Source organism: Stomoxys calcitrans, chromosome 3 (assembly GCF_963082655.1).
Source record: "Stomoxys calcitrans chromosome 3, idStoCalc2.1, whole genome shotgun sequence".
Classification (NCBI taxonomy): domain Eukaryota; kingdom Metazoa; phylum Arthropoda; class Insecta; order Diptera; family Muscidae; genus Stomoxys; species Stomoxys calcitrans.
In genome coordinates, this window is record NC_081554.1 from 173,161,831 (window position 1) to 173,395,218 (window position 233,388).

Sequence of the window (233,388 nt, forward strand, 5' to 3'; positions counted from 1 at the left end):
CAATTATCGAATAATGCTCATACGCACCATCGTACATTAAATTTAAACAAAGAAATTTTTCAAACGGTTCATGCTGTGTTAGAAATTTTCGCTAAAGCAAAGTTGTTAAGAACTTTATCATCTCTTTTTCCATTGGACATAATCATTGACATCAGAGTGGATCAATTTTCAAAACCGTAATCTACTAAAAAACTCAAGGTCAACCGTAATCTACTAAAAAACTCAAGGTCAACCCTTGTTTTCTTTGGCACATCAAAATCGAGCTTGCGGTTTTTAATGGTAAAATAGGAAATTTGATTTATTTAAGAAGTTTTGGTTAATTAATTTGAAAAAACATGAAATTTAATTTATACTCAATATTTGTAAGAAAAAAACTTAAAACTTCTCATGGATTACAATTTTGACAACTGCTTGGTGAGCAATTTTTGGTTCAAACAAGCTGACCCACCCTTTAGACATGCCACACACTTTTGTCATACAAGACTTGGACAAGGACAAGGACTTGTTCTATTAAGTTTTTATTCTGTCTAGAAGTATATGATATCTCGGATACTCTTTAGTTATGTCCGCCTGTCTATTCTTCCATGTTATTTCAAAGTGCAGTTGAAATTTTCATTCAATCATCTTCAAATTCGGCACAGTCATTGTTTATAGCCCAGAGACGAAACTCTTTCGAAATTTGGAAGAAATCAGTTCAAATTTGGATATAGCTTTCCATTTATGTGTTCGTCCGATTTGAAAATATTGGGTTGCCCAAAAAGTAATTGCGGATTTTTTAAAAGAAAGTAAATGCATTTTTAATAAGACTTAGAATGAACTTTAATCAAATATACTTTTTTTACACTTTTTTTCTAAAGCAAGCTAAAAGTAACAGCTGATAACTGACAGAAGAAAGAATGCAATTACAGAGTCATAAGCTGTGAAAAAATTTGTCAACGCCGACTATATGAAAAATCCGCAATTACTTTTTGGGCAACCAAATATATAGCAATAAGCGGTAATTTTTTAACCCATCTTGACAATACAATTAGGGCGCCCTGGTAGCCGAGTTGGTAGCGTGCTTGGATTACCAGTACTGCCGATTGAGGGTGTTAAGTCCATAAAAGACAAATTTTAGTTTTGTGCCCCTGACATTCGACCCTAAGACTCCCTGATATCCGAACCGAACATGGTCTTAAGGGACCATATTTGGATATAGCTACCATACAGACCGATGTGCCGATTCTGCAGGATCTTGAGACTATGACTTCTCGAATTTTAATGTGGATATTTTAGACTTGTATAAAATAGGATAATTTATACACCACGGTGTTGGGCATCCAAAGTTTGGCATGGCCAAGTTTAATGCATTGTTACTTGTTGTTGTTACTAACAAATTTATCCCAGTGAAAGTATGTGAAAGTGAAAACTAATACAATGCGTATGCGAGGCGTTAAAATAAAGGCCTTCGAATAAATATAGCCGCAAAATAAATTTGCCCGATATCTCTCAGACCAAACAGTACCTGAGACAGCACCTGCCCGCTCTTCCCATCCATACGCTTACCTCACTTGCGGATCATTTCGCGTGTGGGCGAACTCACGTCTCCATTACCCTAATAGCCACCATTTCGCTCAATATCCGCGCACACAGTAGCCCCCAAACCATTGATCATGAGTACTTTCTGTTTGTCTACTTCTATGTCCCTTAGTGAATCACGTCTACATAACCCTAACAACCAGCCTTTCGTTGAGTGTCCTGCGGACATAGGAGCCACTAAGCCATTGGTCACACAATCTTTCAATTACCTACATCCGCTATTCAATCGCTTCAATCGAGCCTGAGAGTGAAGCAATTTCCTGTGATTATTCTGGGCAGAGTCCTGCTAAAGGGTCTCTCTGGTACAGGAGGCGCTGAGGCCTTGTTCATTCGTTCGTTCCATACGTCTTCATCTGCATCCACATGTGGTGGCTTCCGTAATGTTCAGCCATGACCGATATGTCTGGGATAAGTGGGAAGCCTACTACGGCCATAACGTCTTTTGTGAATCATGGCACCTGCAAGCGTACTGCCTTATAGACTCTCAGACACTAAGCCAAGGCGGGAGCCTGTCTACCCTACTAACAGCCTCAGTGTACGTGTTTGTCTTTTTCGTCATGGGAGAAGCACATTCCGAAGTGCCTTGTCCGCACGCTTGTGGTCCGTAACGGGATTGGAAAAAAACCCGACCCTGGTTCTGTTCGCTTTGCCAGAACCGCCTCCATCATCGGTCGGTGTCGGTGAGTTGTAACCGGTGCATGGAGTGGGCACATTTCCGATCTTGCTCTGGCCTGACTTCACTACGGGAGTATAGTTATCCTGGATATGTTGCAAGGTGCTGTGCGAACATAGCCAGCAGTGAGTCACAAGCGTCATCGTCGTTGCCTTCTGCGTTCTGTCACCCCCTTCGGATGTGCTAGTTACCGTGAGGAAATTTGGAGACATCATTAACGCAACAGCCGCTTGTTTTGGTATAAGGTCGGTCGAATACCCCAAGCACGGCCCAATTTTCCGGCGCAGGCAATGATACTCGCAGACGAAGGTGATGGGATTCGTTGCATGGACCGCTAGTTGCCGAGAGGAAATTCCGAGACATCATTAACGCAGCAGCCGCTCTTTTTGGTATAAAGTCGGTCGAATACCCCAAGCACGGCCCAATTTTCCGGCGCAGGCAATGATTCTCGCAGACGATCGTGATGGGATTCGTTGTATAGGCCACCACTAATCAAGTCATTCCCTTTGTTACACCTCGAAATATTCGTCCTAGATCCCATAAGGTATATATATTCTTGATCGTCTCGATGTTTTGAGTCAATCTGGCCAAGTCCTTCCTTCCGTTCGTCGGTCGAACGCATAAAGCTAGCCGCTTGAAGTTTTGAATAGTTACTTAAAATGGATGTAGGTCTTTGGGAATGGGAAATGGGCCATATCGGTTCAGATTTAGATATAGTTCCTATATAAACCGATCTCCCGATTTGACTTCTTGAGCCGCTGGAAGCCGCAATTTTCATTCGATTTGGCTGAAATTTTGCACGTAGTGTTCAAAATCGGTCAAAAACTTATTTATCTCCCATATAAACCGATCTCCCGATATGACTTTTTGAGCCCCTAGAAGCCGCAATTTTTGTCCAATTTTGCTGACATTTTGCAAGTTGTGTTATGACTTCCAACAACTGTGTTAAGTATGGTCCGAATCGGTATATAACCTGATATAGCTCCCATATAAACCAATCTCTCGATTTGACTTTTTTAGTGCTTCAAGCCGCAATTTTTGTCAGATTTGGTTGAAATTTTTCATGTGGTGTTCCGTTATGACTTCCAACAACTGTGCAGTCCGAATCGGTCTATAACCTGATAAAGCTTCAATATAAACAGATCTCCCGAGCATCGTTGTTCGGTTCCTAGAAGCTTTAATTTTTGCCGGTTTGACATAAGTTTGGTATGTAGAATAAATTATGCCCCTCAACTAAATTTATTTTGTATACATTTTTAGCGGAATCCATGGTGGTGTATTCCCAAGATTCGGCCCGGCAGAACTTAGTACGTTTTTACTTGTTTTTATATAATAGATTCTCTCTCCAAAGAGAATTGTCAACCCACTGTGCCTTGTGGGTACTTTCTGTCCCGTATATTGTTGCCGAATGCATTGGTATGCGAGCTTCGCTACTGCGTCGCTTTGTTTCAAATGTTTGTCGTTAAATTGTTAGATTCCCTCACTGCGAAGAGGCGAGAGGTGGTGATGGTGTTTAGTGGGGTGACCAACATTGTTGCAGGCATTTGCTATTTGCAGTTGTTTGCTGTTGTTAATTATGCCCTCTCTGTCCCTGCAACTACTACTGTTGCCGCTTTGGATGCAATTCGTATTTGAATTTCAAGTGAGCATTCTGCACGAAATGCATTTATTTATTTCTGCTTGTGCTGGCACTAATTTCTCGTTTATTAGAATTACAATTTTAGCCCATGTGGGCTAACTTTGGCACGCCAAAGCCGAATGTTTTCGATACCGTCAATAAGCTCATTGGTAATATCCACAATGCCTGGCGCGCAAAACTTGAACTGGGGAGAAAAATGGACATCCACCAGATTACAAAGGTGACGATCTTCATCATCACCCAATCCTATGGGTGACCACTATAAATGACCTATAACGGGTGCTAACTGAGGAGGGATTTGAAACCGTCTGCTACGAAAAAATGCAAATATTGCCCATGAACATTCCACTAAGGAACAGGGGCAAACTTCTCACTTATCAATGAGTGCAGTCCAGTTTAGCCTAAATGAAAAGGGGCCTCCCTTTCATAGCCGAGTCGGAATGGAGTGCCGCAGTGCGACACCTCTTTGGAGAGAAGCTTTTACATGGCATAGTACCTAAAAAATTATGCCAGCATAGGGAGGGGAAAACTACCGTAGAAAATTTTTTTCTGATGTTTCCGACAGGATTCGAACCCAAGCCTTCAGCGTCATGGGCGAACATGCTAACCTCTGCTCTACGGTAGCCTCCTACGCAGACAATGTTATAATACTTCTAAAGGGTTAAGATCCGAATCAGCTCAGCAGAGGGGCCAAAAGGGTCTTGCAGATGGCATACGACTGGGCTGACCTAGGGGTCTCAAATGCGTGGCTGCTTTAGAGCATTTTTCCTTTCACAGAACAAACTGGTAAAATTACCGGTTTAAAAGTTTTTATGTTGGAGATAGTTCTTTTATTTTGGTGCTGTTTCAGTTGTACAAAGTGAAGTGATGCGGAATTTACATCGGCGAAGTGACTGATGTTTTTATTCATCATAAACAAAGTCCACCATTTTTGCCAAAATAAGTTTACTTGTCAAAAATTTTACTTTATGAGAAACGAATTCTCTTTTTTGCTTGTAGGCACCACCCTAGAGGTGTTCGTTGGGAGAAGAATCAAAAACTCTTTGGTGGTAAAAGTATTTCGATAGCCGCAAACGATTATTCGTTGACAGGGCCAATAATTATTCTCTAGTGTCTCTCCCACTGCAGCGAATGGGTGAGTACTTCAGCGCTTTACTGTGTATGTACGCAAGAAAATAATCCCAAGCAAGCCCATGGGTTCTCACATAATTGCAACTGTGTGTTCGACACTCAAACTACCGGTCATATTACCAGTTGCTTGGCTGCTTTAGAGCATTTTTCCTTTCACAGAACAAACTGGTGAAATTACCGTTTTAAAAGTCTTTATGTTGAAGATAGTTCTTTTATTTTGGTGCTGTTCAAGTTGTACAAAGTGAAGTGATGGAGTTTTTCAAATCGGCGAAATGACTGATTTTTTCAGTCATCATAAACAAAGTCCAGCGTTTTTCCCAAAATAAGTTTACTTATCGAAAGTTTTACCATAAGTGAAACGAATTCTCTTTTTTGGTTGCTGGCACCACCCTAGAGGTGTCTGTTTGGAGAATTATCAAAAATTGCCCACCTCTGCTGCGGCCACTCACTTTGTAATAAAATTCTAACTTTATGAACGGTCTATGGATGATGATGACGCTGACTGCAGTTTCTGGTCGTTTCACTTTTCTGATTATAATTTAATTTGTAATTATATACTCGAATTTGAATAAATGTCAATACAATGCGCAATCACAGAGAGATAGAGAGAGTGTGAAAGAGAAAGAGGCGGAAGGCCATCAACCTAAACTCAATTTCTGCATCAGCTAAAAATCGGTTATTGGCATTAGTTTCATTTGATTAAGGTCCCGGTTGATTTGTTTGCTATAGGTGGTTGCCATTGTCTCGCACCCCAGTGATTCATATCACAGCCCCTCCCTCCCAAAATAATCTAATCTAAAATTATATTTTTTCGCCCCTAATGAAAAGTGGCGACTACATTCAAGTGTTTGTCAAAGGATTTTATGCAAGTTTTTTTTTTCTAATTTTTCAGCTATTTTTGTTGTTGTTTTTTTTCTATTCTTAAGTATTCAAATAAATCAATCTTTTTTATGGTCTCTGTAATTACAACAATGTAGTCGTATATATTTAGTGATATTTTTTGTTACTTTACTTTATTGTCTGAAATTAGCAACCAATAGCATACAAAGCAAACGTATTAGGAATAGTTCATTGAATTGCCATTTTTGTTGCTAATATTCTTTTTGCAAATGTTAACACTTTGGGAAATCAATAAAAATCGAATATCGAAGTATGGGCGTTTCATGTCTTCGTCTACATTGTAAAGCTTTTCAGACTTTATAAACAAAAATTTTTGTAGTCTTACGTAGTTCATTACCCAAGCAGTTGAGAATTGGCTTTGCTTCAAATGTTCAGCTGCAAACGGATGTACAAAGTCTGTGCAAATATTTCGTTGAATTGACATTGGCGATTAAATGAACCAAAGCGTTTTAGGTTGGAAAGATCAGTTAGACTGAGCTAAAGAAAAACCCGTAAAAGCGTGCCAAGTTCAGCCGGGCCGAATCTTGGGAACCCACCACCATGGGTTATGCTAAAAATGTATACAAAATAAATTTAGTTGAATTTATTCCGCATACCAAACTTCTGTCAAACCAGCAAAAATTAAAGCTTCTAGAAATCGAACAAAGATGATCGAGAGACCGGTTTACATGGGAGCTATATCAGGCTATAGACTGATTTAGACCGTATTTGGCACGTTTGTTGGAAGTCATAACAGAGCACATCATGCAAAATTTCAGCCAAATCGGACAAAAATTGTGGCTTGTAAGGGGTCCAGAAGTCAAATCGGGAGATCGGTTTATATGGGAGCCATATCAGCTTATAAACCGAGTTTGGACCGTACTTGGCACAAATATTGGAAGCCATAACAGAACACTACATGCAAAATTTCAGTCAAATTGGATGAAAATTGCAGCATCCAGGGACTCGAGAAGTCAAATCGAGATATCGGTTTATATGGGTGCTATAGCCAGTTAAAGACCGATTTCCAAGGTACTTAGCACAGTTGTTAGAAGTCATAACAGAAAATTTCCGCCAAATTGGATAAAAATTGAGGCTCCCAGGGGAACAAGAAGTCCAATCGGGATATTGGTTTATATGGGAGCTATGACAGGTTTTTGACCAATTTGAGCCGTACTTGGTGCAGTTGTTGGAAGTCATAACAGAACACTTCATGCAAAACTTCAGCCAAATCACAAAAATTGCGCCTTATAAGGGGTCAAGAAGTCAAATTGGGATATCGGTTTATATGGGTACTATATCCGGTTATAGACCGATTTCCACGGTACTAAGCACAGTTGTTGAAAGTCATAACAGAACACTTCATGCAAAATTTCCGCCAAATCGGATAAAAATTGAGGCTCCCAGGGGAACAAGAAGTCAAATCGGGATATCGGTTTATATGGGAGCTAAGACAGGTTTTTGACCAATTTGAGCCGTATTTGGTGCAGTTGTTGGAAGTCATAACAGAACACTTCATGCAAAACTTCAGCCAAATTTCGCAAAAATTGCGGCTTGTAAGGGGTCAAGAAGTCAAATCGGGAGATCGGTTTATATGGGTCCTATATCCGGTTATAGACCGATTTCCACGGTACTTAGCACAGTTGTTGAAAGTCATAGCAGAACACTTCATGCAAAATTTTCGCCAAATCGGATAAAAATTGAGGCTCCCAGGGGAACAAGAAGTCAAATCGGGAGATCGGTTTATATGGGAGCTATATCAAGTTTGGACCCTACTTGGCACAGTTGTTGGAAGTCACAACAGAACACTGCATGCAAAATTTCAGTCAAATTGGATGAAAATTGCAGCATCCAGGGGCTCGAGAAGTCAAATCGAGATATCGGTTTATATGGGTGCTATATCCGGTTATAGACCGATTTCCACGGTACTTAGCACAGTTGTTGGAAGTCATAACAGAAAATTTCCGCCAAATTGGATAAAAATTGAGACTCCCAGGGGAACAAGAAGTCAAATCGGCATATCGGTTTATATGGGAGCTAAGACAGGTTTTTGACCAATTTGAGCCGTATTTGGTGCAGTTGTTGGAAGTCATAACAGAACACTTCATGCAAAACTTCAGCCAAATTTCGCAAAAATTGCGGCTTGTAAGGGGTCAAGAAGTCAAATCGGGAGATCGGTTTATATGGGTGCTATATCCGGTTATAGACCGATTTCCACGGTACTAAGCACAGTTGTTGAAAGTCATAACAGAAAATTTCCGCCAAATTGGATAAAAATTGAGGCTCCCAGGGGAACAAGAAGTCAAATCGGGATATCGGTTTATATGGGAGCTATGTCAGGTTTTTGACCAATTTGAGCTGTATTTGGTGCAGTTGTTGGAAGTCATAACAGAACACTTCATGCAAAACTTCAGCCAAATTTCGCAAAAATTGCGGCTTGTAAGGGGTCAAGAAGTCAAATCGGGAGATCGGTTTATATGGGTGCTATATCCGGTTATAGACCGATTTCCACGGTACTTAGCACAGTTGTTGAAAGTCATAGCAGAACACTTCATGCAAAATTTCCGCCAAATTGGATAAAAATTGAGGCTCCCAGGGGAACAAGAAGTCAAATCGGGATATCGGTTTATATGGGAGCTATATCAAGTTTGGACCCTACTTGGCACAGTTGTTGGAAGTCATAACAGAACCCTCCGCGCAAAATTTCAGTCATATCGGACAAAAATTGCAGCTTCCAGGGGCTAAAGAAGTCAAATCGGGAGTTGGGTTTATAGAGGAGCTATATCAGTTATAGACCGATTTAGACCGTACCTGGAACCGTTGTTGGAAGTTATAGCAGAACACTACAGGCAAAATTTCAGCCAAATCGTACTAAAATATCGGCTTCCAGGGGCTCAAGATGTCAAATCGGGAGATCGGTTTATATGGTAGCTATTTCTGAATCTGAACCCATATGGCAAATTTGCAATCCCCAAGACCTACATCAATATTAGGTTAGGTTAGGTTGAAAAGAGGGTGTGGAGATTTTAATCCGCCCCATGCCACTATGGACATACACCTAAACCAGTAATCGGCTTGTTGTGCGCTCTAACATATAAAAAGGCATCAAGTTCGGCCGGGCCGAACTTTGGATACCCACCACCTCGGGTATATATGTAAACTACATTTCGTCACAATCCGGTGAAAATTGGATAACTTAAGCATCCAAATTTGGCACGAACATTGAGTGGTCTAATACATATGTCACTATTCAATTTTGTAAAACAAAATATTGGTCTTTTTGGCAGATATATCGAATTATAAACCGATCTGAACCATATTAAGGTCGGATATCGTGAGGCTGAGAAAAACTCGCTGTTTCAAGTTTCAGCAAAATCGGGTAATAAATAAAGCTTTTATTAGCTTCAGACCCTTAATCGACAGATCGGTCTATATGTCAGCTATATCTAAATATGGTCCGATCAGAACCATATTTAGGTCAGATACTGGGAGGTCTCAACCTACTCACTGTTTCAAATTTCAGCGAAATTGGTTAATAAATAAAGGTTTTACGGGCTTCAGACCCATAGTCGGCAGATCGGTCTATATGGCAAATAAATATAGTCCGAACTGAACCATACTTAGGTCGGTTGTCAGGAGGCTAAAAATAACTCGGTATTTCAAATTTAAGCGAAATAGGTAAAAAAATAAATCTTTTATGGCCTTCAGACTCTTTATCGGGAAATCGGCCTATATGGCAACTATATCTAAATATAGTCCGATCTGAACCATATTCAGGTCGGTTGTCAGGAAGCTAAAAATAACCTCAGTATTTCAAATTTAAGCGAAATAGGTAAAAAAATAAATCTTTTATGGCCTTCAGACCCTTTATCGGCAGATCGGTCTATTTGGCAGCTATATCTAAATATAGTCCGATCTGAACCATATTTACGTCAGATGTCAAGAGGCTTAAACTAACCCAATATTTTAGCGATATCGGATAATAAATAAATCTTTTATGGGGAATCGGTCTATATGGCAGCTATACCTAAATATGGACCGATCTAATCCATATTTAGGTCAGATGTCGGGAGGCTTAAAAAAAACACTGTTGCAAATTTCAGTGAAATCGGGTAATAAATAAGGCTGTTATGGTCTTCAGACCCTTTATCGAGAGATCGGTCAATATGGTAGTTATTTCTAAATATAGTCCGATCTGAACCATATTTGGGTCAGTTGTCGGGAAGCCTTAAACTACTTACTATTTCAGCAAAATCGGATTAGAAATAAAGTTTTTATGGGCATTAGACCCTTTATCGGAAAGTCGGTCTATATAGCCGCTATATCCAAATATGATCCGATTTGGCCCGTTCAAGAACTTAACCAGCGTGCATCAAAAAGACGTATCTGTGCCAAATTTCACCTCAATATCTCAATTTTTGAAGGCTCTAGAGTGATTACAACAGACGGACGGACGGACACACGGATATCGTTAAATCGTCTTAGAATTCTACGACAATTCGAAATATTCAGTCGGAAATTGATATTTATTTTCCTACGGTGGTGGGTATAAAAAGAAAATTTTAAGTTAGGAATTCCGTGCTTCTCACAAAATCCTTAATTGTTTTCAATACCAATCCCCTAAGTTGGTTCATGTCTGATATTGTGGCTCCACCTAAGTGCAGGTATCTGTTAGACGCGAAAGCCAGGCAATGACAAAGGAAATGCTCCAACGACTCATCATCTTTCCCGCATGCCCTACACATGCTATCACTTGCCGCACCGATTTTACATAAGTGAGCTCGTAGTCCTATGTGTCCTGTTGTGACACCATTAGCTATACTGACCTTTTTCTTGCTTCCTTTCAGTAATAGCCTCGTCTTCTCACGATCTGGATCCCCCCATAGGATTTTCGTCGTTCTACCGACCGTTTCGCTGTTCCACAATGTTGCATGCGTATTCGTCGCCCACTCCCTTAACTCGAACTGCGTCGACCCGAAACGCATCAGGTTAACCAAGTTTATTGACGTCAGTCCTCTGGCCTGCACCGCCAAATCGTCTGCCCTTTTATTTGCCTTTACTCCGTTGTGGCCCGGCACCCAAACAATGGGGATTTTGCCGTCCTCAGTAAAGGCGTTAATCTTCTTGAATCGCACACAATTTGTCAATCGCTCAAAAAAAGGCTCGTATCGATAAGTAGAAGGAAATGCTTCAAAAATACGATCGCGGTGGTCTATGACATCGTGACAGGTGATGAGTCGTGGATTTACGCGTATGAGCCGGAAAGTGAACAGCAGTCGATTATGTGGGTGTTCCAAGATGAGTCAAATCCAACAAGATTGCTCGCGCACGAAAAACTTTCAAGCAAATGATAGCCTGTTTTTTCCGGAAAAACTGGACATGTCGCCATCGTACCACCAGAACAACGCAGAACCTTCAATTCTGAGTGGTACATAACCATTCGTTTGCCAGTTATCTTTCAAGAAATCAGGAAAACCAACCGCTGAAGAGGGATCACTCTTCACCACGATAATGCGAGCTCCCACACATCGGCTCAAACAACTGCATTTTTTAGCACTCACAACATCACTTTGATAAGTCTGCCGGCGTATAGTCCCGTCTTGGCACTAAATGACTTATTTTTATTCCCGTACGTAAACAATTAAATGTGAGGTCAACGTTTTTCGACACCTGAAGAAGCGGTTGATCTAGACGCATCAAACGCTTCTGGAGATACCTCATTCAGAATGGCAAAAGTGCTTCGACAATTGGTTCAAACGCAAGCAAAAGTAAATTTTAAAAAACAATAAATCGATTTTCCATGATTTATATTTGTTTTTGTTCTCTAATCCCGAAATATAAAAGGCAACCCTCGTATATATACTTTGTAGGCTTGAAAATGGATATTTCCATGTGTTTCAAACGGAATGACTAAATGAATATACCCCCTATCATATGGTGGTGGGTATAAAAATAAACATAAAAACTACAAGGGAAGCGCTCAGGGGCGTATGTCGCACGCCCACTGTGGCATACCATGCCATAACTATTAGGCTTTCCCGGCAATTCATAGAGAATTGTCTCAATGGATCGCAGGTCCTGCTAGATCAATGGCTTTGGCGACCTCACGGCGGCCACCCATTATTTACTCCGATTTATTTTGAAGCGATAATTCTTAATCAAAATCATAATCAAAACAATTAAGAGCGTGCTAAGTTGGGCCGGGCCGAATCTTATATACCCTCCACCATGGATCGCATGCGTCGAGTTCTTTGCACGGTATCTCTTTTTAGGCAAACCAAGAATAATGAATAAGAAATGTTATGCTATTGGAGCTATATCAAGTTATAGTCCGATTCGAACTATAAATAAATTGAATGCTGAACATTGTAGAAGTCATTGTGTAATATTTTAGTCCGTTCGGATAAGAGGCGCGATTTGTAGGGTGTCAAGAAGCAAAATCGGGAGATCGGTTTATATGGGAGCTTTGTCATACTAAAGATCGACTCAGACCATATTGAACACGTATGTTGAAGGTCATGAGAGAAGCAGTTGTACAAAATTGCTGCCAAATCGGATGAGAACTTCGCCCTCTAGAGGCTCAAGTCCAAATCCCAGATCGGTTCATATAGCAGCTATATCATGATATGAACCGATTTGCGCCATTCTTAGCACAACTTTTCAAGGTCATAACAAAACACCTCATGAAAAATTTCAGCCAAATCGGATAAGAATTGCGCCCTCTAGAGGCTCAAGAAGTCAAGATCCCAAATCGGTATATATGGCAGCTATATGAAGTTATGTACCGATTTGCGGCATACTAAGCACAGTTGTTAGCAGTCATAACAAGATAATTCGTGCAGAATTTTAGCCTAATAGGGTAGGAAATGCGCCTTCTACAGGCTCAAGAAGTCAAGATCCCAGATCGGTATATATGGCAGCAATATCAAGTTATAGACCGATTTCAACCATACTTGGCATAGTTATTGGAAGTCATAACAGAACACTACATTCAAAATGTCAGTCAATTCGGATAAGAATTGCGCCCTCTAGAGGCTCAAAAATTCAAGACCCCACATCGGTTTATATGAAAGCTATATCAGGTAATGAACCGATTTCAACCATACTCGGCACCGTTATTGGAAATCATAACCAAATGCCTCATGTAAAATTTCAGCAAAATCGGATAAGAATTAGGCCCTCTAGAGGCTCAAAAATGTCAAGACCCAAGATCGGTTTATATGGCAGCTATATCAAGTTATAGGCCGATTTCCACCATACTCGGTACAGTTGTTGGAAGTCATAACAGAACACTACATGCAAAATGTCAGTCAATTCGGATAAGAATTGAGCCCTCTAGAGGCTCAAAAATTCAAGATCCCACATCGGTTTATATGAAAGCTATATCAGGTAATGAACCGATTTCAACCATACTTGGCACAGTTGTTGGAAGTCATAACAGAACACTTCATGCAAAATTTCAGCCAAATCGGATAAGAATTGCGACCTCTAGAGGCTTAAAAATGTCAAGATCACAGATCGGTATATATGGCAGCGATATCAAGTTATAGACCGATTTCAACCATACTTGGCACAGTTGTTGGATATCATAACAAAACACTTCATGCAAAATTTCAGCCAAATCGAATGAGAATTGCCTCCTCTATTGACTCAAGAATTCAAGACCCAACATTGCTTTATATGGCAGCTATATCGGGTTATGAACCGATTTTAACCATACTTAGCACAGTTATTGGAAATCATAACCAAATGCCTCATGCAAAATTTCAATTAGGCCCTCTAGAAGCTCAAGAAGTCAAGACCCAAGATCGGTTTATATGGCAGCTATACCAGGTTATAAACCGATTTGAACCACACTTAACACAGTTGTTGGAAATTATAGCAAAACACCTCATGCAAAATTTCAGTCAAATCGGATAAGAATTGGGCCCTCTAGAGGCTCAAGAAGTCAAGATTCCAGATCGGTTTATATGGCAACTATATAAGGATATCGACCGATTTACGCCAAACTTAGCACAGCTTTTAAAGGTCATAATAAAACACCTCGTGTAAAATTTCAGCCAAATCGGATAAGAATTGCGCCCTCTAGAGGCTCAAAAATGTCAACATCCCAGATCGGTATATATGGCAGCTATATCAAGTTATGTACCGATTTGCGCCATACTTGGTACACTTGTTACAAGTCATAACAAGATACTTCATGCAAAATTTCAGCCTAATATGGTAAGAAATGCGCCTTCTACAGGCTCAAGAAGTCAAGATCCCAGATCGGTTTATATGGCAGCTATGTCAAGTTTTGGACCGATTTCAACCATACTTGGCACAGTTGTTGAAAAAAAAACACTTCATGCAAAATTTCAGTCAAATCGGATAGGAATTGCGCCCTCTAGAGGCTCAAGAAGTCAAGACCCAAAATCGGTTTATATGGCAGCTATATCAGGTTATGAACCGATTTGAACCACACTTAACATAGTTGTTGGAAATTATAGCAAAACACCTCATGCAAAATTACGGTAAAATCGGATAAGAATTGCGCCCTCTAGAGGCTAAAGAAGTCAAGATCCAAGATCGATTTATATGGCAGCTATATCGAAACATGGACCGATATGACCCATTTACAATCCCAACCGACCTACACCTAAAAGAATATTTGTGTAAAATTTCAAGCGGCTAGTTTTACTTCTTCGAAAGACAGACAGACGTACGGACGGACAGACGTACACACGGACTGACGGACATGTCTAGATCACAAATATATATACTTTATGGGGTCTGAGACGAATATTTCAAGGAGTTACAACCCTCCCCATCCTATGGTGGAGGGCTGAACAATGCATCATTCGATTTTTTTTTGCATTTCCTTCGTGTAGAAACAAAGTTTAAAGATTTTGTATAAAATCTGAAAACGTGGGTTGGCTGGAGATGGTCTTCCTGACCCATCTTTGTGGCCAGTTCTGTCATATTTCATTCAGCTTAAACAATGTTAAAAGTTGGACTTCATTGATGTTTTATGGACAATCGGTACGAGGGGTGTCCTCCTGCTCGAAATTTCCAGTTTTGAACATCAAGCAAAACTTTCCTTCCCTTTCAAATCATTTTAGATTACGTATTGTATGGTAGAGAGAAAGAGAGGGAGATAAACTATTAGAGTTCGAAAACCAACCAGATATTCAATTTCTTCTTAAATTTTGCTATATTGCAACTAAAATATGTCCACCTTAATTTTCTTTGCTTACATATATTCTACCCCAATTGTAAAAAGTGACTTACCTCAAGATTACCCCCACGTGGTAATAAGTGCAACGCCATAGCCATTTGTAAAAACAAAAATGATAACATTATTGGCATCAGTAACCGGTATCTTTTTTTCAGAATGTTAAAACACATTCCCAGTTTTCCACAGAAGATAAATAAGGGGACACAAGTAGGCTAGGCTATACAAAGATGTTAATTGGCACATTTTGCAATGTAAATAAGTGTGTCCCCTCCACAGGCAACGACCAGCAAGCGCACTATGGTTTTATTAAATGAATTATTTATAATTTATAATTGTTGGCGATTAATTTCTATTTGTTAACAGCAGGTCATTGAACCTGTATGAGAAATGTAATAAAAAGCGTTGCGCGTTTTATAATTATCGGCATGTGTTGGAGGTGGCACAGTAATCTAATCTTTAATGAAGTTGTTATATAACACCATACGTAACTAAATACAAAGCTTTTTTGGCTAAAATAAACTGAGATGAGAAATAATTATTCCCATTGTATCTTCATGAGGGAGATACTTTGTTAAAGCAATGTGAGCCATATTACAGGTGAAAACGACTTACCTAGACCTATTTCTAGCAAAACTTGCTCTTGGATTTTGAAAACATATCATTTGCGAATATTAAGTTTAACAAATTAATTGGAACAAGTAAAAGCGTACTAAGTTCGACTGGGCCTAATCGTGGGAACACACCACCATGGAATCTGCTAAAATTTATACGAAATAAATTGAGTTGTAGGGCATAATTGTATTCTACATACAAAACTTATGTCAAACCAGCATAAATTAAAGCTTCTAGGAACCGAACAAGGATGATCGAGTGACCGGTTTACATGGGAGCTATATCAGGTTATAGACCGATTTGGACCGTACTTCGCACAGTTATTAAAAGTCATAACAGAACACTACATGCAAAATTTCAGCTAAATCGGACCACAATTGCGACTTTTAAGGGCTCAAGAAGTCAAATCGGGCGATTGGTTTATTTGGGAAACTAGCCGAACCGGGCCCGCTTTTTGTGCCATTATAGACTACGACGCTGAACGCGTTCGAATCCTGGCGAGAACGTCGAACAAAGCGGTGTTTATCCCCTCTTAATGTTGGCGACATTTGCTAGGTGCAATGCCATGCATGGTCATTTAAAAAATTTTCCCCAAAGAAGTGTCGCACTGCGGGACGCTGTTCCGCCTGGGCTATAAAAAAGGTCCCTTATTTTAAACTTGAAACGGAAAGCACTCATTGATGTGTGATGTGTTCGTAATCTACTCTCTAATACCTTTCATTTGAGTCCCATATACCCATAGTCGGCTCATATACCCATTTGGGGGTATTTGGGGGTGGGCGACCTCCCATTACTTGGACCCAATGTTTTATGCCATATTTGAAATCTACTGCCTAATACATTTCATTTGAGTCCCATATTGACATGAACTTCGAATATATCTGTTTAGAGGAGTTTTGGGATAGGGGGGAGGCCCCGCTGTGTACTTGGACCCAAATTTTAATACCATATTCGTTTTCTGGTCTCCAATAGCTTTCATTTGATAACCTTATTGTGCCCATCGGACCACTTTCGGATATGGGTGGCGTTTTTGGGTTAAGGGGAAGGCCTCCATTCGATATCTAAAAATTATATAGCCTAGGTTTCCTTCCAGACAAACGTACACAATCTATGAAAATTTTAAGAAATATAATCATAATGGATCTAATGGCGTTTTTGGGGGATGGCATGACCCCCTATACTTCGATCTGATTTTGCATGCCAGATTCGAAATCTACTCCCGAATACCTTTCATTTAAGCCCCATATTGAGATAAATGTTCAACATGTCTGTTTGGGGAAGTTTTGGGTTGGGGCGGCCCGACGGGTACTTTGAATCAAATTTTAATGTCATATTCGTATTATGATCTCCAATACCTTTCATTTGATACCTATATTGTCCCCATCGGTCCACTTTTGATTTTGGATTGTGTTTTTGGCATAAGGGAGAGGGTCCGTCCCCCTTCCGTTATCAATAAATCGTAAAGCCTATTCCTACTTCCTGACCATATTCGTTATCTACTCCCGAATACCTTTCATTTGAGTCCCATATTGTCATGATCGTCATATAAACCTATTTTAAAGAGTTTAGGGGCTGGGGCGGTCCCCCAAGTACTTGGACCCAACTTTTATTATGAAATTCGTATTCTACTCTTGAATACCTTTCATTTGAATCCCATATTGTCCCGATGGGTTCACTTTAATTTTTGTGTAGTACTATTGGGCTAAGGGGGAGGGTCCGCCCCCCTCCCGATATCAAAAAATTATATAGCCTATGTTCCCTTCCAGACCAACCTACATAATCTGTGGAAATTTCAAGGAAATCGGTTCAGCCGTTTTTGAGTCTATACGGAACAAACAAACCCAAATTGAATTTTATATATAAGAAATATCAGGTTATAGACCGATTTGGACCGTACTTGGCACAGCTGTTACAAGTCATAACAAAACTCTACATGGAAATTTTCAGCCAAATCGAACAAAAATCGAGGCTTGTAAAAGCTCAGGAAGTCAAATCCGGGTATCGGGTAATATGGGAGCTATATCAGGTTACAGACTGATTCGAATCGTACTTGACACATTTGTTGAAAGTCATAAAAGAACACCACGTGGACAATTTCAGCCAAATCGGAAAAAAATTGGGGCTTACAGGGGCGCAAGAAGTCAAATCGAGAGATCGGTTTTTATGGGAGCTATATCAGGTTAGAGGTGGAAATCGTAACGGAACACCACATGCAAAATTTCAGCCCAATCGGACAAAAACTTAATCTTCCAGGGTCTCAAGAAGTCAAATCGGGAGATTGGTTTATATGGGAGCTAAATCGAAATTCGAACCGATATGACCCATTTACTATCCCCACCGATCTACACCACTATTAAGTATCTGTGCCAAATTTCAAGTGGCTAGCTCTACGCCTTCGACCGTTATCGTGATTTCGACAGACGGACGGACAGACGGACATGGCTAGATCGATTCAGAACGTCGAGACGATCAAGAATATATGGTGTCTTAAACGAATATTTCGAGATGTTACAAACGGAAAGACTAGATTAGTATACCCCCATCCTATGGTGGTGGTTATAAAAAAAGTATCTTTGAAGAAATTAAGGAAATCTGAAAGGGAGTATTGAGCACACCTTGAAATTAGGGATGTAGATGGCAAGGCACAATAAAATATACGGATATTTAATGAGAGCAGGTGGAGGCCACCGTAGCTCAGGTGTTATGATGTCCGCCAGTTACGCAGAAAGCCTGTGTTCGAAGCCTGGTGAGAATATCGAAAAATAAAATTGAGTGGTGGTTATCCCCTCCTGAGACCCCCCGGTAGACGAGTAGGTTGCGTGCTTGGGTTACCAATGCAAGGTCGTTGGTTCGATTTCCGCTAGAAGCATTGGTCTGTCGCTACTGTGGTATCACAATGGACTTAAAATTGTCTTAGAGAGTCTGTACAGGACTGCCACTTTTACCTTATTAAAACTATCCCCCCAGGCATATGTATGGTAAAACGCAATGTAAAAGTACATGGTGTCATATGTGTATATTGTAGTCAGATTTGTCTTCTCGTCCAGAGAAGCCCCCTTGAGCTGCCTTAGGAATTTTTTTCATGGAAAACGAGCATCGATATATATTGAAACAGTGTTGATGATGCCAATAATGCTGATGTTAATTTTGTCAACCATTATGTTAATATATCACTACCAAAGGTGTTGCCTCAAGGCCCACCATCAAGACTAGGCTATAAAAAAAAGAAACTAAGCTTGCTAACATGTATTGGCCAAATACAGCAGAAGGAAGCATAATCAACTTAACCACCTCTACCTGACTCCAAAGACTTCCTAATCCAAATACTCATCTCTCAGTGCAGCTTCAAAGCATCCCATTGTGATAGAATTCGATTTTAGGGTATTGGAGAACCCCTAAAAAGCTCCAAGTCAAGGCAAGGGTTCTTGAACTTCTCAAGGGCATCATCATCGCCATCTACCAGCAATAGATAATAAATATCCATCTTTCGTTCTTTGCCCCACCAACTAGAGATGAAGTATGAAATCATCTCGCTAAAGTAAATCGAAGAGATTTTTACTAATCTTGTTTTATACCAAAAAAAAAAAACACAGAGTCTTTGTTTAAAGTCATAAAAATGTTTATGAGCATTTTATGAAAATGAGACCGACCGGCATTAAAACCAAAATAAAGAAAAACATCAGCAGCAAAAACAACAACAACAACTACAACAACACTATGCTTAATTAAAAAGTAAACAAAGTATAAAAGGCAGGGTATACACAGTGTGTAAGGAGTGTGAAGGCGGCGTTGATGGGAGGGGGGGGGGGGGGGGGGGGGGGGTGTTAAAGTCAAAGCGCATGTTCTTCAATTTACCTTTCACCCTGCCAAACAAAACCTGGTGTATAGCCAACCCTCGTTTTCGTCCTTCTTGCCTTAGATATACACACGCGGACAACAAACAAACCGCATAGGCCAAATACTTTCAGTTTCTTTAAGGAAAAACATTTTTCACTTTCATGGAAAATTTTGCAAGGTCATTGAACTTGACTACAAGAGTCAAGGGAAAAGCTCAAAGGGAGAAAAAGTAGGGAAAGAGAGAGATGGAGATGAGAGAGAGCTTTATATACTATAACAAAAAATAAAAGTCAATGAAGAAACTTCCCTAGGGAAGGAGAGAGAGAGAGAGAGAGAGAGAGAGAGAAAGTATAGGAGTAAAGGAGTATGGGAGAGATAGAAAGAGAGAGTGTAGCAGCGAAAGAGAAATTTATAATGAAAGTAAATCTTAGAGGGCAAGTATAAAAGCTTTAACAAACTCACACTGCTCAATGTGCAATGGTTAGTAGTAAGAGTGTCTTCCTCTCTCACCCACTCATTCACCGAGCACTTGTAGAAATAGTAAAACAAAAGCTACACATTGCCGGTATATACGCCTTTGAGTTAAGAGGAGTTAATTTCCAACTCTACCCCCTTAGAATTTTCTTCTCCCACCCTCTCTTCTTATAGAAATTTTCTTCAGTTTCATTGTTTTGCTATGGAAAATTCTTCTTCCATCCCTTTTTCTTTTGAAAACCCTCAAAAAAAGCCGGTCGGCAAACATTTATACATTACACTCAAAATAACTGACACATGAAATTTCGCTGGAAAAACCGGATGTGCCGCACAACTTCATCCCCCTATTCAACATTGGCAGGATAATGACAACACAATGTGAGAAAGGATATACACAAAAAAAAAAAAAAACAAAAGTCACAAGGAGCAAAACAAAATTCTAAACAAAACTGCTAACAGTTTACAATGAGGAAATGTGAGCACATAAAGAGATAAACGAAAAAATCTTCACACAGTTGTTGTTGGGAAATTTCTTATGGAAAACTTAAAATGGACGAAATTTTAGCACTATAACAAAATTTAAGTAAGAAGGAACAAGTAAAAGGCATTATGTTCGGCAGGGCCGAACATTGAAGACCCACCGACTCCGGTATATATGTAAACCACCTTATGTCATAATCCGATAAAAGATGCATGATCCGATTTGAACCAAATTCGGCATGGACATTCAGTGGTCTAATAAATACAAGTCATCGTTCAATTTTGGAAAGGATGATTTTTTAAAAGCTGAAGGAAAGTTTTTCAAAAAAAAAAAAACATTAAATTTAGAAATATGAATGAAATCTTTATTTGAATCGATAGTACGATCCGGGATTGAAGATTATTTCATACAAATGTTGACGGTGGCTGCGCCTCTAATGGTTCATCAGCTTAGTCCAATTTCGGCATACTCTTTCCAACATTTTGGCCGGTATTTAAATGCTTCAATGTTGTCTTCCAATGCGTCTATTGAAGCGGACTTGTCTGTATAGACATGAGCTTTAATATTGCCCCACAAAAAATAATCTAAAGGCGTTAAATCGTACGATCTAGGTGGCCCATTGATCGGTCCCGAACGTAAAATAAACAAGTAAAAGCGTGCTAAGTTCGGCCGGGCCGAATCTTATATACCCTCCACCATGGATCGCATTTGTCGAGTTCTTTTCCCGGCATCTCTTCTTAGGCAAAAAAGGATATAAGAAAAGAGTTGCTCTGCTATTAAAACGATATCAAGATATGGTCCGGTTCGGACCACAATTAAATTATATGTTGGAGACCTGTGTAAAATTTCAGCCAATTCGTATAAGAATTGCGCCCATTGGGGCTCACGAAGTAAAATAGAGAGAACGATTTATATGAGATCTGTATCGGGCTATAGACCGATTCAGACCATAATAAACACGTTTGTTGATGGTCATGAGAGGATCCGTCGTACAAAATTTCAGGCATATCGGATAATAACTGCGACCTCTAGGAGTCAAGAAGTCAAGATCCCAGATCGGTTTATATGGCAGCTATATCAGGTTATGAACCGATTTGAACCTTATTTGACACAGTTGTTGAAAGTAAAAATAAAATACGTCATGCAAAATTTCAGCCAAATCGGATAGGAATTGCGCCCTCTAGAAGCTCAAGAAGTCAAATCTCCAGATCTGTTTATATGACAGCTTTATCAGGTTATGAACCGATGTGAACCATACTTGGCACAGTTGTTGGATATAATAACAAAACATGTTGTGCAAAATTTCATTTCAATCGGATAAGAATTGCGCACTCTAGAGGCTCAAGAAGTCAAGACCCAAGATCGGTTTATATGGCAGCTATATCATGTTATGGACCGATTTGAACCATACTTGGCACAGTTGTTGGATATCATAACAAAACACGTCATGCAAAATTTCATTCCAATCGGATAAGAATTGTGCACTCTAGAGGCTCAAGAAGTCAAAACCCCAGATCGGTTTATATGGCAGCTATATCAGGTTATGAACCGATTTTAAACATACTTAGCACAGTTGTTGGATATCATAACAAAACACGTCGTGCAAAATTTCATCCCAATCGGATAGGAATTGCGCACTCTAGAGGCTCAAGAAGTCAAGACCCAAGATCGGTTTATATGGCAGCTATATCAGGTTATGGACCGATTTGAACCATACTTGGCACAGTCGTTGGATATCATAACAAAACACGTCGTGCGAAATTCCATTTCAATCGGATAAGAATTGCGCCCTCTAGAGGCTCAAGAAGTCAAGACCCAAGATCGGTTTATATGGCAGCTATATCAGGTTATAGACCGATTTCAACCATACTTGGCACAGTTGTTGGATATCATAAAAAAACACGCCGTACAAAATTTCATTCTGATCGGATAAGAATTGCGCACTCTAGAGGCTCAAGAAGTCAAGACCCCAGATCGGTTTATATGGCAGCTATATCAAAACATGGACCGATATGGCCCATTTACAATACCAACCGACCTACACTAATAAAAAGTATTTGTGCAAAATTTCAAGCGGCTAGCTTTACTCCTTCGGAAGTTAGCGTGCTTTCGACAGACAGACGGACGGACGGACGGACGGACAGACGGACGGACATGGCTAGATCGACATAAAATGTCACGACGATCAAGAATATATATACTTTATGGGGTCTCAGACGAATATTTCGAGTAGTTACAAACAGAATGACGAAATTAGTATACCCCCCATCTTATGGTGGAGGGTATAAAAAGTTCACCGAACTCGCCTCTCAATAAGTCCATATAATTATGCAAGTCAAGCTCTTACATTTTGACCAAAAAAAAAAAAAAAGTTGGATATCATCTCACCATAGCGCTCACCATTCACAGTTACGTTACGATTCGCATCATCTTTGAAGAAGTACGGTCCAATGATGCCACCAGCCCATAAACCGCACAAAACGGTAACATTTTCTATATGCATTGATAGCTCATGCAATGCTTCTGGCTGATCTTTACTCCAAAATCGAACATTCTGCTTATTTACGTACCCATGGAGCCATCGTAGCTAGCACTATTTTTCTTAACAGAGCATCCATTTTGGTAATAAAATTCAATAATTTGCAAGCGTTGTTCGTTTGTAAGACGATTCATGTTTAAATTATAGACCAAACTGAAGACGTTTGACAGTGAAACAAAACGCGAAATTTGCGTGAGCTGTTTCAAGCAGTGTTGCCAAAAAGATAATAGCTAAAAAAATCACCCTTCAGACAAAATGTTTTGTCTCTTTGGCAGCTGCATCAAAACATAGACCAATCTGAAACATATATGACAAGAATGTGGAAAAGCCTTATATAAGTCACTGTGTCAAATTTCAGCGGAATAAGATGCGCCTTTTATGGAGCCAATACTTTAAATCCAGAAATCCGACTGTATTGCAGCTATATTCAAATCTGGACCGATCTGGCCAAATAAAAAGTATGTCGAAGGGCTTAACACAACTCACTGTCCCAAATTTCGGCGACATCGGACAATAATCGCGCCTTTTATGGGCCCAAGACCTTAAATCGAGGGATCGGCCTATATGGCAGCTATATCAAAATCTGTACCGATCTGAACCAAATTGGAAAAAACTGTCGCAGAGCCTAACAAAACTCACTGTCCCAAATTTCAGCGAAATCGGGCAATAAATGCTCCTTTTATGGGCCCAAGACGTTAAATCGAGAGATCGGTCTAAATGGCAGCTATATTAAAATCTTGACCGATGTGGGCTAAATTGAAGAAGGATTTCGAAGGGTCTAACACAACTAACGTTCCCAAATTTTAGCGAAAGCTTATATTAAATGTGGCTTTTATAGACCTAAAACCTTAAATCGGTTTATATGGCAGTTTGACTTTCGGAGCCACTGGAGAGCGCAATTATTGCTCGATTTGCCTGAAATTTTGGAGGTAGTGTTTTTCTATGACATCCAACAACCATGACAAGTACGGCCCATATCGGTAAATTACTTGATATAGCTCATTTATATTTGAAAAAAATATTCAAAGAATATGCCAAAAGCCATCCATGGTGGAGGGGTTATTAGATTCGGCTCAGTCGAACTTACACGCTTTTATCTTTTAAAGGTATAACAGTTTCCATATAACTTTTATACTGTTTTATAAAGTTTCATACTGTTTACGACTTTACAAATATTACCATATTTATTTATTACTTAAGTTAAACCAATTTTTAGTAGTATAACAGTTTTCATATAACTGTTATACGTTTCCATTGTAGTGTTATTATCGTTGTGGTTTCACAAATATTGCTTTATTTATTTATTTATAAAGAAACGACCTTTGATTTGTAGTATAACAGTTTCACATAACTATTATTAAGATATTTGAAAGTGTTATACAGTTTATGGTTTCAAAAGTATTGCCATATTTAATAAGAAAAATTCTATAGGATCGCATTTTTTCAAGTTGTTTGGACGGATTCTCTTTATAGCCAGAAACTAAAAAAGGATAATGGGTGGCCATAACAAGAAATCCCCATGGGGTTTTTATATATGCTAGGATAAGAATCGTGTCCTCTAGAGTCTCCAGAAGTATATTCGGGTGATCGGTTTATATGGGAGCTATATCAGATTTGAACCGATTGGAGCCATACTTGGTGCATCGGTTGGTGGTCAAAGGAAAAATCATCGTCCAAACTTTCAGCCTAATCGAATTAGAGTTGCGGCCTCTAGAGGTTTAAGAAGTATTTTCGGGTGATCGGTTTATATGGGAGCTATACTTAAACGTGGACCGATTTGGCCCATTTACAATCCTAACTAAAGTACTTTAATAAGAAGTACTTGTGTAAAATTTCAAGTGCTAAGCATTACTCCTTCGAACGTTTGAGTGCTTTCGCCAGACGGATGGACCCATGGGGTTTTTATATATGCTAGGATAAGAATCGTGTCCTCTAGAGCCTCCAGAAGTATATTCGGGTGATCGGTTTATATGGGAGCTATATCAGATTTGAACCGATTGGAGCCATACTTGGTGCATCGGTTGGAGGTCATAGGAAAAATCATCGTCCAAACTTTCAGCCTAATCGAATTAGAGTTGCGGCCTCTAGAGGTTTAAGAAGTATATTCGGGGGATCGGTTTATAGGGGAGCTATACTTAAACGTGGAACGATTTGGCCCATTTACAATCCTAAATAACGTACATTAATAAGAAGTACTTGTGTAAAATTTCAAGTGCTAAGATTTACACCTTCGAAGTGCTTTTGCCAGACGGACGGACAGACGGAAGGACAGACGGAAGGACAGACGGAAGGGCAGACGGAAGAACAGACGGAAGGACTAACGGACGGACAAACGGACGGACAGACGGATGGTCAGACAGACAGACGGACAGACAGACGGACAGACAGACGGACAGACAGACAGACGGACAGACAGACAGACGGACAAACGGACAGACGGACAGACAGACAGACGGACGGACAAACGGACAGGCGGACGGATGGAAATTTCTAGATCGACCTAAAATGTCATGACGATCAAGAGTATATGTACTTTATGGGGTCTTAGGCGAATATTTAGAGATGTTACAAACGGAATGACGAAATTAGTATACCCCTATCCTATGGTTGAGGGTATAAAAATATGAGAAATTTCCATTATTATCATTCAAGTCTAATTGTATACGACATAAAGACTTAGAAAACTATAAACGAAATAAAATACTCTCTTTTTAGGAGTATAACAGTTTCCAGATAACTGTTATACTATTGGTAGAAGTTTAGAGATATGTTTTTTACTAAACTACTGTGGTTGGTTATTTAAAAGTGTTACACTGTTTATTGGTTCACATATAAAGTCTTATTTTCCTAGGGAACAAAGGGAATGACGAAATTAGTATACCCCTATCCTATGGTGGAGGGTATAAAAATATGAGAAATTTCCATTATTGTCATTCAAGTCTAATTGTATACATCATAAAAACTTAGAAAACTAAAAACGAAATAAAATACTCTCTTTTTGGGAGTATAACAGTTTCCAGATAACTGTTATACTATTGTTTAGATGTTGCTAAATGGTAGAAATTTAGAGTTAGGAACAAAAATTACCCTCTGCTTTTTACTAAACTACTGTGGCTGGTTATTTAAAAGTGTTATACTGTTTATTGGTTCACATATAAAGTCTTATTTTCCTAGGGAACAAAGGGAATGACGAAATTAGTATACCCCTATTCTATGGTGCAGGGTATAAAAATATGAGAAATTTCCATTATTGTCATTCAAGTCTAATTGTATACGTCATAAAGACTTAGAAAACTATAAACGAAATAAAATACTCTCTTTTTGGGAGTATAACAGTTTCCAGATAACTGTTATACTATTGTTTAGATGTTGCTAAATGGTAGAAGTTTAGAGTTTGGAACAAAAATTATCCACTGTTTTTTACTAAACTACTGTGGCTGGTTATTTTAAAGTGTTATACTGTTTATTGGTTCACATATAAAGTCTTATTTTCCTAGGGAACAAAGGGAATGACGAAATTAGTATACCCCTATCCTATGGTATAATAATATGAGAAATTTCCATTATTGTTATTCAAGTCTAATTTTATACGTCATAAAGACTTAGAAAACTATAAACGAAATAAAATATTATCTTTTTGGGAGTATAACAGTTTCCAGATAACTGTTATACTATTGTTTAGATGTTGCTAAATGGTAGAAGTTTAGAGTTAGGAACAAAAATTACCCTCTGTTGTACTGTGGCTGGTTATTTAAAAGTGTTATACTATTTATTGAATCACACATAAAGCCTTATTTTCTTAGTTCTCAAAAAAATTAAAATATTAACAAACAAACAAAACAATAGATGCCAACTACAGGGAAATAAATCGCTCGTTACTTACTCATATAAAATTTGACCATCCCCCAGAAAAGTTGTAGTTGATATCGAAAACAAGACTATCAATATGTGCAGCAACTACAGACTTTCGAAAAAATAAATGGGACTGTTGTATTACCTTATTTCATATAGAAGTTTTTGAGCTTTATTTCGTTTACGCTGTTTCTTTTGTACAAGTAACAGTTTCCCCAATTGAGTTGGGTCTTATTTCCCCATTTAAATCTTTTAGCCTATTTTAGAACATGGTCGAGACCGCGATCATATATGCATTTAAGGGTTCGAAAAATAAATATTTGGTCCGCCTGTCCATGGCATGGGTACAGATGAGACCGATGTTAAAACATCGTTATCGGATCCTTATCCGCTGTTTCATAGTATTTAAATAAAAAAAAATAAAATTTTCTTAATACATATGAAATTCCTTTTTCGACTAGATTTTCTAAAAATCAAATTGTCTCAACTTTCCATTTCCATCTATGCTGTTTGTTATCAATGACCCTTTAAATGCTTTTCCTGCATATGCAATTTCTCCAAATATCCCCAAAAGAAAATGTCTTTATTGCGTTTTATGTCCCCTTAAATCAAAAAACACAATTTAGACCCCCTTGTGCTTCATGTCCTCTCACACCTCACACCTCATGCTTTTTCGCATTTTTGTTTTGGTCCCCACCACTTGCTCTCCATGTTCACCAAAGGAAATGGAAACGCCTTATATATGTTTGATACTGCTTAAATGTGTGTGTGTGTATGTGTTGGTGTACATGTTTATTTTTTTATGTGTTGGTGAATTCAAATGTCCTACATCAAACTCTTTATTGCGTTCGCATGTCAACGAAAGGAAAACTTTGCATTTCGTTGTATTTTTTTATGACCGCAACTTTATTCAAGTAGGGGTGGTAGCGGTGGTGAGGGGCCAGTTAGAGGGGTTGGGGCTGCTAGTATCATCTTAGAAATTTCCTTGATAAAAGCACTCGAAATTGTGGATTTTGGGGGGACGAAGGTATGGGAGTGAGTTTAAACAGTTTTGTTTTGTTATCAGTTGTCAAAAAGGGCATGGGGTTAGATTTTTAGGTTTTTGAAAAAAAAAATCTTTAAAAAAAGCAGAGGGTACTTGGAAAAGGAGAGAGGGATGAGGTCACTCATATAGTCTCAATTAAAGGCCTTAATATGAACTTTCTAACAGAATGTTTCTAGACTCGAGTCAGATGCTGAATCGAATCCGAATATAAACCAAACTTTTAATGAAAATCCAATCTCGCCAAACCGAATTTCTTGAAATTGTCACAAATTGTTTAAAATGCTTCTAGGATAAAAAAAGAGAAGCTTTATTTTTGCATAGCCCAAGTTGTAGATTTTTAGATTGTTGAAACGATTTAAGCATATTTTTTCTCAGATTCCTTAAAGGAATCAATAAATCTAAGTCTGATAGGCAAAATTTAAAGTAAGTATCTGGAGGAGCTTCAAACTAGCATATGGACACATGTGGACAGAAAAATAGCAGTGAAGTTTTAAGAAATGCATTTTTTTCTCAGATTCCTTAAAGGAATCAATAAATCTAGGTCTGATAGGCAAAATTTAAAGTAAATATCTGGAGGAGCTTCAAACTAGCATATGTACACATGTGGGCAGAAAAATAGCAGTGAAGTTTTAAGAAATTCATCGATTTTACCATGACAGTTTGGGACCTAATTAAAGAATGTCGATCGCGACAATATGAGATTTAAAAAAAATGTAAAAGCTAAGCATCTTGTATACAAAATAAATTTAATTAAAGGGCATAACTTCTGTGAAACCAGCAAAAATTAAAGCTTCTAGCAACCGATCAAGGATGATTGAGATGCTGCTTTACAAGGAAGCTATACTAGGTTATAGACTGATTTAGACCGTATTAGGCACATTTGTTGAAAGTCGTAACAGAACACCACATGCAAAATGTCAGCTAAATCGGACAAAAATTGCGGTTTGTAAGGGCTCAAGAACTCAAGTCGGGGGATCGGTTTATAAGGGAGCTATATCATGTTATAGACCGATTCGAACCATACTTAGCGCAGTTATTGGAATTCATATTAGAACACTACATTAAAAATTTCAGCCAAATCGGATAAAAATTGCGGCTTGTAAGGCCTCAAGAAGTCAAACTGCCAGATCGGTTTATATGGGAGCTATATCAGGTTATAGACCGATTCGGACCGTACTTAGCACAGTTGTTAGAAGTAATAACAGAACACTATGTGCAGAATTTCAGCTAAATCGGATAAAAATTGCGGCTTGTAAGGGCTCAGAAGTCAAATCGGAAAATCGATTTATTTGGGAGCTATATCAGGTTATAAACCGATTCGGACCGTATTAGGCACAGACGTTATAGGTTATAACAGAACATGATATGCAAAATTTCGGACTTGTGGGGGCTCAAGAAGTCAAATCGTGAGATCGGTTTATATGGGAGCTATATGCAAATCTGAACCGAAATGACCCATTTGCAATCCCCAACGACCTACGTCAATTAAGTATCTGTGCAAAATTTCAAGCCGCTTGCTTTACGCGTTCTGCTGCTATCGTGATTTCGATAGACGGACGGACACTTAACCACTTAAACGAAACAAGTAAGCAAAGACAAAAGTCGGACGGTGCTGACTATATAATACCATACACCCTATAAGTGGAAATTGGTAGCTCTATCTAATTTGAAGCTAATTTGATGGACTTCTGTGAAGGTTTTCAGATGAGCTATAAAACAATTCAAATCAAATTTCGAGCAAATCTGTTCAAAATGTTAATAACTACTGATCTATATATGCAAATAGCTAAATATAAATCTGACTCGATCTTGATAAAATTTAACAAAAATGTTAACAGTCATAAGAGAACTATATGTGCGAATTTTGACAGATGATCAAATTATTGCAAATTGCCCCAAATCGTGCTGATCGTATTGAATCAACATTTATATGCGAGGTATAACTAAATCTGAACTGATTTCGACCAAACCCTTTAGACATCGCGGTGGTCGGTAGTCGTCAAGAAAAGCGTTACTCAATATTTTGGGAAGATTGGTGAATGTGCTTGCTGTGGCTCTACAAAGTGAAAATCTGGCAAAATATATATGGGAGGTATTTCTATATCTGAAAGGATGTCTATGAAATTCGCCAGTAATTTTGAGAGCCATAAGAAAATCTTTCTTGCCAATTTTCGAATGAATTGCCCCCTATAGTGGCTCAAGAAATAAAATCGAGAGTTCTTATTATATGGGAGCTGTATAAGGTTATAAGCCATTTCAGACCATATTTGGTACGTATGTTGAAGGTCAGAGGTGAAATCGGTATTCAAAATTTCAGCCAAATCAAATAGTTATTGCGTCTTCTAGCGGCTCAAGAAGTCAAGATCCGAGATCGATTTATATGACAGCTATATCAGGTTAAGAAACGATTTGGGCCATACTTGCCACAATAATTGGAGGTTTAAACAAAATACTTTGTGCAAAACTTCAGCCAAATCGGATATAAATTGCGCCCTCTAGCGGCTCAAGAAGTCAAGACCCAAGATCGGTTTATACGGTAGCTATATCAGTTTTAAAAACGATTTGGGCCATACTTGCCACAGTAATTGGAGATCCAAACAAAATACTTTGTGCAAAACTTCAGCCAAATCGGATATAAATTGCGCCCTCTAGCGGCTCAAGAAGTCAAGATCTAAGATTGGTTTATATGGGATCAACCGATTTAAGATCTTAATCCCTATTAAAGCTGCATTTAATACCCGATTTCGCTTAATGTTAGACAAGCCCTGCCGTTACTTAAACCGATAATGGTTCACATCGGACCATTTTTGGATATAGGGAATTAAGGGACTAATGCCTACAAATGCCGTGAGCTGTTGAAACAGTGAGTTGTGTTAATTTCTCTTTCGAGATGTGCGTAATGATAGAAAATTTGAAATAATGGAAGAATGAAAGCCACAGGAGATACCCCTCACCAACCATGAGTTGACGCTTTTCGACCCATTGGTAAGGGGGAGGGTCATCATCAGAAATCTTTAGGTGTGAGGGCTTCTAAGGTCCTACATTGGTAGGTTGTATTTATGTCGAAGAAATTGCGAAAGAACCTCTATGAAATACCACCCGTCATCCGACTTGAATATGGTTCAGATCGGACTATATTTAGATATAGGTGCCCTATAGACCGATCTGCATATTGAGAGTCTAATGTATTTATTATACGATTTCGCTGAAATTTAATATTGTGAATAGTTTTAAGCCTCCCGTCGTCTGATCTAAATATGGTCCACCTCGGACTACCCAACAGAAGATCAGCCAGAAGCATTGCAAGAGCCACCAATCACAGTTTGGTGAAGTTCGTGGGCTGGTGGCAAGATTGGGCCATACTTCTTCAAAGATCATACGAATCGTAACATAACCGTACAATCGAATCAAATAAAAATTTCATGCATTTTTTTGAATTTGATGTGTTTTTATACCCTCCACCATAAGATGGGGGGTATACTAATTTCGTCATTCTGATTGTAACTACTCGAAATATTCGTCTGAGATCCTATAAAGTATATATATTCTTGATCGTCGTGAAATTTTGTGTCGATCTAGCCATGTCCGTCCGTCCGTCCGTCCGTCTGTCCGTCTGTCCGTCCGTCCGTCCGTCTGTCTGTCGAAAGCACTCTAACTTCCGAAGGAGTAAAGCTAGCCGCTTGAAATTTTGCACAAATACTTCTTATTAGTGTAGGTCGGTTGGTATTGTAAATGGGCCATATCGGTCCATGTTTTGATATAGCTGCCATATAAACCGACCTTGGGTCTTGACTTCTTGAGCCTCTAGAGTGCGCAATTCTTATCCGATTGGCATGAAATTTTGCACGATGTGTTTTGTTATGATATACAACAACTGTGCTAAGTATGGTTCAAATCGCTCTATAACCTGATATAGCTGCCATATACGCCGATCTTGGGTCTTGACTTCCTGAGCCTCTAGAGTGCGCAATTCTTATCCGATTGGAATGAAATCTTGCACGACGTGTTTTGTTATGATATCCAACAATTGTGCCAAGTATGGTTCAAATCGGTCCATAACCTGATATAGCTGCCATATAAACCGATCTGGGGTCTTGACTTCTTGAGCCTCTAGAGGGCGCAATTCTTATCCGATTGGAATGAAATTTTGCACGACGTGTTTTGTTATGATATCCAACAACTGTGCCAAGAATGGTTCAAATCGGTTCATAACCTGATATACCTGCCATATAAACCGATCTTGGGTCTAGACTTCTTCATTCTCTAGTGGGCGCAATTCTTATCCGATTTGAATGAAATTTTGCACGACGTGTTTTGTTATGATATCCAATAACTGTGCCAAGTGTAGTTCAAATCGGTCTATAACCTGATATAGCTGCCATATAAACCGATCTTGGGTCTAGACTTCTTGAGCCTCTAGAGGGCGCAATTCTCATCCGACTAGACTGAAATTTTGCACATAGTGTTTTAGTATCACTTCTAACAACTGTGCTAAGTATGGTTCAATTCGGGCCATTACCTGGTATAGCTGTCATATAAACCGATCTTGGGTCTTGACTTCTTCAGCCTCTAGAGAGCGCAATTCTTATCCGATTTGCCTGAAATTTTGTACGACGGATCCTCTCATGACCATAAACATACGTGTTTATTATGGTCTGAATCGGTCTATAGCCCGATACAGCTCCCATATAAATCGATCTCTCTATTTTACTTTTTGAGCCCCCAAAGGGCGCAATTCTTATTCGAATTGGCTGACATTTTACACAGGTCTCCAACATATAATTTAATTGTGGTCTAAACCGGATCATATCTTGATATCGCTCTAATAGCAGATTTTTCTTTCTTTCTTTTCTTATATCATTTTTTGCCTAAGAAGAGATGCCGGGAAAAGAACTGACAAATGCGCCCCATGGTGGAGGGTGTATAAGATTCGGCCCGGCCGAACTTAGCACGCTTTTGCTTGTTTGTACTGAAAAACTTTCCTATAACTCTTCAAAAATCATCCTTAAAAGAGTTCTGGGCATCTGAATCAAAAACGATTCAGACCAGCCTACATTTGGATATACATAACTATGTATGTGGTATTGGAGTTGTAGTAAAATAGTGTGATTAATATATCCATAATGATGGGTATCAAAATTTGGCCCGCCAAACGGAAACACCCTTAGGCCCTCTCACTGTGTTTCTGCCAGCTCTATCAAAAAAATTTCTGGATACGTTCTTCTCTCCCAACAATGAATGCTATCCGATACGTTTAAGTTTAAGTTTAAGCTCAATGATAGGGGACCTCATATTTATTGCCGAGAACGAACGGCATGCCGCATAGGCACCACTTACGAGAAGTTTATCTAAAGTAATTAGCTCACAAGTGTCGTCAGCACTAGGGAGGGATAACCACAACTGAAAATTGTTTCTGTTGTTCTCGCAGTAATTTGAACCCCGTGGTTCAGTGTCAAAGGAGGAAATGGTAACCTCTGAACTACGGTGGTCCCACGAATTATACCAAACCCCTAAAAAAAACTTCGGCATTCTTACAAGGACATATCAATGTCCTTGTCATACACCTCTAGACCAATTGAACAATCCATACGGCATACTTTTAAGGCCAAAGTGTCATACCGAGGTGAAAGTCCATATCCGAAAAATACTCCTTCTACAACATTTTCGGCTCACCCAGTCCAACTTTCGAACCACTATAACAGATGGCATTCGTAATGGACTTTTTTTTAGAAAATGGGGCTTCACTCAGTATTCTGCTTACCCTTTTAATTTTAACCTTTTCGTAGCATTTCTAACAAAAATGTAATGCATTCTCATTTGAAGACTCAACAAATAAAAGGGCATACAAAAAATTCCCCCCAAAAACCAAAAATTAGGTATAACACAAAAAGCTTTTCCCGGTGTTTGCGTTGCAGCTAAAGCGTATGCTATACGCACCGCTGCTACCCCATACGCACTCTCTTACAAATAACCCCCGCCACCCCAACCACCCATCTTCCACCTCACCCCCTTTATCAAAACACCCAAAAGGGAAAACAACAAAAAGTCGAAAATGAAAACGAAAACGAAAAAAGACTTTTTCTAATAATACCACGACTACGTACTATGTTTACCGTTAAGGTCATTGGCCGGCAAACGCTTTTCTTTTTGGTGGTTTGTTGTCATTCTTGTTCTATTTCTTCTTCACTACACTCTTTGCTTCTTTCGCTCGCCCATCCAGCAAAGCGACAAACGAGCGGCACATGTAAGCACCCACCATAAACTTGTTAGCCCAAAACTCATTGAATTAAGCAATCTGATGGATGGACGGGTGGATAGATGAATGCTTGGGTAGCTGGCTGCCTCTCTGTGTGTGTGTGTGTATCTAACAGTGCATACGGATGGATAGGTGTATGTGTGTGCGCACATCTTAGAAGAAAAAAGCAAAAACATTTTCCCTATGTAAACTTTCATACGCACATAATACAAACACTCTGCCAAAGCTAAAAAAAAGCAAACTCCACTTTAAGACAGGGATGATAAATAGGAGTTGTGGTAATAAGGTACCAATAAGTACCAGAAAAAGTACTTTTCATATTATTCGATTTTTACCAAAGTATGGGCCAAAATATGTTCTAAAATTCATTCTGCACTTTGGAATACTTTTTTTATACCCACCACAATAGGATGGGGGTATACTAATCTAGTCATTCCATTTATAATACCTTGAAATATTGATATGGGACCCTATAAAGTATATATATTCTTGATCGTCTCGAAATTCTGATTCGAACTAGTCAAGTCCTTCCGTCTGTCGAAATCACCATAGCGGTCGAACGCGTAAAGCTAGCTGAATGAAATTTTGCACAGATACTTTATATTGATGTAGGTCGTTGGGGATTGCAAATGGGCCATATCGGTTCAGATTCGGATATAGCTCGCATATAAACCGATCTCCCAATTTGACTTCTTAAGCCCATGGAAGCCACAATTTCTGTCCGATTTGGCTGAAATTTTGCACACAGTGTTATGCTATGACTTTCACCAACTGTGCTAAGTACGGTAGAAATCGGTCTATAACCTGATATAACTCGATCACCCGATTGAATTCTCGAGCCCCTGGAAGCCGAAATTTTTATCCGATGCGGCGGAAATTTTGTACATGGTGTTCTGTTATGACTCGCCACAACTGTGCCAAGTACGATTTAAATCGGTCAAGAACGTGATATAGCTCCCATATAAACCGATCTCCGGATTTGATTTCCTGAGCCCCTTGAAGCCTCAATTTTTTTTCGATTTGGCTGAAATTTTGGGTATAGTGTTCTGTTATGACACTCAACAACTGCGCGCCAAGTACGGTTCAATTCGGTCTTTTACTAGATATAGCTCCCATATTTTAGCAGAATCCATGGTGGTGGGTTCCCAATATTCGGCCCGCCTGAACTTAGCACGCTTTTACTTATTTGAGTCTATATTGCCTGTTGGTTTATGAGACTGTGGGATTTTTGATGGTGGGGTGACCTTAGACAAATAAGCTCAAATATGGATTCCAGATTCGTTCTTTACTACCAAACACTTTTCGTTTGAATACCAAATTTTACCGGGCGATCAACAGCTGATTGAGAGTTGTTGGAGATGGAAGAGACTCCCCATATGCTTGTGTCAAATTTTGTGCCACAAATTTGTACTCAAACCCAAATACCTTTCAATTTGGTTCACCTTGTCTTGATATGGGCATTACGAGGTGGGACCGGCCACAAATGCAAATTTGCCCATGAACATTCCATTAAGGAACAGGGCCAAACTTCTCACATATCAATGAATGCTGTCCGATTCAAGTTTAAGCTCTATGATAAGGGGCCTACTTTTTATAGAGAAGTTTTTACATGGCTGCCATACCAAATGGTACAGTACCTCTCAAATACCGCCAGCATTAGGAGAGGATAACCATCGCTGAAGATTTTCATGATGTTCTCGCCAGGTTTCGAACCCAGGCGTTCATCGACATAGGCGGACATGCTAACCTCTGCGCTACGGTGGCCTCCACATGCTTTTATACCACAAATTTATATTCAACCCCAAATACCTTTCAATTGGGTTCACATTGCCTGGATATGGGCATTTCGAGGTGGGACCGGCCCCCCAATACTTGGCCCTAATTTTGTATTCAAACCTAAATACCTTTCATTTCGGTCCATATTGTCTTGTTATGGGCATTTCTAAATGGGTATACAAATTATTCGACTTAGTAGAGCTATACACGTATGCTCTTTCCATTTCTACTGTTTTAAAAAAAGTACCCAAGTTCCCATATTCACTCATCCCTGTATCAAAACTACGCACTTGTATAATATAAGGAAATATTACAACTCAAACAAACGCATTTCCAGATGTTACGTCACTTTCCGTAATGTTATTGTTGTTGTGGCATTCTTCTTCTTTTTCTTCCCCTTACTATTCTTAACCATAATGCCTCTACTGCGTTGTAAGCCGAGTTATTTGATTTTGTAACAACAACTGCGTTAGATAGGCTGGCAGGCAGGTATGGGGAGTATTGTCGATTACATTGAGCATTTTTCAATTGGAGAGTGAGAACGAGTGAAAATGTGGGAAGAAGGTCATGGGAAATGGAGTTATTCATTAATTACACTAAAAGAGAAAAAAGAGAGTGAGAGATTTGGGAGACTTACATATATGGACCCTGTAACTGCGTGAGTAAAATGTCCCAAGTTATTGTGTGTGTGGTGTTATTTAAGAGTATGCTTTGGCGGTGTGGGGAGGGCATATTTTCAATGTCATTGAGCTATGCAAGTGGGTGAGAGTGAAAACAAAGCAAAACACAGAGAACTTCAAATATTTTGTGTGAGTGGGTCAGGGTTATAATATACAGGGGGAATTGTTGTGCGGAAGAAAATGGGAAAAAAGAGAACTTTTACGCATTATATCTAGTTTAACAGGAAGAGGAGTATATATTTCCCTGTCATAACAAGGGGATTTTTTTATAACAAAATAGGGGTTACTTTCCATTTGTTTTGGGAAATTGTGTGCATTTTTCGGCGGTATTTGGGTGGCAAAAAACGTTAAGTAAATATAAAATAAAATAAAATTACAAAAAAATTGAATATAAAATAAAATAAAATAAAATAAAATGAAAAAAAATAAAATAAAATAAAATAAAATAAAATAAAATAAAATATAATAAAATATAATAAAATAAAATAAAATAAAATAAAATAAAATAAAATAAAATAAAATAAAATAAAATAAAATAAAATAAATAATACAAAATGCTAAAATAAAATAAAATCAAAAATAAAATAACACAAAAAAATAAATAAATATTATAAAACAAATATCGGGGTTTTCGATTAAACCACTACAAACGTTTTTTTAATTAAACCAAAACGGTTGTGGATATCAGTGAAATTCTTTTTTTCTGTGAAAGTACGACCGATGCCATTATGTATGGAACTCATAAGATATATGCATGGCCACCACCGATTCGCTTATCGAAGTCCAGACGCTTAACCCAATATTCGTTATGGTTGCAATTTCACGTTCGATATTTGTACGAAGTTCATCAATCATCGCTGGTTTGTTGGCATAGACCACAGATTTGACCGTAGACCCACAGGAAATATTCTAATGGCGTCATATCACACGATCGAGGCGCCCAATCGAATGGACCCTTTTGAGAGATAGCACGTTCTCCAAACTTGGTTTCCAATAAACTGATTGTGACTATCGCTGTGTTGCCTGTGGCGCCGTTCAGTTGGAGCCACATGTCCTCCAAGGCCATATCATCCCATTGGGCCCAAAAATATTCTGTTTTCATTGAAGGGTAGCGATTACCAATCACAATAACGTGTCGATCATGATCATCACGGAAGAAGTACGGCCCAATGACGCCACCGGCCCATAAACCTCAATTTTTTCTGGATGCAATAATGACTCATGGAGTACGTGTGGATTTCTTTCCGACTAATAACGCATATTTTGGTTTTGGACGAACTCATTCGGCCAGGAATGAGCCTCAGCGCTGAAGCTTTTAATGTTGAGGCCACTGACTTCGAATTTCGGAATAAATTTCAATAGTTCGTATATCTTTCCATCATGAAATGGCAAACCTTACTAAAGAGCGTCGCTGAAAAAAAATCCTGTACTTCTTATAAATATAAGGAGATTGGGATTGTAAATGGGCCATATCGGACCATGTATTTTTTTTTATTTTAAATAAATTTATTTTATTTTGTTTTATTTTATTTTATTTTATTTTATTTTATTTTATTTTATTTTATTTTATTTTAAATAAATTTATTTTATTTTGTTTTATTTTATTTTATTTTATTTTATTTTATTTTATTTTATTTTATTTTATTTTATTTTAATTTATATTAATTGATTTTATTTTTATTTGATTTTATTAAACCTATTTAATATGATTATATTTTTTTCTATATTCCTCATTATTGCATACCCTAAACAAGTTAACATATTACCCACGACTTGGTGAATGGGCATTGGGACTCTAATTTAAGTAGAGGAAAATTACACTTGTTTGTAACAGACATCACTCAAAATGACAGATAGATACTTCCTTTACCTTGCGTTAGTTGGCCATAAACAAACTAACACTGACGTTAATACACTCGTCGCTCTTTTACAATCATCATTAACACTATTTTCTCTGAGCTCATGCGAGCAATGAGAGTGGGGAGAGAAGTTCAAACACACACACACTACTAAAATTAATGATTACAACACTCTGTCTTTTACTTTTATTAAGTGAAACCTTACATACGCAACTACATGCATACATGCTCGTGTTTGAGTGCGTCAGTGCAGAAGCTCGCCTATGATTAACTTCACTTGTGATTTGCTGTGGTGAGAGAGGTCTTTGAACTTTTTCGTTAAATACTGTGGAATATGCTGAAAATAGGTCAACAATTAAAGATAACTATTGCATGTAATGTGCAGCCATTACTTTTGCTGGGGTAGTTACAAACGATGGGTTAGAATTTTTGTGTATTTCTATGCTATGTACCAGCACTCTTAATTTCTGAGGGTAATAAAACCCCCTGAGCAAAGATCGTGATTTATTTACAAACTCTTAAACGCAGGGCAGGCTGATTAAAAGAGAACACCTTCAGTTAGTGAAGCAAATGAACACAAAGAAAGCTATAACAGATGAAATGAAAACTTTTTCTATGGAAAAAAGGTTCTCACAAACTTTTTTCTAGAGAAAAAAGGTTCTCACAAACTTTTTTCTAGAGAAAAAAGGTTCTCACGAACTTTTTTCTATACGAAAAAAAGGTTCTCACGAACTTTTTTCTATACGAAAAAAAGGTTCTCACGAACTTTTTTCTATACGAAAAAAAGGTTCTCACGAACTTTTTTCTATACGAAAAAAAGGTTCTCACGAACTTTTTTCTATATGAAAAAAAGGTTCTCACGAACTTTTTTCTATACGAAAAAAAGGTTCTCACGAACTTTTTTCTATACGAAAAAAAGGTTCTCACGAACTTTTTTCTATACGAAAAAAAGGTTCTCACGAACTTTTTTCTATACGAAAAAAAGGTTCTCACGAACTTTTTTCTATACGAAAAAAAGGTTCTCACGAACTTTTTTCTATACGAAAAAAAGGTTCTCACGAACTTTTTTCTATACGAAAAAAAGGTTCTCACGAACTTTTTTCTATACGAAAAAAAGGTTCTCACGAACTTTTTTCTATACGAAAAAAAGGTTCTCACGAACTTTTTTCTATACGAAAAAAAGGTTCTCTCGAACTTTTTTCTATACGAAAAAAAGGTTCTCACGAACTTTTTTCTATACGAAAAAAAGGTTCTCACGAACTTTTTTCTATACGAAAAAAAGGTTCTCACGAACTTTTTTCTATACGAAAAAAAGGTTCTCACGAACTTTTTTCTATACGAAAAAAAGGTTCTCACGAACTTTTTTCTATACGAAAAAAAGGTTCTCACGAACTTTTTTCTATACGAAAAAAAGGTTCTCACGAACTTTTTTCTATACGAAAAAAAGGTTCTCACGAACTTTTTTCTATACGAAAAAAAGGTTCTCACGAACTTTTTTCTATACGAAAAAAAGGTTCTCACGAACTTTTTTCTATACGAAAAAAAGGTTCTCACGAACTTTTTTCTATACGAAAAAAAGGTTCTCACGAACTTTTTTCTATACGAAAAAAAGGTTCTCACGAACTTTTTTCTATACGAAAAAAAGGTTCTCACGAACTTTTTTCTATACGAAAAAAAGGTTCTCACGAACTTTTTTCTATACGAAAAAAAGGTTCTCACGAACTTTTTTCTATACGAAAAAAAGGTTCTCACGAACTTTTTTCTATACGAAAAAAAGGTTCTCACGAACTTTTTTCTATACGAAAAAAAGGTTCTCACGAACTTTTTTCTATACGAAAAAAAGGTTCTCACGAACTTTTTTCTATACGAAAAAAAGGTTCTCACGAACTTTTTTCTATATGAAAAAAAGGTTCTCACGAACTTTTTTCTATACGAAAAAAAGGTTCTCACGAACTTTTTTTCTGTACGAAAAAAAGGTTCTCACGAACTTTTTTCTATACGAAAAAAAGGTTCTCACGAATTTTTTTTTTGTACGAAAAAAAGGTTCTCACGAACTTTTTTCTATACGAAAAAAAGGTTCTCACGAACTTTTTTCTATACGAAAAAAAGGTTCTCACGAACTTTTTTCTATACGAAAAAAAGGTTCTCACGAACTTTTTTCTATACGAAAAAAAGGTTCTCACGAACTTTTTTCTATACGAAAAAAAGGTTCTCACTTATTTCTAAGAAAAAAATTACTCACGTTCGGGTTTTAATAGGAAAAATTGTAGGATTTTTTTTTCTTTCTTGTCTGTGGGGCCTTACAATTTACTTTTGGCCATGAATCAATCACTTTTCTCAAGTTATTGGTGAGCTTTTAGGCTTATTCCTCCAAAGGGGAAAACTCAACACAGTTGCCCAGAGGCTTAATGGGCCACCATTTCGTTTGTGGCATGCCGTCATCCCCTTAGGGCGGTATGAAATTGACTACTGTTTAATGCGAGAGAGGGGGAGCGATTGTTAGTGTCTGCCATTTACTTAAAGAGGACTGTCTTCTATGCATTTAATTCATTGACCTATTTTATGGAATGTTTATTAAACTGCCACTGTCTCTCGACAGACGACAGACAATAACGCATTTTCTTGGCCATTGAGAAGTTAAGATATGTGTTAAGTTTTGTTTGCTTTAAGCCCTCATATAAAATGTTTAACGGGGGGTTGTTTATTTTTCGGCGAACTAAACAACCACCCCAAACAAGCTGATGGACACAAAGTAAAATTGCATATGACGAGTTGGAGAAGGGAGCGGTCTTACAGGACGAGTTTCTGTTAAAGAGGGTAAGGAAAAGCTTTTTATTCATTGTTGTAGGGGAAAGGGAAAAGTGTGTATACTTGCAGTCCATGTAAAAACTTCACAATGGGTGATTTACTAACTATTTAAAGAATGGAAAGAAGGGAAACTGCATCTATACCTTCAGGAAGGAAAGACTAATTTCCTATTGATTATTGATTGGTACGCTCCAATAGAGAAAGACACTCTCTATGATACAGACACTCCCAAAATACAATACTAGTCGTAACTAAAGATTTACTTAAACCTTACCTTTATGCCATAAATAATCACCTCTCTAAGACCCAGTAATCTATAACGCCTTCATGATTTAAAATGTTCCAATCCAAAGGCAAAAATCAAGACCATACCCTTCCAAAAACACAACCATCGGCATCCGAATACCAAGCAAAACGAAAAAAACTTCCTCAAGTTCATTGAACCCTGTGTGGCTGTTAGAAAAGTATTAATAAAATTATGGTGGTTCCATTGACCGAAAAAAGTATCTTGGATATCGCAAAGAGCAAAAACAAGCAATGAAGGGAAATGAAGAAAGAAAATATTTTTATTTTCTAAATATCCTCAATTAAGCACGAAATCACTTACACACAAATTCAGTACCAACACTTTCTCGGTCAGAAAATTCCATTCCATCTGCACCCACACTCCAAAATCAACCCCCAATTGGGGGAAATAAGCGCAGTGATACTCAAACTATCGCCATTGAAGGCCAAAAAAATCAAAAGGAAGCTAACAGGATATTCGTTCGAAAAAACGTTCTGACGAACTTTTTTTCTATACGAAAAAAACGTTCTGACGAACTTTTTTTCTATACGAAAAAAACGTTCTGACGAACTTTTTTTCTATACGAAAAAAACGTTCTGACGAACTTTTTTTCTATACGAAAAAAACGTTCTGACGAACTTTTTTTCTATACGAAAAAAACGTTCTGACGAACTTTTTTTCTATACGAAAAAAACGTTCTGACGAACTTTTTTTCTATACGAAAAAAACGTTCTGACGAACTTTTTTTCTATACGAAAAAAACGTTCTGACGATCTTTTTTTCTATACGAAAAAAACGTTCTGACGAACTTTTTTTCTATACGAAAAAAACGTTCTGACGAACTTTTTTTCTATACGAAAAAAACGTTCTGACGAACTTTTTTTCTATACGAAAAAAACGTTCTGACGAACTTTTTTTCTATACGAAAAAAACGTTCTGACGAACTTTTTTTCTATACGAAAAAAACGTTCTGACGAACTTTTTTTCTATACGAAAAAAACGTTCTGACGAACTTTTTTTCTATACGAAAAAAACGTTCTGACGAACTTTTTTTCTATACGAAAAAAACGTTCTGACGAACTTTTTTTCTATACGAAAAAAACGTTCTGACGAACTTTTTTTCTATACGAAAAAAACGTTCTGACGAACTTTTTTTCTATACGAAAAAAACGTTCTGACGAACTTTTTTTCTATACGAAAAAAACGTTCTGACGAACTTTTTTTCTATACGAAAAAAACGTTCTGACGAACTTTTTTTCTATACGAAAAAAACGTTCTGACGAACTTTTTTTCTATACGAAAAAAACGTTCTGACGAACTTTTTTTCTATACGAAAAAAACGTTCTGACGAACTTTTTTTCTATACGAAAAAAACGTTCTGACGAACTTTTTTTCTATACGAAAAAAACGTTCTGACGAACTTTTTTTCTATACGAAAAAAAACGTTCTGACGAACTTTTTTTCTATACGAAAAAAAAACGTTCTGACGAACTTTTTTTCTATACGAAAAAAAACGTTCTGACGAACTTTTTTTCTATACGAAAAAAACGTTCTGACGAACTTTTTTCTATACGAAAAAAGGTTCTCACGATCGTTGGAGCAAAGTTGCTCATTTTTTTGAGTATTGAAATGTTACCAAGAGTTTTTCTGCCTGCTGCTTTTAGACACCCTTTGCAATTGAATTAATAATTCTGAAAAACATCGTACCCTTGAAAAGGCAATCATCGAGATACATACAAAATTTTTCCTTGGTGATCAAAGAAAATTTCATTTAGTTGTAAACTTTTGAAAAAAAGATTGAATTTTTGAAATTTTTAAGAAGTGAAACGATTTATTTTTGTATTTTTTATTACCTTCCCTATTGGTCCAAATTAAAGGATATCTAAGTAAAACTTTTTTGGTTTAATTTTTTGACAAAAATGTTCAAAATTAAAATTTTTCTTTCTTTTTTGTAAAAGAAAATGTCAAATCAAACGGAAAACGCTAACAACGCACACGCAACCGCTAATTCAACCACAGAAAAGCAAAAATCCAATAACAGCAGTGGAAAGTGCATGAGGCCTGGACCCGTAACCACTAATGGATATTTGAACTTTCTGCGTGAATACCGGCAGAAGCATTGTGGGTTGACAGCCACGGAAACGGTACGCCGTGGAGCTGCAGAATGGCGCAAGCTGTCAGAGGAGGAAAAAAATAAATATACCAGAATGGTGAGTTGAGTTTAATGAAACTTGAAGAGAGAGATTTGTGAAACACATTCTTTGTTTCTTATTTTAGGGATGTTCCATTTCAAGCATTCACAGAAGTCGTAAAGAGCCTCGGGCTCGAGCAGCTTCTTCTGCACGAAGTAGTTCTGCCTCGCGAAAAAGACAAAGTAAATCTCCAGTTATTGGCAGCTCAGTGGCAAGACGTGCAAGACGACGTAATCGTAATGCTGCAAGCATGCCCCCTAAAACAGCTAGACGCTCACGTTCACGACGCAGTAAATCATCCTCCGAAAAAAAAGAAGATGATTCCCCTACTGTTATATCACATTCCAGACGTAGAAATACCACTAGATCTCGTTCGCAATCATCTTCAGTTCGTTCCCATAAACAAAAAAACAAATCGCCCATATCAGAAAGTTCAAGTGGTCGTTCGAAACGAGCAAGAAGCCGAAGTAGCAAGGCCTCGAGATCGACCACACGGGCTGGTAGCCATACACGTTCAGGTTCACGTCGGCGACGTAGTACTTCGGGAACACCAGCAAGACGCCGCAGTAGCAAGGCCTCGAGATCTACCACACCTGCTGGTAGACGTTCCCGTTCTGGTTCACGTCGACGCCGTAGTACTTCAGGAAAATCTGTCAAACGTTCTCGGGTGTCTCGCTCTAGAACAACCATGGAAGAAAATATGAGTGATAGCCAAGATTCCAGATCCACTAAACGTTCCCGCACGCGATCATCTTCTGCTCGTTCTCGTAAACGAACAGGCAAATCTCCCATGGTAAAAACTTTAAGCGCTTCTCGGAAACGTGCGAGACGCCGAAGTAGCAAGGCCTCGATTTCAAGCAAACCTGCTGGTAGCCGCTCACGTTCAGGTACCCGTCGACGCCGCAGTACATCGGGAACACCTGCTAAACGTTCTCGTGTATCTCGGTCTAAGGCGGCACGCCAAACAACCGCTGAACAAAAGAAATCTGATAATCAAGGCACCCAAACACGTGCAACCAAGTCTAGCGCCACTAAGGGTGCAGCTCGCCGTTCTCGTCGTGGCATGGTGTGTTCTCGTTAATATCTAGACATTCTATAGTTCTTTGTGATGACAGTTTCCCTGAAATTCTGAGTTATATAAATTTAAACAAAAATTATAAAATGTTGGTTATATCGTTTAGAAAATTAAAAAAAATCATGTTTAAAAATGTAAGTTAGGTTTTTTTGCAATACAAGTAAAGGCACTTTAAGTTCGTCATAGCCGAATTTCATATTCTATCCACTTTGTTAGATTGAAAGCTCTAAAAAAGATAACTTGGAGATTAGGGACTTAAAGCAGGTCAAGGATATGTTAGGATAGGTATGGTTATAGCAGTAGTCCTAAATCGAACTTGACAATTTTTGCCCATCACAGCAGCGGCATAGCTAAATTCTTTGGTGGAAATCGAGCCCACTACCCCCGCACTGTTGACCCAAGACCGCTTAAAACTCAGACTCAGACCGCTGACAGATTTCATAATTATTTATGACCAATACCAGGGCAGCCGTTTATATGCATCGGACTGAACCGATGCAAATCTACATTGGCCAGGGGTTGCCAACTCAGTGTTGGGTTTCTGTTTCGTACGGTCTGAATCGCATTCCAGTGTGCCTACGTCGTTGATTGTTGGTCCATGCCTATGACAACCTAGTCGGTACTGCCAAAGAGTCGAGCGTTTTTCTTGTTCTCAGCCACCCCTTGATAGTCCAGAACCTATCAAAGCTTGGTAGTCTTCCCCATGATTCGAAAGAGCTCCTTGCATTTTCTAACCCGTCCCGAACTCAAATTGGTCGACTACAGAACCTTAAGCGTCACCTAACTGGCCAAGTATATAGTGGCAGTCCTACCGGACAGTCGCTCCCACACCGAAATCGTCTCCAGTGTCTTCCGTACAACGAAGACCTCTGCCTGAAAGAAGCTGCAGTCGTTCAGAAACCTACAGGATACTCTAGAACTCCATGAAGACTTATGTCCCGTAGCCCTGTTTAATTTAGACTAACTTGTATGCAGAAGGTCCCGGTAAAGGGTGCGTAATCGCCGCTCAGACATCCTCTTTTGGAAGGTCTTCCCCAGTAATAAAAGTCGCGTCGCATATACTTACTACCTTGTTTTCCGACACACCTTGATGTCCCGAGACCCATTAGAGCCTGATAGCATTTCCCATGCTTCAAAAAAGCCCCTTCCATTTTCTTACCAGTCTCGAACGCACATGGGTCGACAACAGAGCTTTCAGCGCTGCATAGCTGGCCACGTATATCGCTCCAGTCCTACCGGGCAGCCGCTCCCACATAGAAAATATCTCCAGTGCCTGCAGTTCAGCGAAGAACTCCGCTGAAAGAAGCTGCACCCGTTGAGAAAACTACACGATTCCCACGAACTCAATGAAGACTCCTGCCCAGTGCCCCATCCAATTTAGACGGATTAGTATATAGAAGGTCCCGCAAAAGCAGGGTACCCGCCACTCAGATATTTTGTCTTAGGAAAACGACTTGGAACCCCTCAACAAAGATGGTCTCCCCTAGTAAATAATACGTTGCGTCTCATATAGCCGTTCCCCACCGCCCCTTGATGGGACGAGACCCAGTAGAACCTGACAGCATTTCGCGGCAGTCCAATCAGACCGCAGCTCCCACACCAAAGTAGTGCGTGCGTTCAGTAAAGCAAAGACATCCGCCTGAAAGAAGCTGCAACCATTAAGAAGCCTACAGCATACCCACGAACTCCGCCTAACTGGCCAAGAATATCATGCCAGTCCTACCGGACCGCCATTTCCACGCAGAAACCGTCTTCAGTGTTGCCAGTACAACGAATACCTCCACCCAAAAGAAGCTGCAGCCGTTTAGAAGCCTATATGATTCCCAGATTCCTAGAAACTTCATGAAGACTCCTGCTCAGTGCCCCATCCAATTTAAACCCAAGTGTGTGTTCAGGATGTCCCGGGGAAGATGAATACCCGCAGCCCAGAGATTGCTTTTCGGGAAACAATGTCCAAACTGTCACAAGGAAGAACTCCTCTGCATGCTGATTCATTATGACACACCCAACATACAGGTGCAGAGATTTTAGATCGAGCTTGGCACATCAGATCGAGCTGTGCATTCCTCCTTGCTACAGAGATCTGAACAGCCGTATTACCTTTCACTTTCTCGATCTCTCTGTGAAGAGCACAGTTGAGGAGCGCCGGGTTCCAGAGCCTGTCAATTTACAGGTGCAGAGACGTTAGACTGAGCTTGGCACTCAGTGTATCTCAAGGGGCATTCCTCCTTGCTCCAGAGATCAAAACCACCGTGGTACCCTGCACCTTCGAATCATTCCGTAGAGAGTACAGTTAAAAACGCCAGGCTCCAGAGCCAGTCTAAGGGAGATTTTCATTGTTAGACATCCAGCATACAGGTGCAGAGACGTTAAATCGAGCTTGGCACTCAGTTCATCTCTCGAGACATTCCTCCTTGCTCCAGAGATAAGAACCTCTGTAGTACCCTGAACCTTCTGAGCATTCCGTAAAGAGCACCGTTGAGGTGCTCCAGGTTCCAGAGCCAGTCTTAAGGAGATTTTCACTGTGACACATCCAACATACAAGTGCAGAGACGTTAAATTGAGCAGTACATCTCTCGGGTCATTCCTCCTTGCTCCAGAGATCAGAACCGCCGTGGTATCCTTCACCTTCTCGATTATTCTGTGGAGAGCACAGTTGGGAGGCGCCAGGTTCCAGAGCCAGTCTTAAGGAGATTTTCACTGTGACACATCCAATATACAAGTGCAGAGACGTTAAATTGAGCAGTCCATCTCTCGGGACATTCCTCCTTGCTCCAGAGATCAGAACCGCCGTGGTATCCTTCACCTTCTCGATTATTCTGTGGAGAGCACAGTTGGGAGGCGCCAGATTCCAGAACCATTGTAAAGTCAAGGGAGAAGCCGTTGTACAAAATTGCAGCCAAATCGGGTAATAATTACGCCCTCTGTAGGCTCAAGAAGTCAAGATCCCAGATCAAATAAAATGGCAGCTATATAAGGTTATGGATCGATTTGAACCATTTTGGCACAGTTATTAAAAGTCATAACAAAACACGTCATGCCAAATGGGATTTTAGCCCAATCGGACATAAATTGCGCCCTTTAGTGGCTCAAGAAGTCAAGATTCAAGATAGGCTTATATGGCAGCTATATCAGGTTATGGACCGATTTATACTATACACATTTGTTAGAAACCATAGCCTAACACGTTGTACAAAATTTCAGCCTAATCGTTTTATATGATAGCTATATCAGGTTATGGGCGAATTTAATCCATACTCGGTTTATATGGCAATTATATCAAAACATAGACCGATATAGCCCATTTATAACCGACCTTAACTAATAAGAATTATTTGTGTCAAATTTACTTCTTCGAAAGTAAGCGTGCTTTCGACAGACATATGTATGGACGGACGGACAGACGGACGGTGTCTAGATCGACTTAAAATATTACGACGATTAAGAATATATATACTTTATGTCTTAGACGCATATTTCGAGGAGTTACAAACAGTATGACGAAATTAGTATACCCTCAACCTATGGTGGAGGGCATAAAAAATGTCTCCAATTGGGGAATAGGGGCTTTGGAAATTTGTTAATAAAAAATTGTGCATTTTGTACTTCAAAATAGCACACTTTAAGTTGACACATCTTGTTATACCCACAACCATGTATACATTTAGTCATTCCATTTGCAACACATCGAAATATCCGACCGTACAAAGTATATATAAATCGGATCGTCGTAAAATTCTAAGACGATTTAACGATGTCCGTATGTCTGTCCGTCCGTCTGTTGTAATCACGATACAGCTTTCAAAAATTTAAATATTGAGCTGAAATTTGGCACAGATACGTCTTTTTGATGCACGCTGGTAAATTTCTTGAACGGGCCAAATCGGACCATATTTGGATACAGCTGCTATATAGACCGATCTGCCGATAAATGGTTTAATGGCGACAAATGCTTTATTTTTTATTCGATTTCGCTGAAATTTTAACCAGTGAGTAGCTTAAGGCCTCCCGACATCTGACCCAAATATGGTTCATATCGGACTATATTAAGATATTGCTGCCATATATACCGATCTCCCGATAAAGGGTCTGAGGCCTATAAAAGCTTTATTTATTAACCGATTTCGCTGAAATTTAATACAGTGAGTTATTTTCAGCCTCCCGACATTTGACCTAAATATAGTTTAGATCGGACTATATTTAGATATGGCTGTCATATAAACCGATCTGCTGATAAAGGGTCGAAAGTCCAAAAAAGCTTAATTTATTACTCGATTTCGCTGAAATTTTAACCAGTGAGTAGCTTAAGGCCTCCCGACATCTGACCCAAATATGGTTCAGATTGGACTATATTAAGATATTGCTGCCATATATACCGATCTCCCGATAAAGGGTCTGAGGTCTATTAAAGCTTTATTTATCACCCGATATCGCGGAAATTTGAAACAGTGAGATATTTTAAGCCTCCCGACATCTGACCTAAATATAGTTTAGATCGGACTATATTTAGATATAGCTGCTATATAGACCGATCTCCCGATAAAGGGTCTGAAGCCCATAAAAGCTATATTTGTTAACCGATTTGACTGAAATTTAAAACTGTAACTAATTCTAGTCCTCCCAACATCGGACTAAAATATGGTTCAGATCGGACTATATTTAGATATAGCTGTCATATAAACCGATCTGCCGATAAGGGGTCTGAAGCCTATTAAAGCTTTATTTATTACCCGATATCGCTGAAATTTGAAAGAGTGAGTTGTTTTGAGCATCCCGATATTTGACTTTAATATATTTTAGTTTGGACTATATTTAGATATAGCTGCCATAAAGACCGATCTTTCGATAAAGGGTCTGAAGCCCTTAAAAGCTTTATTTTTTAACAGATTTCGCTGAAATTTAAAACAGTAAGCAGTTCTAGGTCTCCTAACATCGGACTAAAATATGGTTAAGATCGGACTATATTTAGATATAGCTGCCATATAGACCGATCCTGGCGATAGAGGGTCTGACGCCAATAAAAGCTTTATGTTCTATCCGATTTCGCTGAAATTGGAAACTGTTAGTTGTTTAAGCCTCCCGACATCCGTCGGAAGTATGGGTCATAACGGACTGCATTTATTACCCAATTGCGCTGAAATTTGAATCAGTGAGTTGTTTTAAACCACCCGCCATCTGGCCCAAATATGGTGTAAAGATCGGAACGTATTTAAATATAGCTTCCATATAGACCGATATGCCGATTAAGGGTCTAAAGCCCATTAAAGCTTTATTAACTACCCGTTGAAATTTGAAATAGTGAGTTGTTTTAAGCCTCCCGAAAACCAAACCATATATGATTCAGATCCGACTATTTAGATATAGCTGTCATATAGACCGATTTTCCAATTCAAGGTCTTAATCCCATAAAAAGTAGATTTATTGACTGAAAATGTTACTTGCATATGAGTTCTCGGAACCTGAATAAAATATGATCTAGATCAGCCCTTATTAAGTTATAACTACGGATATAGTAGTGGAATCATAATAAAATAGGATGATTATTATATCCTTGTTTAATTTGGCCCAGATCGATCCAGATTTGGTTATAGATGGCATATAGAACGATTTCTCGATTTTAAGTCTTGGGTGCATAAGTTATCCAATTTTCACCGGTTTATGACGAAAGGGGGTTTACATATATACCCGAGATGGTGGGTATCCAAAGTTCGGACCTGCCGAACTTGATGCTTATCTTTACCAACAAAAAAAGAATACAGTAAGGTATTGAAGCAAGTTTTTCAATAAAGATTGATTAGTCTTTATTGAAAAACAAATCCTTTTTTGGCCAAAAAATTAAAAACAATACACTTTTTCACATTTTCTGACTTCCAAACTGTATTACTTTTAAATGAACAACCAATTGTGGAAACTTGTTGGGGCAAAGTCGTTGCAAATCTTGTCACAAATCCAAATCAAGCATAAAAATTAAAATCGAACCACAAATGGCTTCGCAAATTACCAAGTAAATCTCGGACAAAATTGCACAAAAAAAATTATAGCCGAATATCTCCGAAACCAGTGGAGATATTGTAGATCTCAAGCGGCATCTCCCGATTGTAAAGGGTGATTTTTTTGAGGTTAGGATTTTCATGCATTAGTATTTGACAGATCACGTGGGATTTCAGACATGGTGTCAAAGAGAAAGATGCTCAGTATGCTTTGACATTTCATCATGAATAGACTTACTAACGAGCAACGCTTGCAAATCATTGAATTTTATTACCAAAATCAGTGTTCGGTTCGAAATTTTGACAAATTTTGTTCAGCGATGAGGCTCATTTCTGGTTGAATGGCTACGTAAATAAGCAAAATTGCCGCATTTGGAGTGAAGAGCAACCAGAAGCCGTTCAAGAACTGCCCATGCATCCCGAAAATGCACTGTTTGGTGTGGTTTGTACGCAACGTTACGGTGAATGAACACATTTCGAACCGAACACTGATTTTGGTAATAAAATTCAATGATTTGCAAGCGTTGCTCGTTAGTAAGTCTATTCATGATGAAATGTCAAAGCATACTGAGCATCTTTCTCTTTGACACCATGTCTGAAATCCCACGTGATCTGTCAAATACTAATGCATGAAAATCCTAACCTCAAAAAAATCACCCTTTACTTCTTGAGCCTCTAAAGGACACAGTTCTTGTCTGATGTGGCTGAAATTTTGCACAGCGCCATCTCCTCTGACCTTAAACATAAGTGCCAAATATGGTCTAAATCGATATATAACCTAATATAGCTCCCACATAAACCGATCTCCCAATTTTACTTCATAGGCTGCTATAGGGCGCAATTTTTATCCGATTTGGCTTAAATTTTGTTTAACCCAATTTGAATAAATTTGTTTAACCAAATCGGATAAGAATTGCGCCCTATAGCAGCATATGAAGTAAAATTGGGAGATCGGTTTATGTGGGAGCTATATCAGGTTATATATCGATTCAGACCAGTTTGCAATATACAAGCTAAGTATGGCCCGAATCGGCCGATAGCTGCTATAGCGTATAAACTTTTATCCATTATCTTTTTTTTGCCTATAAAGAGATACGGGCCAGGGAACTTGAAAAATGTAATCCATGGTGCAGGGTATACAGGATTCGGCTTTCACATGTTTTTATATACCTTAATTTTTCTTTTAATTAAACACATAAAAGGACGAACAGTCATACACCAAGATACATAAAATAAATTCATAAATTTCCCAAATCTGCAACTTAGGGCCAGATAAGTACACAAGGTCTGTAGACCTTGTAGACTTAAGCAAAGAGGTTGCATGGAGCCCCTGTAGTGCTATTTCTCATACTTCCACCAATCAATCAAAAAATGAAAAGAAAATATTCAAATGAAATCTCTCCTTGCCATTGGCATACCAGCGCGTAAAAATTCCATAGTCTCCTGGTGGTATAGGTATCCAATTTATTAGATCCATATTGACGCGAAAACGATCCACTATAACTTCACCCTTTTTGAAGAAATAGAGTATTAGAAAATTTAAAGAAATGTTATCATCTGAAAGAAATTCTTACCTTGAAAGGACAAGAGTGATTTAGATTTGTATAGTTCTCGACTATGGTAAACAAATAATTTGGTATTGGCATTTTTGGACGATCCTTTAAGAATGTGCATGCATCAAAGTGGCCTGGTTGAAACATATAATCATTGTAGTTTTTTCTCGATTTTTTCACAAATTTCATATGGACCTTTGGGAAAAATAAAAACGAGTATTTTTGATGGTCAAACATTTTTGTTTTCAATTTTATGTATGAAAATGAAATTTTACAAGTAAAAAAAGGCATTAATTTCGGCCGGGCCGAACTTTGAATACTCACCAACCACCTCGGGTATATATGTAAACCCCCAAATTCGGCACGGACATTGAGTGGTCTAATATAAACCGATCTGAACCATATAGGACACGGATGTTGAAAAGCCTAACATAAGTTGCTTCAAATTTCAACGAAATTGGATTAGAAATGCGCCTTTTATAGCGTCAAGATTTTAAATCGAGAGATCATTCTATATGGCACCCATAACCAAATCTGGACCGAACTACACCAAATTAAACAAGGATATAATAATCATCCTATTTTATTAGAACTCCACTACAACATTCGTAGTTATATCTTAATAGGGGCTGGTCTCGATCGTATTTCATTCAGGTCCCGAGAACTCATATACAAATAACATTTTCAGACAATAAATTTGCTTTTTATGGGAATACTTACTAACTCTACTTTAATTGGCTATGACAGAATATTTGTTCCGAACGTAGAATTCCGTTCCAAGTTCCTCGATCTTCTTCGTTCACTCTAAAATCTCTGACATCATGTTTGGAGGTGTCTCCCACCACTTGATCTTTCCATCGGGCTTTTGGTCTTCCCGGATTGCGTGTACCACCGTGTTTGCCTTCAAAAGACTTCTTTTCTGAAGCTTCTTCATCCATTCTGGCAACATGACCTAGCCAACGCAGCCGTTGTATTTCGATGCTACTATGCTATCGTCGTCATACAGCTCGTGGCTCATACGTCGCAAGCAATGGTCCATATATTTTACGAAGAATCTTTCTCTCAAATACTCCAAGCACTACCTCATCTGCTTTCACAGTAACCATGCCTCAGAGCCATATAACAGCACGGGTAGTATCAGTGTCTGGTATAGTGTAATCTACATCTGTCGAGAGGCGGCCTTGTTTCTAAACTGCTTACTTAGTCCAAAGTTGCATCTGTTTGCCAGTATTACTCTTCGCTTAATCTCAAAACTGGTGTCATTCGTTTCGGTTACGGCGGTGCCGAGGTAGATAAAGTTACTGACTATCTCAAAGTTGTGGTTCCCAACTTTCTCCATTTTCTTTATCTGCTCGGTTGTGCAGGGCTTTTTGGGATTTGAAACCATCCATTTCGTCTTATCTCCATTTAATGCCAGACCCATTTTCACTAACTCTCTTTCGATTCTTTCAAAGGCTGCAGTTACTACTTCCGGTGACCGACCTATGATATCGATATTGTCGGCATAGGCGAGTAGCATGTGTTATCTTGTGATTAGTATGCCATATCTATTCCCATCTGGATCTCATATAATCTTCTCCAACATAGGCTGTCTCCTTGTCTGGAACCTCGTTTGGTATCAAATGGTTCGGAGAGATTCTTTCCTATTCTTACTGAGGAACGCGTATTAGCAAGTGTCATCCTGCAGAGTCTTACTAATTTTGCAGGGATACCAAACTCAGACATGGCTTGAAATACCTTTGAACGTAAGGGAATATCGAAGACGGCTTTGTAGTCAACAAAGAGATGGTAGGGGTTGTTTTGTCCTTCTTGGGTCTTTTCCAGAATTTAGCGCAGTGAGAATATATGGTTTAGGGTGGATTTACCAGGTCTAAAGCCGCATTGATAGGGCCCAATTATCTCACTGACTTTAGGTTTCAATCTTTCACACAGTACGCTCGAGAGTATCTTGTATGTGATGGGAAGGAGTCTTATTCCTTTGCAGTTGGCACATTCCGTCTTGTCTCCTTTCTTGTGTACGGGACTTAGTATGCTGAGGTTGCAATCATCTGCTATGCGTTCTTCTAGCCAGATTGCGCAGATAAGCTGATGCATACGCCTTATCAACGTGTCGCCTTCGGTCTTAAATAGTTCAGCGGGTAACCCGTCGGCTCATGCTGCCTTGTTGTTCTTTAGTCGGGTTAATGCTACTTGGACCTCATTCTGACTAGGAGGTAAACAGTCTATACCATCATCAGGGATTGGTTCTGCGGTATCCTCTTCGTTGCCATCATCGGACACTAGCAGTTGGGTAGAATGTTCTTTCCATATCCTCAGCATGTTGTCTGTGTCAGTTACTATATTTCCTTCTTTGTCTCTGCAGGAGGATGTGCCTGCACCAAAGCCATTGGTTTGATGTTTAATTCTTTGGTAGAATTTCTGGACTTCATTCTGGATCCTGTAAATCTCTTTCCATTTCCTTTTTCTTTCTGCAGAATAAGTTCTCCTCTCTCCTTTTCTCCTGATACCTCTGCTTCATCTGGCCCGTTGCTACTGATTGCAGGTTTGCTCTATATGCCGCATTCTTGGCTTCAGTAGCATCTCGACACTCTTGGTTGTGCCATGTGTTTCTTGGAGGAGGCTTCCGGTATCCAAGTACGGATTAAGCGGTATTTTTCATGAAGTGCAAGGAGTGCTTCATCAAGCAGTTGGGTCAGTCGAGTGGAGTTTGTCGCTGCCATTTGTTGTGTTTGCAGCTTTTCAATGTCCAGCTTCCGTGCAGTGTCAGATCTTACTTTCCTCGCCATGTTCAAACTGGTGCGAACCTTTGCTGCAACAAGGTAATGATTCTAACACGCTGGATGAATGCTTTCCATCTATCACAACGTGATCAATTTGGTTCCTCGTGTTTTGATCGGGTGACAGCCACGTGTCTTTGCGAATATTTTTATGTTTGAATTTAATGCTACTAACTACCATGTTTTTGCCGCGGCGAAATCTATCAGCCTCAATCCATTACTGGACGTTATCTCGTGGAGACTAAACATTCCAACTATTGGACCAAAATGTCTTCCTTTCCTATCTTCGCATTAAAATATCCCAGAGCGATTTTAATATCATGGGCGGGGCAGTGGCCATATTCTCTCCCTAGGCGCTCGTAGAAAATATCCTTGGTCTGCTCGTCCTTGTCTTCCGTCGGGGCATGGGCACAAATAATAATGATTTTGAAGAATTTGGCTTTTATGCGGATTGTGGCTAGCCTCTCTTCCACCCGAGTAAAGCTGGAGACATGGTGTTTCAGTCTCCGACTAACCACAAATCCACAGTCAAATTCATGACTCGTTTTATGGCAGCTATAGTACAGTTCGTCACCGATTGGTGTTGTAGTCACGCCATTCCCAGCCCATCGCACTTCCTGTAAGGCGGTTTTGTGAGATTGCACATGTATCCCTCGTTGTGGCAAACCGTTTGCTCCAAGATCCAACGTTCGCCTCCAGCCGCCCCTAAAGTGGGAACAGGCGCTGATGTTGGCTATTGGTTATTTGAAGGCGCCAATAACTCGACTTGTCATCTCGAGTATTTTCTTAATTTGGAAGATCGGTCTATATGACAGCTATAACTACATAGTCTGATCTGACTCATTGCTGGATCGGTTGACGGGAGGATTAAAACACTCGATATTTTAAATTTCAAGGAAATTGGGTAATAAATAAAGCTTTTATGGGCTTCAGACCCTTTATTGGCAATCGGTCTATATGACAGCTATATCTAAATATAGCCCGAGCCATATTTGGGTCAGATATCAGGAGGCCTAAAACTGCTCCCTGTTGCAAATTTCAGCGACATCGGGTAATAAATAAAACTTTAATGGGCTTCAGACCCTCTATCGGGAGATCGGTCTACATGACAGCTATAAATAAATATAGTCCGAACTAAACCATATTCAGGTCGGATGTCGTGGGGCTTAAAGCCACTCATTGCTTCAAATTTCAGCGAAATCGGATAAAAACTAAAGCTTTTACTGGCTTCAGACCCTTTATCGGGAGATTGGTCTATATGGCAGCTATATCTAAATAAAACCCGATCTGAACCATATTTGGATCAGATATCAGGAGGCCTAAAACTACTCACTGTTTCAAATTTCAGCGAAATCGGGTAAGAAATAAAGCTTTATGGGCTTCAGATCCTTTTATGGGGAGATCGGTCTATATGGCAGCACTATCTAAATATGGTCCGATCTGAACCATATTCAGGTCGAATATTGGGAGGCCTAAAACTACTCACTGTTTAAAATTTCAGCGAAATCGGGTAATAAATAAAGCTTTTATGGGCTTTAGACCCCTTATCTCCAGATCGGTCTATATGACAGCTATATCTAAATAAAGTCCGATGTAAACCAAATTTGGGTCCGATGTTGAGAAGCCTAAAACTACTCACTGTTTCAAGTTTCAGAGAAATGGGACAATAAATAACGCTTTTATGGGCTACAGACCCTTTACCGGCAGATCGGTCTATATAGCAGCTATATCCAAATATAATCCGATTTGGCACATTCAAGAAACAACGTGCATTTGTGCCAAATTTCGGCTCAATATCTTAATTTTTGAAGGCTGTAGAGTGATTACAACTGACGGACCGACACACGGACATCGTTAAATCGTCTTAGAAATTTTCTACGATCCGAAACATATATACTTTGTAGGGTCGGAAATTGATATTTCGATATGTTGCAAATCCTACAGTGGTGGGTATAAAAACAAGTAAAAGCGTGCTAAATTCGACCGGGCCAAGTCTTGGGAACGCACCACCATTGATTCTGGTAAAATATGGGATCTATATCTGGTTATCGACCGATTTGGACCGTACTTGGCACAGTTGTTGAGACTCATAACAGAACACTATGCGCAGCCCAATCGGACAAAAATTGCGGTTCCCAAGGGCTCAAGAAGTCAAATCGGCAGATCGGTTATCGACAGGTACTTGGAAATTCATAACGGAACACTATGGGAAAAAACTTCAGCCAAATCAGACAAAAATTGCAGCTTCCAAGGGCTCAAGAAGTCAAATCGATAGATCGGTTTATATGGGAGCTATATCTAAATCTGAACCGATATAGCCCATTTGCAATCCCCAACGACAACTACAACTATATTAAGTATCCGTGGAAAATTTCAAGCGGCTAGCGACCGCTGCCATGATTACGGCAGACAAACGGACATCGCTGGATCGACACAGGATGTCGAGACGATCAAGAATATATATAATTTATGGGGTCCTAGATCAATATTTCAAGGTTTCATAATCGGAATGACCAGATTAATATACCCATTCTATGGTGGTGGGAAAAATTAATGCAATTTATTTGAAAATTTTACATAGCACTGACAAGCCTTCAGACAATCTCTTCATAAGCAGAGATCTTCTCGGAGGCCACTGTAGCGCAGAGGTTACTATGCCATATGAAAACTTCTTAACCAAAGTGGTGTCACACTGTGGCACGCTATTCGGACTCGGCTATAAAGAGGAGGTCCCTTATCATTGAGCTTAAACTTAAAGATGTCAAATCGGGAGGTCGGTTCGTATGGGAGCCATATCAGGTTCTTGACCAATTTTGGCCGTTCTTGGCACAATTGTTGGAAGTCATAACAGAACACTATGCGCAGCCAAATCGGACAAAAGTTGCGACTTCCAAGAGCTGAAGAAGTCAAATCGGGAGGTAGGAAGCTATATCCAAATCTGAAACGATATGGCCCATTTGCAATCCCTAATGACCTACATCGATAGGGAGTATCTGTGCAAAATTTCAAGCGGCTACCTTTATGCATTCGAAAGCTATGGTGAATTCGTCAGGCGAAGGTACGGACGGACAAGACTAGATCGACTCAGAATGTCGAGATGATCAAGAATATATGTATTGGGTTGCCCAAAAAGTAATTGCGGATTTTTCATATAGTCGACGTTGACAAATTTTTTCAACGGCTTGTGACTCTGTAATTGCATTCTTTCTTCTGTCAGTTATCAGCTGTTACTTTCAGCTTGCTTTAGAAAAAAAGTGCGTGAAATTTACATTTGTTTGTTTGACGTCAATTTTAATATGGGTACCACATGTATTGAAAAAAATTCATTTAACAAACCGAATCAACGCTTGTGATATGCACCTTAAACGCAATGAATTCGATCCGTTTTTAAAACGAATCATAACTGGAGATAAAAATGGATTGTTTACAACAACGTTAGTCGAAAACGATCATGGTCCAAGCATGGTGAACCAGCTCAAACCACTTCAAAGGCTCATATCCACCAAAAGAAGGTTATGCTGTCTGTTTGGTGGGATTGGAAGGGTGTGGTATATTTTGAGTTGCATCCAAGGAACCAAACGATTAATTCGGATGTTTACTGTCAACAATTGGACAAATTGAATACAGCAATCAAGGAGAAGCGACCAGAATTGGTCAATCGTAAAGGTGTCATATACCACCAGGACAACGCTAGACCGCACACATCTTTGGTCACTCGCCAAAAACTGAGTGAGCTTGGCTGGGAACTTTTGATGCATCCACCATATAGCCCTGACCTTGCACCATCAGACTACCACTTATTTCGATCTTTGCAGAACTCCTTAAATGGTAAAACTTTCGGCAATGATGAGGCTATTAAATCGCACTTGGTTCAGTTTTTTGCAGATAAAGGCCAGAAGTTCTATAAGTGTGGAATACTAAATTTGCCAGGAAGATGGCAAAAGGTTATCGAACAAAATGGCAATTATATATTTGATTAAAGTTCATTCTAAGTTTTATTAAAAATGCAATTACTTTATTTTAAAAAATCCGCAATTACTTTTTGGGCAACTCAATACTTTATAGATTAGATTAATATACCCCATCCTATGGTGATGGTTATAAAAAAATTATGATTCATGTTTGTTTCTTTTTTGATTGATGGGGAGTTGTTTTTGTTGCTGATTTTTATGCCCTCCACCATAGGATGGGGGTATCCTAATTTCGTCATTCTGTTTGTAACACCTCGAAATATGCGTCTAAGACCCCATAAAGTATTGGTTGCCCAAAAAGTAATTGCGGATTTTTCATATAGTTGGCGTTGACAAATTTTTTCACAGCTTGTGACTCTGTAATTGCATTCTTTCTTCTGTATTTACTTTCTTTTAAAAAATCCGCAATTACTTTTTGGGCAACCCAATATATATATTTTTAATCGTCATGACATTTTAAGTCGATCTAGCCATGTCCGTCCGTCTGTCGAAAGCACTCTAACTTTCGAAGGAGTTAAGCTAGCCGCTTGAAATTTTGCGCAAATACTTCTTATTAGTGTAGGTCGGTTGGGGTTGTAAATGGGCCATATCGGTCCATGTTTTGATATAGCTGCCATATAAACTGGACTAGGGTCTTAACTTCTAGAGCTTCTAGAGGGCGTAATTCTTATCCGATTTGGCTGAAATTTTGCATGACGTGTTCTGGTATGACTTCCAACATTTGTGTCAAGTATAGTCTATATCAGTTTATAATCTGATATAGCCGCCATATAAACCGATCTGCCGAATAAGCTTCTTGAGCCTCTAAAGGGCACAATTCTTATCCGATTTGGACGAAATTTTGCATTAAGTGATTTATTTTGACTTTCAACAACTGTGTAGAGTATGGTCTAAATCAGGCTATATCCTGATAAAGCCGCCATATAAACCGATCTTCCAATTAGATTTCTTAGGCTTCTAGAGGGTAAAACTCCTATTCAATGTGGTTGAAGTTTTGCATATGTCGTTTTAGTATGACTTCCAACAACTGTTCTAAGGGCGCAATTATTACTCGATTTGTATGAAATTTTCCGAAAAAGTCATTTAAAAAACTTCCCAAATGCGATCCATGGCCGAACATAGCACTCTTTTGCTTGTTTTGGTTAATTAGCATGAGAACAAAAAATATTGCTCACCTTTACACTTCGGACTTCATTCAACAATGTTATATTGATGGAGCTCTCCGTTATGGTTTTTGAAAGTCGACTAAAGGCACATTTATTAAGTCTCAGCCACCCTTTGTCCAAATTATCGCACTTCCAGTTGGTCAAGGATATTGTACGGCTAGAACTCTGAAATATTTTTTGCAGAAATTTAAAAAAAAACACATATGGTTACTAAGAAAGCAACATTTCTTTTACCTTTTCTACACAATTGAAAAATATAGTTAATAGAAAAAATTTGCAAAAAATTTGCAAAAACAACATATTGGAAACTTTTTTCCCCCGGACAATCTATAGCCTTTTGATGCGCTTATTTTAAATGGAATATTGTTTTACTTTATTCTGCTTAAAATTGTTTTACAATGAGTTGTTTAACATGTGGTGAATTTCAATTTAAAACCAAAATCATTAAAATAAGTTTATGCCTGAATTCCAATATGTTTTAAAACATATCGAATGCAGACAGCCGTATTAAGTCCCCCCAAAAAGAACAAACCTTTTTTACCCACCTCCATAGGATGAGCGGTATACTAGTCTAGCCATTACGTTTGTAACACCTCGAAAGATTGATATGGTGACCCCGGTTTATAGGGCAGCTATATCTGGTTATTGAACGATTTGACCATGGATGTTGGATGTTATACCAAAACACCGCGTGCGACATTTCTATCAAATCGGGTAGTAATTACGCTTTCTAGAGGCTCAAGAAATCAAATCGGGAGATCGGTTTACATGGCAGCTAGACCAGGTTGTAGACCGATTTGAACCATACTTGGTATAGATGTCGTAACAGAACATTGCGTGCGAAATTTCTTCCAAATACGATAAGAATTGAGCCCTCTAGAACCTAAAGAGGTCAAATCGGGAGATCGGTTTATGAAGCATCTATATCAGGTTATGAGCCGAGATTTGAACCATACTTGCAATAGTTGTTGGAAGTCATAACATAACACTTCATCCGACCTACATCAATATGAAGAAGATGTGCGAAATTTCAAGCGCCTAGTTTAACGCGTTCTACCACTTTCGTGATTTCGAGAGACTGTAGTAAATAAATAAAGACTTTTTTACTTAGGCTTGCAGCAGTCAGATATGTGCCTGATGACATTGCTTTATTGCATTACCTCTTTGGAGGAATGCCATTGAACATATACTAAATAATCGGCTCTGCCGGCGTCTTTCAATGGCTCCCCAAAATCAATATTTTCAATACACTTACGACTAATATATTTCTTACATCTATTTCTTTGTACAAAATATGCATCTAGTGCTTTTATGAAGTCCATTTCTTTATGAGATCAATGCCTTTTGCATTATCCCGAAAAGTGCATAAAAATTGTAGAAATATCAGCGCAAAAAGTTTAGGGGCCGTGACAGTGAAAAGAGTTTACTGGCAACCATGATGAAGCATTTTCATGTTGCTGTTTATGATTAACCAGCCTTTGGGCATTCACTTTTGTTGGGTGTTACTTAGTGTAATTTGCAATCTCTATGTTTGAACCATTCTTATTGGTTGTGACATTGATTCCATGATATGAGTACGCTACAAGTAACATTGATTTTATGGTATAAATAAATGAGTACGCTACAAGACGGAGGGACGGACGGACGCACATGGCAAGATCGACCCAAATTGTTGAGACGATCAAGAATATATATATACACTTTATGGAAACGGATTAGTATACAACACATCCTACGGTGGGGGGTAAAATAATGAATGTCAGGAACTCAGTGCTACTAACAAAATTCTTAATAATTTTCCATACCACGTCGGTTCACGTCTGGTATTGTGTTTCGGTATTCGGTTCACGTCTGGTATTGTGTTCCAGCCTAAGTACCGGTGCCTTTTAGCCGCGAAAGCCGAGCAATGACATAGGAAATGCTTCAACGTCTCACCATCCTCCCCGCACCCATTTTGCATTCGGCATTATGATAACGAAAGCTACACTGACCTCCTTCTTACTTCTTTTCAGCAATAGCCTCGCCATCTCACGACCCGGATCTCCCCATGAAATTTCGTTGTCCTATCGTCCGTTTCGCTGTTCCAAAGTGATTCATGAGCGTTCGTCGCCTACGCCCTTTACTCGAACTGCGTCGACCCGAAAGGCTTCGGATTAACCAATCACATCCAAACAATGTGGATCGTCCATTCTCACAGAAGATTTTAATCTTTTTCTTGAGGTGCACGACAGTCCGTGACCTTACCGTCTTGGTTATAATTGCCCTGATTTTCAGTTTACTGCCCGTAAACACCACACCACTTGCGCATTCAGAGATCCCCCGGGGCTCCACCTTCAGGATTGTATTATGGTCAGTTAGTCGGAAACAAATCACAGTCACTGGGTTTTCAATTTAGACCCCCAGGCCCTCTCTATCCTCTAATTCATCTTCGACATGGACTTCCATATGGCAATACAATTCAATACTGTGTGGCTGGCCCTTGCCCTCGACCTTAAGTGTCATCTAAGGTATCCGATCAGAATACTCTTCCATTCCTATCAGGTTTCCTATCGTCGCGACGATTATCCCGCGATGGTGTGACCCGCTCCTGCAAATTGTAAATTTGCTTATGTACATTTCATTATGGAACTGGGGCAAACTTCTCACAAATCAATGAGTGCGGTTCGATTCAATTTTAAGCTCAAATTTATAGCTGAGTTCAAACGGCGTGCCGCAGAGCGACACCTCTTTTGAGAGAAGTTTTTACATGGCAAAGTACCTCAAAAATGTAGCAAGCATTAGGAGGGGATAATGTAAATGTAAATTTTGCGATGAACATTCCACTAAGGAACAGGGGCAAACTTCTCACATATCAATGAGTGCAGTCCGGTTCAAGTTTAAGCTCAATGATAAGGGGCCTCCTTTTTATAGCCGATTCCGAACGGCATGCCGCAGTGCGACACCACTTTTGGGAGAAGTTTCTACATGCCTAAGTACCTCAAAAATGTCGCAAGCATTAGGAGGGGATAGGCACCGCTGAAAATTTTTCAGATGTTCCTGCCAAAATTCGAACCCAGGCGTTCAGCATCTTAGTCGGACATGCTTACCTCTGCGCAACGGTGGGCTCCCATCCTCCTTTTTGAGAGCATAAGGTAGGAAAATGCATTATGCATCTTACGTTGACCGTTGCATCTCGCCGTATGCCGCGCTTGGTCTCTACCAGCTAAAAACCCTCCTTATCCATTGGAACATGTAAACCACCTCGGGCCCGCTCAAGCATTACTTTGAAGTGAATCCCCTTGTGGCGCTTGCGCCATACGTCTCAGTGATCCTGCACCAGGTGGTCCCTTCATATAACAGTTGCTGCAGCATAGATGTCGCGTCAAGGTCTCGCATCTTTTTTCTTCGACAGCTCTCCTCTCCACAGCACATCTTTGTTAAGTTTTTCGCTATTTATTCACCAATCTGCTCTTCTAGCCGCGCCCGTCAATTCATCAGCGGTGGCAGTGGAAGATCGTGTGCTCTGCATCATCCACCATCTCTTCTTCTTCTTGGATGCTTTTCATCATTTTCCCATTCTGTGTAGTAAATTTTCAATAAAATTTACTAATTTTATTGCTATTTTAAGAGATCTGCACTGGCTTCGCTAATGGCGTAGGTACTTGCGAAAGTATCCGTGTCCAGATATTGCCTGCGTCACATGAAGTTTACGTCCCCTTTCCTTTAACCGATCCATTGTCGTATATCGGGGATGAGCTTAAAAGTCCATCTGCCTTGAGTGTCATTTTTCCGCCTTGACTGCCAAATGCTCAGCGTGTCTTGTCGAATATCTTCCACTACCGACTCCTGTTGGGGGTGCAGTTTGCCTCAGGTTCAGTCTGTACCCGCTCTGGGCCAGTAGGCTTAATGGCACCATGAAATCTGGCAATGATGAGATCTGCGGGTTCAGACACTGTTCGTTAAGATTACTCTTAGAGCGGCTATCCTATGTCACTTTTCGTTAAAATTACATAATTCTTAGAGCGGCTGTCCTATGTCACTGTTACGAAAAGATTACGTAACTCTTAGAGCGGCTATGCCCTATGGTCTGTAGCGATTTGTCCCAAATCTTACTTCCATATAAAAAAATACTCTTGCAGGCCTTTAACATTAGCTTGCGCATACCTGGTAGAGTTTATCCGATATTCGACATTAATCGCCCTAATTGGGCCGCTATCTTAGCCGCTTTTGTTGCCGCGTACTGCTTCTGTGCTATAAACGGCAATTTGGTCCAAAGTCGTTCTCCTAGGTATTTCACGCACCTTCTAATGGGTAAGAAGACATCCTCGAACCGCTTATCTATCTCTCTGGAGATGTGTTTTTTCTCGTGAGCAGGACTAAACCCGACTTTGCCATTGCCAGCTGTAGCCTGTGGGACTCTAACCAATGTTTAGTTTTTATCATAACCTGCTGTAGCCTTCGTTGCGCCTCGCCCATATTTCTTGCTGTGATGACAGCAGCAATCTCGTCTGCGTATCCGACCAGAATTGTGTTTACTGGCATCTCCATCCTCAGTATTCTATCGTAGCTTATGTTCCAGAGGTGGCGCCCAATTATGGAACCTTGTGTAGCGCCCGACGTTACTTCACACCTCTTCATACCCTCCGTGGATGTGTAGGAGAGCACTTGGTTTCTCAGATAACTTTTCATGATCCTCATCTGATACTTCGGCAATTTAAAGTCCATCTTCATGACTTGCAATACCTAAGGCTGTTAAAGGCGTTCTTAATGTCCAGCGTTGCCAATAGGATGATGGGTCTGCTACGAGGGTTCAGCCGTTGGCCTGCTTCCACTACCTCAACTTCATTCTTTAGCGCCCTATTGTCGACTTCCCTGGACGTAAGCCATCTTAGCATCTCAAGAGTACTCCTCGCACCCAATTATGGAACTTTGTGTAGCACCCGGCGTTACTTCACACCACCTCATGCCATCGGTGGTTGTATAGTAGAGCACCCTTCTCATGATCCTCATCATATACTCCTGTACTTTAAGTCCATCTTCATGGCCCGTAATACGTCCATCCACCAAAGGCTGTTAAAGGCATTCTTAACATCCAGCGTTTCCAATAGGACGATGGATCTGCTATGAAGGTACAACCGTTGGTCTGCTTCCACAACCTCAACTACGTTCTTTAGGACGCCTTTTATTGACTAGGCTGTATCAAACGCTCCAGCAGCTTACCCTCTGTGTCCAGCACACACAGTGGCCTGTAAGACGACGGCGATTCTGGATTACCTTTCCTCCTGCTGATAAAAAAAAAACCAACCTTAGTTGTCTCCATGCATCTGGGAATATTCCTTCTGACTGACATCTGTTATAGATGTTAAAAAACCATTTCTGGTCATTTCTAGGCGATTATCTTTATGACTTCTACAGGGTCTCCGGCCGTTGAAACTTTGCACATAGTTTTCTGTTCCAACTGTTCCATGGTAATTATTGTCCAAATCGGTCTATATCTGGCATAGCTCCCATATAGACCGATCTCCCGATTAGCCTTCTAAGTCTCCTAGCAGCTTCAATTTTTGCCCGGTTTGGCAGAAATTCTGCAATTAAGGTTCAATAATGCCCTAGAACTAATTTCATTTTGCGTAAATTTTGGCATAGTCCATGGTGATGGGTATTCAAAATTCGGCACGAAATATTCGTCTGAGACCCCATAAAGTATATATATTCTGGATCGTTGCAACATTTTATGTCGATCTAGCCATGTCCGTCCGTCCGTCCGTCTGTCTGTCGAAAGCACGCTAACTTCCGAAGGAGTAAAGCTAGCCGCTTGAAATTTTGCACAAATACTTCTTATTAGTGTAGGTCGCTTGGTATTGTAAATGGGCCATATCGGCCCATAACCTGATATAGCTGTCATATAAACCGATCTTGGGTCTTGACTTCTTGAGCCTCTAGAGTGCGCAATTCTTATCCGATTGGAATGAAATTTTGCACGACATTTTTTGTTATGATATCCAACAATTGTGCCAAATATGGTTCAAATCGGTCTATAACCTCATATAGCTGCCATATAAAACGATCTTGGGTCTTGACTTCTTGAGCCTCTAGAGTGCGCAATTCTTATCCGATTGGAATGAAATTTTGCACGACGTGTTTTGTTATGATATCCAACAACTGTGCCTAGTATGGTTCAAATCGGTTCATAACCTGATATAGCTGCTATATAAACCGATCTTGGGTCTTGACTTCTTGAGCCTCTAGAGTGCGCAATTCTTATCCGATTGGAATGAAATTTCGCACGACGTGTTTTGTTATGATATTCAACAACTGTGCCAAGTATGGTTTAAATCGGCCCATAACCTGATATAGCTGGCATATAAACCGATCTTGGGTCTTGACTTCTTGAGCCGCTAGAGGTCGCAATTCTTATCCGATTGGAATGAAATTTTGTACGACGTGTTTTGTTATGATATCCAACAACTGTGCCAAGTATGATTCAAATCGTTTCATAACCCTATATAGCTGCCATATAAACCGATCTGGGATCTTGACTTCTTGACCTCTAGAGGTCGCAATTATTATCCGATTTGCCTGAAATTTTGTACGACGGTTTCTCTCATGACCATAAACATACGTGTTTATTATGGTCTGAATCGGTCTATAGCCCGATACAGCTCCCATATAAATCGATCTCTCTATTTTATTTCTTGAGACCCCAAAGGGCGCAATTCTTATTCGAATTGGCTGACATTTTACACAGGTCTCCAACATATAATTTAATTGTGGTCCAAACCGGACCATATCTTGATATCGCTCTAATAGCAGAGAAAATCTTTTCTTATATCCTTTTTTGCCTAAGAAGAGATGCCGGGAAAAGAACTCGACAAATGCGATCCATGGTGGAGGGTATATAAGATTCGGCCCGGCCGAACTTAGCACGCTTTTACTTGTTAGTTGTTATCTATTGTCTATCTGTTTCTATTTTGGCAATTTTACAAATTGAAATATAGAGAAGCCAGTTTTAAAGCAAATGTGGAAAGTTACATAATATTAATATAATTTTGTGTTTGGTAAATAATAATGATTGGCTTATTATAATCGGAAAATAATTGCTTTAGGTCATAAGTTTCAGGGTGGCTAATAATCATTTTCAAATAAAAATTATTGCAATAATATTCATTTTTGTGCCCATTATCATACGATGGGGGTATACTAATCCTTATTGCATTTCAAACGGGTCATTGATCGGGGTTGGGCTCTGTGGTATCCTCGTCGTCGCCTCTGGATGCCAACAGATGGAAACAAGAATCTATCCATATTCCCATCATCCTGCATGTCTGTCAGTAACCAGATTTCCTTGTTTATGTCATTCTTTTGAAGAATTTCCGGATTTAATTATAACTCTTGAACATCTCGATTCGCTAATACTCAAGACTTTTTCCGATTTCTCTCATTTTCCTGCGGAATACACTTTTGTCCTCCCCCCATTTCTCTTCATACCTCTCCTTCGACTGCCGCTTTGCTACTAAGTGCAGAGTTACTCTGTTTGCCGCATTATTGGCTTCAGTATATTTTCGACACCCTTGGTTGTATCATGGGTTTCTTGGGCAGAGCGTGTGGTACTCAAGTACGTGGCATTTTCTAAGTAGTGGACATTGCGTCTCTACATTTTCGGGGGAAAGAGATCTTTCTTCATGTCGTTTCCGTCTGTTGCGTTTGCAGCTTTCAGTTGCGCGTAGAGCTTTATTTTTTAAAGTCGCATTGCAAAAATGCCACTCTGCACACAAATCCCACAAAAGCAACGCGAAAAAGTTAATAAATTTTCAACTTTGACTTTTGAAAGCGGGCTTTATTCTGTGTTGCCACACGTAAGTAGTATTTTTAGTCGTCAAAGTAAGAAATGGTTTAACTTTTGTGAGTTGATTGTTTGAAAACTGTTTGGAGAGTTGCGACGCACCTCAACACGATCGTTCTGTTCAGGCCTTTAAGGTGAAAGTTAAACAAGTGAAGTGAAAAGTTAAACAATTTTTAACTTTGACGTCTAAAAACGCTACTTCACGTATGGCAACACAGAATGACGCTCTAGTTCAACCATCAAAGTAGGAAATTCTTTAACTTTTGCGCGTCGCTTTTGCAGGATTTTTTGCAGAGTTGCATTTTGGCATAGGGCTTTGAGAAGCACACTACTAGGATGGTGAAGATGATTTTAAATATCAGGCAGCTCTCGGTCTTGTAACTTAGCAACTGTATGTTGGTTGTATGGCAACGAAGATACCGAAGATACCGCGTTGTAAAATGCAACAACGCGGTATCTTGCAATGCAAGACGCTGCATCTGCCCAGAAGCCTATATGATTACCCGATTCGAAGGGGAGGCACCGCTTGGGAATGACGGGATACTCCCAGCCCAAAGATCTGATTTTCGGAAAACCGATGTTCGAACCACCATCTAGGAAGGTATATATATACATATATAAAATTATATAAAAAAATTATAAAAAAAAATTATATAAAATCTTGAGTAGCGTAAAAATCTAAGACGATTTAGTGATGCCCTTCCGTCTGTCTGTTGAAATCACGTTACAGTCTTTAAAAATAGAGATATTGAGCTGAAACTTTGCACAGAAACTTTTTTTGTCCATAAGCAGGTTAAGTTCGAAGATGGGCTACATCGGACTATATCATGATATAGCCCCCATATAGACCGATCCACCGATTTAGGGTTTTATACCCATAAAAGCCACATTTATTATCAGATTTTGCTGAAATTTGGAACAGTAAGTGAGGCCCTTAGACATCTTTCTTCAATTTGGCCCAGATCGGTCCAGATTTGGATATGGCTGTCATACAGACCGATCCGCCGTTTTTGGGTTTTAGGCCCATAATAGCCACATTTATTATCCGAGTTCGCTGAAATTAAGGACAGTGAGTTGTGTTATGCCCTTCGACATCTTTCTTCAATTTGGCCCAGATCGGTCCAGATTTGGATATAGCTGCCATATAGACCGATCTCTCGATTTAAGGCTTTGGGCCAAAAAAAAGGCCCATTTATTGTCCGAGTTCGCTGAAATTAAGGACAGTGAGTTGTGTTATGCCCTTCGACATCTTTCTTCAATTTGGCCCAGATCGGTCCAGATTTGGATATAGCTGCCATATAGACCGATCTCTCTATTAAAGTTTTTGAGCCTATAAAAGACGCACTTATTGTCCGCTTTCGCCGATATTTGGGACAGTGAGTTAAATTAAACCCCTCGAGATATTTCTGCAATTTGGCACAGATCGGTCAAGATTTGGATATAGCTGCCATATAGACCGATCTCTCTATTAAAGGTTTTGAGCCTATAAAAGGCGCATTTATTGTCCGCTTTCGGCGAAATTTGGGACAGTGAATTAAGTTAAGCCCCTCGAGATATTTCTGAAATTTGGTCTAGATCGATCAAGATTTGCTTATGGCTGCCATATAGACCGATCTCTCGATTTAAGCTTTTGGGCCATAAAAGGCGCATTTATTATCCGATGTCGCCGAAATTTGGGACAGTGAGTTGTGTTGGGCTCATCCGCATTCTTCTTCAATTTGGACCAGATAGGTTCAGATTTGAATATAGCTGGCATATAGATCTATCTCTCGATTTAAGGTTTTGGGGCCATAGGTGGAGGTTGAACTATACGTGCGGCCGACAATCATATGTCGAAAAGCCGTAGAGTTAAACAGGGAGTCCCAGAAGGTGGTGTCCCAATCCTGTTTAACCTCTATCTTTCCAACCCCTCTTGCTTGTCGACCACACTATTCTGTTCAATGACATCATTGAGTCGGATCTCCCGAACTCGACCAACAATCATATGGTGCAACGCAGTAGAGTAAAAGGGAGACCCACAAGGGGGTATCCCAATACTGTTTAACCTCTATCTTTCCAACGCCTCTGGCTTGGAAATAATATCATCCACAGATGACTTCCTGGCAAGAGGCAATACCATCAACGGATTTTCCCCCGAGACGACTGCATAAGCACTATACTTTATAAACACCTATGGCAATACGAAAATAATTCCGACACCATAGCCTTGAAAAGCTTATCAAAGAAAAATTTATATTTTTGCTCGAAGTTCATAAAAAATTTTCATTAAGTCGTGAGCGGTTGAATTTATTAAATTTTAAAAAGTGTATAGATTTATTTATTTTTTTTTTACGTAACTCTTAGAGCGGCTATGCCCTATGGTCTGTAGCGATTTGTCCCAAATCTTACTTCCATATAAAAAAATACTCTTGCAGGCCTTTAACATTAGCTTGCGCATACCTGGTAGAGTTTATCCGATATTCGACATTAATCGCCCTAATTGGGCCGCTATCTTAGCCGCTTTTGTTGCCGCGTACTGCTTCTGTGCTATAAACGGCAATTTGGTCCAAAGTCGTTCTCCTAGGTATTTCACGCACCTTCTAATGGGTAAGAAGACATCCTCGAACCGCTTATCTATCTCTCTGGAGATGTGTTTTTTCTCGTGAGCAGGACTAAACCCGACTTTGCCATTGCCAGCTGTAGCCTGTGGGACTCTAACCAATGTTTAGTTTTTATCATAACCTGCTGTAGCCTTCGTTGCGCCTCGCCCATATTTCTTGCTGTGATGACAGCAGCAATCTCGTCTGCGTATCCGACCAGAATTGTGTTTACTGGCATCTCCATCCTCAGTATTCTATCGTAGCTTATGTTCCAGAGGTGGCGCCCAATTATGGAACCTTGTGTAGCGCCCGACGTTACTTCACACCTCTTCATACCCTCCGTGGATGTGTAGGAGAGCACTTGGTTTCTCAGATAACTTTTCATGATCCTCATCTGATACTTCGGCAATTTAAAGTCCATCTTCATGACTTGCAATACCTAAGGCTGTTAAAGGCGTTCTTAATGTCCAGCGTTGCCAATAGGATGATGGGTCTGCTACGAGGGTTCAGCCGTTGGCCTGCTTCCACTACCTCAACTTCATTCTTTAGCGCCCTATTGTCGACTTCCCTGGACGTAAGCCATCTTAGCATCTCAAGAGTACTCCTCGCACCCAATTATGGAACTTTGTGTAGCACCCGGCGTTACTTCACACCACCTCATGCCATCGGTGGTTGTATAGTAGAGCACCCTTCTCATGATCCTCATCATATACTCCTGTACTTTAAGTCCATCTTCATGGCCCGTAATACGTCCATCCACCAAAGGCTGTTAAAGGCATTCTTAACATCCAGCGTTTCCAATAGGACGATGGATCTGCTATGAAGGTACAACCGTTGGTCTGCTTCCACAACCTCAACTACGTTCTTTAGGACGCCTTTTATTGACTAGGCTGTATCAAACGCTCCAGCAGCTTACCCTCTGTGTCCAGCACACACAGTGGCCTGTAAGACGACGGCGATTCTGGATTACCTTTCCTCCTGCTGATAAAAAAAAAACCAACCTTAGTTGTCTCCATGCATCTGGGAATATTCCTTCTGACTGACATCTGTTATAGATGTTAAAAAACCATTTCTGGTCATTTCTAGGCGATTATCTTTATGACTTCTACAGGGTCTCCGGCCGTTGAAACTTTGCACATAGTTTTCTGTTCCAACTGTTCCATGGTAATTATTGTCCAAATCGGTCTATATCTGGCATAGCTCCCATATAGACCGATCTCCCGATTAGCCTTCTAAGTCTCCTAGCAGCTTCAATTTTTGCCCGGTTTGGCAGAAATTCTGCAATTAAGGTTCAATAATGCCCTAGAACTAATTTCATTTTGCGTAAATTTTGGCATAGTCCATGGTGATGGGTATTCAAAATTCGGCACGAAATATTCGTCTGAGACCCCATAAAGTATATATATTCTGGATCGTTGCAACATTTTATGTCGATCTAGCCATGTCCGTCCGTCCGTCCGTCTGTCTGTCGAAAGCACGCTAACTTCCGAAGGAGTAAAGCTAGCCGCTTGAAATTTTGCACAAATACTTCTTATTAGTGTAGGTCGCTTGGTATTGTAAATGGGCCATATCGGCCCATAACCTGATATAGCTGTCATATAAACCGATCTTGGGTCTTGACTTCTTGAGCCTCTAGAGTGCGCAATTCTTATCCGATTGGAATGAAATTTTGCACGACATTTTTTGTTATGATATCCAACAATTGTGCCAAATATGGTTCAAATCGGTCTATAACCTCATATAGCTGCCATATAAAACGATCTTGGGTCTTGACTTCTTGAGCCTCTAGAGTGCGCAATTCTTATCCGATTGGAATGAAATTTTGCACGACGTGTTTTGTTATGATATCCAACAACTGTGCCTAGTATGGTTCAAATCGGTTCATAACCTGATATAGCTGCTATATAAACCGATCTTGGGTCTTGACTTCTTGAGCCTCTAGAGTGCGCAATTCTTATCCGATTGGAATGAAATTTCGCACGACGTGTTTTGTTATGATATTCAACAACTGTGCCAAGTATGGTTTAAATCGGCCCATAACCTGATATAGCTGGCATATAAACCGATCTTGGGTCTTGACTTCTTGAGCCGCTAGAGGTCGCAATTCTTATCCGATTGGAATGAAATTTTGTACGACGTGTTTTGTTATGATATCCAACAACTGTGCCAAGTATGATTCAAATCGTTTCATAACCCTATATAGCTGCCATATAAACCGATCTGGGATCTTGACTTCTTGACCTCTAGAGGTCGCAATTATTATCCGATTTGCCTGAAATTTTGTACGACGGTTTCTCTCATGACCATAAACATACGTGTTTATTATGGTCTGAATCGGTCTATAGCCCGATACAGCTCCCATATAAATCGATCTCTCTATTTTATTTCTTGAGACCCCAAAGGGCGCAATTCTTATTCGAATTGGCTGACATTTTACACAGGTCTCCAACATATAATTTAATTGTGGTCCAAACCGGACCATATCTTGATATCGCTCTAATAGCAGAGAAAATCTTTTCTTATATCCTTTTTTGCCTAAGAAGAGATGCCGGGAAAAGAACTCGACAAATGCGATCCATGGTGGAGGGTATATAAGATTCGGCCCGGCCGAACTTAGCACGCTTTTACTTGTTAGTTGTTATCTATTGTCTATCTGTTTCTATTTTGGCAATTTTACAAATTGAAATATAGAGAAGCCAGTTTTAAAGCAAATGTGGAAAGTTACATAATATTAATATAATTTTGTGTTTGGTAAATAATAATGATTGGCTTATTATAATCGGAAAATAATTGCTTTAGGTCATAAGTTTCAGGGTGGCTAATAATCATTTTCAAATAAAAATTATTGCAATAATATTCATTTTTGTGCCCATTATCATACGATGGGGGTATACTAATCCTTATTGCATTTCAAACGGGTCATTGATCGGGGTTGGGCTCTGTGGTATCCTCGTCGTCGCCTCTGGATGCCAACAGATGGAAACAAGAATCTATCCATATTCCCATCATCCTGCATGTCTGTCAGTAACCAGATTTCCTTGTTTATGTCATTCTTTTGAAGAATTTCCGGATTTAATTATAACTCTTGAACATCTCGATTCGCTAATACTCAAGACTTTTTCCGATTTCTCTCATTTTCCTGCGGAATACACTTTTGTCCTCCCCCCATTTCTCTTCATACCTCTCCTTCGACTGCCGCTTTGCTACTAAGTGCAGAGTTACTCTGTTTGCCGCATTATTGGCTTCAGTATATTTTCGACACCCTTGGTTGTATCATGGGTTTCTTGGGCAGAGCGTGTGGTACTCAAGTACGTGGCATTTTCTAAGTAGTGGACATTGCGTCTCTACATTTTCGGGGGAAAGAGATCTTTCTTCATGTCGTTTCCGTCTGTTGCGTTTGCAGCTTTCAGTTGCGCGTAGAGCTTTATTTTTTAAAGTCGCATTGCAAAAATGCCACTCTGCACACAAATCCCACAAAAGCAACGCGAAAAAGTTAATAAATTTTCAACTTTGACTTTTGAAAGCGGGCTTTATTCTGTGTTGCCACACGTAAGTAGTATTTTTAGTCGTCAAAGTAAGAAATGGTTTAACTTTTGTGAGTTGATTGTTTGAAAACTGTTTGGAGAGTTGCGACGCACCTCAACACGATCGTTCTGTTCAGGCCTTTAAGGTGAAAGTTAAACAAGTGAAGTGAAAAGTTAAACAATTTTTAACTTTGACGTCTAAAAACGCTACTTCACGTATGGCAACACAGAATGACGCTCTAGTTCAACCATCAAAGTAGGAAATTCTTTAACTTTTGCGCGTCGCTTTTGCAGGATTTTTTGCAGAGTTGCATTTTGGCATAGGGCTTTGAGAAGCACACTACTAGGATGGTGAAGATGATTTTAAATATCAGGCAGCTCTCGGTCTTGTAACTTAGCAACTGTATGTTGGTTGTATGGCAACGAAGATACCGAAGATACCGCGTTGTAAAATGCAACAACGCGGTATCTTGCAATGCAAGACGCTGCATCTGCCCAGAAGCCTATATGATTACCCGATTCGAAGGGGAGGCACCGCTTGGGAATGACGGGATACTCCCAGCCCAAAGATCTGATTTTCGGAAAACCGATGTTCGAACCACCATCTAGGAAGGTATATATATACATATATAAAATTATATAAAAAAATTATAAAAAAAAATTATATAAAATCTTGAGTAGCGTAAAAATCTAAGACGATTTAGTGATGCCCTTCCGTCTGTCTGTTGAAATCACGTTACAGTCTTTAAAAATAGAGATATTGAGCTGAAACTTTGCACAGAAACTTTTTTTGTCCATAAGCAGGTTAAGTTCGAAGATGGGCTACATCGGACTATATCATGATATAGCCCCCATATAGACCGATCCACCGATTTAGGGTTTTATACCCATAAAAGCCACATTTATTATCAGATTTTGCTGAAATTTGGAACAGTAAGTGAGGCCCTTAGACATCTTTCTTCAATTTGGCCCAGATCGGTCCAGATTTGGATATGGCTGTCATACAGACCGATCCGCCGTTTTTGGGTTTTAGGCCCATAATAGCCACATTTATTATCCGAGTTCGCTGAAATTAAGGACAGTGAGTTGTGTTATGCCCTTCGACATCTTTCTTCAATTTGGCCCAGATCGGTCCAGATTTGGATATAGCTGCCATATAGACCGATCTCTCGATTTAAGGCTTTGGGCCAAAAAAAAGGCCCATTTATTGTCCGAGTTCGCTGAAATTAAGGACAGTGAGTTGTGTTATGCCCTTCGACATCTTTCTTCAATTTGGCCCAGATCGGTCCAGATTTGGATATAGCTGCCATATAGACCGATCTCTCTATTAAAGTTTTTGAGCCTATAAAAGACGCACTTATTGTCCGCTTTCGCCGATATTTGGGACAGTGAGTTAAATTAAACCCCTCGAGATATTTCTGCAATTTGGCACAGATCGGTCAAGATTTGGATATAGCTGCCATATAGACCGATCTCTCTATTAAAGGTTTTGAGCCTATAAAAGGCGCATTTATTGTCCGCTTTCGGCGAAATTTGGGACAGTGAATTAAGTTAAGCCCCTCGAGATATTTCTGAAATTTGGTCTAGATCGATCAAGATTTGCTTATGGCTGCCATATAGACCGATCTCTCGATTTAAGCTTTTGGGCCATAAAAGGCGCATTTATTATCCGATGTCGCCGAAATTTGGGACAGTGAGTTGTGTTGGGCTCATCCGCATTCTTCTTCAATTTGGACCAGATAGGTTCAGATTTGAATATAGCTGGCATATAGATCTATCTCTCGATTTAAGGTTTTGGGGCCATAGGTGGAGGTTGAACTATACGTGCGGCCGACAATCATATGTCGAAAAGCCGTAGAGTTAAACAGGGAGTCCCAGAAGGTGGTGTCCCAATCCTGTTTAACCTCTATCTTTCCAACCCCTCTTGCTTGTCGACCACACTATTCTGTTCAATGACATCATTGAGTCGGATCTCCCGAACTCGACCAACAATCATATGGTGCAACGCAGTAGAGTAAAAGGGAGACCCACAAGGGGGTATCCCAATACTGTTTAACCTCTATCTTTCCAACGCCTCTGGCTTGGAAATAATATCATCCACAGATGACTTCCTGGCAAGAGGCAATACCATCAACGGATTTTCCCCCGAGACGACTGCATAAGCACTATACTTTATAAACACCTATGGCAATACGAAAATAATTCCGACACCATAGCCTTGAAAAGCTTATCAAAGAAAAATTTATATTTTTGCTCGAAGTTCATAAAAAATTTTCATTAAGTCGTGAGCGGTTGAATTTATTAAATTTTAAAAAGTGTATAGATTTATTTATTTTTTTTTTCCTATTAAACTATCTTCGCCATTATTGAAATCATTTGGTCTTATTTGAAAAATATGTAAATAATATTTTTTAATTTTTACATTTTGCAAAATGTAGTAAAACGAAATTTTGTCTTGAAGTTTTAGATATTTTGTGAAGAACAAGATGTCTAACCAAATCTCAAATGCAAACAGTTGCGGCTGCGCAACTGCAGAGCATCAAAGCTCCAGCAACAGCAAAAGCAGCGAAAAGTGTATGAGGCCTGGTCCATTAACCTCAAATGGTTATTTGAATTTTCTGCGTGAGTACCGGCAGAAGCATTGTGGACTGACAGCCAAGGAAACAGTTCGTCGTGGAGCTGCAGAATGGGTTAAACTATCCGAAGAAGAAAAAAACAAGTACACTAGAATGGTAAGTGGAATTTGGTGAGAGAGAGAATAAAAGAGAGAGATTTGTGAAAAAAAATTTTGCTGCAATTTTAGGGTTGTTCCATTGCTAGCAGTCGTAGAAGTCGTAAAGGATCTCGAGCATCATCTGCACGAGGTAGAGGTGCTTCCCGAAGACGACCAAGTAAATCTCCAGTAATAGGAAGTACAGTGGCCCGACGGGCAAGACGACGTAGTCGTAATGCCTCAAACTTACCCTCCAGCACTGCTAGTCGTTCGCGTTCACGCCGCAGCACAACTTCCGCCCAGCATCAAAAAGATAATACATCTGGTATTTCCAGTTCCAAACGTAGAAGTTCCCGTTCAGCTGGTTCCCGTAAACGCACAAGCAAATCTCCCATAGGAGAAACTTCAAGTGGTCGTTCGAAACGTGCAAGACGTAGAAGTAGTAAAACCTCGAGATCAGCCACACCTGCCCGTCGACGCCGTAGTACTTCGGGAATGTCTGCTAAACGTAATCGTACGTCTCGATCTAGAGCAGAACGCCATACAACCAGTGAAGAGAACAAAACAGATAACCAAAATTCTCAGAAACGCTCAATCAATTCCAACGCCTCTAAGGGTAAAGCTCACCATTCTCGTCGTGGCATGGTATGTTTCCGCTAATATTTAGTTATTCAAAGGATAACTCTGGTTGAATTTTTGTCTCGAAATAATGCGTTCTATGTTTTATAAAAAAAAATTAAAAAAATAGTTTATAAAAGATTTTAAAAATTAAATAAAAAATTAAAAAAAAAAACATGTAAAAACGTGCTAAGTTCGGTCGGGCCGAATCTTATATACCCTCCACTATGAATCGCATTTGTTGAGTTCTTTTCCCAACATCTCCTCTTAGGCAAAACAGGATATAAGAAAAGATTTTCTCTGCTATTAGAGCGATATCAAGGATATGGACCACAATTAAATTATATGTTGGAGACCAGTGTAAAATGTCAGCCAATTCAAATAAGAATTGTGCCCTTTGGTGGCTCAAGAAGTAAAATAGAGAGATCGATTTATATGGGAGCTGTATCGGGCTATAGACCATAATGAACACGTATGTTGATGGTCATGAGAGAATTCGTCGTACAAAATTTCAGGCAAATCGGATAATAATTGCAACCTCTACAGGCTCAAGAAGTCAAGATCCCAGATCGGTTTATATGACAGCTATATCAGGTTAGGGACCGATTTAAACCATACTTGGCACAGTTGTTGAAAGTAAGAATAAAATACGTCTTGCAAAATTTCAGCCAAATCGGATAGGAATTGCGCCCTCTAGAAGCTCAAGAAGTCAAGTCCCCAGATCCGTTTATATGACAGCTATATCAGGTTATGAACCGATTTGAACAAAACTTGGCACAGTTGTTAGATATCATAACGAAATACTATGTGCAAAATTCACTCCAATCGGATAAGAATTGCGCCCTCTAGAGGCTCAAGAAGTCAAGACCCAAGATCGGTTTATATGACAGCTATATCAGGTTATGAACCGATTTGAACCATACTTGGCACAGTTGTTGGATATCATAACAAAACACGTCGTGCAAAATTTCATTCCAATCGGATAAGAATTGCGCACTCTAGAGGCTCAAGAAGTCAAGACCCAAGATCGGTTTATATGACAGCTATATCAGGTTATGGGCCGATTTAAACCATACTTGGCACAGTTGTTGAATATCATAACAAAACACGTCGTGCAAAATTCAGTCAAATCGGATAAGAATTGCGAACTCTAGAGGCTCAAGAAGTCAAGACCCAAGATCGGTTTATATGGCAGCTATATCAGGTTATGGACCGATTTGAATCATACTTGGCACAGTTGTTGGATATCATAACAAAACACGTCGTGCAAAATTTCATTCCAATCGGATAAGAATTGCGCCCTCTAGAGGCTCAAGAAGTCAAGACCCAAGATCGGTTTATATGACAGCTATATCAGGTTATGAACCGATTTGAACCATACTTGGAACAGTTGTTGGATATCATAACAAAACACGTCGTGCACAAATTCATTAAAATCGGATAAGAATTGCGCCCTCTAGAGGCTCAAGAAGTCAAGACCCAAGATCGGTTTATATGACAGCTATATCGAAACATGGACCGATATGGCCGATTTACAATACCAACTTACCTACACTAATAAGAAGTATTTGTACAAAATTTCAAGCGGATAGCTTTACTCCTTCGGAAGTTAACGTGCTTTGGACAGACAGACGGACGGACATGGCTAGATCGACATAAAATTTCGCGACGATCATGAATATATATACTTTATGGGGACTCAGACGAATATTTCGAGTAGTTACAAAGAGAATGACGAAATTAGTATACGTATGGTTGAGGGTATAAAAATATAGGAAAGTTTATCATTTTTTATGCCAAAACAATTAAAATAGTATTAGGTTCGGCTTGATTTAATAACCTGCTAAGTTCGTTGCAGGGAGCCTTCTCTTCTTTTTATATCCACCACCATAACTAATCTAAGCATTTCGTTTGTAACACCTTGAAATACCTCTAAATCATCTCGACATTCTGAGTCGAACTAGCTATGTCCGTCCGTTTGTCGAAATGGCGATAGCGGTCGAACGCGTCAGGCTAACCGCTTGAAAATTTTAAACAAATACTTCTTATTGATGTAGGCCATTGGGGATTGCAAATGGGTCATATCGGTTCAGATTTGGATATAGCCCCCATATAAACCGATCCCCGGATTTGACTTCTTTAGCCCCTAGAAGTCTCAATTTCCATCCGATGTGGCTGAAATTTGAAACAAAAATTTGTGCCAAGTATGATCCGAATCGGTCTAAAAACAGATATATCCCCTATATAAGCCGATCCCCGGATTTGACTTCTTGAGTCCTTAGAAGCCTCAATTTCCATCCGATGTGGCTGAAATTTGTAACAAAGACTTGTGTTATGACTTCCAACATCCATACTAAGTATAATCCTAATGGTTCTACAAACAGATATATCCCCCATATAAGCCGATCCCCGGATTTGACTTCTTGAGTCCTTAGAAGCCTCAATTTTCATCCAATGTGGCTAAAATTTAAAACAAAGACTTGCGTTATGACTTTCAACATCCATGTTAAGTATTATCCGAATCGATCTATAAACAAATATAGCCCCCATATAAGCCGATCCCCGAATTTGACTTCTTGAGCCCCTAGAAACCTCAACTTCCTTCCAATGTAGCTGAAATTTGTAGCAAAGACTTGTGTTATAACTTCTAACATCCATATCAAGTATGATTCGAATTGGAACAGTTATTGGAAGTCATAGCAGAACACCACATGCACAATCTCAGCCAAAACGGAAAAAATTGCGGCTTGTAAAGGCTCAAGAAATCAAATTGGGAGATCGGTTTATATGGGAGCCATATCAGGTTATAAAACGATTTCAACCGTAGTCATAACAGAACACTATGTTCAAAATTTCAGCCAAATCGGATAAAAATTGAGACTTCCAGGAAATCAAATCGGAAGATCGGTTTATATGGGAGCTATATCAGGTTATGGACCGATTTGAACCGTACTAGACACAGTTGTTGGAAGTCATAACAGAACACTATGTACAAAATTTCAGCCAAATCGGGCACAAATTGTGGCATGGGCTCAAGAAGTCAAATGAGAAGATCGGTTTATATGGGAGCTATATCCAAATCTTAACCAATATGGCGCATTTGCTATCCCCAACGACCTACATCAATACAAAGTATGTGTGCTAAATTTCAAGCGGCTAGCTCTACGCGTTTGACCGCTATCGTGATTTCGATAGACGGACGAACGACAGCGCTTTCGCCTCTTGCCAAGAAGGGCTCATCAGCGGGTTTCGTCAAGTATAGTCCGATCAATTACAAATAAAAAAAATATAACCAAGTAAAAAGGCGTTAAGTTCGGCCGGGCCGAACTTTGGATACCCACCACCTCGGGTATATATTTAAACCACCCTTTATCAAAATTCGGTGAAAATTTCATACCTTATGTCCCATAGCAGTTATATCAAAATATGTTCCGATTTGGACCAAATACTAAAAAGTACAGTAGCTATATCTAAAAATAAACCGATCTGATCCATATACGACACGGATGTCGAAAAACCTAATATAAGTCACCGTGTCAAATTTCAGTGAAATCGGATTATAAATGTGCCTTTCATGGGGCCAAGACTTTAAATCGAGATATCAGTCTACACGGCAGCTATATCCAAATCTGAACCAATTTGGGCCAAGTTGCAGAAAAATGTCGAAGAGCCTAGCACAATACACTCTCCCAAATTTCGGCGAAATCGGACAATAAATGCCCCTTTTATGGCCCCATAACCTAAAACCTAGATATCGGTCTATATGGCAGCTATATCCAAATCTCGACCGATCTGTGCGATATTGTAGAAGTATATAAAGTGGCTTAACATAACTCACTGTCCCAAATTTCGGCGACATCGGACAATAAATGCGCATTTTATGCGCCCAAAACCTTAAATCATGAAATCGGTCTATATGGCAGCTATATTCAAATCTGAACCGATCTGGGCCAAATTGAAGAAAGATGTCGAAGGGCCTAAGACCACTCACTGTCTCAAACTTCAACAAAATCGGATAACAAATGTGGCTTTTATGGGCCTAAGACCCTAAATCGGCTAATCGGTCTATATGGCAGCTATATCCAAAACTGGACCGATATGGGCCAAATTGACGAAGGATGTCGAAAGGCCTAACCCAATTAACTGTCCCAAATTTCATTAAAATCAGATCATAAATGTGGCTTTTGTGGGCCTAAGACCCTAAATCGGAGGATCGGTCTATATGGCAGCTATATCCAAATCTGAACCGATCTAGACCAAATTAATGAAGGAAGTCGAATGGCCTAACACAACACACTGTCCCAAATTTCAGCGAAATCGGATAATAAATGTGGCTTTTATGGGCCTTAGACCCTAAATCGGTTCATCGGTCTATATGGCAGCTATATCCAAATCTGGACCGATCTGAGCCAAATTCACGTAGGATATCAAAGGGCCTAACGAAACTCACTGTCGCAAATTTCAGCAAAATCGGATAATAAATGTGGCTTTTATGGGCCTAAATCGGCGGATTGGTCTATATGGGGACTATATCAAGATATAGTCCGATATAGCCCATCTTCGAACTTAACCTGCTTATGGACAAAAAAAAAGAATCTGTGCACAATTTCAGCTCAATATCTCTAGTTTTAAAGACTGTAGCGTGATTTCAACAGACAGACGGACGGACATATCTAGATCGTCTTAGATTTTTACGCTGATCAAGAATATATATACTTTATAGGGTCGGAAATGGATATTTCGATGTGTTGCAAACGGAATGAGAAAATGAATATATCCCCATCCTTCGGTGGTGGGTACAAAAACCATACAAATATATAAAAAATATATGTGCAAGCTCTTACCTTCATATGCAACTACCAAAGACCAAAAATACACTATTTTACCGGCTACTCACCACCACATTTGTTATAAAATTTTTTGTTATTTCTAGTTTTTATTGACAAATTTTTAATTAAAATTTTTGTTTAAACTTAAAGTGGAATTAATTTTTCCTTAAGTTTTTTTTATACAAATTGGCATACAAAGACAAATCGACATACATACATACACCTATAGAAAAATTCCAACATAGCCGACAAATTAAACTGAGGACCAACCAGTTCGATACACAAGATCTGTGAGTCTCAAACGAAGGACTTCCCTACGAATCATTTAAATCATCTGTTTGATTGTACCAATCAAAAGGAACACGTGTAGCTACTGCTTCAAAAGCTTTGACACTCAATCGGTAAATGAAAAGAAAATCTTCAAATAAAATTTCTCCTTGCCATTGCAAGAAAAGTGCGATAAAATGCCATAGTCACCTGGCGGCATGGGTATCCATTTTATGCGGTCCATATTGATGCGAAAGCGATCGATTACAATCTCACCCTTAAAAAAGATATGAGTTAGAGAAATAAGAAAATCATTTTGAAAATCAGAATAGAAAATCATTTTGAATTAATTCTTACCTTATAAGGACAGGTGTGATTCAAATTTGTATAGTCCCCAATAATGGTAAACAAATAATTTGCAATTGGCATTTGTGATCGATTCTTTAAGAATTTGCATGCATCAAAATTTCCTGGTGTAAACATATAATTATTGTACTTGTTTTTCGATTTTTTCACAAATGCCATTTGGACCTTTAGGAGAAATAGGAAAAAAAGTCTTTTTTTTATTAATGACTATGGTGAGAGACAATCGGTATTGAATGAAAGTTTCACAAATTTTTGCATGAAATTTAAAAATTGACAAAATTTTAAATGAAAGTCAAATTTTAAGAACAAATTTTTGACGAAAATCGGGTTTCACCCTCTCCCATACAACAGCTTCCAAATCGTCATCTCGGATATGGGTAAACTGATTTAAGCAAATTTTGAGGCGATTGGGAACGCCCAACCCCAAAACCCTTAGGAGGAGACATACAAACCACTAAGGACAATATGAGACTGAAACTCAAGATATTAAAGAGGTTGTTACACATTTGATACCAAAAAGTCACATTGTATCTGATATCAATCAAGTTTGAGTGTGCTAAGTTCGGCCGGGCCGAATCTTATACACCCTCCACCATGGATCGCATTTGTCGAGTTCTTTGCGCGGTATCTCTTTTAAGACAAACAAAGCATAATGAATAAGAACTCGTATGTTACTGGAGCTATATCAAGTTATAGTCTGACTCGGACCATAAATGAATTGAATGCTGAACATTGCATAAGTCATTGTGTGATATTTCAGACCATTCGGATAAGAATTTCGCCTTGTAGGGGTTCAAGATGCAAAATCGGGAGATCGGTTAATATGGAAGCTGTATCAAGCTATGGATTCAGACCATATTAGACACGTATGTTGAAGGTCATGAGAGAAGCTGTTGTACAAAATTTGTGCCAAATCGGATGAGAGTTGCGCCCTCTAGAGGCTCAAGAAATCAATATCCCAGATCGGTTTATATGGCAGCTATACCAGTTTATTAAACAATTTGCGCCATACCAAGCGCAGTTGTTGGAAATTATAACAAAACACCTGATGCAAAATTTCAGTCAAATCGGATGAGAATTGCGCCCTCCAGCGGCTCAAGAAGTCATGTCCCGAGATCGGTTTATATGGCAGCTATATCAGGTTATGAACCGATTTAGACCATGCTTAGCAAAGTTTTTGGAAGTAATACCAAAACACCTGATGCAAAATTACAGCCAAATCGAATAAGAATTGAGCACTCTAAAAGCTGATGAAGTCAAGACCCCAGATCGGTTTATATGGCAGCTATATCAGGTTATGAACCGATTTAGACCATGCTTAGTAAAGTTGTTCGAAGTAACACCAAAACACCACATGCAAAATTACAGCCAAATCGGATAATAATTGCGCCCTCTGAAAACTGAAGAAGTCTGCAGCAAATCGGTACATAACCTAATAATGTACCGATTTGAACCATATTTAGCACAGTTGTTGGAAGTGGTACCAAGACACCACGTGCGAAATTTCAGTCAAAACGGACGAGAATTGCGCACTTTAGGTGCTCAAGAAGTCAAGACCCAAGATCGGTTTATATGGCAGCTATATCAAAACGTGGACCGAGTTGGCCCATTTACAATCGTAATCGACCTACACTAATAAAAAGTATTTGTGCAAAATTTCAAGCGCCTAGATTTACTCTTTCGAAAGTAAGCTTGCTTTCAACAGACAGACGGGCGGACGGACAGACTGACGACCATGGCTAGATCGACTTAAAATTTCAAGACGATCAAGAATATATATACTTTATGGGGTCTTAGACGCATATTTCGAATGACGAAATTAGTATACCCCCATCCTATGGTGGAGAGTATTAAAATCGGCCCAGCCTTCCCATACATTTATATAACCCCAGAAAAGACCTATCGAACTCTCGGTTTTGATACCCACTACCGAAGGATGGGGGTATATTCCTTTAGTCATTCCGCTTGCAATGCATCGAAATATCCATTTCTGACCCTATAATCAGCTTGATCAGCGTAAAAATCTAAGACGATCTAGCCATGTCCGTCTGTCTGTTGAAACCACGCTACAGTCTTTAAAAACAGAGATATTGAGCTGAAACTTTGCACAGATTCATTTTTTTGTCCATAAGCAGGTAAAGTTCGAAAATGGGCTATATCGGACCATACAGACCGATCCGTCGATTTAGGATCTTAGGCTCATAAAAGCCACATTTATTATCCGATTTTGCTGAAATTTGGGAGAGTGAGTTGTGTTAAGCCCTTCGACATCTTTCTTCAATTTGGCCCAAATCGGTTCAGGTTTGGATATAACTGCCATATAGACCGATCTTTGATAATTAAATCCGATCTCTTGATTTAAGGTTTTGACCCATGAAAGGCGCATTTATTGTCCGATGTCGCCGAAATTTGGGACAGTGAGTTGTCTTAGACCCTCCGACATCCTTCTTCAATTTGGCCTAGATCGATCAAGATTTAGATATAGCTACTATATAGACCGATCTCTCGATTTAAGGTCTTATGCCCAAAAAAGGCGCATTTATTGTCCGATATCGCCGAAATTTGGGACAGTGAGTTGTGTTAGGCCCTTCGACATCCATCTTCAATTTGGCCTAGATCGGTTCAGATTTGAATATAGCTGCCATATAGACCATCCGCCGATTTAGGGTCTATGACCCATAAAAGCCACATTTATTATCCGATTTTGCTGAAATTTGGGACAGTGAGTTGTGTTAGGCTCTTCGACATCTTTTTTCAATTTGGCTCAGATCGGTCCAGATTTGGATATAGCTGCCATATAGACCGATCCGCCGATTTAGGGTCTAGGACCCATAAAAGCCACATTTACTATCCGATTTTGCTGAAATTTGGGACATTGAGTTGTGTTAGGCTCTTCGACATCTTTTTTCAATTTGGCTCAGATCGGTCCAGATTTGGATATAGCTGCCATATAAACCGATCTCTCGATTTAAGGTTTTGGGGCCACCAAAGGCGCATTTATTGTCCGATGTCGCCGAAATTTAAGACAGAGAGCTAAGTTAAGCCCCTCGACATACTTCTGCCATATGGCACAGATCGGTCAGGATTTGGATATAGCTGCCATATAGACCGATCTCTCAATTTAAGGTTTTATGGCCATATAAGACGCATTTATTGTCCGATGTCGCCGAAATTTGGGACAGTACGTTGTGTTAGATCCTTCGAAATACTTCTGCAATATGGCACAGATCGGTCCACATTTGAATATAGCTACCATATAGACCGATCTGCCGATATATGGTCTTAGGCCCATAAAAGCCACATTTATTCTCCGATTTAATTGAAATTTGGTACTGTGAGTTGTGTTAAGCCCTTCAACATCTTTCTTCAATTTGGCCCAGATCGGTTTATATTTGGATATAGCTGCCATATAGACCGATCTCTTGATTTAAGGTTTTGGCGTTATAAAAGGCGCACTTATTGTCCGATTTCGCCGAAATTTGGGACAGTTAGTTATGTTAGGCACTTCCACATTTTTCTGCAACTTGGTCCAAATCGGTTCAGATTTAGATATATCTGCCATATAGACCGATATCTCGATATAAGATATGCATTTTTCTCTGGATTTTGACGAAAGGTGGTTTACATATATACCCGAGGTGGTGGGTATCCAAAGAACTTAACGCCTTTTTACTTGTTTGTATATGTTTCTTAAGCAACAAGCCGATTAATGGCTTAGGTGTATGTCTATAGTGGCATGGGGCAGATTAAAAAACTGAACCCTCTTTTCAACCAAACTCCTAACCTAACCAAAAGGTATGGGAGAAAAGATTTTATTCATTGTAAAATTTCATATTTAATTCCTTTATTTCATTCTATAGGGAACATAGGTATTCCAAAATGTTATGCCATCTAACTCTATTACGACTGCATATATGTCAACCATTTTCACAAAACCATTTGGTTATAATTTTCGTTTTACACAAATTTTTGTCAAATTTAGATTTTCATAAAAAAAGTTCATGCATGATTATTAGTTGCTTGGCATAAAAAAATTTTCCTCACCCTTGAGTTCTTAACTTCATTCAACAAAGTTATATTGACAGAGCTCTCCGTTATGGTTTTGGAAACACGTCTAAAGACGCACTTATTAATTTTTAAAAAATTCTTATCCAAGTTTTCACAGGTCATGCCGGTTAAAGATATTATACGGCTAGAACTCTTTAATTTATTTTTGATTTTTTTATAAAATATGCCATATCATATTGGGTTGCCCAAAAAGTAATTGCGGATTTTTTAAAAGAAAGTAAATGCATTTTTAATAAAACTTAGAATGAGCTTTGATCAAATATACTTTTCTTACACTTTTTTTCTAAAGCAAGCTAAAAGTAACAGCTGATAACTGAGCTGTGAAAAAATTTGTCAACGCCGACTATATGAAAAATCCGCAATTACTTTTTGGGCAACCCATAGTTAATAAAAACACTTTTTTACCTTTCCAATAAAATTGAAAAAAATAATCGACATAAAAACTGTATAAAATATTGAGTGAATCATCATAATGAAATCTTCTGTAGATGAATGATTACTAAATGTAAACTGTATATAAAAAAAAAATAATTTTTAAATTTGGCTTATAGATACAGAGAATATGTACTGCCTTTGCAATGAAATAGTAATGACTAAATTAACCAATGGCTAAATTTAACCAAGTTTACAACTCAGCAAATAATTTATTTTCGTGTTCGAATTCTATAATAGTTTCTGTTTTTTTTTACTTACAGCGAAGGGCCAGGCGTTTTCAAAAATATATTGGGTTGCCCAAAAAGTAATTGCGGATTTTTCATATAGTCGGCGTTGACAAATTTTTTCACATTGCTTTAGAAAAAAAGTGTAAAAAAAGTATATTTGATTTAAAGTTCATTCTAAGTTTTATTAAAAATGCATTTACTTTCTTTAAAAAAATCCGCAATTACTTTTTGGGCAACCCAATATATTTATAAATATAACTCAGAATTGAATAGCATTTGAAATAATTACCTAACATAATAATTTTGTTGAATTATCAGAATGACTGGCTGAAAATATCAATTGGAAAAATAAATCTAACTCTAACTTCAAAGAATTACCGGGGAAATTCGCAACATTGGGAAAGAGGTCCGCAGACTTTACAACAGATGCAACTGCAAATTTGGCCCATGAACATTCCACTAAGGAACAGGGGCAAACCTCTCACACACATCAATGAGTGCAGTCCGATTCAAGTTTAAGCTCAATGATAAGGGGCCACCTTTTTATAGCCGAGTACAAACGGCGTGCCGCAGTGCAACACTTCTGAAAATTTTTTCTGATGGTCTCGCCAGGATTTGAACCTATGCGTTCAACGTTATAGGCGGACATGCTAACCTCTGCGCTATGGTAGCCTCCTTTACAACAGAGCACGTCGTAAAAAATCTGAAGTATATTGGGATGTGTATTACACACGGTTCAAGGAATACAATAAGATTTCCAAAGCCTCAAAACATCCCTCCTGAAAGCTTTTCTGCGTTCAACCCGATAGCGTTAATGACGCCGCCAAGATGAAAAAGTTTCCCTCAAAAACCCATGTCGAAACTCAAACGTAAGTAGACAACTTGGGAGTGAGAGTAGAGACAACAGAGGATATGTTGAGGCTTTTGATGAAAACGCATTTGCCGTAGAATATGACGGGACTCACGGAGATACCGGAATCTTAAAATAATGAGGTTTATCGAAGACTTATCATTTGTGGTCAAGGAAGCCTTGAGAAGCTTCAAACCATTTAAGTCACCCGGACCTGATGGAGTATAACCGGCGTTACTACAAAAGAAGGCCGACTACCGCCCTCATCGCCTCATCTGGCAACTATTTTTACAGCGTACCTAAGACTTGCATATACTCCAAAAGCCTGGCAGGAGGCAATGTTGGTATTTATACCCAAGCTCGGCAAGGCTAGTTATGCTACTTCCTGGTGAGGAAGGATCCTGGTGGTAAGGATCCAAATCAGTTATGCAGAAAGGCCGAAAGGGTCTTGCATATGGCATACGTCTGGGCTAGATCCAGGGGTCTCAATGTTAACTCAGAGAATGCTGTAAAGGGAAAATATAGTTTTATTACCCTTTCCCATGGGGAAGGGTAGTTTTCCATGCCACTTTCCTAAGTTGGTTTATATCTGGTATTGTGTCTCTGCCTAAGTGCCTCGAAAGCCGGGCAATGACATGGGAAATGCTCCAACGTCTCATCGTCTTCCCCACATGCCCTACACATGCTATTACTTGCGGCAGCGATTTTGCATAAGTGAGCTCGTCCTGATTGTTATTGCTCTAATGGTCATTTTACTTTTCGCAAAGATGATTACACTCGACGCCCTCGCGTTAGCAACACCCCCACCTCACGCATTGCCTGATCGCCCGGACCTCCGCCTGCAGGACCGTACTATGGTCATGCAGATCTCAGTCCTTGGATTCTAAATGTACATCTCCAGGCCCACTTTATCCTCTAGCTTTGATCCATCCGTGTAACATGATCTGGCAGATGGCAATACTAGGGTTCCGTCAGTCCAAGACTATGCCGCTGGCATCAGTGCCTCGCACTCGATCTCAAGTGTCATCTCTGGTATCCGATCAGAAAACTCTTCCGTTCCTTCCATGTTTGCTAACGTCGCCTCGATTATGCCGCGATGGTATGAACATTGTCCCATCGCCGTAAGTCTCATAGTCGCAATGGCTGCCTCACACTTCATCTGTCTATGGAACGGATATCTAGAACAGTCTTCAGTGCCCTAATGGGCACACAGTGTAGACCTCCAGGTCCACTCTGTCCTCTAGCTTTGATCCATCTGTGTAACATGATCTTCCAGATAGCAATACTAGGGTTCCGTCAGTCCAAGACTATGCAGCGGGCACTGATGGTTTCCGATCGATCATAGGTATCCGATCGAAAACCACTTCCCTTCCTTCCAGGTTTGCTATCGCCGTGACCATTCTCCCATCGCCTTAAGTCTCATAGCCGCAATGGATGTCTCACACTTAATCTGTATGTCCATTGGACTCATATCTAGAATAGTTTCCAGTGCCCTAATGGGCGTTGTTCTCATCGCTCCGCCTATGGCAAGACAACATGTTCTCTGAGCGGAGCAGAGGACTTCCGTCAATAAACTTGGTTAACCCGAAGCCTTTCGGGTCGACGCAGTCCGAGTTAAGGGAGTGGGCGACGAATGTGCCTGCAATATTGTGGAACAGCAAAACGATCGGTAGGACGTCGAAAATCTTATGGGGGATCCAGATCGTCAGAAGACGAGGCTTTTACTGAAAGAAAGCAAGAAGAAGGTTAATATAGCTATTGGTATCATAACGGGACACATAGGACTACGAGCTCACTTATGTAAAATCGGTGCAGCAAGTGATAGCATGTGTAGGGCATGCGGGGAAGACGATGAGACGTTGGAGCATTTCCTCTGTCATTGCCGGCTTTTCCGTCTAACAGATACCGGCACTCCCCTAAGTTGGTTCATGCCTGGTATTGTGTCTCCATACCAGACATGAACCAACTTAGGGGAGTGTTATTAAAAACAAAAAAATTTTCTTTTTAGAGGTTAATAGTTTTTAGAGCGCACAACAAACCGTCCCATGCCACTATGGAGTATGCCCATAGTGGCATGGGATGGATTAATATCTGCACCCTCTTTTCAACCTAGCCTAACCTATGAGAAACCTTCGTCCCAAGTTTTGTAAGGATCGGTTAAAAATTGATAAAATTATTGAAGTACCAAAATACATTTGTTAGTTATATTGAAATCTCTACCGATTCCAACTGAAATCGCCACTCATAGTAAATGCAAATTTTTCCCATGAACTTTCCACTAAGAATCAGGGGCAAACTTTTCACATATCAATGAGTGCAGTCCGATTTTAAGCTCATGAGTGCAGTCCGATTTAAGCGAGTTTAAGCTCAATGATAAGCTGCCGAGTCCGAACGGCTTGCGACATCTCTTTGGAGAGAAGTTTTTACCTCGCAAAGTACCTCACAAATGTTGCTTGCATTAGGAGGGGACAGCCACCGCTGAAAATTTTTTCTGATGGTCTCTTCAGGATTCGAACTAGACATGCTAACCTCTGCGCTACGGTGGCCTTCTAGCGCACATAACACATATCATAAAAGAAGAAATTGTGCAAAATCTAGAGAAAATCTTTTAAGAAATAGGCGACCAAATTGCCTTTCCAAGTTGGCTGTGACATCCTCTGGAAGTCACAGTCCTCCATGAAGGCTCAGGGGGGCCTTGAGCGCTTCCTTCTTCTGAAGTCTCCATTCAAAGAGGGCTAGCTTGGTCTTTCCAGGATACTTGAAATCGGCCAGCCGTTTTTGCAGCGGTTGTCGCAATGTTCAACAATTGTGAGAACTGATGCTCTTTCCAGCTTCTGTATATGCAATCTCTGTTCTATCCTTACCAGCATCCTGCATTTTCTACCGATGCATGCTGCATACTCCTCAGTCTCCTTTGTCGTGCCCTGGATTGCTTTCTCGGTTTTCTTGTGAGCTTACTGCCGTCTTCCCGCTGTTCTCATTTCTCGATTCGGCTGCGATGACTCTTTCATTGACACTGTTGCTGTCTGAATCTGAATCTGAAAGAAAAACTGCTTATCCCTCTGATTTATCCGTCACTTCCTCATTTATTAGTCTGACGTCTGGTTGTGAGCTTGAAGCATTATTCTCGAATACAGCTGCCAAGGCACCCACACCAAAACCCTTAGCTAATGGGTTTTTGGAGTCCATTTTGAGCCTACTCCTGTAAGGCTTTAAAATTTATGCGTAATAGGTTGTACCTATTCCGAGATACAGATATTTCTCTTTGCGGAGCGAAATAAAACCACGTTCGTTCCCCTGCAGTGGAGTCCACTCAACGGTTACTTTAGATTTCACTTAAGTTCCATAACGAGAGGTTTTTATGAACCTTTCGGGAAGAATTTTATATCACATTCGCAATCTACACTCAAATGCCTTTCATTTAAACTCCATATTGCAATGGTCTGTTTATATGCCCGCTTGCGGGATTTTTGGATGGGGGGTGTCCCCCAAAGAACTTGAACTTTTGGGGTTACTATTAAAGTGCAAACAATTTTTGCAAATTTTGCCCATAAATATTCCACTAAGGAACAGGGGCAAACTTCTCACATATCAATGAGTGCAGTCCGATTCAAGTTTAAGCTCAATGATAAGGGGCCTCCTTTTTATGGCCGAGTCCGAACGGCGAGCCGCAGTGCGACACGTCTTTGGAGAGAAGTTTTACATGGCATAGTATCTCACAAATGTCGCAAGCATTAGGAGGGGAAAACCACCGCTAAAAATTTTTTCTGATGGTGTCGCCAGGATTTGAGTGTCCCCCAAAGAACTTGAACTTTTTGGGTTACTATTAAAATGCAAACATATAATTCGCTTAAATTGGTCCAACTCTCTCTGATATATCTTGGATATATACCAAAATAAGAAGACTCATCTTCTTCAGTTTGGCCTGAGTTCTCAAAATGTTTGACTGTTTTGATTTACTGACCTAATACTATCACCCTAACTTGGAATTCCCCACTTCCCAAACCATGACCCTAAAAATTTTCCACGGTTTTTTATATACAAACATTTAGACAGATTTTCCTCAAAAATAAATTAATTTAATTTTTTTTAGGAAAAAATAAACAATCCACAATAAAACTCCAAAAAATCTTAAATTATTTGATGTTTTAATTTGTATACCCTCCACCATAGGATGGGGGTATACTAATTTCGTCATTGTGTTTGTAACTCCTCGAAATATTCGTCTAAGACCGTCTAAAGTACATATATTCTTGATCTTCAAGACATTCTAAGTCGAACTAGCCATGTCCGTCCGTCCGTCTGTCCGTCCATCCGTCTGTCTGTCCTTCCGTCCGTCGAAAGCACGCAAACTTTCGAAGGAGTAAAGCTAGCCGCTTGAAATTTTGCACAAATACTTCTTATTAGTGTAGGTCGGTTGGGGTTGTAAATGGGCTATATCGGCCCACGTTTTGATATATTGTAGCTGCCATATAAACCGATCTGGGATCTTAACTTCTTGAGCCGCTAGAGGGCACAATTCTTATCCGATTTGGCTGAAATTTAGCATGAGATGTTTTATTATGACTTCCAACAACTGCGCTGAGTATCGTTGAAATCTGTCAATAACCTGATATAGCTGTCATATAAACCTATCTGGGGTCTTGACTTCTTCAGCGTTTAGAGTGCGCAATTGCTATCCGATTTGGCTGAAATTTTGCACGACGTGTTTTGTTATAACTTCCAACAACTGTGTTAAGAATGGTTTAAATCGGTCCATAACCAGATATAGCTGCCATATAAACCGATCTGGGGTCTTGACTTCTTTAGCCACTAGAGAACGCAATTATTATCCGATTTGGCTGAAATTTTGCATGAGATGTTTTGTTATGACTTTCTACAACTATGCTAAGAATAGTTCAAATCGATCCATAACCTGGTATAGCTGCCATATAAACCGATCTTAGGTCTTGACTTCTTGAACCGCTAGAGGGCGCAATTATTATCGGATTTAGCTGAAATTTTGCATGAGGTGTTTTGTTATGACTTCAACAACTGTGCCCAGAATAGTTCAAATCGGTCAATAACCCGATATAGCTGCCATATAAACCGATCTGGGATCTTGACATCTTGAGCCTCTAGAGGTCGCAAGTATTATCTGATTTGGCTGAACTTTTGTACAACGGCTTCTACCATGACCCTTAATATACTTGTCGAATATGGCATGAATCGGTTTATAGCCTAATACAGCTCCCCTATAAACCTATCTCCCTATTTTCTTCGTCAGCCTCTTAAGTGCACAATTCTTCCTAGATTTGGCTGAAATTTTACAAAGTGACCTCTACTATGGTCTCCAATATTTAATATTCTTTTATCCTTTATTTGCCTAAAAAGAGATACCGTGGAAAGAGCTCGACATATACGATCCATGGTGGAGGGTATATAAGATTCGGCCCGGCCGAACTTAGCACGCTTTTACTTGTTCTTTTCTGAAGTGTTGAACATTTTCCTTAAGTTTTCCTTCTAAAAAGAACAAATTTTTTGTTTTCTTATAAGCATGCACCCTTTCATACATTTGTAAGTTTTCCCAATTGGACAACCCCAAAGATCATTGCTCTCCGATTTGAAATAGTTTTTGAATTTTTTTCAGTTTAGATGAATGAAAAAAAAAACGGAAAAATCAATTTTCGGTGTACAATGGATGATGGAAAAGACCAAAGTACTCAACTACTGTGTGTAATGTGGTCTAGATGATGGCGGCGGAGGTGATGCTAGGTTTTTGGGGTGCCATGTGCCATGTGCCGAATATGTTCATTGTTATTTTATGAAATCATTTCGTTAATTTGGTTTTCAATCCACTTTTTATTGCTATTTGTTGTTGTCCAACAAATTTCTCACACAACGACTCACACACGTGTGTGTGTGAGTCGTTGCTTATATGTATTCTGCTTTCTGTATATATGAAATATTAATTGTGCCCCATATCATTCACGTTTCGAATTTCATTTGGAGCCAACGTTTGTTTGTGCCAACCATCATTCATTCCTTCTGTTTTTCTGTTTTGTCCATTTAGTTTCAAATTTTGTAACGGTCATTGACACTGACACCATTTGGTTGTTGGTTGAATGTTCTTTGTTTTTCTTTTTGGAAATTCATGGAAATTATTTTTCTTTTTATACCAAAGCAAAAACTTAATTGGCACAGACATAGTTAAAAGCGTGTGGCGGAAATTCACTTTTTGGCAATATTTTAAATATAATTGCATTATAGTGCACAAAATAACAAATAAAAACGTCCCAAATTCGAAAGGTTCGAAAATTGGGAACCCTCCACCATGGATTCTGCTAAAATATGGGAGCTATATCTGGTTATTGACCGTTTTGGACTATATTTAGCACAGTTGTTGAGAGTCATAGCAGAACACTATGCTCAAAATTTCAGCCAAATTGGACAAAAATGGCGGCTTCCAGGGGCTCAAGAAGACAAATCGGGAGATCGGTTTATATGGGAGCTATACCAGGTTATAGACCGATTTGGATCGTACTTGGCACAGTTATTGATAGACTTAACAAAACAGCATATACAAAATTTTAGCCAAATCCGACAAAAATTGCGGCTTGCATGTGCTCAAGAAGTCAAATCGGAAGATCGGTTTGTGTGGGTGCTATATCTGGTTCTTGACCGATTTGGACGGTATTCGACACAGTTATTAGAAGTCATTACAGAACACCAAGTGCAAAATTTTAGCCAAATCGGACGAAAATTTTGACTTGTAAGGGTTCAAGAAGTCAAATCGGGACATCGGTTTCTATGGGAGCTATATCAGGCTCAATTGTCGGAAGTCATAACAGAACACTATGTGCAGAATTTCAGCAAAATCAGATGAAAATTGCGGCTTCCAGGGACTCAAGAGGTCAATTCGGGAGATTGGTTTATATGGGAGCTATATCAGGTTGGACCGTGCACGGCAATGTTGTTGAGAGTCATAAAAAAACACCATGTGCAAAATTTCAGCCAAATCGGACAAAAATTGAGGCTTCCAGGTGCTAAAGAAGTCAAATAGGGAGATCGGTTTGTATGGGAGCTATATCAGGTTCTTGAGCGATTTAGACCGCACTTAGTACAGTTGTTGGTAGTCATAACATAACACTATGTGCAGAATTTCAGCAAAATCAGATGAAAATTGCGGCTTCCAGGGACTCAAGAAGTCAAATCGGGAGATTGGTTTATACGGGAGCATGAGGTTATAAACCGATTTGGACCGTGCACGGCAATGTTGTTGAGAGTCATAAAAAAACACCATGTGCAAAATTTCAGCCAAATCGGACAAAAATTGAGGCTTCCAGGTGCTAAAGAAGTCAAATCGGGAGATCGGTTTATATGGGAGCATCAGGTTATAAACCGATTTGGACCGTACACGGCAATGTTGTTGAGAGTCATAAAAAAACCCATGTGCAAAATTTCAGCCAAATCGAACGAAAATTGAGGCTTCCAGGTGCTAAAGAAGTCAAATCGGGAGATTGCTTTATATGGGTTCGTCGAATGTCGAGACGATCAAGAATGTATATATTTTATAGGGTCGCAGATCAATATTTCGAGGTGTTACAAACGGAATGACTAGATTAATATACGCCCATCCTATGGTGATGGGTTTAGAAAGAAAGTCCAACATTTTCAGAGACTCACTCGTGGGTCTTGTACCGGATTGTTATACCCTATACCACTATTGTGATATTATGTATTATAACTTAGTGAATGTTCTTAACATCAAGGAAGAGAGATAGACCCATTGATAGACCCCCATAGTATACCGATCGACTCAGAATTCGATATAGCTATGTCCGTCTGTTAATTTGTGTACAAAGTACAGGTCGCAATTTTTATCCGATCGTCTTCAAATTTGACACAAGCGTTTTCCTTGGCCTAGAGACAAAGCCTATTGAAATTAAAAAAAAATTGGTTCAGATTTGGATATATCTCCCATATATATGTTAGTCCGATTTGAACTAAAATTGCATTTATATCGTCATTTGTAAACCGAAATTTTGTACGAGAGGTTCTTTTATAAATCTCGATATTACTGGTAAATTTCATAGAAATCGATTCAGATTTAGATATTGCTCCCATATATATGTTCATCCGATTTGGACTAACATTGCAATTACATCGTCATTTGTAATCCGATCCTCACGAAATTTTGCAAGAGAGGCTCTTCTATAAGTTTCGACATTATTGGTGAATTTCATAGAAATCGGTTCAGATTTGGATATAGCTCCCATATATATGTTCGTCCGATTTGGACTAAAATTGCATTTATATCGTCATTTGTTGTCAATTTGGTTAGTTTTTAAATTAGCACGAAGGATTCCCTTATGACTCCCGGTATTGCTATTGATTTTAATAGAAATTGTTCCAGATTTAGATTTAGCTATATATTTTCGTCCGATTTGTAATAAAACTCATATAACTCCTCTAATGACTGATGAATTTCATAGAAATTTGTTCAGTTATAGATATAGCTTCCATATATATGCATCTTCCGACTTTCACTTTGAAGGCCTTTGCTAACCCATTGATCAATCGATCTTCTCAAAAATTTTCACCACGATTTACTCTATGGATCCTACAATATATACAGATTTTGATCGAAATTCTACAAATCAAATTTGCCGACTTAGCCTGCATATCCAATGTGGTGTAGGGTATCAAAGATCGGCTTCGCCCGTTTTTAGCCCGTCCTTACTTGTATTCAATAATTGATCTGGCATTTAAGCTCAATAATGTACTCAAAAGGTTTACATTAAGGTGGGTCAATTTGTAACGCCCACAAAGATGCACAGCAAAAAGGTCCCACTTTGTCTTTCAAAACCAGAATCTAGATTAAGATTTTAGACTCATTGCTTCTTTGACCAACTTTTTAGAATTTGTCGTAAATCCACAAAAATTGGCCCACGCTAGTGTACATGTCCTCTAGGGGACTTGATCATATTAAAACTATACCCTTAGTTTTATATTGCCTCAATCACTTCACATGATTTATCGAGGGATCGATCTAAATTTTTTTTCGGCTAGGTCTGTCCCATTTACATAGCCCCAAATTTATATGACAGAGAGACAAATATCTATCATTTGTGTCCTTCATTGTCCAGATTGATCTATAGGTCCTTTCTGAGGGTGTTAGGCTGCCACTCGGCTTAAAATTTTAGTTCTCTTCCTTTATTTTAGTCCCACATTATCATGGTCTATATTTACATGCCCCCTTGGGAGGTTTTAGGATGGGGCATTCCCCCACCTTACCACAATACCATATCCTTATAGATATCCAAATATACGAACCTGATATAGAAATGTTAGCTTACCCAAAATCTCTCAAGCGAATGTGAAGACCGTTTGGAACTTTATGTATCCTAAATGAACGTAATTGGGGAGTAGAGTAGTAATTTGGCATTAAAATTTGTTACAATGTGTCGGAGGATCTAAAAACCCGAATATGATGTCTTAATTTGAGTTCAAGAAACTTGGGGGAACGTCCCACCCAAAAACTTCTCAAGTGAACATGAAGTCCATTCGGTAGAGTGTGATATCAAATAAAATAAATTTGGGAGTAGAGCACTAATCTGACATCAAAATTATCCAAGTATCTGGTGAGGTTAAAGCGGGAATCTTTTATCTTAATTTGGGGTCAATTAACTGAGGGGAATGCCCCTCCCAAAAAACTCTCAAGCGGACTTAAAGTCCGATAATCTCAAATGAAAGAAATACAGGCGTATTGTATAAATCTAACATCAACATTTTGCGCCAAGTATCTGGGGCCCAAAAACACGAATCTAATATCCCAATGTGGGATCAAGTAGTTGAGGGAAATGGACCAACCAAAAACCTCTTCAGCGTTCATGAAGTTCGATTGGAATAATGTGAATTTCTAATGAAAGAAATTTGAGAGTACAGTACAATTCGGATATCAACATTTGGAGCCAAATATCAAGAGATTAAGAATCTTATATCTAAATTTGGGGTCAAGTAACTGAGGGGAATGCCCCACCCAAAAGCATCTCAAAGCGGACATAAAGTCCGATAAGTGAGTCCCAACTGAAAGAAATTTAGACTTTTGGCGCGAAGTATCTGGGAACCAAAAAAACACAAATCTAAAAAAAAATGAGTTCAAGAAGTTGTGTGTGTGTGTGTGGGAGTGCCCCACCCAAAAATCTCTTAAGCGGACATGAAGCCCGATTGAAATAATGTGAATTTCAAATGGGGAGAATGCCCCAACCCATAAGTGTGGGAGTGGAGAACGAAGAAGACATCAAAATTTGTAGCCAAATATATGGGGAATATGTAAATTTGGAGTTTTACTAAATTTGAGGTAAGTAACTGGAGGGAAAATGCTGTCCAAAAATTTCTCAAGCAGTTATAAAGTCCCATCGAAACAGTGTGAATCTCAAATGAAAGGAATTTTGGAATAGAGTACCAATTCGAACTCAAAATTTGTAAGCATCTGGCACCCTGACCCCCCAATAAAAATTTAGAGCTGACTGCGATACTATTGCACTTAGATGAAAGGTATTTGGGTGTAGAGTACCAATTTTACACAAAGACAAACGCGATACTACACCAAGCAACTCACTTCCGGTGAGAGTGTAGTTTCAGGTCTGCACCTACAGCTATAACCCAGAAACACAGCTCTGCCAAACCCCAGCATCGAACGATCCCGGCACGGAATAACTTTAAGCACCACACAAACTGGAACTTTGAGCTACGATCTGTGTGGTGTTCAGCGTTATCATGAGAAGGTTAGCTGGGAACTAACGTGCTCGTCTACAGGTTGCGGATAATGGAACTTTGCTGAAGTAGTACCTGCAACTGCTGTCGCGTACAATCAACGGTATCGAGCGTCTCTATCGAGTCTCAGTGAGAAGGTTGGTGGCAACGGCTCTTGCTTAAATTCTGAGTGCCTATTGAACATCATATGACAAGGTGAGTTATGATAAGGAGATTGATAAGGATTGCTACCGCCACATGCAAATATGGCTACAACAACAACCGATTAGAAAGTCAGTGCCCATTTGTGGAACTAGCGTTTGAGGTCCTTTACTTCGCCCATCACAGAACCCAAACCTCTTGTACCGAAGGTGTATGCACCATTCTAGGACTTTCTCCACAATATCAAGCTGTTATTAAGGTCATCCAGCAACTGCCCGCATTATGCATGTACACCCACGCGACGAAAGGAGCTCGACGGATCGAAAAAGAGTTTTCATCTGTAAGAACTTCTTCCATGCCAAATGGCGAGAGAACTTGTGGAATTACCATTTGGGGTTCAACTACTTTAACCAAACCTCGGCACCAGCGATGTTCAGCCAGACCCCATCACAGAACCCAAACCTCATATACCGAAGGTGTAGGTACCGGACTAAGACTTCCCCCACAATGTTATTCAGCTCGTCCAGCTAACGCCCGCATTAGCCATGTACACCCACGGGACGAAAGGAGCTCGACGAAGAGTTTTCATCCATAAGAATTTTCTCCATGCCAAATGGCGAGAGGGTTTGTGGAATTTGCGTTTAGGGTTCATCTACTTCGCCCAGACTTCAGAACCGGTGATGTTCAGCCAGACCCCGTCAAAGAACCCAAACCTCGTCTGTCATACAGCCCGTCCAGCTTCCGCTCGTATTAGCCATGTACACCTACAAGGCGAATGGAGCTCGACGGATCGAAGAAGAGTTTTCATCTGTAAGAACTTTCTCCATGCCAAATGGCGAGAGAGCTTATGGAATTAGCGTTTGGGGTTCATCTACTTCGCCCAGACTTCAGAACCGGCTATGTACAGCCAGACCCGAGGTTTGGGTTCTGAGATCCTAAACCTCGTGTAACGAAGGTGTAGGTACCGTACTAGGACTTCGCCCAGAATGTCAAGCTCGATGGATCGAAGAAGAATTTTCATCTGTAAGAACTTCTTCCACGTCAAATGGTGAGAGTGCTGTGTGCTTGATAGTCGTAAGGGGTCCACCAAAAATCCTGTGTGTTCCTGCAGAGCAATTACAAAAACGATTTTTTAGAATTCCAATTCCTTCTCATCCCTGCCTCTCCCTCATTTGTCCAGTGCGACATTAAAGACCAGACTCTGTAATAACCAGTCATTACATTTATCTGTAGCCCGAAGTTACACTTCTTCAGCCCAAGGATAACGTTTTCGTAAAAAGCGACTATGCTACCAATAAGATCGGTTAGGGAAGGGTACACATGATCACTCTCGACAACGATACATTACTCCTGGCTTGCACGTCGCCTTATTTCCCACCACCCTTTGGTAGCCAGGGCCCAGCAAAGCGTCATAGTCTTCTCCATTTTTTGAAGATGTTTTTGTATCTCAAAGCCAAGCTCCACCGCACCTTGTTCGACAATAGAGCCTTTGCCTGACTGTTGGCTTATATCATGACCATCCGATCAGGCGTTCAGAGCCTGTACCTGACTGTCGACTTATAGCATGACCATCCGATCAAGCATTCACTGCAGCATCAACATCTTCGCCAGAGCCTTCCGATCGGCGAATATCAACGCCTGAAAGACTTTACAAACATCCAGAAGCCATTATGATACCCTGAATCCAAGGCACTCAATAAAGACTCCTGCCCCCAATCTCATGGCAACCAGTTGTGCGTACCGCATTGAGCCAATGGTGTCCTTCATTCGCAAGGGCTGCCACCTCAGTGCACAACACTCTGCTAAAACAACAACAATATGACTACTGCCCCAGTGCCTAATCCAATTTATACCTACTATGCGTGTAGACAGAAGATACCTTTTCCGGAAAACCACGTCACCAAGGAAAGACTCCCCTGGTAATTAATTCATCGGGCCGCATATAGCATTCCACCTGCCAGCAACGCCGTCCCCTAGCAAAAAAGTGCCAAAAGTTTGAGGACCTCTGGATTCGTGGCACCTTCAGCCTACTTATGCAAAGGTTTAAAATCAAGAATGGCATACCGCGCCTCTCGAGCGACACCCCTTGTTCCAGAGACCAACATCGTCAAGTTACCCTTTGATTCACATTCTGCGAAGAGCTCAAAAGTCCTGCCCCGATGCTCCCATCCAGAAGGCCCTTGTAAAGGCGTAGTACCCCCATTCCAGAGATCCCTTTTCCAAAAAACGACGTCTTACCCATTAACAAGAAGTGACTTTCCGTGCATATACCGTGCCAATATCCTCCAGCGGAATGGACAAAGTTTGGGGAACGCCAGCTTACTGACTCCCTCAGTCTAAAGGCGATCACCATACAGTTGCAAAAGCCTAAGATCGAGCATGGAATTCTGCGCCTCTCTCGAGGCACTCCCCCTTGCTCCAGCGATCAGCATTGCCGCTGTACCCAGTACCGTTTTCAACCATCACGCGGAGGCGACCGTTGTCCAGAGCCCGATGTCACAGCTAACATCCATGGGTAAGAATTGGCCGAACTATAGCCATTAACTTTCAGTGAACTGTCCCAGATCTAAGTCTCCAACTCGTTCCTATCGATTTGCGACCAAAAACCAACTCCTTTCTATCTAGTTGTGACAGTAGTAGAACGCATTCAGTCCGATTTTGATGCATTCCTCGTGGCCTCCCGAGAGAGCTGCAACAATCAGTCTCATTCTTTCAGCGGCTTCTGCCAAGCCCATTGGCCACTCAGACAACTTCATCAATGTCCCCTGAACGAGGTCCATAATATTAGAGAGGAATCAGCCAACCAAAACAACGACATTATCCGCGTAGGCAACGACCTTCACCCTTTCCCTTTGTCAAAGAATGCAGCCAGAGTAAAGTTGGTAGGAAGTCAGTACTAGGCTTTTGGGTTAAAACGTCAACTTATTTTGGTTAAAACTTTCTTCTCTCAAACTCTTTCCGTTATACGTTACGTCGGTTATAACTTTTCTTTTCAACACAAGCTGTTCGTTGCATATGGGCATCACTGTTTGCCTGGAACGATCAGCTGTTCATTTGTCTTGTTATTGGGGGTGGGAAATTGGTGCAGAAAATTGTTTCCCCCATTTATTATTTGCTTATTTTCTCTTCACCACCGTGACTATGGAAAGGAACAACGAAGAAAGATTATTAATTTAATTAGTGAAAATTTTAATGAGAAGCTTTAAGGCAACAATGAAAGCCAAGTTAAAACGCATTTACAAGTACCTCGCTGTTGCTGCCGTTATATTCGTTTTAGACCGTTTTGGTGTGTTCACACATCTCTTTGAATTGGAATATGACACACATTTTCAATACCCCATGGAGGGGGATGTGCTAAAATATGCTCAGGCCCGCAAAAATAAACAAAGCCATATCGAGGATGGTAGTGAAGAAGTGCCAAATCCCATAAATTTATACAATTATACATTTTTACATGAACGCCAATGTGATGTGGTGGAGGCCAAAAAGCCCCAATTAACACTGTTGATCAAATCAGCATTGGGCAATGTGCAACGACGTGATGCCATACGACGTACCTGGGGCTATGAGCAACGCCCGGATGTTCACATACGAAGGGTGTTTCTAATGGGGACAAGCAGCAACACCTTTCTAATGGATGCCATCGACCACGAAGCCAGGGAGTTTGGGGACGTAGTGCAAGCAGATTTCATAGATTCTTACTTCAATAATACCATCAAGACCATGATGGGTTTCAAATGGGTAGTGGAACGTTGCCCCCGAGCTCATTACTATATGTTTGTGGATGACGATTACTACGTGTCCATGAAGAATGTTCTGCGTTTTATAGCCCACCCAGCCCTCTATCCGGAAAATGCCATCTCCCTCAACAGCATGTGGGAGAAGAAAGCCAGCAACGAACATGAAAAACTATATGGAGGCTTTGTTTTCCAGACACGCCCTCTGCGCCAAAAGTTCAGCAAATGGCTGGTAACGCTCAAAGAATATCCCTTCAATCGTTGGCCTCCCTATGTGACCGCTGGTGCTTTTATATTATCGCGCAGTGCTTTGACAGATCTTTACTATGTCAGCCAATATACAAAACATTTTCGATTTGACGATATCTATCTGGGCTTTGTAGCGCTTAAGGCCCGCATTAATCTGACGCATTGTGGAAATTTCCATTTTTATCGACCACGTTATAGTGGTCCGGATAGTTATCGCTTTGTGGTGGCCTCCCATGAGTTTGCGGATACATCAGAAATGGAAAGGATATGGAATGAGTGTAGATCATCGAATTATGCTTAAAATGGTTGTGTTCATTTAGAGGACAAAAAAAAGACAAAAATACTTACATACATACTATACATACAAATAAATCGTTGATAGAATGTTCATTCACACATATCAAAAGGAGTAGAAAATTTCAAAGTGTTTCATTTTGGATAAAAAAAAAACATGAAGAATATATGGGAACAATGGGGCAATGTACACAAACTAAGTATGATACAAAATTGTACTGTTAAACTTTAAAGAATTTAGCTTCTAGGTGCTGAAAAAGGAGCCGCCATGTAATGAGCTTGGCATGAACCCCAGAAAGACTGACCTGATGCTATACAAGGGATAGATGAAAATATTCGTTTTCAGGGAAATGGTTCTAGTCAGAATGAAGATGCCACTCTCTCGCAAGGCTCAGTACAACTAGAGAAGAAAAGTTTAAGAGAGGGCTAATAAGGAATCTAATTCTGCCATAGCTCGATAGATAGCAGATACCACCAATTCTCCCTTATGGATGGCATCGGGCTCTGGAGAGAGGTAGTCTTCCCGGGATAATCAAGAAGGTAAAATCAATGCGGCGGTGCAGATGTGATATCGGAGTGAGGGAATTTCCATAGGGTGGTCAAGAAAGCATAGCTGCGGTGCTGATCTCGGGAGCGAGTAATGTTGTGACCTAATGTATGCGCTTAATGCTATACGCGATCTAAGGCCACTTACAGAAAATGTATTCCTCTAGCCGAACGTAGAATAGTTGCTCAAGAGCCTCGATCTTCTGCTCTTTTTCTCCAGTTTCCAGATTTCACTCTCCATTTGGTCACTCCATCGAAGTTTTGGTCTTCCCCTTTTGGGTTTTCTTTTATCGTCGCCTTCAAATGACTTCTTTGCATGAGCTTCTTCTTCATCCATTCTTACAACATGATGTAGCCAATAAAAACGTTGTATTTTGATGTGCCTAACTATTCTGGTTATTTAAAGGCCTCCATATATCGCCTTGTCATATCCAGCATAGGCACTCAGTTATTAAGGAAGAGTCGGTGCCACCCGACCTCTCACTGAAACTCTCCACTCGATACCGCTGATTGTTCGCGACTACATTTGCAGCTACCCGTATGGAGCGTAGTCTCAGTGAGAGGCCGGCGGCACCGGCTCTTGCACAAATGCTGAGTGCGTATGATGCTCGATATGACAAGGCGAGTTATTGGCACCTTTATGTAACCAATGGCCACCCTGTTCCCGCGGCAATCGATCTCTTGGAGGAGGTATTTCTCCAATCTCGGCGATCTTTCAGATGTGTTTCTGGGAAATCTCCTCGTGGAAGATAAGACGGTTAGGATAATTCGTAACTGTTTCGACAGAGGTCGCAATGAAATCCCACACATGTAGTCATGTAAACTTAGACGAACAAGATCGCTGGCTGGAACTAACCCAGTACACTTAAATAAGCGTTATTGGTAATTTCTAATTTCTTATGTTTCACACATATCACACTTTTTCTTAGACTATGCAACTACACTTCTTATTCCCATAAGGATATCACAATGGGTCCAGACTGGCCTACGAGTGAATTCACATTTCAAACTAAACCTAAACGTATGGGAACTGAAGGAAGATAGGCCGGTCTTTACCATCATTGCGAAAGCTATTGTTGTTGTTGTTGAAGCAGTTTTTTGTGTTCTATCTTTCGTCTGCTTGATTCTGTTGAGTGTCAAGACCCAGGAGCTCTGCGACTAAGATGGGGTGCGTCCATAGGGATCTGGGTCTGAGCCGAGTGGGTCTGGCCGGGCAGTTAAACAGGTGATGTGTATCGTGCGGTCCCTGGTTACAATCGGGACATACATCTTGCACGTCGGCACCAATCCTTGCTCTGTAAGAGTTGAGGCGGCTGCATCTGCCGGAACGTAATTGAGCCAGAACTACTCTGGTTTGCCGGTGGAGGTAAATTTTTTCAGGTGCAATGGATGGCGGTCGTTCTCCAAGGACCGTGTCTGCATGAATGTTGTATAGAACTGCTTTATATACCGATTGATCCAAAGGTTCTCTCTTGTAGCGCTGAACCTCACGCTCTAGATCATGTAGATCTACCTTAAGGCTTCTGGGCGGTGGATATCTATCCACAAGATGATGATTTGGATGGTCTCTGCGATAACAGCCCAAAAGATATTGCTAGACAGCATGTAGTTATGTCTTCGCACTGGTGGATCTTTGTCTCCTTATGGAGGTGGTCCACATGAGAACTGAGGAGACAGCCCGTCGCAGTTCGGAGGGCGGCATTCAGACAGATCTGAATATTATTCCATTGCGTGTCACAAAGCTGACGAGAACACACTGGCGCTGCATAACTTAGCACAGACCGGCCAATTGCTTTGTACGTGGTCAACAAGGTTTCTTTGTCTGCACCCCAAGTGCTGCCAGCAAGTTACTTGAGGACCTTGTTTCTACTTTTAACTTTATCGCAAATTGCTGTGGCGTGTGGGTAGAATGTGTAATAGCTGTCTAATGTGACGCCAAATATTTTGGGATACTTGCTGGTGGGAATCATTTCCCCATCGACCATCACAGTCAGCTCAGTATGTGGCTGAAGATTTGGTGGCAGATATCTTTAGATTTCTTGCAGCGAAATATGAGGCAATTTTGTTGAGGTAGACGTTCAACCTATCGCAGATGTCAACAATGGGTGGGGGGCCTGATGTCATGATCGTACAATCGTCCGCATATGATACGATCTCTATGCCGTCTGGAGGGGGTGGAATGGAGGATAGGCAGAGGTTAGTTGCACTGTTTAACCTCTACCTATCCTCCATTCCACCCCCTCCAGACGGCATAGAGATCGTATCATATGCGGACGATTGTACGATCATGACATCAGGCCCCCCACCCCCATCTGCGATAGGTTGAACGTCTACCTCAACAAAATTGCCTCATATTTCGCTGCAAGAAATCTAAAGATATCTGCCACCGTCCTATCAAGTGGCCTGGGCTGATTGAAGCCACCACCTCCTGTATCGCAGCGACCAATATATTTTTCCCACTCATGAAATCCACAATCTCATCGATCTTGCCACGGAGACCGTTGCAGTTTAGTTGCAAAAATTATATATCTCCCGGCAGTGGCCTGGCAATATTGGGGCTGGGATGCTGCTGTTGCGTATATTGCCGTATGGGAGAGGTAGAGGGGTCACATAGTCCGACGGCGAGGACGCAGAAGGCGACGACGACACTTGTGACTCACTGCTGGCTATGTTCGCTAATATATCCAGTATGACTATACTCCCTAGTGAAGTGTGGTCAGAGCAAGATCGGAAATATACCCACTCCATGCACCAGTTACAACTCACCGACACCTACCGATGATGGATGCTGTTCAGGCAAACCGAACAGAACCAGGGTCCGGGGTTCTTTTCAATCGCCCATGACGAAAAAAAAGACGAACATATACACTGAGGCGGCAGCCCTTGCCGATGAGGGTTCCATCGGGTCAATCCGGTGCGTACATCCGGCTGCCATGGGATTGAGGCTTAAATAATAAGTTGCCAAAGTATTAACAATGTCAAATCTGTTTTTAGACAACCCTATGATGAGTTAGGGAGGCATATCTTCTTTTTTTTATATATAAAATCCAATTTGTGTTTGTTTGTTCCGTATAGACTCAAAAATGGCTGAACTGATTACCTTGAAATTTTCACAGATTGTGTAGTTTGTTCTGGAAGGAAACATAGGCTATATATTCTTTTGATATCGGAAGGGGGCGGACCTTCCCCCTTACCACAAAAGTACTACCCAAAAATAAAAGCGGACCGATCGGCAATATTTGATTAAAATTAAATGTATTCAAGAGTAGAGTACGAATTTCATAATAGAAGTTGGGTTCAAGTACCTGAGGGGCCGCTCCAGCCCCAAAATCCCTTAAAATAGGTATTAGGTTGCCCAAAAAGTAATTGCGAATTTTTTAAAAGAAAGTAAATGCATTTTTAATAAAACTTAGAATGAACTTTAATCAAATATACTTCTTTTACACATTTTTTCTAAAGCAAGCTAAAAGTAACAGCTGATAACTGACAGAAGAAAGAATGCAATTACAGAGTCACAAGCTGTGAAAAAATTTGTCAACGCCGACTATATGAAAAATCCGCAACCCAATATATTTAACGATCATGACAATATGGGACTCAAATGAAAGGTATTCGGGAGTAGATTAAGAATATGGTCACAATCATCACATTAGCCAATCACGGATATATGGGACTCGCTTTGTTTGTTCCGTATAGACTGAAAAACGACAGAAACGATTTTCTCGAAATTTTCGCATATTGTGTAGGTTGGTCTGAAAGGAAACAGACATATCGGAAGGGGGACGGACCCTCCCCCTTATGCCAAAAACACAACCCACAATCAAAAGTGGACCGATCGGGATAATATAGGTATCAAATGAAAGGTATTGGAGAGTAGAATACGAATATGGTATTAAAATTTGAGTCTAAGTACCCATCGGGCCGCCCCAACCCCAAAACTCCCCCAAACAGACATATTGGACGTTCATTTCAATATGGGACTCAAACGAAAGATATTCGGGAGTAGATTTCGAATCTGGCATAGAAAATCAGATCGAAGTAAAGGGGGGTCATGGCACCCCTCAAAACGCCATTAGACCCATTATGACTACATGATACTTGGCTGAACCGATTTTCTTAACATTTTCATAGATTGTGTACGTTTGTCTGGAAGGAAACATAGGCTATATCATTAGATATTGGGTATTGGGTGGAGGCGGACCCTCCCCCTTACCCCAAAAACCCCACCCATGTCTGAAAGTGGTTCGATTGGCACAATAAGGGTATCAAATGAATGGTATTGGAGACCAGAAAACAAATATGCTATTAAAATTTGTGCCCAAGAACCCAGCGGCCCCCCACCATCCCCAACCCTAAAACTCCTCTACGCAGATATATTCCAAATTCGTGTCAATATGGGACTGAAATGAAAATTATTAGGCAGTAGATTACAAATATGGCATAAAACATTAGGTCCAAGTAATGGGAGGTCGCCCACTCCAAAGTGGGCATATTAGCCGACCATGGCCATATAGGACTCAAATCAAAGGTATTAGGGAGTAGATTACGATTATGACATTAAAATTTGCATTCAAGTCTAGGTGGCGCTTTTCCTCCTAAATATACGTCAAATGGGTTATTTGACCCATTATGACAATATGGGACTCAAATGAAAGGTATTTGAGAGTAGAAAACGAATTTGATATCCAATTTTGGAGCCCAGTGTTTTGGGATACGCCTTAAAGCATCTCCTAAACTGAACTTCATTTCCGTTGGAAATAAAGAACGAATTTGATATCTATTGTCAGTGCAAAGTGCAAGTGGGCGCCCCAGCCCCAAAACACCCTTCAAACGATTCATATTTACCGGCTATGGCAATATGGGGCTCAAATTAAAGGGATTTGGAAATGCAGCACGAATTTGATATCCATATTTGAGTCGAAATGTCTGAGGTGTCATCCCTCCCCTAATGAGAACAAAGAAAATTACCACCAGGAACCGAGAAGGGGCAAATTTTCACACATCAATGAGTGCCTTCCGATTCAAGTTTAAACTCAATGATAAGGGACCTTTTCTTATAGCCGAGTTCGAACGGCGTCCCGCAGGGCGACACTTCTTTGGGTAAAATTTTTTAAATGACCATGCAAGGCATTGCACCTCGCAAATGTTGCCACATTAAGAGGGGATAAACACCGCTTTGTCCGATGTTCTCGCCAGGATTTGAACGTGTACAGCTTCATAGGCAACAATGGCACGAATTCAATATCCGCATTCAGAGCATAGTGTTCCCACCCTAAAAAGATTTTAGAGAGTTAAAGAAGGCGCAGCGTAGCGGACCCGGTTCGGATAGTTAGAGATAAAAAAACACATTTAATTAATTTTATTGATTTTTTTCTTTGATTTTTTTTCTTTTGACTGTTCCCATGACATATTTCTCTTATTTGTAATAAAGTCAATAATTTATTGATACATTAATTTTTCATTTTTTGCCTGTTACAACTATTAATCCATCCGAAATGAATCACTTCAATATTCATTAAAAATAAAAAAATAAACTCAAACAAAAAGTCCAGAAAACAGGTCATGATGAAAAAAATAAAATAAGACAGCTAATACCATTCTTATAGATCTTAAATATTCTCTGGAGAAAAAAACTAAAAGCGATACAAAATTAAACAAAAAGCTAAACAACAATTACAACAAATAGAGGAAAATACATTATTTTGGTCAATTTTAAATAAATTAATTCAAGAAACAGAATCAAATGAACGCAAGTGGAGTCTTGGTGTCTTTGTTCTTCATTATTACGCCCACACAAAGGTTGTACTAAATTTTTGTATATATGACTTATGCAAAATAATACAACGAAATGTTTACAAAATGAAACACATCCGTCCTTCATCCATCCACTATTTGTCATCTTAAAATATGCAAAAAAAAAATTAAATACAATGAAGTATAAAAGGGAAACCGTTAAGGGGTTTTCTTCCAATTTGAAATTTTTGAAAATTTTCTATAATTAAATCTATTGCGCTGGGGCAGGTTGGGGTGGTGGTGCCAAACGGGAAACAAAGGCAATAGCCCCACGCACAACATTCCCCACCATAGCAGGAGAACGATTGGCTAAGGCTTCGGCAGTCATGCGCAATTCTGCGAAGGCATTCCTTGTATAGGGATTACGACGAGAACTGTAACGCATCACCAGGAAATGGTAGTAGACAATGGGAGTCATAAGACCAGCTCTACCCCTGTATAGGGAAACATTTGGTTAATTTAGTGCTTAATGGTGGAAATATTTTGCAGTTCAACAACTTACATGAATGTCAAGACCACAGCCAGAGGCATAATGAAGATTTCAGAAAATGATGCAGCCTTCAAAATATTGGCAGCTTGGAATTCAACCAAGGAAATAAGGAAACGAGCGCCCCACCATGAGTTTTGACCAATGATCTGTAAGAAGATAAGGATTAACATAAAAACAAGTAAAAAGGCATTAAGTTCGGCCGGGCCGAACTTTGGATACCCACCACCTCGGGTATCCGGTGAAAATTGAATAGCTTAAGCACCCAAATTTGGCACGGACATTGAGTGGTCTAATATATATGTCACTATTCAATTTTGTATAACAAAATATTGGTCTTTTTGGCAGATATATCCAATTATAAACGGATCTGAACCATATTATGGTCGGATATCGTGAGGCTCAGAAAAACTCACTGTTTCAAATTTCAACGAAATCGGGTAATAAATAAAGCTTTTATGGGCTTCAGACCCCTTATCGGCAGATCGGTTTATATGGCAGCTATATTTAAATATGGACCGATGTAATTCATATTTAGGTCAGACGCCGGAAGGCTTAAAATAACCGACTGTTTAAGCAGCTATATCAAAATATAGTCCCATCTAAACCATATTTAGGTCGGGTGTCAGGAGGCTAAAAATATTTCACCGTTTCAAATTTTAGAGACATCGGTTAAAAAATAAAGCCTTTATGGGTTTCAGTCCCCTTATCGGCAGATCGGTCTATATGACAGCTATATCTAAATATAGTCTGATCAGAACCATATTCACGTCAGATGTTGGGAGGTCTTAACGTACTCACTGTTTCAAATTTCAACGAAATCGGATAAAAAATAAAGCTTTTATGGCCTTCAGACCCTTTATCGGGAGATTGGTCTATATGGTAGCTATATCTAAATATAGTCCGATCTGAGCCATATTTGGGTCAGTTGCCGGGAAGCCGTAAACTACTCACTGTTTCAAATTTCAGCGAAATCGGGTAATAATATAAAGCTTTTATGGTTCTCAGACCCTTTATCGGGAGATCGGTATATGGTAGCTATATCTAAATATAGTCCGATCTGAACCATATTTAGGTCGGATGTTGGAAGGTCTTAACCTACTCACTGTTTAAAATTTCAGCGAAATCGGGAAATAAATGAAGCTTTTATTGGCTTCAGACCCCTTATCGGCAGATCGGTCTATATGGCAGCTATATCTAAATATAGTCCGTTCTGAACCATATTTAGGTCGGATGTTGGGAGGTCTTAACATACTCACTGTTTTAAATTTCAGCGAAATCGGGTAATAAATAAAGCTTTTATGGGCTTCAGACCCCTTATCGGCAGATCGGTCTATATGGCAGCTATATCTAAATATAGTCCGATCTGAACCATATTTAGGGCAGATGTCGGGAGGCTTAAAATAACCCACTGATTTAAATTTTAGCGAAATCCGGTAATAAATAAACATTTTATGGTCTTTAGACCCTTTATCGGCAGATCGGTCTATATGGTCGATATATTTAAATATAGTCCGATCTGAGCCATATTTGGGTCAGTTATCGGGAAGCCTTAAACTACTCACTGTTTCAAATTTCAGCAAAATCGGATGAAAAATAAAGTTTTAAAGGGCATTAGACCCTTTATCGGAAAATCGGTCTATATAGCAACTATATCCAAATATGGTCCGATTTGGTCCGTTCAAGGACTTAACCAGCATGCATCAAAAATACGTATCTGTGCCAAATTTCAGCTCAATATCTCAATTTTTGAAGGCTCTAGAGTGATTACAACAGACGGACGGACGGGTAGACACACGGACATCGTTAAATCGTCTTAGAATTTTACGACGACCGAAATATAAATACTTTGTAGGGTCAGAAATTGATATTTCGAAATGTTGCAAACAGAAGGACTAAATGAAAATACCCCTGTGCTACGGTGGTGGGTATAAAAATGGTTGGCAGCAAAATTTCGAATTTTGAAATTTTGTAAATTTTTTTCTCCATGAAAAAAAATTAGTTTTTTCTCACACATTTGTTACCCACTCTATTATTCGAAATATATCGTTTTTCAAACTCATACTTACATCCAACAATTTGAGGGAATAACTTGATGCATGCAATATGGCAAACAATACAATGGGAATTAAAATCAAAAATGTTGGCTGCACATTGAAGAAAATGATCGAGTACATCAGATAATGGCATGAGTCCTCAACGAAGAGGCGTGCCAAGAATTCACGTGAAAATGTAAAGGCGGGCAAACGTTGATGCAAACGCAATGCTGATACGGCGGCATTTGAGAGTAAGACTTTGTTGAAGGCACTTTGGGGAGTGCCAAAGATGGGCAGGACATAGAAGAAGGTGAAGACAACGGCTAAGCAACGCATCAGCCACATGGCCACATCGACTTTGTGGGCCTTGAAGTGTTCAATCATTTTGGCGGGTATATTATCGGCTGTTGGAGGCGGCGTATTCGATTGAGAGGATGTGCCATTTCTTTGGCTATCACTGTTGGCGTCGTCACTCATTGTGGAGGATTATCTGAAAAGAGAGAAAACATAAATTAAAATAGAATTATAAAAATAAACAAAAAAAAAAGTAAAAAATTAACGTATTCATAATTAAAAGCAAATAAGAAATTGACCTCCCCCGGGAAAACAAGGTAGTTCTGGCTCAATTGCGATCCGGCAGGTGCGGCCGCCTTAACTCCTAGAGAGCAAGGATTGATGCCAACGTTCAGGATATGTGTGTCGACTGTAACGACATCTGTTAAACTGCCCACCCAGACCCACTCGACTCAGACCCATATCCCTCTGGACGCACCCCTCCTTTGACGCAGAGTTCCTGGATATTAAATAGAATCAATCAAACGTAAGATATAACTATACAACACAATGTTACACACAACTACACAACACACAATCCCATGGCAGCCGGTTGTACGCACCGGATTGACCCGATGGAACTCTCATCGGCAAGATCTGCCGCCTCATTGTACATGTTCGTCTTTTTTCGTCATGGGGGAGACACACTCCGTAGTGCCTTCTCCGCACGCTTCTGGTGCGTGCCGGTATTGAAAAGAACCCCGGACCCTGGTTCTGTTCGGTTTGCCAGAACCGCCTCCATCATCGGTTGGTGTCGGTGAGGTGTATCCGGTACATGGAGAGGGTACATTTCCGATCTTGCTCTGGCCTTACGTCACTACGTGAATATGTCACACTGTATATGTTGCAAGGTGCTGTGCGAATATAGACAGCAGTGAGTCACAAGCGTCGCCATTTACGTTGCCTTATGTGTTATCGTCGTCGGACTATGTGACCCCCCCGACCTCTCATGTACGGCAATATACGCAACGGCAGCATCCCAGCCCAAATATTGCCAGGCCTGTGCCGGGAAATGTATCGTTTTTATAGCTATGAGTCGGAAAGATATATTGGTCGCAGCGATCCGGGACACAAAGCTGACCAACAACTGCAGCTTGCACAGTTGTCACGGATACAATGTGCTACGTAAGGATCGCTCAAGGAATGGAGGTGGGGATTGGCCTTCGTGATACACCATTCCGTGCAATATAGATCCATCTTTCCGGCGCCTGGCGTTAGTGCATGGCGATAGCAGCCACGTCCGATACTGCCGAGATAGAGCTATACAACGTGTACATGCCGCCGGTTGGTAGCAGTGTTCCGATTTATGGCCAAGCTTACAATCCCGACATAAGTGGGTTACTATCTGGTCATAACGGCATTCTCCCCTAGGTAACAACAAGCGTGGCATAGCTTTGGCAGAGCAGATTGAAAGCTCCACGTTTTGCACGGTGAATGTGGATGCCCCCACTAGGATTAGGAGGAAGTACAGCAGCTTCCCAGACATTTTCATTGCATCCCCTGATCTCCTGAGTGACATATCCTGGAAAGCCGTCATCTCTTTGGGGTCAGACCTCCTCCCCACAATTTTCACCATCGACCGACCACCCGACTTCATAACCTCTGAGCGCCGGACGCTTATCAATCAGAAGAAGGCCGATTAGACTGGCTTCGGAGAGTATACCAATCGCCGCTTCAGTGAACTGCCACCCCCCTCGGATGTGCAAGTGACCGAGAGGAAATTCCGAGACATCATTAACGCACCATCCGGTCGAATACCCCCAGCGGTGGTACTCGCAGACAAGCGTGATGGGATTCGTTGCACGGACCCCACCTATCCCAGAATCAGCGAGCTGAATCTGAAAATAAATAGGGTAGTCAACGAACATAAGCGGAATTTGTAACTGGAACACTTGGAGCAATGTAACTAGGCACCGGTGTAGGCAAACTGTGGTCTACTGTTAAGTCACTCTTGAACCCCGACAGACGGGATGACAGGACCTCAATCACTTTTGGCGAAATAACCGTGACTGATCCGAAGAGATGCGCCAGGTTGTTCAACCGTCAATTTATTGTGCATCCCGAGAGTGACAGGGCAAGGAGAAGAACCATTCACCGTATTCGTGGTCTACGAGCCGATGAACAGCCATCACAATTTACCGTGGGCGAAGTTACGAATGTCATTCGTGGCGCCAAATCATCTAAGGCGTTGGGCCCCGACGGAATCTCTACATTGATGTTAAAGAATCTGGATTCACCTGGAGTTGAGTACCTTACTACTGTCCTCAACCTGTCTTTGAACATTCTTATAGTTCCCGATGTCTGGAAAATGGGCAGAGCGATCCCGCTACTGAAGCCTGGAAAGAACCCGAGTAAGGGAGAGTCGTACAGACCGATCTCCCTACTCTCACCAGTAGCCAAGACACTTGAGGGACTACTCCTCCCGAGCCTCGTTGGAGAATTTCCATTCGCCGAGCATCGGCATGGATTTCGAGACTGCAAAGAACAACAACTGCTCTGCATGCGATCACCGCACTAATTTTCCGTGGCTTCAATCAGTCCAGTCCATGTGATAGGACGGTTTTCGTGGCACTCGACCTACCGAAGGCATTCGACACAGTCAGCCATGCCAAACTATTTGAGGACACCGCCAACACGTCCCTCCAGCCAGGCCTGATACGCTGGGTCGCGAATTATCTGTGTGGTCGCCAGTCATTTGTGGAATTTAGGGATTAGAAATCGAAACACCGTAGAATGAAACTGGAAGTTTCCCAAGGCGAGGTGATATATACCGAACTGTTTAACCATTACCTATCCTCCATTCCATCCTCACCAGACGGCTGGTGGGAAGATTTGGTGGCAGATATCTTCGGATTCCTCGCAACGAAATAAGAGGCACGCTCGTTGAGGTAGACGTTAAACCTATCGCAGATGTCAACAATGGGTGGGGGCCTGATGCCATGATCGTAAAATCGTCCGCATATATAGAGATCGTATCATATGGCATCAGGCCCCCACCCATTGTTGACATCTGCGATAGGTTAAACGTCTACCTCAACGAGCGTGCCTCTTATTTCGTTGCGAGAAATCTGAAGATATCTGCCACCAAATCTTCAGCCACATTGTACACTACATACACGCATGAAGTGCGTATGGAGTTGAAAGTGATGGTCAACGGAGTGACAATTCCGAATATCAAGTATCCCAAAATACTTGGTATCACATTTGACATCTCTTCTCCTCACATGCCACAGCAATTTGCGATGAAGTCAAAAGTAGAAACAAGGTTCTCAAGTCACTTGCCGGCAGCACTTGGGGTGCTGACAAGGAACCTTGTTGACCACGTACAGTTGTTGTTGTTATAGCAGTCGTCAAGGCTGCCGCCTCAGTGTACAAAACACTGCTACAACAACAAAGTACAAAGCAATCGGTCTGTGGTAAGTTTGGCAGCGCCATTGTGAGCCCGTCAGCTCTGTGACACGCAGTGGAATAATATTCAGATCTGTCAGAATGCCACCCTTCGAACAGCGATGAGCTGTCTCCTCAGTTTTCACGTGGACCACCTCCATCAGGAGATAAAGATTCTACCAGTGTGAAGACATAACTATATGCTGTCTAAGCAATACCTTCTGGGCTGTTATCGCAGAGCCCATACAAATCATCATCTTGTGGATAAGTATCAACTGCTCAGATCTACATAATCTAGAGCGTGAGGTTCAGCGCTACAAGAGAGAACCTCTAGATCAAGCGGCATTTCAAGCACGTCTAGACAACATTCATGCAGACACGGTAGCAGATGCAATAAATTGCACCCGAAGAAATCAACCTCCTCCTGCAAACCAGAGTAGTTCTGACTTAATTACGTTCCGACAGATGCAGCCGCCTCAACCACCAACAGAGCAAGGATTGATGCCGACGTGCAGGATGTATGTCCCGGTTGTAAACAGGAACCACACGTCACCTGTTTAACTGCCCAGCCAGACCCACTCGTCTCAGACCCAGATCCCTCTGGACGTACCCCATCCTAGTCGCAGAGTTCCTGGATCTGCATACTCAACAGAATCAAGCAGACGAAAGATAGAACACAACACACTGCTACAACAACAACATTAATCCCATGACAGCCGGTTGTACGTAGTGGATTGACCCGATGGATTCATTCATCGGCAAGGGCTGTCGCCTCAGTGTACACCCCATTGCTATAACAAGAACAACAACAGTTGTTGGAAGTCATAACAAAACAAGTCATGCCAATTTTCAGCCAAATCGGATAAGAATTGCGCCCTCTAAAGGCTTAAGAAGTCAAGATCCCAGATCGGTTTATATAGCAGCTATATCAGGTTATGGGCCGATTTGAACCACATTTGGCACAGTAGTTGGAAGTCATAATGAAACACCCCATGGGAGAAGCCATTGTACAAAACTTCAGCCAAATCGGGTAATAATTGCGCCCTCTGGAGGCTCAAGAAGTCAAGATCTCAAATCGGTTTATATGGCAGCTATATCAGATTATAGACCGATTTCAGCCATATTTGGCATAGTTGTCGGAAGTCATAACAAAACAAGTCATCCCAATACTCAGCGAAGTCGGACAAGAAATGCGCCCTCTAGTGGCTCAAAAAGTCAAGATCCCAGATCGGTTTATATGGCAGCTACATCAGGTAATGAACTGATTTGAACCATATTAGGCACAGTAGTTGGAAGTCATAAAGAAACACCTCATGCAAAATTTCAGCCAAATCGGCTAAGTATTGCGCCCTCTAGCGGCTCAAGAAGTCAGGATCAAAATCGGTTTATATGACAGCTATATCAAATCGGTTTATATGGCAGCTATATCAGATTATATACCGATTTCAGTCATATTTGGCACAGTTGTTGACAGTCATAACAAAACAAGTCATGCCAATTTTCAGCCAAATCGGATAAGAATTGCGCCCTCTAGTGGCTCAAGAAGTCAAGATTCAAAATCGGTTTGTATGGCGGCATTATGAGGTTATGGACGGATTTGAACCATATTGAGCACAGTAGTTGGAAGTCATAACAAAACACCTCATGCAAAATTTCAGCAAAATCGGCTAAGAATTGAGCCCTCTAGCGGCTCAAGAAGTCAGGATCCAAAATCGGTTTATATGACAGCTATATCAAAACATGGACCGAAATAGCCCATTTACAATCTCAAACGACCTAAACTAACAGAAAGTGTTTGTGCCAAATTTCAAACGGCTGGATTTACTCCTACGAAAGTTAGAGTGCTTTCGACAAACAGACGGATGGACATGGCTAGATCGACTTAAAATGTTATGACGATCAAGAATATGTATGGGGTCTTAGACGAATATTTCGAAGAGTTACAAACAGAATGACGAAATTAGTATACCCCCATCCTATGGTGGAGAGTATAAAAACCTTACAAATTTATAAAATTATAAAAAAAAATTTATAAAAATCTTAAAAATCTCTTAACGAAGCCTATTCAAATATCCTAAATAAGATTCCCCCTTTCATTAGACTTTCTTAATATTCCCCACACCTTTGTATTGGTTAAATTTTTCCATTTCACCAAGGTTGTCTGCATTTTTTAGTGAAAAAAAAACGGCGACTTTTTTGCCTATTTAAAATCGAAACTTGTTCTTAATCTTAAATGCTCTATGCATCCAGTTCTGCTGCTCCCAGTTAATAACCATCCCATTATAATAAAAATTTATTCCAAATGCTACAAAATTCAATGAAAGATGACTTCTGTACGCTTTGTTCAGAAAAACAAACTTCTAAATGTAGACAAAATAAATTATTAATGAGAATCAACAAACAAGTTGTGCCAATATTACAAAATATATGCATACGGAATTTTTTTTTAACTTTCAAATTCAAATAATAACAAAATGACTTCCAAAATATATGAAAATCCTTAGTGACTAGAATAAGTAGATCAATTGCAACAAAAGGCGTTTCAAAGAAATATCTATTCCATACTTAAATAGAAATTTTATGCAAAATGTTTAAAATGGCAACTCAACTCTAGTTGTGTTACCAGGAAATAAAATCATGAAATAAAAACCAGTAAGGAAGGGCAAAAGTCGGGCGGTGCCGACTGTATAATACCCTACACCTACCCTATAAATACAATGTGGGACCTATATCCAATTCTGAACCAATGTTGATGGACCTCGGCGAGTCCTACCAAAATCCTTCCTGCAAAATTTCGACAGAATCGGTTAACAAATGAGCACTTTTTGCAATATTTCTCAAAATCGGACGAACATATATATGAGAGCTATACCTAAATCCGAACCGATTTCGAGCAATCTCCTCAGATACTGTGGCAGTCGTCGAGGAAAGCGTTTTGCAAAATTTTAGCAAAATGGGTCAATAAATGCGCTTGCTGTGACTCTAGAAGTTAAAATCGAGCGATATACATATATGAGAGCTATATCTAAATCTGAACCAATTTCCATGAAATCCACCAGTAATATTGAGAGTCCTACCAAAATCCTTCCTGCAAAATTTCGACAGAATCGGTTAACAAATGAGCACTTTTTTGCAATATTTCTCAAAATCGGACGAACATATATATGAGAGTTATACCTAAATCCTAACCGATTTCGAGCAAACTCCTTAGATACTGTGGCAGTCGTCGAGGAAAGCGTTTTGCAAAATTTTAGCAAAATTGGTCAATAAATGCGCTTGCTGTGACTCTAGAAGTTAAAATCGAGCGATATATATATATTGGGTTGCCCAAAAAGTAATTGCGGATTTTTTAAAAGAAAGTAAATGCATTTTTAATAAAACTTAGAATGAACTTTAATCAAATATACTTTTTTTCTAAAGCAAGCTAAAAGTAACATCTGATAACTGACAGAAGAAAGAATGCAATTACAGAGTCACAAGCTGTGAAAAAATTTGTCAACGCCGACTATATGAAAAATCGGCAATTACTTTTTGGGAACCCAATATATGAGAGCTATATCTAAATCTGAACCGATTTCCATGAAATCCACCAGTAATATTGAAAGTCAAGAGAATATCCCTCCTGCCAAATTTCGAGAAAATTGGTTTACAAATGACCATTTTATTGCATTATTACTGAAAATCGGACGAACATATATATGGGAGCTATATCTAAATCTGAACCGATTTTAACCACACTCTATTTATATTGTGGTAGTCGTCGAGGAAAGCGTTGTGCAATATTTCGGCAAGATTGGTCAATAAATGTGCTTGCAGTACCTCTAGGAGTGAAAATCGGGCGATATATATATATGAGAGCTATATCTAATTCTGAACTGATTTCCATGAAATTCACCAGTAATGTCGAGAGTCGTAAAAAAAATCCTTCCTGCCAAATTTCGAAAGAATCGGTTAACAAATTACCTTTTTATTGCATTATTACTGAAAATCGGACAAACATATATATGGGAGCTATATCCAGATCCGATTTCCATGAAATTCACCAGTAATGTCGAGAGTCGTAAAAAAATCCTTCCTGCCAAATTTCGAGAAAATTGGTTTACAAATGACCATTTTATTGCATTATTACTGAAAATCGGACGAACATATATATGGGAGCTATATCTAAATCTGAACCGATTTTAACCACACTCTATTTATATTGTGGTAGTCGTCGAGGAAAGCGTTTTGCAATAATTTGGCAAGATTGGTCAATAAATGTGCTTGCAGTGGCTCTAGGAGTGAAAATCGGGCGATATATATATATGAGAGCTATATCTAATTCTGAACCGATTTCCATGAAATTCACCAGTAATGTCGAGAGTCGTAAAAAAAATCCTTCCTGCCAAATTTCGAAAGAATCGGTTAACAAATTACCTTTTTATTGCATTATTACTGAAAATCGGACAAACATATATATGGGAGCTATATCCAGATCTGAACCGATTTTTTGCAATTTCAATAGGCTTCGTCTCTAGGCCGAAAAATATGCCTGTACCAAATTTTAAGACGATCGGATGAAAACTGCCATCTGTACTTTGTACACAAATTAACATGGACAGACAGACGGACAGACAGACAGACGGACATAGCTAAATCGAATCAGAAAGTGATTCTGAGTCGATCGGTATACTTATCAATGGGTCTATCTCTCAACCGGATTACCTTGAAATTTTCACAGATTATGTAGGTTGATCTGGAAGGAAACATAGGCTATATAATTTTTTAAAATCGTGAGGGGGGCGGACCCTCCCCCTTACCCCAAAACTACTACCCAAAAATAAAAGTGGACCGATCGGGACAATATGGGATTCAAATGAAAGGTATTCAAGAGTAGAATACGAATTTCGCAATAAAAGTTGGTTTCAAGTATCTGTGGGGCCGCCCCAGCCCCAAAACCCCTTAAAATAGGTTTATTTGACATTGATCATGACAATATGGGATTCAAATGAAAGATATTCGGGAGTAGATTTCGAATATGGTCAGAAAGTAGGAATAGGCTTTATAATTTATTAATAACGGAAGGGGGCGGACCCTCCACCGTTACCCCAAAAACACCAACCAAACTCAAAAGTGGAGCGATAAGGACAATATGGGTATCAAATGAAAAGTATGCGGGATTAGATAACGAATCTGGCATGCAAATTCATGTCGATGTATAGGGGGTCACCCCATCCCCACAAAAACCCCCAAAATGGGCACATTAGCCAATCACGGATATATGGGACTCGGTTTTTTTGTTCCTTATAGACTAAAAAACGGCAGAACCGATTTTCTCGAAATTTTCGCATATTGTGTGGGTAGGTCTGGAAGGAAACATAGGCTATATAATTTTTCGGTATCGGAAGGGGGACGGACCCTTCCCCTTATGCCAAAAACGCAACTCAAAATCAAAAGTGGACCGGTCGGTACAATACATGTATCAAATGAAAGGTATTGGAGAGTAAAATACGAATATGGTATTAACATTTGAGTCTAAATACCCATCGAGCCACCCAAAACTGCCCCAAACAGACATATTGGACGTTAATTTTAATTGGGGCTCAAACGAAAGGTATTCGGGAGTAGATTTCGAATCTAGCATACAAAATCAGATCGAAGTATAGGAAGTCACTCCACCCCTCAAAAACGCCATTAGACCCATTATGACTATATGATACTTGGCTGAACCGATTTTCTTAAAATTTTCATAGATTGTGTACGTTTGTCTGGAAGGAAACATAGGCTATATCATTAGATATTGGGTATTGGGTAGAGGCGGACCCTCCCCCTTACCCCAAAAACCCCACCCATGTCCGAAAGTGGTTCGATGGGCACAATATGGTACTAAAATTTCGGTCCAAGTAAGCAGGGGGCCCCCAACCCTAAAACTTCTCTAAACAGATATATTCGAAGTTCATCATTCAATATGGGACTCAAATGAAAAGTATTAGGCAATAGATTACAAATATGGCATGAAAAATTTGGTCAAAGTAATGGGAGGTCGCCCAACCCCAAATACCCCCAAATGGGCATATTGGCCGACCATGGCTATATGGGTCTCGAATGAAAGGTATTAGGGAATAGATTTGCGTTCAAGTCTAGATGGCGATTTTCCTCCTAAAGATACGTCAAATGGGTTATTTGACCCATTATGACAATATGGGACACAAGTGAAAGGTATTTGAGAGTAGAAAACGAATTTGATATCCAATTTTGGAGCCAAGTGTTTTGGGGTACACCCTAAAGCACCCCCTAAACTGAAATTTAGTTACGTTGGGAATAAAGAACGAATTTGATATCTATTTTCAGTAAAAGGTGCCGGTGACCGCCCCAGCCCCAAAACACCCTCCAAACGGTTCATATATGCCGGCTATGGCAACATGGGGCTCAAATTAAAGGGATTTGGAAATGCAGCACGAATTTGATATCCATATTTGAGTCGAAATGTCTGAGGTGCCATCCCTCCCCTAATGAGAACATTACCACCAGGAACCGAGAAGGGGCAAATTCTCACACATCAATGAGTGCTTTCGGATTCAAGTTTAAACTCAATTATAGGGGACCTTTTTTTATAGACGAGTCCGAAAGGCGTCCCGCAGTGCGACACCGCTTTGGGGAAAATTTTTTAAATGACCATGCAAGGATTCGAACGCGTTCAGCGTCATAGGCTAAAATGGCACGAATTCGATATCCGCATTTAGGGCAAAGTGTCCCCACCCTACAAAGATATTAGAGAGTTAAAGAAGGTGCAGCGGAGCGGGCCCGGTTCGGCAAGTCGATCTATTGATTTAGGAAAATTTTGTTTAAAAAAAAAATTATATTTTTTATGAAAGTCTTGATTTTACGATTTTTTTCGGATAATCTTTCAAACGCTGTAACTTATCAGCAGAAATTCTACACTATTGACTCCTTTAAAATGCAATTCATACAATTTGCTATGTTTGTGTTGACTTTGTGGAGTTTAAAGTTTGACCTTACAATTGAATAAATAACCTTTACACTGATCTCGGAGAATTAATAAAATGTCTTTATTTGCTGCGTATAAAAATTATACATACTGTATATAATTTTGCTAATGTGTACAGGTTCCGCCTTTAATTAATAAACTCGTCTCAATGAATTAAAACAAAAGATACAATGACGTTTATCTAAAGTTAAAAGCATTTCCAATTTAATGACATTTCACGCATGCATCGCAATAGTCTTAACTGATATCTTAAAACCTGAAAAATTTTGTATACATCAAAGAAAACAAATTTTATTTTTTAGTTTATTGAAGTATTGGGTATATCTTTAACTATTGAGTTGCCCAAAAAGTAATTGCGGATTTTTTAAAAGAAAGTAAATGAATTTTTAATAATAAAACTTAGAATGAACTTTAATCAAATATACTTTTTTTACACTTTTTTTCTAAAGCAAGCTAAAAGTAACAGCTGATAACTGACAGAAGAAAGAATGCAATTACAGAGTCACAAGCTGTGAAAAAATTTGTCAACGCCGACTATATGAAAAATCCGCAATTACTTTTTGGGCAACCCAATATTTGAAAACTGCTATATTGGCCTCTAAGAAGGTCACCATAACTTAGTTAAGAATTTGAAATTTTGATAAGCTATCAATTTTTTACCATCCATGGTTACTTTGTTTTTTTTTTTTTTAAATAGCAACAGTTGATAATGATGAAATTGTTTGATTAAAAACAAATGTGGTTTTTATTTGGGGAGTATTACTTTAAATGGGGTTTAACTTTTTATTTGAACAGTTGGTACATATCAAAAATTTGTATTATGAAATTTTAGCGAATGAATTGGCCGAAAAAAGGTAAAAAGCGTACAGTTGTTCAGACCCAATTTTTATACCACCTTAGGAAAGGGGGTATATTCATTTAGTCATTCCGTTTGCAACACATCGAAATATCCATTTCCGACCCTTCAAAGTGCATATATATTTCAGATCGTTGGAAAATTCTAAGGCGATTTAAGGATGTCCGTGTGACTGTCCGTCCGTCTGTTGTTATAACTCTACAGTTGAGACACTGAGCTAAAATTTGGCACAAGTACGTCTTTTTGCTGCACGCTGGTCGGGCCAAATCGGTCTATATATGGATATAGCTGCCATATAGACCGATCTGCCGATAAAGGGTCTAAAGGCCATAAAAGCTTTATTTATTATCCGATTTCGTTGAAATTTGAAACAGTGAGTTGTTTTAAGCCTCTCGACATCCGATCCAAATATGATATCAGCTGCCATATAGACCGAAGTAACAATGTAGGGTCTTAATCCCACAAAAAACGCATTTATTGCCTAATTTCGCTAAAACCTTTACTGGTATAAGAGTTCTAGTTGCCTGAATATAATAAAGGGTGATTTTTTTGAGGTTAGGATTTTCATGTATTAGTATTTGACAGATCACGTGGGATTTCAGACATGGTGTCAAAGAGAAAGATGCTCAGTATGCTTTGACATTTCATCATGAATAGACTTACTAACGAGCAACGCTTGCAAATCATTGAATTTGATTACCAAAATCAGTGTTCGGTTCGAAATGTGTTCATTCACCGTTCAGCGATGAGGCTCATTTCTGGTTGAATGGCTACATAAATAAGCAAAATTGCCGCATTTGGAGTGAAGAGCAACCAGAAGCCGTTCAAGAACTGCCCATGCATCCCGAAAAATGCACTGTTTGGTGTGGTTTGTACGCTGGTGGAATCATTGGACCGTATTTTTTCAAAGATGCTGTTGGACGCAACGTTACGGTGAATGAACACATTTCGAACCGAACACTGATTTTGGTAATAAAATTCAATGATTTGCAAGCGTTGCTCGTTAGTAAGTCTATTCATGATGAAATGTCAAAGCATACTGAGCATCTTTCTCTTTGACACCATGTCTGAAATCCCACGTGATCTGTCAAATACTAATGCATGAAAATCCTAACCTCAAAAAAATCACCCTTTATGATCCAGATAAGCCCCTACTTCGATATAACTAGGCATATCGTAGTGGAGTTAAAAAAAAATAGGATGATTATTTTATCCATGGTGGTGGGTATGCAAAGTTCGACACGGCCGAACTTAACTCGTTTTATGCTATTTTTGTACCCTACACCACCACTGTGGTACAGGGTATTATAACTTTGTGCATTTGTTTGCAGCGCTAAGAAGGAGAAGAGCTAGACCCATCCATAAGTATACCGATCATCTTAGAATCACTTCCTGATTCGATTTAGCTATGTCCGTCTGTCTTTCTGTCCATGTATCCTTGTAATCAAGGAACAGGTCGCATTTGTTGTCCGATTGTCACAAAATTTTGCGTATGTTTCTTTTTTGGTCCAAGGACAAACGCTTTTGATTTTGAAAAAAAAAATCGGTCCAGATTTAGATATAGCTCCCATATATATCTTTCATCCGATGTAACCTTTTAAAGCTGTAGAAGCCACAATTTTGGTCCGAACCTTACAAAAATTTAGCATAAAGTGTTTTTTTGACGTTCCAATATATGTGCAAAATTTCATCAAAATTGGTTCAGATTAAGATATAGCTCCCATATATATCATTCATCCGATTTGACCTATAAATGCTTTAAAAGCCACAATTTTCGTCCGATCTTTACCAAATTTGGCATGAAATGGTTTTTGCCATGTCAAAATATATGTGCAAAATTTCATCGAAATCGTATCAGATTTAGATATAGCTGCCATATATATCATTCATTCGATATGGCTTTTAAATCTAAAGTATCCACAATTTTGGTCCGATCCTTACAAAATTCAGCATGAGATGTTTTGTGTGAAGTCTTAATGTGTGTGCAAAATTTCATCAAAATCAGGTCAGATTTAGATATAGCTCCCATGTATATCTTTCATCCAATTTGACCTATTAAGGCTGTCGAAGCCACAATTTTGGTCTGATCTTCACCAAATTCGACACGAAGTGCTTTTTTTGATGTCCCAATATATGTGCAATATTTCATCAGGTTCTGATCAGATTTAGATATAGCTCCCATATATATATTTTATCCGATATGGTCTTTTATGGCTGTTTCAACGATATGTTTTTTTAAGGCTGTTTTACGTTTCAATATCCTTGCAAAATTTCATTAAAATCTGATCAGATTTAGATATAGCTTCCATATATGTCTTTCAGCTTATATCGCTTTTAAGGCTGTAAAAACTGCAATTTTGGTCGGATCTTTACAACATGCATTTTTGCATTTTTGTTTTATCGTTCCAATACGATTGCAAAATTTCATTAAAATCGGGTCAGATTTAGACATAGCTCCCATATATATCTTTCAGCCAATATGGCATTTTAAGACTGTACAAGCCACAGTTTTGGTCCGATCTTTACACAATTTTGCATAATATGTTTTATTTATGTTGTACTGAAAACTTGTTCAACTTGAGATATAGGTGGCCTTTTAAGGCTGTAGTCGCCACAATTTTGGTTCGAACTTTATAAAATTTAGCGTGAGGTATTTAACGTCCTAGCACGTGTGCTAAATTTCATTAAAGTTAGTCTAGTTTTAGATATATATCCAATATATCTTACATCCGATATGGCCCTTAAAGTCTGTAGTAATGCAAATTTGCAAATTTTACCCATGAGCATTCCACTAAGGAACAGGGCAAACTTCTCACATATCAATGGGTGTAGTCGAATTCACGTTTAAGCTCAATGATAAGGGGCCTCCTTTTTATAACCGAGTCCGAATGGCGTGACGCAGTGCGACACCTCTTTGGAGAGAAGTTTTACATGGCATAGTACCTCACAAATGTCGCCAGCATTAGGAGGGATAACCACCGCTGAAAATTTTTCTGATGGTCTTGCCACGATTCGAATCCAGGCGTTCAGCGTCATAAGCGGACATGCCAACCTCTGCGCTACGGTGGCCTCCAAGTACCAAGTATGGATAAAATCAATCCTTAACCTGATAATGCTGCAATATAAACTGATAATGCTGCAATATAAACCGATCTTCCGATTTGACTTCTTGAGCCTCTAGGGGGCTCACTTCTTATCTGAAATTTTGCGCGTGGTGTTTTATTTTGACTTCCAATAATAGTTCCAAGCGTGCTCCAAATTGATCTTTAGCCTAGTATAGCTGCCACATAAACCCATCTAACGAATCGACTTCTTGAGGCTCTAGAGGATGCAATTCTTATCCGATTTTGCTGAAATTTCGCACGATCCTTAACCTGATAAAGCAGCCATATAAACTGATCTCCTTCTTGAGCCTCTAGAGGGCGCAATTCTTATGCGATTTGGCTGAATTTTGCAAGTGGGATTTCATTTTGACTTCCAACAACAGTGGCAAGCATGGCCCAAATAGATCCATAACCTGATTTAGTTTCCATAAACCGATTTCCCGATTTGACTTCTTGAGCTTCTAGAGGCCCCAATTTTTAGCCGATTTGGCTGAAATTTTGAACGTGGTCCAAGCATGGTCCAAATCGATCCATAACCTTATACAGCTTCCATATAAACCGATCTTCCGATTTGACTTCTTGAGCCTCTAGAGGGCGCAATTCTTATCCGAAGCAGCCATATAAATCGATCTGCTTTTTGAGCATCTAGAGGACGCAATTTTTATCTAATTTGGCTGAATTTTGCACGTGGGTTTTCATTTTGACTTCCAATAACAGTGCCATGTATGGTCCAAATCGAACCATAACCTGATTTAGCTGCCATATAAACCGATCTCCCGATTTGATTTCTTGAGCTTCTATAGGCTTCAATTCTTATCCGATTTGGCTGAAATTTTGCACGTGGTCCAAGCATGGTCCAAATCGATCCATAACCTTATACAGCTTCTATATAAACCGATCTTCCGATATGCTTTTTGAGACTCTAGAGGGCGCAATTCTTATCCGAAGCAGCCATATAAACCGATCTGCTTTTTGAGCCTCTAGAAGACGCAATTCTTATCGGATTTGGCTGAATTTTGCACGTGGGGTTTCATTTTGACTTCCAATAACAGTGCCATGTATGGTCCAAATCGAACCATAACCTGATTTAGCTGCCATATAAACCGATCTTCCGATTTGGCTTCTTGAGCTTCTATAGGCTTCAATTCTTATCCGATTTGGCTTAAATTTTGCACGTGGTCCAAGCATGCTTTTGGAGCCTATAGAGGGCGCAATTTTTATCCGAAGCAGCCATATAAACCGATCTGCTTTTGAGCCTCTAGAAGACGCAATTCTTATCTGATTTGGCTGAATGTTGCACGTGGGGTTTCATTTTGACTTCCTTTAATAATGCCATGTATAGTCCAAATCGAACCATAACCTGATTTAGCTGCCATATAAACCGATCTCCCGATTTGACTTCTTTAGCCTATAGAGGGCGCACTTCTTATCGGATTTTGCTGAAATTTTACACGTGGTGGTTTCTTACGATTTCCAACAACTGCGCAAGGTATGGATTTTTTTCTTTTGGTCCCTAAAACTTCTTGGACACTATTTTACGACAATTCCAAATTTTAAAGAAAACTTTAATTTCAATTCTATTCGTTATTAACTTCATTATATGAAGGTGATATCATCCAAAATAAACTCGTCTCTTTCATTCGTAGAACCATATCATAAAATTTTTTTTTCGTATCAGAAATTTTTTTTCAAATGTAAAAAGGGACAAATCAAGTAACACATTAATCCCATGTGTAGTTAAGAATTTTATTTTTATTCACTTATTTTCATACAACTCAAAGCTCAAAGTTCATTTTGAAAATAAAATCTTCATACTTAATTTAGCATGAAATTATGGACTTTTATACACTTCCAGCATAGGCACATGGCTATGAATGAACTCTTATTTTTATTAGACATATTTAAAATGTTACACTCGTACCGTAGTTTTATGGTTTAAAGATAAAAGGAAAATATTTAGAAAAAAATTATATGAGTGAATTTTAGGCTTATGTACTGCCTGTCTGTCATCGGCAGAACAAACGAACGAGAGTTAAGAATAAGAAAAACCAAAGCAAATGACCCGACCAACCGCGCTTAACACTCTCCTCCACTAGACTAAAGCCCACTGACAGACCGAACACACCTTGGACTCACTCTAAAATGCCCGAGCGAGTAGTAGATTTCATAAGTTTAAAACGTTTCGAATAAACAAAGTAATTTGGTTTAATAATTGTAGGTAAGTATAGGAGCGAGAAAAAAAAAGTTAAAACCACTACATAGACACTAACCGGGTATATAAACACAGCTACAAAAAGTTCTTTGGAATCTTTTTTTAATACCTGAATAACAAACAAACAACAGAAAATACGTTAAGAGATATGGCGATGGCGGCAGCGGTGTCGGTGGTTTTTGTAGCAACTGCCCAAAAGTCTCAAAACCAAATAGAGTCGAAAAAAAAAATGTGCAAAGCTAAAGATATAATAAAGCGCCAACTTTTCCTCTGTCCCAACGCCGAATAATGACTTATCAGTAAAACATTTTTTTTTTATCTTTTAGAACGGTTTATAAAAAAAAGTAAATTCAATGGGGGACAAAAACACCAAATTCCTGATGATTAAGTTGTGAAGAGAATTTAAAATGTGGTTGCGGCTAGACTAGACTACAGCTCTAAATAAGAGTTTCAAATAGGAATGTTACGCACTTTAGATTAGAGCTGATCCCAATATGGAAAATATAAAATCTAAATTCGAAAAAAAGTTTCGAAATGGGGGGGGGTACCACCTTCCCCAAATGTACCACCAAAAATAAAGGTGGACCGTTCGGGACAATATGGGACTCAAATGAAAGGTATTCGGGAGTAGAATAGAAATTTGATATCCAAATTTGGGTCCAAGTTCCTAGGGTGCTGCCCAGAACGCAAAACCACTTCAAATTGGCGATAATGGCAATATGAGATTCGAATAAAAGGTGAAGGAGTAGATTACGACTATAGTCAGGAAGAGGAATAGGCCTTATAATTTATTTATTTAGGAAGGGGGCGGACCCGTTACCCTAAAAACACCATCCAAAAGAAGGTTGACAGATCGGGACAACATGGGTATTGGAGGGTAGAATACGAATATGGTATTAAATGTTAGGTCCAACGAACCCGGGGGCCAAACCAACCCCAAAAGTTCCCAAACGGCCATATTGGACCTATATATGAATATGGGACTCAAATGAAAGGAATTCGGGGGAAGATTACGAATATGACATACGAAATGATGTCTAAGTATTTGCGGGTCGCTCCACCAAAAAGCAACCCAAATGGGAATTTTACTCGATCATACCTATGTAAGACTCAAATGAAAGTTATTTGGGAGCTGATACTGAATATGACAAACTTTGTGTCCAAGAATCTGGTGCTTTACCTCCTAAAATCGCCTCAAATAGGTTATTTGATCAATTAAAACAATGAGGGATCAAGTTATGGATATTTTTGAGTGGAGTGCGTCATTCAAATTTGTGCTCAAGTGGCAGATGGGGTGTGGCGCACAACCCTCCTATAGACGCTCTCCACCAAACGGCCGAATACACAAATCATGACAATATGGAGTTTAATTAAAGGTATAAGGTTATAGACTGCGAATCTGATATATTTATTCTGCTCATATATCTAGCGGACCACCTCACCCCAAAACAGTTGATAAATCAAAAAGACTTAGCAGGTCGCTGTGTGATTTAATTAATTTGGGGACATAAATTAAGGTAGGCCGCCATACCCCCATACGTTCAGTGTGATAGAAGGAGTTGCAAACCTTAATGTTAAGTTGGACGTCATTTTTAGCTCATCGATAAGGGGCCTTATTTTTCTAGCCAAGTTCAAACGACGTGCTGCTGGACACTTTTTTGTTCAAACGTTAACCACTAAGAACAGTCGCCACCGCACCAAATATATAGACCGGCAAATTAGTTCTTTACCAAAGAGAAACGTTTAATATGGCAATTTGATTTGATTTAAAGAAGACTAAATGATGATTATTTAAAAGGTCGGCATATAGTCAGTTATAGACAACTAGCACATGATGATCAATGTTATTGGCGTAAAGCCACTCCAAGCGAGTAGCACCATTGATAAAGAAATTCTATAGACTCATAATAATGTGTTCAAAAAAGCTCTATCAGGTGAGAGAAATTTCTAATTCTCACTCATTTATATGTGATTGCGCAAATCCGAAACGACATGGAACGGAGAACTTTTATGGTATTTTATTAACATTTTGAGACAAAGTCTTTACCTTTCCTTTATCGATGGCACCACCGACATGTAAGTTAGCGCCATCTATTGACTGTTTTTAATTGAATCAACTGAATGACCAACACGAACAGAGAGAGAGAGAAGAGTGCTTAAAATTGATCATACAGCATTTATCTTTGTTATGACAACCTATCAGTCATTTGAATAAAGAACAATAAAATATAGGAATTTAGTTGCGGGTTTTTGCGGGATTATTTTTTAACTTTCCCACACTAAGACGGGCCATAACAATTGGTATTTTAGGTATTTTAAGTGCCAATCTTTGCCATAGATTAAATTATCAATGGAAACAATTTCTATAGAAAAAGAATTTTGGAGAAAAATGTGATTAATTAAAATGTTGTCAAAATTTTAGAGTTAGAAAAAGAAACAAATTTGTCGCGTGGTGTGAATGAGGGCGCAGCGGAGCGGGCTGGGCTCAGCTAGTATATATACATTCTTGATCGTCTCGACGTTCTGAGTCAATCTAGGCATTTCCGTCTGTCGAAATCACGATAGAGGTCGAACGCGTAAAGCTAGCCACTTGAAATTGTGCATAGATACTTAATATCGATGTAGGTCGTTGGGGATTGCAAATGGGCCATATCGGTTCAGATTTAGATATAGCTCCCACATAAACCTATCTCCTGATTTGACTTCTTGAGCCCTTACAATCAGCAATTTTTGTCCGATTTGGCTGAAATGTAGTGTTTTGTAATGACTTCCAACAACTATGGTAAGTATGGTCCAAATCGGCCTATAACCTGATATAGGTCCCATAGAAACCGATCTCCCAATTTGACTTCTTGAGCCCCTGGAAGCCGCAATTTTTGTCCGATTTAGCTGAAATTTTGCGTGTAGTGTTCTGTTATGACTTCCAACAACTGCGCAAAATACGGTCCATATCGGTCTATAACCTGATATAGCTCCCATATAAACCGACCTCCCGATTTGGCTTCTTGAGCCCCTTACAAGCCGGAATTTTTATCCGATTTGGCTGAAATTTTGAATAAAGTGTTTTGTTATGACTTCCAACGACTATGGTAAGTACGGTCCAAATCGGTTTATAATCTAATATCGCTCCCATGTAAACCGATCTCCCGATTTCCCTTCATGAGTCCTTACAAGCAGCAATTTTTGTCCGTTTAGGCTGAAATTTTGCATGCGATGTTCTTTAACGACTTTCAACAACTATGCCAAATACGGTCAATATCAGTATATAACCTGATATAGCTCCGATGTAAAACGGTCTTTCGATCATCCTTTTTCGGTTCCTCGAGGCTTTAATTTTTGCTGGTTCGACAGAAGTTTGATATGTAGAATAAAATTATGCCCCACAACTAAATTTATTTTGTATAAATTCTTAGCAGAATCTATGGTGGTGGGTTCCCAAAATTCGGCCCGGCCGAACTTAGTACGCTTTTACTTGTTGGAACTGAGCAGCATTGTTGCATTGGTCCCCGCCTACGTTCTATACATATTTTTTTAAAAAGAAAAAGAAAATTTCCAAGATCTATGACAAATTAATAAAATATTGCCTAAAATGTTCCATTTTCATTCCAAAAAGTGTACCATTTTGGTACTATTCATAAGTAACACAAATTTCCATCTCTGATTTTATTATAGCCGGCTTAATGAATAAAAAATATGACAGCTCAGAGAGTAAATATTACAATTAACCAAGACAAAAGTAACTTAATTAAAAATTTAATAAGCTAAAAAATATCATTAAATGTTTATGAGTTGAAAAGCAAAGAAAGAAAAGTTCATCGTTAAAAAATGCAATGGTATCTTACTTAACAAATAAAAGCATTGCAACTTGTTAACGGCAATAAAAAATGCCTCTACTTTCCAAAATAATATCTTGAAATGGTCTCAAGTGTAAACGATAGTTTTAAGGTTAATTGTAATAATTATGTCATGATAGAGAAATCAAATTCGTTCATAACTCACGAGCAACATGGCATGGTCAAGGCTTCAGAGAGTCGATGGAAATACCTAACTGATAGTGATAATAATGAATGGGCTACTTTATCTATACAAATTGTTTTGATATCTTAAGCAGTTTTGATAACTGATTAGAATGGTATCTCAGACCTTTGGAGGTTTCACTCCAAGCCACAAGTCATTTGAGTTTCTTCCTAGCAATTGGTTTTGCTATTACAGCCAAATCGATTAGAAAAAAAAGCAACAAGTAAAAGAAATCAAATGAAAAGTTGAACTTTAATAAATCAACGAAATTTATTCGGTAGGTCGGCCTATATCAAATTATAGTCCGACCGATACCAAATAATGCAAGAAATAGATAAGTTCTTTATCGGCCGAAGACTCTAAATCGGTCGAAGACCCTAAATCCCTGTCAGTATACAGATTAATATATGCTGATTTTATTCTGATGCGGCTATCGTCCCCAGATCCAGCTCCAGCAATCGAACAGCTTCAATTGGAACGGTCTATAGTGACTTTGCAGTAAGATTAGTTAGTTTCTACGGGCATGTAAATAGGTAATTGGTCTCATGGGCTTCTGTGTGAGGTTAGGTTGGGTTTAAGTGGCCGTCTACCATCTGAATCACTTAGAGGTTTTCATCCATTGTGATACCACAGCAACAGAACAAGAAAGATGCCTTCTAGTTCCTACCATTGAACCATCCAGATCGCTTCAAAAGCCCAACAACTTGCGAATGTTCACATCCGCTAAATCAAACAGGTTCTCAAAGAAAGAGAACCTAAAGTGAAACTCCTTCTGACTGCTAGTGCGGGACACACACACAGAAAGTGTTCTATACTCTCTTCTTCCCTCGATGTCCTCGCAGCTTTTGTAAAAGTCGTTGCTGGCAACCTTCAGGCATGTCAGCATGTTTTCCAATGAGACAGTGACTTGTCATGACGGACACTATAACTGAGACGTCTGTTCTAGCCAGTGACAGCAAAGCGGTAGACCTCTTCAAATCTAGGTATGTGTCCTAATCTAGATTTGAAGAGGTCTACCACTTTGCTGTCACTGGCTAGAACAGGCCTCTCAGTTATAGTGTCCGTCTTGACAGGTCACTGTCTCGTCGGAAAACATGCTGACAGCCTGAAGGTTTTGGAATGCTCACAGCCCCTTCTTTGTGATCATCTATCATTCGTTGTCCTTCGGGCCTGGTCCTGAAAACTTAGCTCACATGTCGCTAGAGGCATACCCACAACTTCCCGTTTCCCTGGAATGTGTAAGGTAGCTCCTAGGTCGTCCGCTTTACAAGTTCCTGGGGTATCTCTGTGGCCCGGCATCCAGAACAGGTGAATTTTGAACTGTTCAGCCATCTCGTTGAGAGATCTGCGACAGTCGAGGGCGTGTTCAGTGTTCTGTGTTCAGAAATACGTTCTCCAGGGATTTAATGGCTGCCTGGCTGTCTGAGAAGGTATTTATGCCAATCGTCGTTATGACATTATATCTTAGCCATTCCACCACTTCCTGCAAGGATCTCCGCTTCATACACACTGCAGTGGTCGGATAACCTTTTCCATATGACCAGTTCCAGATCTTTAGTCTTTAGAGTACACCCCAAAGCCCATCTGTTCATCTAGTTTGGAACCATCCGTATAGAAGTCTATGTAACTTCTATTACCAGGGATGTCGTAATTCCAATCGGTTCTATTAGGAAAAGTGGTACAGTAGTTTTTATCAAAAAGCGGCTCAGGTAGGGTTAACACAATAACACAAGGATAACACAGTGTACATGCCGCCACATGACCAAAGAGAAAGCTCTCTTAGCCTTACGGCAGTGGTCGGTGAAATTTGTCTATCCACAATGTCCAGAAGCATTAGATGTAACATTAAATTCAGTGCATCAGATGTCGTCGTCCTTAGTGCGGCTGTGATGCACAAACAAGCCATCCTTTGGAGCCGGTTGAGTATTGAGCAGTAGATGGACTTTTGAAGCGCCGTCCACCAGACCACAACACCATATAGACAATAGGTCTGACAACTACAGTATATACCCAATGCATGACACGCGGTTTAAATTCCTAACCAATGGCTCTCTTGCAGGTGTATAGGGCAAGAGTGGCCTTTCTTGCCCTTTCCAAAATGATGGATTTGAAGTTCAGTTTCCTGTCCAGCAAAACACCCAGGTATTTTGCGCTTTCTGTAAATGGAACATTCTCCCCACCCAAGGAGACAGGTTCCACTTTAGGCAACTTGTATATGCTGCTGATAAGAACTACAGAACTACGTTTTGCACGGATTTATACCTAGACCACTTTGCTGTGGAGCTTCCTGAAGTATATCTCTAAGAGTGCTGGAAAACTTTCCCCTAACCGCAATTGCAATGTCAGCAGCATACGCCACCACCTTTACACCTTTTTCTTCCAGAGACAATAATATATTTTTAATGGATATATTCCAAAGTAGAGGAGACAGTATACCTCCTTGAGGGATTCTGTGTAACATCTAAAGTATATATAGAGTATGCCAAAGAAACTCACTTATTTGAAAGGTCAATAAAACCAAGGGACTTTATTTAGTTATTCTTTTTATACCCACCACATTTTCGACCCTATAAAGTATATATATTTTTGGTCAGCATAAAAATCTAAGACAGTCTAGCCATGTCCGTGCGTCTGTCCGTCAGTCTGTCTGTTGAAATCACTCTACAGTCTTTAAAAATAGAGATATTGAGCTGCAACTTTGCAGATTCTTTTTTTGTCTATAAACAGGTTAAGTTCGAAGATGGGCTATATCGGACTATATCTTGATATAGCTCCCATATAGACCGATCCGCCGATTTAGGGTCTTAGGCCCATTAAAGCCACATTTATTATCCAATTTTGGTGAAATTAAAGACAGTGAGTTGTGTTAAGTTTTTTGACATACTTCTGCAATATGGTCTAGTTCGATCTAGATTTTGATATAGCTGCCATATAGACCGATATCTCGATTTAAGGTTTTCGGGCCATAAAAGGGACATTTATTGTCTGATGTCGCCGAAATTTCGGACAGCGAGTTAAGTTAAGCCCCTCGAGATATTTCTGTAATTTGGTCTAGATCGATCAAGATTTGAATATAGCTGCCATATAGACCGATCTCTCGATTTAAGGTTTTGGGCCCAAAAAAAGCTCATTTATTGTCCGATGTCGTCGAAATTTGGGACAGTGAGTTGTGTTATGAACTTCGACATTCTTCTTCAATTTGGCTCAGATCGATCCAGATTTAGATATAGCTGCCATATAGACCGATCTCTCGATTTAAAGTTTTGGGGCCGCATTTATTGTCCGATTTCGACGATAAGCCCATTGATAAGTAAACTGATCGACTCAGAATCACTTTTTGATTCAATTTAGCTATATCCGTCCATGCTAAATTGTGTAGAAAGTACAGGTCGCAATTTTCATCTGATCGCTTTCAAATTTGGAACAAGCACTTTCTTGGGTCTAAAGACGAAGCCTAATGAAATTGGAAAAAATCAGTTCATATTTAGATATAACTCCCATATATATGTTCATCCGATTTGGACTAAAACTGCAATTATATGGTCATTTGTAAACCGATTCTCACGAAATTTCGCACAGAGGATTCGTTCATAAATTTCGATATTTTTGGTGTATTTCATAGAAATCTGTTCAGTTAGTTCGTCTGATTTGGACTTCTATTGCAATTATATCATCATTTGTAAGCCGATTCTCACAAATTTTTGCACGAGAGGTTCTCTTATAAGTTTCGCTTTTATTGGCGAATTTTATAGAGAAATATTGCAATAATGTGCTCATTTGTGAACCGATTCTCTCGAAATTTGGCAGGAAGGACTTTCTCTCGACTCTCGACATTACTGTTCAAATTCATAGAAATCGCATTTTTTGACCAATCTTGCCAAAATTTTGCACAACGCTTTCCTCGACGACTACCACGAAATCTAAGAAGTTTGCTTGAACTCGGTTCAGATTAAGATATAGCTCTCAGATTTTGGGTAATTTGCAATAATGTTGTCATTTGATTTGTTTGAGCATATTTGCTCGAAATGTGATAACCATTTGAAAACATCCGGCGAGGTCCGTCAAATTTGGGTCGGAATAAGATATAGCTTACACTTCATACTTAAAGGGTAGGTGTAGGGTATTATTCACCGGCCGACTTTTGCCTTTCCTTACTGGTTTTTAAATAAACATTTAAAAAAATACTTTTGATATTTTCTTACTGCCTTCTTCGTAAGACCTTTTTTTTAATTTTAATAACATTAACATAACAAGTTTCCCTAGAAATTTTGAATATCTCGAATATAGAATTTAAAGTATTTTAAAAATATAATTTTTTATTTACGTATAACAATCAGAAAACGATTCAAACCAGTGAGAAAAGCTTTAGCACTGCTAAATAAACAGCAACATATATTTGCTCGCTGCGTTAGATTTTCACTAGTCCGAACGACTAAAACCAAACTACAACTCAAGTTGAAATCGAAACTTGTCTACAAACACACATTATAAAAAAAGTGTTACATGATAAACAAAAAAAAATGCTATAAACCTGTTGTGAAGCCTTATACGCAATAATTAACACATACGAGTGTGATGGGGGAATGGGAAGAGGGGCTAATTACGAGGTAGGTATGGAAAATGCGGTCAGGTATGTTTTGAGGTTGCACAAATTTTTATGATTTAGCGTAGCTTAGCAAGACGGATGATGATGCAATTTTCCTTTACCTTAAGGGTAAACTTCAGTTCAATCCGAATGAAAAAAGTTACTGTTTAAGCGAGTTTAGCTTAAACAGCAGCTGCTATGGGTATGTGTACAAAACATAGATCAAACCAAGATAAATCGATACAGGTAAGTGCAGTTGCCCAACAACAAAAAATCAAGTGCACTATATGTCAAAATCAGCGTTTTGTGCAACTCTGATTTTGAGTAAAATTTAAAGTAAATGCTTTATTTAAGACTTTTTATTTCTTTTACATTAGGTTTGTTCGCGTACTTTTCCAGTAAAAGTTTGCCAGTACAAATTTGCAGGAGAGTAAGCACATCCTTAACTCTCTTTTGTAATTTATCGGAATTAAACAACTGGTGTTTATTAACCAGCTGATCGATGCTGCAAATTTATCCTAGGAAAAAAAACTCCAGTAGAAATTTGCAAGCTCTCAATTACACAACACTCAAAATTGTGCTCGCTCTCACGCACTCTCCCGCTCTCTTCTGCTGGCAAATAAAGTACGCGAACAACTTCCAGTAACTTTTGCAATATTTGAGTACACATATTATATGCCTAACCTGATTTTAGGTCTGTTCGCGTACTCTTCCAGTAAAAGTTTGCGGGAGAGTAGGAACAACCTTTATCAGGGATGGAAAATACAAAATATAAAATGGTACTAAAAAGGTACTTTTTGGACTGAGAGAGTATTTTAAGTTTTGCAAAATGGTTTCAAGAATATTGGAGCGCAGGTATAAAAAAAAAAATATCTCTGGAAAACTTCTGCCCTACCGATTACATACCACACAATTGATGACCACGTACAAAGCAGTTAGTGGTCTGTGGTAAGTTATGCAACGCCACTGCGGTCTCGTCAGCTCTGTGAGAGGCAGTGGAATAGTATTCAGATCTGTCAGAATGCCGCCCTTCGAACTGCGACGGGCTGTCTCCTCGGTTCTCACGTGAACCACCTCCATCAGGAGACAAAGATCTTACCATTGCGAAGACATAACTGCATGCTGTTTAAGCAATATCTTTTGGGCTGTTATCGCAGAGACGATCCAAATCATCATCTTGTGGATAGGTAACCTTAAGGCATGGAAGCCTTAAGGTAGATCTATATGATCTAGAACGTGAGGTTTAGCGGGTCTAGACAACATTCGTGCAGACACGGTAGCAGATACGTTAAATATTGGGTTGCCCAAAAAGTAATTGCGGATTTTTTAAAAGAAAGTAAATGCATTTTTAATAAAACTTAGAATGAACTTTAATCAAATATACTTTTTTTACACTTTTTTTCTAAAGCAAGCTAAAAGTAACAGCTGATAACTGACAGAAGAGAGAATGCAATTACAGAGTCACAAGCTGTGAAAAAATTTGTCAACGCCGACTATATGAAAAATCCGCAATTACTTTTTGGGCAACCCAATAGCTACCGGGTGAATATAGTCCTTGAAGAAGGACCGCCTCCCGTTCCACCTGAAGAAATTGGCCTTCCCCGGCAAACCAGAGCAGGTCTGGCTCAATTACGATCTAGCAGATGTAGCCGTCTTAACTTTTACTGAGCAAGGATTGATACGATTGTGACCTGGGACCACACAATACACGTCACCTCTTTAACTGCCCAGCCAAACCCACTCGACTCAGACCCACACCCCATCTTAGTCGTAGAGTTCCTGGATTTGGACACTCAACAGAATCAAACAGACGATTGATAGAACACAACAAACTGCTACAACAACAACAAATCAGACATAAAAATTTCAAGTCAAGTAACTAGGGGTCATATAGACCGATCGGAACAATATGGGATTTAAATGAAAGATACCTGAGAGTCGAGCACGAATCTCATATAGAATTCGAAGGCCAAGTATCAGGGGTTCGTGTCTCTCCCAAAGCTTTCTAGAGGCTCATTAAGTCAAAAAAGGCGACTTGTGCATGAGGCATCTGTTTTCGAATTATAGTGCACCTCGAAAAAATTTTTACTCAACTGTTTGCTTATTCGTGTTTACTAAACACAGCTCAAACACTATGATGCATGCGATTTTTTGTGAATGATAAGGATGATAAGGGTCAGCTGGACAAACACATTTGGCATATGTCATCTCTTCGCGTCTTCTTGTTTAAGCAGAGTATTCTGCTCAGATTTTAGAGATGAATGCTGTCAAACTCCATATATGGGTTGCCCAAAAAGTAATTGCGGATTTTTCATATATTCGGCGTTGACAAATTTTTTCACAGCTTGTGACTCTGTAATTGCATTCTTTCTTCTGTCAGTTATCAGCTGTTACTTTTAGCTTGCTTTAGAAAAAAAGTGTAAAAAAAGTATATTTGATTAAAGTTCATTCTAAGTTTTATTAAAAATGCATTTACTTTCTTTTAAAAAATCCGCAAGTACTTTTTGGGCAACCCAATAAAACATGAAAAAGCATGCTATGTTCGGCTAGGCCGAATCTTATATATCCTCCACCATGGATCGAATATATTGTTCTAATATATGCTATTAGAGCAATATCAAGTTTTTGTCCGATTCGGACTATAATTGAATTCACCCAATCCGAATAAAAAATGCGCCCTTAAGGGGCTCAAGAAGTAAAATCAGATGGGCTTATATGGGAGCTGTATCAGGCTATAGACTGATTCAGACCATATTTTACACTTATGTTGAAAGTCATGGGAGAAGCCGTTGTACAAAATTTTCAAATCGGATAGTAATTGCGCCCTCTAGAGGCTCAAGAAGTCAAGAACCCAGATCAGTTTATATGACAGCTATATAAGGTTATGAACCGTTTTAAACCTAACTAAGCATAGTTGTTGGAAGACATAACACAACACATGATGGAGAATTTCAGCCAAATCGGATAAGAATTGCGCCCTCTAGTGGCTCAAGAACTCAAGATTCGAGATCAGTTTATATGGCAGCTATATAAGGCTATGATACATTTTGAACCATACTTTGCACGATGTGTTTCTCTATGACTTCCAAAAACTCTGCCAAGTATGGTTCAAATCGGTCAATAACTTGATATAGCTGTCATACAAAACGATCTGGGAACTTGACTTCTTGAGCTTCTAGAGGGCGCAGTTCCTATTCGATTTGGCTGAAATTTTGCATGAAGTATTTTATTATGACCTTCAACAACTCTGCCGAATAAGGTTCAAATCGCTTCATAACCTACTATAGCTGCCATATAAACCGATCTGGGATCTTGACTTCTTGAGCCTTTAGAGGTCGGAATTATTATCCGATGTGCCTGAAATTTTGTACGACGGATCCTCTCATGACCATCAACATACGTGTTTATTATGGTCTGAATCGGTCTATAGCCACATAAATCTATCTCTCTATTTTACTTCTTGAGCCCCCAAATTCTTATTCGAATTGGCTGACATTTTACACAGGTCTCCAACATATAACTGAATTGTGGTCCATACCGGACCATATCGCGATATCGTTCTAATAACTTTTTTATCCTTTTTTTTCTTAAGAGTTGCCGGGAAAAGAACTCGACAAATGCGATCCATGATTGAGGGTATATAAGATTCAGCCCAGCCTAACTTAGCACGCTTTTACTTGTTTTACCTAAGTTAAGTTGTGGAGCCCCTTAGCAAACAGATTCACTTGGGTTATTTTAAGACAATTTGAATACCACAAATGTTTTTTGAAAGCTATTGGCCTTTACTAAGAATCAAAACCACAACCTACGTTTATATATTAAAGCACACTTTCAGAAGTTTTGACCAACAGACTTTCGGTGGAAAGTCTGATGGTCAAAATTTCGTGAAAAATCTGAATGTAAACCTTTGGCTTTTGAGAGAACTTTAAAATGTTCTCCTCCCTCGTAAAACCACCAATGATAACCAACCAAAAAATCATGAATGTGATTTAAGCATGAATATATTCAGCTGACGATGAAACGTTATCTGAGGTTTATGCATATCATAGGTTCGGTGAACTTCTTCGTTTTTTCTTTGTAACAAGTAGCAATTCCATTCTCTCTATAGAAAGCATTTGAAGAAAAATGAATTCCTTAAACCCGTAAAAAACAGTCAATTTGTTATCGAAAAAGCAAATATCGACTTGATTCTGGAAAATGATTTAAGATATTTTTTGGATAAACAAGTGTACAATATTTTCTATAGAGCAAAAATTTTGACCAAAAAATATAGGAGTGTCAAAAAAGCTATTCTTCTAACGACTTTTCCATTGAGCAAAAGCGGGGAAACAAAAACAAGAAGATGATACCCCATTTATGGGTTAATGGCGGGATACCCCTTCCCAAAACCCCTTGAGAGGTCATGCCTGCCAGAACAATATAAGACTTCAACGAAAAATATTTCAAAGTAAAGTATGTATCTGACATCCAAAGTTGTGATATAGTGGTTGGGGGCACGCCCCATCCCAAAACCGCCGAGCGGGTATGACAATATGAGAGCGCCGGAAAGAGAATTTGAGCCTATGACAATAAATTTTTTACCAAATATTTTCAATAAAAATCTAATTTTGAAAAAAATTTTCTATGACAATAAAATTTTGGCAAACTTTTCAAACTGTTTCCCAACAATTTCATCATCCCCATAAAATATTGAATGAAATAACACTTGGTTCAGCGGACTATGAATATTCTTTTTTTCCAATCGACAACACCTTTATGTTGATAATGAAACCTAATCATTGTCATGAAAGAGTCGACAATAAAAATTCAATTACTCGACGATATGTGTGGTTCATAAAAAAAACAAAGCTAGAAAGCATACACAGAAGAGAAAAAAACTGGGGAGGGAGTAGAGAAATGGCAATTCATTTTATGCCCTCTACTGGGACACCTACCCACTGCTCTTAGCGCTAAAATAGGTTGATAAGAGTACACATATCTTGAACTGAAATTGTGCTATGTCATATTTTCCAATATTTCTATGGGAGACATAAAATAGGAAAATGTTCAGTTCAGTTCAGAAATGGAAAATAGGTCTCAATGACCTTGAACTAATTTTTTTCTTTTTTTTTTACCAAAATTCTTCAACTGAAGTTTTTATTTTATTCTTGCCGTGGATTGTTGACTTGCCACCGTTCGCTTAGCGAGGGAGAACTGGGACAGAACTCGTATGTGGCCCACAAGGTTTAATTAATAATTAAAAGCAATCAATACTTTATAGGGTTTAGTGGTGCTAGGAGTGTAGGTGGCTATGGTGGTTCTGGTGGTGCTTTAAATTGTTTCTTCCACATCGATTGTCTGTCTCTACAACAACAACAAAATAGTATTTGCTTTCGTGTGGGAAATGTTCTTTCAAATAATTTTTTTCATTGTGCTAGGTCAATGGAAATAGTGGCATACAGTGGATACAATGCAGAAACTTAGGAATGAAATTGTAGATCAAGTTTTGGAACTCTTCTTTCCTGAAAATGTTGACAAAAATTTTCTATAAAAATCAAAAATTAACTAAATTTTCTCCATATAAAAAATGTCCAACAAGTTTTCTATGAAAACTAAAATTTGACAAATTTTTTATAATAATAAAATTTTATTAAAATTTTCTATAGAAAAAGAAATGTTGGCGAAATTTTCTATGAAAACAAAAATTTGACGGATTTTTTTGGATAATAAAATTTTATTAAAATTTTTTATGGAATAAAAATGTTGGAAACATTTTTTATGAAAACCAAAATTGGACAACATTTTCTGCAAAAAATCCAATTTTGACAAAATTTCCTTAAAAATAAAATTTTTCAAAAATTTTCTCCAATTTTGACAAACAATAACGAAAACAAAAAGTTGCAAAAATTTTCTTTGAAAATCAATTAAAAGACAAATTTTTTGATGAAAATTAAAAATTCACATTTTCTAAGAAAGTGTTTCGATGAAAATTCAATTTTGACAAAAATTTGTTGAAAAACAAGTTTTTCTAAAATACAAAAAAAATTTAAAAAATTTGTGCTTGAGTTCATCCCTACTGCGAGCAGCTCAAACAGGGCCCGTAAGATGCACAGCACAACAACCGCACTAATCACCTCTAAGAAATTTTATATAGTCAATCACACCATACTTTTCAATCACGTCATTAGGTTCGATCTCTCGCACTCGAAGAAGAGGGGAATTGTGAACTAACAATTTGACAAAAATTTTATGAAAATCAATTTTTTTTCTAAAAAAAAAAATTAAAAAATTGTGCTTGAGTTAATCCCTACAGCCAGCAGATCAACAAGAGCTCCGTAAGATTCACAAAACAGCTGCAGCAGCGCTCACCGCAACTAGGGCATTTGATTTGGTCAATTATACTTTTCAACCACGTCATTAGGTTCGATCTCTCACACTCCATCAAGAACAGAGTTGTGAACTTACTGTGTGGTTGACAGTCATACGAAGCGTTCAGAAAGAGGAAGTCGAGCCACGTAGAGTACTACAGGTTGTTCACCAGGGAGTTCTCCGATCCTTAATAACCTCTACTACTCTAAGCTCCATTTACCCCCTGCCAGGTAAGTTCTGAAAACTGGCGAGGGACAACAAAAAGTACACAAAAATTTCGAGGGTGTCCGACAAACTCTCCTCAATATCAGCCCATGTTACACCAGTCTGCCATAAGGCAGGATCGAGGTCCTCAAATCTTTAGCCGGCAGCACATGAGGAATGCACAAAGATACCCTTTTATACCCGCCACCATAGGATGGGGGTATACTAATCTAGTCATTCTGTTTGTAACACCTCGAAATATTGATCTAGGACCCCATAAAGTGTATATACTCTTGATCGTCTCGAAATTCTAATTCGGACTAGCCATGTTCGTCCGTCCGTCTGTCGAAATAACGATAGCGGTGGAACGCGTAGAGCTAGCCGCTTATAATTTTGCACAGATACTTGGTATTGATGCAGGTCGTTGGGCATGGCAAATGGGCCATATTAGTTCAGATTTGGATATAGGTCTCATATAAACCGATCTCCCGATTTGTCGTCTTGAGCCCCTGGAAGCCACAATTCTTGTCCGATTTGACAGCAATTTTGCACGTAGTGTTCTGTTATGACTTCCAACAAATTTGCTAAGTACGGTCCAAATCGGTCAAAAACCTGATATAGCTCCCGCATAAACCGATCTCCCGATTTGTCTTCTTGAGCCCCTGGAAGCCTTAATTTTCATCCGACTTGGCTGAAATTGTGCACAAAGTATTCTATTTTGACTTCCAACAACTTTGCCAAGTACGGGTTATTTCGGTCAAGAACCTGACATAGCTCCCATATAAACCGATCTCCCGATTTGACTTCTTGAGCCCATGGAAGCCACAATTTTTATACGATTTCGCGGCAGTTTTGCACGTAGTGTTCTTTTATGACTTCCAACAACTTTGCCAGGTACGGCCCAAATTGGTCAAGAACCTGATATAGCTCCCATATAAACCGATCTCCCGATTTGATTTCTTGATCCCCTGGAAGCCTTCATTTTCATCCGATTTGGCTTAAATTTTGCACATAGTGTTTTATTTTGACTTTCAACAACTTTGCCGAGTACGGTCCAAATCGGTCAAAAATCGGATATAGCTCCCATATAAACCGATCTCCGGATTTGATTTCTTGAGCCCTAGGAAACCGCAATTTTCATCCGATTTGGCTGAAATTTTGTACATTGTGTTCTGTTATGACTCCCAACAACTGTGCAAAGTACGGTTCAAATCGGTCTATAACCTGATATAGCTCCCATATAAACCGATCTCCGGATTTGATTTCTTGAGCCCCTGGAAACCGCAATTTTCATCCGATTTGGCTGAAATTTTGCGCATAGTGTTCTATTTTCACTTCCAACAAACATGCCAAGTACGTTTGAAATCGGTCTATAACCTGATATAGCTCCCATATAAATCGATCTCCCGATTTGACTTCTTGAGCCCTTACAAGCCGCGATTTTGATTCGAATTAGCTGATATTTTGCATAAAGTGTTCTGTTTTGACTCTCAACAACTGCGCCAAATACGCCTCAATTCGGTCTGTAACTAGATATAGCTCCCATATTTTAGCAGAGTCCAGGAAGTTGGGTTCCCAAGATTCAATCCGGCCGAACTTACCACGCTTTTACTTGTTTACAATCTATAAGGCAATTGGTTGACGTATGATGACTTACCCAACTCCAGTAAAACCTATAGACTGGTCAAAACGCGGCATTAAGGACGATCACGAGCTGCCACTACATATACCGTTGAGCACCACACAGGCTGGAAAATTGAGGTCCGATCTGTGTGATGTTCATTGGTGTCACGAGAAGTTTAGCTGCGAGCTACCAAGCGCGTCCACAGGTTGCCGATAGTGAAATGGCCCATACGGACTAGTTGCAACGACAGTCGCGGACAATCAGCCGTATCGAGCGGACAGTCTCTGGCACAAATACTGAGTACCTATGATGATCGATATGACAAGGCGAGTTATTTGCGACTTTAAATAACCAATGGCCACCATGTTCCCGCGGCGATCTGTCCTTTTAGACTTCCGGGCGCGTCCACAGGTTGCGGATAGTGGAATGCCCCATATGAAGAAGTTGCAACGGCAGTTGCGGAAAATCCGCTTTATCGAGTGGAGAGTCTCAGTGAGAGGGCGGGCGGCACCGGTTCTGGCACAAATACTGAGTACCTATAATGCTCGATATGACAAGGCGAGTTGTTTGCGCCTTTAAATAACCAATGGCCACCATGTTCCCGCGGCGATCTGTCCTTTTGGACCGGAACGAGCTTGCTCACGAGGATCGCCACCTCCACATGAAAATGTGGCTACAACAACAACAAAATGCTTATGGAAATGAAAGAGACAAGGGGAGAGAATCAAAACGCTGGCTGGAGAATCAAAAAAGGGCACAGAAAGGAATGAAACCTGATCCGGATTGTGACGAAAGGGAGTTTACATATATACCCCGAGGTGGTGGGTAACCAAAGTTCGGCCCGGCCGAACTTAATACCTTTTTACATGTTTTTATTCTAAATGCGACTGACGACAACATAAGAAAGTCGCAAGTCAACAACGTTTCAGAGCCAGCTAAAGATTCATGTTGGCTAAGTCCTTAAAAACGTGGCAAGAATGACCTATTAAAAGCATTTGCTGTGTTGCTGTACGCGATATGCGTCATATGGCACTTGGCTTGCCCTGTGAGGCTAATATGTGCATGCCAAACAGCCGTCTAGCTATCTATGCTTTTTATGAAATCCATGCTAACGATGAGCATTTCTAGATTTTGCTACAAGGCTTGGGAAAAGTAGCATCTCAAGTAACTAGCGAATCAAGGAAAATCTGTGTGTACGAATCTCACTTGCTCGAATACTATTTTGGCTTTAGTAGCGTGATCACTACGCCTATTTTCCAGACACGAGGAACCATAAGGCTGTCCAGAAACAGGTTGAGCACCTTAATTATGTTGTAGACAACGGGTTCATCCAGATTATTTTCCTGAACGGTTTAACTAACTACGCTCAAGATAAGTTATGACGGTTGTCATTCGGCTCGGACACACAAGTGCGACGAATGGCACTCTCCACAACACTCATGGGATGTTCAATAATTTGGCAATGTTAGTGACGTGGCCCTGACTGATCCAAGATATGGCTCAAGTTATTTAATCATCAACCTATCCTCTAAGTAATGCGACATTTGTTTGGCCTTCAGGAAAACTCTACAAAAGTTGAGAGACTACCAGGAGATTAAATGTTCATTGCACTCTTTGAAATGCGAGAAGTTTCTATGTATCAAGCAAAAATGCAAAAATCGCAATTTCATTAAAACATAAAAGTTTCGTCATCTCATTCAGTTTTTCCGGTATTGCCTCCGGTTATGTATGTATATGTCCCTCATCTAGTTAGACCAGCAGCTATACTCTAATTCTGGATGGAGTTCTCTCAACTTAAACTAATCAACAATTTGTTAACATTGTTGTCTTCGAACACTGCATGGTTAACAGCTACTATCATTCAACATTTAATGGGAACATACAGCGGTCAAAAAAAGTATTCATCATTCAATGTTTTTTTTTTTAATAAGTCTACAAAAGACAATTGGAATAAAAATGTATTAAACTAATGATGCAGTAGTGCTTGTGTGATATATATGTACACAATTTCATTGTTTTTAAAGAAAAAAATAGTATTTATTGGAACAAAAAGGGCCATTTTACAGCTGAACACAAAAAATTAAACAAAAAAAGTATTCATCATTGCAAAAAAACAAAAAAATAAATAACATAATTTAAAAAAATTAATACTTTGTTATTCGACCACCGCGTCTTATAACTTCTTTTAAACGGTTTGATGGTTTGACATTATCACCTGTTGCATTTGACTCTTGCTCGAAAAATTGCGCGTTCTCAATTTGCGTTCGAGATGTTCCCAAAGATGTTCAATTGGGTTCAAGTCGGGACTTTGAGGAGGAGTTTTAATGACTTTGGGGCAGTTATACAGCATCCACATCTTGGTATTTAAAGCAGAATGTTTGGGGTCATTATCTTGATAATATTGAAAGTTATTACCAAGCCCAAGTTTTACAGCACTATCTTTTAAATTCCTCTTTAAAATGTCAATGTAATACTTATGATCCATTACTCCATTAATAATTTCAAGATTTCCCGCTCCTGAAGCCGCCATACACCCCCAAACCATTAAACCACCTCCACCATGTTTTACAGTAGCAACTGTGTTTCGTTCTTCAAGCTCTGTATTTGGTTTTCTGTACACTATGACCTTTCCATCGCACCCAAAAAGATTAAACTTGCTCTCGTCTGCAAAAATGACTGTTTTCCAAAATGATTCGGGCTGTTTTACATACATTTTTGCGAAGTTTAGCCTTTTCACTCGGTTTATTTTATTTATAAAGGGCTTCTTACGTGCAGTTCTTCCTCTGTAACTATGCCTTTTGAGTGTATTTCGAATTGTTTGTGTAGTAACTTCCTTCCCTAAATATTCCATAGTGTTTTTACGAAGAATGGTCGCATTTGTCTTCGGAGTTTTCTGAACTTGCCGCACTAGCCAACGCACATCTCCAACTGAAAGTGCTTTTGGTCGACCAGATCTTGGTTTATTGTCAACAGTTTTCGTTTCTGTCCACTTTCTGATGATGGATTGTATAGTAGATCGTGGTCTATTTAATATTTCACTGATAGTTTTTTGAGTTAAACCATTCCTGTGGTGTTTTATTATCAAAACTTTTACCTCATCAGAAACCTCGTTTTGCTTACGACCCATTTTGACAAAAACTATATTTTCAATGAAATTAAATATTTGCTGTCAAGGGCAAAGCCTCCTTTACTAAATAAAACAGAAAAGGGGGATTCCCAAATAATATTTGAATTTGACTTTGATGATAGCACATCAATGATGAATACTTTTTTTGTTCTGTTTTTGGTGTTATTATATAAAATTGCATTTTTTGCGCTAATTAAATTTATTTTTTGAATTTATTTTAAAACATATTACGAAAAATAAACTATTGCATAAAACTGCATTATTTGTTTACTTTAAATTTTCTTCAATTACCCAAAATAAGTGAATTTATTATCAATTTTGCTAATGATGAATACTTTTTTTGACCGCTGTATTTAAATTTAAAAAAAAAGTGACAACGACGACGGCATATCGTGCAATGATTTGCGAGAAAATGTCATACAAATAAAAAAAAACTGGATTTGAAACAGCAACAAACTCCAAAGTTCAGAGAACACATTTGTGATTTCGCTATCATCGCCACATTAATTAAATTAAATTGATGCATTTCAAATGGAAAACAGGAGTTGAAATTTGAGAGGAAAATAAAAACCATGAGGGCCCTTCGGATGTTGTAATTTGTGTAATGAGGCCAGACTAAAACAACAACAACAACAACCGCACTGTTGTTTCTTTAAAGACCTAAAAAAATCGGAACTGTACGTTGACCTGTATACATGATTTCTCAGATGAGAGATATTTTTAAATTATTTAAAGCACAAGACAGGTATATCGGCATTTATCAGAGGTCAGTCACTTTCGAACAAGACATCAACCATCATCTGACAAAATCTCACATTCATTAAAGAAACTGTCACCATCAATTTTGCTTTTTAAAGTGCTTTGAATTCAAAACCCCCCATAAAGGGCCTTTCCATTCAAGTTTCGTTTCTTTTACACCATCTCCTCCTCTTCCACCGACTGACCCAAATTGTTTTTAATCGTTTACTTTTTTGCCAAACTACAATTAAATGCAAGACACATTTTTGGATGGGTAGGTAATTCTGCAACATAAAGAGATACTCTATAGTGGTGACTGGCTGGGTTGGCTTAGCAGACGGCTGCTTATGTTTCCCCCGTATGCTGGCCACAGAACCACCATAATGGCCCTCGTGATGTGCCGTGACCAGCAATAATGCAAATGCTTCCCTTCAATTATTGGCCGAAAACACTCAATATAACTTTAGATTATCTTACTTACGTTATTCTTAAATGCTTTAATTTTATTCAGAAATGCTTTAATATCTATGGCTCACCGATCGATTTATAAAACACTCAAAAAAACTACGTCCGGATTTTATGAAAGCGAAAGCTAATATTTACGCACACGACACACACGTCAGACTTGGATCTAAAATCAGTCGACATTCGACTAATCGATTAATCGACTTACTAATCGACTATTGATAAGTCGAAGTCGACTTTTAGTGGCTAAAAACTTTTTTCATAAAGCCTTGTACTGACTTCGACTTTTCATACGAACAACTGTCAAAACGCACTATAAAAAATGGTGACAAAGATAATGCGAACTCATTTCGTACAAGTGGTACTGAGTTCTATGGGCAAAATAGTAGCGACTAGTAGTAGTGTGGCTGCATCAGAATAAGTTTCCAACAATTTTAATTGCAAATCATAACATAATTACCAGGTAGTGTACCGAAAACAGCTGAGTAAAGTGATTTCTCGCGAAGTGCACTGTCTGTCAACGAGTTATGGTTGTGTGTGTGTGTATTATAGTTAAGAACTATAACACACAAAACAACGAAAAATGGCGCGAACTAGTAACTAATCACTGATTTTGACAGATAGTGCGCTCAAGATTTTGTTGTTGGGCAACTGCCACTACCTGTAAATGAATACGTCTTGTTGCAAATGTAATTAAACGCCCACGAAATGGGCCGAATCAACTCTGCTTCAATACTGTCATCTTTGTTGTGTGTTGTTGTTTAACTTTTGTTTTTGTTCTGACAAGAAAAAAGTCGTCGGATTTCGCAATAATTTAATAGGCATTTTCGCTGTGAATGAAGTCTACTACTAGGCGTTATACCATGATGAAAGCCTGTTGTTGTAGTGGAGGTGGCGATCATGTGTTCATGTGGAGGTGGTTATTCTCTCCCAAGATATATTCATTTACAGGTTGTGGCAGTTGTCCTACAACAAAATATTGAGTGCACTAACTGTCAAGATCATTGATGAGTGCAACTCTTATTTTGTGTATGTTACATTTTCGTTGTTTGTGTGTCGTAACTATAATACACACCCAACCAAAACTCGTTGACAGATAGTGAAATTCGCGAGAAAAAATTGTATTCAGCAGTTTACGGTACACTATCTGGTAATTATGTCATGATCCTCGTCAAGCTCCTGTATGTGAGCAAACTTGTTCCGGACCAAATGATCGACCGCCGCGGAATCAGGTTGGCCAATGATTATTTAAAAGCGCCAATAATTCGCCTTGTCTTACCGAGCATCATAGTTATTCAGTATTTGTGCAAGAGCCGGTGGCACCCGACCTCTCACTGAGGCTCTCCGTTCGATACCGCTGATTGTTCGCGACTGCAACGGTATTCAGTGGCAACTTTTAACGTTAATCGATATCGTTAAAATCAGCTGTTTTCGCTTACGAATAGTAATTCGTTAACTAAACAACAGACAATTATTTGGCTTTACTTGGCGGCTTTGGCTTTAAAGTTTTTTCTTTTGTTTTTTCTTAAAAGACTTCGGATATCAGGATTCACTGATTAAGGTTAAGCCAAGCGATCAGCTGACATATAATTTTTTTTCAATTTTTGGCAGTACTTGGCATGTTAACTTGTTCTCTTTTTCCATTCATTCTTTGTTTACGATTTCTTCTATTTAAGGACATTTCAATCGGTGTTCATGGGGTCTATCCACATTATGTTTTCGCAAGTGACCTAACCATGGCGAAACTATTATATTATTAAATTATTTTATGTCAAAGTTTTTATAAATAATGAACGATTTATATACTCGCGTTCTTAAATTTAAAAAATCCCCGTTCAATAAAAAGATACGTATATCACAAAAGAGAGATTTCTAACGATTTTACACGTTCACGTATGTCGTAATTCGGCCCCTGGCCGACTGTTAACAGCTGTTCGCGTGAGACCACCTTATTAAATCTTTTGAGGTACATACGGCGCTTAAACCGTTAAAACGTAACATATTTTACGTTATTTCATTTATTGTGACTAATTATGTTAGAACTAAACCATTAACAATAGTGCGTTAAAAACAGTGTTGTAAAACGTTAGCCATTCACAATAGCAATCAAAACAAAACTTTTTGTGTTCATCTTAAAAACGTGCCTGGTGCTTAAATAAAAAATAAAATCCTCAATCTTTTATAAAAGTGAAGCTAAATAAATATGGATGATGATGAAGTCACTTTACCCGCCGATACCCTCGCCATACTTCAACAATTCTTGGTTGAAAAAGCCCAAAGAGAACAAGAAGAAATGGAAAAGATTGAAAAGAAGGCCGGCAAGGATGCAGAATTTGAGGAAGATTGGGTTTGTAATATTTATCCTTAATTGCTTTTGTTTAATTTATCTTAATGTTGTCTTAATTTTCCAGCAATTAAGTCAATTTTGGTATAGCCAAAGTACCAAAGAGACTCTGGGTGCAGTTGTAACACAGCTGGTGGGAGATTCCAAAGAGTTTAGCATAGCTTTGCTATCATGTCCTTCTTTGTATGGGACTATAAAGGAAATACATGAAAATGGTAAGTGGTGGATATTCCTAATGGAAGTTTTATAGAGACTTGGACGTGTAACCTTGCTGGCAGAGTGTAAACAAGTTGTCAAAAAGGGTGTTACAAGGATCCTCATCTAAATACTATAAATAATAGAATGAGTTGAGGAAGAAAAAACAAAATCGGCCTAGCCTCTGTTCCATAATGAAATTTCATGAGCAAATTTTCATTTTTAGCCTAGTGAAGTGGATGGACCAACTAAATCCTGTGATGGTTTCAAGTCAAGACATAAAATATTTCTTTTTAATAACCTGTTTTTTATTAACATTTCTCTCAAAAAGCTTTTTGTATTTCCCTTTTGTTTTAGTAAAAATATTTGAATACGACAAACGTTTTTCTGCCTATGGTGATGACTTTGTTTTTTATGATTTCAATGAAGCCGATAGTGAACATTACCTTAAAGACTTATGGCATCAATTTGATTTGATAATAGCTGATCCACCCTTCCTTTCCGAAGAATGCATAACAAAAATTTCGAAAATCATTGCCAATCTTTTGAAACCACAACACAATAAAATCATATTCTGTTCCGGTGAGGTAGTAGAGCCTTGGCTAACCAAAAGTTTGCCAGGGGTAAAAAAGTGCAATTTTCAACCACAACACGAACGTAATTTAGGCAATGAATTTGTATCCTATGCTAATTTTAATTTGGATGACTATGTGAAAACATAACAAAAATAAAAAGAAAACAATTTTAGTAAAAAAACTTGAACGATTTTTTATGTTTTTAATATCTTACTTTTATATCTGATGTTAAATAATTTAATTTAGATATTTGTGTGTTCAACAAGTTATCGTTTCATTCATTCATTGATTTCATGGGATGTAGTGTGATGGTAGCAATACCATCAACCACATGCATTTTTGTTCATTTCCTTTTTTTCTCCTGTTTTGTAAAGCTAAATGCAAAAATTAATGTTAGAGACAATGTTTAGCGGGAGCTGGTTACTGCTAAGAGTTGTGAGTGAGTGAGCGACTTAGTTTTTTATTTGGCTGCTTCGGCTTCTTTACGTTGCTGCACCAGCTCACGCAGACCATCCTCTTGATCTTTAAGAGATTTCACCAGGAATTCCTTTTTCTTACTTAGCAGTTCAATGGCTTTATCACATTTTTCTTGTTTAGCTTTCAGATCGCTGCGCATATCTGTGACACTGGTTAAAACGAACATGCGGCCCACCGAGAGATAGACTCTGAAAAGAGGAAATATTAGTAAAATACCACAATTGTTAGTAAAAGGAAAAAGATTGGGGGAAGAAGGGAAAATAAGCAAAACAAACAAAAACAAGTAAAAAGGATATCCACAAACCCGTTGAAAAATGCATGCCTTATGCTCCATAGCAGCTATATCGAAATATTTTCCGATTTGGACCAAATGCTAATTATACCAGTCATTGTTCAATTGTGTATAACAAAATATTAGTCTTTTTATTAGCTATATCTAAAAATAAACCGATCTGAATCATATACGAAACGGATGTCGAAAAGCCTAACATAAGTCACTGTGTCAAATTTCAGTTAAATCGGATTATGAATGCCCCTATTACGGGGCCAAGAATTTAAATCGAGATATCGGTCTATATGACAGCTATATCCAAATCTGGACCAATTTGAGCCTAATTGAAGAAGAATGTCGAAGGGCCTAACACAACCCACTGTCTCAAATTTCGGCGACATCGGACAATAAATGCGCCTTTTATGGGGCCAAAACCTTAAATTAAGAGATCGGCCTATATGACAGCTATATGCAAATCTTGATCGATCTAGGCCAAATTGCAGAAATATGTCGGGGAGCTTAACTTAACTCACGGTCCCAAATTTCGGCGACATCTGACAAAAAATGCACCTTTTATGGGCCCAAAACCTTCAATCGAGAGATCGGTCTATATGGCAGCTATATTCAAATCTGGACCGATCTGGGTCAAATTGACGAAGGATGTCGAAGGGCCCAACACAACTCACTGTCCCAATTTTCAGCAAAATCGCATAATAAATGTGGCTTTTATGGGCCAAAGACCCTAAATCGGCGGATCGGTCTATATGGGGGCTATATCAAGATATAGTCCGATATAACCCATCTTCGAAAAAAGAATCTGTGCAAAGTTTCAGCTCAATATTTCTATTTTTAAAGACTGAAGCCTGATTTCAACCGACAGCCGGACGGCTAGATCGTCTTAAGATGTTAACGCTGATCAAGAATACATACTTTATAGGATAGGAAATGGATATTTCGATGTGTTGAAAACGTAATGACAAAAGGAATAAACTCCCATCCTTCGGTGGTGGGTATAAAAATGCTGCGTTTAATCTCAATTTCTGAGGCCCGAATACTTGACCAAGGTCTTAAGCTTCCCCTGAACTCTGTTCTATTTGGTTATGTCTGGCAAATAAGCAAAGTGAAAAGAAAACCCAAAAGAAAAAACGATTTCTCTTCCCTCGCCTTAGCCAAGGAATTTGAAACCCTACTCCGGTCACACCGGTTTGGAGAATTTTTAAAAGCTGAAGACTATCAGCAAAGATTTTCTAAATTACAAGGCACATTAACTACTTTGCAATATTTACAGATCTTCCCAACCAAATCTAGTAAGAATAGGAAATTCTTAATTCCATCTCAACCCCTTTGACTCATTTCGCCATACTTACCTGGTATCATCTGTGAGATCACTGGTACCCTTTTCGGTTAATTGATACTTCTGTTTACCCGTCTTCACCATATCACACTTCATATCGATCATATTCATCTTCTTTGTGGTCTCAATTTTGTTAATTTGCATTTCGGTGAATGCCTGTGTGGAAGAAAAAGATCAAAGGCGACAATTTGGCCAGGACACAATGACTCACATTAAAAGTTGCTGACTTTTTTATGCGCTTAATTCCTACTTACTTTTTTCAATTCCATATCCATTTGCTCCATTTTAAAGTTACCTTTGGCTCTGTAATAATTTCAATTGAAATTTTATCAATTTTATTTGTTAATTTTATAAAATTTACAACACCTGCAAAAATTGCTATGCTTTTGTGAGACCTATAGTGAATTTTTGTGAAATGTCAAATGATTTTGACAGCAACAGCAGCATGTCCTATTGGAAAGAGTGTTGGTAAGTTGCAGGAATTTGAGAGGTAGAGATGCCAGATCAAAAATAAAATGTTAGTTTAGGGGGCGTTTACACATTTCAAGTTTTTATTTAAAATTGTTTGCAAATGCAGAAGAGCGTTAAAAAATTGCAGAAGCTCCGTTTGCACTGTTCCTTAAATCCGGATTTAAGGCACTCGTCAGCGGATTTTATAAAGGGAAAACAGATGATCGATTTAAAGAGCAGTGTAAACGGGGTTATACAACTGATCAAGGCGGATTAAATAAGGTGGTCTCACCCGAACAACTGTTGACAGCCGTCCAGGCTTGACAGTATTAAGATGTAAGAGTTTTGTTTGCATTTTCATTGTTGTTATCTTCTTTCTCGCATGTTCTCTGCTCGTACACGCACACAAATTTCTTTGTTGGCAAAACGTCGATCAGTTTGATGATAAGATGGCGAATTGCTCCATATGATTTGTGTTTGTTGTACAAATCAGACCACCTTTAATTGTTTCGCCATAACAAAGGGACAGCAGGAACAACGACCAAATCAATACCTACATTGCAGTGCATGAAGGTAGCAATCCTTGTCAAGCTTCATAGATGAGAAAGCTTGTTTCGATCCATGGGACCGATCGCTGCGAGATTATTCGTAGGCGCAAATAACTCGCCTTGTCATGTCGAGTGTCACAAGCATTCAGTATTTTTCCAGCAGTCAGTGACGCCCGGCCTCTCACGGAGACGCTTAGCTCGATACCGCTGATAGTCTGCGACTGTAGTTAAGGTTACTGCGTACTCTCTACACGTGGTCACATCCGGTAGCTCTTAGCTGAGCTTTTTGTGATAACGATGAACACCAAACATTTCGGAGCTCAGAGTTCCAACCCGTGCGGTGCTCAAAATCATCGCGTGTCGGGGGCCAACTTTTAGGATCTGACTAATGCGTGTTGTAGCTGGGCGATGACTCCTATTGTGGTGTAGTGGAACAGCACTATCACCTACGAGACAGATTCTCTATGTTGTGGTAGCGCGGCACTCCGATCCGGGATTGACTGAACTGCGATTGGGGTTGTTGTTGTTGTAACCACATTTGCAAGTGGAGGTGGCGATCCTCGTCAAACTCCTGTAGGTAAGCAAGATCGTTCCGATCCAAGGGACTGATCGCCGCGGGAAGACGGTGGCCCTTGGTTATTTAAAGGCGCCAATAATTCGCCTTGTAATATCGCGAATCATAGTCACACAGTATTTATGCAGGACCCGGTGGCGCCCGGCCTCTCACTGAGACGTTCCCCTCGATACCGCTGATTGTCCGCGACTCCCGTTACAGTTACTTCGTATCGAGCATTTCTCTATTCGCAATCTGTAGGCGCGCCCGGTAGCGCTCAGCTAAGCTTCTCATGACGGGGCGACTGGGGTTCCCGGTTATTTTGACACTCTCACCAAGGGTTTATGTTTGCGGCCATGGTTGGGGGGTGAAATGCACACTGGCTTGAATGCTAGGTGGAGATCTGGCAGGGTACTTTCACATTTGAGACGGGACACACGATGGCCAACGATGTGGGTGAAGTCTTGGTGCGGTACTTCCCTTCTGAACACGGATGCTTAGATCGGGGCTTAACTGTGCTGCGGCTGGGGTTTCTTGATTAAAGCAGAGTCATGTAGCGGAGACCTGAAACGGTCCTATTACCAGGAGTTCCGGCTTTAAGTTGGACCGCGATGCACACTGGCTTGGCGAAATTTGTATTGGAGCAGCGACCTGTCGCTCGGACGAGAATTGCGCCCTCTAGAGGCTCAAGAAGTCAAGATCGCAGATCGGTTTAGTATACCCCACCATAGGATGGGGGGTATACTAATTTCGTCATTCTGTTTGTAACACCTCGAAATATGCGTCTGAAACCCCATAAAGTATATATTCTTGATCGTCATGTCATTTGAAGTCGATCTAGTCATGTCCGTCCGTCCGTCTGTCTGTAGAAAGCACGCTAACTTCCGAAGGAATAAAGCTAGCCGCTTGAAATTTTGCACAAATACTTCTTATTAGTGTAGGTCGGTTGGTATTGTAAATGGGCCACATCGGTCCATGTTTTTATATAGCTGCCATATAAACCGATCGTGGGTCTTGACTTCTTGAGCCTTTAGACTGCGCAATTCTTATCCGATTTGACTGACATTTTGCACGACGTGTTGTTATGATATCCAACAATTGCGCCAAGTATGGTTCAAATCGGTTCATAACCTGATAAAGCTGTCATATAAACAGATCTTGGGACTTGATTTTTTGAGCTTCCAGAGGGCGCAATTCCTATCTGATTTTGTTGAAATTTTGCAAGACGTTTTTTATTGTTACTTTCAACAACTATGTCAAATAAGGTTCAAATCGGTTCATAACCTGATATAGCTGCTATATAAATCGATCTGGGATCTTAACTTCTTGAGCCTCTAGAGGTCGCAATTATTATCCGATTTGCCTGAAATTTTGTACGACGGATTCTCTCATGACCATCAACATACGTGCTATTGTGGTCTGAATCGGTCTATAGCCCGATACAGCTCCCATATAAATCGATCTCTCTATTTTACTTCTTGAGCCTCCAAAGGGCGCAATTCTTATTCGAATTGGCTGACATTTTACACAGGTCTCTAACATATAATTTAATTGCGGTCCAAACCGGACTCTATCTTGATATCGCTCTAATAGCAAAGCAAATCTTTTCTTATATCCTTTTTTTGCCTAAGAAGAGATGCCGGGAAAAGAACTCGACGAATGCGATCCATGGTGGAGGGTATATAAGATTCGGCCCGGCCGAATTTTGCACGCTTTTACTTGTTTTGCCTAAGAAGAGATGCCGGGAAAAGAACTCGACAAATTCGATCCATGGTGGAGGGTATATAAGATTCGGCTCGGCCGAACTTAGCACGCTTTTACTTGTTTCATTAAATTTAGATATAAATGGCCTTGCCAGTCAAGTACACATTAGTAGAACAGTTACAAACAAATGCGAGCTAGCTCAGCCACATTTCGCAATGTATATCAATGGATTAGGTAGCTTCTTTAAAGTAATATTCCACAAACTAAAATCATCTCTTCAAATGTAATCAAAACAAGTAACAGGCAATCATAAATATACTTTTTTTCCACCAGACATCCAGTTAAGAAGATATAAGCATTTTAAGTTCTTTGCAAATGCAAATTTTCACACGAAATGGCGCTATGCGTCATTGGCTATGGTTATGCCAAGAATATATAACCGAAACATGACGAAAATGGACATATACATTGACTACATACTGTGAGGACCATTGATGATATTGGGAGGTAAGCTTTCGATTAAAATCTCGCAAAGCCATTGAAAACTTGGAAGGCGCCGAATTACTACGATTCGGGTGGTCAAAAATGAATGTATGTCTGGCAATACGACCTGGAACTAAATTGGGACCCTAGAAACGGGCCAAGTTAGATGGAGAGATCTGCTTACGTCCATTGTTCTAAGTATACGTCTAATAAAAATATTATAAAGAGTATTTTTAATACAGTATGAACGACTTTTCATAATTTTATTAAAAAAGAAAAAAAAAATTTTTTTTTGACAATTTCATAATTATAAAATTTATATTTCATCTTTAATTTTTTTTTACTTTTTTGTTATTTTTTGTCAATAAAATATTTTTTTTATAAAATTACAATTACAAAATAAAATACAATCTGTTGTATTTGCAGTTCATTATCCTTGATAAGGACCTTTTAATATCTCATTTAAAATCCACCTGAAATCAAAGAAAGAAAATAATATTTTTTTTTAGAAAATGCATCTTAAAATTCCTTTCAGAGTAAAAAAATTGCGTTCGTTTATTAAAATGGGATAGTGTGATATGGAGTTGGTATTAAACCTTCTAGTGGTAACAATCTTACATTGTTATATGGGCGAAATCCCCGTTTTAACTTCCTAAACACTTGACGCAAGGCATATCCTATTTTCAGAAATTCTTTCCTATAAAACCGCAAAGAGTATCGAGGATCAAAGATTGCCTATATGCCAAAACAATACAAATCTTATTTGGCATCCCGTAGAACTGGTGCTGGCTACACAATATTTTAACATTGGGAAAGAGGTCCGAAGATTTTACAACAGAGCACGTCGTAAAAAAGCGGAAGTTTACTGCACACAATGCAAATTTTGCCCATGAACATTCCACTAAGGAACAGGGGCAAACTTCTCACATATCAATGAGTGCTGTCCAATTCAAGTTCAAGCTCAATGATAAGGGGCCTCCTTTTTATAGCCGAGTCCGAACGGCGTGCCGCAGTGCGACTCCTCTGTGGAGAGAAGTTTTACATGGCATAGTACCTCACAAATGTTGCCGGCATTAGGAGGGGAAAAACACCGCTGAATAATTTTTTCTCATGGTCTCGCCTGGTTTCGAACCCGGCATTCAGCGTCATAGGCGGACATGCTAACCTCTGCGCCACGGTGGCCTGCACACGGCTCAAGGAATACGATATACAGGAATAAGATAACCAGAGCGGCAAAACGTGCCTCCTGGAAGAAAGATAGAGTAACTGATGCCTCCAGGATGGAAAAGTTTCTCCCAAAAGCCCATGTCTAAACTGAAACGTTAGTAGACGACATGGGAGTGAGAGCAGAGACAACGGAGGACACGTTGAGGCTTTTGTTGAAAACCCATTTTCCACAGGATACGACGGGACTCACACAGACATCGGAATCTTGGAATAATGAGGTTGATCGAAGGCTTAGCATAACGGATTTTATGGTCAAGGAAGCCTTGAGGCGCTTCAAACCATTTAAGTCACCCAGACCTGATAGAATATTTCCTGCGATACTACAAAAGAAGGCCGACTATCTGGCGCCTCATCTGTCCACTTTTTCACAGCGTGCCTAGGACTTGCATATACTCCGAAAGCCTAGCAGGAGTCCAGAGTGGTACTTATGCCCAAGGCCGGCAAGGCATGGTATGCGACACCCAAATTCCTGCAGACCTATAAGTCTTACGTCCTTTCTACACAAAACCATGGAACGTATTGTGGATACCATGATAAAGAGTAAAAGATCCAACCAACCTGTCAAGTACAAACAGCATACCTATGTCAAGGAAAGGTCCGTGGAGACTGCCCTGCACGAGGTTGTGCATAAAATAGAAGAATGCTTCGATGCCAAAACGTACACCCTGTGGGTACGCATACGTCATCTAGGCGGCTTTTAACAATAAGCGGTCCGACACACTGATCCAAACTTTAGACCAGTATTGAGTGGACCCGGTCCTTAGAGACTGGATAAACCATATGCTAAGAAACAGGTGGATAAATTGCGTTTACCATGACAAAAATATAAAGGAGAAAGTGGCACAGGGCACGTCATAGGGAGGCATTTTATAGCCACTGCTTTGGGTAACCACCACAAATAACCTATTAGGGATGCTGACTGAGGAGGGATTTGAACCTGTCAGCTATGCAGATTATAATACTTCTTAGGGATAAGAATATGAACCAGCTATGCAGAAGGGCCGAAAGAGTCTTGGATATGGCATATGACTGGGCTAGACCCAGGGGTCTCAATGTTAACCCAGAGAAGACAGAAATATGCCTGTTCACGGGGAAGACGTAGGTGGGCCAATTTGACACACCACGTTCCCTCAATAAAAGGATTTCGATATCCGACAAGGTCAAATACTTAGTTCTCGTACTGAGAAGGCTCACAGATGTTGGGCACTATATAGACTGGCCGTAGGCTCGAAATAAGGCCTGAATCCGAGAATAGTCTACTGGCACTACAAGAGCGTGATTAGACCAATACTTAGTTACGCCTCAGACATTTGGTGGACTGCGATGGAGAAAAAGTGCAATAGGACCATACAACGGGTTCAGAGAACATGTTGTCTTGGCATGGACGGAGTGATGAGGACTACACCCACTACGGCACTGGAGGCTATTCTAGATATCCTATCCATGGACATAACACCACCACGGACTCACATTAAATGTGAGGCAGCCAAAGGCCATGGAAAAGTGGATTGAGGATGGGAGCAGCTCATCCCATCGCGGTATAATCGAGGCGACGAAAGGAAAACTGGAAGGAATGGGAGAGGTTTCCGATCGGATACCTGAGAGGACACTTGAGATCGAGACGACACTTGAATCGAGGCAACGATAGGAAACCTGTAAGGAATGGAAGACGTTTCCGATCGGATACCTGAGACGATACTTGAGGTTGAGTACATGGCATTGTTGCCAGCGGCACATTCTTAACATGACGGAACCCTAGTATTACCTTCTGGAAGATAATTTTACACGGATGAATCAAAGCCAGAGGAACGAGTGGGCCTGGGGGTCTACATTGAGAACCCAGGGATTGAGATCTGTTTTAGACTGCCTGACCATAATACGGTCCTGCAGGCGGGGATCCGGGCGATCACGGACTGCGTGAGGTGGTGTTGCGCTAACGCGAGGAGGTCGAGTGTGAACATCTTTACGGACAGTAAAATGGTCATAAGGGCAATAACAACCAGGACGGTAAGGTCACGAACAGACTGGCAGTGCAAGAAGGAGATTAACGCCTTCTCTGAGCATGGCACAATCCGCATCGCTTGGGTACGCGTCATAATGGAGTAAGGGGGAATGAAAGGGCAGACTATTTGGCAGTGAAGGCCTGAGAACTGCTGTCAACAAACTTGGTTTACTCGAAGCCTTTCGGGTCGATGCAGTGCGAGTTAAGGGCGTGGGCGACGAATGCGCATGTGACACTGCGGAACAACGAAACAGTCGGTAGGACGGCCAAAATCTTATGTGGTGATCTGGATTGTGAGAAGACGAGGCTATTACTGAAAGAAAGTAAGAAGGAGGTCAGTATAGCTTTTGGTATCATTACGGGACATAGAGAGCTCACTCACCACCAGCTCACTTATGTAAAATCGGTGCGGCAAGTGATAGCATGTTTAGGTTATGTGGGGAAGATGATGAGACGTTGGAACATTTCCTATGTCGTTGCACGGCTTTCGTGGCTAAAAGACACCGGTACAACTTAGGGGCGTGGTATGGAAAATAATTAAAGATTTTGTAAGTAGCACGGAATTCCTAGCGTAAAATTTTCTTTTTCGAAGTTACTTTTTAGTTGTTAGAGCGCATAAGAAGCCGATTACTGGCTTAGGTGTACGTCCATAGTGGCATGGGGCGGATTAATATCCGCACCCTTTTTTCAACCTAACCTACACAATACTCGTATTGTGATTGAGGCATTGCCCTTAGTCAGAGTGTGGAAGAAGCGAATTAGGAATCTCCATAGAATTGAATCTTGATGCTATTTGTTGATCCATGTCCCCCCATGAAGAAGAAAAATGTATAAAAGTCATTTCATTTACATGGATAGCTTGGTGGTGTGTTGTATACATTCCAAATTCTGGGATCTGGTATACCGCCCTCGGGTAAAGGTGAACAACAGCTTGGTGATGGTGACCATGGAACTGGGGATGGAGCTCCGCCCGATGGATTCGACGGTCCGCAAGAGGGATCAAAATATTCTCCATATGGTGAGGTTGATGGTTGTGGACATGAGTTGTTAGATTGCGAGAAGGATGAACGATCTGAACGTCGCTGACACCATGCGCTAGGACATTTGTCCTGGAGACCATTGCGTCGAAGACAATCGCAAGTGTTGTACATGACGCCACCACGCAACACATTGGCTTGACAAGGTTTGCACTGGAATGAACAAAGGAGAATAATAAATTTTTAAGGTTTGAAAAAGAGTACATTCCGGGGAGTACTATGAGGCTACAGTGGCATATTTACATACCCAACACCTTAGGATGGGGGTATACTAATCTAGCCATGTCCGTCCGTCTGTCGAAATCACGATAGCCGTCGAATGAGGAATGGTCCATATCGGTTCAGATTTAAATATAGCTCCTATATAAACCGATCTCCCGATTTGACTTCTTGAGTCGTTCCAAGCCGCAATTTTTGTCCGACAATTATGGCAAGTACGGTCGGAATCGGTCTATAACCTGATATAGCTCCCATATAAACCGATCTCCCGATTTGACTTTATGAGGCCTAACAAGTCGCAATTTTTGTCCGATTTGGGTGAAATTGAGCGCGTGGTGTTTTGTTATGACTATCAATAACTGTCCGTCCGTACTTGAGTCGAAATCACGATAACGGTCGAATGTGTAAAGCTAGCCGCTTGCAAATTTGCACAGATGTTTAGTAGTGATGTAGGTTGTTGGGGATTGTAAATGGACATTATCGGTTGAGATTTAGATATAACTCCCATATAAACCGATCTCCAGTTATAACATCTTGGGACCCGGAAGCCGCAAGTTTTGTCCGATTTGGCTAATATTTTGCACGAGTATTTTGTTATGATTCCAACAACTGTGCGAAGTACGGTGCAAATCGGTCTATAACCAACCTCCCGATTTGGCTTGTTGAGTCCTTACAAGGCGCAATTTTTGTCATATTTGGCTGAAATTTTGCATGAGGTATTCTGTTCCGACTTTCAACAACCGTGCCAATTACGGTCCAAATCAGTCTGTAACATGAATTAGCTCCCATATAAACCGGTCTCTCGATCATCCTTGTGCGGTTCCTAGAAGCTACAATTTTTGCTGGTTTGACAGAAGTTTGGTATGTAGTAAAATTTTGCCCTCCAACTGAATTTGTTTTGTATTCACTTTTAGCAGAATCCATGGTGGTGGGTTCCCAAGATTCTGCCTGGCCGAACTTAGCACTCTTTTACCTGTTGCAAGTTAAATTTCACCATACTAATATCTTCATTGGGAGGCCACCGTAGCGCAGAGGTTAGCATGAACGCATATAACTCCGAACGCCCGGGTTCAAATCCCGGTGTGAACATCTGGGGAATTTTCAGCGGTGATTATCCCCTTACTAATGTTGGCTACATTTTTGAGGTATCCTGCCATGTTAAAACTTCTCTTATCAAGTGTCGCTATGCGGCTCGCCGTTCGGATTCATCATAAAAAGGAAGCCCCTCATCATTGAGCTTAAACTTAAATCGAACTATACTGATTGATATGAGAGAAGTATCCCCTGTTCCTTAGTGGAATGTTCATGGGAAATTTAGTAGTCGTAATATCTTCATTAGACAGGTAGTATAGCCATGGCTTCCACTGACAAGAGATTTTATAAGAATTTAAGATCTAATACAGGATATATAGGTATCACATGGATTTTTGGCCTAATAGTATTAAAAGGTGTGCTATCTCTGGTAGCTTGAAGTGAGAGCATAGCCATCACAATTTGGGAATTTTAAAGGCTTGCTTAAATCTACCCCATTAGAAATTAAAGGACGTTAGGCTAGGTTGAAAAGAGGGTGCATATATAAATCCGCCCATGCCACCATGGACATACACATAAGCCAGTAATCGGCTTGTTGTGCGCTCTAAATACTAAACAAGTAACCTCGAGAAAGAAAATCTAAGTAAGAAATTCGGTGGTACTTACAAAATTCTTAAATGTTTTCCATGCTATGCACCTATGGTGGTTCATGTCTGGTATTGTGTCCCCGCCTAAGTACTGGTGTCTTTCAGCAGCGAAAGCCGGGCAATGACACAGGAAATGCTCCATCGTTTCATAATCTTCCCGCACCGATTTTGAATAAGTGAGCTCGTAGTCTTATGTGTCCCGTTATGATACCAATAGCTATACTGACCTTCTTCTTAGTTCCTAGCCTCGTCCTCTCACAATCCGGATAACTCCATAGGAATTTCGCCGTCCTACCGACTTTTTCGCTGTTCCATAGTGTAATAGTGTAGTCCTATGGCACCGATTTTGAATAAGTGAGGTCGTTGTCCTATGCATACCGTTATGATACCAATAGCTATACTGACCTCCTTCTTACTTCCTGGTCTCGTTCTCTCACAATCCGGATCACTTCATAGGAATTTCGCCGTCCTACCGACTTTTTCGTTGTTCCATAGTGTAACAGTGTAGTCCTCTGTCCCTCAACGTTTCATTCCCCCTTACTCCGTTATAGCCCGGCACCAAAACGATCCGGATTTTCCCTTCCTTAGAGAAGGCGTTAATCTCTTTCTTCCTGCAAGACTGTTCGTGACCTTACCGTCCTGGTTATTTTTGCCCTTAGGGCCATTTTACTGTTCGTAAAGATGTTCATACTCGACAATCTCGCGTTAGCACGACACCACCTCACCCATTTCGTGATCGGCCGGATCTCCGCCTGTAGGACCGTATTATGGTCAGGCAGTCTAAACCAGATCTCAGTCCCTGGGTTTTCAATGTAAACCCTCAGGCCCACTCTGTCCTCTAGCTTTGATCCTCCATGTAACATGATCTTCTGGATGGTAATACTAGGGTTCCGTCAATCTAAGAGTGTGCCGCTGGCAGCAGTGCCTCGCTATCGACTTCAAGGTTCATCTCAGGTATCGGATCGGAAACCTCTCCACTTCCTTCCAGGTTTCCTATCGACGTCTCGATTATAACGCTATGGTATGAGCTGCTCCCATCCTCAATCCATTTTCCCATCGCCTTAAGTCTCATAGCCGCATTGGCTGCCTCACACTTAATCTGTATGTCGGATATCTAGAATAGTGTCCATTGCCCTAGTGGGCGTGGTCCTTGCGCTCCGCCTATGCCAAGACGACATGTTTTCTGAACCTGTTGTATGTTTCTTAGGTTGCACTTTTCTCCATAGCAGTTCACCAAACTACTGAGGCGTAAGTAAGTAATGGTCTAATCTTGCTCCTGTAGAGCCAGTGGACTACCCTCGGATTCAGACCCCATTTCGAGTATACGGTCCGACTACATAGTGGCCAACATCTGTGAGCCTTCTCAGTACGCTCCTGAATATGACACTTCCAATTAAGTTTCCTATCCAAGATCACTCCTAAGTATTTGATCGTGTCAGACACCGTAATCGGTCGGGCAGAATCTTATATACCCTTCACCAAGGATTGTATTCGACGAGCTGTTTGAATGACTTTTTCAAATACACAGGAACATCTACAAATTCAGATGGACCCTACTTGTCATGACAATGAAAATCATAAAAAATACCAAGTTTAATATTTCAGCCAAATAAATGCGCCCCTAGGTGCTCAAGAAGTCAAATCGGGCGAACGGTTTTTATGGCAGATACATCAGGACTCAACGTGGCATGGCTGTTGAAACCCATAGCAAACTGCTATGTGCAAAATCGGGTGGTAATTGTTCCTTCGAGAGGTTCAAGAAGTCAAATCTGAAGATCGGTTTATATGGCAGCATTAACATATCATAGACCGATACGGCGCAATTTATAACCCAAATTTCCAACTAATAGGAAGTCTTTGTGCAAAACCACAAGAGCCTAGATTTTCTCCTTCTAAAATGTGTGAGCTTTCGACAGACAGATAGACGGACGGACGGACTGACGGCCATGGCTAAATCAACTCACAATGTCAAGAGGATCAAGAATATGTATACTATGTTGGGTCTCAACAATATTGCGATGTGTTACAAATGGAATGACGAAATTATTAAGCCCCATCCTGTGGTGGAGGGTATGGTATGCACAACACAGGATGCCTTTGCAAATGCTTCTTTACGCTCAAATGTAATTTATTGTAAAATCCATGTCCACAACTTACCTCATATGGTCCACAGCATGGGTCGCAGGGATTGCATGGTCCACAAGATAGGCAGCTAGGATCACACATATCGAAATATTGGTTTTTGCTTGTTTCTGAAAAATTATATCAAGTTACATTAAAAGTAGAAGAATAAAGATTTCGACAAGGATTTACTTACATTTCTTGGTTTTTTTTAGAAAAAATTTGGAAATTTTAATTCGGAAATTTTTTAAGAATTTTTGTCAAATATTTTTAACGAAGGATTTTGTCACGTCTATGAAAATGAATATCGAAAATTTTTGACAATTTTTTTAAATGCAGGCAAAGAATTTTCAATGCTTATGTGATTAATTTCAAGACCTTCAAGAAGAGGTATTTTTGTTCAAGTATTTGTTTAAAATGTTTAAGTATAGGGTGGCCAATTTAGCCTTTGCTAGTTCAATAAATGATTATGCGCACTACTGCAAGACCACCGGCCACCACTGCCATATGAATGAAATGGTTTTTCAAGATTAAGGGCGTTATGCACTTCCAACGAAATTTTCGATGCCATAAAAAATGCATTTCCTAAGCGAAATTTTCGGTTTGCTTTTTGTTCAAAATATTGGATTGTTATACCCACCACCGAAGGATGGGGATATATTCATTTTTTCATTCCGTTTGCAACACATCGTCGTAAAATTCTAAGACGATTTAACGGTGTCCGTGTTTCTGTCCGTCTTTCCGTCCGTTTGTCCATCCGTCTGTCCGTCCGTCCGTCTGTCCGTCTGTCCGTCTGTCCGTCTGTCCGTCCGTCTGTCCGTCTGTCCGTCCGTCTGTCTGTCCGTTTGTCCGTCCGTCTGTCCGTCCGTCTGTCCGTCCGTCTGTCCGTCCGTCTGTCCGTCCGCTGTTGTAATCACTCTACAGCCTTCAAAAATTGAGATATTAAGAAATTTGGCACATATATTAAGAAATTTGGCACGTCTTTTTGCTGCACGCTAGTTAAGTTCTTGAACGGGCCAAATCGGACCATATTTGGATATAGCTCCTATATAGACCGGTATGGCGATACAAATACAACAAATTTTGCCCATTAACATTCCACTAAGGAACAGAGGCAAACTTCTCACATATCAATGAGTGCAGTCCGATCCGAAGTTTTAAGCTCTATGATAAGGGGTCTCCTTTTTATAGCCGAGTCCGAACGGCTTGCCGCAGTGCGACTCCTCTTTGGAGAGAAGTTTTACATGGCATAGTACCTCACAAATCTTGCCAGCATTAAGAGGGGAAAACCACCGCCGAAAATTTTTTCTGATGGTCTCGCCAGGATTCGAACCCAGGCTTTCAGCGTCATAGGTGGACATGCTAACCTCTGCGCTACGGTGGCCTCCCGATCCCGACCGATCTGGCGATAAAGGGTCAAATGCCCATAAATGCTTTATTTTTACTCTGATTTTGCTGAAATTTGAAACAGTGAGTAGTTTAAGGCTTCCCGACATCTGACCCAAAAGTGGTTCAGATCGGACTATATTTAGATATAGGGTCTAATGCCCATAAATGCTTTATTTTTTATCCGACTTCTCTGAAATTTAAAAAAATGTGAGTATTTTTAGGCCTCCCGACATTTGGCCCAAATATGGTTCAGATGGGACTGTATTTAGATATAGATGCCATATAGACCGATCTGCCGATAAAGGGTCTGATAAAGGGCCAATAAAGGGCTTTATATATTACCCGATTTCCCTGAAATTTGAAACAGTGAGTTATCTTAAGCCTCCCGACACGACAAAAATATGGTTTAGATCGGACTATATTTGGATATAGCTGCCATATAAACCGATCTCCCGATAAACGGTCTGAAGCCCATAAAAGCTTTATTTATTTCCCGATTTCGCTGATGAGGTAATTTGAAACAGTGAGTTGTTTTGAGCCTCTCGATATCCGACCTCTATATCGTTCAGATCGGACTATATTAAGATATACTATATTTAAATATAGCTGCAATATAGACTGATCTCCCGATAAACGGTCTGAAGCCCATAAAAGCTTTATGTTTTATCCAATTTCGCTGAAATTCGAAACAGTGAGTAGTTTAAGGCCTCTCAACATTCGACCCAAATATGGTTCAGATCTGTAGTAAGTTTAGGCCACCCAACATCGGACCCAAATATGGTTCAGATTGGACCATATTTAGATATAGCCGTCATATAGACCGATCTGCCGATAAGGGGTCTGAAGCTCATAAAAGCTTTATTTATTACCCGATTTCGCTGAAGTTTCAAACAGTGATTTTTTTAAGCCTTCCGACATCCGACCTAAATATTGTTCAGATCGAGCTATATTTAGATATAGCTGCCATATAGACCAATCTGTCGATATAAGGCCCGAAGCCCATAAAAGCATTATTTATTACCCGATTTCGCTGAAATTTGAAACAGTGAGTTGTTTTGAGCCTCCCGATATCCGACCTTTATATGGTTCAGATCGGACTATATTAAGATATACCTGGCATATAGACCCATCTGTCGATAAAGGGTCTGAAGCCCATAAAAGTTTTTAATTTTATCCGATTTCGATGAAATTTGAAATAGTGGGTTGTTTTTAGCCTCTCGACATCCGCCCCAAATATGGGTCAGATCAGGCTATATAGATATAGTCTTAATCCCATATAAAACAGATTTATTGTGTAACCAGTAAGAAAGCAAAAGTCGGGCGGAGCCGACTATATAATATCCTACACCACCGAGTATACGTAATACTTCTTATAGCACTTATATCCAAATCTAGTCAAATTTTAATTTTGCAAAGATATATACGGGTGCTATATCTAAATCTGGACCGATTTCAATGAAATTTTGCACACATATTGAGACGTCCAAATTTTGTAAGGATCAGACCAAAATTGTGCCTTCTACAGTCTTAACAGGCCTTATCGGATGAAAGATATATATGGGAGCTATATATAAATCTGATCAGATTCTGAGATTTCGCACATACGTTGGGACGTTAAAAAACGCACTTCGTGTCAAATTTGGTAAAGATCGGACTAAAATTGTGGCTCCTACGGCTTTAAAAGGGCATATCGGATGAAAGATATATATGGGAGCTATATCTAAATCTGAAGCGATTTTTTTCAAAAAAGCGTTCGTCCTTGGACCAAAAAAGAGACTTATGCAAAATTTTGTGCAAATCGGACAACAAATGCGACCTGCACCTTGATTACAAGAAAGCCAAATCGAATCAGGAAGTGATTCTAAGCTGATCCATATATCAATGGGTCTAGCTCTTCTCCTTCTTAGCGTTGCAAAGAAATGCACAAATCTATAATACCCTGTACCACAGTGGTGGTGCAGGGTATAAAAATGTTACTTGTATATGATTGAGACCAGCCACTATTAAGATATAACTACGTATAAAGTAGTGGAGTTATAATAAAATAGGATCATTATTACATCCTTGTTTAATTTGGTCCATATCGGTCCAGATTTGGTTAAGGGTGCCATATAGAAAAAACTTTAAATTTAAAATATTGGCCTTATAAAAAGCGCATCCGTGTCCTGTATGGTTCAGATCGGATTATATTTGGATATAGCTGCCAGAAAAACCAATATTTTGTTCCACAAAGTTGAACATGACTTATATTTATTAGACTACCCAATGTCCGTGCCGAATTTGGGTGCATAGGTTATCCAATTTTAACCGGATTGTGACGAAAGGGGTTTACATATGCAGCCGAGATGTTGGGTATCCAAAGTTCGGCCCGGCCGAACTTAATGGCTTTTTAATTGTTTTATTATACCCTCCACCATAAGATGGGGGGTATACTAATTTCGTCATTCTGATTGTAACTACTCGAAATATTCGTCTGAGACCCCATAAAGTATATATATTCTTGATCGTCGTGAAATTTTATGTCGATCTAGCCATGTCCGTCCGTCAGTCCGTCCGTCCGTCCGTCCGTCAGTCCGTCCGTCCGTCTATCTGTCTGTTGAAAGCACGCTAACTTCCGAAGGAGTAAAGCTAGCCGCTTGAAATTTTGCACAAATACTTCTTATTAGTGTAGGTCGGTTGGTATTGTAAATGGGCCATATCGGTCCATGTTTTGATATTGCTGCCATATAAACCGATCTTGGGTCTTGACTTCTTGAGCCTCTAGAGTGCGCGATTCTTATCCGATTGGGATAAAATTTTGCACGACGTGTTTTGTTACGATATCCAACAACTGTGCCAAGTATGGTTTAAATCGGTCCATAACCTTATATAGCTGTCATATAAACCGATCTTGGGTCTTGACTTCTTGAGCCTCTAGAGAGCGCAATTCTTATCCAATTTGAATGAATTTTGGCACGTAGTATTTTGTTATGATATCCAACAACTGTGCCAAATATAGTTCAAATCGGTTCATTACCTGATATAGCTGCCATATAAACCGATCTGGGATCTTGACTTCTTGAGCCTCGCAATTATTATCCGATTTGCCTGAAATTTTGTACGACGGATCCTCTCATGACCATCAACATACGTGTTTATTATGGTTTGAATCGGTATATAGCCCGATACAGCTCCCATATAAATCGATCTCTCTATTTTACTTCTTGAGCCCACAAAGGGCGCAATTCTTATTCGAATTGGCTGACATTTTACACAGGTCTCCAACATATAATTTAATTGTGGTCCAAACCGGACCCTATCTTGATATCGCTCTAAAAGCAGAGCAAATCTTTTCTTATATCCTTTTTTTTGCCTAAGAAGAGATGCCGGGAAAAGAACTCGACAAATGCGATCCATGGTGGAGGGTATATAAGATTCGGCCCGGCCGAACTTAGCACGCTTTTACTTGTTTTACTTTATTTTATTTTATTTTATTTTATTTTATTTTATTTTATTTTATTTTATTTTTCTTTATTTTTTATTTTTTTTTATTTTATTTTTATTTTATTTTATTTTATTTTATTTTATTTTGTTTTATTTCATTTTATTTTATTTTATTTTGTTTTATTTTATTTTATTTTATTTTATTTTATTTTATTTTATTTTATTTTATTTTATTTTATTTTATTTTATTTTATTTTATTTTATTTTATTTTATTTTATTTTATTTTATTTTATTTTATTTTATTTTATTTTATTTTATTTTATTTTTCTTTATTATATTTTATTTTATATTATATTATTTTATTTTATTTTTCTTTATTTGATGTTATTTTATTTTATTTTATTTTATTTTATATTATTTTATTTTATTTTATTTTATTTTATTTTATTTTATTTTATTTTATATTATTTCATTTTATTTTATATTATTTTATTTTATTTTTCTTTATTTGATGTTATTTTATTTTATATTATTTCATTTTATTTTATATTATTTTATTTTATTTTATTTTATTTTATATTATTTCATTTTATTTTATATTATTTTATTTTATTTTATTTTATTTTATTTTATTTTATTTTATTTTATTTTATTTTATTTTATTTTATTTTATTTTATTTTATTTTATTTTATTTTATTTTATTCTATTTGATTTTATCTTTTTTATTTTTCCTTATTTTTTTATTTTATTTTATTTTTTTTTATCTTATTTTTTTTCATTGCTTGTAATATTTTTTTTTAATTCATTTAGATTTTTTTGTTTAATAATTTTTAACTGCATTTTGTTTGCTTTATAAAAGAAAAACTTTTCTTCCTGCATTCTTTTAAAACTATTCTCTTGTTGTCTTAGTCTCTCTGGTTCTAATTAAAATCTTAGCTTTTGCTAACGATGAACCAAACTGTTCCCAGATAACAAACTGAATGCCGTATGTGAACACTTAAATTCACCAAGTGATTTGGAAGATCGTTGTGAATCAAAAGTTTCAGTTCCTGTTTGGCGGCGGTTGGTGACGGTTCGAAAATTCAGAAAGTGCTCTGGAAACGTTCAAGAAAAAGTGAGAAAGAGATAATGAGAGAAAATATCTTTGGAAAAGAAAAGTGTGCTTTATGAAAAGAATCTGAAGAAAATTTGTATAAAACCTATCAAAATATACAAATTTTAGAAAATTTTAAAAAAATTATTAATAATAAGTGAAAAACAAATGAAACCCTATGAAAATTCAGAGAAAATAATGTGAATAGGGCGAAATTTGCCTAACCGGAAGTGATGTCAGCAATACAAAATTCTTTTTGGAATATGAGAAATATTAAAAAATAAGAAAATATTAAAAGATTTTCTTTGTAAAAACTTAATAGTGAGAGAAATTTTGTAAAAATTTATAAAAAAATCATATGTAAAAAATTTTAAAAATTTGTGTAGTAAGAAAAAACCTTTTTTTTTTTAAAGGAAAATTTAAAAACCAAAAAAAATTATTGTGAAAACATATTTAAAGGCCTAGTTATATATGTATGTTAAAATGATATAAAATAAGTTAAAATAATTTTTTGTAAAAAAAATCTTAAAAAAATTCCTTCATTTCGATCGCTTCATTCATACATTTTTCTACTACCGAATTTAAAGTGATAATGCTGCACTATTTCACATGACAAAGTTCAAAATGTTATCACCCCTCTCTCTATTCATATAAAGAGTAAAATCCAAAGAAAGAATAAAGAAATGAAATCAAAATTTGGCTTCCCGGTTTTGGATCATAAAACTATTTTTGTTGTTGTTGCACAAAAATAAAAATTTGATGTGAAATTACGGAAATAAAACAGCTGATAATGAGACCAATAACCGGCCGGCCTGTCAGTCGGTGTATCCACTCTTCGGCAAATCTATTCATGCCTAGTGAATTTTTGATAACGAGTGTAACAGACCTCAAATGTTTACGAAATTCACTACAGAGTGTGTTCTGTCTGTGCTATGGTGAATATGATTTGTTGTCGTTAACGTAGATTTTCGCCACTGGGTCATTTGTGATAAGGCAGGCGTCTTAATAATGACGTGCTTGCATGTGATTTAAATTTGTAACCAAAAGAAAAGTTCAAAGGCCATTTATGGAATTCCCATCAATTGAAATGCCTTGGTCAAAAAAAAAAGAACACATACTAGGAAATGTTTTACCAATCACTTTTCATGTCTTCCTTTATTTTTTTTTTCAGTTTTTTCCTTGCCACTATGCTGTTTTAATTGAAAACTATTTTTGCAATAAATTTTAATTTAATTTTTAATTGCAAACAATTGACAAAATCAATTCCTTGTTTACTCTTTTGCGTGTGTGTATGTGTGTGTGCGCGTCTGTATATGATTAATTGCTGCAACCGCAATGGCAGGAGGCAAATTTTTGCCACCATTTCGAATACTCAACAATAATTGGAAATATTTTTCACAAATGTTTCAACATCATGGAACGTTTCTTCTACTCATCTTGGCTATTGCAACTGTTCGGATAACTAAAGCAGGTGAGATTTTGTTTTTAATTCCCAAATATTTATAAACTACAGGAAAGGGTAAAAATGGCGATCTGCTTTTATCAACAACTAGCTGGACAGGGCCCGCTCTGCTGCGCCTTCTTTTACTTTATATGGAACAAAAGTTTCCTTGGAATATTTATTTTCGACAACTAAAGAGCTTTTAGTGAAATACCATTCTATGAAAAAGTATATCGCTTGACTAACAGATTAATATTGGATTGCCCAAAAAGTAATTACAGAAGAAAGAATGCAATTACAGAGTCACAAGCTGTGAAAAAATTTGTCAACGCCGACTATATGAAAAATCCGCAACTACTTTTGGGCAACCCAATAATAAAGTGCCTTTATAATCTCATATGATCTTTGTTGGTCTACCAATTTAAGTTTGGATAGAGCGTGTACTCCATTCTTAAAAAACTTTATTTCAGCCCGATATTCCCATGATGTCTGTTTTAGTGGTATTTTCGGGGGTAAGGTCGTCCCCCAGGCACTTGGCCCTGAAAAAATATCAGCATCGTGCTCTTCTCTCAAATACCATTTATTTAAACTCCATATTACCATTGGTTTAGGGGAGTTCACACGATGAGGCGTCGCCCAAACACATGGCCCCAAAATAGGTTATCAAATTAGTTTTCTAATCTCAAATACCTTTCATTTGAGCCACATATTGGCATGGTCGAAAAATGTTTACCCTTTGGTGGGTGTTTTGGGAAAGGGATGATGCCCTAAATACATGGTCCTACATTTGGATATCATATTCGTATTCTACTCCCAAAGAGACCCCCCGAGAATCGGTCCCGAAAGTGGCTATTAATTCTAGCTCTACCCCTCAATACCTTTCATTTAAGCTCCACATTGACATGGTCGGTAAATATGCCCGATTTAGGGGTGCTTTGGGGATTGGGGTGGTCGCCTAAACACTAAGCCCGGAAAATATATTAGCAACGTGCTCTATTCTCATATAACTATATATCATTTATTTTGAATCCCATATTGCCATTGCCCTCAAAATTGTATATCAAATTCGTTTTCTAATCTCATTTAAACTCCTTATTGCAAAAGTCAGCAAATATGTCCGGTTTGGGGTATTGGCCCTAAAAACTATAAATATTTAGTTCCACTCTCTTAAAGACCCAAATTCTCTTGGTGAGCAAATATTGTACGTCCTATTTGGAGGTTGTTATGGTGGTGGGACGTTCCCTAGACATTTGGTCCCTAATGTTAATATCAGATACGTGGTCTACTCCCAAAATACCTTTAACTTGAGCCCCATATCTCTATAGTCGGCAAACATGACCGGCTTGGGGGGTGTTTTGGGGGATGGGCGGCCACTCAGTGAGTTGGTCTTGAAAATATATATCGGATTCGTGTTTTACTCTAAAAACCCTCTTATTTGAGCCTCATATTGCATTAGTCAGCAAATATTTCCTATTTTGGTCGTGTTGTGGGGGTGGGGTGGCCCCATAGACACTTTTCCCGAATATTGATATCAGATTCGTGCTCTACTCTCAAATATCTTTCATTTGAGCCCCATATTGCTATGGTCGTAAATTTGTCCCCTTTGGGGGATGTTATTGGTGAGAGGCGGCCCCCCAAACACTTGGTCCCATATTTGAATATCAGATTCGTATTCTACATTCATATACCTTTTATTTAAGCCCCATATTCCCATGGTCAGTAAATAAGTCCTGCTTGGGGGGTGTTTTGGGATAGGGGTGGACCCCCAAAAACGTGGTCCCACATTTGGTTATCAGATTCGTATTCTACTCGCAAATGCCTTTCATTTGAGTCCCATATTGCCATGGTCGGTAAATATGTCTGATTTAGCGGTGTTTTGGGGCTTGGGGTGGTCCTCCTAGCACTTGGTCCGACAATTGGCTATCATATACGTTTTCTTATCCTAAATAACTTTCATTTGAGTCCCATATTGTTGTGATTGGTCTAAATATATGTTTGGTAGGTTTTAGGGTGGGGCAGCCCCCCTGGGTACCCCATCCGAAACTTGGATACCAAATTTTTATTTTTAGGGTGCTTATGAGAGCACACAAAATTTCGCACCACCCATCTCCGAGATCTGGCTTTTCTGAAAATTTGGGTAAGGGGGAGGGTCTGCCCCCCCCCCCCCCCCCTACAGATATCAAAAAATGTAGTACCCTTTTTCACCACGGGGTCAAAACATGGACCGATTCTTTGCGGGGTATATCTACATACACAAACAAAGAATAATGGATATTAATTGTTATGATATTGGAGCTTTATTAAGTTATAATCCGATACGAACCATAAATGAATTGAATGTTGAAGACCATTGGGTAATGTCTCAGTCCACTCCGATAAAATTTGCGCCTTGTAGGGGTTCAAGAAGCATAATCGGGAGATCGGTTTATATGGGAGCTGTATCACGCTATAGATCGATTCAGACCATATTTGACACGTGTATTGAAGGCAATAGTAGAAGCCGTTGTACAAAATTTCAACCAAATCCGATAAAGATTGCGCCCTCTAGTGGCTATATCTGGTTATGGACCGATTTAAACCATACTTAACACAGTTGTTACAAAATACCTTATGCAAAATTGCAGCCCAATCGGACAAGAATTGCACCAGCTAGTTGGTCAAGAATCAAAGATCCAAGATTTTTTCAAATTTTTTATCGATTTTTATACCCATAACTATGGGATGGGGATATACTTATCTAGTCTTTTCGTTTGTAACACCTCGAAATAATTGTCTAAGATCCCGTAATGTATATATATTCTTGATCGTCTCGACGTTCTGAGTCGATTTAGCCATGTCCGTCCGTCCGTCTGTCAAAATCACGATAGCGGTCGAAAGCGTAGAATTTGCCGCTTGAAATGTTGCACGGATACCTATTATTATTGTAGGTCGTTGGGAAGTACAAATGGGCCATATCGGTTGAAATTTGGATATAGCTCCCATAAAAACCGATCTCCCGATTTGACTTCTTGAGCTCTTAGAAGTCTTTAATATAGATCGATATAGCTCCCACATAAACCGATCTCCAGATCGGGAACCCACCACCATGGGTTGGAAATTTTGCATGAGGTGTTTTGTTATGACTTCTTACAACTGATCCAAATATGGTTCAAATCGGTCCATAACCTGATATAGCTGCCATATAAACCTATCTGGGATCTTGACTGCTTGAGCCGCAAGAGGGCGTAATTATTATCCGATTTGGCTGAAATTTTGTACAAATGCTTCTCCCATGACCTCCAATATACGTGTCAAATATGGTCTGAATCGGTCTTCAGCCTGATACAGCTCCCCTATAAACCGATCTCCCTATTTTACTTGTTGAGCCCCTAAAAGGCCCAATTCTTATTCGATTTCGGTGAAATTTTACACATAGACTTCCACTATGGTCGCCAACACTCAATTTAATTAGTATAGCAATTCTTTTCTTTAATCCTTTGTTTATCTAAAAAGAGATACCGGGAAAGCACTCGATAAATGCGATCAATGGTGGAGGGTATATGAGATTCGGCCCGACCGAACTTAGCACGCTTTTACTTGTTTCTTTAATCTGTGACTTAGTTTCAGAATCTATGTTTCTCTTGTTATACCCACCACCGAAGGAGGGGGGTATATTTATTTTGTCATTCCGTTTGTAACACATCGAAATATCCATTTTCGACCCTATAAAGTATATATATTCTTAATAAGCGTAAAAACCTAAGACGATGTAGCCTTGTCCGTCCCTCTGTCTGTTGAAATCACGCTAAAGTCTTTAAAAATAGAGATATCGAGCTAAAACTTAGCGCAGATTCCTTTTTTTTGTCCGTAAGCAGGTTAAGTTCGAAGATGAGCTATATCGGACCATATCTTGATATAGCCCCTATATAGACCGATCCGCCGAATACGGGTTTTAGGCCAATAAAAGTCACATTTATTATCCGATTTTGCTGAAATTTTTGACAGTGAGTTTTGTTAGGCCCCACGACATCTTTCTTCAATTTGGCTCAGATCGGTCCAGATTTGAATATAGCTGCCATATAGACTGATCCAACGATTTGGGGTCTTAGGTCCATAAAAACCACATTTATTATCCGATTTTGCTGAAATTTGGGACAGTGAGTTGTGTTAGGAATTTCGATATCTTTCTTCAATTGGCCTCAGATTGGTCCTGATTTGGATATATCTACCATATAGACCGATCTCTCGATGTAAGGGTTTGGGCCCATAAAAGGCGCATATATTGTCCGATCTTCCCAAAATTTGGGACAGTGAGTTGTGTTAGGCCTTTCGATATCTTTCTTCAATTTGTCTTAGATTGGTCCTGATTTGGATATATCTGCCATATAGACCGATCTCTCGATTTAAGGGTTTGGGCCCATAAAAGGCGCAAGTATTCTCCGAAGTCGCCGAAATTTGGGACAGTGAGTTTTGTTAGGTCCTTCGACATCCTTCTTCTGGGACAGTTAGTTCTGATAGGTCCTTCGACATCCTTCTTCAATTTGGCACAGATCGGTCCAGAGTTGGATATAGCTGCCATATAGACCGATCTCTCAATGAAAGGTTTTGGGCCCATAAAAAGAGCATTTATTGTCCGATGTCGCCGAAATTTGGGACAATGAGTTCTGTTAGGCCCTTCGACGTTCTTCTTTAATTTGGCCCAGATAGGTTCAGATTTGAATATAGCTGCCATATAGACCGATTTCTTGATTTAAGGTCTTGGACCCATAAAAGGCGCATTTATTGTCCGATGTCGCCGAAATTTGGGACAGTGAGTTAAGTTTAGGCCTTCGACAATCTTCTTCATTTTGGCTCAGATCGGTTCATATTTGGATATTGCTGCCATATAGACCGATCTCTCGATCGGGGGCCATAACAAGCGCATTTATTGTCCAATTTCGCCGAAATTTGGGACAGTGAGTTGTGTTAGGCCCTTCGAAATTTTTCTGAAACTTGGCCCAAATCGGTCCAGATTTAGATATAGCTGCCATTTGGACCGACGTCTCGATTTAAAGTCTTGGCCCCATAAAAAGGCGCATTTGTAATCCGATTCCACTGAATTATGACACAGTGATTTATGTTAGGCTTTTCGACATATGCGTCGTATATTGTCGGTTTATTTTTAGATATAGCTACTTAAAAGACCAATAGTTTGTTATACGCAATTCAGATAAGTATGTGGTCCAAATCGGATCATATTTCGATATAGCTGCTATGGGGAATGAGGTATGGATTTTCCGCCGGATTTTGACGAAAAGTGGTTTAGATTTATACCTGAGGTTGTGGGTATCCAAAGTTCGGCCCGGCCGAACTTAACGCCTTTTTACTTGGTTGTTTTTTTCAATCTGTGACTTAGTTTCAGAATCTATGTTTCTCTTGTTTTTTCTCAATATTGACAATTTTTTGCGAAAAGGATCAGGCAGAACTGCTTCTAACAGTCATGATAAGTTCGGCCCATAACTTGATGGAGCTCTTATATATTTGCAAAAGTCATTCCAAGAGGCCATCGTAGCGCAGAGGTTAGCATGTCCGCCTATGACGCTAAACGCCTGGGATTGAATCCTGGCGAGATCATCAGAAAAATTTTCAGCGGTGGTTTTCCCCTCCTAATGCTGGCAACATTTGTGAGGTACTATGCCATGTAAAACTTCTCTCCAAAAGAGGTGTTGCACAGCGGCACGCCGTTCGCACTCGGCTATAAAAATGAGGCCCCTTATCATTGAGCTTAAAAACTTGAATCGGACTGCAAACATTGATATGCGAAAAGTTTGCCCCTGTTCCTTAGTGGAATGTTCATGGGCAAAATTTGCAATTTGCATTCCAAGAACATATACCGCCCATGGTGGAGGGTATATAAGATACGCCCCGGTCCAACTTAACATTACTTTACTTTACTTGTTTAGATTCGAAACAGCCTAACTTAAAGAACTTTTATTTCTAAATTTTAAGTTTTAAACATAATTTTTAATGCTAGTTTTTCTATGTTACTCAAAGCATTTGTAAGTCTAAGAATTTCATTGTTCCTCTGCCATACACTTGTGCCAATAACAATGAACATGTCATTGATTCGCTTTGTACAAAGTTGGCCATTGATGATGGTATCTTGGTCGTCCAAAGTGTCGCACTCAGTCTATTGGGCTCCTTTGGCATTTGTTGGGCCCACTGGCTGGCTGTCGCTTACAATTAACGAAGATTGTGATGATGGCAAACGAAGCTGAATGGACTTAATTACCAAAACATGTTCGATTAATGGGAGCCCAAACATACATATTTATGTATATACTGGTGTTCCATTTCACATTAACGACACACCCTAATATCCCTACAATGCAATTTTGCAAATGATGTTGATGTTGTTGTGGTCCTCTTTGTCGTCGTTGTCATTATTTGATGTTACAGCATTGGAGACGAGTGCGGCATATTTAAATATATGAGAATTTATTAAAATCAAGTCAAATGGCATTCAAATGGACGCATAACGACTGTTGCAGTCACAACAACAAATATAACAAAATTGGCTGCGGACTGGCCAACCGAATGTGCAGATGACATTGTTGATGGGCTGGCGGCGCTACAGTAAAGAAGCCCATGTGCACTGTGGTGTTTTTTAGAACATGAAATAATCCAGAGAATCCACACTCTACGTAGGGTCAGCATTAGTGAAAGGTATGTTTCTTTCATTTGGTATTTTTTTTAGCCTTTTAAGACTTCTTTTAAAAGTTGTAAGACGATCTTGTAATGTCCCTCCATTAGTCTTTAAATTTGGAGCAATTATGCTAAAAATGGATATGGATCAGTTTTTTATCCAAAGACAATTTAAGGCTCGAAATAGGCTATATGAACTGAAAATGACTTTGAATAAGTCCCCCTTTTGAGATAGCCTTTACATAAGCCAACTCCCCTTAGGAGTTGCACAAAACACTGTGTCCAGGAATAGATGACACTCGTCTCGTTAGCAAAATAACAACAAAGTAAGCAATTTATTGCATCATATGAGCACTAACATTCAATAGATCAAAAAGCGATCGTTAATAAAAATTAAAAAAAAAAAAACTTAACATAAAAAGTATTCATATTCATGTTTCCGATTTCCTCAAAATAGTATGGCGAGCAAATAAAAAAGGAGGTCAGCAAATGCGGAGACTCTTTCAATATTTTCATACATGGACACATAAAAGGCTTGTGATAGTTATAAGGGTCAAACGAAAATCAAATTGAAGTGCATTGCTTCTAGAATGTCAGGGGGTTTGCGAAAAATAACTCTGACACGAAATGTTGTTGTATCTCTGGAGTATTTGGAAAAGTGAAAAATTAAATGCATTTCCATTATAAGTTGTCATATAAGAAAACTAAAATAAGAAAAGAGTTAAATAGAAAAAAAAACAAGTAAAAAGGCATTAAGTTAGGCCGGGCCGAACCCACTACCTCGGGTATGTATGAAAATCCACTTTCGTCACAATCCGGTGAAAATTGGATAACTAATGCACCCAAATTCGCCACGGACATTGAGTGGTCTAATAAATATAAGTCAATTTCAACAAAATCGGTTAATAAATAAAACTTTTATGAGCTTCAGACCCTTAATCGGCATATCGGTATATATGACAGCTATATCTAAATACAGTCCGATCTTGACCATATTTGGGTCAGAGGGCGGGTGGTCTAAAACTACTTACTTTTTCAAATTTCAGCGAAATCGAATAAAAAATAAAGCTTTTATGGGCTTCAGACCCTTTATCAGGAGATCGGTGTATATGGCAGTTATATTTAAATTCAGTCTGATCTGAACCATATTTGGATCCTTTATTGGGAGGCCTAAAGCTACTCATTGTTTCAAAATTCAGCGAAGTCGGTTGAAAATTAATGCTTTTATGGGCTTCGGACCCTTTATTTGGAGATCGGTCTATATAGCAGCTATATCTAAATAAAGTCCAGTCTGAACCATATTTGAATCATGTGTTGGGAGGTCTAAAGCTTCTCACTGTTTCAAATTTCAGTGAAATCGGGTAAAAAGTAAAGCTTTTATGGGCTTCAGACCCTTTATCAGCAGATCGGTCTATATGGCAGCTATATCTAAATATAGTCCGATCTGAACCATATTTAGGTCCTATGTTGGGAGGTCTAAAGCTACCTACTGTTTAAAATTTTAGCGAAATCGGATAAAAAATAATGCTTTTATGGGCTTTAGACCCTTTATCGTCAGATCGGTCTATATGGCGCTATATCTAAATATGGTCCGATCTAGACCATATTTGAATCCAATGTTGGTAGGTCTAAAGCTACTCACTATTTCAGATTTCAGCGAAATCGGATCAAAAAAAAATGCTTTTATGGGCTTTAGACCCTTTATCAGCAGATCGGTCTATATGGCAGCTATATCTAAATATAGTCCGATCTGAACCATATTTGAATCCAATGTTGGTAGGTCTAAAGCTACTCACTATTTCAGATTTCAGCGAAATCGGATCAAAAAAAAATGCTTTTATGGGCTTTTATCGGCAGATCGGTCTATATGGCAGCTATATCTAAATATAGTCCGATCTGGACCCTGTTTGTGTCAGATGTCGGCAGGCTACTCACTGTCAAAATTTCAGAGAAATCGGATAAAAAGTAAAGCATTTATGGGCATTAGACCCTTAACCGTCAGATCGGTCTATATAGCAGCTATATCCAAATATGGTCCGATTTGTCCAGTTCAAGAACTTAACCTGCGTGCATCAAAAAGACGAATTTGTGCCAAATTTCAGCTGAATATCTTAAATCTTTGAAGGCTGTAGAGTGATTACAACAGACGGACGGACAGACGGAAAGATGGACAGACACACGGACATTGTTAAATCGTCGTAGAATTTTACTTATCCGAAATATATATACTTTGTAGGGTCGGAAATGTATAATTCGATATGTTGCAAACGGAATGACAAAATGAATATACGCCCAATCTTCGGTGGTAGGTATAAAAACAATAAAAATGCATCAAGTTCGGCCGGGCCGAACTTTTCGATACCCACCACCCAAAAAACAAAACTTTTTTTTTTGGAACCCATACCCTCTATTTTTTTTTTTTTGATTTCAATAAACAAAATACGAAATTTTATGGCGATCGGTTAACGATAATCCTTGCCGCCACGTCGTCCAAAGTTGGATGTAGTGCTTTCTAAGGAATCTATTGGGTTGCCCAAAAAGTAATTGCGGATTTTTTAAATAAAAGTAAATGCATTTTTAATATAACTTAGAATGAACTTTAATCAAATATACTTTTTTTACAATCTAAAAGTAACGGCTGATAACTGACAGAAGAAAGAATGCAATTACAAAGTCACAAGCTGTGAAAAAATTTGTCAATGCCGACTATATGAAAAATCCGCAATTACTTTTTGGGCATCCCAATAGATTCCTTAGAAAGCAATTGGGTAATAAACGCTGGTTTTATGGGCTCAAGAACTTAAATCGGGAGATGTGTATATATGTGGCACCTTGAACGCGCTTTAGACCTTAAATGGGAAGATCGGCATATATTACAGCTAAAGGGTGATTTTTTTGAGGTTTGGATTTTCATGCATTAGTATTTGACAGATCACGTGGGATTTCAGACATGGTGTCAAAGAGAAAGATGCTCAGTATGCTTTGACATTTTATCATGAATAGACTTACTAACGAGCAACGCTTGCAAATCATTGAATTTTATTACCAAAATCAGTGTTCGGTTCGAAATGTGTTCATTCACCGTAACGTTGCGTCCAACAGCATCTTTGAAAAAATACGGTCCAAAGATTCCACCAGCGTACAAACCACACCAAACAGTGCATTTTTCGGGATGCATGGGCAGTTCTTGAACGGCTTCTGGTTGCTCTTCACTCCAAATGCGGCAATTTTGCTTATTTACGTAGCCATTCAACCAGAAATGAGCCTCATCGCTGAACAAAATTTGTCAAAATTTAAACACATTTCGAACCGAACACTGATTTTGGTAATAAAATTCAATGATTTGCAAGCGTTGCTCGTTAGTAAGTCTATTCATGATGAAATGTCAAAGCATACTGAGCATCTTTCTCTTTGACACCATGTCTGAAATCCCACGTGATCTGTCAAATACTAATGCATGAAAATCCTAACCTCAAAAAAATCACCCTTTATATCTACATATATCCCGATCTTACCATGCTCCTTCTCGAATATCGAGAGGCCTAGCGCAATTCATTGTGTCTGTCATCTGTCTATATGGCAGCTATACTTAATTTCAGCTAAATGAGACAATTAATGTGCCTTTTATAGGCCCAAGACCTCAAATCGCGATATCGGACTATATGGCAGCTATATCCAAATTTAGACCGTTCTTGCACATACTCGGTGCGAATATCGATGGGCTAAACATAGCTCATTGTGCTAATCGCTTAATAAATTCACCTTTTATGGGCCCAAAACCATTAATAGAAAGATCGGTCTATATCGCAGCTATGTCCAAATGTAGACCGACCCGGGCTGTATTGAACTGGAATGTCGATGGGCCTAACACAACTCACTGCTCCCAATTTAAGCGAAATCCGACAAAAATACGCCTATTATGGGGCCAAGACCTTAAGTCGTGAGATCGTTCTATATGTGACATCTTTATCTAAATATAGAGCCAAACACAGTCTACTGTTCCAAATTTCAGCGAAATCCGCTAATAAGTGTGGCTTTAGTGAGCCGAAGACCTTAAATCGACTATCGGGCAAAATTTCATCCAAATCGGATAATAATGGCGCCCTCTAGAGGCTCAAGAAGTCAAGATCCTAGATCGGTTTATATGAGCTACTAACTTGCACGGGCCGCTTCGCTACACCCTAAAATGATTTTTTGAAAATGTATTTTTCTTTCAACATTTTGTGGGTAACGATCAAAAAATTCAGGGCCATGGGCTCATTTCAGATCCACTCTAATTTATTTGTTTATTGTATTGGTAATCTACTTTCAAAATCATATTACAAAGCTACCGCATGGGATACAACATTTTCAAAAATCAGCAGATCCTTCTTGTGTCACCCCAAAATTTGAGTTCAAAAATTGTACTCTACTGCAGAGTGTGTCGAACTCTGTCCCGAATGACCATCATGCGTTTTGTTTTTATACCCTCCACCATAGGATGGGGGTATACTAATTTCGTCATTCTGTTGTAACTACTCGAAATATTTATGTCGATGTCCGTCCGTCTGTCTGTCGAAAGCACGCTAACTTTCGAAGAAGTAAAACTAGCCGCTTGGAATTTTGCACAAACACTTCTTATTAGTGTAGGTCGGTTGGGATTGTAAATAGACCATATCGGTCCATGTTTTGATATAGCTGCCATATAAACCGATCTTGGGTCTTGACTTCTTGAGCCTCTAGAGGGCGCAATTCTTATCCGATTGGAATGAAACGTGTTTTGTTTCGATATCCAACAACTGTGCCAAATATGGTTCAAATCGGTCCATAACCTGATATAGCTGCCATATAACCCGAACCGGACCATATCTTGATACCGAACCGGACCATATCTTGATATCGCTCTAATAGCAGAGCAAATCTTTTCTTATATCCTTTTTTGCCTAAGAAGAGATGCCGGTAAAAGAACTCGACAAATGCGATCCATGGTGGAGGGTATATAAGATTCGGTCCGGCCGAACTTAGTACGCTTTTTCTTGTTCTTGTTTAATTTCCCTTTTTTTGTGGGTGGCCTTCTGACACTTGTTCTTTCCTTTGAGTAAAATATAGTCTCGTTACGTCAACATGACAGTTTGGTGTTCATTTTATTAAGAGGAGGGGGTCGGTCCTCCCAACACTTGGACCCAAATGATAATAATAAATAATTACTATACTGTTAAAGACCTTTTATTTGAGTGTTTGAGTTGTACTTTATTCTTAAAAACCTTTCATTTGATACTTATATTTTCTCAATTGGTAGAATGTTCGTTTGGATTACTTTTGGGTGGGGCGCTCCACAGGTCATTTGGCCCCAAAGTTGTATACCAATTTTGTGTTTCTGGATTATTATAAGACGGCAGACACAAGTTTGCTTAAATCGGTGCACCCATCTCCGAGATCTGGCGTTTTTGGTCCGCCACAATTTTATGACGATTTGAAATATATATGGGTTGCCCAAAAAGTAATTGCGGATTTTTCATATAGTCGGCGTTGACAATTTTTTTTCACAGCTTGTGACTCTGTAATTGCATTCTTTCTTCTGTCAGTTATAAGCTGTTACTTTTAGCTTGCTTTAGAAAAAAAGTGTAAAAAAAGTATATTTGATTAAAGTTAATTCTAAGATTTATTAAAAATGCATTTACTTTCTTTTAAAAAATCCGCAATTACTTTTTGGGCAAACCAATACTTTGCAGAGTCGGAAATGGATATTTCGATGTGTTGAAAACTGAATAACTAAATTAATATACCCCCTATCTTATGCTAGTGAGTATAAAACGAATGAACAAACAAGCAAAGCGCAACAATTTCATTTTTATTTAATAGATACCAGGTATGAACCGATTTAGACATTACTTAGCACATTTGTTGAATATTATAGCAAAAAACATACAAAATTTCATCGAAATCGGATAAGAATTGCCCCGTTTAATGATGTTTTATGAAGGCTCCCGCCGCGTTGGCTTAATCCTGCGGATTTCTTAACCCCGGGCAAATATGACCATGCATGACCAAAGCCAGCATGAGGACCAATTCAATCCCACATTGATTGGACGTGATCTCCCCCTTGGTTAGGAGCGGAGCACAACCTAAAACTCCTTCCAATCTATGGGTCACGGCACCCGGATGATTACATGCAACATCACTCCGAGCATTGAAATGCCCTTTCTGCAATTTTAGGTCGAAACCACAGCCACCATGTTGCTCTCAACTGGAGCCTCACTATAGTCAGGCTGGAACCGAAGTTCCATGGGCTCCGGACTCCCGTGCTACCAGATTAAAGACTCTGTTTCGACCATGTAGCCCAACTACTTCCAGTTGGACTCCAAACAGATCGGGACTGGCCACCTAGTGGGATGATGCAAGCACCATCCTGTAGCAACTCCACATACAGGATCATCAGAAATCAGGTGACATAATCCAAAATGACTTCGCCCAAGACTGAGCCATAACAGGAAACATGTCACCGAAACATTCACAAAATACGGTAAACATTCTGCTATTCATAAGGAATAGCAAAGGCATTGTGCGAAAAACATCCAAATCAATAAGAACTTCCACCCCTAACACTCACACGACCAGCCGAGAAGACTTCAATACGATACAGCAGCCTTCAACTCACCGTCCTTTTCGACGCAGCATACTGATTCCTTATCCATCCAAGGAATCTCTGCGTAGAGATTCCTTGGATGATTTGGCCCCATCGGCTCGGAAACCACGGTTAAGACGAATGGCTCTCCTCCTAGCCCTGTTACTATCGGGATGCCAATAAATTGACCGTTGAATAGCCTGGCGCATCTCTTCGGATCAGTCACGGTTACATCGCCAAAAGTGACCGAGGTCCTGTCATCCCGTCTACCGGGGTTCGAGATTGCTTACCGGTTTAGGCAAGCTGGGTCTACTAGCTTGCCTAAACCGGTACCTAAGTTACATTGCTCCAAGTGTTCCAGCCACAAATTCCACTTATGTTTGTTGACTACCCCCTTTATTTCCAGATTCAACTCGCGGATTCGGCGGCTAGTAGGGCCCGTACAACAACGAATCCCATCACGCTCGTGTGCGAGCACCACTGCCTGCACATTTGAGGGGGGTGTCAGTTTACTGAAACGGCGGTTGGTATATTCTCTGAAGCCGACCCAATCGGATTATTCTGAAATATAAACGTTCGGTGCTCGGTTATGAAGTCGGGAAGCCGATTGGAGACCACCGTGGCGCAGAGGTTAGCATGTCCGCTAGTAACTCCGAACGTCTGGGTTTAAATCCCGGCGTGAAAATTAAAACAATTTCAGCGGTGGTTATCCCCTTACTAATGCTGGATACATTTGTGAGGTATCCTGCCATGTTTAAATCCCGGCGTGAAAATTAAAACAATTTCAGCGGTGGTTATCCCCTTACTAATGCTGGATACATTTGTGAGGTATCCTGCCATGTTAAAATTTCTCTACCAAGCAGAGTTGCTTACGGCACGCCGTTCGGAATCGGCATATAAAAACGGAGGTCTCTTATAATTGAGCTCAAACTTTAATCAGACTGCACTCATTGATAAGGCAAAAGTATGCCCCGTTCCTTCATGGAATGTTCATGTGAAATTTGGTAGTAGTAGTGGTGGTCGGCCGATGCTGAGTATTATGGGGAGGTGGTCCTCGCAATCCTAGTGGGGGTATCCTCTCATTCAACGTGCAAAACGTGGAGCCTTCAATTTGCTCTGTAAAATCTTTGTCCCACTGGTCGTTTCCAAGGGGAGAACGTCATGATACGTAATGGGTCAGACTTCATTTTTGCACAGCTATTGAAATATGGAATAGAACCTTGTAAGATTTTCTTACGATACGATAAAAATTGTGGATTTCTACAGCCTCAAAATCCATATCGGATAAAAGATATATATGGGAGCAATATTTGAAATTTTAAACACATACTGGGATGACAAAAATAAAACCTTACGCCCAATATTGTAGAGATCTGATGAAATTGTGGCTTCTACTGCCTGAAAAGTCAATATCGGATGAAATATATATATGAGCTATATCTGAATCAGGTCTGATTTTAATGAAATTTTGCGCACGTCTTGGGACGTCAGATAAAACGACCCATGCAAAATTTTGTAAAGATCGAACCAAAGTGGCTCCCACAGGCTTAAAGTCTATATCGGATGTAAGATATACATATGGGAGTTGGATCTAAATCTGTGCCGATTTTTATGAAACTTTGCACATATCGGATGAAAGATATATATATAAGCTATACCAAAGTGTGAACCGATTTTTTCAAAATCAATAGCGTTTGTCCTTGAGCCAAAGAAGTGACATGTGCAAAATTTCATGACAATCGGACAATAAATGCGACCTGTACCTTGATCACAAGAATACATGGACATACTGATGGACATAGCTAAATCGATTCAGGAAATGATTCGAAGTCGATGGCTGCACTTATCAACGGGTCTAGCTCTTTTCCTTCTTAGCGTTGCAAACAAATGCACAAATTAATAATACCCTGTACCACAGTGGTGGTGTAGGGTATAAATAGGACCACAATTTCCCCTTTCGGAGTCCAAACAAAATTTGGTTGGAACCGATTGTGGATATAATTGCTATTGGACATAAGGAATGCAATTTTCACCGGATTTAGATGAAAGGTGGTTTACATATATACCCGAGGAGGCGGGTATCCAAAGTTCGGCCCGGTCGAACTTAACGCCTTTTTACTTTTTTTGTATACATTTGTAGCAGAATCCATGGTGGTGGGTTCCCAAGATTCGGCCCGGTCGAACTTAGCACGCTTTTACTTGTTGATTATAACTGTACTATACCCACGAGTGATAAAGAAAGCTTTTGTGGGCTTCAGGCCCTTTATCGGCAAATCGGTCTACAAGGAAACTATATCTAAATATAGTCCGATCTAAACCATATTTGGGCCAGATGTCGGGAGGCCTAAAACAACTCCCTGAAATCGGTTATTAAATAAAGCTTTTATGGGCTTCAGACCCTTTATCGGCGATCGGTCTATATGGCAGCTACATCCAAATATAGTCCGACCTGAACCATATTTCGATCGGATGTTGGTAGGCTTAAAACAACTCACTGTTTAAATTAAAGCTTTTGTGGGACTCAGACCCTTTATCGGCAGATCGGTCTATATAGCAGCTATATCTAAATATTGAGTGATCTGTACCATATTTGGGTCGGATAACGGGAGGCTTAGAACAACTCACTGTTTAAAATTTTAGCGAAATCGTCTGCAGCCCATAAAGCTTTTATGGGCTGCAGACCATTTAATGGCTGATCGGTCTATATAGCAGCTATATCCAAATGTGGGCCGATTTGGACCGTTCAAGAACTTAACCTTCGCCTTATTTATACCAATTTTCAAAGCAATATCTCAATTTTTGAAAGCTGTCATGGGAGCTACATTAAGTTCTTGACCGATTTGGAACGTACTTGACAAAATTTCAGTCATATCGGACAAAAATTGCGGGTTCAAGAAGGCAAATGGGGAGTTCGGTTTATATGGGAGCGATATCATGTTCTTGACCGATTCAAACCGTACTTAGCACAGTTGTTGGAACTCATAACAAAAAACTATATGCAAAATTTCAGCCAAATGGAATGAAAACTGAGTCTTCCAGGGGCTCAAGAAGTCAAATCGGGAGATCAGTTTCTATGGGAGCTATATCAGGTTATAGACCGATTCGAACCGTGTTCGTTCTCATGTTCTCCTCCGATTTTGACCTTACTCGGCACAATTGTTTAACAGAACACAAAATGCAAAATTTCAGCCAAATCGGACAAAAGTTGAGGCTTCCAGGGGCTCAAGTAATCAAATCGGGAGATCGGTTTATATGGGAGCTATATCAGGTTATAGATCGATTCGAACCGTACTTGGCACAATTGTTAAAAGTCATAGCAGAACACTATTTGCAAAATTTCAGCCAAATCGGACAAAGGTTGAGGCTTCCAGGGGGTCAATTAATCAAATCGGGGGATCGGTTCATATGCGAGCTATATCAGGTTAGAGACCGATTTGAACCGTACTTTGGGCAGTTGTTAGAAGTCATAACATAACACTATGTGGAAAATTTCAGCCAAATCGGACAAAATTTGAGGCTTCCAGGGGTTCAAGAAGTCAAATCGGGAGATCGGTTTATATGGGAGCTATATCATGTTCTCCTCCGATTTGGACCGTACTTAACACAATTGTTAGAACTCGTAAAATAATACTATGTGCAAAATTTCAGCCAAATCGGACAAAAGTTGAGTCTTACAGGGGCTCAAGAATTTAAATCGGGAGATCGGTTTATATGAGAGCTATATTAGGTTGTTGACTGATTCAGATCGTACTTCGCACATTTGTTGGAAATCACAACAGGACACTTTGCGCAAAATTTCATCCAAATCCGATTAAAATTGAGACTTCCAGGGGCTCAAGAAATCAAAACGGGAGATCGGTTTATATGGGAGCTATATCCAAATCTAAACCGATATGGCCCATGTGCAACTCCCAGTCTCAAAAGTTGAGTCTTACAGGGGCTCAAGAATTTAAATCGGGAGATCGGATTATATGGGAGCTATATTATGTTATTGACCGATTCAGACCGTACTTCGCACATTTGTTGGAAATCACAACAGGACAATTTGCGCAAAATTTCATCCAAATCCGATTAAAATTGGGACTTCCAGGGGCTCAAGAAATCAAAACGGGAGATCGGTTTATATGGGAGCTATATCCAAATCTGAACCGATATGGCCCATGTGCAATGACCTACATCAATAGTAAATATCTGTGCAAAATTTTAAGCGGCTAGCTTTACGCGTTCGTGATTTCGACAGACGGACGTATATGGCTAGTTCGACTCAGAATGTCAGGACTATCAAGAATATATATACTTTATGGGGTCCTAGATCAATATGTCGAGGTGTTAGGAACAGAATGTCGATATTAGTATATTCCCATCCTATGGTGGAGGGTATAATAAAATCCAAATTGAATAACATAACACAAAATGATATATTGGGTTGCCCAAAAAGTAATTGCGGATTTTTCATATAGTCGGCGTTGACAAAGTTTTTCACAGCATGTGACTCTGTAATTGCATTCTTTCTTCTGTCAGTTATCAGCTGTTACTTTTAGCTTGCTTTAGAAAAAAAGTGTGAAAAAGGATATTTTATTAAAGTTCATTCTAAGTTTTATTAAAAATGCATTTACTTTCTTTTAAAAAATCCGCAATTACTTTTTGGGCAACCCAATAAAATAAAATATTGCAGAAAACGTTGTCGTTTCTGAGAGAATTCAAAAAGTAGTCCTCACATGTGTGTCCTAAAATCATTTGTTAAAAAGAAATAAATTATATTACTTGGTAATGTTATGGTGTCAATACTATGTAAACTAATTGATTGGAATTGTTAGTTTACGTCATTCATTCAAACAACCATTTATGCTGCAGTCCATTTCTGCAACGAGACCAAGGAGAATCATAAAATGGGGTATGTGTAGAAAAAAAACACCGAGGACAATTAGAAAGTCTTTAACAATTCAGTTCTTGTTCTTGGAAATGAATGTCTTTATATCTGTCTTGACGTTGCATTCACTTTGCTGCAGACGTCACAAATGAAGAGAAAGCTTTTTATGAGCTCGAGATGTTAGTGGATGTAGCAATGGAATAAAAAAATTTTTAATATTTCTAATGCTTTCAAAATTATGTCTAAATTCCTTAATAATTGAAACAAAATGGAATTTTTTTAAAAGATATTTTATGGTGGTAGTTTTCTGGGAAAAATTTTCAAAATTTAAGAATCTCAAAATTTTTCGAGTTTTATTGTTTTTATAACCTCTACCATAGGGTGGGGGTATACTTATTTCGTCATTCTGTTTGTAACACCTCGAAATATGCGTCGGAGACCCCATAAAGTATATATACTCTTGATCGTCATGTCATTTTAAGTCGATCTAGCCATGTCCGTCCGTCTGTCTGTCGAAAGGACGCTAACTTTCGAAGGAGTAAAACTAGCTGCTTAAAATTTTGTACAAATACTTTCTATTAGTGTAGGTTGGTTGGGAATGTAAATGGGCCAAATCGGTCCATGTTTTGATATAGCTGCCATATAAACCGATCTTGGGTCTTGACTTCTTGAGACTCTAGAGGGCGCAATTCTCATCCGATTTAACTGAAATTTTGCACGTAGTGTTTTGGTATCACCTACAACGACTGTGATAAGCATGATTCAAATCGGGACATAATCTGCTATAGCTGTCATACAAACCGATTTTGGATCTTGTTGAAATTAATTTGTTCTTCAATTTAATTTTTTTATAAAATCCAAATATTTTCAAATTTTCTTCTATTAACTTTTTTTCATATGGAATTTGCGTAAAAAATTTTGTAAAATTTTTGTTAACAATGTTTTCCAGTCCAGTTATCGTTTTCAACAAAAAAATATTTGAACTAAATTTTCCCTCACATTTTTTCTTTTCAGAATCCTATGTCGATTTGATTAAGGAATTCGGACTTCCCGATTTACCGCCGGGCATTCAAGCTGTATCGGGTATGTGTGGCGATGAGAGGAATTCCTATCAGGTGCATAAATCACCTGCCTATGCGATTACCAAAGATGCCATACTGACCGTTCAAACTTCGGTCATTTTCCCCCAAGGGTTTCCCACCGATTTTTCCATAGTCTTGGGAATACGTAACGAACGATCGAATCAAACGAAGGCCCCCATATTTACCATTTATTCCGATGAAAGCGAGGAGGTTCTCTCCCTTAGTATTGGTCCCGAGATCCACTTTAGCTACGAACAAATTGATGCTGGATTTAATCAACATAACGAAATTAATTTTGGCATTGGCATTAACGATCAAAAATGGCATCGTTTGGGTTTGAGCGTTAAGGGAACATCGGCTACTCTGAATTTGGATTGCTCGAAACAGGTGACGCGACGAGTTGAACGTTCATTGGGAAGTTCGATTGCAACCAATGGTTTGATACTGACCGGAGTGCAGATGAGCAACGATGATGGTTTCTTTAAAGGCGATGTTCAAATGATGTCCATTTGGGATACACCGGCGGCAGGATACGAAGTTTGTACCAAATATATGCCCGACTGTTACGATGACTTTGATGAGTTTGGCCTAGGCGATTTTGGCAATGGTGGTATGATTTCTGGAGGTGGTGTGACTGTATCCAGTTCCGGCGGTGGTTTTACCACCTCTTCAAGTTCGAGTGGTGGAAGTGTTGTGATTTCGAGCACTAGTAGTGGTGGAAGTTTTCACAGTTCCGCCGGGGGCATGGGTGGTGGAAGCATTCACAGTTCCAGGGGTATGGGTGGTGGAAGCATACATACTTCTGGTAGTATGGGTGAAAGCATACACACTTCTGGTGGCAGGGGTGGTGGAAGCATTCACACTTCTGGCGGCAGAGGTGGTAGTAACATGCACATATCTGGTGGTGCTGTGGATATTCACAGCTCTGGAAGTTCTGGAGGAAGTCATGGCTCCGGAACTATGGTTGTTGGAGGAGGAGGAGGATCTATTACAAGTACCACTATCATTGAGGGAGGCCATATCTCGGGAGGCAAAATTATGGGAGGAGGAAACATTTCCATGGGGGGTGGTCAAACCTCCGCTGGCATGGGTATGGGAGGTAGACATACCTCTGGTTCAATGGGCGGCGGCAGTATCCACATTTCTGGTACTGGTACTGGCAATGGTGCAACATCCTCTGGCCTTGATATCGATGGAGAATTGATAGACATCGATTTGGAAAATCAAATCGATTCCAGCGAGCTGATCAGCTCTGAAAAGGAACCAGAAATCCATTCCGAAGAACTGGGTGCAGAACAAATATACCCGAATGATGGAACAACAACAAAGAAACCGAAAAAGAAAAACAAAACGATAAAAAATTCGAAAGAAGGCAGCACTCCCGATCTGTCCGGATCCATTGACATTGATTTAGAGGGCTCTGAAGAAGTGAACCGCGATAATGAAACGTCGGTGGGAACTAGGCCAATGACAGAATCTGGAGGACAGCCTTGTTATCCAGGCCCTAGAGGTTATACAGGAGTTCCAGGGCCTCCTGGTGATAGGGGAGCTAAAGGAGAACCTGGTAGAGATGGTTTACCGGGTACAGATGGTATACAGGGACCTCCCGGACATGTTTTTGTTATACCCGTAAGTTATCCCCCAACCTTTGTATTAATCTCTACCAGCTCTAAGCTTTTGTTGTATTTCCGTAGACTTCCACTGGTGGAGGTAATGAAAAGGGACCAGATACTCAGGCGGATGCCATACGGCAAATGATAGCTCAACATATGGTGAGTTTAACTATGGTGAATATAAATTTTTTGTTGATGAAAAATTTGGACTTCTATTTCAGATGGCTCTTCGTGGTCCTGAAGGTCCCATGGGTTTGACTGGCACTGCTGGGCCTCCTGGTCTCACCGGACCCCAAGGTCAAAAAGGCGAACCCGGTGATGCAGGTGAACCAGTAAGTCTTCTCGGAACTCTTTCAATCAAATTGGTTAATTTTAATTAGAATATTTATTTGCGTCAGGGTTTGAGAGGCCTGCGTGGTCCCACTGGGCCCCAGGGTAGAGAAGGTCGTAGGGGTCGCTCTGGCCGCGATGGAGAACGTGGCCCGCAAGGTTCACAAGGATCCAAGGGAGAAGTGGGACCTATGGGCCCCATGGGAATACCAGGAGAGAAAGGTCATCGTGGTGTTCCCGGTCAGAGAGGCGAAAAAGGACAGCAAGGTGTCGAGGGACATCCAGGTGAGGATGGTCCTCCCGGTCTGCCAGGTTTACCAGGTGAATTGGTAAGTGATTGCCTTTAAATTTCCAGAATATATGGCCTAATTATTTGATGTTAGGGCCCTCGTGGTTTTCCTGGTCCCCGCGGCTTCCCCGGGCCCACTGGCAATCCGGGTCCTCAAGGCAATGAAGGTCAAAATGGACCCAAAGGAAATGTAGGTCCCACTGGTCAACCAGGCTCTCCCGGACAGCCAGGGCCTGCTGGCCCTCCTGGTTCTCCAGGACCACAAGGCAAAACTGGTCCTTCGGGTATTCCCGGGCCCAGTGGAAAACCCGGCCTACCCGGTCTGCCGGGAGCTGATGGAGCCCCAGGTGTGGCTGGCACACCTGGTTTGACAGGACCAAAAGGAGATCAAGGTATGCAGGGAGCACAAGGTCCAGTAGGTTTTCCTGGCTCAAGAGGTACCAAGGGTGATGATGGCCCTCGTGGACCCACAGGTGATAAAGGTGATGCTGGCGATCGTGGCATGGATGGTGAAAAGGGTGATATGGGTCCCCCTGGGGAGAGAGGTCAGGCTGGAGCAGCTGGTTCTCCCGGTCCAGAGGGCCCAGAAGGTCCCAAAGGTTTTGAGGGACCAAGAGGTGAAACTGGACCTCCAGGTCCCACTGGTGAAAAAGGCAAACAAGGACCACAAGGTTTCCAGGGATATCCAGGACCTTCGGGGGACAAAGGTGATAAAGGAGCAACAGGAACAACCGGTCCAGCTGGCATGAAAGGAGAACGAGGACCGCAAGGTCCCAGCGGTGAGCGGGGAGAGATGGGTCCTAGAGGTTTTAGAGGCTCTCGTGGAAGAAGAGGCAGTGATGGAAATCCAGGTCCCAAAGGTGATTCGGGACAACCAGGTCCTCCAGGGCCTCAAGGAGAAAATGGGCCTCAAGGTGCAGAAGGTCCCAGAGGTTTTATAGGCATGCCTGGCAGTCCCGGTGCAGATGGAAAGCCAGGTCCAGCAGGGCCTCCAGGCGAGAGAGGGCAACCGGTAAGTTTGGAATTACTTTAGATAATGGAAAGTGATTTTTTCTTTCTTTCCCCTAGGGTGAACCTGGAAAACCCGGCCCCATGGGTGAAGCAGGTGTCATTGGTCCCCGAGGTGCTCCTGGCGAAATGGGTCCCATAGGTGAACCTGGCATTCCTGGTTTGCCTGGACAACCAGGTGAGGCTGGCTTACCTGGAGAGTCGGGAAAAGAAGGACCTCCAGGTCCACCCGGTCCCATGGGCAATCAAGGACCTCAAGGTGCAACTGGTCTGCCAGGTTTCCCTGGCGAGAGAGGACATCAAGGTCAACCTGGTCTACCGGGTTTAAAAGGTGAACAAGGCGTTATGGGTGCTCCCGGCATAAGAGGTGACAAAGGCCAGCCAGGTAGCCCTGGTCAATTGGGACCGACTGGTCCACCTGGAAATTCAGGTCCACCAGGCAATCCTGGAGCTCCAGGTGCTAAGGGTGAGATCGGCGAAAGAGGTCCCATGGGACCACATGGTAGAGATGGCACACCCGGTCTGAGAGGATTGCCAGGACCACCAGGTCCTCAGGGTACGCCTGGCGAAGATGGCGATAAGGGAGATGCAGGCATTCCAGGTGAAAAAGGTTTGAAAGGCAATCAAGGAGAACAGGTTGGTATTTTTTGTACAGGAATTTCCCCTTTTATTGACAATCCTATTCTTCAAAGGGTCCTGCCGGTTCAGCTGGTCCCCAGGGTCCCAGAGGAGAATCTGGAACACCTGGTACGCCAGGAGAAAAAGGTCCTCCAGGCGAACAAGGTCACAGAGGCATAAAAGGCGAAGATGGTAAACAGGGCATACAAGGAGCCCCCGGTAAACCAGGTCTGCAAGGCTTACCTGGTCCTGCTGGTGTCAAAGGAGAACGCGGTGATGATGGATTAATGGGACCAGTGGGACCACCTGGTCCACCTGGAGATCAAGGCAGAAGAGGACCAAAAGGTGAGTAAACAAGGATGTAGGATAAATTTTCTTCTTATTTTTTACTTTTCTAGGAGCCCATGGACATCAAGGCAAACCTGGCCCCCGAGGCCCAGCAGGTTTAACAGGAGCTGATGGGCCACAAGGTCCTCCCGGTCCGGTAGGACCAGTGGGCAAACCAGGCGAAAAGGGTTCTTTTGGACCCAAAGGTGAAGAAGGAAAATCTGGGCCAATAGGAGCTCCTGGCAAGCCGGGAATTCAGGGTTTAGAAGGACCCAAAGGAGACATAGGCCCTAGAGGCTTTCCTGGTGCTAGGGGAGAACCTGGCCTTATTGGCCCTAAGGGTGATGTAGGCCCCGAAGGTGAAGATGGAAAACCTGGAGAACAAGGACCTCCCGGTGATCAAGGTCCCGAGGGTAGAATTGGCGAGACAGGTCCACCAGGAAAACAAGGACCTGAGGGACCCGCAGGCATGCAGGGACCAACCGGTCCACAAGGAGAGAAAGGAGAAAAAGGCGATTTGGGCCTAATTGGCCCCTTAGGCATGTCAGGACCTCCAGGCCCTGCTGGTCTACAAGGCCCCACCGGACCAAGAGGTCCCCCAGGCACGGTGGGAGAAACTGGCTTACCTGGCCCCGCAGGAGTCGAAGGCAAAGAAGGAAAAATGGGTTTGCCAGGACCAATTGGTCCCAAAGGTGATCGTGGTAGAAGAGGACCAAAGGGTCATCGTGGCGAGTTGGGAATGGTGGGTATGAAAGGTGAGCAAGGCGAAAAAGGAGATAAAGGACCGCGGGGTTCTCAGGGACCTGAAGGTCGCAAAGGCGATCCAGGCCCATTGGGTCCTGTGGGCGCAAAGGGAAATGATGGCCCTCCAGGCTTACCAGGAATGCATGGCCCCACCGGTCCCAAGGGAGTAGAAGGCCATGCTGGCAATAAGGGAGAAGTAGGTCCCCCAGGTCCTCCCGGTGCACCTGGTGCCCCAGCTGAAGCTCCCATGATACCGCCCGATTTACTGTTCCAAATGCAGCAGTACTCCTCCACTAAAGCAGATACCAGGCGACGCAGAGATGTTGATATGGCTGCCTTCGATGAGGAGGATGATTTTAATGACCTTATGGGTCTGATGTCATCTTCTACGAGTCAAAAGTCCAACGATGATCGCAAAAAGATTAAGCGTAAGAAGAAGAAGAACAAGCAGGAATTGCCAGAAGCGTCGGATAAAATCATTGACATGTACAATGCCATCTATACAATGCGCCAGGATATGGATCGCATACGTAAACCCACCGGAACCCAAGACAATCCAGGGCGCACATGTCGCGATCTACATTATGCCCATCCACAGTTTGAGGATGATTGGTATTGGATAGATCCCAATGGCGGCATGCCCGATGATGCCATTCATGTGTATTGCAATATGACCAACAGTGGGGAGACTTGCATATATCCCGATGTGCATACCTCTGAGTTGCCCCTGGTTTCATGGAGGTATGGAGGCGAAAAACAATGGTTCTCCAAAATGCAAGGTGGTTCAAAAATTACCTACGACGGTGTGGGTGGGGTGCAGTTGACATTCTTGAAATTATCTTCACAAGAGGCCACACAGAATTTCACCTACTACTGTCGCAACTCATTGGCTTGGTATGATCGCTCGAGGAACAGCTATGAGAAGGCCTTGACATTTTTGGGTGACAATGAAATGGAAATAACAAAAGATGGCGTTGCTGTCAAGCCTGAGGTGCTAAAGGATGAATGTGCGGTAAGTAGAAACAAAGAAGATTTCCTTTTAGTTTTCGATATTGATGATTGGTTTTTCTCTGTCCCACAGAACATGTACTCGACGGGATCCACCATATTGGTTATTAACACCAAACGCCTCAATTATCTGCCCATCAACGACTTCCTGCCTCTGGACTATGCCAAAGAAGATCAGGCATTTGGCTTTAAAGTAGGCCCTGTGTGCTTCAAGTGATAACGGAATTGGATTTCGGAATTTTCTGCCTACAAAACGCCTTAAAGTCCTGCATAGTTCACTGCCATATTGTTTCTGCCATTTTATGTTATCAAATAGTTTTTTTTTTAGTTTAATTTAAGGAGTGTTGTTCGATAAGTGTACCTTCTAAGCTGAGAGAGTCTTCTATGTTTTAACGAATATGTTTTTTTTCTTTAGTTTGTAATTATATAGAAAAGGATATATAAATAAAATTAAATTTGTTGTAAATTTTTTATAATAGAGGAAGATTTTATTTTCCTGAATTAGAAGCAATTCAGTCCACGGAAATTTCATTCAATTGCAGAAAAGACTCTTCTCATATCTTATATGTCGTCGTGCCGCTGAGCGACACCTATTTGTTAAAAAGTTTTACATCATTGAAGACTTCAGAAATGTTAAACTTTTTCTGATGTTCTCCCATTCGATCTCAAGCGTTCAGCGTCATACATCTGTGTAAACCTGAAAAGGTGGTGATAACTGATAAAGCGGATCACAAACGCCATGAAAGACTCCTTTAAGTCTGCATGTCCAAGGACTATACTAAGGAACAAACAACGACCGTCTTGGTGATCCATGGAACCGGATTGTCAAAGGAGGGTTTGCTGAAGATTCATCAATGAGGCGAAAGCTTCAGGGAAGAAAATACCAGGGTGAGTTGAAAAGGGCTCGGATCAAATGCTTCAAAATCCTATGGCAGCGGGTTATACGTTCCGAAATGACCCGATAAAGTACCTTATCGGCAAGGTTTGCCCCCTCAGTGTACAACTCACTGCTACAACAACTTCAAATCCTAAATCGAATTCTGAAGCTCCCTGGCAGATATGTATATCTGCGACCTTTCACGATCGGATACATTGAGAAGCCAGAGTATATATTGACAATGTCTTGTGAGGTATCACTAGATCTACTCGTAGATACACCTCTCCCGGGGAACTCTCTGACAACGATGTGGCGGAAGAGGTTATCACTGATATGAATTCGACGGAGATTGTTGAGGAAATTGTCTCTGAATCAAGGATTCTGTGGGCGATCAAAAGTTTCGAAGTGTTAAAATCTTCAGGCCCAGAATGTGCCACCAGTTGTGTTACATCATGTGTACAATAGACTGGCTCCCCGGCTTAGGGAGATGTACTTCACTTGTATTGGTTTTTCACATATACCTGTGTGAATCAGAGGTCTGCAGCGGTTGTTGTTGTTGTAGCGGTTTGTTGTGATCTATCTTTCGTCTGGTTAATTCTGTTGAGTGTCAAGACCCAGGAACTCTGCGACTGAGATGGGTTGCGTCCACAGGGATCTGAGTCGAGTGGGTCTGGCTGCGCTGTTAAACAGGTGACGTGTATCTTTTGGTCCCTGGCTACAATCGGGAAATAGATCGGCATCAATCCTTGCCTTATAGGAGTTGAGGCAGCTGCATCTGCTGGAACGTAATTGAGCCAGAACTAGTCTGGCTTGGCGGGGGAGGTAAATTTCTTCAAGTGCAATGGGAGGCGGTAGTTCTCCAAGGACTACATTCACTCGGTAGCTATTTCCCACATCTGCTACCGTGTCTGCATGAATGTTGTCTAGACCTGCTTGATATGCTGTTTGATCTTGAAGTTCTCTCTTGTAGCGCTAAACCTCACGCTCTAGATCTTGTAGATTTACCTTAAGGCTTCTGGGCGGTGGATATCTACCCACAAGATAATAATTTGGATGGTATTTGCCCAAAAGATATTGCTTAGACATCAGTTCGGAGGGCGGCATTCGGAGGGCGGCATTCGGAGGGCGGCATTCTGACACATCTGAATATTATTCCACTGTGTGTCACAAAGTTGATATGACCACACTGGAGCTGCCTAAATTACCACAGACCGGCCAATTGCCGTGTACGTGGTCAACAAGTTTTTCATTGTCTGCACCTCAAGTGCTGGCGGCAAGTGACTTGAGGCCCTTGTTTCTACTTTTGACTTTACCGCAAATTGCTGTGACATGCGGGGAGAATGTGTAAGAGCTGTCAAATGTGACGCCAAGTATTTTGGGACACTTGATGGTCGGAATCACATCTCCATCGACCATCACAGTCAGCTCAGTATTCACCTCACGCGTATTTGTAGTGAACTAAGTGGCTGAAGATTTGGTGGCAGATATCTTCAGAATTCTTGCAGCGAAATATGAGGCAAATTCGTTGAGGTAGACGTTCAACCTATCGCAAATGTCAACAATGGCATATAATACGATCTCTATGAAATCTGAAGTAGTGGAGGATAGGTAGAGGTTAAAAAGCGCAGGATATATCAAACCGCCTTGGGGAACATCCTGTTTCACTCTACGGTGCTTCGACTTCTTATCCCTGCAAATGCAAATTTGCCCATAAACATTCCATTTAGGAACAGGCCAAACTTCTCACATATCTCGATAGGTCCAGTGCCACGAGAACCGTCCTATTACATGGTGTAGAGATTCCGTCGGGCCCAACGCCCAGCATGACTTAGCGCCACGGATGACATTCGAAACTTCGTCCTCGTTAAATTGTGAAAGCTGTTCTTCGGCTCGGAGACCACGGATCCTCCTAGCCCTGTCACTCTCGGGATGTACAATAAATTGAGGGTTAAACAAACTGGAGCATCTCTTCGGATCATTCACGGTTACGTCGCCAAAAGTGATTGAGGTCCTGTCATCCAGTCTATCTGTGCTCGAGAGTGACTTAACGGTAAACCACTTGCCTAAGTCGGTACTGAAGTTGTTCCAGTCACAAATTTCGCCTATGTTCGTTGACTACCCCGTTTATTTTTAGATTCAGCTCGCTGATTCTAGGGTTAGTGGGGTGCATACAACGAATCCCATAACGCTCGTCTGCGAGTACCTGCGCCGGGAAATTGGGCCGCACTTGGGCTATTCGACCGGCTGGTATAAAGCAAGCGGCTGCTGCGTTAATGATGTCTCGGAATTTCCTCTCGGCCACTAGCACATCCGAGAGGGGTGGCAGTTCACTGAAGCGGCGATTGGTTTACTCTCTGAAGCCAGCCCAATCGGCCTTCTTCTGATTGATAAACGTGCGGCACTCAGAGGTTATGAAGTCGGGTGTTCAGTCGACGGTGAGAATTATGTGGAGGTGGTCTGAATCCAAGAAGATGATGGCTTTCCTGGATATATCACTCAGGAGATAAGGGGATGCAATGGAGATGTCTGGTGAGCTACTACACCACTTCGTAATCCCCGTGCAAAACGTGGAGCCTTCAGTCTGTTCTGCCAAAGCCATGCTCCTCTTGTCGTTACCTAGGGGAGAATGCCATGAAACATTATGGGTATTAAAGTCTTCTGGAACCAAACGATTATGGCCAGATAGTAGCCCTCTTATGTTGGGCTTGTAAGCCTGGTTAATTGGGACACAGCTACCAACCGGCGGTATATACACGTTGCATAGCTCTATCTCGGAAGTGCCGGAAATGATTGCTATCCCCATCCATGTAGGGGTCGCTAGTGAGCAGGGGACATGGGTCTATTCTGCACGGAATCGTGTATTACGAAGGCCAATCCCCCACCTCCATACCTTGAGCGATCCTTACTCATTGTATCCGTGACAACTGTGTAAGCTGCAGGTGTTGGTCGGCTTTGTCCAAATCTGACAAAAATTGCGGCTTGTAAGGGCTCAAGAAGTCAAATCGGGAGATCGGTTTTATATGGGAGCTATATCAGGTTGTAGACCGACACAGACCCTACTTGGCACATTTGTTGGAAGTCATAACAAAAGACTACATGCAAAATTTCAGCCAAATCGGATATAAACTGTGGCTTGTAAGGGCTCAAGAAGTCAAATCGGGAGATCGGTTTATATGGTAGCCAGGGACGTAGCCAGGATTTCATTTTGGGGGGGGGGGGGGGGGCACTCTACTTTTTTTCAAAATCGGAAATTGCCAACATTTTTATGTTACTGTAAAATTTATAAAATACCTCAAATTATTCTATAAACAAAATAATTTTATGGGGGCCGGGCCCGAGGGCACCCATCTGACTACGTCGCTGATGAGAGCTATATCAGGTTATTGACTGATTCAGACCGTAGTAGGTACAGTTATTTGAAGGCATAACAGAACACTACATGCAAAATTTCAGCCAAATTGGAGAAAAATTGAGGCTTGTAAGGGCTCAAGAAGTAAAATCGGGAGATCGGTTTATATGGGAGCTAAATCAGGTTACACTCGGAACAGTTGTTGGAAGTCATAAAAGAACACCATGCAACACAAATTGCGGCTTCCAGGGGCTCAAGAAGTCAAATTGGGCTATCGGATTATGTGGGAGCTATATCTAAATCTGAACCGATATGGCCCATTTGTAGTCCCCAACGACCTACATCAATATAAAGTATCTGTGCAACATTTCCAGCGGCTAGCTTTACGCATTAGACCGCTGTCGTGATTTCGACAGACGGACGAATGGACATGGCTAGTTCGAATCTTTATGGGGTCCTAGATCAATATTTCGAGGCGTTACAAACGGAATGACCCCCATCCTGGTGTTGGGTATAAAAGTATGATTTTTGCCTCTCGTCATCATTCCTCAAAGCCTACGGTTAAAGAAAAAAAATTTCATTTATAGTAATTTTTTGTGTTTAAAAGAATCAGATTTCTCTGAAGCTAAAATATGTTACGATAATATTTTACTGTGTCCCTCCAGCTTTTATACCCTCCACTATAGGATGGGGGTATACTAATTTCGTCATTCTGTTTGTAACACCTCGAAATAGGCGTCTAAGACCCAGTAAAGTATATATTGGGTTGCCCAAAAAGTAATTGCAGATTTTTCATATAGTCGGCGTTGACATATTTTTTCACAGCTTGTGACTCTGTAATTGCATTCTTTCTTCTGTCAGTTATCAGCTGTTACTTTTAGCTTGCTTTAGAAAAAAAGTGTAAAAAAAGTATATTTGATTCAAGTTCATTCTAAGTTTTATTAAAAATGCATATAGTTTCTTTTAAAAAACCCGCAATTACTTTTTGGGCAACCCAATATATTCTTGGTCGTCATGACATTATATGTCGATCTAGCCGTGGCCGTCCGTCCGTCCGTCTTAAGCACGCAAAGTTTCGAAGGAGTAAAGCTAGACGCTTGAAATTTTGCACAAATACTTTTTATTAGTGAAGGTCGATTGGGATTGTAAATGGGGCAAATCGCTCCATGTTTTAAGGTTTGACCGAAATTTTCACGCTGTATTTTGGTATGACTTCCAATAATTGTGCTAAGTATGGTTGAAATCGGTTTATAGCCCGATAGCTGCCATATAAACCAATCTGAGGTCTTGACTTCTTTAGCTTTAAGTGGGTGCAATTTTTACCAATTGGCTGTAATTTTGAACATAGTGTTTTGCTTTTACTTCCAACAACTGGGCTGAGTATGGTTCAAATCGGTTCATAACTTGGTATAGCTGCCATATAAACCGATCTAGGATTTTGACTTCTTAAGCCGCTACAGGGCTCAGTTCTTATCAAATTTAGCTGAAATTTCGCACGAGGTGTTTTGTTATTACTTCCAACAACTGTGTAAGTATGGTTCAAATCGGTTCTTAATCTGGTATAGCTGCCATATAAACCGATCTAGGATCTTGACTTCTTCAGCCGCTAGAGGGCGCAGTTCTCATCTGATTTGGCTGAAATTTTGCATGAGGTGTTTTGTTATGACTTCCAACAACTGTGCTGAGTATGATTCAAATCGGTTCATAACCTAGTATAGCTGCCATATAAACCGAACTTGGATTTTGAGTTCTTGAGCCGCTAGAGGGCACAGTTCTCATCTGATTTGGCTGAAATTTAGCATGAGGTGTTTTGTTATGTTCTTCCAACAATTGTGCTAAGTACGATTCAAATCGGTTCATAACCTAGTATAGCTGCCATACAAACCGATCTAGGATCTTGATTTCTTGAGCCGCTAGAGGGCGCAGTTCTCATCTGATTTGGCTGAAATTTAGCATGAGGTGTTTTGTTATGTTGTTCCAACAACTGTGCTAAGTATTGGGTAAATCGGTACATAACCTAATATAGCTGTCATATAAACCGATCTGGGATCATGACTTCTTGAGCCTCTAGAGGGCGAATTTCTAATACGATTAGGCAGACCTTCAACATGCGTGTTCAATGTGGTCTGAATCAATCTATAGCTTGATACAGCTCCCATATAAACATATCTCCCGATTTTGCTTCTTGAGCCCCTACAAGGCGAAATCCTAATCCGAATGCACCGAATTATTACACAATGATTTCTACAATATTCAGCATTGAATTCATTTATGGTCCGAATCGGATTATAATTTGATATAGCTCGTATAGCATAACAGTTCTTATTCATTATTCTTTGTTTGAATTAAAAGAGATACCGCGCAAAGAACTCAATAAACGCGATCCATGGTGGAGGGTTCATAAGATTCGGCCCGGCCGAAAAAAAAAATTCAATTGATATGGATTTTTGTTGCTGTAAGAGTTTTATTGAATTTTTTTTAATTGTTTAGGTTGTTTTATGGGATTTTGAATACTTTTTCATACTTCATTGAGCATAGCGGAAGTTATTTTTGTGTTTATAATTATAAAATGTTTTAAAAATGTGAATTGATCGTTTCAAACTGGCGAATAAACTTTAAATTTATTTGAAAAAGAATTTCCGAGAATTTACTAATAGTTTGGCACTGGCGAACGATGAGGAAAAGTGAACTTACATTGATTTTAATAAACGTATGCCTTGGTTTTATAGGCCAGGTAAACGATTTGTTTTTCTAAAAAAATAAAATTTTTTATAATTTGTCCCTTGCTAGAGCCAGTCATTTCCCAGCATCATCGTCAGTGGTGTTAAATGTGTAAACTTAGACCAGACCTTTGTGACAACGAATCAGTGCTTTACAAAACGTGTATCCAAAGCGGTATCAGAAACTACCGTCAATGTTACCCTGCTACAGGTGACAAGATCGGCAGCGGTGGGTTGTTTATTTTCGCTTTATTTTTTCTAAATATCGGACTATACTATTTCTTCGTTCCTTAGATACGTTTGGAATTTTCCAAAAAATCCAATAATCAATACAACAGTTATCTATTCAAAAGTACTTTGTTCGATGCCTGTAAATTCATGGAAAAACGCTCTTCAACGCCCATAGCCAATTATTTCTATAAAATGATTGAGAATTACACCAATATTAATCATACATGCCCATACAGGGTAAGTCCTTAGAGGTATGCATTTTTACCCCTTTTTATGGAAATTGTCTTTCTTAGGATCACATGATTATCGACCGTTTTCAATTTGATTTGAAGAAAGCATCATTGTTGCCCATACCTACGGGAGAGTATTGCCTAAGCACACGCTGGTTTGCCCATGGAAAACCAAGATTTTTGGTTTCAGCTTATATAACGTATGATGAAAACTAAACAAAAGGCAAAAAGCCAAAGGACATAAGTTTTCCATAAACATAAGTTTCCATGGACATAAAATTTCCAAAAAAAAAACGAAACAAAACTGCAGGAAAACATTAACGGTCCTATTCACAAAACTTAAGAAAGCCTTAACATAAGGTTTATTTGACAGTTTTATAAAGAAAATCTTTTTCAAATCTACTTGAATCTGCTTAAGCTCAATTAAATGAAATTTTTGGCTATTTAAATATCTAAAAATATCGAAATTTTGCCTTTCTCCATATGTCACAGCAATAAAATTTGTTTAAAAATTCTTTTGTATTTTCTAACTTCCAAATGCTTTATTACTATTGCATTGCCAGCCACACTCCTTGCTATGATAACATCACCAACTTTTTGTGTGTTGTTTCAAAAAAAATCGAAACATTTTGCCAAGACACGTAAGCAAGCAAGCGTTTTGTTATCCACAGCAATTAGAACGTGAAACATTATAAATCCATTACGTAAATATTTGTGTTAACGTTTTTTTTTCGTCGTTTTTGTTTTATTTTAACATTTCTCATAGCATTTTCGCGTTATGTTCTATTTTTTGGTGTGGAAACGCATTAATATGCAGCCAGGCTATACACTCAAGGAATGGTTGTCCTTTGGAGGCACATAAAGTCGTGCCTAGACAAATTTTGGTAAAAATTTCATCATTAGATTTGAACTACCTCAGTTAAAAAACGTTCTGTTACCAAGGATTTTGTAATTAGCAGGAGAGTAAGCATAGCTCTTAATCTCTTTTGCTATTTATTTGAATAAAATATGTATCTACTAACTGGATAGGCCCTGCTCCGCTGCTCTTTCTTTCACTCTCTGATTTTGTCTTTGGGGGCGCTGGTACGGGCATTCAAATATTTCGCCCCAATGGGGATATCCTATTGGTGCTCTACTCCCTAATTTCTTTCATTTGAGCCTTATATTGCTATGGTCGGTAAATATGTCCGGTATGGGGATATTTTTGAGGGTGAGGTAGAGCCCCATGTATCAGATTAGTGCCCTAGTCCCAAAAGCCTTTCATTTGAGTCTAATATTGTCATTAGTGGTTAAAATTTGGGCCTAAGACCCTGCGGATCTGCGGATCGGTCTATATGGCAGCCATATCCAAATCTGAACCGATCTAGGCCAAATTGACGAAGGATGTTGGAAAGCCTAACACAATTTACTGTCGCAAATTTCAGCAATATCGGGTAATAAATGTGGCTTTTATGGGCCTAAGACCCTAAATTGGAGGATCGGTCCATATGGCAGCTATATCCAAATATGAACCGATCTGAGCCAAATTGACAAAGAATGTCGAAGGGCCTAAGACAACTCACTGTCCCAAATTTCAGCAAAATCGGATAATAAATGTGGCTTTTATGGGCCTAAGACCCTAAATCGGAGGATCGGTCTATATGGCAGCTATATCCAAATCTGGACCGATCTGAGCCAAATTGACAAAAGATATCGAAGGGCCTATCGCAACTCACTGTACCAAATTTCACCAAAATTGGATAATAAATGCGTCTTTTATGGCCCTAAGACCCTAAATCGGAGGATCGGTCTATATGGCAGCTATATCCAAATCTGGACCGATCTGAGCCAAATTGACGAAAGATGTGGAAGGGCCTAACGCAACTAACTGTCCCAAATTTCAGCAAAATCGGACAATAAATGTGGCTTTTATTCGCCTAAGACCCTATATCGGCGGATTGGTCTATATGGGAGCTATATCAAGATATAGTCCGATATAGCCCATCTTCGAACTTAACCTGGTTATGGACAAGAAAAGAATCTGTGCAAACTTTCAGCTCAATATCTCTATTTTTAAAGACTGTGGCGTGATTTCAACAGACGGACGGACATGTCTAGATCTTCCAAAATTTTTACGTTGATCAAGAATATATATACTTTATAGGGTCGGAAATAGATATTTCGATGTTTTGCAAACGGAATGACAAAATGAATATACCCCCATCCTTCGGTGGTGGGTATAAAAATGTAAAGTGATGGTTATCCCCTCTTAATGCTGCCGACATTTGCGTGGTACCATGCCATGCATGGTCATGTACAAAATTCTTTCCAAAAGGTGTCGCACTGCGGGACGCCGTTCGGACTCGGTTGTAAAAAAAGGTACCTTATCGTTGAGTTTAAACTTGAATCGGAAAGCACTCATTGATGTGTGAGAATTTTCCCATGTTCGGTTGCTAGTGGTAATGTTCTTCCTTAGGGTAATGTTCTCATTAGGGGAGGGATGACACCTTTGGACATTTCGACTCAAATATGGATATCAAATTTGTGCTGCATTTCCAAATCCCTATAATGAGCCCCATATTGCCTTGGCCGGTAAATATGAACCGTTTGGAGGGTGTTTTGGGGCTGGGGCGGCCACCGGCACTGAAAATATATATCAAATTCGTTCACTTGGCTCCAAAACACTTAACTCCAAATTGGATATCAAATTCGCTTTCTTCTCTCAAATACCTTTCATTTGAGTCCCATATTGTCATAGTGGGTCAAAGAACCCATTTGACGTATCTTTAGGAAGGAAAAGCGCCACCTAGACTTGAACGCAAATTTTAATGTAATATTCGTAATCAACTCCTTAATACCTTTCATTTGAGTCCCATATTGTCATAATGGGTCAAATAACCCTTTTGACGTATCTTTAGAAGGAAAAGCGCCACCTAGGTTTGAACTCAAATTTTAATGTATTATTCTTAATCTACTCCCTTATACCTTTCATTTGAGTCCCATATAGCCACGATCGGCTAATCTGCCCATTTGAGGATATTTGGGGGTGGGGCCACCTTCTATTACTTGGACCTAATTTTTTATGCCATATTTGTAATCTACTGCCAAACACGTTTCATTTGAGTCCCATATTGACATGAACTTTGAATTTATCTGTTTAGAGGAGTTTTGGGGTTGGAGGCCCCCCGATAGGTACTTGGATCCATATTTTAATATCATATTCGTATTCTGGTCTCCAATACCTTTCATTTGATACCCTTATTATGCCCATTGGACCACTTTCGGATATGGGTGGCGTTTTTGGGGTAAGGGGAGGGTCCGCCTCCACCCGATATCTAAAAATTATATAGCCTATGTTTCCTTCCAGACAAACGTACACATTCTATGAAAATTTTAAGAAAATCAATTCAGTCAAGTATAAGATAGTCATAATGGGTCTAATGGCTTTTTTGAGGGGTGGCGTGCCCCCTATACTTTAATCTGATTTTGTATGCCAGATTCGAAATCTACTCCCGAATACCTTTCATTTTGGGAGAGTCTGTTTGGGGGAGTTTTGGTGTTGGGGCGGCCCGATGGGTATTTAGACTCAAATTTTAATACCATATTCGTATTCTACTCTCCAATACCTTTCAGTTGATACCTATATTATCTCGATCAGTCCACTTTTGATTTTGGGTTGTGGTTTTGGCATAAGGGGGAGGGTCTGTCCCCCTTTCGATACCAAAAAAATATATAGCCTATGTTTCTTTCCAGACCAACCTATTGATATATTTAATAGAACCTTGTAAGATTTTCTTACGATAGGACCTAAATTGTAGTTACTAGAACCTTAAAGGTCATTTTATATGAAACATATATATGGCTACATATATTTAAATCTGGGCGGACTTTAATAAAATTTAGCACTTGTCAATAAAACATTTCACTCAAAATTGTATAAGGATCAAAGCCAATATGTGGCTTCTATAGCCTTACAAGGTCATATCGGATGTGAGATATATATGAGAGCTGTATCTAAATCCGAACCGGATTTTATGAAACTTTGCACAAACTTATGCAAAATTTTGCAAAGATCGGACCAAAATTGTGGCTTCTATAGGTTTCATAGGTCATATCGGATGAAAGATATATATTGGAGCTATAGCTAAATCTGAACCGATTTTAATGAAATTGTGCACCCGTATTGGGACGTTAACTAAAACATTTCGTCCAAAATTTTGTGAAGATCGGAATAAAAGTGTAGCTTTTATAGCCTTCAAAGGTCATATAGGATGAAAGATATATATGGGAGCTATCTGAACCGATTTAATTGGGACGTTAAATTAAACATCTCACGCAAAATTTTGTACAAATCGGACCTAAATTGTGGCTTCTACAGCTTTAATAGGACATATCGGATGAAAGATATATATGGGAGCTATATCTAAATCTGGACCGATTTAATTGGGACGTTAAATTAAACATCTCACGCAAAATTTTGTACAGATCGGACCAAAATTGTGGCTTCTACAGCTTTAATAGGACATATCGGATGAAAGATATATATGGGAGCTATATCTAAATCTGGACCGATTTTGTTCAAAATCAGTAGCGTTTGTCCTTGGACCAAAAAAATTATTTGTGCCAAATTTTGCAACAGTCGGACAACAAATGCGACCTGTAGCTTGATTACAAGAATACATGGATAGACAGACACACGGACAGACGGACCGATGGACAGACGGACCGATGGACAGACGGACCGATGGACAGACAGACATAGCTAAATCGAATCAGGAAGTGATTCTAAGCCGATCGGTAAACTTATCAATGGATCTAGCTCTTCTCCTTCTTAGCGGTGCAAACAAATGCACATAGTTATAATACCATGTGCCACAGGGTGCGAAGTCAGTGCGAAGCAACGTACCAGTGAAGATTGGACAGCGAATCCTTACGGAAGTGTTTACCACGGTCTCCTGTCTATCCTGTAGAATCCTTGCGTATCCGTAAGGGAGTACTTACCACGGTCTCCTGCCTATCCTGAAGAATCCTTTTATATCCTCACTGGAGTATTTATCACGGTCTCCTATCCAGCCTGTAGAATCCTTGCGATTCCTTACGGGAACTTACCACGGTCTCCTGCCTATCCTGTAGAATCCTTGCGTATCCTTACGGAAGTACTTACCACGGTCTCCTGCCTATACTGTAGAATCCTTGCGAATCCTTACGAGAGTACTTACTACGGTACTTTGTCTATACTGTGGAATCCTTGGGTATCCTTATGGGAGTACTTAGCACGGTCTCCTACCTCTCCTGTAGATTTTTTTCGTATCCTTGGTGGAGTACTTACCTCGGTCTCCTGGCTATCCCGCAGAATCCTAGTATATCCTTGCTGGAATACTATCCACGGTCTCCTGGCTATCCTATAGAATCCTAGCATATCCTTGCTGGAGTATTCTCCACGGTTTCCTGGCTATCCTGTAGAATCCTTACAATTGTTCTCCGCATTGTCCTGGCTTGAGTATTTACTAAGGTCTCTTGCTGTAGTTTTCCTCATTGTCCTTGCTTGAGTACCTACCAAGGTTCCTTGCTGTAGTTTTCCTCCTTGTCCTTGCGTGAGTACTTCTTAAGGTCTCGCGTTGTAGCATTCAACCCTAATGCCCACAGATTGACCTCATGTTCCCTTGGTTTCCACTCCTTGAATTTACAATCGCCGATTCGTGGAACCCCGCTCCCTTTCCGAGTCCTGCTAGAGTACTTATCAAAGTCTATATTCCCGACATCTTCGAGATTTCCACCGTGAATCCACTGAGAGGGGCCCTCTGAGATAGAGTACTTACCAAGGTCTCTATCACCAATCTCAGGACATCCCAGGAAGAACGCCTATCCATTTGTCTCGGAAGCCTGGATCAACCGCCTACAGATTTGTTCTATATTTTCTCGTAACATTAAGTAGCCTTAAGTCATCACATACCAATAAAGATTAAGTTTCGAACTAGCCCGCTCTCGTCTTTCTCTTTCTTTCCGCGGCCCCGGCGAGTTTACCCTAGCGCTAAGGGAAACCTGTCGTTACAAATTCGACTTATAAATGGTTGGTGAATTTTTCTAGGAAAGTATGGTGAACTTTTCAAGGGAAGAATTTATTAAAATCCAATACCCAATTGGCATCACCATTTTTTTTTCGAGTGTTACAGTGTTTTTATCTGGAACACTTACCAAAACAATTGTAATGCCCAAAAAATACACAACGCGTACATTTGAATGGGGCTTTTTGCATTCGTACATTTATGGAATAGCTAAAATCAACAAAAGAGACTGAAAAAGAACTGACCATTAATTGCCGTTGAGAGCCGTTTTATTTGTTAAGGACTTTTAAGCATTGCTCTAATGGCCTTTTTTGCTTAAGTCTTGTCCCAAATGTAACAAAATGTTTTTGTTGTTCATATTTTAGTTAAAAAGGATTACAAATGAAGAGTCTACTTGAGAATATTTTTGTGGTACTATGAAATTAAATTACATTGTGTGGAGGAAGCTTTGAAAATATGGATAATATTTATTATTTTGTGGTCCTAACTTGCCTCAAGACAAAGTTCTTGTAATGAGAGAAATCTTGATATTTGAAGCATGAAACCGAAAACGAAGGGATACCTGCCCTTGGTGGTCTAGACTTGAGGGGTTAAAACATCGCCTACAATGCATAAAGGCTCACAAGTGGCAAGTTATACATTTAATCCCTGTTTGCCTCAAGTCATATGGAAAATTCTCAATTTTTTTAGGAAACAACTAAAACGTGCTAAGTTCAGCCGGATCGAATCTTAGGATCCCACCTCCATGGATTCTATTAAAAATTTACACAAAATTAAAACCAAATCGGTCAAAAATTTAAGCTTCTTGGGATCTTAGAAAATTGATCGGAAAGTCGGTTTATTTCGGATCCATATCAGGTTATATACCGATTTAAAACGAACTTTTGTTTAGCTCATTGTCCTATTTGCACTATGTTAAGGGTTTCTTTTAAGATTTCATTTTGTGTCTTCCGAGGCGTACAGGCCGCGACATTAGAAATCTGTTCAAGAGTAACTTTGAATCATTGGTTGATGGAAATCATTCTATTGCATGGACTTACCTTCAGCATCTATGCATCAGAATCTTGGATGGAATATTATGGCAGAATCTTGGAAGGAATATTATGGCGATCTGTTGACGATGATCCTTTTCGACAGGTTAACCAAAGTTAGATGCATATGCAAATTTCCCCTCAACTTATCATTAAGGAACAGGGTCCCTTCACTGGATGATCGAGAAGGTATGGGGTACCGCGGAGCAAGGCGAAGTGCCTCGAGAGAAGCGCTATAGCTATTCGCTATATTTTGCATTTACACTTATATGTAAGGTTTGAGGGAACTAAGATCGCCATCACACTGAGGGAGTTAGGTACATGGCACTCCTCTAACTTAGGCCATTCTTCTGTTCTGTGGGGGGATGGTATTGTCGGGCGCCACCCAAGGCGGTTTTAATAAGGTGGAATCACCCGAACAGATGGTAACCGGCCAGGTTTGACGGTATTAAAATGTCAGATTTTTTATACCCACCACCGAAGGATGGGGATATATTCATTTTGTCATTCCGTTTGCAACACATCGAAATATCCATTTCCGACCCTATAAAGTATATATATTCTTGATCAGCGTAAAAATCTAAGACGATCTAGACATGTCCGTCCGTCTGTCCGTCTATCTTTTGAAATCACGCTACAGTCTTTAAAAATAGAGACATTGAGCTGAAATTTTGCGCAGATTCTTTTTTTGTCCATAAGCAGGTTAAGTTCGAAGATGGGCTACATCGGACTATATCTTGATATAGCCCCCACATAGACCGATCCGCCGATTTAGGGTCTTAGGCCCATAAAAGCTACATTTATTATCCGATTTTGCTGAAATTTGCGACAGTGAGTTTCGTTAGGCCCTTCGATATCCTTCGTGAATTTGGCTCAGATCGGTCCAGATTTGGATATAGCTGCCATATAGACCGATGAACCGCTTTAGGGTCTAAGGCCCATAAAAGCCACATTTATTATCCGATTTTGCTGAAATTTGGGACAGTGTGTTGTGTAAGGTCCTTCGACTTCCTTCATTAATTTGGTCTAGATCGGTTCAGATTTGGATATAGCAGCCATATAGACCGATCCTCCGATTTAGGGTCTTAGGCCCACAAAAGCCACATTTATGATCCGATTTTAATGAAATTTGTGACAGTGAATTGTGTTAGGCCTTTCGATATCCTTCGTCAATTTGGCCCATATCGGTCCAGTTTTAAATATAGCTGCCATATAGACCGATTAGCCGATTTAGGGTCTTAGGCCCTTAAAAGCCACATTTATTATCCGATTTTGCTGAAGTTTGAGATAGTGAGTGGTTTTAGGCCCTTCGACATCTTTCTTCAATCAAATGCGCATTTATTGTCCGATGTCGCCGAAATTTGGGACAGTGAGTTATGTTAAGCCACTTTATATACTTCTGCAATATCTCACAGATCGGTCGAGATTTGGATTAAGCTGCCATATGGACCGATATCTATGTTTTAGGTTATGGGGCCATAAAAGGGGCATTTATTGTCCGATTTAGCCGAAATTTGGGACAGTGGTTTGTGTTAGGCTCTTCGACATTTTTCTGCAACTTGGCCCAAATTGGTCCAGATTTGGATATAGCTGCCATGTAGACCGATATCTCGATTTAAAGTCTTGGCCCCATGACTTATATTAGGTTTTTCGACATCCGTGTCGTATATGGTTCAGATGGGTTTATTTTTAGATATAGCTACTGTACTTTTTAGTATTTGGTCCAAATCGGAACATATTTTGATATAACTGCTATGGGACATAAGGTATGAAATTTTCATCGAATTTTGATGAAAGGTGGTTTAAATATATACCCGAAGTGGTGGGTATCCAAAGTTCGGCCCGGCCGAACTTAACGCCTTTTTACTTGTTTCGCATTGTCTTTGCTGCTATCTTCTTTCTCGCATATTCTCTGCTCATGCGTATACACACACGCACACAAATTTCTTTGTGTGTGTTGGCAAAACGTCGATCAGCTTGAAGACAAGATGGCAGAAAGCGTCATCTGATTTATGGTTGCTGTACAAATAAGACCACCTTTATTTTTTTCGCCAGGCGTGGCGCCATATATGCGGCGTGACTGTTTATATACTAGGGTAGTCCATCCTAGTTGATGGCTTGGAAGTCGTTTTCCCGAAAAGGGATCTCTGGGTTGGGGGAACCCCACCCTTCCCGGGACCCTCTGTATACATGGATGTGTCAATACTGAATAGAGGGAGGGATTGGAGCAGAAGTCTTCATTGAATTCCTTGGAATAAGGAATTCTTATTGTCTTCTGCATGGTTCAGCGTCTTTCAGGCGGAAGTATTCACGATCCGATGGCACTGGAGACAATGTTGCTGCGGGAGCGGCGACCATCCATCGAGCCGCGTGAGGTCAAAACTGGTTACAAAATGCAAAGAGCTTTTTCGCACCATGGAAAAGGCTATCAGGCTTTGCTGGGTCCCTGGCCATCAAGGTGAAGCGGGGCACGAACTGGTCAGGAATGGATCGCTGATTGCCGCAGATCGTGCTATGGGATCAGTGAGACTCCACACGAATTAACTGACTGGATCATACACTCAGCAGAAAAAAGCGTTTATTTTCGTTTGTATGTCTTTGTTGTTGTTGTTGTAGCCACATTTTCCTGTCGAGATGGCGATCATCTTCAATCATCTGTAGGTGAGCAAGCTCGTTCCGGTCCGAAGGACCGATCGCCGTGGGAACAGGGCTGCCATTGATTATTTAAAGGCGCCAGTAGCTCGTCTTGTCATATCGAGCATCATTGGCACATAGTATTAGTGCAAGAGCAGGTGCCGCCCGACCTTTCACTGAGACTCTCCGTTCGATACCGCTGATTGTCCGCGACTGCTGTTGCATTCAACTATCCGCAACCAGTGGACGCGCCCAGTAGCTCGTAGGTAAGCTTCTCGTGATAGCAATGAACATCACACAGATCGAACCTCAATGTTCCAGCCTGTGTGGTGTTCACAGCTATTCCGTGTCCTTGCATCGTTCCGTGGTGTATGTTTATCTATTTTTCTCTATCTTCTTCTCTTTTTCTTTCTTCTAGGACCTAAGGTCTACGAGTCAAGCGGCTAGTAACCGAGTTTGTTAGTCGCGTTTCCTTCAACCTAACTTAACATAAGGAAAAGAATCAAACTTCCCAATGAGAGCTCTCCGTTTCAAGTTCAAGCTCAATTATAAGGGATCTCCTTTTTATAGACGTGTCCGAACGGCGCACCGTGGGAGAAAATAGAAAAAAATAGTAAAAAATATGCCGTGTGAGAACGGGTAGAGATATCTCTTTGAAAATTGAATTGATTTGAGCTGAGGTGCTAACGAAATCGTGTGCAAACTCAAAAAAAATTACTAAGATATCTCTTTACGTTATTTTTCTTAAAATTTTATCAATTTTACCACAAAAATTTGGAAAATCAGTTCATATATGAAGATTTGGCAGCCCGAAAAATTTTTCGAAATATCGAGGTGACCAACTTTAGGGGCCTGTCAAAAGGCGCCCGGACAACTTAGGGCCTTGAAATTTTGCACACGATCTCGTTAACACCTCAGCTCTAACTATTTAAAATTTTTACTAGTTTTTTCGATTTTCTCCCACTGTGGGGCGCCTCCCCCAATATCTCTTTGGGGGAGAAGATTTTACATGGCATTGTAACTTACAAATGCTGACTGACGAGGCATTTGAACCCATCAGCAAATGATATTATAAAACTTCTGAGGAGTAGAGATCCGAATCAGCTATGCATATGATTAGACTAGACCTAGGGGTCTCAATGTTAACCTAGAGAGGGCTGAAATCTTTTACTTCACGAGGAAGACAAAGGTGGGGCCAATTTAATGCATGTTTCCGCAATAGAACAATTTTTATTCCTGACAAGATCATATACTTAGGAGTGATCTTGGACAGGAAACTTAATTTCAAGTGTCACATTCAGGAGCGTGCTGAGAAGGCGCACACACTATCCGAGGATAGTCCACTGGCTTTACAGGAGCGTGATACTTACGCCTCAGTAGTTTGGTGGACTGCGCTGGAGAAAAAATGCAACGTAAGGCTAATATAACAGATTCAGAGAACATGTTTGGCATAGGCGAAGGGATGAGGATCACTCCCACCAGGGCACTGGAGACTATTCTAGATATCCGATCCATAGACATACAGATAAAGTGCAAGGCAGCCACTACGACTACAAGAGAATGAATGGAGGATAGGAGCAGGTCACACTTTCGCTACATAATCAAAGCGCCGATAGGGAGTCTCTAAGGATCGAATACCTGGGAAGACACTTGTGGTCGAGTGCGAGACACTGCTACCAGCGGCACAGTATTGGATTGACGGAACCCTCGTATTGTCATATCTGGAAGGTCATGCTATATAGATTGATCAAAGCAAGAGGACAGAGTGAGCGTAGGGGTCGACATTGAGAACCCAGGGACTGAGTTTTGTTTTCGACTGTCTGACCATATTATGGTCATGCAGGCGGAAATTCGGGCTATAACAGAATGCGTGAGGTAGTGTGGTGTTAATGCGAGGAGGTCGAGTGCAAACATCTTTACAGATAGTGAACCGGCCATCAGAGCATCCAGGACGGTAGGTCGCGAACAGTCTTGGAGTGTAAGATGGAGATATAAAGCTTTCTCTGAGGATCTCTCGATCATCATTATTTGGTGTTGGGCAATGGAGGGAAGAGTAAGGGAGAACAAGTATACCCTTCACCATGGATCGCATTTGTCAAGTTTTTTGCCTGGTATTTCTTTATAGGCAAAAACAAGCGACCGGGCCCACCTTAGGTACCCGCGACCATGGACTCCGCCAAAAATGTATTATTTTGAGGCAATAAAATCAGGAATTGATTGATATCGGTACTTTGGGGGGCCTATGTCACCATATTGACCGATTCGAATAAAACTTGGCACTGATGTCATAAGATAAGTTTTTGGGACAAATTTCAGCCAAATCAGGTGAAAATTTAGCCTTTTAGGGGCCCAAGAATTCAAAACCATGGATCGGTTTATATGGATGTTAGAAGTCATAACACATTTCTTTGTTCCAAATGAGTGGATTGTAAATGGGCATATCGGTCCATATTTAGATATAATTGCCATATAAACCGATCTTTGATCTTGACTTCTTGAGCCACTAGAGGGCGCAATTCTTACCCGATTTGGCTGAAATTTTAAATGACGGATTTCGTTATGACTTTCAATAACTTTGCTAAGTATGGTTTAAATCGGTCCATAACCTGATATGACTGTCATATAAACCGATCTTGAATCTTGACTTCTTGAGCCACTAGAGGGCGTAATAACTACTCAATTTGGCTGAAATTGTGCATGAAGTGTTTTGTTATGACTTGCAACAGCTGTGCCAAATATGGTTCGAATCGGTCCATAACCTGATATAGCTGCCATATAAACCGATTTTGGATCTTGACTTCTTGAGTCACTAGAGGATGCAATAACTATTAAATTTGGCTGAAATTGTGCATGAAGTGTTTTGTTATGACTTGCAACAGCTGTGCCAAATATGGTTCGCCTGGGTTTGAATGCTGGGCGAAAACACCAGAAAAAATGTTCGTCGGTGGTTATCCTCTCCTAATGCTGGCGACTTTTGTGCGGTACTATGCCATGCATTGAAGCCATGTAAAAACTTCTCTCCAAAGAGATGTCATACTGCAGCACGCTTTTCGGACTCGGCTTTAAAAAGGAGGACCCTTATCATTGAGATTTAACTTGTATAGGACCTCACTTATTTATATGTGGGATGTTTATCCGTGTTCCTCAATGGAGTGATCATGGGCAAATTTGCACTACTTTTAGTATTAAGAGCGCATAACCATTACCGATTACTGGCTTACGTGTATGTCCATAGTGGCATTGGGTGTATGAATATCCGCACCCTCTTTTCAACCTAACCTAAATTCACAAATGTCGCCGGCACTATAGAGGGGATAACCAGCACTGAAATTTTTTTCTCATATTCTCGCTTGGATAAGAGCCCAGGCGGTCAGCGTCAATATTAAAAACTTCTCTCCAAAGAGATGTCATACTGCAGCACGCTTTTCGGACTCGGCGTTAAAAAGGAGGATGCTTATCACTGAGCTTTAACTTGTATCGGACATCACTTATTTGTATGTGGGATGTTTATCCGTGTTGCACAATGGAGTGATTATGGGCAAATTTGCCCTACTTTTAGTATTTAGAGCGCACAACCATTACCGATTACTGGCTTACGTGTATGTCCATAGTGGCATTGGGTGTATGAATATCCGCACCCTCTTTTCAACCTAACCTAAATTCACAAATGTCGCCGGCACTATAGAGGGGATAACCAGCACTGAAAATTTTTTCTGATATTCTCGCCTGGATTAGAGCCCTGGCGGTCAGCGTCAATATTAACCTCTGCTCCATGTTGGCTTAGTTATAGCACTGTTTAAAGGATCCAGATCAGGATTTTAGGTCCTGGCATAAAATACTTACCCTAATGGTTAAAACGTGCACTTTAGCCTGCCTCACTACTGTGGTGCAGTTTACGGTTCGATCCAGAAGTTCCACTTGATTGGGTTTAGTCATGTCCGTCTGTTTGCGTACTGTTTGTCCATCTGTCATTTTTTGTAATCAAGATGGGAATTGCATTTGTTACCCAATCATCATAAAATTTAATACCTATCCCTTTTTTAGCACGATGACTAATGCTATCCACCATCCAATCCATTGTCCAACAGATTCATTTGTTGATATCCATTCCATTACATATTTCGTATGGGAATATTTCATTTCTACTCAGTTTTGAAAGGTAAACAAAAGAATTAGAACTGCTTAAAATGATAATTGCAAACCTAACTAAGTGCCTATGTGTGTGTGTGTGTGTGAGTGCGTTTGCTATGTATCTGTGTGAGTGTGTAAAAGTCAATCACGTGACTTTTGTGCCTGATACAAAATCAAAAAGTTAAAATAAAGCACAGCTGTTATTAACTTCAAATCATACTCTCAAATTACCAAAATTCAATGCTCCTTGTAGTCTCTCTCTCTTTCTCTCTCTCAATGAGATTAAATGAAATTCTCCTTGCTGAGAGTTCTCTCTGAGTTGCTGAAGTAATTCACCACTACTAATTCACCATGGCGTTGCAAAGCGCATGTGCTTGATTACAAATTTAAAAATGGACGTTTACTAAAATGGGAGGAGCTAAAAAATCATCACCAACACATATTCATGGGCAGAACAGAACATGGGCAAGGCGTTAATGCAACAACTCCAAGACTCCTGTTGGTGTATGTGGGTAAGCGTTTGTTGGCAAGTGAATGGTATGAGTCCTTGTATAACCAGTTATTAAGGACCATAATAAAAAAGCGACTTTTTGATGCCACAAATTCGTTTGACTGTAATGGTGTGTGTGTGTAAACACATTCACACTCACACACACACACAAAATTGTTGGCTGCAAGAAATCAAGGAAGCAGGTGAACACTGAATGTGAGTGTTCATGAGTGTGTGTGCCTCCTTGAAGGGAGATTGCTGGCAGCAGCTGGTTATGGTGGTGACGTTGGTATGATGTCCTTGTTTGAGGGAGGGATAACAGAGGGTTAAGATATTGAGAAGAGTGAATTGGCTTTTTGCACTCTGTATTGGTGTCGCGCAGTCGATCCTTGATTGTATGCCGCCATGATGCTGAGTGGTAACTAAATTTTGCTGTTGTGTTTTTTTTTTTGTTGTCTCTTCTAATGTTGTTGGTGTTGCTCTGGCAAAGCAGGACGAGCATTGTATATCCCTGAATGACTTTGCATCCTTACTGGTTAATATAACCACAGCCATGTTTTATGGTGAATTCAAGGTATGAGAGTCGTAGTTGACATGGAACGCAGTGGAGTGGAATGGGTTTTTAACTCATGGCAAAGGGAAAGAAGAAGATTTTGGAGTTGGAGTATGAAGAATGGGTATGTATGATGCAGGTTGTAATTTGGAGCTAGTGTAGAAGCATAAGTAGGGAAATGCCTGAAATTTGGGGCGAAAATTATTGATTTGATTTAATTTGAAAATCTCAAAATAAGCCAAAGATAGGAAATGATTTGAAGGATAAAAGGTAGGGAAGATACATGAAGGAATAAACAGGATGGACATTATGATCAAGAATGTAAGCTTGCGATGGAATTCATGAAAAATTACTATCGTTGATAAAGGAGAAGTGTCCCCTGTTCCTTATTGGTATGGTCCTTGGCAGATTTGCAAAACATCGTGAAGGAGGAACAGACAAAAGGAAGTTCATTATGATGGCTGAACCAATGCTTCGGGAAGACTTGTGGACGCAAATGCAGAGAGGGACAAGCAGACAAATGAGTTGTAAGATGAATGAACCGACCGAAAGCGTAAATGAAAACACAGATCGCCGAATTGAAAGAGAATAGGACAGAAGAATAGAAGGACTAATTTTGGATTAGACATGAGATAGAAGGACAATCGGAAGGACTCGTTAATGAAAGGAAATGTGGAAGCAATTATTAATAGATGGCTGAAAGGGGAGAAAAGAAAATAGGAACGCATTGGGGTAGGGGGAAAAGGAAAGTTATATGGAACCATAGACGGACAGCAGATGCATGGAATACGCATTTAGAATAGAAAATGGTAAAAAGTCATAAAGATCGCTTAGCTCTTTCTCCAGAGTTCTCAATCATGCAAATCGGTTCAGCAGATCAAAAGTTATAGGCCATTAAAGGTGGGAGAAGGGGAAAGTAGTCAACTTAAACATCCTGTATTGAAGATATTGTTGGTCTATATCTTCAATACAGGATGTTTAAGTTGACCACTTTCCTCTTCTCCAGCCATTTTTCCGAAAGCCTATGTCCTCCTCTACAAATGTCCAAAACATTTTTTATCCCTCAGATTGTGGACTCATTACCAATTTTTTCGCCGTTTGGCCCACAGTGCGACATGACTCACTGAGACACCGGGATTGAAGGTTTCTCATTACAGAGTTTATGGTTAAGGAAGACTTGAGAAGCTCCAACCATTGAAGTCACCTGCACCTGATGGAATACTTCCGGCGTTACTAAAAAAGGAGGCAGAATATCTGGCACCCAATCTGACCACTATTTTTACAGCGCGCTTAGGAGTTGCGTATACTCCGAAAGCATGGCAGAAGGCAAAGCTGGAATTTATGCCCATGCCCTGCAAGGCAAGCTATGCGACACCAAAGGCCTACAGACCTATAAGCCTTATGTACTTTTTACACAAAATCATAGAACGTATTGTTGGTACCATGAAAAAGAGTAGGACATCGGTGGAGACTTCCTTGCACGAGGTTGGGCATAAAATATAAGAATCCTTCAATGCCAAGATGTACGCATTGGCAGTGTGCAATGACATGAAGGGGGCTTTAACAAAGTGCGAAACGACACACTGATCCAATCCTTAGACCAGTACCAAGTGGACCGGGTCCTTAAAGACTGGATAAACCATATTCTATGTAACAGGTGGATAAATTTGTGGTCCCGTGACTTAAGTGTAAGGGGGAAGGTGGTACACGGCATGCCACAGTGGGGCATACGACTGGGCTAGACCTAGGGGTCTTTATGATAACCCAGAGTAGACTGAAATCTACCCATTCACGAGGAAGACGAAGGTCGACCAATTTGACCCACCACGTTTCCTAAATAGAACGATTTCAATTTTTGACAAGGTCAAGGTCAGACGGAACCAAATCCCTCCTCAGTCAGCATTTGTAGTACTTTATTTATGGTGATCACCCATAGGAGTGCCGATAAAATGCCCCCCTGTGGCGTGCCGTGTGGCACCTTCCCACTTATATTTAAGTCACGAGACCCACAATTTATCCACATGCACTGAATTGGAAGCGTCACATTCAGGAGCGTATCGATAAGTTTCACAGATGTTGGGCAGTGTGTATATGGGGAGTAGGCTCAAAATGGGGCCTGAATCCGTAGATAGCCCACTGCTCTGCAGCAGCATAATTAGAACAATACTCACTTACGCCTCTGTAGTTTGGTAGACTGCGATGGAGAAAATGTGCAACATAAGGATAATACGACAGTCTCAGAGAACATGTTGTCTTGGCATAGGTGGAGCGATGAATAACACGCCCACTAGGGCACATGGGACTATTCTAGATATCCGACCCATTGACATACAGATTAAGTGTGAGGCAGTCACTGCGGTGATGAGACTTAAGGCGATAGGAGAGTGGATAGAGGATAGGAATAGGTCATACCACAGCGGTATAATTATGACGACGATAGGAAACCTGGAAGATATGGAAGAGATTTCCGCTCGGATACCTGATACGACACTTGAGGCCGAGTGCGAGGCACTGTTGTTAATGCGAGGACGTCGAGTGTGAACATGTGTACAGACCGTAAACTGGGCAGCAGGGCAATAAGAACCGAGACGGTAAGGTCACGAACAGTACTGGAGTGTAAGAAGGTAAGCGCCTACTTACACTCCAGTACTTTTCTGAGAATGGTACGATCCGCATTATTTAGGTGACTGCTCATAGCGGAATAAGGGGGAATGAAAGAGCAGAGGATTTTGCAGGCCAGAGAACTGCCATAAAAAAACTTGGTTAACCCGAAGTCTACCGGAATTCGAGTTAAAGGCGTGGGCTACGAACGGGCATATAACACTGTGGACGACGAAAATTCTATGGGGAGATCCGGATCGTGAGAAGACGATGCTATTACTGAAAGGAAGTAAGAAGGAGGTCAGTGTAGCTTTTGGTATCAAAACGAGAGGTCATCGTAGCGCAGAGGATGTCCGTCTATGATGCTGTAATTCGGTGAAAAATTCACAATTTATGACCCATAGCAGCTATATCGAAATACGGTCCGATTTGGACCAAATTCGGCACGAACATTGAGTGGTCTAATAAGTAAAAGTTATTGTTCTATTTTGTAGAACAAAGTTTGAGGAGCGCTATGTATCTGATTCCCTCTGTCTGAGGGCATTCTTCGTTAGCACACACACAACATACATGTGCAAAGTCCTAAGATCGAAATTAGTATTCAGTGCCTTTCTCGGGACACTTATCTCTGCCCCAGTGATCGATACCTTCTCGATTATCTTATACAGAAACAAGTAAAAGCGTGCTAAGTTCGGCCGGGCCGAATCTTTTATACTCTCCACCATGGATCGCATTTGTCGAGTTCTTTTCCCGGTATCTCTTTCTAGGTCAACAAAGGATAAAAGAACATAATTGCTCTGCTATTGGAGCTATATCAAGTTATGGTCCCATTCGGACTATAATCGAAATAAATGTTGGAGACCATTGTAGGAGTCATTGTATAAAATTTCAGCGAATTTGAAAAACAATTGCGTCCTTTAGGGGCTCAATAAGTAAAATAGGAAGATCGGTTTATATGGGAACTTTTTCAGGTAATAAATCGATTCAGATCATATTTGATACGTACGTTAAAGGTCCTAGAAGAAGCCGTTTTCAAAATTTCTGCAAAATCGGATAAAAATTTCGCCCTCTAGTGGCTCAAGAAGTCAAGATTCAAGATCAGTTTATATGACAGCTATATCAGGTTATGGATCGATTTGAACCATACTTAGTACAGTGATTAGAAGTCATAACGAAACACGTAATGCAAAATTTCAGTCAAATCAGATAATAATTGCGCCCTCTAAAGGCTCAATAGGTCAATACCCCAAATCGGTTTATTTGACAGCTATATCAGGATATAACCCGATTTCAACCATACCTAGCACAATTTTTGGAAACCATAGAAACAACTCAACCTACACTAATAAGAAGAATTTGTGCAAAATTTCAAGCGGCTAGCTTTACTACTTCGAAAGTTAGCGTGCTTTCGACAGACAGTCGGACGGACGGACAATTAATTTTTTTATTTAAAACTGCTTCAATGCTAAACAAGATAATATCAAACACAATCAAAATTTTTCAATTAAAAACATTTCCTATTCAATAAAAAAAATATTGACATTTTTGAAATGTTCAATTATTGTTTTAATTGATCCAATTAAAAAGTGATTGAAATATTTATAATTTTCAATTAATTTTTTAATTGACGCGAGTTGAAAATGATTGAAATTTTTGAAAATCTGCATGCATTAATACTAAGCACTGCGGGAAACTACGGAGGCCACCGTGGGGCAGAGGTTAGGATGTTCGCCTATGATGCTGAACGCCTAGGTTCGAATCCTGGCTAGAATATCAAAAAATTTTTCAGCGGTGCCCACCTCCTAATGCTGGCGACGTTTGTTAGGAACTATGCTATTTGAAAAAATTGTGTGGCAGCCATGTTAAATCTTTTCCTGAAAGAGGTGTCACACTGCGACACGCCGCACGGACTAGTCTACAAAAAGAAGGCCCCTTATCGTTGAGATAAAACTTAAATCGGGCAGCACTCATTGATATGTGAAAAGATTGCCCCTGTTCCTTAATGAAATGGTGATAGACAAATTTGCATTACTGCGAGAAACTCCACCTCTTTCAAAAGCCAAGTAACATAGGATATTATTATCCTTGCTAAATGTCTCTGTCCTCTTTCTTCATAGAGGAGGAAGTAAGTGTGCTTTTTTTTTTCTCCTGCTAACCAATAACTAATGTCATATTTTCACAAAAAAAGCACCCCGCTTTGCTGTAAGAGTGAGGGGAAAAACCCCAATAAAGTCATTTTCATTTTCTGCTAGCAAAGAGTCACTAAATCAACCCCTCATAGCAGCAACAAAAGTAGCCGCTGACATCGATGCCGCAGCAAACGTTGGCATAGAACTCTCTCACACACACATTAATACATGCATGTTGTGAATACATGCGTATGGTGTATATAATATCCTCTGAAAATGATATCCTTATATAAATGTGTATGGAGCACCATGATTTCCTCTTAATCCTGTGTTATTTTGACTTTGCCTTTCTGTATTTTGTTTTTGTTGATTTACAGTAAAAACAGGGGGAAACAAAGAGAGAGAGTGAGTATCGTAATTTTTGTCACGCCTCTGCGGGTAAAAGGATACACTAATGTCCTTTGCAGCTGTTAATAGGCACACGGTTAAGAATGTGCGCTTATGAAGCTGTAAAATGATGTGGACTTTTGTTAAAATGGGATCTACTTACTTAAGTTACAATTCATTTGTATCCTTGCTAGTCTTTATGTTGTACTGTGAAGAAAGGAATGTTCGGGGATATTTTCTAGCTTTTGTTCACTTTGGTTTGTAAGCCACTATAGGGCCCATTGAGACCCATAGGTAGGCATGTTGACATGTATTTTTCTCTTGAATCCTCAGGGCACAATGGAGTTCTTTGACAAGTAACCATGCTTCTGATCCTCATTAGAGCACAGGCAGTATCAGTGCCTTGTGGAGCATGATAGTCCACAGCATCTTCTGTAACCCAATGTAAGAGTCTCTCGCCTCTTTATTTTAGAACAAATGTCTTTGTTTTTGTTTATGTTGGTACTATGGTCGTTAAAGTATGTGTGGTGTAAAAGATGTAGTTACCAACATTCAGTGTTTTCTGGGGCTGGTATTTCTGCGTTTGCTGGGGTCTATCCTTCCGAGATAAAAGCAGATTGACTACTTTTTTCATACCCACCACCATAGGACGGGGGTATACTAATCTTGTCATTCCCTTTTGTAACGCCTCGAAATATTCGTCTAAGACCCCATAAAGTATATATATTTTTGATCTCCTCGTCGTTCTGAGTAGATCTAGCCATGTCCGTCCGTCCGTCTGTCAAAATCACGATAGCGGTCCAATACGCACAGCTAAGCGCTTGAAATTTAGCACATATACTTAATATTGATGTAGGTCGTTGAGGATTACACATGGGCATATCGGTTCAGATTTAGATATAGCTCTCATAAAAACCTATCTCCCGATTTGATTTCTTGAGCCCCTGGAAACCCCAATTGTCCGATTTGACTGAAATTTTGCACCTTGTGTTTCGTTACGACCTCCAACAACTGTGCCTAGTACAGTCCAAATCGGTCTATAACCTGATATAGCTCCCATATAAACCGATCTCTCGATTTGACTTCTTGAGTCCTTATAAGTCACAATTTTTGACCGATTTGGCTAAAATTTTGCAGGTAGTGTTCTGTTTAAAACTTTCAACAACTGAGTTCAGTACGGTCCGAATCGGCCCACATCCTGATGTAGCTCCCATACAAACCTATCTACCGATTTGACTTCTTGAGCCCCTACAGGCCGCAATTTTTGTCCGATTTGGCTGAAATTTTAAATGCGGTGTTCTGTTACGACTTACAACAACTGTGCCTTATACGTTCCAAATCGGTATATAACCTGATATACCTCCCAAATAAACCGATCGGCCGATTTGACTTCTTACAGGTCGCAATTTTTTGTCCGATTTGGCTGAAATTTTGCATGTAGTGTGTTTTCATACCCTCCACCATAGGATGGGGGTATACTTATTTCGTCATTATGTTTGTAACTCCTCGAAATATTCGACTAAGACCCTATAAAGTATATATTTTCTTGTTCGTCGTGACATTTTAAGTCGATTTAGCCATGTCCGTCCGTCTGTCGGTCCGTCTGTTTGTATGTCGAAACCACGCTAATTTTCGAAGGAGTAAAGCTAGCCGCTTCAAATTTTGCACATATACTTCTTATTTGTGTAGGTCAGTTGCAATTGCAAATGGGCTATATCGGTTCATGTTTTGGTGTAGCTACCATATAAACCGATATCGGGTCTTGACTTCTTGAGCCACTAGAGGGCACAATTCTTATCCGATTTGGCTGGAATTTTGCATGATGTTTTTTATTACGAATTCCAAAAACTGTGCTGAGTATGGTTGAAATCAGTCCATAACCTGATATAGCTGCCATATAAACCGATTTCGGGTCTTGAGTTCTTGAGAGACTAGAGGGCACAGTTCTTATCCGATTCGGCTGAAATTTTGCACGAGGTGTTTTAATATGACTTCCAATGACTGTGCCAAATATATTTCAAATCGGTCCATAACCTGATATAGCTGCCATTTAAACCGATCTGTGATCTTGGCTTCTTGAGCCTCCAGAGAGCGTAATTATTATCCGATTTGGCCGAAATTTAGTGCAACGGCTTTTTCCATGACCTTCAACATATGTGTCAAATATGGTCCAAATCGGCCCATAGCCTGATATAGCTCCCATATAAACCAATCTCTCTATATTACTTCTTGAGACCCCAAAGGGCACAAATCTTAATTGAATTGGCTGAAATTTTACACAATGACTTCTACTATGGTCTCCACCATTCAGTTTAGCCCGGACCACAACTTGACATTGCTTCGATGTTATAGCAATTCTTTTCTTTTATCCTTTGTTTTCCAGAAAAGAAATATCGGGAAAAGAACTCGACAAATGCGATTTATTGTGGAGAGAATATAAGATTCGCCCCGGCCGAACTTAGCACGCTTTTACTTGTTTATGATTTCCAACAACTGTGCCAAGTACGGTCCGCATCGGTCTAAAACCTGATATAGCTCCCATATAAACCGATCTCCCGATCTGATTTCTTGAGCTCTTACAAGCCTCAATTTACGTCAGATGTCGCTGAAATTCTGCATTCGATGTTCCATTATGACTTCCAACAACTGTGTTAAGTACGGTTCGAATCGGTCTATATCCTGATATAGCTCCCATATAAACCGATCTCCCGATTTGACTTCTTGAGCCCTTACAAGCCTCAATTGTTGTCCGATTTGGCTGAAATTTTGCACGTAGAATTCTGTTAAAACTGCCAGCAACCGATCTCCTGATTTGACTTCTTGAGCCCTTATAAGCCGCAATTTTTGTCCGATTTGGCTGAAATTTAGTATTTTGTTATAATTTCCAATAACTGTACCAAATACGGTCTAAATCGGTGAAGAACCTGATATAGCTCCCAGATAAACCGATTTCCCGATTTGACTACTTGAGCCCCTGGAAACCAAAATTTTTTTCTGATTTTGCTGAAATTTAAGACAGTGAGTTGTGTTAGAGTTTTCGACATCTTTCTTTCGGAGTCGGTAATAACTTTGTTCGATTTATATCGAGCTTTCTCAGAGATCGCACTATACGAGTTGTTGCAGATGGGTTCTGATCAGATGAATGTACATTGACAGCAGGTGTGCCACAAGGCTCTGTCCTTTCCCTTTCCCTTTCCCCTTCCCTTTTTCTTTATTTCATTGACGGTCTATTGGGTCAGACTTCGAATCCAGACTACTCATTAGCCAATGACAGTAGTCTGTGTCATTCATATTCATTCGACCTCAAGAAATTGTGGACAGGAGGCGCATTATGGATGAGACGCTCTCCCAGGATTTGTTGGCTATTTCCGAGTGGGGTAGAATGAACAGAGTAGTCTTTAACGCACAGAAGTTGCGGTGCTGTTTCTTGTTTCACAAGCGATTCACTGACCCACGTCAATCGTCGATATCTATCGACGGTATAAATATTGAACAGTCGGATGCTCTTGTTGTTCTGGGCATGAAGATACAATGTGATGTCCGTTGGTCAAAATACGTATTCGAAGTGCCGAAAGAAGCATTCAAGTGTTGGGCTTCTGATCTTCTCAATATCTATACTACCTACATCAGGTCCAAGATGGAATATAACTCTCATATATGGGCATGAGCTCCAAAATCATCATTGGAACTACTTGACCGGGTTCAACGGAGAGCGATGGTGTTGATTGGGAACAGTAGGGTATCCAACTCTATTGCTTCCCTTGAATATAGTCGGAATGTGGGTAGCGTTGTATTGCTCTATCGTTATTTTCATGGCGTGTGTTCCAGGGATATTCGTCTTCTTATCTTTGACGTTAGGATGTTCACCAGGAATACAAGACTTGACAGGAACTCACACCCGTTTGTAATTGATTGGCCAGTCGACCGAACCATGCATTACCGGGAAAATTAATGTTTCGCCGGAACCATTCGTATGTGGAATCGACTTCCGGCTAATGTCTTTCCCACCGACATTGACGTTCAGAAATTTAAGACAAATATCAATAAACACTACTCCCTCTCTCTCCCATCCAACCCTTAACTTTCCTAATTGCCAACGCAATGCAGTGCATACATAGGGGACATCCCCTGCGTGTTGGTTACGTGAAAAAAAATAATTTGGCTTCAAACTTGGATATAGCCGATCTCTCGATTTAAGGTCTTGCGCCCATAAAAGGCGCATTTATTATCCGATTTTGCCAAAATTTGGGACAGTGAGTTATGTTGGGCTCTTTGACATCTTTCTTCACTTTGGCTCAGATCGGTTCAGATTTGGATATAGCTGCCATATGGACCGTTCTCTCGATTTAAGGTTTTGGGCCCAAAAAAGGCGGATTTATTGTCCAATGTCACCGAAATTTGGGAAAGTGAGTTAAGTTAAGTCCCTTGACATAAATTTGCAATATGGCACAGATCGGTCCAGATTTGGATATAGCTGCCACATAGACCGATCTCTCGATTTTAGATTTTGAGCCCAAAAAAAGGCGTATTTATTGTCTGATGACGCCGAAATTTGGCACAGTGAGTTGTGTTTGGCCCTTCGACATTCTTCTTCAATTTGGCTCAGATCGGTTTAGATTTGCATATTGCTGCCATTTAGAACGATCTCTCGATTCAAGGTTTTGGGGCCATAAAAGGCGTATTCATGATCCGATTTAACTGAAATTTTACACAGTGACTTATGTTAATGTCGTATATGGTTTAGATCGGTTTATTTTTAGATATACTTAAAAAAAATACCAATATTTCGTAATACACAATTGAACAATGACTTGTACTTGTTAGTATTTGGTCCAAATCGGAACATATTTCGATATAGCTGCGATGGAGCATAAGGTATGCATTTCCCCCCGGGTTTTGACGAAAGATGGTTTTTATATATATCCGAGGTGGTAGGTATCTAAAGTACGTTCCGACCGAATTTAACGCATTTTTACTTGTTATTACCTTGAAAGATTCATTTTCCACTTTGTGGAACTTATATCGTTTGATTTAAAATCTCAGTCTCTCATTCAACTCCAGACACTCCTTGAAAGATTCGTTCTCCACTTTTGTGGAACTTATCTCGTTGATTTTTTATATGAGTCTCCCGAACAATTAGCCTAATAGAATCTTGCAGAAGGCGCCTAATGGCTTGTTATTGACTCATACTGAGTTAAGTTCTAAACTGACTTGCAACACCCATACCAAGTTTAGCTTGTCCATAATCCCATACAGCTTCAGCATCAGCCGATCATTCTAGATGAATTCTTCTGAATCTGGGTGCATTACTTTTCTAGTTTTTTACTAACATTTTGGCTTCCTTATCTCATTTTTTTTAGTTTCTTTTACCACTGTCCCCTTGATCCAAGTGGCTAGCTGACGTTTATTTAATTAATTATCTGCAGCCAAAATAACCCAAATGGATGGAATGGCAATGTGTGCAAATGTGAAACGCCCCTGTTAATTGACTTTGCAACTGGTAATCCTGCCTGGCTACCAACTGGGTAGAGCAAAACTACGCAGGCAGCGACAGTTATCCTAGAATGA

The 233,388-nt window shown here is 39.8% G+C and overlaps 8 protein-coding genes and 1 long non-coding RNA gene across 14 annotated transcripts; 4 read left to right on the top strand and 5 right to left on the bottom strand.

Annotated features, from left to right (window-relative positions):
- Positions 1-43,338: 43,338 nt before the first annotated feature.
- Positions 43,339-77,721, top strand: LOC106083033 (serine/arginine repetitive matrix protein 2-like). Its single transcript, XM_059365696.1, has 6 exons — positions 43,339-43,508; positions 43,581-43,832; positions 43,900-44,880; positions 63,954-63,979; positions 76,730-77,000; positions 77,072-77,721. Exons 2-6 carry the CDS (start codon positions 43,584-43,586, stop codon positions 77,639-77,641), a joined length of 2,097 nt encoding a protein of 698 aa, XP_059221679.1. The 5' UTR covers positions 43,339-43,508; positions 43,581-43,583; the 3' UTR covers positions 77,642-77,721.
- Positions 77,722-82,639: 4,918 nt separating this feature from the next.
- On the bottom strand, positions 82,640-83,547 carry LOC106083043 (uncharacterized). Its single transcript, XM_059366118.1, has 3 exons — positions 83,514-83,547; positions 83,053-83,226; positions 82,640-82,972 (listed from the first exon to the last, which is right to left on the bottom strand). Exons 2-3 carry the CDS (start codon positions 83,218-83,220, stop codon positions 82,823-82,825), a joined length of 318 nt encoding a protein of 105 aa, XP_059222101.1. The 5' UTR covers positions 83,221-83,226; positions 83,514-83,547; the 3' UTR covers positions 82,640-82,822.
- A 19,049-nt stretch (positions 83,548-102,596) lies between these two features.
- On the top strand, positions 102,597-103,943 carry LOC106083036 (beta-1,3-galactosyltransferase brn). The gene has a single exon (XM_013245851.2). It carries the CDS (start codon positions 102,733-102,735, stop codon positions 103,825-103,827), a length of 1,095 nt encoding a protein of 364 aa, XP_013101305.2. The 5' UTR covers positions 102,597-102,732; the 3' UTR covers positions 103,828-103,943.
- Positions 103,944-109,710: 5,767 nt separating this feature from the next.
- LOC106083048 (Krueppel homolog 2) lies at positions 109,711-150,842 on the bottom strand. Of its 5 annotated transcripts, none has more exons than XM_013245868.2 (4): positions 150,742-150,842; positions 112,716-113,172; positions 110,662-110,795; positions 109,711-110,593 (listed from the first exon to the last, which is right to left on the bottom strand). In XM_013245868.2, the coding sequence occupies exons 2-4, from the start codon at positions 113,157-113,159 to the stop codon at positions 110,371-110,373; spliced, it is 801 nt and encodes a 266-aa protein (XP_013101322.2). In that variant the 5' UTR covers positions 113,160-113,172; positions 150,742-150,842; the 3' UTR covers positions 109,711-110,370. The 5 variants fall into 5 exon arrangements, with proteins under 5 accessions (XP_013101322.2, XP_013101320.2, XP_013101324.2 ...); XM_013245866.2 differs by having other exon boundaries at positions 150,687-150,833; XM_013245870.2 differs by lacking the exon at positions 150,742-150,842 and adding an exon at positions 137,931-138,005.
- A 1,952-nt stretch (positions 150,843-152,794) lies between these two features.
- Positions 152,795-153,959, top strand: LOC106083030 (protein-lysine N-methyltransferase CG9154). The gene is made up of 3 exons (XM_013245847.2): positions 152,795-153,017; positions 153,082-153,229; positions 153,567-153,959. Exons 1-3 carry the CDS (start codon positions 152,874-152,876, stop codon positions 153,929-153,931), a joined length of 657 nt encoding a protein of 218 aa, XP_013101301.2. The 5' UTR covers positions 152,795-152,873; the 3' UTR covers positions 153,932-153,959.
- LOC106083031 (prefoldin subunit 1) lies at positions 153,960-156,311 on the bottom strand. The gene is made up of 4 exons (XM_013245848.2): positions 156,253-156,311; positions 156,141-156,189; positions 155,900-156,042; positions 153,960-154,449 (listed from the first exon to the last, which is right to left on the bottom strand). The coding sequence occupies exons 2-4, from the start codon at positions 156,168-156,170 to the stop codon at positions 154,245-154,247; spliced, it is 378 nt and encodes a 125-aa protein (XP_013101302.1). The 5' UTR covers positions 156,171-156,189; positions 156,253-156,311; the 3' UTR covers positions 153,960-154,244.
- A 3,127-nt stretch (positions 156,312-159,438) lies between these two features.
- Positions 159,439-159,824, bottom strand: LOC106083032 (uncharacterized). The gene is made up of 2 exons (XR_001220590.1): positions 159,622-159,824; positions 159,439-159,555 (listed from the first exon to the last, which is right to left on the bottom strand). It is a non-coding gene; the product is annotated as an uncharacterized LOC106083032 (long non-coding RNA).
- Positions 159,825-160,010: 186 nt separating this feature from the next.
- LOC106083038 (uncharacterized) lies at positions 160,011-168,228 on the bottom strand. Its single transcript, XM_013245855.2, has 4 exons — positions 168,106-168,228; positions 167,946-168,040; positions 163,704-164,043; positions 160,011-160,097 (listed from the first exon to the last, which is right to left on the bottom strand). The coding sequence occupies exons 2-4, from the start codon at positions 168,012-168,014 to the stop codon at positions 160,087-160,089; spliced, it is 420 nt and encodes a 139-aa protein (XP_013101309.1). The 5' UTR covers positions 168,015-168,040; positions 168,106-168,228; the 3' UTR covers positions 160,011-160,086.
- Positions 168,229-173,791: 5,563 nt separating this feature from the next.
- On the top strand, positions 173,792-200,889 carry LOC106083047 (collagen alpha-1(V) chain). Of its 2 annotated transcripts, none has more exons than XM_013245864.2 (11): positions 173,792-173,837; positions 174,988-175,287; positions 194,409-196,105; positions 196,171-196,248; positions 196,311-196,421; positions 196,488-196,748; positions 196,803-197,720; positions 197,777-198,352; positions 198,409-198,679; positions 198,733-200,417; positions 200,487-200,889. In XM_013245864.2, exons 2-11 carry the CDS (start codon positions 175,152-175,154, stop codon positions 200,628-200,630), a joined length of 5,877 nt encoding a protein of 1,958 aa, XP_013101318.2. In that variant the 5' UTR covers positions 173,792-173,837; positions 174,988-175,151; the 3' UTR covers positions 200,631-200,889. The 2 variants fall into 2 exon arrangements, with proteins under 2 accessions (XP_013101318.2, XP_059221192.1); XM_059365209.1 differs by lacking the exon at positions 173,792-173,837 and adding an exon at positions 173,864-173,880.
- The last annotated feature ends 32,499 nt before the right edge of the window (positions 200,890-233,388 follow it).

Excerpts from the sequence above, each read along its gene's own strand:
- LOC106083033 (XM_059365696.1), top strand. The coding sequence starts at position 43,584 with ATGTCAAATCAAACGGAAAACGCTAACAACGCACACGCAACCGCTAAT. Across the intron at positions 43,833-43,899 it reads AAAATAAATATACCAGAATG|GGATGTTCCATTTCAAGCAT; the intron begins GTGAGTTGAGTT and ends TTCTTATTTTAG. Across the intron at positions 77,001-77,071 it reads AAAACAAGTACACTAGAATG|GGTTGTTCCATTGCTAGCAG; the intron begins GTAAGTGGAATT and ends CTGCAATTTTAG.
- LOC106083043 (XM_059366118.1), bottom strand. The coding sequence starts at position 83,220 with ATGGCATTTGTGAAAAAATCGAAAAACAAGTACAATAATTATATGTTT. Across the intron at positions 82,973-83,052 it reads ATCACACCTGTCCTTATAAG|GGTGAGATTGTAATCGATCG; the intron begins GTAAGAATTAAT and ends ATCTTTTTTAAG.
- LOC106083036 (XM_013245851.2), top strand. The coding sequence starts at position 102,733 with ATGAGAAGCTTTAAGGCAACAATGAAAGCCAAGTTAAAACGCATTTAC.
- LOC106083048 (XM_013245868.2), bottom strand. The coding sequence starts at position 113,159 with ATGAGTGACGACGCCAACAGTGATAGCCAAAGAAATGGCACATCCTCT. Across the intron at positions 110,796-112,715 it reads ATTCCCTCAAATTGTTGGAT|ATCATTGGTCAAAACTCATG; the intron begins GTAAGTATGAGT and ends ATCTTCTTACAG. Across the intron at positions 110,594-110,661 it reads GCTGTGGTCTTGACATTCAT|GGGTAGAGCTGGTCTTATGA; the intron begins GTAAGTTGTTGA and ends TTCCCTATACAG.
- LOC106083030 (XM_013245847.2), top strand. The coding sequence starts at position 152,874 with ATGGATGATGATGAAGTCACTTTACCCGCCGATACCCTCGCCATACTT. Across the intron at positions 153,018-153,081 it reads CAGAATTTGAGGAAGATTGG|CAATTAAGTCAATTTTGGTA; the intron begins GTTTGTAATATT and ends TTAATTTTCCAG. Across the intron at positions 153,230-153,566 it reads AAAGGAAATACATGAAAATG|TAAAAATATTTGAATACGAC; the intron begins GTAAGTGGTGGA and ends CTTTTGTTTTAG.
- LOC106083031 (XM_013245848.2), bottom strand. The coding sequence starts at position 156,170 with ATGGAGCAAATGGATATGGAATTGAAAAAA. Across the intron at positions 156,043-156,140 it reads TGGATATGGAATTGAAAAAA|GCATTCACCGAAATGCAAAT; the intron begins GTAAGTAGGAAT and ends TCTTCCACACAG. Across the intron at positions 154,450-155,899 it reads GATCTCACAGATGATACCAG|AGTCTATCTCTCGGTGGGCC; the intron begins GTAAGTATGGCG and ends TCCTCTTTTCAG.
- LOC106083038 (XM_013245855.2), bottom strand. The coding sequence starts at position 168,014 with ATGTGTGATCCTAGCTGCCTATCTTGTGGACCATGCAATCCCTGCGAC. Across the intron at positions 164,044-167,945 it reads CATGCTGTGGACCATATGAG|TGCAAACCTTGTCAAGCCAA; the intron begins GTAAGTTGTGGA and ends TGTTCATTCCAG.
- LOC106083047 (XM_013245864.2), top strand. The coding sequence starts at position 175,152 with ATGGCAGGAGGCAAATTTTTGCCACCATTTCGAATACTCAACAATAAT. Across the intron at positions 175,288-194,408 it reads TGTTCGGATAACTAAAGCAG|AATCCTATGTCGATTTGATT; the intron begins GTGAGATTTTGT and ends TTTTCTTTTCAG. Across the intron at positions 196,249-196,310 it reads AAATGATAGCTCAACATATG|ATGGCTCTTCGTGGTCCTGA; the intron begins GTGAGTTTAACT and ends CTTCTATTTCAG.